At 49.9% G+C, this 245,756-nt stretch overlaps 54 protein-coding genes across 54 annotated transcripts; 29 read left to right on the top strand and 25 right to left on the bottom strand.

Annotated features, from left to right (window-relative positions):
- The first annotated feature begins 2,584 nt into the window (after positions 1-2,584).
- Positions 2,585-4,250, top strand: KVR01_007108 (uncharacterized protein). Its single transcript, XM_044782538.1, has 3 exons — positions 2,585-2,764; positions 2,816-3,511; positions 3,571-4,250. Exons 1-3 carry the CDS (start codon positions 2,662-2,664, stop codon positions 3,864-3,866), a joined length of 1,095 nt encoding a protein of 364 aa, XP_044643361.1. The 5' UTR covers positions 2,585-2,661; the 3' UTR covers positions 3,867-4,250.
- A 2,714-nt stretch (positions 4,251-6,964) lies between these two features.
- On the top strand, positions 6,965-8,733 carry KVR01_007665 (uncharacterized protein; the record flags this gene model as incomplete). The annotated part of the gene is made up of 9 exons (XM_044789736.1): positions 6,965-6,973; positions 7,040-7,150; positions 7,227-7,381; positions 7,456-7,649; positions 7,708-7,815; positions 7,893-8,102; positions 8,201-8,297; positions 8,359-8,438; positions 8,525-8,733. The coding sequence occupies 9 exons, from the start codon at positions 6,965-6,967 to the stop codon at positions 8,731-8,733; spliced, it is 1,173 nt and encodes a 390-aa protein (XP_044643918.1).
- Positions 8,734-14,327: 5,594 nt separating this feature from the next.
- Positions 14,328-15,917, top strand: KVR01_007336 (uncharacterized protein; the record flags this gene model as incomplete). The annotated part of the gene is made up of 3 exons (XM_044788899.1): positions 14,328-14,504; positions 14,567-14,817; positions 15,014-15,917. The coding sequence occupies 3 exons, from the start codon at positions 14,328-14,330 to the stop codon at positions 15,915-15,917; spliced, it is 1,332 nt and encodes a 443-aa protein (XP_044643589.1).
- Positions 15,918-17,191: 1,274 nt separating this feature from the next.
- KVR01_007259 (uncharacterized protein) lies at positions 17,192-18,390 on the bottom strand (the record flags this gene model as incomplete). The annotated part of the gene is made up of 2 exons (XM_044791996.1): positions 17,192-18,105; positions 18,273-18,390. The coding sequence occupies 2 exons, from the start codon at positions 18,388-18,390 to the stop codon at positions 17,192-17,194; spliced, it is 1,032 nt and encodes a 343-aa protein (XP_044643512.1).
- Positions 18,391-21,394: 3,004 nt separating this feature from the next.
- Positions 21,395-22,568, top strand: KVR01_007342 (uncharacterized protein; the record flags this gene model as incomplete). Its single annotated transcript, XM_044792546.1, has 4 exons — positions 21,395-21,560; positions 21,622-21,790; positions 21,869-21,952; positions 22,535-22,568. The coding sequence occupies 4 exons, from the start codon at positions 21,395-21,397 to the stop codon at positions 22,566-22,568; spliced, it is 453 nt and encodes a 150-aa protein (XP_044643595.1).
- A 3,506-nt stretch (positions 22,569-26,074) lies between these two features.
- KVR01_007227 (uncharacterized protein) lies at positions 26,075-28,720 on the top strand. Its single transcript, XM_044793662.1, has 2 exons — positions 26,075-26,281; positions 26,374-28,720. Exon 2 carries the CDS (start codon positions 26,434-26,436, stop codon positions 28,513-28,515), a length of 2,082 nt encoding a protein of 693 aa, XP_044643480.1. The 5' UTR covers positions 26,075-26,281; positions 26,374-26,433; the 3' UTR covers positions 28,516-28,720.
- Positions 28,721-28,972: 252 nt separating this feature from the next.
- On the top strand, positions 28,973-32,223 carry KVR01_007363 (uncharacterized protein). The gene is made up of 5 exons (XM_044795063.1): positions 28,973-29,551; positions 29,636-30,273; positions 30,356-30,924; positions 30,999-31,175; positions 31,269-32,223. Exons 1-5 carry the CDS (start codon positions 29,322-29,324, stop codon positions 31,890-31,892), a joined length of 2,238 nt encoding a protein of 745 aa, XP_044643616.1. The 5' UTR covers positions 28,973-29,321; the 3' UTR covers positions 31,893-32,223.
- Positions 32,224-32,514: 291 nt separating this feature from the next.
- KVR01_007221 (uncharacterized protein) lies at positions 32,515-34,002 on the bottom strand (the record flags this gene model as incomplete). The annotated part of the gene is made up of 2 exons (XM_044785835.1): positions 32,515-32,644; positions 32,675-34,002. The coding sequence occupies 2 exons, from the start codon at positions 34,000-34,002 to the stop codon at positions 32,515-32,517; spliced, it is 1,458 nt and encodes a 485-aa protein (XP_044643474.1).
- Positions 34,003-34,775: 773 nt separating this feature from the next.
- KVR01_007650 (uncharacterized protein) lies at positions 34,776-35,209 on the top strand (the record flags this gene model as incomplete). Its single annotated transcript, XM_044793863.1, has 3 exons — positions 34,776-34,778; positions 34,864-34,941; positions 35,132-35,209. The coding sequence occupies 3 exons, from the start codon at positions 34,776-34,778 to the stop codon at positions 35,207-35,209; spliced, it is 159 nt and encodes a 52-aa protein (XP_044643903.1).
- An 82-nt stretch (positions 35,210-35,291) lies between these two features.
- On the bottom strand, positions 35,292-38,141 carry KVR01_007625 (uncharacterized protein). Its single transcript, XM_044786361.1, has 2 exons — positions 37,634-38,141; positions 35,292-37,576 (listed from the first exon to the last, which is right to left on the bottom strand). Exons 1-2 carry the CDS (start codon positions 37,820-37,822, stop codon positions 36,224-36,226), a joined length of 1,542 nt encoding a protein of 513 aa, XP_044643878.1. The 5' UTR covers positions 37,823-38,141; the 3' UTR covers positions 35,292-36,223.
- Positions 38,142-39,739: 1,598 nt separating this feature from the next.
- On the top strand, positions 39,740-43,367 carry KVR01_007621 (uncharacterized protein). The gene is made up of 2 exons (XM_044794506.1): positions 39,740-41,458; positions 41,538-43,367. Exons 1-2 carry the CDS (start codon positions 40,890-40,892, stop codon positions 43,123-43,125), a joined length of 2,157 nt encoding a protein of 718 aa, XP_044643874.1. The 5' UTR covers positions 39,740-40,889; the 3' UTR covers positions 43,126-43,367.
- A 371-nt stretch (positions 43,368-43,738) lies between these two features.
- KVR01_007196 (uncharacterized protein) lies at positions 43,739-47,602 on the bottom strand. Its single transcript, XM_044790737.1, has 4 exons — positions 45,092-47,602; positions 44,994-45,024; positions 44,582-44,893; positions 43,739-44,484 (listed from the first exon to the last, which is right to left on the bottom strand). Exons 1-4 carry the CDS (start codon positions 46,300-46,302, stop codon positions 43,960-43,962), a joined length of 2,079 nt encoding a protein of 692 aa, XP_044643449.1. The 5' UTR covers positions 46,303-47,602; the 3' UTR covers positions 43,739-43,959.
- A 472-nt stretch (positions 47,603-48,074) lies between these two features.
- KVR01_007648 (uncharacterized protein) lies at positions 48,075-49,144 on the bottom strand (the record flags this gene model as incomplete). The annotated part of the gene is made up of 2 exons (XM_044790142.1): positions 48,075-48,495; positions 48,678-49,144. 2 exons carry the CDS (start codon positions 49,142-49,144, stop codon positions 48,075-48,077), a joined length of 888 nt encoding a protein of 295 aa, XP_044643901.1.
- Positions 49,145-50,990: 1,846 nt separating this feature from the next.
- Positions 50,991-52,878, top strand: KVR01_007562 (uncharacterized protein). The gene is made up of 5 exons (XM_044794976.1): positions 50,991-51,380; positions 51,477-51,826; positions 51,922-52,262; positions 52,327-52,492; positions 52,584-52,878. Exons 1-5 carry the CDS (start codon positions 51,172-51,174, stop codon positions 52,799-52,801), a joined length of 1,284 nt encoding a protein of 427 aa, XP_044643815.1. The 5' UTR covers positions 50,991-51,171; the 3' UTR covers positions 52,802-52,878.
- Positions 52,879-53,798: 920 nt separating this feature from the next.
- KVR01_007106 (uncharacterized protein) lies at positions 53,799-55,144 on the top strand (the record flags this gene model as incomplete). Its single annotated transcript, XM_044794501.1, has 4 exons — positions 53,799-54,029; positions 54,106-54,367; positions 54,528-54,838; positions 54,947-55,144. 4 exons carry the CDS (start codon positions 53,799-53,801, stop codon positions 55,142-55,144), a joined length of 1,002 nt encoding a protein of 333 aa, XP_044643359.1.
- Positions 55,145-58,935: 3,791 nt separating this feature from the next.
- On the bottom strand, positions 58,936-61,479 carry KVR01_007377 (uncharacterized protein). Its single transcript, XM_044790549.1, has one exon. The coding sequence runs from the start codon at positions 59,924-59,926 to the stop codon at positions 59,306-59,308; it is 621 nt and encodes a 206-aa protein (XP_044643630.1). The 5' UTR covers positions 59,927-61,479; the 3' UTR covers positions 58,936-59,305.
- Positions 61,480-62,765: 1,286 nt separating this feature from the next.
- On the top strand, positions 62,766-71,372 carry KVR01_007615 (uncharacterized protein). The gene is made up of 4 exons (XM_044791136.1): positions 62,766-64,416; positions 64,491-64,873; positions 64,932-66,525; positions 66,598-71,372. The coding sequence occupies exons 1-4, from the start codon at positions 64,215-64,217 to the stop codon at positions 66,756-66,758; spliced, it is 2,340 nt and encodes a 779-aa protein (XP_044643868.1). The 5' UTR covers positions 62,766-64,214; the 3' UTR covers positions 66,759-71,372.
- On the bottom strand, positions 69,948-71,228 carry KVR01_007608 (uncharacterized protein; the record flags this gene model as incomplete). Its single annotated transcript, XM_044784671.1, has 1 exon — positions 69,948-71,228. The coding sequence occupies one exon, from the start codon at positions 71,226-71,228 to the stop codon at positions 69,948-69,950; it is 1,281 nt and encodes a 426-aa protein (XP_044643861.1).
- A 2,947-nt stretch (positions 71,373-74,319) lies between the features above and the next one.
- On the top strand, positions 74,320-79,681 carry KVR01_007474 (uncharacterized protein). Its single transcript, XM_044781961.1, has 2 exons — positions 74,320-77,917; positions 78,013-79,681. The coding sequence occupies exons 1-2, from the start codon at positions 76,137-76,139 to the stop codon at positions 78,365-78,367; spliced, it is 2,136 nt and encodes a 711-aa protein (XP_044643727.1). The 5' UTR covers positions 74,320-76,136; the 3' UTR covers positions 78,368-79,681.
- A 2,251-nt stretch (positions 79,682-81,932) lies between these two features.
- On the bottom strand, positions 81,933-84,452 carry KVR01_007292 (uncharacterized protein). The gene is made up of 5 exons (XM_044788464.1): positions 84,048-84,452; positions 83,906-83,986; positions 83,473-83,814; positions 82,644-83,355; positions 81,933-82,568 (listed from the first exon to the last, which is right to left on the bottom strand). The coding sequence occupies exons 1-5, from the start codon at positions 84,187-84,189 to the stop codon at positions 82,067-82,069; spliced, it is 1,779 nt and encodes a 592-aa protein (XP_044643545.1). The 5' UTR covers positions 84,190-84,452; the 3' UTR covers positions 81,933-82,066.
- A 4,876-nt stretch (positions 84,453-89,328) lies between these two features.
- On the bottom strand, positions 89,329-90,394 carry KVR01_007183 (uncharacterized protein; the record flags this gene model as incomplete). The annotated part of the gene is made up of 4 exons (XM_044794503.1): positions 89,329-89,610; positions 89,687-89,954; positions 90,054-90,265; positions 90,329-90,394. 4 exons carry the CDS (start codon positions 90,392-90,394, stop codon positions 89,329-89,331), a joined length of 828 nt encoding a protein of 275 aa, XP_044643436.1.
- A 1,522-nt stretch (positions 90,395-91,916) lies between these two features.
- KVR01_007634 (uncharacterized protein) lies at positions 91,917-96,441 on the top strand. Its single transcript, XM_044791258.1, has 2 exons — positions 91,917-95,725; positions 95,804-96,441. The coding sequence occupies exons 1-2, from the start codon at positions 92,721-92,723 to the stop codon at positions 96,102-96,104; spliced, it is 3,306 nt and encodes a 1,101-aa protein (XP_044643887.1). The 5' UTR covers positions 91,917-92,720; the 3' UTR covers positions 96,105-96,441.
- An 11,863-nt stretch (positions 96,442-108,304) lies between these two features.
- KVR01_007510 (uncharacterized protein) lies at positions 108,305-110,574 on the bottom strand. The gene is made up of 4 exons (XM_044792591.1): positions 110,070-110,574; positions 109,853-109,921; positions 109,417-109,744; positions 108,305-109,316 (listed from the first exon to the last, which is right to left on the bottom strand). The coding sequence occupies exons 1-4, from the start codon at positions 110,101-110,103 to the stop codon at positions 108,944-108,946; spliced, it is 804 nt and encodes a 267-aa protein (XP_044643763.1). The 5' UTR covers positions 110,104-110,574; the 3' UTR covers positions 108,305-108,943.
- Positions 110,575-114,726: 4,152 nt separating this feature from the next.
- KVR01_007374 (uncharacterized protein) lies at positions 114,727-115,937 on the top strand (the record flags this gene model as incomplete). The annotated part of the gene is made up of 3 exons (XM_044788260.1): positions 114,727-114,732; positions 114,786-115,259; positions 115,404-115,937. The coding sequence occupies 3 exons, from the start codon at positions 114,727-114,729 to the stop codon at positions 115,935-115,937; spliced, it is 1,014 nt and encodes a 337-aa protein (XP_044643627.1).
- A 564-nt stretch (positions 115,938-116,501) lies between these two features.
- KVR01_007593 (uncharacterized protein) lies at positions 116,502-117,623 on the top strand (the record flags this gene model as incomplete). Its single annotated transcript, XM_044783847.1, has 2 exons — positions 116,502-117,424; positions 117,503-117,623. 2 exons carry the CDS (start codon positions 116,502-116,504, stop codon positions 117,621-117,623), a joined length of 1,044 nt encoding a protein of 347 aa, XP_044643846.1.
- Positions 117,624-118,980: 1,357 nt separating this feature from the next.
- On the top strand, positions 118,981-119,892 carry KVR01_007262 (uncharacterized protein; the record flags this gene model as incomplete). The annotated part of the gene is made up of 1 exon (XM_044787008.1): positions 118,981-119,892. One exon carries the CDS (start codon positions 118,981-118,983, stop codon positions 119,890-119,892), a length of 912 nt encoding a protein of 303 aa, XP_044643515.1.
- A 211-nt stretch (positions 119,893-120,103) lies between these two features.
- On the bottom strand, positions 120,104-125,525 carry KVR01_007653 (uncharacterized protein). Its single transcript, XM_044788118.1, has 3 exons — positions 124,482-125,525; positions 121,507-124,331; positions 120,104-121,283 (listed from the first exon to the last, which is right to left on the bottom strand). The coding sequence occupies exons 1-3, from the start codon at positions 124,675-124,677 to the stop codon at positions 120,795-120,797; spliced, it is 3,510 nt and encodes a 1,169-aa protein (XP_044643906.1). The 5' UTR covers positions 124,678-125,525; the 3' UTR covers positions 120,104-120,794.
- A 2,879-nt stretch (positions 125,526-128,404) lies between these two features.
- KVR01_007369 (proteasome regulatory particle base subunit RPT6) lies at positions 128,405-130,763 on the top strand. Its single transcript, XM_044795018.1, has 2 exons — positions 128,405-128,971; positions 129,097-130,763. The coding sequence occupies exons 1-2, from the start codon at positions 128,425-128,427 to the stop codon at positions 130,032-130,034; spliced, it is 1,485 nt and encodes a 494-aa protein (XP_044643622.1). The 5' UTR covers positions 128,405-128,424; the 3' UTR covers positions 130,035-130,763.
- KVR01_007419 (uncharacterized protein) lies at positions 130,740-140,193 on the bottom strand. Its single transcript, XM_044788155.1, has 12 exons — positions 139,270-140,193; positions 138,819-139,239; positions 138,581-138,748; positions 138,378-138,501; positions 138,153-138,265; positions 137,597-138,065; positions 137,003-137,130; positions 133,499-136,939; positions 133,122-133,421; positions 132,607-133,022; positions 132,020-132,497; positions 130,740-131,673 (listed from the first exon to the last, which is right to left on the bottom strand). The coding sequence occupies exons 1-12, from the start codon at positions 139,863-139,865 to the stop codon at positions 130,774-130,776; spliced, it is 7,554 nt and encodes a 2,517-aa protein (XP_044643672.1). The 5' UTR covers positions 139,866-140,193; the 3' UTR covers positions 130,740-130,773.
- Positions 140,194-141,280: 1,087 nt separating this feature from the next.
- KVR01_007289 (uncharacterized protein) lies at positions 141,281-145,393 on the bottom strand (the record flags this gene model as incomplete). The annotated part of the gene is made up of 5 exons (XM_044785738.1): positions 145,183-145,393; positions 144,826-145,073; positions 144,422-144,766; positions 141,754-144,369; positions 141,281-141,726 (listed from the first exon to the last, which is right to left on the bottom strand). The coding sequence occupies exons 1-5, from the start codon at positions 145,332-145,334 to the stop codon at positions 141,281-141,283; spliced, it is 3,807 nt and encodes a 1,268-aa protein (XP_044643542.1). The 5' UTR covers positions 145,335-145,393.
- A 3,672-nt stretch (positions 145,394-149,065) lies between these two features.
- On the top strand, positions 149,066-150,742 carry KVR01_007473 (uncharacterized protein). Its single transcript, XM_044786795.1, has 3 exons — positions 149,066-149,313; positions 149,407-150,184; positions 150,249-150,742. Exons 1-3 carry the CDS (start codon positions 149,070-149,072, stop codon positions 150,592-150,594), a joined length of 1,368 nt encoding a protein of 455 aa, XP_044643726.1. The 5' UTR covers positions 149,066-149,069; the 3' UTR covers positions 150,595-150,742.
- A 1,137-nt stretch (positions 150,743-151,879) lies between these two features.
- On the top strand, positions 151,880-152,743 carry KVR01_007657 (uncharacterized protein; the record flags this gene model as incomplete). The annotated part of the gene is made up of 2 exons (XM_044782260.1): positions 151,880-152,146; positions 152,237-152,743. The coding sequence occupies 2 exons, from the start codon at positions 151,880-151,882 to the stop codon at positions 152,741-152,743; spliced, it is 774 nt and encodes a 257-aa protein (XP_044643910.1).
- A 152-nt stretch (positions 152,744-152,895) lies between these two features.
- Positions 152,896-153,936, bottom strand: KVR01_007133 (uncharacterized protein; the record flags this gene model as incomplete). The annotated part of the gene is made up of 2 exons (XM_044793266.1): positions 152,896-153,210; positions 153,391-153,936. 2 exons carry the CDS (start codon positions 153,934-153,936, stop codon positions 152,896-152,898), a joined length of 861 nt encoding a protein of 286 aa, XP_044643386.1.
- A 6,460-nt stretch (positions 153,937-160,396) lies between these two features.
- On the top strand, positions 160,397-160,963 carry KVR01_007485 (uncharacterized protein; the record flags this gene model as incomplete). Its single annotated transcript, XM_044787684.1, has 2 exons — positions 160,397-160,840; positions 160,907-160,963. Exons 1-2 carry the CDS (start codon positions 160,523-160,525, stop codon positions 160,961-160,963), a joined length of 375 nt encoding a protein of 124 aa, XP_044643738.1. The 5' UTR covers positions 160,397-160,522.
- A 393-nt stretch (positions 160,964-161,356) lies between these two features.
- On the top strand, positions 161,357-161,976 carry KVR01_007528 (uncharacterized protein). Its single transcript, XM_044791675.1, has 2 exons — positions 161,357-161,453; positions 161,522-161,976. The coding sequence occupies exons 1-2, from the start codon at positions 161,405-161,407 to the stop codon at positions 161,941-161,943; spliced, it is 471 nt and encodes a 156-aa protein (XP_044643781.1). The 5' UTR covers positions 161,357-161,404; the 3' UTR covers positions 161,944-161,976.
- A 72-nt stretch (positions 161,977-162,048) lies between these two features.
- On the bottom strand, positions 162,049-164,041 carry KVR01_007555 (uncharacterized protein; the record flags this gene model as incomplete). Its single annotated transcript, XM_044793244.1, has 2 exons — positions 162,705-164,041; positions 162,049-162,603 (listed from the first exon to the last, which is right to left on the bottom strand). Exons 1-2 carry the CDS (start codon positions 163,953-163,955, stop codon positions 162,049-162,051), a joined length of 1,806 nt encoding a protein of 601 aa, XP_044643808.1. The 5' UTR covers positions 163,956-164,041.
- Positions 164,042-164,651: 610 nt separating this feature from the next.
- On the bottom strand, positions 164,652-169,194 carry KVR01_007209 (uncharacterized protein). The gene is made up of 2 exons (XM_044789676.1): positions 166,628-169,194; positions 164,652-166,570 (listed from the first exon to the last, which is right to left on the bottom strand). Exons 1-2 carry the CDS (start codon positions 168,776-168,778, stop codon positions 165,206-165,208), a joined length of 3,516 nt encoding a protein of 1,171 aa, XP_044643462.1. The 5' UTR covers positions 168,779-169,194; the 3' UTR covers positions 164,652-165,205.
- Positions 169,195-176,123: 6,929 nt separating this feature from the next.
- On the top strand, positions 176,124-177,377 carry KVR01_007173 (uncharacterized protein; the record flags this gene model as incomplete). Its single annotated transcript, XM_044782944.1, has 4 exons — positions 176,124-176,197; positions 176,359-176,655; positions 176,895-176,953; positions 177,154-177,377. The coding sequence occupies 4 exons, from the start codon at positions 176,124-176,126 to the stop codon at positions 177,375-177,377; spliced, it is 654 nt and encodes a 217-aa protein (XP_044643426.1).
- Positions 177,378-177,818: 441 nt separating this feature from the next.
- Positions 177,819-178,410, bottom strand: KVR01_007446 (uncharacterized protein; the record flags this gene model as incomplete). Its single annotated transcript, XM_044795044.1, has 2 exons — positions 177,819-178,314; positions 178,394-178,410. 2 exons carry the CDS (start codon positions 178,408-178,410, stop codon positions 177,819-177,821), a joined length of 513 nt encoding a protein of 170 aa, XP_044643699.1.
- Positions 178,411-179,563: 1,153 nt separating this feature from the next.
- KVR01_007660 (uncharacterized protein) lies at positions 179,564-186,603 on the top strand. Its single transcript, XM_044790380.1, has 2 exons — positions 179,564-185,165; positions 185,250-186,603. The coding sequence occupies exons 1-2, from the start codon at positions 180,180-180,182 to the stop codon at positions 185,439-185,441; spliced, it is 5,178 nt and encodes a 1,725-aa protein (XP_044643913.1). The 5' UTR covers positions 179,564-180,179; the 3' UTR covers positions 185,442-186,603.
- Positions 186,604-187,945: 1,342 nt separating this feature from the next.
- KVR01_007318 (uncharacterized protein) lies at positions 187,946-190,914 on the top strand. The gene is made up of 4 exons (XM_044787588.1): positions 187,946-188,431; positions 188,488-189,486; positions 189,538-190,129; positions 190,195-190,914. Exons 1-4 carry the CDS (start codon positions 188,252-188,254, stop codon positions 190,839-190,841), a joined length of 2,418 nt encoding a protein of 805 aa, XP_044643571.1. The 5' UTR covers positions 187,946-188,251; the 3' UTR covers positions 190,842-190,914.
- Positions 190,915-191,052: 138 nt separating this feature from the next.
- On the bottom strand, positions 191,053-192,707 carry KVR01_007402 (uncharacterized protein; the record flags this gene model as incomplete). The annotated part of the gene is made up of 2 exons (XM_044781306.1): positions 191,053-192,294; positions 192,510-192,707. 2 exons carry the CDS (start codon positions 192,705-192,707, stop codon positions 191,053-191,055), a joined length of 1,440 nt encoding a protein of 479 aa, XP_044643655.1.
- A 2,149-nt stretch (positions 192,708-194,856) lies between these two features.
- On the bottom strand, positions 194,857-196,827 carry KVR01_007324 (uncharacterized protein). The gene is made up of 4 exons (XM_044794686.1): positions 196,295-196,827; positions 196,159-196,232; positions 195,650-196,100; positions 194,857-195,573 (listed from the first exon to the last, which is right to left on the bottom strand). Exons 1-4 carry the CDS (start codon positions 196,491-196,493, stop codon positions 195,191-195,193), a joined length of 1,107 nt encoding a protein of 368 aa, XP_044643577.1. The 5' UTR covers positions 196,494-196,827; the 3' UTR covers positions 194,857-195,190.
- Positions 196,828-199,243: 2,416 nt separating this feature from the next.
- Positions 199,244-201,582, top strand: KVR01_007170 (uncharacterized protein; the record flags this gene model as incomplete). The annotated part of the gene is made up of 3 exons (XM_044786569.1): positions 199,244-199,824; positions 199,982-200,244; positions 200,342-201,582. The coding sequence occupies 3 exons, from the start codon at positions 199,244-199,246 to the stop codon at positions 201,580-201,582; spliced, it is 2,085 nt and encodes a 694-aa protein (XP_044643423.1).
- A 385-nt stretch (positions 201,583-201,967) lies between these two features.
- On the bottom strand, positions 201,968-202,876 carry KVR01_007105 (uncharacterized protein; the record flags this gene model as incomplete). The annotated part of the gene is made up of 2 exons (XM_044782434.1): positions 201,968-202,345; positions 202,454-202,876. 2 exons carry the CDS (start codon positions 202,874-202,876, stop codon positions 201,968-201,970), a joined length of 801 nt encoding a protein of 266 aa, XP_044643358.1.
- A 754-nt stretch (positions 202,877-203,630) lies between these two features.
- KVR01_007383 (uncharacterized protein) lies at positions 203,631-207,051 on the bottom strand. The gene is made up of 6 exons (XM_044793695.1): positions 206,618-207,051; positions 205,970-206,535; positions 204,998-205,913; positions 204,440-204,946; positions 204,211-204,353; positions 203,631-204,150 (listed from the first exon to the last, which is right to left on the bottom strand). Exons 1-6 carry the CDS (start codon positions 206,831-206,833, stop codon positions 203,949-203,951), a joined length of 2,550 nt encoding a protein of 849 aa, XP_044643636.1. The 5' UTR covers positions 206,834-207,051; the 3' UTR covers positions 203,631-203,948.
- Positions 207,052-207,222: 171 nt separating this feature from the next.
- KVR01_007189 (uncharacterized protein) lies at positions 207,223-210,649 on the top strand. Its single transcript, XM_044782030.1, has 4 exons — positions 207,223-207,679; positions 207,749-207,814; positions 207,892-207,943; positions 208,005-210,649. The coding sequence occupies exons 1-4, from the start codon at positions 207,478-207,480 to the stop codon at positions 210,592-210,594; spliced, it is 2,910 nt and encodes a 969-aa protein (XP_044643442.1). The 5' UTR covers positions 207,223-207,477; the 3' UTR covers positions 210,595-210,649.
- Positions 210,650-212,591: 1,942 nt separating this feature from the next.
- Positions 212,592-213,693, bottom strand: KVR01_007628 (uncharacterized protein; the record flags this gene model as incomplete). The annotated part of the gene is made up of 3 exons (XM_044788885.1): positions 212,592-212,631; positions 212,727-213,478; positions 213,640-213,693. The coding sequence occupies 3 exons, from the start codon at positions 213,691-213,693 to the stop codon at positions 212,592-212,594; spliced, it is 846 nt and encodes a 281-aa protein (XP_044643881.1).
- An 886-nt stretch (positions 213,694-214,579) lies between these two features.
- On the bottom strand, positions 214,580-215,533 carry KVR01_007564 (uncharacterized protein; the record flags this gene model as incomplete). The annotated part of the gene is made up of 2 exons (XM_044781235.1): positions 214,580-214,971; positions 215,041-215,533. The coding sequence occupies 2 exons, from the start codon at positions 215,531-215,533 to the stop codon at positions 214,580-214,582; spliced, it is 885 nt and encodes a 294-aa protein (XP_044643817.1).
- A 621-nt stretch (positions 215,534-216,154) lies between these two features.
- KVR01_007386 (uncharacterized protein) lies at positions 216,155-217,631 on the bottom strand. Its single transcript, XM_044794001.1, has 4 exons — positions 217,292-217,631; positions 216,951-217,222; positions 216,848-216,885; positions 216,155-216,780 (listed from the first exon to the last, which is right to left on the bottom strand). Exons 1-4 carry the CDS (start codon positions 217,625-217,627, stop codon positions 216,203-216,205), a joined length of 1,224 nt encoding a protein of 407 aa, XP_044643639.1. The 5' UTR covers positions 217,628-217,631; the 3' UTR covers positions 216,155-216,202.
- A 9,114-nt stretch (positions 217,632-226,745) lies between these two features.
- Positions 226,746-228,165, top strand: KVR01_007099 (uncharacterized protein; the record flags this gene model as incomplete). The annotated part of the gene is made up of 2 exons (XM_044792138.1): positions 226,746-227,269; positions 227,356-228,165. The coding sequence occupies exons 1-2, from the start codon at positions 227,066-227,068 to the stop codon at positions 228,163-228,165; spliced, it is 1,014 nt and encodes a 337-aa protein (XP_044643352.1). The 5' UTR covers positions 226,746-227,065.
- Positions 228,166-229,629: 1,464 nt separating this feature from the next.
- On the bottom strand, positions 229,630-231,468 carry KVR01_007399 (uncharacterized protein). The gene is made up of 2 exons (XM_044790859.1): positions 230,730-231,468; positions 229,630-230,666 (listed from the first exon to the last, which is right to left on the bottom strand). Exons 1-2 carry the CDS (start codon positions 231,367-231,369, stop codon positions 229,765-229,767), a joined length of 1,542 nt encoding a protein of 513 aa, XP_044643652.1. The 5' UTR covers positions 231,370-231,468; the 3' UTR covers positions 229,630-229,764.
- An 851-nt stretch (positions 231,469-232,319) lies between these two features.
- KVR01_007134 (uncharacterized protein) lies at positions 232,320-234,483 on the top strand. The gene is made up of 3 exons (XM_044787999.1): positions 232,320-232,584; positions 232,662-232,851; positions 232,913-234,483. The coding sequence occupies exons 1-3, from the start codon at positions 232,395-232,397 to the stop codon at positions 234,051-234,053; spliced, it is 1,521 nt and encodes a 506-aa protein (XP_044643387.1). The 5' UTR covers positions 232,320-232,394; the 3' UTR covers positions 234,054-234,483.
- A 5,091-nt stretch (positions 234,484-239,574) lies between these two features.
- KVR01_007401 (uncharacterized protein) lies at positions 239,575-240,971 on the top strand. The gene is made up of 2 exons (XM_044784326.1): positions 239,575-239,891; positions 239,977-240,971. Exons 1-2 carry the CDS (start codon positions 239,730-239,732, stop codon positions 240,841-240,843), a joined length of 1,029 nt encoding a protein of 342 aa, XP_044643654.1. The 5' UTR covers positions 239,575-239,729; the 3' UTR covers positions 240,844-240,971.
- Positions 240,972-245,756: the final 4,785 nt, after the last annotated feature.

The following is a 245,756-nucleotide window of genomic DNA, read 5'->3' as shown; positions in this document are numbered from 1 at the left end:
ATATTTTTATACTTAAAGTATTAATATTATTAAAATTAACTTAACTTATTATAATATATAATATAAAGAATTTTATAAAAATTTCTTTTATATACCTATTATAAAATATAAAAATACTTTTATAGTTATATATATTAAAAGTTAATTAAAAATTAAAATTTAATTTAAAAATTAAAATAAAGTTTTTAATTTAAAGTTAATATAAAAATAATAATATTATTACTTTTAATATTAATTAAAAAACCTATTTTTATTAATAAAAATTAATTTAATAAATTTAAAAATACTTTATTTATTCTATTAAATATAAAAATTAAGTTTAAATTATATAAATTAAAATAAACCTTTAAATTATTTATAATTTAATTTTCTTTTAAAATTAACTAAAAGGTTTAATAAATTAATTATATATATAATTATTATTAAAAGTAAAAGATATTTTTATTAATATATTAAATTATTAAAAATTTAAAAATAATAAAAGTTTTTTTAATTTAAATAAAATATTTATTAATATAGTAATAATTAAAAAATATTAATAAAATACTTTATAAAAGTTAAAATAAAATTAAAAAATAAAAATAAAATAAATAATAAAAATAAAGTTATAAAATTAAATTATATTATAATTAAAATTATAAAGCTTTAAATATTATTATTAACTTTAAAATAATATTTATAGTTATTAAGAAATTTAAGTCTAAAGTTAAGTGGTAATTTTGAGGGTATTTGAAATCCTTATACATATTAGTGGGGTTGTGTGTGGACTGGTGCGCTGACTTATAAGTAACTGCCTTTCTAACTAGCAATTAGAGTGTTCGCTATAACTAGATTGAATACTACCAGACTGGACGCAGCGCAGGCAAAGCCCGATCCTCTCGTTCAAGTTGTCCAGTTTCCAACTGCGGTTTCTCCTGTATTCTGGCTCCGAATGCTTGTATGCATAAGTACATGGGGTACTGAACAATTCCCCGGGGACCGGATCAGGCATCCTGTTTGCTGACTGAAGTGCTTTGGAGATGGCGATATCAGCTAAGCGTGACGGCCAAAGATGCTCTCTTTCCAACAGCTTCATATATGCGTATGCATGCTTGCTTGACCATCCACAATTGTGAACACACAGACCATCATTTACCCCTGCTATGAGAATTTCTGCCACCTCCAGCCTTGCAATCCCTCTCTGTTCTTCAAGCATACCTGTGCAATTTTTGGTTAGTCGTATATCCAAACCCATGACCTGGCCACTTACAGAAGACCCTCCACGTCAAAGCAGACTCAACTTCTTCGCATGAGAGAGCAAGGTAAGGGCCGTTATAGTCAAGAATCAATGCTCTCGTGATCTCTTTAAACGCTTGGGCGTTCTGGAATAGACATGCCGCGGCGGTGAGAAGCATTAGATTGCCAGGTTCGTGTGTACAGGGCCGCAGCCAGCTTTCACTGACAAATCTCAGGGCATCAACACAATCATATTTGTCCGCGGTGACGGCAACTGCGAGGATATCGCGTGGAGCGAGGGTTTGAGGTACTTCTCTGTTCCGATGGTGAATGATAGAACAGATAAGTTTCATTGCCGCAGCATCGTCTTCAGGCAGTGGCAACTCGGCAGGTCCAACCCGATGGAGTAGATCCTGGCCTTCTTTCCAGTTTGGCCCAAACATGACGGAGAAAGGCTTCGAGACTGCTCTCAACTGCATAGAATGAACAAGAAGTTTGACCTCTTCTGGCCCAACTATCAAAATAAGGTCGCCATCTGGAGCAATTTCAACAACTGTGTTGGTCTGGATATCCTTAGGAGTTTCCATGGCCTGCCGCTGCTTGAAAGCGTCACAGAAGAGACATCTGGTTGATGCTTTCGACAGGCACAGCATTTCACAAAGGCCATTTTCAACCCCTCACCCCCTCAACCCCTCAACCTCCCCCTCAACCCCTCAACCCCTCACCCCCGCACATGCCACAAACCATATCCCATAACCTTCTCAGGGTGGCCGTACACTACACTCAATACACTACATTACACCAAGTATATATAAATATTTACATTACATATACTACACTAAAGCTACTTTGAATTCCACTACTATACTTATAGTGGCATCTACAGCCCCGGGGGCTCAACTGAGCCCCCGGGGCTGTGCTTGACACCGCCGATATTGGCTGCACGTTTAGATTCCCTATTAATAAGATGTGGACCGAAGCGCGCAGATCTTTGTCCCCAAAGCCTCTGATATCGTCACTAGGTGTGTGATCGCTAATTGCTGACTGCATATTGGAACCGCAGAGCACATCGCTTAGCTGCTGTACCCATGGTGGATGCGGGAACAGCTAAGACAATTGCACTTCTGAAGCCGGATCAGGAAGCAATTTCGAAGGTCATCTACCCAAAGCTGCATCTGATAACCAATTACATTGGATCGAAGCCACACAGACAAACCAAAATTAGTCACACTAACTGCTCAAGTGTTGTGACACCCACTGCACAACCTCGGGCCATTAGCTTAGTAGGAAGAGGGCTCAGATAAGGCTGCATGTAACGACGGCCAGAAGCCCGCGAGTTTCGCGGTCATCAGTGGCCTGCTTAAAAGGGGCATGCGTTCCCATGTTTGTGTGTTTCTCAGCTGGACCTGATTCTGACATGTATTCCTCTTTCACTCTGCGGTTTTGATGACCCCCCGGGGCCCGGAAGGCATGGGATTATTTCAAAAACACGTCAAAGGTCGTGACACGGTCACAGGCACTATTCCTGCGGTGTGCTTCGATCCCTGCAGTAAGGTTTACAAAGCTGTTTGACCGAAGTTCTATCACTGATTTGAATTAGATAATGCCAATCTCGAGGCGCAGACCCGTGGGAAGGTACCCTCGTTATGCGACCGTGACAGTGATTTCAACAAATACTTGAAGCAATGTAATGATTGTTTGGACAACTATTCAGATACAACCAAAATTAATGGTCAAGATTACGTTAATGGCTCATTTCAGCAGTACATAGATTACTGCAGCGCCACCCAACCCGAGGAACCTACTATTATATCACGACCAAGCACGACAATACCTCAGTCATGGCTCAGTTACTACGAAACCTTTCTCCCTATCGCAGCTACCAATATTCAAGCTTCGGGGATCACGATTGCAGAAAGTACAACGATCTACAGGAAAACAACTTCTGCATCAACACTGCCTGCCTATTTCTTTCATACCTCAGTACAGGCCCTAGTATCCTCATATATTCCACCTGCAGTGCTTAGCGAGCTTGCAGCATCTGTTGTCTCTGTTGCGTCAAGCCTCACTACTGATCCAACAAGCTTGGTCTATGCAGCCCTCGAGGACGAGTCCCGGCCACCATGGTTCTCTTCGGCTGTTCCATCTACATACATTGCGGAAATGAAATCCTTGGAGGAGAGCATCGACAATTTGAGGGCTATCCCTATCTCAACGACGTCTCAGGCTGTTTCAACCGTGAGCGAGTCGGTGCTGCCATCGAACACATCTTCGGTACAGGGCGCGACTTCAACTGGTATATTTAATGTCCCAGGGCCCCTTTATACTACTCTGCTAAAATCTTCGCCTCTTTAGGCTTAGGCAGTAAAGCCTGGATTGCTGGCGCCGTTGTCGGCTCGGTTGCGGGCGCAGCCTTGCTACTCCTCGGTACAATTCTATTCGTGAGGCGCAAGAAGCTTGCTGTGCGGGCAAGCAAAACGCAGGGGGGTCAGGGGGATAGCTACGACACAGGACTCAAGCCCGAATTGCATGCAGAGTCGGTGGAGCCGCCCCGACCTATCTATGAGATGGACGCGACCAACTTGTCGGAACTGGCAGTGCATGAGATGCCTCAGGAATTAGATGTTCAGCAAGAGAGCAAGACAAGATGAGGACGGTCTAGTCCGGGATGGATCACTTCGGCGATACGGCTTCGATACCTCGAAGGATAGCCTGAGACGTCGATTAATCACGAACTAGACAGCAACAAGACATTGGCCGGGGTCAGCTGGCGATCTGTTCGGGCATTATACCTGCTGAATTTCCGACAAAGAAGAGTTGAGGAAAGGACAGAATATGGAAAGGATAAAGTTCACGGACGGGTGATGGGATATAAAGAGAGTCACCACATACACTTAATGCTCGCAGAATCATAAAAGTAATGAGACAACATGACATCAGCTGTTGCTCTTTGCGCCTCCCAGCCAGGGTTGCCGCTTACTACACTCAGTATAGTAGTATAGTATAGTACCTATAAATAAACCCACTATACTCTATTATATTAAAGATATTTATTTTAAATTCTATTATATTATATTAAAGAGTTTAATTTATATAATATAGTATATTTAAATATAAATCTATTAGATTTTAAAAATTGAAATAATTATATTTATATTTATAATAATTAATTATATCTTTTATTTTATACTTTATAAAATAAATATTTAAATTATTAATATATTTTATAAAATATATATTTATATATCTCTCTTTAATATAAAGTTAAAATATTTATAATTATATTTTTAATTAATCTTTTAAAGTATTTTATTATATTATAATTTAATTTATTCTTTAAAATTAAAAGTTTAAGTTTTTAAACTTAAATTTAATATTCGTATAAATTTCAATTTAATTTAAATTAAATTTATAACTTTTAACTTTTAAAAATATATAAAATATTATAAACTATTTATATTTTTTAATTCTACTATTAAATTAAAATAAATAGTTATAATTTTAAAAGATAAAATACAATATATCTTTTAAAAATTAATTTAATTAAGTTTATTATATAAAACTTTTATAATAACTTTATAATTATTTATAATATTATCTATTATTAGAAAATACCTTTTATATTAATATATTAAACTATATTTAATTAATTTAAATTAATACTATTAGTCTATTAAAAGTTAAAGTTATTATAAACTATAAACTATTTAATTTAATATTAATAAATACTATATATAAGTATTAAATTTATTATATAACTTAGATAAGTTAGTTAAAATAAATAAAAATAAAGCTATTATCTTTTAAGAGTTTTAACTTTACTTTATAAATAAATACTTATTAAGTAAGACTATTTAAAAGTAATTACTTAATCTATTATATAACCTATTAAACTAAAATATAACTACACTCTATTATTTAAATTTATAATTTTAATAGCTTTATTATATAATTAAAAATAGTTATTAATAATTAAGTTTATAATTATATAAAGGTAAATATTTACTTTAAAAGAAGTTATTAATATTTAAAATAGTTAATTTATTTTTAAAAACGTTAAAAGATTGAAAATCTAATTTAAAATATATTAAAATTTATAAGAATCTTAAATTTAAACTTAAAAGTTTTTATTAAATATTTATACTTATAGAAATAAATATTTTTATAAAACTTAAAAGAAGATTTAAATTAAGTTAAATTAAGTTATAATATAATAAAATAATTAAATTAAAATTAATTAAAAATTATAATTATAAGTTTTTATTTTTAACTTTATATTTAAAAATAATATAAAATATTATATATATTATATATATATAGAAATTAAAATAAAACTATATAAATATAATTAAAATTCTTAAAGAATTAATTTATTTTATTTATAGCTTTTAAAATTATAAAATATATTTATTTATTAAAGTTATAAAGATTTTAAAGCTTTATTCTATAATTAATAAAATAGTTAGAAAAGTATATACCTTTTAATTTTAAATATATAAATTTCTAATCTTTTTATAAGTTTAAATATATATAAAAATAGTTATATTAAAGTACTTTAAACTAATAAATAACTTTAAAATATAACTATATAGGTAAAACGGTAGATATACTTAGGGTGTTTTTAAAATATATAGAACTTAATCTGTAATGTGGCCGAGCTATAATGAGGATATCCAGGCTTTAGGAGCTTGTTGACTCTGGTGTAACCACCGGAACAATCGGAGTCGTCAATGCCGAAATGGTTGAGCCGCCGCTGGACCATGTATCTCACACAATCCCTGACTGTCGAAATAACCTGTCATTTGTACTCAACCCGATTGAGATGGACGACGCAAATGTTTTACTTGGGAATGAGCGAGAAGAGGTGAATCATCTGGAGAGAGTTCCTACTACGAAACAGACTCGGATGGGTCTGAAGACAGGGGCGACATCTGGAGGGAGATTGAATCGGTGAGGAGGAAGATGGAGATGCAGGTAGGTCTCTGATTGGCGAGTGATAGGTTCACCTGAGTATTCTGGAAGATGGGGAACTGGTATACTTTAAGTAACTTTGGGGAGAATCATAACTTAGGAAAGGGGCAATTCTTTTTGTTCCTTTCGGACTCTGAAGAGAAGATTGACACTTGCTCGTAGCCAGGAGGCGATCTATTCGGACCATGTAAGCTGTGGAACACGACCTGGGCAGTAGGGTAACCACTCGCATGTCAGTGTTTTCCCCCACAACCTGCACCCCGCACCCCGCAGCAGCACCTTGTTTCTCGGCGTCCAGCTAGTGCTGTCAAATTTCGTGGATCTTTGCTCTTCCACCCGCGTTACATTGAAAGAAGAAAAGAACCCTGTTCTTGACGTACAGAAATCGGATATTTATCCGCACCGACTGCTCCCAGGGAGCTGCGTATTTAGTCCCTCCTGGTTGTCGCCAAGCCCTCCAGGGCTCGCTACGTAGTTTGCTAGAGAGCTTTTCCGGCTGTCCGGCTGCGACCCATGCCCCCCGAATCAGTCGATGGGGCGCATGGCGAACAGCCGAGATCGCTACCCTCTCTGCCCCCCTTTAGCTTCAGTGACGATGGCTAGGGGAGGTGGAGTCACTGAGCTTGGCGACTGGGTATAAATATCTTGGCATCGTGGTATAAAGACCAAGACAGCAGCCTGAGAACCATTGACAGTTCTTGACGCCTTGGTAGAGGTTGCACTCCTAGCTCAGGTACCGGTCAAAACTGCAACATAGGACATGCCAGCAGTAGCAATCATGGCTTCCGCGAGACTCGTTACCGGCCTTGCCCTCCTCGAGGGTCTTGGCTCCTTCGCTGGAGTCCAGGCGCAGGCCGCATCCTCGGCCGAGAGACCCCTCCCAGACAAAGCCCAGATCATCGACCAAAAGAGCCTCCTTGTCCTTGACGAGGTCTTGCCTCCGTCGAAGGCTAACGCTACTACGGTACGTAACCTATGCTAGGCGATATCACAAATTATTGAGTCGGAGGAAGATAGCTAAGAATGCATGCTTGCTACAGGAATTCCTCTGGCCCGGCGTAACCCATGAGTCTCTCACGGAGAAGCCCTTCCATGTCTATGACCCAGACTTCTACGACATCATAGGCAGTGATCCGTCATTGACTCTGCTTGCCGAGTCGGAGTCAGACCCGCTATTTCATGAGGCCGTGACATGGTGCGTGTAGAGAAACTGCGCAATTGTCTGGCAATGGTGTTGGAGAAGCTGACTTCAAATGTTGGAAACAACAGGTACCCGCCCACGGATGAGGTGTTCTTCGTCCAGAATGCCGGAGCTCCCGCTGCTGGCACTGGTCTGAACAAGTCATCCATCGTTCAGAAGATCTCCCTCGCGGACGCAGAGGCACTGCGCAGTGGATCCCTTGGCGCCGAGGCAGTCACTGTCCACACCGTGCCGTCGAACCCTCAGGTCATCAACCCCAACGGTATGTAGCAAAGATACCTGAGATCCGTCTGGCTGGAAGCTGATATAGTTCAAACTAGGTGGGACAAACTACAAGGGCAACATCATCTTTGCAGGCGAGGGACAGGGAGAGAAAATCCCATCTGCGTTGTACCTGATGAATCCTGTGGAGCCCTACAACACGACTAGTGAGTGAGCCCAGCGAAATCGGATCTCCACGGGCGAGTCTAGAATCGCTCGGGGCTGACTTGCTAATTAATCGTAGTTCTCGTCAACAACTACTTTGGCAGACAGTTCAACTCCCTGAACGATGTCTCGGTGAATCCCCGCAACGGCGAGATTTACTTCACAGACACCCAGTATGGGTACTGGCAGTACTTCCGTCCTGAGCCTGGTCTGCCGAACCAGATCTACCGGCTGAACCCCGAGACCGGGGCGTTGACGGTTGTGACCGACGACCATGTTTCGCCAAATGGTATGCTTCGAAACGACATGTCCTTTCACATTTGATGCAGCTATCGCGAGCTACCTAGAACGCGAGCCGAGGACGTACTGACGAAGTGTTGTGTGCAGGTCTCACTTTCTCACCTGATGGCAGCTACGCGTATGTCACGGATACCGGAATCAGCCAAGCGCTCTTCGGTATGAACATGACCAAGCCAGCTACTGTGTACGTGCCTCACTATATGCCCTCGGTCGTCTAGGTATGCATGGCTAACAAGCATCCATAGCTATCGGTATGAAGTCCAGCCAGACGGTACCTGGGAAAACCGCAAGGTCTTTGCGCACGTCCATGCTCGCCTCCCTGACGGTAAGTCCCGCAGCACAAGCCAGAGGATTCTTTGTGTCTCCCTGCCACACCATTGGCGACTGACTAACTGAACCTCAACTTCCTAGGCATCCACTGTGACACCAAGGGCAATGTCTACGCTGGAGCCAACGACGGCGTGCACGTCTGGAACAACTCCGGGAAGCTCCTGGGCAAGATCTATACGGGCGTCGTCGCTGCCAACTTCCAGTTTGCGGGCGAGGGGCGCATGGTCATCATGGGCAAGACCAAACTCTTCTACGCGACTCTGGCAGCATCAGGTGTCGCTTTGCAATAGGCGTGCCAGAACCCGTGGGCAGGGGACGGAATACACTTGGTGACTCAGAACTGGGGTATCGGTCACGAAAACAAAATGGCTACCTAGGTACATAGTTTGGATTTCCGCGGATTCGGATTACACGTCATCCGCATGTAATACACATTTTAATGTCTAGGCTGCATTAATCCGTGGGTAATAAAAGTGTGCGTTTTGATTCAACAATCTAGCTCTCCATCCGATCTGAATTGTGCTTGTCGCGAGAATTCCCAATGATCTGACTCGCATGCAGCTAACGAGGACACCGTCATCGACGGCATTGCTCCCTGCGGAGGCGGAGGCGCACATATTTAAGCCAGTATACCTAGGGTAGCCGTCTAGAAGAACGACCTCTCCGAATACGCGGAGCCGCCACTCGTAGAAAAGCCACTGAAGGTGGATTCGGACTCATAGCCGAAGTCATGCCCTCCCGATGCGCCGAGTTTGCAAGACTCGCAAAGCCGGGTCGCCACATTATTGCTATCATTCCCACGACGAGCCAGACATTCCCCATTCCTCAGCCTCTTCTTCCTGCACTGCTCGACTCGAAGTTCCACAACTGCTCCACACCTTTGTCGATGTCCTCCCGATGATTTTGGAGGACGAATACCGGGGCACGTCAGCATAAGATACTCGCACATGTTGGAAATCGCTGAGCTCGTTTCTGTTTCTGAATTCGGATACCTTGGTACAGACAGGAAGGTTGGAGGGTGAGTGAAGCTCCTATTGGGTTTATATAATTATCTGTCGAAGCTTACTCGTACCACAGATGTGAGACTGGATGCCTCAACAGTCTCCTTGTCGGTCAAAAATGTCTCCATACACCATGAGCTGTAAACAAAGCCTCATCCAATTGTATTTGTGTCTCACGTCAGTGCCCTTGAAACTATCATGTGGTGCCAGCTCTTTGTTGACGGTTTGTTCCATGGGGTCGTTGTGTGAAACTGCGGCATTATTGACCGACCTCCGGCACAAAGCCGCGGCCTCGGTTTCGACTTGGACAGCTTGATGCTGCGAGTGCTCCTGGTTACAGAGATTTCGTGACTGGAGCGATTTTACATTTCATGTTGTACCACTATCTGCAGAGTCTTCAGGCTTGCGGGTTGCCCGGCGAAAACACTACGAGACCTGCCAGTGCTTCCCATGCTCTTTGGCCAAATTATGAAACAGCTTCAACCTTCATACCCATTCATACAATCATATAACTGATTCCGCTTCTATTCTGTTTATGTCTGAAAACATACATGTCGCCTTCATACGCTGGTGAATGTGGTTTCGATTCTAATCCCCATACATGTGAAATGTATGTGGCGCCATCATATAGTGGTAAACGCTCAAGAGCCAATGTTTTTTTTTAAAAAAAAAATAGAAATACAGTGCCAATAACAGTGCAGAGAGAATACAGTACGTGGGCACGTGGCCTCAGCATCGTGCCGCACACATGGGCAGACAAGGCTGGAAGGCATCGCTCCCGACGGCGCCGCCCGGGCGCTCACTAGAATTGTCGACACAAGTAGCCCGAGGACTAGTCTGCCACGGTGCTAGAGTCGAAGCCGGGCGGCGCTTTCTTACACTAGTAAATTCTCAATATCCAGCTGTCAAAAAAAAAACACAACGCTAATGAAAGTGAAGAGAACAGCCGGCGGATCTCCAGGGCGAAACTAGTGCATGGCGCACCATCTTCACACGGGGTTGGGCAGCCGCTCATCACCCAATTGCGGCGGATGCCCAGAATGGGACAGCTGCTGCGTTGTCTGCCAAAGCGACGGTGGCTGAGGCTGCGGTGGATGGGGCGAAGTGTATGGCTGCTGGGATGCAGACTGTGCAGCAGTCTGATAACTCTGGATGCACGGCTATCTTGGTTGAGAGTGACTGCATGGTTTGCTGCATGGGCTCTCAGAAAACAGCTCTGATTACCTAGACAGCTGGTTAATCCGCAGAAGATGCCGATGGATGCGTAATATCTTTCGGTATTTGTTGAAAGTAGGTGGGTCGGGTAGTGTGTTTGGATGGGGCCGACAACGAAAGCGCGATAACCCATTATTCCATATCGGGGCGTGTCGCGTTGTTTGTCTTTCCAATAGCTTCGTGAATTGATCTGTCAAAAACATTCGGATGTTTCTCTCGTGTGAACAAGCCAACCCCTTTTTGATCGGAGTTCTTGCGGCCTACAACGGCGAGATCGGAGAACGTGACGTCGAGGAAGGGAGCCTTTCTCATTACAGGATCGATAGGGCTTGAGAGGTACTATTGCTTGAATCCGCAGTGTGTGGTCTTTCATGCAACGTTTTACCCCTTGATGTGTAGTTCCAAGAAAATTGTTGATATAATTTTGTGAATTGTAGTGAACTGTGGTTTGGGTATGATGGGTATTCTCCAGAATTGCTTGACTTTCGCATCCACTAATCCTCCAACCAAGTTGCTCTTCAGCCTGATTCATGAAAACTCGCATTCTTCCACTGGCCCTCCGGATTCTTGCTCGTTCACGCGTCAGAACTAACCACCACTTCCCCGTCTGGATCAGCTGTCTGTCCATCCTGCTCCGTCCTCCTCGACGTCACTCTTCCCATCCTCACTGCGCCTTTACCTGACTTCTTCTCAGCCTTGATCTTTTTCTCCAGTCTCTCCGCGCTCTGGGCTAGAACATTCTTGAATTTCCTCGGTATTTTCACACGCGCTGAAACTCTCGCAGAGGAACGCGGTCGTATTTCCGATAGCATATTTCGCGTCCTCCCCAGCGACATGGTCGTTACTCCCCACAGTGGCATTGTTTAAATTCTCTTCAGGGCCTGAGATCATGAGCTTCGTGATGTGAAGCTGCACCTCCAACTGGTTGATGATGCTCTTCGAAGATCCCGCCTATGCACTTCACGATCTTCGCGGCCGCGTTCTGGATGATACTCTCGATTTTGTCCTGCGTGAAATCGCCGAGGCCCGTCGTGGTGGCCCTGTTGAGCGGCTGCATCAAGCACGTGCCGTCGGAAACTGTCTCCAAGAAATCAGCGACCGGCGTGTCGTAATGGCGCGCCCTGTGTGCAAAAAACACTTTTGCCACATTTGAGATCAGATAAATCGGTCGCCGCGTGCTCCCTTCCATCCTGTCGCGGGCCGCGCGACTGCAATTCTCCAGAAAGATGTCATAGCAGATGTAAGAGTGGTATCTCTGCTCGGCAATCCTGTATCCTCTCACTTCAACGGTGAAAGTCGCCGTCTCAGCCCCCAGGCCAGCGCCTTGCAACAGGTTCCGGCTGACCTCGGTGGCTGCTCTTTCGGCCCATGGTATGTGTGCCCCACATGCATGTCTTCCGTCATACTGAGTGCATCTGGTCCGCAGCACACGGCGTACAGTGCCTTCGTTCTGTAAGGCCTCAGTCGTTTCGGGATACACTTTGACCTCCATTTCTGATATGTCGTACCGGGGCATGCTGAGGTTCCAAAATTCGTGCCGCTTCCTCGTCGAAGTTTTCAACGTCCGATCTAAGTTTCTACCGAGACTGCTTGTGCAGAAACTTAATGATGCGGCTGTGTTTCGAAGTTGAGGCACTTGGGGGTGTAGGTAGATAAACAGCTCGGGGAACAGAGCTGCGAGGTAAATTAGTGAAATACCTGCTCACTCTATTAATTTTCCACGGAATGTTTCTGGTGTGTGTTGACGAAAGGGTCAAGTTGCGGTGGCTCTGGGGAAGCAACGAAAAGTTATATTGCAGTAACATCAGCATTTTGGTGTCCTTGATAAATTGAAATGTTCGGTTGACGCCAACGCTGCGAGACATAGTGCAGAGCGGTGGCCTCTTAGCGAACACTAGTCTGCAGAATGTTGGGAAGCCACCATCAATACTACCTAGGTAGGTAGATACCTAGGTAGGTAGCCTTGAATCCCGTGAATTTATCTACCCTAGGGTAGGTAGTAAGCGTGTGGTGTGTGACTTAGAACGAACCCCGGGGCAGTAGTTATCTCAACTACTGCCCGCTCGCAGCCAGGTGTAAGCGTGCTTTTAGGTGAAGCCCCAGAAGCTAATTTTCGTAATTTCTGCTTAGCCTCTTTGCGCACGGCGCTATAGATCTCAGTATCGAGTGCGTCTTCGAGCGTGTGTATATCCATCTCCGCTATTAATAGCTCCAGTCCGAGTGCAGTATAAGAGCTGGCCATTTCCGTGAGAACTAGGAGTGATGCCTTCTAGTCTTTTCTACACAGCATGAGGCTAACGCTACCTACCCGCAGTCCTATTATACACTAGCATCTATCTACCTAGAACTTTTTATTTACCTACTTAGTATAAGATCTTAAGTATAAAGTTTATATAAAACTATATATTTAATAAAGAATTTTTAAATTCTAAATATTTAAAGTAAAAAGTATAATAATATAAACTTATAAACTATTAAAAATAATTAATTAATAAATTAATTATTATAATTTTTTAATTAAAGTATTTATTATATTAATAGTTAATAAATTTATTTTAAAAAGTTTATTTAATATTTATTTTAACTTTTAAGCTTTTTAATAACTCTTTTAATATTCTTATTAATATTATTATAAGTATTCACTAATAATATAAATATTAATTAAATATTTAAAGGTTAAAAAGTAAAGGTGAAAGGGTGTTAGAAGGGGTTTAAACTCTTAGGGCCTTAGCCTGTTTACTAGTAGGACTAACTAGTAGGTCCATGTACTCTACTTAGCTAATTAGTCTAAGTAGCCTCTATACCTCTTACAACATAGGATTGCAGCTTCACTACTTCCTCATCTGGATTACATGGAGGGGAGGAACTACTTTCCGAGAAGCCCTTGGATGGGTTTATAAGAGGATATGGGAATCGCTGAACCCTTCGACTATTGATGTTGTGCTTGGATAGTAAAGATTTTAAGAATGGATTAATCCCGGTGGCTTGGTGTTTGATTTGTCTAATCGTGCTGAAGCGCTATTGAAAGAGAATGGACAGCAGGACGTGAACATAGTACTGCCTGACGTTCGACTTCAGTATGAAAGACAGTGTCCGAATTGAGGGGAGGGGCGCATACGATGGAATGCTCGTGCAAGGCTGACGACAACGGCAAGGCAGATTCTGTTAACCTGATGGAAGACTTTTTCTTCGAGTCTGGCTATCAACCAGACCTACAGACATAACACCAGTTGACCGAAACTGTGTCTTGGATGCCTGAAATGACATATCTATATTGAATCTTCTTCCCTTAATTTCATCATGGCTCGGTGCCAAGAGCCGCGTTGTCTCGGTTCTCGAAGCTGCACACCTCAGTGGCTGAATGTGCCGCAGCGCATTCTTGCAGTTCAAAAGCAAGCCTGCGAAGGCACGTGCATCTTCAAACAAAATTAGCAGGCAGCACCATCTCCACTCGGAGGAATCTCACCACTACGATGTTCTCACAAGAAGATGTGATGACAGCCATGCCTCCGACCTTGGGTATCGTGACGCCCCATGTTAGCGGCTTTTGTCTCCTTCAAATGCAGTGCTTTGCAATCACAAAACAAAAATGCCTCGGCTATGGTTCAATCTTCAGCGCGACGACGATCTCGAGGGCGAGGCGGCCATTCCGCCCCCCATGTGTGCCCATGGCCCACATACGCTTTGCCTCCAGTGACAAAGAGGAATGGTACGATTGGTACAAAAGACTTGGCGCACATCCCGAGGCATCAGAGAAGGAACTCAAGAAGGCATATTACAAGAGAGCCAAAGTTGAGCATTCTGATATTGATAAGACACCAGGCGCCAAGGCTAGGTTCCAAAATGTGTGTAGAATGATGCATTTGATATAGCCATCGCTTGTAAAAGACTGACCACTTTTCCCCAGCTTCGAGATACTTACGAGAATCTGTGCGATCCATCGAAAAGAAAGACACATGACCAAGAGAGGCTTGACAGGCACAAGGCTGCAGCAGCAGAGACTGCACGCATGATGGCTTCCCGGCCCTCGGTTGCGGACGCCTTAAAGGCTAAGTGGGAGGCTGAGGAGGAATATCTGCGAAAACTTGAAGAGTTCCGAAAAAGAGAGACCAGAAAGGACACCCAGCCAGCATCGCCACAAACTTCTCCTCACAGACAGTACGTATGCCTTTCCGACCCCCTTTGGGTCCATATCTGGGTGAACTGTGGCGTTTGTCCTCCACAATGCATTGAAACGACTCGGAGATCAGTGTTTTTGCGGAACAACTGATCACGTCCAAATAAAAAGAGACTCGGGAGAATAGAGGGTAGCATTTAGACAGCCATTGAAAAGCATAGTCTGACGATACCAAAGACAGAAGCAAGACGCAAATAAGCCAAGAGAAAGCCCACAAAAACCTCAAGATACGAAAACACAGCGCTCTAAAGAAGCTGCCCCGAAAGGGAGGCAGCGGCAGGCAGAGCCAGAGAGGACGGAGGAGAGCCGAAGGAGGGAGCAGAAGATGGCAGAGGAGGAACTCGCGAAAAGAAAAGCCGTTGCTAAGCAGAAGAGACTCAAAGAAGACGCAGCTAGGAAAAAGGCTGAGGAAAACGAGCGCCTGCAGGAGCGAATACTAGTCATCCGGTCCCTCCCTCCAGGGACAAAGCTGGAAGATGTCTTTGACCCTCTCATCAAGTTGGCTCCCGGTCCAGTCTTCCGCGCAACTCTGTGGTCAAACAACATGGTCGAGATCGAGTTTTGCACAGAAGCCGCAGCCAGAGTCATTTTTTATCTGGCTAAGAAGGACCAGCTTTACATAAGAGACAGGTCTGTCATCAATTTTGAGCTCACCCGGTCAAAGAACGAGCTGCCGGTCATCAGCAACAAGTCGCGTGTTTTGGTCCTGCGCAAGAAAGGGTTCGAGGGCATAACTTTGAAGAATGAGAGTCTTCGGAGCTTCTTCACGAGATTCAATTTGCAAGTAGAACGGATCGTGGAACACCCGCCGGCTGCCTGGAGTTCCGTCACAGTTCGCTTGGCCTCGTGGGCAGACGCTGAGAGAGCGATGAGGCTGCTTGCTAAATCTCAGCCACACGTCAATGTCCAATACGGACCGGATCCATGCGGAATGAAGGACAATATGGCGAGGTCGAAGGTCAAATTGTCTGGCTCGGAGGATACGGAGCAAGAGGAGACAAAGTCATTAGATTCGGTCGGTGACCTGGTCTCTAATCTTTTCTTCATAGGCCTGCTCCTTTTGATGGTTGCCTTCTTCTGAACGGTAGTCTACAGAACCCAAAGCGATGAAGGAGAGAAACTCTCCGGGTCTGGCCTACAGTGGGCAAATTATAAGATGGGTGGGTTTATGGACCATCGAAGAAGGGATGTAGAACCCAAAAGCTAAGGCAACATGTTTCGGCGGGGATAGAAGTTGTTGGCTGTGGAAAATAATGGCACCATTATGAGCATCATCATGGTTTTTCTGTGTGCGGTTAGATATAGCAGTGGTCTTAATATACTATTTTATTCTAATAGTTTCATTTTTAATCCCTATATATATAAAATATATATAATACCTTTATATAATAGTAAATACTTAAGACTTAATATTTAAAGAAATATAGTATTAATAATAATAGAAAGAGAATATAATATATAAATATATAATTAAGCTTTATACTATATAAATAAAGTTAAAAGTATTACTCTTAATAACACTATATTAAAAGTTAATAAAATAGTTATATAATAAAATTAAAATAGTCTCTTAAAATAACCTCTATAAAAAAGAATTCTATAATATAAAACTTAATAAATTAACTCTTCTTTATTAATATACTTATTATATAACTACTTAAATCTACTTTTATTAAATAAATTAAATATATTATAATCTTTATTTTAAATATATAACTATTAATAAAATAATAATAATATAATAATAAATTTATTTAAAAACCTTTTATATAAATTTTATAAAAGATTAAAAAAATTTAAAAGTTAAATAAAGTTTATTTACTATATATTAAATAAACACTATATAAGAAAAATAAAAATCTAAGTATTTAAAAATTAAATCTTCCTTCTTTAAATATATTACTTTATTATTAAGGATTTATCTACTTTTATATAATATATAAGGAATATAGTAGAAAAAGAAGCCCTATAAAGGAAGTTAATAACTTTATATATAAATAAGTTTAAAGGTATATTTTAAGTAATTATTAACTTTATACTTAAAATATAAACTAATAGTTAGTTTAAAAGTTAAGAAGATAATAAATAGATAAATATATAGTTAAATAAAAAATATAATATAGCTGAAGCCCTATTTTATTCTAATTTCACGAATTCTTTCTCATACCCACACTTTGCTGCCTGGGGGTCTTGGGGGACCTATTGAGGGTATTTTAGGCTATAGGCTCTGTTTCTGTTTTATAGATCTTTTAAAACGAACTCGACTCCAAAATTCTTTATGTTTATGATTGCATGTATGTGACAAAACAGCTGCGGCTACTTGATACTTCATTGATTCGGGTGACACCCTACAACCTATCCTGTCGACACCACAACCCCCTCGCTCTCACTGGACCCGGAAGACTTGACACCCTGAATCTCGTACAGGGTATCATACTTGGCGAAAACCAACCAAAATGGCACAGAACTCACGGCCATAATGCCCGCAAGACTTGCATACATGACCACTAGTTTTGGGTCACGGGACACAGGCCCCAGCGTCATACCCAACGCAGCCGCGACAGCGGCCGCTAACTGCTGAAGGGCCTGCACGACGGCCTTAATGTTGGCGGGGGCCTCAGTGTAGGTGTACTCACTGAGAGAGACCAGGTCTAATATCTCACCGATGGCAAGCAGGAAATGAAGCGGTGTCTGGAACCACACGCTGATCTCGTTGGGGCGAGCCCGAGAGCCGCCGTCGCCATCTTGCTGGTCGACTACAATAGCGGTGGAGCATTCCAGCGGGTGGTCGAAACAGGGAGGCCGCGAATATATCAGACTTTGGAGGCCGACCGCGTAGGCGAGGCCAGCCGCGACGAAGAGGAAGCCCAGTGTCATCCGCATCATGGGTCCACAAGTGAAGCCGCGGCGGCGAAGGCGCGGGAACATACCTTGGATCAGGGGCGCCATTACTATGCAAGCGATCGGATTCAGGGCTTGTATCGTATCGTTGGAAATACCGTTTTGCTCCATCTGACCAGCCTGTGAGACGAAGTTGTTCGACGTCTGGTTGTAGCAGAGCCAAAACACGACAAAGCACGCGATTATTCGGCAAGCTTTGAGGCCACGTCGGATCTCTCCAACGAAGGCTCCCGTCCAGGGGACTTTACGACGGTGGTGTGTGGCCTGGAAATCCGGCTCGGCGGCAGATAGACGAAAGCCTGAACTACAGGCAATGAGCAGAACGCGACATGCCTGTGGCAGGACATTGTTATGTGGTGGGATTTTGACTGCAAAGTATATAGGTATTAGAAGCGGTGTTTATCGCTTCGGTTAGGGATTTTGACTGGGCTCACCAAGCCGCCCATTCCAAATGACAACTGGAACGACAGCTACTATGAGTAAGAATGTGGGTAAAAGGTAGGCCGCCCAGAAATCCACATGTTTTTCTAGTAACGTTGTTGGAATTGAAGAAAGTGAAGCGATGTTGACCATCCTAAAATATGTGTGTGAGCCTCAGCTTTCACAAAACTGTCAACTCCTTGTGTCTTGTGTAGCTCACCAATAATATCCATTGAAAACGAATTGGATTGACAGTTTTCGATCTGTGACGACCAGATCCCCTCTTTTATTCCTCTTCAGCTTTGGATGTGTTTCCGGTATTTGATCCGCTGGTGTCATGGGATGTTAGGCCCTGACTGACTTCAAGTCGTGAGCTAGTTACAATCAGCTCACCTATGAATGGATACATGACTGCGGACAACGCCCCGTGACCTAAGCCGGAAAAGATCATTGTAACGATAATGCCACCAAGTCCGGCACCCTTGTCCAAGCAGGCCGGCAGGGAGGTGAGGGATTGCACGATGTACGCAACACTCAAGAGCCTAGCTGATGTTAGCCCATCGATATCAAGCGCTTAGGGGCCGCATGTTGGAACTTGCCCGATGCCCAGCAACAGCGTTTTGTACCGGCCAATCCATGAGTCTGAAATGAGTGCGAATGGAAGTGGAGTCAGGTATCCAAAAAAGAGGAAGCCATTCTGAATAGTCGTTGCTCGGGCCTGTCCGAGGCCAAGAACTCCGGGAAGCACGCTGTCTCCTCGTGGGTTTTGGAGATAATTCTCTGTTATGAAGGCATTAGAACGAGACTCTTGGTATTCGTGCTAGGGAGAATTGGACGCACGCCAGACTGCTTGTACTCCATATCGGGCGAGATTAGCTGCGGCTCCGGTGAAGGCCAGCAGCCACGCCGAGATGGGGATCTCATCGAGCTCATGAGTCAGAGTTTGAATCTCCTCGTCGGTTGCGTCCCTCGGAAGAGAAATCTGATCCTGGTCCTGGCATTCCATGGCGGTCGTCTGAACTCAGCGTCCAATTGCTGCACGTTTGCTATGGGTCAAAAGCGGTTGTGACCCTTGACGGGCGGGTGAACAGCGTGGATGCGTGTCTAGGTCTTCGCAGGCGCTCTCGAATAGTTATTGGCAATCTAGTGACAGTTGCTAGGCAAGTCCATGTGGCAATTTGAATCGGTCATAATACCTGTGAATGAAAGTTATGTTGGTCTGCGGGCCATGAAGCCAAGAGCAACGACGTGCATAAAAAGACCAACAGGCACAGACTTGCAATGTGGTTCAGTGACAGCTCAGACTTGGCGGGCTTCCCAGATGCCAACACTGCCAAAGGACCGGAAGTGGCATCCGGTACCCCGGCCCCAGTTACTCACACGGGCTGATAAGCCCCTAAGGTGTGACATGTTGGTTATTTCGTCCAACTACTGTCTTGTAGCTTATATCTGATAGTGGGAGCCAAAGTCAACTGTCCGCACGAAGGAAGCCATACTCCCAACTCGCAAGGGGTGCCCAGATGGTTCTGAAATGGATTGCTTGCACACCACGGATGCTCAGACGAAAGTGATGTGGACTTCCATTGAATCGAAGTCGCTGCGTAGCCGAAACGACACTGGAATGACGATGGGTTGGTATTGCAATGCATGTGACACCCTGAGAGGCTGGGTACCCAGGTATGGATCGAAGGAACATACTAAGTACAGTATACTGGGACGACATCAGAGGGCTCCTATAACCACCAGTCGCTTAGCCTGTAGAATTTATTGTATCAATATGATCACACTTGGCACCTGGGAAAGGTCATCAATACTATGTCTGTCAAGATATTAATCGATGCCCATGAAGGTCTGGGCTGCCCTCTGGAGAGGACTTTAGCATCAATATGTCAAATGGCTCTTACTGGAGCTAGCACACACGTCAATACCCGTCTCGTCGATTACGATCCATCTTTCCGGACCAGGGCACTGGAACCCTGTAGATATTGCGTCGTTGTCCCGCCACTGGCGTCATGGTATGGACCCCTGTAGGTCATGGAGCAGAGCAGCCTCGATGATACCTATTTAGGTAGCAAATGCAGTTATGTTGAGGAATTTTCCACCATACAAACCCAAAAGCGGCACGTTTGAGTACCTAGGTACCTATGTAATGACTGATGATTGGGTGTGGTACAAAGCTCTGTCTTTGAGAGACACATCAATATTTTCCTTGCCATTGCCGACACTGGACGACCTCGGGACATCTCGGCCGGCGGGACTCAACACACTTGATATTTGACCGACACAAAAAGCCTCGCAATTGTTGCCAAATACGCTGGAACTTATATCCATACCGGTAAGGGAGATACCGATGATGAGATAGAAGATATTGGCGCGAGTGAAACGTAAAGCAAGCGCCTTTTTGGCGACAAAGCTCGTGGGACTGGAAGAATGAAAAGAACGAGGAAAAGCTTAGAAGAGATTTGGACCGCTGGCGCTATGTTATCATCATCCACACGTGGTCTTCTCCCCCTGATGCCGGCTGCCACTGACTGTCACATCCTGACGCCTTGATGCAGGCTATGTCTTTATTTACGCTCTATTTAAGTGGGTAAGCAGTAGCTTCAATTGGAAGGTGTCTACAGCACCTGAAACGGCTGAGAGACGGCGATCCAGGGAAAGCAGCGTATTGGGTAAGAGAGTGCCATGGTGAAGACATGCGCTTCGCTCTAAAATGCAGGGTATAGGCTACGGGCTTCCATCTAGAACAATCCTTCGGAGCCTCGCCTGACAGCTGACAGCCTGTCTAGCAATTCTTTGCAGTGTTCACGACTAGCCAGGTCGGCTAGCGGCGCAACGTACTCTAGCTTGCAGCCAATCTAACCGGGTAAAGAGCAGCCTTGTCTTCCCCCCCTCACGATGTAAGACTTTTGGTTCCTTCCAGTTAGACTAGACTGTTGGTTCCGTCGATCACCAGCCTCAATCCCAAATAGCATCTCCGAGGACATGCATTACAGCTATTGTCTTGGCAGGCGAACGACAACATGGCCACCGGGAATCATTGGAGGCTCGGGCTCAAGTTTCAGGAAGAGTCCATGCTGTGACTCAGGTCTGGTGTGGAGATCTCTGGGCTTTGAAAGTATAAAGACCTCGAGTAACGGCGGACTGGGAAGGATGATCTCGAGGCCATTTCGATCACCACGGTCATTCTTCTCACACTCATTGGATTCTCTCCGCCATACGACCCAAGATTTCAAGATGCAGATCTCCAAGTTCATCGTTGCTTGTATGCCCTTGGCCGTCCTGGCCTCGCCTATTGAGCAGCATAGCGCTGAGCTCGTCGGCCGTGAGGCTGCTCCTGAAGGCTGGGTGGAGGTCGCCCCATTCACGGAGAAGCGTGATGACCCCACGGAACTCTTCCGCCGTAAGTGCTATCAGTGCACCCAGTGAGAGACATATGTGTCTAACACATCGGATCCGCCTAGGCAACATCGATTGCAATATTATCGGAGGAAGCAGCACTGTCAATTGCCGCAAGTGCCCCAACACCTCCAAGGACTGCCCCGTGATCACCACCTTCAAGGTGGGCTCTTCACACAGCTTCAAATGTGCACAAAAGGGGGAATGCGTGACAATTAATGGTGTGACCAACTGGTAAGATTTGTTCCTACCCATCAACGTGACTTTCTTTCCTAGTTGTTGGCTTAGCTGCTAACCCCTGCCGTCCCAAAGCTCGTGGGATAAAGCGGACCGAACACTGGCCAAGGACTGCTGGGTCAACGGTTACTATACTGATAGCAGGTGCACTCTTGGTAGGTGCAATTGTCCCCTCTCGTGTCTGCAATAGGTTCCAAAACAGCACTGACCGTTGTTGCGCGTATCATATAGCGGCTCTAGGCAATTGCTAGATCGCCTTGCCCAATGACAATTCTCTATGCCTTGCAATTACAATGTAAAATCTCTCAGGATCAGTGTGAAGAGGGTGAGAACAAGGGAAGGCCTTTGAACCCCCGCGGTGTTCGGATGGGACTGCTACTTGCGAACTCTGTGCTTGAACTTAGTTATGGGTACAAGAGAACAAAAGCTCTCTCCTGGTGATTCATTCATTTGTATGCACATGTGGTCTTTTTACACATGGCCCAGCCCGTAGATAAATACAGCTGCTCTCTCAACAGTGCCTTACGTTCAATGCTAGTAGATTATCCCAGATGGACGTCAACGCCGCGCATATTGCCGCCGCCGTCTTGTTTTTGACCACAGGGGTGCTCCAGTAGTAGATGCAGCTAGATGTGAGGGCTTGATTCGGAGGTAAGGGCCACAGTACACTATGCAGCCTGATTGTAGTTTGAGTGACCAGTTAACGCTACGCCGTACACATTCGGCCCCTGTTCGGCACAGTCAGTGCCCAGGTGGCCCCATTTATATCCCTTGATTCGGGATTGGGTGTCTACACGACAGCAGCTGTCTCTGGGATGTCTCAGACTGATTATAACGTCTGACACCCCAGGGCCACTCAATTGAGATGCCTTCAGATGAGAGACCAAGCTCTTGGATTAGGACGATTGGATATATGACGCTGAGGGACAGTGCGAAATATACAGATCGCAGGGAAGCAACTGAGGGAATGAGGTTCGACCGGAGTAAGATGCAGGGCTGATTGAAGGCTACGCCTTGATGTACTCCACCGTGGTCAGACGGCAGCCTGTTCGGGTTACATAGCGTATCATCTGATTGATTGCTGAAATAAATGGCCTAGCTGCTCATGGCCGCCCAACCCTCACCCCAAACCTTTTCATTCTTCTGCACTGATACTTTCGTGCCGAAAATGAATTACTCTTCATTGAGACTATCCGATGAGTCCGAGTGCTCGAATTGGACCTATCTGTACGGGCAAGATCTGCAGTCTTATGCCGACATAGATGGACTAGGGGTTAGCAATGATGCCCATGTGGCGTGTCGGATCTCTCAGAAGGTGCTGCTGACAAAAGCCGCAGGTTCTTATCAGCTTCATTGGCACAGGAATCCTTGTCTTTATTGTTCTTTTGTGCAATTACATGATTGCCCACGATCCTGAAGCGTATCCGTTTGCCACGGACAATGATGCGGAACAGAGATGTGGACCTCCGGACTGGTGGAAGCCTAATCCCATCGACATGAGATTTCTACAGTGGGCTCGAAGGCTTGGTAAAAGACTCCCATCGCTTTTTCGCATTGAGAAACCGAAGAGGGTGGAGGCATCATTTAATCGAGTACGTTCGGCACCATATCTACTCTGTGTCAAATAGTGAACGTGTGTATGTATCGTACTGATTACATTGTGCCGCAGGCCATTCTGATCATGTGCGACATTCAGATTTTCAGTGGTATCGGTGTGCTATTCAGTGGATTTGTCCTGTTGCCCAACGGAATACAGACATACCATTGGCAGCTCATTGTCTATATTGCATGGTTCTCCAGTGTCACACACCTATCCGCCATGACTGCCTTGAGATCTTTACTCTGTACACGCCGTGTCGAGACGTACGTCAGGCTCAGCTTAATGACTTGCCTCCTCATAATGCTGATCACCGCTTTACTACCAACCATGTTCTTTGACTGGAGCGTTGGATGGGGGGAGGTTTGCTCTGCAGCAGCAACATATTCACCCACAATTTGCTATTTCAATATTGCGAATGCAAGAATGCTGGTGCGGAATTTGAATCTGCTGTGCGGATTTGTGGTGGAGCCATTCAACCCAGCTCCATTCAACAACCCAGCTACTCAGGCTATGGCAGTGTCGTCGTGTCTGCTTGTCTTTGGGTGCCTTACAAGATCCGTCAAACTATTCAAGCCTGTTTCTAAGGCTTGCCACGTGTACTTCCGCCAACCTTTTGAAAACTTCGCGCAAACAATTGATGTGTGGTTTTCAAAGTTTTCCAAAACTAGCACAACCTCGGGCCTCATGAGGCACACATCGATCTCGGGCTGCAATCCCTATGTCATGGTTATTCGTCAGCCTTGTACCGCCGTTCTCCTCTCTTTGCAAATCACCGCGGACCTGGCATCGTCGATGTTGGCAGAGGTGAAAGCCCTTCATAATCAATGTTTACATTTGGAATATGGACTGACTATATATTCAATGTTATCTTCTTGCGCAGATATACTGGCTACTTGTGTTAGTAGTGTGGGGGACCAGCAAACTTCTCGTAACACGGTCGTTCGGCCCCTACCACGCTACCGAACAAGAGTCTGCCTTGTCTTTCGGTCAAGTGTTGCCAATCCTATTGCTTGCTGCTCCTATTTGGTCACTCATTGGTGCTTTTGCATTCGGCGACCGCAGCGAGAGACGACCACATGCAAGCCAGGCCCGGGGGAACTTTCTGATGTCAGGTTCAACAGCCATCCATCCTTCCTCAACATACCGAGGTACAGACTTCACATCACCAGGAACAGAAGATTCCAGAAGCTTTAGAGACCGCTATCAATCGTGTCATTGGATGGGCCCTTGCCTTACTTTTCCCTGTCTGCTCGTCATTACCGTCACAGCCATGCAATTAATTGACGTGGTAACCTTTTGGTTTTCGCTGATGGAGATTTGGATCACTGAACTGGGAGTGATATATGTTTTCTTATTGGCCTACCCTTGCGCCTTGCAGTTTACTATCCTCATAGGTATCATCTATCTGTGCGGTACGAGGCTCAGCCACGTGCCCACGTACTGTATTCTCTTTCCACTGTTATTGGCACTGTATTTCTTCAGACGCTGGGTCTTGAGCGTTTACCACTGTATGAAGGCGCCACGTACATTTTACATGTATGGGGATTAAAAACGAAACCACCAGGTATCATCTACGAAGAAGGGCTTTTGGAAGACCAGACTGCCCCATCACGCACAAAAGCAGGCCGAGCGCTGCTCTGGCTTGCTGTTGTCATTGTTTGGACTTTCTTTATCTGTTTGTGGCTTCTTTTCTTGTCTGGGTCTGGAGCCTTTCCGCCGCTATTGGGGTATTTGGTATCAAAGTCTCTCCTCAACCTCCGATATGGAGTCATGTTTGCTGGTAGTTCGGTTCTACATTTGTTATACGCATCGGGGTACTTCTTGCAGGTATTCAGAAAACGGTCAAGAACATTGTAACGGTTAGAAGATGAGGAAAGATGAACAGAATGCAAACAATGTAACCGGGTGCATGTTGTCCGCGTGGACGTCACAACTTCCCAAGGGTCAGGTGCCAAAGATCATAGTGTTTTCTGAGCGCTGGGTAGTTATTTGGGCATTTACTATTATTGTGTGAAATATACACTTCGTAACTATGTATGCAAATTGAGAATGAAGTGCAGCGCAACTAAATGTGATGACCTTTGCCTTTCCCAACATGCCCAAAAAAAAAGAGAGAAAAAGAAGAACGATGATTGATGGAGCGGATGCAGACAATACAGTTCTTACGTAAAGGACCTTCGAAGTCGCTACCGAGAGCAAGGGAGCATTTAGTGTTTGAAGAACATGGCCTGTGTTCAGTGGGTTATAGCACAGCACTTGAGCCTGATGGACACAGGCGGGCTGGGCGCCGACGCGGCAATTGATGCGCAGATGCGCGCTGGACGGTTGGGTGCGGATGAGCAGCAACAATGTCTCCCGTAGGATGAATCTTTACCCGCCAACAGTCCAAATAGGCTCGCGAATATATACATGTATATATTCCATGCCCTCCCTTTTTCATCCAGACCAAAGCAAAGTCTTTGTTTGTCTTGAAGGGAACTCTGGATTATTTATTCCCTGTACAGCCGGCACTAACTAAGAAGGTTTCTGGTCCGGGATCGGAAGGCGGCAAGTTTTGGTGAGTAACAGTAACAGCTGTGACGACAGCAGTGGTAGTGGGAGTGGTCAGGCGCAAGCGGCCGTGCAAAAAGGCCCGTTTTGCCCGAGGCTTCCCAGGTCGGGTCTCACTGCAGTATTCAAAGGGCAGCCCCGCGCGCACTTCTCTTCCTCAAGCACATCTCATCATCGCTCCGCTCACAGCTCACACATGCACTCCCCATCAAGAATAGTGCAACGCTGACCCCATTGGCTGCCGCACTGAGTCGACAAGCACTCTGGACACAGGCTCACACAGGCTCACACCACTCTGGGAGAGCTGGTCGAGCCTAACCGGCAGCAGAGAAAAAAAGGTACGGCGCCCGTACTCGAGCTGCAGCCCAGACATTCCCCTCCTCCCCAGACATTCTGGTGCCGGGAACATGACCTGGCTGACATGCAAAAGGGCACGCACGACACGGCACGGCACAACCCAACCCACGGGTTTGTGTGACCTCGGGCCAAGATGCCGGCCATGATGGATGATCCCGCCTCTCCCACCATCTACCGCGTGACGGGAGAACCGCCATACCCGGATCCCAATCACCCATCACTGCCGGCCACCATCGTCCCCCGTCAGGTGACCCTGCGGGACAGGCAGACCGTCGCCACCATTGTGCCATTTGTGTCTCGCCATCAGGTGCCCCACTCGCTCCTCAAGTACATGAGCGACCAGTTCGCCAAGGAGGTCAACAATGGGGACACGTATCCCATGATCGAGCCCATGCCCTTTGACAAGTTTGCGTCGTACTGGTTCCAGAACTTTGGTGCAATCATGCTGCTGGGCAAGATCGAGAGGCCAGAGGACGTGGTCGACGAGAAGGACTGGTCCAAGGAGTGTCTCGGCAGCTTCTACATCAAGCCCAACTACCCAGGCCGCAGCTCCCATGTCTGCAACGCCGGCTTCCTGGTGACGGATGCTGCGAGGAACCGTGGTGTGGGCCGGCTGATGGGCGAGGCCTACCTTGACTATGCGCCGAAGCTGGGCTACACGTACTCGGTCTTCAACCTCGTCTACGAGACCAACGTGGCATCGTGCAAGATCTGGGACGCCCTCGGCTTCAAGCGCATCGGCAGGGTCAAGGGCTGCGGCAACCTCAAGAGCTACCCGGGGCGGCTCATCGACGCCATCATCTACGGACGAGACCTCTCGGTCGACGAAAACAGCGAGGAACTTGTGAGTGAAGAACGATTCGACAAGATCAAGTTCTATCTCAAATACGGTAAATACCCCAACGGCGCTGACCGGGCCGAGAAAAGCAGGCTCCGGAGCGCCGCGACACACTACAAGCTGCTTGAAGACGACAAGCTCATGCTCAAGGACAAGGAGGTCATCTCGGACCCCCAGCGGCAGTACGACATCTCCCGCCAGGTCCACTCGCTGCACCACGGCGGCATCAACAAGACCACCGCCTCCATTGCTGAAAAGTACCACTGGAGCCGCATTAAAGAAACCGTCTCCGATGTAATTAGGGCCTGTGCCGAATGCAAAGACTCGTCAAAGTCGCTTCCTGGCTTGGCCCACGGCAGCTCTGTCCACCAGAAGAAGCCGCCCACGCCAAGCCGGAAACAAAGTGATGCCAGTACCCCCCCGGCTGCTCCTGCGCCGGCTGCCACCGTGTCATCTGCGCCCGTGATCCCGGCCATCGCCAATATTGTCACGTCGTCGACTGTGCCAGCCCGGACAGGTAGAGAAGAGCCCGGACACGCCAACTCCCACGCCCACCTGCCCGGCTTCTCCCCGGTCTCCCCGGCTCCATACCACCCGGTCCATCATGATGACATGTCCGTGAGTTATCCGGCACAGACCTTGCACACGCCGACAGACTCGCCTGTGCCGCAGCATGCCCCCCTGCCGCATCATAACCAGCAACACCACAATGTGATGATCCGGCACCCACACATCGCGTCACTTCAGCAGCACCATACCCTGCACAGGCACTCCCCCGTCTCGCACTCGCTCTCCCTCGTGCACCCCCCTCCCTACCAGCCCATAGACCCACAGATCATCAACCAGCACCCCCCAAGCCACCCTTCGCCGTCCTCCTATGCGCACCACCACCCGGTCCCGGTCCCGGTCCCGGTCTCCGTCCACCACCAGCACCAGCACCAGCACCACCACCACGACCCGTACCACGCGTACCACCCGGACGCGGAAGCAAACAGCTTCCAGGACCTGCTCGCCGTCGGGCACCACAGCCACGCCGACGGCGCCGAGGATGATGCGGTAGATCGTGACCTAGACATGATACTCATGGAGCAGACTGACGACGACGGCCCGGACGAGGCAAGTGCCCGGATGGACGTCGACGGCCTCGACGTGGACGTGGACGTGGGGGTCGGCGTCGGCGTCGGCGTCGGCGTTGAGCTGGCCGGCGGCGGGGTGGAGCATGACGACCTCTCCAAGATGAGCGTCGGCCATGTCCTCGCGACGCCCGAGCCCGACGACCAGGTCGGCGTGGACGTCGAGGACGGCAGGCCGGGATCAGGCCACAAGGACAAGGAGGACGCTGGTGTTTTTGGAATTGGTTACACTGCTGCTGGGTGATGCATGTGGATGATGGATGATATCTGCATCTACAAGATCTGGCACAGAAAAAAGGAGGGCAGATGTTGCTTCATACATGCAGGCGTAAGCAATTTGTCGATGGACAAGCAAGTGCCTGATAAAGCATGGCTGCAGGAACGGGAGGTAATCACATGCATGGAAATTGAGATACCCAATAGAATATTTCAAAAGTTCAAAAATGTTCGAAAAAAAAGAGACTTCGAATCCTATGTTGCATGATGTGTGGAAGAAGGCTCCCTACTTTAAATATTCCTATTCCAGATCACTTATTAGACTGCTCGAGTACTATGTACTAGTAGATACCTAGGTACCTGGGTACTTGGCTGGGCCTGACGTTGGAGGGCATGCAACCAAACCCCTGACAGGGGCGGCGAGCAACACTTAAAGAAAAAGTGGCCCAAGCGTCCACCGCCTGTCAGAACAGCTTGGCCAACGTCGCGGTTCTGCCCCTCGACCGACCCTCGACACCCGAACCCCAGCGACCGGGCCACCTACAACTCTACGGGCCAAGGCGACAACTTGCCCAAGCCAGCCAGCCTGCAACGACCTCCCGGACCACCTGTCTCGAACCGCATGCTGTGGCTCTGCACCACGGGCTGAACAGCTGCCAACCCTTGCCTCTCCGAGCCCCGTGTCCTTCGAAGGAGAGAGAGAGAGAGAGACAGAGAGAGAGAGAGCTCCGTGCCGGACGGGCATCTCGAACCGCTCACTCCCTCTCAACCCACTCCAGCCCTGCAGCTGCGGCGCACAACACCACCAACTACAACAACAATAGCCCCTCGACGATGGCGGTCAACCGGATAAAGGGCGCGTTCGCGGTCCCCCGCAAGGGTGAGACCTTCGAGCTGCGTGCCGGGCTCGTCTCGCAGTATGCCTACGAGAGGAAGGAGTCGATCCAGAAGACCATCATGGCCATGACCCTGGGCAAGGACGTGTCTGCCCTGTTCCCCGACGTGCTCAAGAACATCGCCACCGGCGACCTGGACCAGAAGAAGCTCGTCTATCTATACCTCATGTGAGCAGCAACTGCAACTGGCGCCCCCATCTCCGGTGGCATATATGTGTATCTTGCTAATACACCCTCCCTCCCCCCAAACAGGAACTACGCGAAATCACATCCCGACCTCTGCATCCTCGCCGTCAACACCTTCGTCCAGGACTCGGAAGACCCGAACCCGCTGATCAGGGCCCTGGCCATACGGACCATGGGCTGCATCCGGGTCGACAAGATGGTCGACTACATGGAGGAGCCCCTGCGCAAGACGCTGCGCGACGAGAGCCCCTACGTGCGCAAGACGGCCGCCATCTGCGTCGCCAAGCTGTTCGACCTCAACCCCACCATGTGCATCGAGAACGGCTTCCTCGAGATCCTGCAGGAGCTCATTGGCGACCCCAACCCCATGGTCGTCGCCAACTCGGTCCAGGCCCTGTCCGAGATCAACGAGACCGCCCCCGAGACAAAGGCCCTCGTCGTCACCCCCGCCATGCTCAAGAAGCTGCTCATGGCCATCGCCGAGTGCACCGAGTGGGGGAGGGTCACCATCCTGTCCACCCTGGCCGACTACCCGCCCGCCGACGTTAAGGAGTCGGAGCACATCTGCGAGAGGGTGGCGCCCCAGTTCCAGCACGTCAACCCCAGCGTGGTCTTGGCCGCCGTCAAGGTCGTCTTCATCCACATGAGGATCATCAGCCCGGAGCTGGTACGGCAGTACCTCAAGAAGATGGCTCCTCCTCTAGGTGCGACGTCTTCCCCCCTCCCCCCAGGTGTCCAGCGTAGAACGAACGTATCCTGGCCTATGCTAACAGCTCGTCTCGGCAGTAACCCTCGTCGCATCCGCCCCAGAAGTCCAATACGTCGCCCTGAGGAATATCGATCTCCTCCTGCAGGCCAAGCCCGACATCCTCAGCAAAGAGCTCCGCGTGTTCTTTTGCAAGTACAACGACCCCCCTTACGTCAAGATGCAGAAGCTCGAGATCATGGTGCGGATATCAAACGACAAGAACTTCGACCACCTGCTCGCCGAGCTGAAGGAGTACGCCCTCGAGGTCGACATGGACTTTGTGCGCCGCGCCATCAAGGCCATCGGGCAGGTGGCAATCAAGATCGAGAGCGCGGCGGAGAAGTGCGTCAACGCGCTGCTGGACCTGATAGCGACCAAGGTCAACTACGTGGTGCAGGAGGTCATCGTGGTGATCAAGGACATTTTGCGCAAGTACCCGGGCTACGAGGGCGTCATCCCCACGCTGTGCAACCACATCGACGAGCTCGACGAGCCAAACGCAAGAGGGTCGCTGATATGGATCGTGGGGGAGTACGCCGAGAAGATCAACAACGCGGACGAGATATTATCTGGGTTCGTGGATGAATTCATGGAGGAGTTCACACAGGTAAGCAGTTCTGGCCCGGACTTGGACCCTGCCTCTTTCTTGTAAACAGACGCACTCACACAAAACCCCCGTAGACGCAACTACAGATCCTCACAGCAGTTGTAAAACTGTTCCTCAAGAAGCCGAGCAACAACCAAGGCCTCGTCCAGAAAGTGCTGCAACAAGCAACGGCGGATAACGACAACCCGGACATCAGGGATCGAGCCTATGTCTACTGGCGGCTTTTGTCAGGGGACCTCGACGTCGCCAAGGTATGTTCCTCCCAGCTTGCTCCCCGCCCGTCGCCCACCTACCTACCTATTGCCCGGCCGCTTTCAGCTGACCAAACCCCACCACAACCACAGAACATCATCCTCTCCCAGAAGCCCGCAATCTCCACCACAATCTCCAGCCTCCCGACCGCCCTGCTGGAGCAGCTCCTCAGCGAGCTGTCGACCCTCGCGTCCGTGTACCACAAGCCGCCCGAGTCCTTCGTCGGCAAGGGCCGCTTCGGCGCCGACGAGATCCAGCGCGCCGCCATCCAGGAGCAGCGCCGCGAGGCCGCCGACAACCCCATCGCCGCGTCCGTCGCGGCCGCCACCACGGGCCAGCCCCAGAACAACGTCGAGAACCTGCTCGACATCGACTTTGACGGCGCCGCGCCCGCGTCGCAGGAGCAGGAGCAGGCCAGCGCGGCCGCCACGCCGGACCGGGTCGCGAGCCCTGCTGTCGGCGGTGGCGCTTCCGGTGGAATGGCGGACATGATGGGGCTGTTTGACGTCAGCTCGCCCGCTGCGCCGCCGGGTGGTGGTGGCGGTGGGGGTGGGGGCGCCATGGGCGACATGATGAACGGGTTCGCGGGCATGGACCTCAGCGGGGCGAGCGCGCCGCCCCCGCCCGGGCAGCAGCTGCACCCGCAGGGGACGGGGGGCCAGGCGCCGGCGCAGGGGCAGCAGAGCGGGAGTGATGACCTGTTGGGGCTGTTTTAGGGCGGATGTTGTTGTGAAGGGATAGCGATAGGAGGGGGGGGGAGAGGCATATCTCGGGGATGAGACCTAACCGAAACGAAACGAAACGGGAAGCAGTGTGTATGTATGGAGGTGGGCGGGTGGGTGGAATGGGTAAGTGGGTAGCTACTGATGGTCAGCATGAGGGGAATGGGGTTCTTCTCAGCGGTCATTCGGGCAATGCAATGAACTAGTGGGCTGGCTGGCTGGTTGGCTGTTTTGGGGGGCGTGGCCGGCGGGTCGAAAAGCACAACGTCAAAACGTATAGAGGTCATCAAAGGAATCCAGAGGCGTCTGTAATGTGAATGGGGGGTTCTTTGATGTGCTCCGTGTTTCTCGCTGTGGGATTTCGGCCGGTGTACCACGTCCATCCCCCCCCCCCCAATGATGAGATTTTGCCCCGAGGGCCAGGCCTATCTATCTATGCCTTCGGTCGAGACAGCTCAAGAAGAGGAAGACGACGCAATGCGCATGTCAGATCACGGGCCTTTAGTCTGCGCGTTGCGGGTCTTGGTAATTGCTCATTATGTATGTATGTATTCTCCTGATCCATCTATACACAGCGCCCCGGCCGACCCAGCAGCCAGCCAGCCACCGCCCTACTCTACTCCTCCCCCTCGCCGTCGGAATCATCATGCACCATCCCGGCCAGCCCGTCAACCTCCCCGCCCAGGAGCGGCGCCCGCTCCCCGGCCCGCCTGCCGAGCGACGCGGCGACGCTTATGGCCAGGCCGCTCAGGCCGTGGACGACGGTGCTGCCCAGCACGACGAAGCAGACCACGGGCCAGATGAGCTCGGCGGCGACGGTCCTGTCGTCCCAGGGCTGGCCGGGGGGCGGCGGGCGCAGCGGCGGGCGCGGCCCCGGCAGGGGCAGCGAGGTGCCCGTCTCGAGGTGGGCGCGGGCCTCGACGGCCAGGAACAGGGCGCCGACGCCCATGGGGCCAAAGTGCCCGCAGAACAGGGCCTCTTTATACGTCCTGACGTCCGGGACGAGCCCGCCGGCCGCGTGCAGCGCCAGCAGGGCGGGGAGGCGCCGCAGGAGCAGGACGAGCGCGAGGAAGAGGAGCAGCGCGGGCGGGCTGACGTGGCCGTCGAGGACGTCGCCGGCGCGGGGCACGAAGGAGCGCCAGGGGACCATGGACCCGAAGTAGACGAAGACGCCCGAGTCCAGCACGAGGTCGACGACGGCCCTGAACGGGGCGCCGCCGCCGCCCTGCGCCTCCCCGTCCGCCTTGCTCGAGAACCAGCCGTCGTGCGCGAACCCAACGCCCGCGCCGAACGCCACGAGGAAGTCGTCGAGCCCCAGCGTCGACCCGACGCCGACGCACAGCACCGCCAGCAGGAGGTAGAAGGCCACGAGGCCGGGGCGCGACGCGTAACCCCTCGCCTCGGAGGAGCGCAGGAGGCGGTTGGCGGCCCACCCCAGCGCGCAGCCGATGGCGAGCCCCAGGGCGCACTGGTACAGCACGGTGACGAGGAGCCAGTCGGCGGCGGCCTCGCGCGCGGAGCGGGCCTCGAAGGCGTACAGCCCGGCGTAGAGGAAGGGGAAGCTGGCGCCGTCGTTGCAGGCGCTCTCGGCGGAGAGCAGGTGCCTCAGCCTCCTCGGGACGCGGGCGCTGAAGCGGGAACCCCCCAGCACGGCGGCGGCGAGGACGGGGTCGGTGGGGCTCAGGCAGGCGCCGATGACCGCTGCGGCGGCGGGGCCGGCGCCGAGGACGAGGTGGGCGAGGAGCGAGGCGCTGGCCCACGAGTAGGTCATGACGGGCCCCAGGAGCCAGAGGACCGAGGACCGGTGCGGGCGCGACGCGAGCCAGCGGGCGGGCAGCTCTATGCCGACGGCGAAGCACTGCACGCCCAGGACGACGCGCGTCAGCTCCTGGGTGAGGCCGTCGCCGAGGCCCCAGCCGCCGTGCGGGGAGAAGACGTCGAGGACCGCGGGGCCCAGGAGCACGCCGAAGGCGAGGGCGAGGGGGGGCGCCGAGAGGTGCAGGCGGTCGCGGATCAGCAGGCTGGAGAGGGAGAAGGCGATCAGGAAGACGGAGAGGGCCAGGTAGGTTATGTGCGGCGGCGTGGGCTCGAGCTGGGACCACATGGTTGGTGTTGTTGTTGTAGGTGGGACTGAGTGATGCTCATCCTGTCTAGGAATCTGGTAGGTTTCGTGTGCGTGAGTGATGCATGCCGCTCATGACGATGAAGACGGATGACTTTGGCAACGAACGGGTACCAGCTCATTATCTATTTTCCCAGGTGCTCCTTCCACCTAGGTGTGCAACGCTGAGTCCATGCATGACGTGGGTGGGTGGGATAATCCGGGGTAGCTGCGCAAGTACCTAGGTACCTAGGTAGCTTGTCGAAGCCATGTTGAAGCTATGTCGAAGCTAGCTAGATTGGTGCCGGCATATACAACGATGATTCATTTCCCTGCCCGTTCAGTCATCTGTACCTGCAGGCTAGCATGGGATGTCCGGGGTTGTCTGAGCATCCATGGCTGATGAGGAGTAGGTACCCTGGGCACAACTGGGTGCAAGGGAAACCAAGGCTCGCTCCTCTTGTGGAATTTATTTATGCGACCTCGACGTTGAAGTGGATCCGACGACTGGGGCTGTATAAGTGGTAGACTTGGCAAGAACATGGGAAGCACCACTCCTTGGGCACGGGCTTAGTCATCACACCGACTTCAGTCCGTCGATTATGAGCCAGCAGCCTTGATTTCACCCACCCCATCCAAAGACCTCGACAAAATCCACCACCTTCGCTTGTCCAGAATCTACCTTCCAGTGTCTCTGGAAATGGTCATGAGGTAGGCCACCACCCAATCAGTAGCCAAAAACCACAGGCCAAGGCAGGCAGGCAGGCAGGCAGACCATGGTGAGCATCTCCTGAGGTCCTTCACGCACCAATAAACGACTTATCAGAGACAGCTAGCTGACGCAACGGACCCCCCCCCCCACAGGCCAACTTCCCCAACCTGCGCAGGTTGTTCATAGAAGCCAGGAGCGAGGACGAGGAGAGGGAGGTCTCAAGGAAGGCAGTGAGTTCTGAGTTCTGCCCTGCCCTGCCCTGCCCGTCTCATCCCCGCCCGGCCCCCCCCCCCCCCGAACCAAGCCAATCACACCTTTTGATCATTGTTTCGTTTCGGGAACCTACCTGCCTCTGCAACCAAACCAGTCCAAGAATAATGGCCGACATGACTGACATGTGACGTGGCTCGCTCGCCCCAGTTCTACAACGCCGTGCTGTTCATGGGCTCCGTCGCCGTCTTCAGCCTGATAGCGCAGCGCATGAACGCGGGCAGGTAAACGTGCCTGTGGCTGGCGACGGGGTGAGTGGTGGGGTGTGGGGTGTGGGAGGGAGGGAGGGGGGGAGGGAGGGAGGACCAGGCTAGTCGGGGCGATAGAGTCCAAAGAGAAGAGGCTTCCATTTTATCGTGAAGGGCATGCATGCATGTCTGCGGTGCGAGGCCAGAGGAAGGAAAGCTGGGGGAGGGGGAGGGGCAGGGGGAGGGGGAGGGATAGAAACTGACGCTCACCGTCCTGGGTACCTACCTGGAAAGCTTGCCTGCTACAGACCGTAGACTCACTCAGCCAGTCGGGCACATGACGTAGGGTGGGTGGGAGACAGGGAGACGAACGGGAGGAAAACAAACCAAAGAAAAAGGAAAAAGGAAAAAAAAAGGCCGAGCAGAAGTTGCAATGTCCGGGGGGTGAACAAGGCGCCTTCGAAGAAGTTGCAATGCCCGGGGGTTGAACAAGGCACCTTCGAGGAACTGGCACACCCAGAAAACCTGACAGAACAGGGAGCGATTAAGCTTGAACCAGTTGCGCCACCAGCCCCTCGCTCGGTGGTTGGAAATCAGATGGGTTTCCCCCCTTAAGAAGGCCGGGCAAATCGACCGCGGCGTTGGTTCAGGCAGTGTTTGTTGGTTGATTCATCGATTGAAAGCAATAGAGCTGTCCGTCCTGCGCTGCGCTGGCTCGGTCCCATGCATGCATTCCATCCGCCCGCTCCAACACGGCCGTCGTAATCATACATGAGCTGCCCCCAAGCCCATAAAACTACCTACCTACCTACCTACCAAACTCCATGGGCACTCACTGGCTGGCTGACTTATGAATATCAATACCTGCGAAGACAAGCTCCCCCCTCCCCAAATGAACAAGACCATGCGTCTCGGGAACCTCCACGCCATACTCCGGGCGGCAGCGCCGGTCAGAATAGCAAAAGCAGAAACCCCGTTTTCATGTCCAGTGGGCCGGCCTCACACACACAAACCCCGTAGGGTACAAGCCAGAGGTGGGCGGGCCATCTTTCACTCAGTCTTCATCGCTATCGTCATCCCCCAGGAACGCCAGCTCGGGCCTGACCTTCCTGCTCCGCCCGCTGACCCTCGGGGGCGCGTCGCTGTCCTCGTCCTCGTCGCTCGCGCCCCGGGCCGCAGCGCCCTTGAGACCCGACCCGTCCCCGCCGCCGCCCTTGCCACCACCGCCGTCCTCCTTCTCCTCCTCCTCATCGTCGTGATCATCATCATCACCGCTGTCCTCCGCAAGCCGGCCCCTGGGCGCCGCGGCCCGCCGGCTCCGGCGCCCCGTCGCGCCGCCCCAGAGGTCATTCATCTCGTTGACCGCCTCCAGCTCCTTGGCCAGCTCGCGCTGCTCCTTGATCTCGCGGGCCCTGGCCTCGGAGAACCGCCCGTCCATGCCCACGTCGCGCAGCAATCCCCGCAGGTGCCGGACCTTGGCCCCGGCGTCGCCCCCGCACCCCCTCAGCTCGACGCCCCACACCTTGCGCACGCCGCACTTGACCAGCTGGCCCTGCAGCTTCTTGACCTCGGCCTCGAGCGGGTCCGCCGCCTCCGCCGCGCCGGCGCCCGCGCTGCTCGTCTTGCGCGCCTTGCTGGTGCTGCTGCCGCCTTTCTTGCCGCCTGATGCCGGCTCCTTCGGCTTCTGCTGCTTCTTTTTCTTCTTGCCTGCTGGCTCGTCGTCGTCTACCACCGAGGACAGCTCGCTGCTGTCGTCGCTGTCGTCGTTCGCCGCCGCCGCCGCCGCCTTGGCCTTCTTCGCCGCCGCCGCTTTTGTCTTGCGCTGCTTTTTGGGCGGCGGGGGCTCGTCGTCGATCACAGAGGACAGCTCGCTGCTGTCATCCCCCGCCCCGGCGGCCGCCGCGGGGGGCTTCGCCTCTTCCTTTTCGCTCTTTGGGGCGTCGGACAGGGGTGAGTCCTCCTTGGTGTCCGCCTCCTGCTTCTTGGCGCCCGTGGTCGAGACCTCGATGCCGTCGGCCACGACGGATGACTTTTCGTCGTCCTCTTCGTCGTCTGTCTCGGCGGCCTTGCGCTTGCGGCCACGCGCCGGTGCCTTGGCTTTCTTGGGTTGCTTCTTCTTGGGTTTTGGCTTCTCTTCCTCGTAGTCATCCGATTCCTCGTCCTCATCCTGCTCGTCGTCTTCGCCCTCGTCCTCGTCCTCGTCGGGCGGGTCGCTAAGCTCGGATCCCGACTCCACTGGGGCCTTGGGCGCGGGCTTGGTCTGTCGCTTCTTGGGCGCGGCCTTGGCTGCCTTGGGCTGTGCCTTCTTAGTGCCATTCTTCTGAGCCGCCTTGCCCTTAGACTTTGGCGCGTTTGACACCGGCGTGGCAGGGAGCTCGCCTCTCTCTTCCCTCTCCATGAGCTCGTTCTGTTCGGGGTTGTGTCAGCTCTTTGTGGGCGGCAGGCGGGGATGGAAAAGACGCACCACCTGTGTTTTGATTATGTCTTTAGACTTTGCCTTCCAGTCTCCCTGGAGGAAGAATCCTTCCTCGAGGCCATTGTCCTTCTCGCACCTGGTACGCACGGTGTTGACGGAGAGGTCCTCGCGGCCGGGGCCGAAGAAGAGGTCCTTGACAATGGCGACGAGAGAGGCGTTGAGCTCTTTTTCCTCCATGGTTTGAGCGTGTGTCGTGTTCTCTGCCCAATCGCAATTGCCGTGCCGGAGGTGCAGGTAGGTAAGTGGTAGTGGGTAAGTACTTGCAAGACTGTTGGTTGGCGCGGTGCTGGCAGAACTCGGGGCCCAAGACAAAGCCGAGGCACCACTGGGGTGGGAGCTAACAAAGGCGCTACAGCGCTGACAAGGGACAAGTAATGCAGCTGCAGTAGGTGCCAAGGATATGTGATGTCGTTAATGTACAACCAAGGAATAATCGCCTCCCAAAATCCAAGTTCGAAAAGACTCAATTGAGCGTGTCGCGTCAAGCATGTTGTGGGGGGAGCTGGGTGACGCGACGGGGACTGATCGACAACTCAAGTGGGGCTTTGTCCTCGGACCCGGCAGCTGCTAGGTGCATTGGTTGATTGGAGACAAGGGCAATGTGGCCCGTGCGGGCTTACATGGGCAGGGGCAGGGGCAGGGGTACCTGGCTTCCAATATGCGGGTAACCAGAGTGCACCACCTTAAATGTTAGTCGCACAAATGTTCTTTGAAGCAAGATCAACCTCCTCTTTGACTTCTGCAGAGCTCCTCATAAGAAGCCTACATGTAAAGTCAACTCTATGAGCTACATCGGCACGGTCTCAAGAGATTAGAAACAGCCCGGCCCGGGTAAAGCTGACTGAACGACACAGAAAGCAACATTGAAGTTTCAAAGCAAGATTAACAATTGACAGGACCCTGAGCTGGAAATCAAATCACTTGCTGCTTTTATTGCAATGGCCTACACTATGATATCAAATTTTTGATGCCTGTCACACGGCACACAATCAATACAATCAACCCAATCAACCCCTAATGTGTGCTTTTTAACCCTGCAACTCTACACGGGATCCCACATGCGCAACCTCACGTGCAGGTATTTCCAAGCAATATTACGCGGGAAACACCCAGCATCCTTTCACCTGCTATGAGTTGAAACTGTAGCGTCCAGCCGCCCGCGGGCTGGTCAGGTGGTTTCGTTTTTAATCGCCATACATGTAAAATGTACGTGGCGCCTTCATACAGTGGTAAACGCTCAAGACCCAGCATTTAAAGAAATACACTGCCAATACCAAAAGAAAAGGAGGGGATCGTTGCATCGGAGGGTATTTTTTTTTTTCAATACATCAAGGAGGAAGAATGATGAGCCTTCTATAACTAACAATTGTTCTGGGGAGCTGGCACCTTTAAAGCTTATAGCTTGAGAATATTAGAGAGGTGGTTTCGTTTTTAATCCCCATACATATAAAATGTATGTGGCGCCTCCATACAGCGGAGAATATTAGAGAAAAAGTAGTCTTCAAGACCAGCCGTTGCCTCTTTCGACACCCTCGATGCTAGGCCTTCTGGGGTATGGCAACCGCTAGGGTATCTGATCTGGCTAGCATCAATGAAGCATGGACCGCACAAAGCGGGAGACTAACGGCTTGGCCGCCCACTCGCTCAAGACTCCCAGGCAAAATGAGTCCCGTGAGCCTTGCCTACCTCGGCCGCAATGGCATCCGCTGCTCAGGGATTTTATCATATCGATAGCAGGCTGCCCTGAACCGCCTCACCCAAACACCTCGCATGTGTCACATCGGTCTCTCATTTCCATGGATGGCATTTTCCAACAGCCTGAGGCGTCTCTGAAGATTTGAGATGGCTCGTTTCCACCCCCCAAATTATTATGGGTTCTTCCGTTGTCTTTGGGGTTCGCACAATTGAATACTTCCAAGGTTGTCATGGACCTTATGACCTTTCCAAGAAGTCGAATCATTCACTCGTAGCTGCAACTTATTATCGGCCAATGCAGATGGCTCACTGACGCAGCCAACCAATCCCACGTGACTTCAGATATAAGCTAACATTCTTTTTTAGTACGGCTGCTCACGCACCACCACTTTCAATGTTGCGAGTTCAGCTTATACTCACTCACACCTCGGCCCCAGGTGTCATGCCTCCCCGCAAACCGCTCGGCCGCCGCCGTGCTTGTGCCCACGTCAACACTGACAGCTATACCTGCCACGCATTGGCATGTCGATGATGAGCAGTTGGGGCAAGGGCATGGGGCATTCCGACCCGCGCTCGGGATCCTTCCACCGCGGAAGCACTTGGAAAAGGGGTCCAGCCCTACGACTAAACTGCTAGGTTCTCAAGCCATCGCTCTCGAGCCGTCAACGCGCCTCGGACCCTACGACGACAGCTGCGGCGGCCTGCCATGCTAGCTCCTCCTGCTTGCACCGACGCAGTATAGCGGCGCCGTGCCGGTAGTCAGCTGGGGGTGTGCGCGGGAAGCTTGACGGGGCCCAGAACCCGTGGGCGATCGACAAGGCCGTTGGGCGGAGCGGCACGGATACACCGTTAGTCCCATCTTCTAGCTTCAATAGAGCGTGTCGTGGACGTCAGCTAACCCGTCCGTCGGCGTCAACCGGCCGTCTGTGGTCCTCCCCATCGGTATCCCAGCTGGGTCTCGGCCTCGTCTCCTCCAACAGCGCCGAGCCGAGGCCTCTTTGTCCCTCGCACCCACCATCTGTGTGGCTGTATCTCGACTGTCGCCCTCTGGTGCCGCCAAGACGCCGTACCCGTTTACCGCTCACCTCCGGGCCCAGGCTCACGGAATCATGTGCCTGGGCCCTGGATCTAGAACTACCAGCTGATGAGCGCCCTGTCCAGCCCTACCATTAGCTTGCCCGGGAGGGGACCAGCCCGGGGGAGGATGAGGAATCACGATCCGCAAGACCCAACGATCTGGCTCGTCGATGTGCAATGTCCCAAGATCCCGGGCTATACCCTAGGGTAGTCAAGGCCATGAGGTTCCCTATATTAAGGTCGTGATGTTCCCTCCTTCTCGACCATGCTCTCTCTCTCAACATCAACAACTAGTAGTTCACACTCGTTCTGAACTACCCCAGTCTCTCTCTTTTCGAGCCTCTACTTTCCTTCTTTTTTAATCTGCTACCATCTTTCACTCATTAGAAAGACCTCACCAGGAAGCTCTCATCAAAAAAACAAGTCATCAGACAGAAAGAAAAAGCAGTCATTAGAAAGCCAGATTACAAACATGAAGTTCTTCCCTTCCCTGGCGGGCATGGCAGCCATTGCCTCCGCCGCCACTATCCCCAGCAACAGCACGGCCTCTGGCAACAGCACGGCCCCAGTCTTCGCCACGACCAATGGCACCGCCGCCGGTAACTCCACGGGGCCCGTCTCCAAGATCGACAACAAGGTCCTGATCCTAGCCCGTGACAGCGACGGGGCTAACTCGGCCTCTGCTGGGCTGTTGGGATACGGCATCCCCTTCGAGGCGGTGCTCATCCCCAAGGAGGGCGGCGCTATCCCCACGCTCAACACCTCCACGTCCGAGGGCAAGTACTCGGGCATCATCGTCATCGACGCCCTCGCATACGACTACGGTGCTACTGGCTGGCGCTCGGCCGTGACCGACGCCCAGTGGAGCACCATCTGGGCATACCAGGCCGGCTTCAAGGTCCGCATGGTCCGCATCAACGAGTTCCCCGGGCCGCTCTACGGCGTGGGCCTCGCCGGTGCCGGCGGGTGCTGTGATGCCGGCGTCGAGCAGCTCATCAGCTTCACCAACACGAGCCTCTTCCCTACCGCCAACCTCAAGGCGTGAGTCCCTGCTCCCCTTTTGTCTTACTTCAGGCCCCGGCTCTTCTTGTCTTCTTGTCTTCTACTAACACGTCAGCAGCAACGCCGGCATCACCAGCCAAGGTCTGTATCACTACCCGGCCGTCATCACCGACCCCTCGACGACGACACAGGCTGCCAAGTTCGGCCCCGGCGGCAGCTACTCCACCGACACGGTCGCCGCCGTCGTGAACAAGTTCCCCGGCGGCCGCGAGCAGTTCGTCTGGTTCACCAGCTGGGCCCCCTCCTGGTCGGCCACGTCCAACTACCTCCAGCACGCCCACATCCACTGGATGACGCGCGGCATCTTCCTGGGCAAGCGCAAGACACACCTGAGCGCGCAGGTCGACGACGTCCAGCTCGCCACCGACATGTACTATCCCAACGGGAGCACGTACAAGACCACGACGGCCGACCTCGACAGCCACATCACCTGGATGGCCGACCTCAACACCCGGCTGCCGGCCGGCTCCAGCTTCAAGCTCGAGCTCGGCCACAACGGCAACGGCGACATCGAGAACGCCACCGCCTCCGGGGACGCCTCGTGCAAGCCCGCCTACGCCGTCGAGTACAACGAGGTCCCCGACACGCCGCTCGAGTTCCAGAAGCCCCTGGGCACCGGCGTCGACCGCTGGCCCGCCGAGTTCACCACCTACCCGTGGTCGCTGGCCTGCGCGCAGCGCGACACCTTCGCCAGGTGGTTCGGCACGCCCGACAAGCTCAACGCCTACATGCACATGTCGCACACCTTCTCGCACATGGAGCTCAACAACGCCACGTACAAGGACGCCAAGCGCGAGATCGAGTTCAACCAGGCCTGGATGAAGCAGAACGGTATTGCTAATGCCACCTCCTTCTCGGCCAAGGGCCTCATCCCCCCGGCCATCACGGGCACGCACAACGGCGACGTCATCAGGGCGTGGATGGACGCGGGCCTGACCAGCATCGTCGGCGACAACACGCGCCCCGTCCTGCGCAACCCGAACAACAAGTACTGGCCCCTGACCTCGACCGTCGCGGGCAACGGGCACGCCGGCCTGACCATCGTGCCGCGGTACTCGACGGCCATCTACTACAACTGCGACACGCCCGAGTGCAACACCAAGGAGTGGATCGACACCTCGGGCGGCAAGGGCACCTTCGCCGACATCCTGGCGCTCAGCAAGGCCGACAACACCCGGTACCTGTTCGGCCTGCAGAGCGACCCCTACATGTTCCACCAGGCCAACATGAGGCTGACCAACATGCCGCCCATGACCGTCGGCTCCAAGACGATGCCCATGTCCATCCTCATGGCCTGGACCGAGACCGTCGCCCAGGAGATGGCCCGCCTGACCAACTGGCCCGTCATCTCGCTCAAGCACGACGACATCGCCCAGTACTTCCTCGACCGCCAGGCCCTCGACGGCTGCCAGCCCTCGCTGTCCTACGGCTTCAGCCCCGACGGCTCCTCCGTCACCTCCGTCACCGTCGCCGCGAACGGCAACTCGTGCCCCGTGCCCGTCCCCGTGACCATCCCCGGCGGCAGCACCACCGCCACCGGCGGCTCCGTCACCAGCGACCAGGTCGGCTCTGAGCCCCCCATCCAGTGGGTCAAGCTCTCGGGCCAGCCCGTCACGCTGAAGCTGTCGGCCGGCGTCACTGTCTAGGTGGGTGTTTGGGATGTTGCCTGCCTGTTTGCATTTGGGATATTTATGGATAGCGTTTTGCATTAGTATTAGCATCAGACGTGTAAACGAGTCTGTTCTTTCTCATTCCTTTTTGGCTTTCTTCGGAGTAGGCTCGAAAAAGGGCGGCGCTGATATCACTCTCTCTGAATAATTAGAAAACTATTCTCCTTCTTGGATATAGTGGTACTAAAAGTTGAAGCAATTTATTGCGATTACCAAAACCCTCGAGACCCCTAGCAACCAGTGACATTATGAATGTGAAAATACAAGGTGAACCGATCAACTCAAGAATTGCTCAACTCGATCGAACCTCGTTAGCAACGATCCGAAGATCACATGGCACATAACTGTTGATATAGATAGCACTTGCAGGCATGGGGACTTACAATCTGAACTTTACACGTGGAGGATAAGGAGCAAATGCTTGCGGTTATCAAATGATAGAAAGAAAGAAAAACACCAAGAACAAGAAGAGCAGCGACGAACCGCAGGGCAAGTTCCCATCCACGTGTCCAGCTGGATCGACCAAGTCGCAGGCTCCATTCATTCATTACAGTCATATGGGTGGTTTCATCCATTATACTAGTAGTCATGTGGGCGGATTCATTCATTAAAGTCATACTCCAATTAAACATGGATCCAAGGCCCGGGAATTCCCACGGACCTGTGTCGGGGGCTCTTTCTTATATGCACAACACCGTGCTCAACTTGAACTCCCCTTGGTTGTCCCGAGAACCACCCCAGCATCCCTTTCCCAAGGAACATCAAACCAAGCACCTCAGGCTGGGGATCCGGCACCCGCCCACCCACACCTCAACCGCCCAGCCCCTTCTCAACATCCGCGCCCAAGCCAACCGCACGCGTCTCCCCGCTCAAAGCCTTGGGTTCCGCCGCCGCCGCCGCCGCCGGCACAACATCCCCACCACCAACCACCTCAGGAGAGGAGGCATCATCAACAACAACAACAACAGCCGCCGCCGCACCCCCACCCCCACCGTCCCCCTGGCCTTGCTGCTGCCGCCGCCGACCCCCCCTGGCCCTCCTCCGCTCATCACTGGCCTGCTCCTCCCGCATCTTCCGTATGACCCGGCTGCCCGCGCGGATCCGCTCCCCCCGGCGGTAAAACACCCACGGGATGGGGACGAGCAGGACCTCCAGCAGGCCCAGGAACATGCCCGCGTAGCGCGGCGTCATGGCCTCGTACATGCGCGCGCCCGCGAGCGGCAGCGTCGCGCCAAAGATGCTGCGCATGACCGCGTTGCCCGCGAGCGCCGACGCCGCGAAGTAGCCGTACGCGCCCGCGAGGTAGTTAGACCCGTAGATGAAGCAGAGGGTGTTCTGAAAAGTTTGCGTTCGATATCGTTAGCCGGTGGATGTGTGTGTGTGTGTGTGTTGTGGCATGGTTAGAGGATGGTGGGTGGGTAGGTAAACTCACTCCGCAGCCAAAGGGGATCCCAAAGGCGATGGGGATGGCGTAGTGGATGCTCGTCGGCAGGCACGTGAACGAGAAGACGAGCTGGCCCAGGGGCGTCAGCACCGCGCCGATGCACATGATGCTGGCCGAGGCCTCCGGGGCGACGCGGCCCGTCTCCGGGTCCTTGGCGTGCGAGTTGATGATCCTCCGCCAGAGGGGCTCGAGGAATATCGCGATCAGGGTCCCGATGCCGATGCCGATGAACGACAGGCCCGTCTGGCCCGGGCCCCAGCCTCGTTGTTGCGTGAACACGATTGGGTAGGCCACGAAGCACTTTGGAGGAGGGGGTGTGGTCAGCTTTGCATACTAGGTACATATGTACTTGCGCAAGAGGGGGGAGAATGTCGGGAATGTGACGTGGTGCAGTGCTTACCAGATACAGGATTCCATATATGACACTTATCCTATAGGACCAGCCAAGGTTAGCACAACATATCCAGACGCCACCAAGACACAGGGAACAACACGCACCAGATATTGAAGAACCACAGTATCGGCTCCGTAAAGCTCAGCACAAAAGGCCGGCTCAGGTTGACCCTCATAAGCTCCGCCGTCGACTTCCTAGAGTCGTGCTGGCACCAGTACCTCTCGTCGCCCTCCTCCCGCCTCCGCCGCGCGGCCTTCTGCTTCAGTATCCGCGGCCCGTACGTCTCCCTCACGGTAAACATGGTGACCACCGCGGCCCCCGTGAGGATGAGCACAAGCCAGTTGTCCCACCTCCACCCGAGGTACTGCGCGACATAACCCCCGATCAGGGGGCCCGTCACCGGCCCGTTGAGCGGCGCGATGCTCCACCAGCTCATGTAGCGGGCGCGGTTCTCCTCGGTCGAGATGTCCGAGATGGTGCCCGCGCCGTTGCAGATCATGACGGACCCGAAGACGGCGCCCAGGAAGCGCACGGCGACGATGGTGGCCAGGTCGTGGGCCAGCGCGCAGGGGAGCACCAGCAGCGCCGAGACGGACAGGCACAGCAGGTAGACGGGCCGCCGCCCGAACAGCTCGCTCATGGGCGCCACCACCAGGCTGCCGCACGCGAGGCCCAGGAGGTACGTGGTCACCCCGAGCGTGGCGATCGTGGGGTCCCCGCCGAACTCGGCCACCAGCCCGGGGATCGTCGCCGTGTACGAGGTCGAGTACAGCACCACCACCCACGTCGAGTAGCTGACGGCGAAGATCACCCACCCTTTGTACCAGTCGGGCCAGTCGCGCGGGTTGGACGGGTCGGGGGCGTCGCTGTTAAAGGTCACCTCGAAGTCGGGCGGGCGCGACAGTGCGCTGGCGGCAGTGGAGGCGCCCGTCCGCACGCGCGATACGTGCTCCTGATAGTCGGCGTTGTGGTCCGGGCGGGAGAGGGCGTTCTCTAGCGGTGAGAGGGGGTCGGTGTTATTTGTGTAGAGAGAAGACCTGTCGTCGCCGTTGGTGCTGCTGGCGGCGGCTGGGTTCTTGGAGGCGCGGGATCCGGAGCGCCTGGTCTTACTCGCCCGGCTCCGGGGCCGGGACATGGACCGGGGAGGTGCTAGGGTCCTTCCTGTCCCCGTGGCCGGTGTGACCTCCAAGGGGTCCTTCTCGTCCACGATCGATGAGCTTTCAGTCCGATCGTGGTCCTGGGAGGCTTCCTCGCCCCGTCCATCCTGCCCTGGTGTCTTCTCTGTGGCGAAGTCGCGAGACTCCATCGTCGGCATTGATGTGTGCTGTGCGGGCGCTTGGCCCGATGGTCAGCCCGGCCGGCTGCGGCCGCTCGGCACGGGTGCTGGAGAAGTCCAAGTGAGAGAGGGCGTGTGTGGACTCGTGGATGTGATTATTATTATCCTAGAGCTGATAGCAAACAAGACTCGGGGAAGAGTGGCGATGTATCAAATATCTATGATGTATCCATGCAAGCAGGCTTCGTGAACAATGCCGGTATGATGTGTGAGTCGCCGGCGGTAAGGTGAGTCGATGATGATGCCAAAAGAAACTGCTCGGGGTATATCCAAGGTAGCATTCAGTAGAAATGTGGCGGGTGCTACTTCCCGGCATTGCCTGTGGAGGAGTCAGAGGGGAGGAAGGACTGCGATAAGCACCAACAATTTTGATCCATATTTTCCAATCTTTTCCCCTGACCAACAAGTCTTAGCCACAGCAGCAGGCGCAATCGCGCATGGACGGGAGGCGGCAAGTGGGAATGGGAAGAGTGGAGCCCGGAGATAGCCCACAGCATGCGCAAGGCGGGAGGGCGAGCGACGTTCTGGCCGTGACCGCTGCTGTGCCGTAGTCGCAACGGGAGGGGCGCTTCTTCACTTGCCCCTTGCCGGCTCCTCATGCATGCATGCACGCCCGTCTGCTGGGTGGCAGGAAACATGACTGACTGTGTTAGTGTAGTCTGGATGCGGGACGGCGCTGATCGCTGCGGGCTCCTCTCGCGAGCCTCCTGGGCATACGCGGGGCCCCTCGTCCTGTCCTCGTGGCAGAGAACACAAGGCCGGAAGGGGCGTTAGCGTACGGATAGATGTCGTGGGTGATGGGCATGTGAGCCGGGGGATACCCCGCAAGAGAGAGAGAGAGAGCGTTGCCCTGCCAGAATTGTGTCTTGTCTGGCACATTGCATGAGGCTCTCTCTCAGGACCTCCATAGACTTGACCGCCGGTTACACGGCATGGGAGCACGAGTACGTACACGAGAGACCACACACAGTAGCCGCGTCGCAGATGCATCTGATAGCTCCAGCACCATAATAACAACCGCCGGGATCGGGAGGGCCAGAAGCGAGCATACTATGTAGTAGATGGCTCTTTCGTCCCAGGGCAGATCCTCCCTTTCTCACTTTTCGCACCATTTTAGGGCGTCGTTGGCAAGAAAAAAAAAAAGGGACCGGTGTGGCACCATGGACCCGGTTTGGGATCGCCTCTCCCTGGGGCCCGTCGTGCAGAAGACAAATGCCGAGCCGAGTTCTGCTCAAATCTTATTCTTGCTTGTATGACAAGGAATTGGACCAAGCCGGCGTTCGCTTCCTGTCTGTTGAGCGCACTCGTCTCTCGTGGGCGAGTTATATGATGTCAAAATAGACACTCAGCCCGGATGGCCCTTGGCAGGCCAGATCAAAACCCAATCGGCGGGGGTCCCACGGCGGGATGGCTGCTTGCATGGGGCAGAGTCTAGAGAGCTCGCATGGAGCTGCCGTTTTCCTGGGGCACTCCAAGGACCGGGGGCCGGGGTTGGTTGTCCATCTGGCTATCCCCACCCTCGGCCCTTCGCGCTTTCGGCCGTGGGCGGCGAGGGCCTTGGCAAGAGTGTTCTTCTTGTGTGGCTGCTTGATCGGAGTCACCCTTTCAGGGACTCGTCCGGTGCGGCACTGGGATGTGGTATCCACCAAAGGTCCCTCCGGGTCTGCCGGTCGCCGGCACTGCTCTCCACCGTTGACGGGATGCTCTGTTCCGGAGGATCAAGAATAGTAGAATATCATTCAAAAAAAAATTCAACCCAGCAGTGTCGTGTTCCCAACCGCCCCCAACGCCGTGTGTATATTACAGCCACAAAGATCAACGCCATCACCCTCAACCGACCACGACGATGCCGACGATGGCGGTGACACCGACGAGGACACCACCAGCCCCAGCCCCAGCCCTCCTCCCGCGTAAAACTGCTGCTGCTGCTGCTGGCGGGCGTGCACGTACCCCGAGGCAGACAGGCCCGCCAGGAACCCGGCGAGGAGCAGCGCCGCGGCCGACAGCGCCGTGAGGAAGAACTGCCCGCGCATAAAGGCCCGCTCGTCGACCCAGGTGCGCCGGAAGCGCAGCCTGCCGACCCGCATGTAGAACAGCTCCGTCGTGACGTGCCCGCCCTCCCTGGGCATCTTCACCTCGGCGCTCGCGCGGTCCGAGTACTTTTCCTCGACCCTGTATTTTTTTGAACGAGGGGGCATCGTCTCAGTTATTGATTTCTTTTTTCAGCGGCACGGGTTTCCCAGTCAGCTGCTGCTACGTCCACTCGACACTCTTTTTTTGCCCGACGGATAGGTGCACCCGGACGAGGGAGGGTGAAGGGGGAGGCAAGGGAGTACAAGAGGGGCAGGACTCACACCAGGCTCAGGCACAGATCCCCCTTGAGGTGCGCCTTCAGCTCCAGGTTCGCCTCGAGGTTCAGGTCGATCTTGAGCTTGGGCGTCTTGCCGTCCCCGCTGCCCGCCGGCTTCGGGACCATGGGCCCGATCCCGGACGACCCGCCCCCGTTCCCGTTCAGCCCGAGGAGGGAGTGGGCGCCCCCGGGGCCGGTCAGGTTCGTCGTGTTCCCGCTGGCGGCCTGCCTGGCGAGGGCGTTCTTGTTGCGCCGGCGCCGCCTGCGCCCGCTGCTGCTGGTGGTCGACTGGCCCGAGGCCACGGACGCCGTGTCGCCGCTCCCGCTGCCGCTGGGCCCCTCGCCGTCCTTGAGCTGCTTCTGCAGGTGGTCCATCAGCTGGTTCGCCGTCGCGCCGGGCCCGCCTGGGGAGGGTTTTGGGATGGTGCCTCGTGAGGTTGGCGGGCTTGGTGGGTGGTCTGGGGCGGACATTGTGTGTTGTTGTTTTGTTGTGGTGTTTGGGGTGTTTTGCTTTGTTGATTACAAGTATTTGGCCGCGGATCTTGCTAAGGCAGGCCTGTGTTGGGCGCGCACAGGTTGTATGCGGGTGTTGACTCGGCGTCGAGTTCTTATTCGAGACGGCGAGTCGGGTCCCAAAACTTAGATGTCCAAGGTGGCGAGGCGGGGATGCTGGTTGGGCTCGAAGCCTATTCTGTCACAGGACAACTGCAGGTGACGTGAGGTGCCACGATGAGCTCCCGCCTGCTGGGCAACAAGCATTATTTACATTATCCATCCCTCCCAACTCTTCCAAGTGGCAAGGCTTGGAAGCAGGGGCCGTTGCTCTTCAGCCATCGTATTCTCTGACAACACACTGTCAGAGCACTTGAGAGCCGGGGGAAGGGGAACGAAACAAAAAATGATCCCCCCCCAGTGGACGTGCCGCCTGCCTGCATGGTGGCGAGTGTGCAGCATCGTGCTATCTGCCGGGGTCCTGCGACAGTGGGTGGTGGTGGTGGCATGATGAGGGTTGTTTCTGAAACGTGGGCTCGAGTGCCCAGTCCACAGCTGTGGTTTCGAGTCCCCTGCTGCAGGCTGGCAGGCTGGCAGGTCCAGGGATCCAGAATGTCGCCCCGCGGGTAGGCCCGCCCCACCCCTACCACTCTTGCCGTCTACACGTGTAAGTGCGTCTAACTGCGATGGCCTGGTCCATGTTTTCTTGACGTCTAGACCACCACAGAAGGTTGCCTCTGGGTGGCAAACAACCCGAATTCTCTGATCAACATGGGCGCAATTTCTTCTTTGTCGGCAATTCCATTTTTGCAGCCGACACAAGCCAGGTCGAATATTCCAAATCCTACAGCCTCAGGGCTCAAGACTTCCTTCATTCCACCTTGAACCCCCAACCTGACTCGCCTACTATGGGATATCACCTGGGCAGTGGCATCCGATCGACAGCTTGACATCAAGTGCTTGCCTGTTTCTTGCGGGGGAGGTATAGATCTCCTCATCATGTCATGTGAAACGTCCAGGCCCGTTCAACCCAGGGGGGCCACCATCCTTGTAGTTACAGCTCCATCGTATTCTGGCGAGGCCAGGGACTGTAATGTATAGAAACTGACTGCCGTGAAACCCCATGGTCTGGGGAAGCTTGGGTATGTAGCCACGCGATCTAGAAGGACCCCGGGGTCAGACAAACCCTCCGGCTTCTTTGGATTTGATCTACATCGGGGGATGGTGCTGGCTGCGCTCTCTTATGGGATGAACTATATTATCACCCGTTTACCACCTCTGTCTGTCCCCAGCCCTATTGCACATTTGACAGGGGACTACCAATGAGAATTCCACGCCTTGTGCATCAAGTGCCATAGACGCAGTCTCGTGCTGACTGTTGTCATCATGATAATGTTGCATCGCTCCCCATCAGACTGTGCCCAGTATCTGACAACATACCCCTTTGGAAATTATTCACTTCTTGCCCTTGGTATCAGCGTGTCCGAAGGAATTCGAAAGTCGGTCTGAGGCACTCAGCATGTCTGGCGGTGAAAATGCAGTCGTACATGTTGGATATTATTAATTCTCCCGCCATCAGAGCCAATGAACTGCTTCAAGCAACCTTGAAACTGCTAGGCCAGGGCCCTGGAGCTCTTTGTTAGAGATGTTGGAAAGCCAGCGTTCCTCTTGTATTCCCTGATTTGCTGATGAATGTGTACATGTCGAATCATTTCCCCGCGTCTTGAGATATCAACATCCCCATCAAATTACCGGTAACCCACGCAGACTCATACGGTAATAGCAAATTTTGTGGGGACCTGACCCCGGACGGAGGATTCCTCTAGGCACCTGCAACAACTGGTGGGGCACCTAGCTGCCTTGCACTTCCACATAGCGACATCTCGTCTCCAGTATCAGCCTACCCAAACAGTCGCATCCTTCCCTTCTACCAGCAAGGCACTCTGTGCTCATCCTACCTGGCATACGAGCTGCACGATTCCACCCTTGAGCGAGAGTCGCCAAGCATGGACCACGGAGGGAGGTTCCACCACGAAGAGCCATTCGGCCACGAGTCGCGCAACTCCTTTTTCGACCAGGAAGGCCTGGTCCCTTATAGACCCGGTGGCTACCATCCCGTGTCTCTAGGAGATTGTTTCAAAGAAGGCCGATATCAGGTTCACCACAAGCTTGGGTGGGGCGGCTTCTCCACGGTCTGGCTGGCCAAAGATAAAATGTATGTATTTACCCCGAGCCATGTTCTCTCTTCTCACCCATGCCGACCTTGTAACATGTTTTCTTTCAAAGCTAACTGACCCCGTGCTTCCACCAGCCGTGACGAATGGGTTGCCCTCAAAGTCTTGGCGGCGCGGGTCGATCAAGAAAAGTCGTCCAGGGAAATAAGCATACTACGAGAACTGTCCAACAGCCCTGATGCCGCCCAGACATGTATCGTGCGCTTGTTGGATGATTTCCATCATACCGGGCCTAACGGACGCCACCAATGCCTGGTGCTTGAATTACTCGGTCCAAGTCTGATCAACGTCATCGACGGCGCCAATCCCATGCCTGGCCAGCCTCGTGGTGAAGATGATGGCATGATTGCTGAAGATATATTCCGTGTGGCGAGGCAATTACTAAGTGCACTAGCGGTCCTGCACGAGAATGGAATTGCCCATGGCGGTAAGATTGCCCAACGTCCACTCCAGCCCTCCCTTCCAGCTTATTTTCAGATTGGGAAGAGTGCCAAATGGCTAACCCGACATGCCGACGTCCAGATATCAGCTCACATAACGTTGCCTTCTGTGCGAGCAATATACGCCACGCATCCGAGGAGGACGTCTTGGGCGTAGTTGGGACTCCGGTCGTCGAGGATCTCATCCGAGAAGACGGACAGCCGGTTGAGCCGAGATTCCCCAAGCACCTCGTGAGGCGGGCCGAGTGGTTTGGGTGGGTCGGCGAAGGAGTGGAAGACATTCGGCTAGCGGACTGGGGCGAGTCCTTCCGTTTAGGAGAAGAGCCTCCACGCCTGGCCCAGCCCGCTGATTGCAAGGCTCCAGAAACCATATTCACCGAGCGTCTTGACTATCGCGTCGACTTGTGGAGAGCGGGGCTTGTTGTACGTCTATTTGTTCTATTCCCGCTTTTTTTGTTTCACATCATGGTCTGCTAATTGTCTTCAGATATATCACATGGCGATCGGCTATAAGCCCTTTGGGGCATATCGAGAGGATGCGTTCCTCGTCTCGCAGATGATCGGCTTTATAGAAGACCTACCGGACGAGTGGAAGGGAAAATGGCGCAAAATGAAAGAAGAGTCTGAAGAATCATATGATGATGTTGACCCAGGTGAGTAAATCTCCACACACTCACGGTATTGGTTTCTCTGTACGTCATGAGAGTGAGCTAGCTGACATCATGGCCCCGGCCGAGAATACAGATTCCCACTGGCTCGAGAAAAGATTCGATGAGCTTGTCCAAGACCCCCGTGATCCATCTCTACGGCCACTGCTGCCGGTGATCAAGGGCCTGATGAGATTCCGCCCGTCCGACAGACTGTCCGCTGCGCAAGCTCTGGAGCTAGTTCCCGAGATTGATCCCGAGCCCCTGACAGAAGTTAAGTCACGGATGTATTATAAATCAACGGTAATACTGTGATAAGCGCGAGAACTTACATTCACAAGATTCAAAGCCGTCACTTCTTGACAACTGCCCAGCAAACCTATTCACAACAGTCTGCCCGTACTCTTGGGTGATTCATGGCAGTTGTTTCAGAATCCAATGTCGTGCTCAACCTTGTTTATAATGCAATTGGGTTGTCTAGCAACTTTGCTTCAAGTGCTGTGATTCTTGCACAAGAAAATTACAGGCTCCCTCTAATCATATCTACAATGACGGATTCTGTACAACGGAAATTATAAAAAGGAGCTTTTGGAATGCACTGCCAATCTTTGCAGGCCTTACAAAGGTTCTGGCATGGGTATTTCAGCTGAGACCAGTTGATATCCCCGTTTAAAAACAGCAAGAGGCTCCATTAGAAGCACAAATCTGCCTGGGCTGGATGGAGCAAACAGTGAATGACTAAAGGGTAATAGCTCCTTTTGCACATTATTATGGACAGATGATATGGCCTCAGCCTACTTGGCTCCTCAAGCACCCAAGACTGTGCGGAAGCTTCTTACTTATCTTTACTGTGTCATTTGGGTCGAAAAATGAAATGTATGGAGGGTGATGGGCCAGGCATTGGACTTGGCAGATATTTTCATAGTTCCAGATGGCAGTGGTGAGTTTTCTGGACAGCCAGTTTGAAGTTTAGTCCCGAGCTCGGCTCAGCCAAAGTCTGCACAACTACGTTCATAAGTGATTGTAGGAAACAACACGCACTGTTTGACGATTTTCACCAGCAATCTCATCAATTGTCATTCACTCAAGTTTCTCCTAGCTGCCTCTGCTGTTCCGCAGCCCCACAGCAAAACCGTTACCCTTTCTCTGCTTGCCAAACCTGAACCTGCTTCAGTGTCTGGAACCCCCAGACGGCATCATCGCATTTCCTCTCTTCTATTTCCTCCTTCGAAGATTTGCTCGTCAAGGATCTTAAAACAGCTACTTGTAGCACCCTAGCTCTGACCAAATCTGCCCTCGTCAAGAAGCAACCATGCCCGTGACCACCAGGTCCGTCAACAACCCCTCCCAACCGGCCGTGTATTATGGTCCCGTCATCAGTGGTCGCGTTGAGAAGCCCAAGAGCAGCCCCATGGTGGCTCGCAAGAGCACACCCAAGAAAATCACCATCAAGAAAACCACCAAGACCAAGGCCAAGGGGGACCCGTCAGCTGAAGACAGCGAGGCCGAGACCCAGCTCATGAGGCAAATCAGTCTCGGCGAGGTACGTCTGCAGGAGCATCGCCGCCCCACAGAAATCAACCACAAGGAAGGCTGATCTTTGTATGCAACCAACCCAGATCATCTTCTCCAACCGCTTCGAGCCTCCCTGGGAGGAGCCCAAACCAACGACCCTTCTCGGCCTGCCCAGCCACCTCCGGGACAAGATCATCAACCTCGTCTTCCCCGTCCTCAAGCAGGGTCAAAAGGAGGAGACCGGACAGGGAGACCTGGACGATGCGGCGGCGGAGAAGTTCCAGGGACAGTTCCTCGAGTGCAACTACGTCCACCCGGTCCTGTGGACCTGTCGCCAGCTGCGCTACGAGTATGGCAAGCTCTTCTGTACGTACGCAACCAGCCAGCAGCACCTGGCTGGCGCCCAGTCAAGCCACAACAGATGCCTCCCCCCTTCCCCCCCCCCCCCGCCCCTCGCTCATCAGACCAGACCAGACCAAGACCTCGAGACAAACGCTGACGGCAGACACACACAAACCCACAACAGTGACGAACAACCACTTCATCTGGGACGTCCCCCCCAACTGGAACCCAAGCGGCATCACCCGCTTCGCGCAGCACGCAGCCTCGGTGGGCGCCCCGGACTTCCCGCTCCTCATGGACATGCACAACCGCGCCGACGGGCCGGCCTACAAGCAGTACCCCCGCGCGCCGCTCGACGGGCCGGCGTGCCGCGCGCACCTCGGCCGCTGGGTCAAGATGGTCTACTACGGCGTCGAGACGAGGGTGCTGGCCAACGACCACCCGCTCGAGAGGGACGACGGCCTGATTGCGCACTGCCTCCGCCAGGCGAAGCAGGTGAGCCAAGCCGATTTTTTTTAAAAAATTCAATTTCACCTTTTTCTTTGCCTCCGTTCCCAAACAGACCTTTCAGTAACTAGCTGACTCGTGACATTTGTGATCCAGTACCGGGAGCACGGCAAGAGCTGGGTCCAGCTCCGGGACAGCCTGGAGGAGGCGTGGGCGGCGTTTCTGGAGCGGCGGTCCCTGGCTGAGGTGAGCCTGGGCAGGGGCGTCGCCACCATCACGGCCCTGTACAAGGCGAGCAACGAGAGGCTGGAGAGGGCCCGGGCTTCGTCTCTGGGCGGGGGACCGGCCTCTTGACTTGTCGAACAGGGCAGGGTTGGTTGGTACAAGCAGGGCGGCACCGAGGTCGAAACAGGACGATATGGGCCGAAGTGGCAGCCAAATGGCACGGCGCTGAACGGCTCGGGGCAGCACGATACCAGCCAGTACCACTGAAGAATGAAGGCTTGCGGGAGGCCGGCTGTTTGAGTCTAGGCTGTACATTTTCTTGGGGAAGTCTGCGACATATTTGTGTTGGTAGAGTTGATTGTTTTGTCGAGATGCCCTCAGCTTCCACAAAGGACCAGGCAGAGAAATGAACAAGACATGATAGAATATCCCCCGCGGTTACGCAGCTGTTGACTTAGCAAGCCAATGAACCGAGAAATTGGCACCAACCTCAGGTTCATCACCATCAGCCCCAGTCTCAAACCCGAGTTGGAAATGATAATCAGGGCAGTGGCTGACCCATTAAGCAGAGTCTGACAGCCACACAACTGTAAAGCGAGTGATCACTAATGATCTATGTACCAAAGTTGACAAAAAGAAACAAGCATCACCCGCACCATCGTCTGCCTACATGCTCAGACAGCCAGCCAGCCACGACACTCAACGCACGCCTACACACAAGTCCTTAGATTAAACGTCAAAAGCCCACCCCACACGTACCGAGGGAAAGCCTCCCTAAGAACGACCTTGAACCGCGGTAGAAAGCCCCCCGGGCCCGGAAAGTAACGCCGACAAGAGCACCCTGCCTATCTACCTACCACCCGACCCTACAAGGCGCCCCCCCGTACGGAGTAAATATAGAGGCGGGATTGATCGGGGTGCAACGCCGGCCAGGGGGGGGGGCTGACGGGGGATGATCATTTACCCACCTTTCCACCCCGCCGGGGAACAGGTCTTTCTATCTCTCACTCCCGATCCGATGACGCGGCCGGCGTGCCGCGCGGCTGAAGGCGTGGATCTGCTACATGTCTGTCATCGATATGTTGCAGGCGAGGCGAGCCTCGGGATGTGTATGTACGACATTGAACTGCATGGAAGGGAGTCCCCACTCCTAGGCCAGCATCAGGGGGCCCAGAAACAACGGCAGGGGGGAGGGAGGCGGGAGGCCCTGTTCTCGAGACGGCAGTGCCAGTACCTGTGTTGTAGGCCTGTAGCTTATAGAGTACATGGCATGGAATCGTCTAGGAAGGTGTGCCAAGCGGGCATGAACACACACACACACACACGGATACACATTCACATACACGTTACACCCGTGGTGCCCTTGTCCCCCGGGCCACGGGAAGCGAATGCAAGGAAGCACGGCATTCCATGTTCTGTCCCCAGCCAACTCGTAATAAATAATGACGTGGCGTGGCATGGCATGGCAGCAGGCACGCGAACAAGAAGCAACATCAAAAAGAAGGAGGCAAACAAAAAAAAAAACAAAAAAAAACCAGAAACAGTAAAGGGCAGACAAACCTTCCAGAAAAAGTCCTCGGTAGCCCCCGACCGAGCCGCATCAAGCCCCTCGCCCGCGGCCGCGGGACCAGGAGGGACCCCTCCCCTCGCCCGGGCCGGCCAGGACCCGGTCGCAGGGTGCCCTTCGCGGGCGTGTCCTCCGGGCCACACACACCCCTCCCTCCCTCCATCCCCTCCCGCAGCGGCCCCCAAATTGCGAGCTGGTACGCAGGAGCTCCCTGTTGCTATATATTGTTACCGACCGACCAACTACACATATGCCTGCTCCACTACACCATGTGCAGTCGTGTTTTCAATATTACGCGGTCCGGGGTTAGGCCTTTGCCCGTAAGTGAGAACAGATCACTCGGCTGCCCGGATTTAAGCAGGAATCGGGAGCGAGGGTGAGGGGGGGGGCCGTGGGCGGTGCAAGGGTTCGTTCGATCCAACCTCTCGCACATTTACACAGTAACAAGGAAGGGGGGGAGGGTTGGGTTGGGTGGATCTCCCCCGCCGGTCCCCACGGGTTGATGCCGATCGCTCGGGGGGGCGAACGCCTTAAACTTGCTTGCCTTGCTTTGCCTAGGGGAGACAAACACAGTAGTGTTTAAGAAAAAGAAGAGGACCCCACCCGTTGCGACTGTGGACGGGGGTATCGCAAAGTTAAAAGAACGCCAGGGGTGGCGGTGGCGGCGGTGGTGGTGGTGGTGGTGGTGTTCACTTGATGATGGTCGTCGATTCGGGTCCTGCCAGGCCAGGCGAACCAGGTACGAAGGCCCCAGCCCATCCCGGATCCGGAGAAAAAGTTCCTGCATTGGTCTTGATGTAGTGTACGCTCTTGCGCAATCACATATCAGAAATCGTCGGAGAGAAGGGTGGGGGGTTCTCGTAGAAGGAGCGGGAGCGAAGGGGGCCCGGAATTAGCTGGGAAGGCCTTGTCGACCATGGAAGAAGCCAAGCCCGCAGATATGGTCCGTTCGTGAGGCGCAGAGCAAGCCAAACCGATGGATGGTTTGGTTCGCATGCACTGATGTGATATTCACTTCTCCAACAAACCCTCAAGTGCTCCCTCGCCTGTCAGCCCCGGCATCAGGCCCCCATGCCCCCGTGCCTGTCGTGCTGGCGCGTACAGTAGTACTACATAGTATCTCCCCTGATCGCCGTTGACGGAATGGGATCGACCAATCGCCTTGGGAGGGCGGGAGGCTTGTTGGACGTCTTCCTGCCAAGCTCATCGGGTCATGTGTAGGTGTAAAATTGAGTTGCGCAAAGAGGGACAAAGAGAGACAGACAAAAGACCCTGAAACTTGGCTCTGGGCGTGGGGCAGACCACGCACCCACCCACACGCTCTGATGACGGGGTGGGGGAGGGCTTGGCAGTAAAATTAAGATTGGATTGTTTGCTGCTTGTCTGTTAATTTTTCTGCTTTTGACCAGAAAGAAAAGAAGCGGGTCCGCGCTTGCGTCCTTGCGTCCTTGCGCCCGCGGGAACGGGCAACGGGGGAAAAGCAAAAATAGTGTAGTGTGCTGTTGTTAGTTAGCTGGACGCAGGTACCAGCAAACCAGCTGCCAGGGCCCAGCTGCCCAGGTGGGAATATGCCCGGCCGCAAGAGGAAGTCGATGGGGGCGCGCGCGTTGCCGCGCTGGGAAAATGCTTCGAGTTGCCTTTTTTTGCTTCTTCGGTTGTGCGTCTGTGTACACTTGCATATAGACAGGCAGACTGACAGGATGTCTTGACAAAGGAAAAGAGAGGCAAAGCGTCAGTGCTTCACATACTCCGTACCGGTCAGTTGTTCTGCATCGGCAGATCTGTTGTTTCGAGTCTGTGCTCCCCAACCCATCATCCCTGTGGGGCTCAATGGTGCCCAGGTGGTGACGTACTGGAGCAGTGTCGTACCGTACCACCGCAGTTCTGCTCCGGTTGGCGGCAACAACAGACCTGCCACACCAGACTAGACAGACAGACGCCATCGTGAGGCTCAGGCTCGGCATGGAAGCCTCGGAGGGACTATTGACAGAGGAGACGTCAGCTCCAGGTCCGTGAGTACCGAGGCAGCGTTGCATTTTCTGCCCGTAGTCCCGAGTCTAAGGGAAAAGGCTACCCGTCACGAGGGCCTGTGGCCATCTCGACGGATGGTTCGCCGGTGGTGATAATGAGAGGCAGGTGGTCGTGAGGTAAGAAAAACGTCCACGTGCGCAGCAGAGGCGTTCCTGGCATCTGGCACTTGCCCCTTGTAGCTAGCCGACAGGTAGCACGGCTTCCAACCCCTGACTAAAACCTGCGCGGTTGCGAGTTTGTCTTTGGTGTGGCAGATCTCTATTTTTAACAGGGGCCGTTCGGTTTCCGGCTGGTCTTAGCAATAGACAAAAGTCCGCACAATTTGCACAAGGGGAACCAGTGGCTTGCCGCTCTGAGGTTTAGTTATGCTTCGCTGTCTCAAGTTATTCGAAAATTCTTCCAAAAGGACCGCCGGCATGCCGAGGCTCCTGCTTCCTGCCAGGCACACAAACGCTGGGGTTAAACGTCAAACGGACCGACCGCCACAGCCTGCCAGTTGGGTGAGGTCATTCCCGATGCTCCTCGACAACGATAGACCCGGGCTCACCAGGTAACTCCACAGCCACCTACTGTGGTATGCTGAACTCTCCATTCCCCGGGGCCGAATTGAAGAATCTGCCTCACCCGTCCGGCGCCCTATCAGCCCGAGTGTGAGCCTCTGATCCTTATACTTCAACGAGCCAGAACTGGAACTACAGCCTGCCATTTTCGTCTTCGATCATCTTGTCCATCTTCTTGCGGAGCAGCTTGAGTCTGGCAAGGTAAGGTATCGGCTCCTTGTCTTTCTGCTTCTCAATTTGTGGCATCCACATGACGCGGCAGAGATCCTCCGATGTGGAGCGGAATGTGACCTCGAAGCGCAATTCGTCCTTCGATCGGCACTCTCTCTCCGAAGGACGCGCCATTATGGTCTTGATGATGTCGAGGGCCTGAGACAAGGCCTCGATCTCGGCGCGGGAGGTCGTCTGTGGGAACCCGGGGTCGAGCCGTTCGGCAGCGTTGAATCGAGAGCCTACCCCGAAGCGTACAGCCCATGCCGCCACAGCCCCCGGCTTCCCGCTGTTGTCACAGTGCCCGGCGATGGCGACCACCATCGAGCGCTTGTTGACCATGATGAACGGTTCAATGAACGGTTCAATGGGACAAGTATATTGCAGCTGGCAGTATTCTTTCTCTGGGTTGTATTTTAACAACTTGTCCCATGGCATACACTGATAATTCCATTCTTCAGCGGGGTTGAATCGCCGATTCTGGTGGTTTGTGATGCTGAATGGAGTGCTGCCGGTCCCAGGAGGAGGCGCGGAGCCCTCCATGATCAACAAGCCGGATACTGATCTCGTAGCGTCTAATGGATGCAGAATGGTATGTGTAGTGAAATGCAGGCTCACTCTCGTGTTGTGATAATTGTGGGGTGTGATGCTGGGCTGTGATGCCGTGCTATGATGGATATCCGACTGTTTTGATGCAGGCCAAGAGAAATGTGACCAAGGTTCAGGGCAGACGGACGGGATGGGATGTCTGTGATTCAAACCTTTGAACAGCCTGAAGCGAGCCTATTTGCCCTTTCCCATGAATCCCAATGTTGCCCTCGACCAAGGAGGCAGGCTCGACCACATCAGAGGAGTAGCTACCAGAGGAGCAGGAGGCAACTGTCACTCGACAAGCTGTTGGCCGATCCCGACCCAGGTAGATCCCGAGATCCAACACAATCTCAGCATTCACCTACCCAAAGCATACATGAGCAAGCTCGATGGAGATCTGTGGTCACACAAGCAAGGGGTTTGCAAGTGCGTGTATGGAAGGCCAGTTTGTGCGTGGAATGTTCGGCGGCGCAACCTGCAACTTGTGCAAGATATCAGGTGGGTCACATCCAAGGACAGTCCAAACCTTGGAGGGCTGAGGGGCCCTGGGCCCCGGCGTAGGCGTAAAACATCGACCCAGAGTGTAAAATAAAGTGCCCCGGCGTTGGGCCCATGGACGTTGTTGATGAACCTTAATTGTTGTTTCTCAAGATCAGGCTAGTGGTATCGCAGAGTGGTTCGTGCAGTTGCAGGCAGAGCTTACCGAAAAGCTAGCGGCAGGTTGCGGTGGTTGTGGTTGCGGTTGACCCTGTCGGAGAGTTTCTTTTGCGCCCAAGTCCAAAACGGCTTTACCAAAGGCAGGCTGGTCCTTGCTGCGGGCCAAGCAAGACCCGTCTGGGCCAGTCAGAGACAAGAGCCCCTCACCACCTCGGTGTAGCCCCCTGCAGCATCCTCAAACACGCCTGTCTTGACAGTCAACCCAATCTGAAGATGGGCTCGAGTACCCGACCAGCCGACCTATTACCCCAAGGGATATCGAGGCACACGCGACCAGAGACAAGGACAACCGAGATTCCCGGGAAAGACGCTGCACGAACGTACGGTACGTGGGGGTTCCTCCTTCCGACAGTCCGAGTGCAGGATGGGAGCGAGGGTTATTCCTCGGCGGGACCGTGAGGGACGTCATCAACGACATGCCCCAGTGCCCAAGACAATGTGTGCAGCCCTGGCAGGCCTGGCAGCCATGGCTTTGCAGACCAGGGCCAGATGGCGGCCCGATGTTCTACAGTCAGATGTGGCTTTTTTCGTTCCATCTGGCCGGGCCCTGCGGTCGTCATCTTTGGGGCTTTGCCTCCTCCGACCGGCCAGCAATCAGCTCACACTACGTATGCCGTACGTGTGTGTGGGTGTGTGTGTGTGTGTGGCCGTGATGTGATGTGATGGATGCCGAGTGTGGGCGAGTGAGTGCCTGAGTGGGTGTGAGCCGACAGGTCTGGTCTGTCCGTTAATCATGATCGATCGTCAGGGCAGAGAGGCGACAAGCGTGCATATGCCTGCTGCCTGCCACATGTACTCCGTACCGCTGCCCCGCCAAATAGGTGAGGGAGTGACTTCCTCTCCAGGCCCTCCCTCTCTTGGTCCGAACTTGGACAGAGATGGTCAGATGCACTGGGCCCAGCGCCAAACGGAACATTTGATGGGAGGGGGGCCCACTCTGAAGCGGTTGCGCCTGCGTGCCCCTGGTCGATGCATCAAGCAGCTCTGCAGCACGGGGAGCACTGCAGCATTGCGGGTTCTGTCTCCATTCCTGCCACGTCGGTTCTTCTTTCGAGCATGAACCTGAAATGAGGACGAGAACGAGGCATAATACTTGACCCGACCACCAGGGGGAGACCAAGGGGCGGACCGCGACGGGCTGAGCAGGACAACACACGTGTTGCAGAACCAGAGCAAAGAGTCGAGTCTTCCTTGTTCGATCATGCCGCACCGTTGTGTTGGGAGGGAGGGCCGAGGTCGAATCTCGAGGGACCCTGAGGAGGGATCGATCCCAAGGAATGAACGCTCCGTCCTCGAGCAATTCTGACAGATTTGCACTGTGGTGGGTGCAGCACGTGCCTGCCAGCCTGCCTATTTAAGTACGTATTCGTTTTCTTTTAGAGCGGCAGTGTTGACACATGCCTGTCTACAGTCCAACGACAGCCAGACAGCAAGGCGGTGACAAGTCGTGCAGATGTGCATACACAACTGTACTGTAGTATGTGTTATCGTGCGGCTTGGGCAGTGATATAATATAGTGTGCACCATACAGTTATAGCCTCCTCTTTCTCAAGTGCTCGCAGCAACCAGACAGCCAGACAGCCACGCCTACCCCCCAAGGGCCCCCTACCTTCCCCAAATCCCCCCTCTCCTCCCACCCTCCAACCCCCCTTCACAGATACTCTGAAACAGCTCACAATTTTGCACACGAGCCCTGCTACACGCTAGCCCTTCTCAGCCACGCCACCATCCAATCCCTCCTTCCCGTTCCAGCACCGCAGAGTCACAGTCTCCCAAGCGCATTGGTAGCGGGAGACCGCAGCCCGCAGCAGCCAGGCACGGCCACGGGCCAGAAGCAGGCGTGCAGGCGTGCAGGCGGGCAGGCGTGGCAGGCGGTGCAGGGTCAGCAGCGGCAGGGCTTGGGCGGTGCATTCGCGGGTGCATTCGCGGGTGCCGTTGCAGGCGGGCAGGTTGCAGAAAGTTGCAGATGCGGTTGCAGGTGCAGCAGGTACGGAGTACAACGCAAATGCTAGTTCCAAGCTGTACTGTAGACTGCCTATTAGCTAGCGCAGACAGGACCAGGGCCGGAGCAGGAGCAAGAGCAGGAGCAGGAGCAAAGAGCAAGAACCCTGGGCAGGAAAGACCCCAGAGCAAGAACCAACCCAGTTAGCTGCCCTGCAGAAGTCGAGAGGGGCAACAAGTGTGACCGACCGAGTGACAACCAGCCAGCCTGCCAGCCAGGTCAAGGTTGAAAGTGAAAGTGGGCTTGTCCACTCATCTCCGTCTGGTGCCTGTCTGTGCCTGTGCCTGGCTCCTCCCAAGTCCCAAGTCACCAAGTCCCCAAGTCCCCAAGTCACCAATCCAAGGGCCCAAAGCCTCCCTCCCTCCGTCAATAACCCTCTCCGTCGCCACCATCAACGAGCCCCCCTCCCTATCTACTGCCGCCTGCCCGCCCGCCCTTGCACACACGCACATTCACACTCACACTCCCATCCATCTATCGCATCGTCCTCTGGCCGTCTCGTCGCCCACCTTTCCTCGGCACTCCTCTTAGACTTCATCCACATGCTGCACCTACATACGCATCCATCGCGCAAGCAATTGACTCTTCCCTCCCGCCTTTATCGTCCCCTCCTCGCCGCTCGATGCGAATCGCGGCAGACCAGACCTGAGTAGCAGCAGCTGCAGACGACCGACCAGAGGCGATCCGACGCCGCATACCCACGCCCACGCCCACCCACTACCACCACTCTTAATCAATCGCCAGCTACAGCCCGCCCAAATCCTGTCTGTTCGTTCCCCACTGCGCCGCTGAATCGAGCAACCATACGCCGACAGACGACATTTCGTCCACCCTGCTTGCTACCGTATCCAGATCGGCAAGGCCCTGTTCCTGTTCTGATAACGTCCCGCTTTTCCTCTTTGTTAGGGCGCTCGCTGGTCGACAATCAATCGCGCTGATCACTGAACGCATGCGCCTTTGAGGGTCCCCCCCCAAGGAGCCACCACCCAAACTACGCATCTCGTTCCGCTTTCACTGCCTTTGCCCTTTCTCGTCCCGACCGCCCGCCCACCAAGGTCCCGTCCTAACATCCTCGAGCCGACTTCTTTTTTTGGAGAGTCAGTCCGGCGACTCGCCCAACCACCCGATCAAGACGCCGTCACACATTTGCGATCGGTCCCCCATCCCGTCCTCGACTCCCTGTCTACCTCCCGCCGTTCCAATTGTCGGCGCGCGCCCCCAAAGCCTGAACGACCAGCGGTGGAGGCACGCGCACGCACGCACGCACGTACACACACAGGCAGCCGACACACTACCACCGCCACCACCTCCCCCCCTCCGCCCAGCCGCCGAATCCTCGACGACACACTCGACCCTATTGTCTTGCGAGACATTGTCCAATCTCCGCCGCGATCCGAGTGAAGACGCCTTCACAGTGCCTTGTAGCATCCTGCTACACACATTCCAGAGGCTTCGGGTGCTCTCGCGCCCGCCCCCCCTGAGATTGACCTGTGTACACGGCGTCCAAACTCCATCGTGAGCATGTCTGTAATGCTGCAAACTCCTTCCCGGGCGTCGACCGCATCCTCATCCTCCTACCAGGCCCTCTCCCGCCAGAACACCATGTCTTCGTACGATGGCTCGCGTTCAGCCCGCCAGTCGAAACGGTACTCCATGTCGGCACTGTACATGTCAATGTCCGCACAGGAGACCGACTTGGAGATAGAAGATGATCTCGCCAAAGGTTTGTTTGCCCCTTAGCCTGGCTCGGTACGGACCCAAAGTTGGAAAGTCCCATTGCTAACCAACTATCTGCAGCCCAAAAGATCCTCCGCGACCTCAAGTCCAAGATTTCCTCCCAGTCCAAGAAGAACTTCGTGCTCGAGAAGGATGTCCGGTACCTCGACTCTCGCATTGCCTTGCTGATTCAGAATCGCATGGCCCTGGAGGAGCAGAACGAAGTCGCCAGCCACCTAGAAGACGCGACAGACATCCAGGAGGGTGTCTTTCCAAATGACGACAAGACGCAGAGATATGGCAACCTCATGTTCCTGCTGCAATCGGAGCCCAGGCACATTGCGCACCTCTGCCGCCTTGTGTCCATGTCAGAGATTGACTCGCTGCTGCAGACAGTCATGTTCACCATCTATGGAAACCAGTACGAGAGTCGAGAAGAGCATCTGCTCCTCACTATGTTTCAGGTTCGCTCCCCCTCGGTGTGAAACTGGGTAGTCGTACTCATACTAACCTGCACCCCAGTCCGTATTGACATACCAGTTCGATAACACCCCTGAATACTCGTCCCTACTCCGCGCCAACACACCAGTCTCCCGGATGATGACGACGTATACGAGGAGAGGCCCGGGTCAGAGCTTCCTGAGATCGGTGCTTGCGCACAGGATTAATGGCCTCATCGAGCTGCACGACTTGGATCTCGAGATCAACCCCCTCAAGGTTTACGAGCGCATGTGTGAACAAATCGAGCAGGACACCGGCACCCTCCCGCCGTCCCTGCCAAAGGGCATAACTGCTGAACAGGCCGCGGAGAATGCGCAGGTCCAGGCCATTATCGAACCCAGACTCACCATGCTCACCGAAATTGCGAATGGTTTCCTGTCGACCATCATCGACGGCCTCGACGAAGCGCCATACGGAATTAGGTGGATCTGCAAGCAGATTCGCAGCTTGACGAAGCGGAAGTACCCCGATGCCAACGACCAGGTCATTTGCACACTAATCGGAGGTTTCTTCTTCCTGCGCTTCATCAACCCCGCAATCGTCACGCCAAAGTCGTACATGCTCATAGATGGAACACCGGCGGACAAGCCAAGAAGGACCTTGACGTTGATCGCGAAAATGTTGCAAAACCTTGCAAACAAGCCTTCCTATGCGAAGGAGCCCTACATGGCCAAGCTGCAGCCATTCATCCAGTCGAACAAGGAGCGGATCAACAAGTTCATGCTTGATCTCTGCGATGTGCAAGACTTCTACGAAAGCCTGGAGATGGACAACTACGTGGCCCTCTCCAAGAAGGACCTGGAGCTGTCTATCACGCTGAACGAGATCTACGCCATGCATGGCCTTATTGACAAGCACCGGAACGAACTGTGCAAGGACGAGAACTCGCACCTGCACATCATCATGTCCGAGCTTGGCCCCTCTCCCCCACAGGTCCCCAGGAAGGAGAACCGGGTGATCAACTTACCACTATTCAGTAGGTGGGAGTCGGCCATGGATGACTTGACCGCCGCGCTGGATATCACTCAGGAGGAGATCTACTTCATGGAGGCCAAGAACGTCTTCGTACAGATCATGCGTTCAATCCCGTCGAACAACGCCGTCCAGCGGAGGCCTCTCCGTCTCGAGCGCATCGCCGATGCAGCAGCGACATCCCGGAACGACGCGGTTATGGTCCGCAAGGGTATCCGCGCTATGGAGTTGCTGAGTCAATTGCAGGAGCTGCGGGTCATAGACAAGTCCGACCAGTTCAGCCTGTTGCGAGATGAGGTTGAGCAAGAACTACAGCATCTTGGATCTCTCAAGGACGCGGTCCTGGTGGAGACCTCCAAGCTTGACGAGGTCTACAAGACGATCCGCGACCACAACACCTACCTGGTCGGTCAGCTGGAGACGTACAAGAGCTATCTACACAACGTCCGCAGCCAGAGTGAGGGCACACGGCGGAAACAGCAGAAGCAACAGGTTCTCGGCCCATACAAATTCACCCACCAGCAATTGGAGAAAGAAGGCGTCATCCAGAAGAGCAACGTGCCAGATAACAGGCGGGCGAACATATACTTCAACTTCACGAGCCCCTTACCGGGGACTTTTGTCATTTCTTTGCACTACAAGGGCAAGTTTAGCAGCTCCAGGGCTGAGGATCCTTCACTATTGTCTGTGAGCTCATGACTGACATCAATCACAGGGCGTAACCGCGGCCTCTTGGAGCTCGATCTCAAGCTCGATGATCTTTTGGAAATGCAGAAGGACGGACAGGACGAGCTGGACCTCGAGTACGTCCAGTTCAACGTGCCAAAGGTCCTTGCCCTTCTGAACAAGCGGTTTGCTCGGAAGAAGGGCTGGTAAATAATAGATTGTCACACGTGCATTCAGCGTTGTGTGCATTCTTAGAGAGCGGAGGCGAGCGTTGGGTCACCGGCAGTGGCCTACTTCCTCTTCACAACACCATCTCACGATCGATCATTCTGCCTTCTCAACATACATCATGTATCGCCTAAGGGACTGTCGGCGTTTTGGAGCCGGCGTGCACGTTTATACTCCTTGATACCACCGCCTATTTGCGCAACACCGTCTTTCAGGTCGCCCACCTACCTACTACACACCTCTTCACCTCTGCCGTCTATATATCCCCAGCCGACACAATCGGTTCACACTCTGCCTGCTCCCCCCATCCTGGGGGCGTCACATTGACGGGCACATCCTCTATCAATATCTAATTCTCTTGGTGCGGCGTCCTTTTCGTCCGTGGCGATATTTTGAAACCCACATGTTTCTGTCATGCGTTTCCATTCGGCTCTGTTGTTATAGGACACACATTAATGGTGGCTGGCTATGCTTCGGCTGGACCGGCGGCTTTTTGGCTTGGCTACACCGGAGGGGGATGGATGGGGTGGAAGGAAGGGGCGTCTTTATTTGCTGTTACTCCTCCTGAGTGGTTACGCTTTGCGAGACATGGAGGAAGAAGGGATAGGCGAGGGATATTTTGGTCAACCTCTGCTTTTTTTGTTATCATTCATGGGTGGAATATTTTCTCCTCAGGGGATGGAAAGTTCCGGGGAGGGGCGTGAAGGGTTATTTTTGACTGGGAAAAACGCCTGGCCATGGATGGGCGGGCACAAGGACACGAGAATGATTTGTGCTTCTCTTTTTTTTTTTATTATCCATGCCTGTTGCTTTGCACACTTTTTTTTGGTTCCCACACCTGTTTTCTGCGTCTTGTTGTTTTTTCTCCCCCTTCTCTTGGAATGGAGGACAGAGACGGACAGAGACGGACGAATTTTTTGGCTCACGTTTTTCTTCTTCTTTGCTACCACTCTACTTCATGTGTATGCTGCCCATGGTATAGATGAGACAAACATGGAATTTGATGCTGTGAAATCACCTTTTTTGCTCCTCTCTCTCTCGGCCCTTGATAGGTTTTTGGGCGAGTGAGTTTCCTCTTGGGGTGTGGGAATGAATGATCCGCTTGATGAGCATTTCCGGGCTGGCTGGCCTGCTGCCTGGCTAAGTAGGTGCTCTGTCACTTTGGTGGGAGGACTCATGGAACGGACGCGTGAGGAGATTATTGTCGTGGGTTATGGTGATGGGATTCTATGTGACATGTGTGTAACTGTCTGGGACTTGCTTGCTTGCCTCGTATTAGAGCTCTGGATGACGTCCCGGATATGCTAGGTGTGAGTGAAGTGTGTGATTATGATGTAGTGAGTGAGTGAGTGAGTGAGACCCTCGCTCGGCCGTGGCTATCGGTCGGTCCAGGCACACAACACACACACAAACACACACGCCCCGCCCCGTCTTGTCCATCTGCCTTGAAGACTCATCAACTCATTGGGAACGGGTTGGGTAGGCAGGTGGGCAGGCAGGCAGGTAGGTAGGTTGAATCCACTCCTCCCCTCACTTCTTCGAAAAGACTGGCTGCTGTATCGTATCGTAGCTCCCGTCGTGTACTTGCGTCCCCCCCCCCCCCGGTGTGCTTGGGGGGGGGGGGGCAGGCGGTTCGGCTTGTTTCCTGCTCTGTTTTCTGCCTTGCCTCCCCGGAGATGAGGGTGGTGGAGGTGTTGGTTTTTCTTGTATCTTCCTGCCCCTTTGCCCCAAGTTTCCAGTCTCCAGTCTCCAGCCCCCGCCCCGCCCGCTTTCCAGTGTTGTATACCTCTCTATATATCTATATAGAGAGAGGGTTTTATGAGCGGGCTGGCGGAATGGTTGTCCCCCCGGGGTGGGGGGGGGGACAGGGACGTCCTCGTTTATCTGCCGCTCTAAATGATGGAATTCTTGATTCTGGTAAGATCAGGGGAGAGAAGGGAAGGGGGATGTGCTGGAGCGACTTTTGTTTTCTTCCTCGCCTGCAGCGGGGCAGGCGGCGCGAGACGGCTTGGGGACGGAGTGGGTGAGTTGGGCCCGTTGGGTGAGTGAGTGAGATTTGGAAGGGGGCCAGGTGTGTCTCTCTGTCTGGTCCCTTCGCAGCATCGCGGGCATCGGGACAGATTGGGGGGAGGGGGGTTCCAACGGGTGCCATTTATTGCGGCAGGTGGTCGATATCGGGTCAACGTTGCTGAATGGACAGTCCGGACAGACGGTGGCTGAGATCAGGCGGGCACAGAGGCAGGTTAGGTCTGCAGCTGTGATCTATCTGTCTCTGGAGTGTGGTTCATCATCCATTCATTACATTCATTCCCGCCTCCTTCCTGCCCTTCCCTTTGTAAACAAACCAACAAGGGCACGCCCGTCGACTGGTTCGCAACCATGTGGCAGGGTGTGGTGTGCCAGATAGATAGATCCCCGGGTTGCTTTTGGGTGATGTAGTTCAAGCTGTCCTGGAAAAGTCCGTGTGCGTGCCGTAACAACCCAGGGCTTGATGCTCTCCCCAGGCGATACATGTACTTGTGTTCTTCTTCTCCCTCCGTCTCCCTTCCCGTACTGCCTCATTATCCCCGCAAATGGAATTCTATCCATACCTGCTGCGCCACAACACCCACCCCCCGGGCCGAGAGGAGGTGCCGTTGGAGCTGGGTGAGATCCTAACACCGGCTTTGTGTTTCCCCCATGTTTTCTGGTGCCTTTTGCTTCCGAGATGTTTTCACCCAATTGCCTTCTTTGGCTCTCACCCCAAGGCTCATCCTGACGGCAAATACAGTGCCGTGGTGCCGCGGTGGTCGTCGTGCTGGAGGAGCCACTCCCCCGATCTCTTGGCCGGCAGCCACTCTGAAGGCCCTCTTTCCGAGCTGCCCGACTGATTGGGGGTCTTACTTAACACACGGGGCTGAGTGGAGCACCCCCGTGTCGTCCATCACCCGACTTTCTCGTTGAAATCGACCGTCTTGATTGGTAGGGCCAGGAGTCCAGACTCGATTACCACTTCTGATCAGGTGAGTGGTCCTCAGGCCAACCCACACCGGCCTCAGCCATGATTTCCGGTGACCATGATCCCTTTTCAAGAGGCGCGGGCTCAAGCGTCGTAACCGACCAGACACGCACCACGGGGCAGAGTTCCAGCAAGGTTTCATCCAAACCCCATAACGTCCCAGCCGCACCCGCTCACCTCCCCTGGAACTTCTCCTTCCACCCGCCCTTCTCGAACAACCACAGCGCCTCGATGGCATACGACCTGCTGCCCCTGTGGCCCTGGCCCTCGGGGACCTCGGCGGCCTCGAGCAGGCTCTCGACGACCTTGGCCTCCTGGCAGGTCCGCCAGATGCCCCTTGCCAGGTCCGCCGCACCAGCATCCCCGCCACCGCCGCCCCACTCCCCGAGCCCCAGCCGGAACAGGATCCTCCCCAGCGCCTGGAAGGCGACGCACCGCTGCGCGGGGACGGCGCTGCGCGCCAGGATCCCGAGCTCGCCGACCGTGTAGCCGGCGGCCTCGGGGGCCAGGCCGTGGTGGTGGAGGCCCTTGGTGACGGGGATGCGGCGCGACTCCGAGGGCGGCAGGAGGCGGCCCTTGAAGTCGAAGCGCAGGGCGTCGACGGCCAGCGTCGCCTGGCCCGGGTAGTAGGGGGACTCCTGGTCGGCGGCGGAACCCGGGGTCGGGATCGGCGCCATCCAGGCGAGCCGGGTCGGGTCGGCGGGCAGGTTGGGGAAGTATTTTGAGTGCAGCGTCTCGAGGAAGTCCGGGTCGGATGGGTCGAGGTCGGGGAGGGGCTTTGGGTGGGGGAAGTGCGTCGTGTTCGCGGCCAGGGAGTCGGCGGGTCCTGCTGGTGTGGTTCGCGATGGCGGTGGGGGAGGCTCGGAGCTCGGGTCGAAGAGGAGGGCGGCTGGTGGCTCTGGGGGCGGGGCGTCCTCGTCGAAGTGGACTGTCTTCTTGATCTGCTTCTCCGTCTTCTCCTTGGGCGCGGGGGCAGGCGCAGTCGTGTCGTCTACGGCGATCGCTGGGGCGCCCTCGGGTTTCGCGGCCTTGCGGTTGTCGTCGTCGTCTGTGGGGGGTTCGTCAAACGGCGAGGGCGCGGCGGGCTCGTCGAGGTTGGCCCTCCTGAGGAGCATCTGGACGATGCTCGGGTCGAGGCGGCCCAGGAGCTCCTGGCGCTCCTCTGCTATCTGCTCGGGCGACATGGACGCCAGCAGCTCCCGGTTCTCGCGGTCGATGGCGGCCTGCTCCGTGCTCGCCGCGCCCTGTGGGCGGGCCGGCCGTGTCGACCCTGTCGGGGCATCCTGGGGGCCGGGGGCACCGGCGTCGGGGGCCTGGCGCTGTTTCTTGAAGGCTGATACTCGTGTGCGCTTCTTGTGCTCGGGGAAGCCGGTGGTTGTGGACTTGGGCTGGGGGAAGCTGGGCGGCTTGACTGAGCCGACCTCCTTCTCTTTGATGTCGAGTGAGAAGTCCATGTTGAAAGTTGAGGGGGGCCCAGTCAAATAATCATGAGGAGAGAGAAACCTGTGGCTTGTACCACCTGCGAGGAGGCGTGTCGGTTCGTTTGTATGTAGGCATCTGCAGGTACTTGGAGATGGATTAGATAGCCATGATTTTTTTTTACGCAGTGTCTATTTGGAGCTCGCCGACCCTGCAACCCCATCCCGCCCTCGCTCCGGTCGGCCCCCCTGCAACTGCTGGCGCCAAGCCCCTTTGGGCACCTCCCCCTTCCCTGAGCCTAACTTTGTTTGGGAGGTTTAAGGTTTCTGTGAACGTGTCAGTGGGACAAGCCGGGACAGGCCACTTGCATTAGCGTCGATCACTCTCTCGTCTTGCTCTCAAAAAAAGGTCCGGAAGGGGAGGATAAGGACACCCATCACCTTAACCGGTCTGATGCCATCAGGTCACCGGCCACCGGCCACCGGCCACCCGCCATGCAGATCATAGCCATGCCTCCTGCACGACCGTTTCAATCGGCTCTGTTGGTTGTTAGTCTGGTCTGAAACCTGCCGTCTTGCTCTGCTGTTCGTCAACGTCTCGAAGGGCATCTATCTGTCTGTGTGCACAGCCGTGACTGCGAGGTCAACCTGAAGAGGACCAAGACGTTTCCACCGTTGCACTGAGCAAGTCGGTTGCAGCTTGTGCGACTGTGCCTACCGATCACCGATGCACGCCGGAAGTGCAGAGTCTGAGGGAGGCGATGATACCAAGCCAAACCGAGCCAAAGCTGCATTCCAACCCGGGGCTCCAGGGCTCTCAGACTCCAAAATGTCGGTCTGTCACACCTTCGGATATTCCATCACCTCCGTCACCTGTCGGGCCACCAGTCAGAGCCGCTCTTGTCCGAGAGGGCCGCCGTGCTTTGTGTTTCAGACCGTTAGTTGGTCATCTTACCTTGGCAATATGCACAACTGAGGAACGAGCAACGGGAGAGTCACTCTGTCGCAAGGTGATTGAGTGCATCCTGCATGCAATGAGACAGTGCAGTCTGATGTACAAGACGCTTTTCGGATGCATTCAATCAATGTACTGCAGTGCGGATGCAGGATCGAATCTGTCGTGTCACACGGCGTGGGACGAAAAAAGAGAAAAAGAAGAAGGAAAAAAAGATGCGAGCTTTGAATGAATCATGCCACGCTCGTGTAACGGTCACGGAAGCGCCCTAACTGTCGACTGCTGCTGCTGATTACTACTGAAAGTAGCTATGCCCCCACGGAATCTGGTGTGCACACATCATTGGCGTGCTTGGCTGTCGATGGCTGTCGATGGTGCTGGACACGCACAATATCTTAGCAAAGGGGCTTTTAATGAGATGTCATGCTGCTTGCTGCACTCGCAACCGAACACTTCCGAGGGAGGTCATCTGAGATTTAGGCCCGTAACCATATGTCGCATCGGTTCGTCGGCTCTCTCGTTCTACTGCGGTATAGCATGCGCTCAATCATACCGACCTTGGAAGGTCAGATGGCCCATGAGCATGAGCCCCACGAGGGCCCCTCAGACCAGATGTCAGGGGGTTCAAGATCAGATGGAGTATGTAATCAAACATGGTCGATTCTTTCTCGGGAAATCCGGCCGAGATGGGAAACAACCCTCGACAAAAAAGCAAGAGTAGAGTAGATCAGTGGGAAGACAGTCAGTCAGACGAGAGGGAGAAATACGGAGCCTTTTTCTCCTCACACACTCCACACACCACCGCTACAGCCACTGCGGAACTTGGCGCGGGCCTGACGTCGACTGTTGTGTGATGTTGCTGTGCTGGGTGCTGTGTGCTGGATGCCCCGTACCGCCGTACCGCCGTACCACCGTATATACCCAGGCCCCAGGCACCGTATGCGCAGCGCCTTCTGTGTCACTGTAGGACACAGGCTCCACTGTTGGACCAGCTGGGTGGTACGGCACCACAGCAGGGGGGTGTCAGTCAGCTGGGCCTCTGGGCAGCTCCTTCCTTCTGTCTGCTGCAGCCGCCAAACGTGTTGAAAAAAGGCGCCGAGGGCACCGTACCCGGCCTTGAGTACCAAAGTACCAAAGTACCAAGGTATCACCTGAAATGCAAATGCAGGTGCACAGGTGTAACCCCAAACCCGCAGGCAGGCAAGACAAGGCAGGCAAGGCACAAGACGCACACACTTTACTTCAACGCTCGCAAGCAACAAGGGCCCCACATGAGACCAGGGGTCCTGCCCAGACAGGGATCTGCCACAGCCGCCTCGATTGTCTTTTTCCGATTATCGACTTGTCCTTCCCTAGGCCGGCCGCCAATCCCAGATCAAACCCACCACGGTACTGTGTACCTGGGTACACGTGTACATCACACCTCCGTTCCTCCTGCCCTGAGAACTATTCTGCGCGGGTGCACCCCCTTCCAGAAGCAAAAATACTCCATGTACCCCACCCCCTTGTCATACCACACTAACAATACACACCAGCACATACTGGCACATAAGACCAAGGTACCTAGGTACCCTTGCAGGCAAGCCACAGTACGGATACATAGCCCGTCGAGGGCCAGCAAATGCCAGCACCCTAGTTCAAGCTGGCTCCCGTTCCCGTCCAGGTTTCTCAATCATGTGCCCACATGCATCCACGCCTGCCATGCCTCGCATTCCCTCGCCCACACCCCCTGCCCATGATGATGACCACCCACCCCGTCCTGCCAGCCTGCCCATCCACCCCCCTCCTGTCGGAAGCTGGATCTGGCATCTTGCTCTGCTGTGTTGGTCCTTGGACTGTGCTCGACCGGACCGGGGGTGTTTTGCTTTGCCGGCTGGCAATGCAACCTCGCCGCCCAAACCAAACAGCTGTTCGCGCACACATCAGACGAATGGTCGCCCAGAATTGGGGCCTGCAGGGCCTGCACTGGCGATGGCGGATGATGGAGGCGAGCGGGTGATGGTCCGTCCCATTGTCGGTGGTGGTCGGCCGGTGGCCCATGCGCAGTGCAGTGTGTGCATCAATCTGCATCTGGCTGCATCTTGACCCTCAATCAGACTCGGAGCCATGCGGTCTCTTGGTCGCATCTCGGTGCTGGGCCTGGTGTTTTATTCCTCTCTCTCACCTTGCCGCCTCCCTCCCGTCTCCCGCCCTACCTATGTCTGGTCTGTCTGTCTGTCTGCCACTTGAAGCTGCCTTGCTCCCTGAGTCCCTACACAGTTCGCTTACCGTACCTGGCCCTTGGTGGTTTTGGGTGTGACTGTGATGGGTCCTCTCCCCCATACTGTCTGGACTGTGGTACGGAGTAGTCCAGTCCCAGGTCCAATCCGTTGCTGTTGCTATCCTGACCGTCCCATCCCATCCCATCCTCTCCTTGCCTTGGTGGTTTGCCTTGCTCATGTGCTGGCCTGGCTTGTCCCCATCCCCATCCTTCTTCCCTCCTCCCTGCCCCTTCTTTTGGCCCCTTCTCCCGAGCAGCTGGACTGACTGACTGACCGTCCCCATTCCCACTCTCCTCGTTCCTGTCCTGGCCTGTCCCGTCCCGTTCTGTTCTTGTCTTGATCCTCCCACCCCCACCCACCTGCCCTTGCTTGCCCTCTGGGGTCGTCGTGTGCTTGGTGTCGTATCTCGTAGCTGGGTCTCACCCCCCCCCACACCCCCCCCCAAGTCCCGTCACTCTCTTCCTCGTGCCTCTCTCTCTTGCCGTCTAGCCACTCTCTAGTCTTGTCGGCCCTGGTGGTTTGGTTTTGGTTCTGGTTTGGTCTTGTCCGGTCCGGCCTGGCTTCGCATCGCCCTTCTTGCCTTGCCTCGCCTTGCCTTGCCATGCCTTGCCTTCTCTCCTTGCCCGTCCCTGCCCGTCCCTGCCCTGCTGGTCTGGTGGTCTGGTGGTCTTGTCCGGTACGCTGGTTTGGCTTTAACTCGCGTTTAATAACATTTTCTCGTTCGTTGCCTCTATCCCGACTCTGTCTGATGGTGGCCAGGGCCCCGATTTTCCCCTGCCCTTTTGATCCCTCCCAAAAATCCAATTTGATGTTCCCGACCAAAACGTAACCATCTCCAATCTCGTACCAACACCCTCTGCCCGCCCGCATTCCCAGTTTCCTCATCCTCTCCCGCTTTCTACACACAACACCTCACCACCGCCCTCTGGTGTTGAACACACAAATCCATCCAAAACCACCCTGCGCCATCCCGTTCGCCATTCAAAAACATAATCATTTTGTGCTCCTCAATTTGCCCGTTTCTTTTCTGGCCCTCAATCTGGCCTTTCACCCCTGTCTTGCACCTTTTTTGCCGCTGCAAGAGTCGTGCATCCGCCCCAGGAACGTGTCCATAATCCGGGCGGCTGTGGTTTTGTGAGGGTATTCAGAACTGCCCCCTTCTCCACCGCCCGCTAGCCAAGGCCTAGCCGACAACCGCGCGACACCACACCCTTTCCCGCTCCCCAACTCGGGCCTGGTCACCGCCTAACACCCCGCCCCCGCCAGCCACACCCTGTAACACCGCCATCGCTGTTAGTGATTGTACTCGCGACACCGTTTCGTGGTTTCCCTTTCCCATTGTGGGCAGCTCTTTGGCCAAAAGGGAAACACACTCATTGATTGTCGCCATTCACCACTTCTGCGACACACCATTTCAGTCCTCTTACTATTATCAGGCAGCAGGCAGCAGACAGCAAAGTTAAGGGTCTTGTTCGACAATCAGCATCCCTCCCTGTCTTTGCATCGGCCTCTCCTTGTGCTGTCCTCAGAAAAAAGAAAGAGACAACCACAACCACCACCACCCGAGGTTCTTTTCTGGCATCTGGCAGGCAGACACACAATACAGAGAAGCCACACCACCAGTCTATCAGACAGACACCTGGCCGGGAGAAGACCTGCAGCCCTTGCAGCCCCAGCCAACTCTCCTCCATTGACGGCGGCTGCTCAGACCCTTGCAAGGCCCCACCTATGGCACTGCCAGGCCGCGGTGCGATGAGCTCCTCGCCCACTTCCCTCTCGTCACCACCAGCCACCTCCATCAGCAACCCCTCCTCGCCTTCCCGCCTCAACGTGGGCAGGGCCAACATCGAGATGGACGAGATCGTCGTCGACACAGCATCCGGGCCCCGGTTTGGAGTCGTGGCACCCCCCGCCCCTCCCCCGCCCGACGTGCCACTGACAGCTGCCGGCCTGCCGAGGAAGAAGCCCGGTCGGAAGCCCGGCAGCACCGTCAAGCCAAAGCTCAACCCGGATGGCACCCCAATCGTCCCAGAGCCAAAGGTGCGGAAGCCTAGGAAGCCCAGAGATCCCAATGCCCCGCCCATCCAGCGGAAGCGCAAGATCGCCGCCACTCAGGAGCCCGCCGAGCCCGAGCTGCCTGCTGCCGCCGCCCCCCTCGCAAGCAGTGCCGCGGCTCACCAGGCCCAGCAGCAGCAGCAGGCGGCCGAGCCCAGCCCGATGCGCATGGATCTGGACCCTCGCCCTGCAGCCGTGGCCACGCCCAACAGCAGCAGCAACACGCCCAACCCGCCGTCCAACCCGGCAAAGGTCCCCAAGCGAGAAGGCCCCTCGTTCATGTCGGAGCTGCTGAACCGCGACTCTCCCCCACCTCCCCCGGCCCCTCCCGCCCCGGTGCGCATGGCCTTTGACCCTGTGCGGTCCTCGAGCTATGACCCTGTCAGGGAGACCATGGTTACCCGCGACCCTTACGGCACCTCTGCCCTGGCTTCGCCCCGCGGCCCTTCGCAGATGCCAAACCGTGCCAGCGCATCGCCCTCAATCTCGAGCCTGATTGACGCACCAGCCCCTTCGTCCACCTCCAAGGTCCTCTCGCCAACACAGGCACATTCCTCCTTCCACTCTGCGCAGGGCCGCTTCCAGGACCCCTCCTCCCTGCCGCCCTCCCCGTCCAATCAAGTGCGCAAGGAGCCGCCCCCATTGTCTGGGCCAGCGCCAAAGTCGAGCACGGTTGAGATCAAAAAGCCTGGCCCGCCTCCTATGCCCCAGCCTCCTGCCAAGTCAACGGAGCCATCAAAGCCTGCCGCGCCCGCCAGCTCGGGAATGCCAGCCCCCAGCACCATGCCCGCCCCGTCCAAGAAGGTCACCACCGTCGTCGGCCAGGCTCGCAAGGAGAAGAAGCCTGTGTCTTCGACGTCTTCGTCCCCCAAGATGGGCAGCCTCAAGAATGCCCTTCCCGACGTCGCCCCGCCCGCCGGTGCCTCAAACGACCGGTCCATCCTCGATTTTGGTAAGGTAGCTCCGGGCGAGGAGAAGGAAGCCCCCTCCATCGTCTTGCACATCCCCCTCAACGGCGAGGGCAACAAGTACGTCAACTTCATGCGCCTGGCCGAGAGCAAGTACGGCTGGGACGCCCTGCACCCCCGCGAGGCAGCCAACCGCGACCGCAAGGCTCGCATCGCCGCCGCCTCTGCTGCCCTCGAGAGACAGCAGTCCGGCCGCGACTCTGCCGAGGAGGAGGACCCAGAGTTCAACGCGAGCGAGGACGAGAACAGCAACGTCGAGATGGGCGGCATGGGCAACAACGGCGGCCTGACGAGCGGTGCCGACGCCGCCGCGCCAGAGAAGCCCAAGCGCAAGAAGCGCAACTGGCGCGAGGACGAGTACGACCGCGGCGATGACTTTGTCGACGATTCGGAGCTTTTGTGGGAGGAGCAGGCCGCGGCCGTCCAGGATGGGTTCTTCGTGTACAGCGGTCCTTTGGTCCAAGAAGCTCCAAAGGCCCCTGAGCGGTATGTTAATATTTGCAGCCTCTCTTTTTCTCACTGATTCTCCCGCACCTTCCCCTATCCATATACCAGGTTTACTGATTTTCTCCGTCACACAGTGAGGGACCAGCCAAGAGAGGCCGCGGACGCGGCGGCGGCCCTGGATCCCGCGGCGGACGAGTACGTGGCGAGGGCGGCAGGGGACGCGGTGGCGGGCCAGGCTCCCGCGGCGGCACGACGACGCGCAAGCCGCGCATCACCAAGGCCGAGAAGCAGCAGCTGGACCGCGAGAAGGCGGAGCGCGAGCAGAAGGCGCAGCAGCTGGCGGCGTCCAAGTCATCATCGTCTTCCGGCGGCGGCGCCGTTGGCAGCAGCTCGGCCGGGTCCTACGGCTTGTTGGCTGGCCTGGTCGGCCCCAACGCCACCGTGCCCTCTCTTTCTGCCGGGCTTGGCGCGGGCATCATGAACTCGTAGGACGGGGGTCATGAGAGACTTGCGCCGGTTTAGGAACGGCGAGAGATGGAGGAGAGGGAGGAGCAGCACCGGCTAGAGACGAGCCGGTGGGCCATGGAGAGGTTGGAACAGCAACGGAGAGAACTGCATCAGCAAGTGCAACGGGGACTGCTAGAATTCGAGAGGCGGGATCAGCAAGGGCGGGAACAGCGAAACGCGACCATACCGCTGCTCCAGCTTCGCAGGCACAACGAGAGAGGGAGTCGTGGGAACCAACCGTGGCAGCGGGCGGCGCGGGAAGAGGAATAGCGGAGGAGACGAAACTGAAGCTCCGGGCAGGCACGAGGAGAGTTTTCCGATCGGCCGTCGTCACTCATCGAGAGCGCAAGACGGAAATCTCATCACGAGCAACATCCTGGGAGCCGGCAACAGCAACCCACTCCTCCCTGTTCCCACATGTTCGGATCTCCCGAGCAACCTCTCTCTACCGCCACATCCACGGAGAATTCCAGCGGGGACTTTTGTTTCGATAATGATCGGACACAACAAACAGACGGACAACGGACATTATACAGGAACACACACACACACACACAATTAGATACGGAAAGGCGTTTCAGTCATTCAGCGGACGGACGCGCAACGGCTATTGTTATTTTCCCGGGGGGGGGGGGGGGCGGACAGGACAGGACAGGACAATAAATCGGCAAGGGGGGGAGGGAAGTCCGTGTGCGTTGCGTTGCGTTGCGTTGCATTTTTCGGAAAGGGAGTGGGGGGGGAATACATCCATCACTCGTCTGTCTGCATCCATCGGTCGGTTGGAAGGGCTTGATTTTTGGCCGGCGTTTCTGGAATGGAATCTGTCTGTCTGTCTGGAGGCAGGCATGCATGGCACCTCTTTTTGTTTTTTCCCCCTCCCCTAGGGGTGCAATTCCGCCTTTGCAACAAATCAAACAACAAGGGGAGAAAGAAGGAAGGGGAAGGGCGGTGGGGAGTTGGTGTTGGTGTGCGCGCGTGCCTTTGTTACACCGAGCGAGACTAACTACTACACTGCCGGTAACAAGTTTGTTTTTCTGTTTCGGTGGGTTTTGCCTGCCTGCGTCCCCTTATTTGTGTTTTGTTGCCCCCTCCACTACTAGTACAGTTGTATCTACTGTCGCACCTGCCCTCTGCGCATCAACTAGAGCGGGGAGGCGTGGATGGATGGATGGCCATGGATGGGTATCTTAAACTTTGCTGGTCTGTCTTGTCTGCCTTGCTGCTGTGGCTTTTTTTGGGGCGGGGCGAGGTCGCTTCGTGCGTACATAGAATCAATCAATCAATCCAACATCCTTGAAATCTGTTCTTGGGGGGGTTCTTTTGGGTGGTGGCTGGCTGGCTGGCTGGTAGGTAGTTGATGGTTTCGATGTGAGGGGTGTATGTGACATGACCACCCACCCACTCACTCACTTGTATGAAGACTCCCGCGTATTGCTTTGTACGCATTCGGAATCGAAAGGAGGCCAGCGGGTGCGGGTGTGTGTGACATGACATGGCATGACATGACATGGATGGCAGCTGTGGTTCTGGGTGTGTAGTTGCTTCGGGGCTGTGTGCGTGTGTGTGTGCTGGCCCCCTCTCCCCGAAGCTCTTCTCCTCCCGGATGTCCTCGATCGTCGGCCGCCGCGGGAGGCTGCAAGCGTCAGCTGCAAGGTGCGTGTTGTCCACCCCCCACGGGCCGGAAAGAAACCTCCCAGGGGTCTTCCGGTCGGCTTGGGGCCGGGCCCGGCCCTGGCTCTGGCTCCCCCGCGTGCGCCGCCCGGGCGGAGCCGGCTGAGGAGGATCATCTCTGGTGTCGCCGGGTCGTGCAGGCGAGGCAAGCCAGGAGGGGAAGGCGTCTGTCTATCTGGTGCCGCGGGCGGTGTCGAATAGCCAGCCAGCCAGCCAGCCAGCCAGCCGCCTGAGAAGTCCGTTGATCTTGGCGCTGATGGCCCAGAGATGGCCGGTACTGTCTTTGAGCACGATCAAGGCGTCCAAGAATTGTTGACCAGAGGCTGGAAAGGCTGGGGGGCATGGCCTTTATCTGCTTCGAGGGATTATTGTTGCTTTTGTCGTCCATCTTCTGTTGAATGCAGTCGGTGGTCATAAAGCTTCTAAAGAAATGTGAAAGTGTTCTTGTTAGCGTAATTGCGATAGAGATGTGTGGTTTCGCTTCTATTCCGTATATGTCCGAGGACATACATGGCGCCTTCATACGGTGGTAAGCACTCAAGACCCAGCGCTTGGAAAGAACACGATGCCGATAACAATAGTTATAATACGATAGGTGCTTGTGGCCTCAGCCTTGCGACGCACAGACAAGGCTAAGGGGCACCGTCTTGACTGCGATAGAGATATTGGATACAAATAATAGCACCAATACTCTGCTCACCTACAGTAGAAGCCCTGTGTATGATGAATTGGTGAACATCCGACCTTTCAGACATCTGGACTCTGAGAAGTGTGGGAAGTGCAAGCCAACTGGAATGCATTGTCCAGAGCTGCATCCAGATCGAGATCGTCCATTTATATAACTTCCAACGTTGTTTCAAATGTTGCACTGACATTTTCGATTCATCCGCCCGGCAAGACAGACAGCCCCTGGGAGCATGGGACTGCTTTTCCTGAAGTACAGCAAGAGTGGGGAGATCTCGGACCATCCCTTCTGATTGCAATACCCATCCAACACCACAAAGTTCCGCTCCTTGGAGCTGTTAAAAAAAGGACTGATTGTTAGTTTTCGATCACCTTTCGATCGAAGATCGTCGGGGGTAACCAGCAGCGCCCGAACGCGCTCAAGAACATGACGGAGGCCGAGCTGCTGGCAGAGCTGTGAAATTATATCCAGCAGTAATTCTTTGACCCAGTCGGTTCCGCTGGTGATGGCGCTTGAGGAAAAATAGTAGACCACAAGTGAATGGGATCAATTGTGTTCTAGTCGGGTTTACAGGAAGATCAGAAAAAAGCTGTTAGAGTAAGTTTGTATTTGACCAGTTGCTGGCCGGCCCTTTTGTTCTAGGTGGCCCAAGATCGGAATTATTGCTTCACAGCGGTAATTTTTCACACCTCTGTTTGATAGATAGCGTAGGGGTTAATGACGAAGTAGGACGAGAAAAAAGATGGACAGAGCTGCGCGGGGTTCACGTTGATATCAAGCATGTCAAGTGCCAAGGTTGTGTAACGATATGGCTGAGGTTTATGCAGACCGTGACTACCCTAGGGTACCATTGAACGAATGTTATGAAAGTCAATTGCCCAAGCTGGAATGCTGTTGTTCTTGATTGTCATGCATTGTCCCTCATACTTCCATAATCTTGGGATTCAAGCTCTCCAGTTTCAAGTGATGCCATTTTCGTACTCAAGCCTGAATACTTTGAAACTATTCTCTTCCTCTCGAATTGCATCTGCCAAACGCTGATTCTCCATATCGCTGATTATTCACGTCCACTTGAAGTAAAAATTCACCAATGCACCCACGGCAAAGTGGCCTGCGAGCTACTCCATTCTCACACATCTCATGCCCAGATCGAAGCCAATGCTCAACGAGTTATGACAGCGGTCGTGCAATCATTATTAATATTTGTACACATTACTATCCAATACTATGGACACAAGTCGGTGCTGTCTGCCCTCTTCCACGAGGCTACGCATCCACATCGTGCGCTGCTCCGCCCCGCTCCTTGGGCAAATACAGAAAGCCGTTCAAGAAGCCAACTCGTACCTATTCGTGTCCGGCAATTCTGCATGCGGCGACGACCCCGAGACTTCCGACCTCGGCGGCGCCTGCCCCGGCATCTCAGCATGCGGCACCTGGCTGTAGTACACGCCCGAGGAAGGACCACCTCCGCTGTAGAACGTCTTCTCCCCCGCGCCAGCGCCGGCGCCCTCGATGTTCTGCTGCAGCGCCGCCCGCTTTGCCTTCCTCCGCCTGAGGAGGAAGAACACGGCAGCGGCGACCAGAGCAACGCCTACCACACCGCCCACGACCCCGCCGGCTATGGCACCTGTGTTGCTGCTCGGGGCTGCGGACCCCGGGTTGTCGCCGGGATTCGATGAGCCCGAGGACGAGCCGGACGCGCCCCCGGAGTTTCCTGTTCCTGACGAGCTCTCCCCCGACCCGGTGTCGTCGGTCGCTGCGGCGGAGAAGTTCTGAACGGCGAAGAGATCCTTCAGGCCCGTGTAGGCGAAATCGGCCATGCGGTCGCTAAGAGAAAGCCGAGTTAGCCAGTAGCTATGCACGGCATGATCCGCCCCTGAGAGGGCCAGAGGAAGGACTTACTGGTCATTGTAATAATTCTGCACGTCTGTCGCCAGATTATACACCGTCTGGTTGCTCCTGTACCCAGTCGTAAACAACAGGCTGCTCATATCAAATACCGCCAGCCCCTGGTCGTGGGTGTCCCGCGTGTTAAACACGTCGTCGTAAAGGCTGACCGGCCCATTCTGGGTCGTGTCGACACCGCCGATCGCCAGGACCTGGCCCCCGCCGATGTGCTCACATGTGAGGCCGTGGCGTGGGCGGAGGGCCTGGAAGTCGGCCTTGAACCAGTGGAAGGACGGCAGGGACAGCACGTACGCCTCGTCCCACGGGATCGAGCTCGAGCCCAGGTTCCCGTCCCAGCCCGCGTACACCAGGATCTCGTACGTGTCGTTGGACGACGCGGCGCCGGCCATGCAGTACTCCTTGCGGCCCTCGGGGATGTTGCCGGTCGTGGTCTGTTCGTACCAGGTGTCTGTCGCGGGGTCGAAGACCTGGACCGAGTTGAACGACAGCAGGTATTTCTCGGACGACCCTTTTTGCAGCTGATGGCCCCCGGCGGCGATGATCACGCCGGCGGGCCCAAAGTTGGGCACATATTGCATCATGCCGCGCTGCAGGTATCCAGAGGTGGATATTCCAGAGACCGTGGAGTTGGCCGCGGTCTTCGTAGCAAAGTCGTACTTGAGGAGACCACTGACGGGCACTTCGGTTCCATTGTCCAATATTTGCCCTGAGGACATGGCCAGAAATCAGCAAAGGCTCCTCATGTTCAGTCGGGCAAAGGCCTGGGATCTGGCTGTCCGTTGACCACACAAAGTTGGCGCACAAGAGAGAGCGATCGACTCACCACCTAGGAAGTATCCAGTCCCATTCCCACTGGCGACCGGTCCGGCGTAGTGCCGCGGCTGTGTTGTGAAGTATGCATCTGCCGTGTCGTTGAGATTCGTCCACGACCCCGTTGCTCCATCAGCGCTGGGCTCGAACGACCACAAGCCCTGCGCTACCGTTGGCGCGTCGCCGAAATCCGATGTGAGACCAGCAAAGCCCGTGTAAAGCAGGCCCGACGTCTGATCAACCCATATGCCAGCCCTGTTCAGATCCGGAACGCCCGCTGGCTTGGCTATCGATGTGAAGCTCACGGTGTCTGGCTCGAAATCTGCCGACAGATCGATTGATAGTAATGTCGACGCTAGCAACAGGTTAGAGATGCGTGCCGTGGATAGGAGTCTGCAAGGCCAGAACTTGGAGGAGATGGGGCCAGGACGATAGCATTGACTTACAGTATTGATATGTCGGCCCACTGCTACTCGAATATGAGAATTCTCCACCATCAATGTAGACTCTGCCGTTGAGGACCGCAGCTGTTCCGACCAGGTGTCAGTCGTACGTGAAGTTGATGCCAATCCGAGCACATGTACTGACAAGAGTGATATGCTCTCCGCAGGAAGACGTTCTCTGCGACTGCGCCATCGACTTGTCTCGATAGTAGTTCTGATCGAGAAGCCATGGGGTTAGCCATTGCTACGCCCACCGCCCAACACCAGAGCAGTTTCTGCTCCATCATCGACACGAGTTTGAGCCAACACGTGATCCGAGATCCGCAGCGCGACGATCTCTACGGCCGTGGCGACTCTGCGTATCTGAGAGAAGAAGTACACGGTAGGTTGAGAGGGAAATGACGCACAGGGCTGACCAAACCTCAAGACCACGAGGAAAAGACTAGTCTCAGGAACGCCCGGAGATCTTCGAGGAGAGACGACATCTTTTTGGTCGAGCCTGGCGGCCCCGACCTGGACCACGAATGCTTGTGCTGATACTCGAAGGATTCGGACCGGCAGGGGGCTTAGTCCCTTGGGGCGTGGGGAGCTGAAGGATCGGCGCCCCTTACAGAACGGAATCGGCGCCTGCGGGTCCAACCAGGCCAATCCGGGACCTGCATTTCGGGATGCCACGGCAATCTAGATTGCATTGCCAGGGACGAGCCTCCCACGCTCACAGCGAGGCAGATGAGCCACGCTTAGTTATTGTGGGCCCCATTCTAGGCAGCCCAGATTGTAGCCCCAAAACTCGGGCCACTGCGGCCGATAGTGATGCCTGCTTCGAACCAGGCGGTGTTCTTAAAAGCTTAAATTTGGCGCGCAACCATTTTGAATGGGCGATGTTGTTGTTATCTTTTTCCGGCCAGTCTCGTCTACGTCCGGGATCCGGGACGCCGGATACAATGGCGGCAGGAAGGGTGGTCCGTAGGTCAATGCTGCAACGGCAAATGAAGTGGAGCCATGGATGTGAGAATCTTGAACCTTCCCTTGTAGATGCACATTATCCTTGCCTTTTCAGTGGGAGAGTAAGTAGATCTGCGGCAATTCCGCAGAAGCCCACCTTTCTGTCAGCATCAGAAACTTCCGCCGAACCGTCTGAACTCAGCGCTGCGATCCGTCCTAACCAATTGATTGATATTCGCTGAGACTATTCCCGTGCCACGGCCACATTCTCAAAAGAAAGAAAACGCGTCATGGGGTGGCTTTACACGACCACACGCACTTGTGCACAATAGACAAGTCTCGATGATACCGATTGATTAATTGTGTTGTTGTCGTGGGGTCGTGTGGCCGGCCCTGTGGCCAGATTGATTCAGTACATAGTGTAGATTGGTGGAAGCCAGTATCGCATAAGCTTACCCTAGATAGAAAACATCACCGTGTCCAAGTGGGTCTCAAAACATGCTTACCCCGGGGTATTCACTACACAGTACGCCTATTAGTATGTTTTTTCTCTCTGTCGCTTGAGCGTTACCACTGTATGAAGGCGCCACATACGTTTTGTATGCATGGGCATTAGAAGCAAAACCACACTTATATTAGTAATTTATACCTAAGTACCCAGGTAGTTGAAAGTTTGCCATAGTGGTTGAAGTTGTTACAGTCTTCAAGATATCCCCGTTCTCAAAAGGGTTCCCCTGTCACCGACAACAATTTCTCCCACACTTCCAATGATTCAGACATCGTCCCAGAACGGCAAAACCTCACACGCCCGCTCCTGAAGTTCTCTTGTCGACTAATAAGACCATCCAACGCCATACGATATACTTGATGATATCATTAGCACTCTCAGGGTCACCAGTGTAGTCAGGAAACCACTCCCGGAACAGGTGTCTCCCCAGCCTATCCGGCGTCAGCTTGTCCTCCTTTGTGAGCAAGACGGCAATCCTCGCGCGCGAGAACCATCTCGAATTCACGACGGAACCCCACAGCGTGAACTGTTCTTCCATCCGATTCGTGCCCGGGTCCTCGTTCAGCATTTGATGGTAACAAGACAAGTCCACGGTGAATATGACCATGCTGACGTCCTCGAACGCAGTAACCCACTTCCTGCGTTCTGACCTCGCCCCGCCGACGTCGAAGAGCTCATACGGGTCGCCGTTGACGAGGAATTTGGACTCCCACGTCCCCGTAGTCCTGGTTTGGGTCCAGAGGACGTCTTCGAGAGAAGGCATATAGTCTTCCTGAACGATTCGGTCGATTGAGTTGAAGAAGCTGCGGGTGTTCTTATTAGCATCATGGCGCATTCCCTTGCGCCGCTCGCTCTGGGACTTCACACTCACTATTCCGCACAATCTGGGAGATACACCCCGCGTAGCTCCGCCGTGCCCAAATGTTCAAACACTGCGCGTATGTGATGGTTACTCCATAGACACCGTGTGGCCGCCCCAAGCCGTGCAAGGGATGGGGCTGGCAGGAGTGCAGTGTCGTCACCTAGTCCCTCGATGAACCGGACGCTGGCAGCAAACGTGTTGGCGTCCTCCACGCTCTCGAATCCCCAGAGGTCTCTGTCGTCGGATGTGTCGCCAGCCATCTCGAGCAGCCATCTCAGACTCTGGATAACGTTGTCGAGGATCAGGGAGCGGTATTCCCCCAGCCACGACTTGCTCATGCCGCCGTAGGCCGCCCTTATGGTCTTGGCCAATGTGCTCTTGCCGCTTTCCGATATTCCCAGGATCAGTATCCTGAGCGGCTCGGGAGACTTGATTGGCCTAACTGTCATTGGTGGTGGGTTCGGTTTCTTTGATCGAAGTCGAAGTGGTCGCCTCGAAGGCAGCTCGGGCAGCTCGGGCAGCTCGGGCAGCCCGCCGAGAGGAGGCGAAGTCGCAAGTTCGAGAGCAAGCCTACCTAGAGCTTCTGGTGTATGTATCGTGAAGTCGGGTAGTTGAGGGTCGGAATCACTTGTCATCACTGAACCACTCCGAATTGTTGTTGCCTCAGCTCTGGTATCTTGTGACCGGAAAGACTCAGTCACAGACTCATGAACACTGTCAAAGTCCATAGTTGAACTTATCGCAATGTGTGTAGGAGCCGCCTGATCGGATTCAATGGGACTGGAAGCGTAACCTCTTGATAGGCCGCCTCTGGCTTGACAGCCGCCTGTAATCTCCGTGCTTTGGGAGATTCCATTCCGCCTGGAGCCATATGCGGCGTTGATCATGTTGGTCCGCGAGGCCACCATGTATGCCCTCGACGTAAACAGATCAGAGTCGAAGTCAAAGCGTGCGTGTACTGTATCCAGGTCCTGGGTCCTGAGACTCTCCAGCGTTCCTGCTATAGAATTTGACTCGGTACCGGTATCTGTAAGCCATCTCATTGAAGATGTTTCATCTCTTGCGATCTGGAGGATGTGGCGGGACTCTCTAGTGCTGAGAATGTCACTTTGCTCCAGGATCGTTCGACTGGAAAGATTGGCAGTTAATGTTAGTCTGACTTGACTCGAGGCAGGAATACAGCTCATACGAACCATTGCAACACCGATAAAAGAAGCCCAAGAGCGTTGACCTGGTGATCCAGCAGACTGAGGTAGTCACGCATAGTCTGCTCATCCCAGACAAAGTTGAATTTACCCCAGCCAGACAACCCATTCTCAGAATTTCGTTTCAGCTGGGACAATCGATTATCTAACGCGCTGACTATCGTCTCCAAAGAGGCCAGGGAAGTAGACAGAGCGCTGACGAGTTGCACTTCCCTGGGCGCATGGGTAAAATCCTCTACAAGGAGTCCAATCTGGACCAGGGCGGCTTTGAGAGTTGATAACTGCCCGACGAGAAGGCTGACTTTGATATCGACAGTCTTGTATCTCGACTGCAAGTCTGAGAGTGAAACGAGACCTTTTGCAATAAGGTCCACGATCCCCGCAATGGCACTGACAAAGCTAATTGCTGATATTGGATCCATGCTGAAGACAGAGAGAGGTTGTTGGGTGATGTGTCGTTCCACGATTTTGCATGGAGCAAACCTTGGAAGCTGGCTCGAGAATTAGGCAGCGAAAAGTGCACATTTCAGCGCCTGACTCTACCTCTATTGAGTGCATAAAAAGCCCCGTGGACAGCCTGATGGATGCTGAGATAGATGACTGCATATGCAAGATAATGTGAGGCGAAGCGCGCGCGACCTCGGGATAGGTCAACGGCCCCCAAACTTGGATAGAGTGGGCAGCCAAGACTGCATGCACATTGGGTGCCTGGTGACAACAGTTGTTTCCGTACCAGCTTCAGCTATATTATTTATTTAACTATTAATCTATTCATTAGCTTATTTTCTAAGTTTAAAATTAATAATTATTTAATATATCTCTTTAAACTTATATATATAAAGACTTATAGCTTTAACTATACTATATTTTTCCTTTATACTATATAACTATTTATTTCTTTTTAATTTAAAGTTTATATATAAAGTCTTTAATAGCTTTATATATATCTTTATAATCTTTTTATAAAAAAACTTTAAATCTCTTTTTCTTTATTTTTATTATATTTTTATATTATTAAAAGTTAATAATTATTAATAATAAAAGTATAAATTTAAAGAAAAATAAACTTATTATATTCTTTCTTTATTATTTTATAAATTACTTTTAAAACTTTTTAAAAGTTTTAATATTTTATTATAAAAACTTTAAAGATAATATATTATAAATTATTTTTTATTTTAAGTTTTTAAAGTTAATTATATATTTAAATAAAAGTTATAATATTAATTTTATAAACTTATTTAATAAAAGTTTTATTAATATATATATATATATATATATATATATATATTTAAAGAGATAATTTTAATTAAACTTCTTTTAATATAATTTATTTATATAATAATTATTTTTAAACTTAATTTTATTATATAACTCTTTTATAATATTTTAATTAATATTATTATTATAATACTTTTAATTTTATTTATATATTATAAAATTAAAATTATAAATATATATTATATTATAATTATTATTATTAATATTATATTCTTTTAAATATTAAAACTTGAAATATTTATTATCTTTTATAAAATTATAAAAGATTTCTTTAAATTAGTTTTTATTATAATATTTTTTAATTATTTAATATAAATAATTTTAAAAATAAAAATATATAATAATAAAAAAATAATAATATTAATAATATTATAAAATATATTTTATAATATTATTAATATTATTATCTTTTTTAAATACTAGATCTTAAATATATACTATTATATAAAGGTAATATATATGCTGTATGTATATAGGGATTAGAAATAAAACTACTTTAATTAATACCACCGTTCTCCATAACTGCAAAGCAAGACATTTCGCAAGTCTCCATGGCAGACCTCAGGAAGCATCATCAAAACCCAGATCCCGCCACATCAACCCCACACGCCGGCCAACCCACCTGCTACCGCCAATCCCCAAGCACAGTCTCCCCCTCCCGCAGCCCAGCCAGCCGGACGCTCTCCCTCCAGACCAGAGCCCTCTTCCCGGCATCCCTCGCCTCCTCCGAGGTCCCACACGGCCTCCGCCCGTCAAGGTACAGGTCCCGGGGCAGGCCGTCCGCCTCCCCCCGGCCGCCCACGGCAGGGTACCCAAGCGCGGCCTCGAGCACGTCGCCCGCCGAGCGCGCGGGGGACCGGACCGTGTCGCCGCCCGGGCTGAAGAACAGGATGATGGGGAAGATGATCTGGTAGAGCAGCACGCGGATGTAGAAGGGGGCGAGGCGCACGAGCCCCGTCGGCATGGCGCCCGCCCGGGTCGACGCCGAGGACGCAGATGCGGCTGGTGCTGTCCGACCTGAGCAGCCGCGCCTGCAGCTCGTGCTGCATCATCAGCAGGAACAGCTTTGAGGCCCCGTACCGGCGGTACCCGCCGGCGAAGGTGGCGTCCTCGGCCGCGGGGCTCCACTGGCCCCTGGCGATGGCGTTGAAGCCCTCGGCGGCGGCGGCGTCGTCGTCGCTATCGGGGAGGACGGTCTTGTATTTTGGGTCGTCGAAGGCGTGGGTGACTTCGTTTCGGGTGTCTTTGGTGCTGGGGGAGGGGGACCGTGTGTAAGTATGATGAAGCCATGACACGCCCAGGGGGCTTCTACTTTCCCAGGAGTAAAGCGATGGGTCATGCTGCACTTACTCATGGCTCTGACTCCCAAGTACGACTATCCGGCCGGACTCCATGTCCATGCTCCCCAGCAACAGGAGCGTCAGAAGCCAGTGGCCGAGATAGTTGGAGGCAAAGACGGTGTCGAAGCCATCGTCGGTCCACGACTGGTTGCCAAAGTCCTGGAAGGCGGCATTCAGAATGAGGGCACGGATGGGCGGGATCTCGCCAGTGGAGACCCGTCTCTGTTAGAGTGCAAGTCTCAACACCAGGCATTGCTGACTGATATCTGTCCGGCGTGGTGACACCACGACCAGGGCACTGCCCAGACTGCCGTTGTCGCCGGTGACGAGGATGGTTCCCTTGGTAGCCATATTTTTGCAATTGATGCCCAGATACCTGGCCAAACGGCTGGGTGGGTGTCACGGTATATGTCGAGACCAGAAGAGGCTATCCAGCAAAGGGCGTATTGTGACATGGCGCACTGTCGATCGGCTGCCTGGTGGGATTCCTGTTAGTCCTGTTAGTCCTTCTAGTTTGTGCGTAGTCTATCATTCCCGGGTCCAAGGCACGAAGGATTACACGCAAACAGCGGTACTTGATGCTAGAGGTGAAGCATCAATGCCTACCGAGTACGTGTAAGTCGGACCCGGCGACAAGCATTCTCTCTAGCGGGCTAATAACGGAGGTTAATGCAAGGCCCGATCACGCGGCGGCGCATGCATGCACAACCCCCCCCGTCCCGTTTCCCGGTTTTCATAAATGCGGAATATGCACACCCGGCCGGGACCTTGTCTGCCGCAGCGGCAGCTGACGCTGTGCCCGGGGCTGGCGGATCCGAAGTGCACGTCACGGTCTCTCAGGATGCTACCACTCAGTACACTAAATCAAGACGAAGTCAGCCGACTGCCGCTGCCGCCGCCGCCGCCGAAAGCCACCACCACCTTACGCGCCGTGAGTGTGTGGTTGTTGTGTGTGTGCAGGTGGGGTCGCCGGTAAAAATAATCAATGATATATCACAGCCGGAGATGAGCCGCCGACCGGGCGGGCTGGCGGCAGGAGGTGATCAGTGATGGGTGAAAAGGAGGGCGGGAGGGGTCAGAGATGGACCCCTAAACTAAAATAAAATGCTGTGGAGCCCACGGGGGCGGCGGGCAGGGTTGTGGGTTGTGGGTTGTGGGTGCGGGTGCGAGTGGAACGGGCTGAACGGGCAGCGGGCTGACGGGCTGCTCGGTAACAGTTAGTCTCGTCGACTCTCTGGCCCTGTGACAATTTGCCAAGCATGGGGATATCGTACTGTCAGGACTGTGTACTGTGCACCATGGTGTGTTTATGGTTCGGTGACGGTCCGGGCGTCAGTGTCTGCAAATACGAGACGATTCGGTGCTGAACGTGGAGAGCAGAGCAATTGGAATGAGGACGTGTTTGAGTTTGGCGAAATAGCCGAGGTTGAGGTGGAAGTCAGGTCGAGTCGAGTCGAGGTCGAGGTCGAGGTCGGCAGAGAAAAGACGGAAGGTGGCATCCGAGGGTGGTCATCAATCAATCAGTCACACTCCAAAATGCAATATTCTTCTTGTTCGGATTATCATGCTGCGTAATTGACGATATGGTGCGAATGCCCGAATGAGGATTGATTGACCCTGCGCGTTGAGCCAAATTACAAGCTTAAACAGTGGAGGGCCGCAGCTTCTCCTGTCGCTCATCAGGGTCCGATGTCGAAAAACAAAAAATGTCCGTGTGCTCCTTCCTGGTTGTTTGCATCTGCTGTTTCGACTTGCCATTTCGGGGTGTGGCCGTGGTCCAGAACGGGCTAGACCGCGACAAACAAAACGGTTCGTGCTTCCACAGTCTGTCTGTACCTTCCTCATATATGCCCATGTGTATGCACGCAAACATGCAGTCGTCGCAAGCAGTCCACTAGTCGCTCCCGGCTCACAAGGTCGCGTGCCTCCCAGACTGCTAGTCAATGCTTGGTCTCGTCCAAGCCAGGTGTGTCCAGAGTGCGTCCAGAGTGCGTCCACCCCAGCTCTTTCCCCTTGTGAGACGGTGCCAAGACCAGCACGGAGCCCATCCACCCCGGGCTCTGTCTCTGTCTGGCTGGTCCCGCCGGTCTAGATACATTGATACAGTGCCGGGACCATGCAGGTGCAGGCGTCGTTGTCTTGGCTCCATCCTCGACCCGAATCCATCCATCCACCCAATCAACCCAATGCCAGCCATTAGCCAGCCAGCCTTAGCACCGTGGCCGCCGCCCATCCGTCCATCTCATCATGCTTTGCTGCTGCTCCCTTGTCTCGCGACTGCTCCTATCGCATTCGACATGCCTCGGCCTCTCCTTCTCCTCAAGTCCCCCGAGTCCCTTCCTCCCCTCTCCTAGACCGACGACAACATCCCACCCGTGACTTCCAAGCTTGCGACTCGCCATCAGCACATTGTTGTTGTTTTTCCTGGCGCCATCAACATGATCGTCGGCCTCTTCCAACCCCTCCCTCTCGAATAAACCACACCCCCCAGCGCAACCTTCACACAGCTCCCTGCGCATCAACTCTGGACACGCCTCTGCTCCAGCCACACTCCCTCCTGATATGTCAATCTGTATATTTTGATCTCAAGCTTGCGCGACACCTGTCGCGACACCTCTGAGCGCCCTCAAACGGCCTCCCCCACTTGCCCTGGTCACCATAGCCAGCCCCTGTCAAGATGCTCCGTCTTAGGAGGTACCGCGTCTTTGTCGCGTGCGCCTTTGTCTTTGTCTTCCTGCTCTACCGGGTCTCTGTCAACTCGGCCTGGGACAGCAATAACTTCGACTATCAGCAGCAACCTGCCGTCAAACCTAACCCCCAGCCGCAGGCCGCCGAGCGGGACGAGGCACAGAAGCCACTTGCTGGAAAACCCCATCCAGCCTTCGTCGACACTTATGCTCAGGATGCTGAGGAGGACAAGGTCAAGATACCCGAGCTCAAGAGCACCACCGAGGTGAAAGATGGCTTTGCCTTGCCACCTGCTCCCACCCTGGCCGATCCCCTCGCGCCCCTCGACGACGAGAGGCGCCCGCCAGAGGATGCGCCCGCCCCCACCGAGCCGCCTATTCCTCTCATTCCCGACCCACGACCTGGCAACGTTGCCGACGCCTACCCACACGCGGTCGACGAGCCATTGCACATCCAAGACCCGCCGGGTAGGTACCAAGACAGCCCCCTGGCAACTCCCACCTCGACCACCATCTACTGGGAGAAACAACCGGAGCGGTTCCCTGTCCCCGAAGATTCCATCATCCCTCTGCCCACCGGCAAGCCAAAGTCCGTACCCAGGGTCCAGCACAACTTCGGTTCTGAGAGCCCCGAAGCCAAGGCCAAGCGGGAAGACCGCTTGGCCGAGGTCAAGGCCGAGATGAAGCACGCATGGGACGGCTACGAGAAGTACGCTTTTGGCCACGACGAGCTCGTTCCTGTTCAAAATTCCTTCAAGGACCCCTTCTGCGGCTGGGCGGCCACTCTTGTTGACGCCATGGACACCCTCTGGATCATGGGCCTGAAGGACGAATTTGACTCGGCCTACAAGGGCCTCAAGGATATCGACTTTACCACAACTCCGCATCGTAACGAGATCCCGGTTTTCGAGACCACAATCCGATACTTGGGCGGCCTTCTGGCTGCATACGACGTGAGCGGTGGCCACAAGGGCGACTATCCACTCTTGCTCAAGAAGGCCGTTGAGCTTGCCGAGGTCTTGATGGGCATCTTCGACACGCCAAACAGGATGCCCGTGCTGTACTACAAGTGGAAGCCCGCCTTCGCCTCTCAGCCAAAACGCGCCAGCACACGCGCCGGCATAGCGGAGCTCGGCACGTTGTCCATGGAGTTCACGAGGCTGGCACAGCTGACTGGGAAGGACAAGTACTACGACGCTATTGCCCGTATTACAGATGCCCTGGAAGAGTGGCAAAACCGAGACGATGAGACGGCCCCATCGATTCCAGGAATCTTCCCGGAGAATGTCGACGCGTCTGGGTGCAACGCATCGGCCACATCAGCCCTCAGAGAGGCCAGCCTCCAAGCTCAGCTGCAGGCTCAGACTGCGGAGCTCGAGGATCCCCAGGGATACGTGCCACCTGCGGCTGGAAACACAGGCGCGCTCGACGTGTCGACCCAGGGGAGGCCCAGCGTAGAGTTCCAGGTCAAGCCAAGCGCCGAGGGAAGCCCGGACGTTGGTGCCTTCAAGGCCGTTGAGAAGCGTCAAGTTGGCGATTACGGATACACCCCAGAGAGCGGGGTCCCTCCTAGGAACCAAGCTCAGGTACCAGACATTGGCACTCCATACAGGGCTGCTTCCAGTTCTCGTTTCCAAAGCATTGAGGGGTCCGAGCCCCTTGCAGCGAATGGGCTACCTGCTGATTGGGACTGTGTGGCTTCGAATTTGACCGCAGCCCCCGGAATGGAGACGTTCTCTATGGGAGGATCACAGGATTCCGCCTACGAATATTTCCCAAAGCAGTATCTTCTCCTGGGTGGCCTCGAGCCCAAGTACCGCACCTTGCACGAAAAGACGGTGGCGGCAGTCAAGAAGTGGTTGCTTTTCCGGCCCATGGCCCCGGACGACCCGGACGTCCTGTTCTCCGCCAAGGTCAGGGTTGCTAGCGGCGTCGACAGGCCACTTTCAGAAAGGATGAATTACGAATATGAGGTCACACATCTTACCTGTTTCCTCGGCGGCATGTTCGGCCTGGGTGCAAAGATCTTTGATTTACCCGAGGATTTGGAAGTCGCCAAGCGCCTCACAGATGGATGTGTCTGGGCATACTCCGCGATGCCGACCGGGATTATGCCCGAGTACTCTCTTGTTGTTCCTTGCAGCGACGCTGAGAAATGTGAATGGAACGAGACCTTGTGGGCTGACCAGTACTTGGACCCTAATCCCGAATGGAGGCTCCAGCAAATGGAGAATTACGAGGAGCGCCTGAAACTCTGGGAGGCTGATAAACAGCAGTTTATCCGCAACGAAGCCATTAGACTCCAAGCAGCGGAGGAAAAGGCCCGCCAGACTCCTTACCCTTACCCTGGCGAGGCTGGGTCCAAAGCGGGCGTTGCTCAGGAGGGGGCAGTACCAGCTGGGTATGGCGGAGCAAGCCGTGGCGATGAGAGGAAGCCAGCAAGCGGGAATCCAGTCAGCGACACACCAGCCAGCGTGAAGCCAGCAAGCGAGAAGCCGGCAAGCGAGAAGCCGGCCAGCGACGAAGATGGCTATCCGAGACGCAAAGGCAGCAGCATCCCTTCAAACAACGCCGATGGCTCTCCAAGGCGGGATGACGACGTCGTCGCCCCTCGCCCTGCGGTCAACAAGCGTGATGTTGACGGAGAAGCATCTCTTCTGCCAACGCCGGACCCGTCTGAGGACGTGCCACCCACTCCGGCCGTGGATCCAGCAACGCTGGACCAGCAGGCCATCAGAGACAAGATGAAGAAGCTCGAGGCGGAACTCGACCGCTACGACGCAACCATAGGCCATGCTTCCTCGTCTTCGTCTTCATCATCTTCAGGGGCCTTCGGCGGGACAGTGGGTCAGGTGCCCATCGAGCAGGCTGCCATAAGCCTGCCACCGCGACCAGTCAGGCCTGACACACATGAAGAATACGTGCAGCACCTCATCGTTAATGAGCAGCTCCCGCCGGGTTTCACGCGTATTGGCGACAAGAGGTACATATTAAGGTAAGTTTGCAAGCCCCCAAGAGAACCATGGCCATTTCTCTACGACCAGTCCCACTGACAGTCTTATTTTCCCATCAGGCCTGAGGCGATCGAGTCTGTTTGGTACATGTACCGCATCACAGGCGACCCCATCTGGCAGGAGAAGGGGTGGAAGATGTGGAAAGCGGTGGCCAAACACACCCGGAGCCGTGTCGCCCACACAGCCGTGGATGGGGTGAACAACAAGGACGGCACGACCTCGCCCATCGACTCGATGGAGAGCTTCTGGCTGGCCGAGACGCTCAAGTACTACTACCTCCTGTATTCGGCGCCCGACCTCATCAGCCTCGACGACTGGGTGCTGAACACGGAGGCGCACCCGTTCCCACGGCCCCGGTGAGGGTGATCCCCTGGTGTTGTAACCCGATTGCAGGAGCTAGTTGTTTTCACGTTGTGAGCTTTGTTGTTGTGGTGAGCGAGCATGGGATGGAGTTTGGGCGTATCAGTAGCCGGGGAAAAAAAGGCATTGATTGCATTGCATATTGTGGAGAGGTGGCGGTACCTACTTTCATACATACCCATACATGCCCTTTGTTGCTCGGGTCGGGGGCGGAGAGCACTGCATGCATGCACCAGCATAACAGCATGGTGTACAGTACCTAGAATCAACACTACATGGAGTATAACTAACTAACTAACTAACTAACTACACCATAAATGAGAATCTGTCGTCCTCGCTTCTTGTGCTGAATTACATGTGCGCAAAATCGTGACTGGGCGAGTGTGGGGTGGTCGGGGGTGAGTCTGGGTTGGTTGGTGATGATGCTCAATGGAGGTTTTTTTTTTCATTGCAAGCCTGAGTACTTAGGTGTCTGCTCGCCAACGGGGCCTACCCATTACCCATCCGCCCCTTCGACAGCAGCCGTATTATGAGGCAGAAACATCCTTTATGTTTCTGCACCTTGCTTACCCTAGGGTACTGACCAACGGCTGCGTGCAGCCCCACACGAGTTGATTGTGTCGCGGAGGTGCGTTCGTGGGCCCACCTTGTACGGATGCACGCATGTACATGGTTGCAAGATAGCAAAAGATGTCTCACAAAAGCAAGAACAACTGTGGTGCCCACCAATCTCCGGACAGAGACTTACACCTACTATGTACTCTACACATGTAGGTAGTGCCACGTCGGCGACTCACTCGCGATGAAAATAAAGGCAGCCAGCCACCCTTTCACATGGGATGCTTTAACTCTCGTGATGACCCCGCTTCGATATCTTGCAGCGCGACACAGCGATCACCGAGGTGATATAGCCCATCCCGGGGCCTCAGATCCATCTCGTTGGATCCCCATTTCTACATCTCCATCTAGTATTCATTGCTAGTCCCGTGGTAGCTTCGCGCAGCACCCTCGAACAGTCCAAACGTGGTTTCCCGTACCCCATAACTATGAGTCTTTTTGCGCTACGCATTTTCTCTTGCTTTCCGTCACGACGATGGAGGCTTCCTTGCCCCGGGCTACTCGGACGGCGAGAACTCGGGCGGCGAGAACGCAGACGGCGAGAACGCAGACCGTGCGACATCAGACGGAGCGGTGTTGCTGTCTTTTGTGTCGCGGTCTTTCGTCAAGATACTCGACATGGACCTTGATGGGGGTAGCGGACGCTTAAAACTGGTCCAAGAGCTCGAAAATCCTGCCATCGCAGAGCGAGTGACTACCCAGCCTCAGCCTAACCCCAACGACAACACTGAGGGCACGAAGAGCGCGTTCCCCAGCCGTCGGCATAGCAGCGTCAGAATTTACATAGAATACGGTCTCAGTAAGGGCAGGAAACATCGTGATAATCTGGTCGATGGCAACTTCAGTGAAGTGTATCACGAACACTTCAAAAGAGACGTCTTTGGGGATCAGAAGGATCGTCCAAGGCCGACGATTGGGGGGTGTGAAGGATTGTCGAGGCAGTGGGAGATGATCCCGAACTCCTGGCTCGAAGTTCCTTCATTTGCTTTCATCAATCCCAAGGACAACCCAATATAGTATCGCTTTTGGGGTTTCAAGAAATTCGTCGCTAACATGAAAAAAGTTGCCGAGAAGATCTACATATTAGAGCACGAAGATGGTAGCCTCTATACTATATATTAGTAAGTACTCTAGAGGTTTATAATAATTAACTACTAAATAGTAGACTACCTCTTTATAAAATTCACTTTAAATAATATTTTTTTTAAAAAATACCTGAATTTTTAAGAGATTAAATAGCTTTTTAGTAACTTTTTAATAATAATAAACTTATAAAGAAGAAATAGAGTTATAAAGAGAAGAGGGTTATTAGAAAGAAAGGGTAGGTACCCCCTATATTAGGGAGAGGTACCTCCCTTCCTCCCTTCCTCCCTTCCTCCCTTCCTCCCTTCCTCCCTTCCTCCCTTCCCCCCTTCCCCCCTTCCTCCCTTCCTTCCTTTAACACTAAGTCCTCTACCTTCCACTATCAAACTAGTTAGTTAAACCGACCTAAAAACTTAGAAGTAGACCCTTTAAAAGTAGACCCTTTAGAAGTAGACCCTTTAGAAGTAGAGCTAATAGAAGTATTTAACTTAAGGAGACCTAATAGGAAGAGAAAGGAAGGGACTCTCTTTTAGCTAGCTAATATTATCAGATATAGAGACTAAGGTTTACTATAAAAGTATAATAAATAACTAATTTATAATAAATTTACTATTAAATAATAGTTTACTATAAGTTTATAATAGATTTATAAATTACTATAATAAATATTTAAAATATTTACTCTTTAATATAATAAAATTAACCTTTATAATATAAAAAGTTTATAAAATAGAATAAATAATATAATATTATTAAGAATTATAATTTTATTATTAAATTACTTATAATATAATATTAAATCTAATAATTAAAAGTTTTATTATTTTAAACTAATTAATATAATAAATAAAATTAATAAAAAAACTTAAAATATAATATTTATAAAAATAAAAGAATAAAATAATTAAAATTATAAATTCCTCCTTTAAATTAAAACTTATAAACTTAAAAACTATATTAATTATTAAATAAACCTCCTTTTAAAGCTATAAAACTTAATCTTTAATTATAAAAATATATAAAGATTATTATAATTATAAGAGGTATTATTTCCTAAACTATTAATAGATTTAATAATAATATTAAAAAGTTAAAATTATTTAAAAAATAATAAAACTAATAGTAGATATTTAACTTTATTAATACTAACTTTAAACTCTATAATTTAAACTTATAAAGGTATAAATAACTTAAATTAAAATATAAAAAAGTAAACTATAATTTAAAAACTTTAAAAATAAATAATATAAATTATTAATCTAATATATAAGTTAATATATTATATTTTAAAAACTTTTAAAATTCATATAAAAACTTATAATAAAAATATAAATAATTATAATTAAATAATATATTAAAAATAAAAATATATATAAAACTATTTTTAAACTATTATAAAGTTTAAAGAATATTATATTTTAAATAAATTAATAAAAACTATTATAATAAAAACTATTTAATAAAAGATTATAGAGATAAAATAATCTATTACTTAAATTTATAATCTATTATAAACTCTATAAAGAATATTATTAATATAAATAACTATATTTAAGTAAATATAAGAGTAAAAATTATAAATAAAAACCTTATATATTATAATCTTAAAACCTTCTTTAAAAGGAATTATATACTTTAAATATATAAAATAAATCTATAAAAACTATAAAAAAGTATAAATAATTACTTATAATAACTTAAAAGATTATAATAATAAAAAGTATTTATATTATTAAAAAGGAATTCTAATTAATAAAGTATAAATAAATTATATAAATCCTATATAAGTTAAAAATATAGTTAATTTAAAATAAAAGAACCTACTAATTTATATAAAATATATACTAAAAACTATACCTTTATAAATTAATAAACTATATAAATTCTATATAAGTTAAAAATATAATTAATTTAAAATAAAAACTTATTAATTTATATAAAGTATATATTAAAATTATATTTTTATAAATTATTATTATATCTTCTTTAAAAAGCTTTTAAAAGTTTTAAAAAATAAAATTATTAAAAAAGGTATATAAAGTCTTTAAAAATAATATAAACTTATAAATAAAGATTTAAACTATAAAAACTTAAGATTAAAATTTAAATTAAAAATATTATAACTTTTAAAAAAATTAATTAAAGAGATTAAAAATAACTTTTAAAGTACTATATAATTAATATAAAAATAAAAAGCTTTTATTATAAATATAAAAATACCCTTTAAAATACTTAATTATATTAAACTTAATAAATATAATATTAATTATAAATAATTATAAAAACTATTTAATTTAAAATTAATTATATATAATAATTATTTATAAATAAATAATTAATAACTTTTATTATAATATATAATATAATATTAATTTATATTAAAAATTTATTTTATAAATAAAAATATTACTTTATACTTAAAGATTTTAATTATATTAATATCTTTAAAATAACTTTAAAAGATATTTTTAAAATAATAAAGTAAATTTAACTATATTAAAAATAAAATAAAATAATCCTTTATAAACTTATAAATATTTATAAATAATATATTATTAAATATTTAAGTTATAAACTAAAGACTATATTTAATATTTAAAAGAAATATATAATATTTATTAAAAAACTATTAATAAATAAAGCCTTTTATAATATAAATAATTTAAATACTTTAAATTTAAAGTATTAAAATATTTAATAAATACTTCTTAAAGGGTATAAATTTATAAACTAATAATAGTTAAATATAAAATATATACTTTAATTAAAATTATAAAGTAAGTTTATTATTTATTAAAAGAGATTTTAAATAAAAATAAAAAATAATATTAAATTTTATAACTATAAGTTAAAAATTTATAATTATAATTATAATTATTATTTATATATAGAGTTTTAGATATATATAAAACTATTATATAATAAATTAAAATAATAAAATAATATTTAAAATATTTAAATCTTTTTTAAAATAATAAAATTTTAATATAATATAAAAATTAAAATTATTAAATATAATAATAAAATATTTAATTAAAAATAAAATATTAAAAACTATTTTAAATTAAAATATATTAAAATTAAGCCTTTTATATTTAATATATAAATATAAAATAGTAAAGTAAAGTATTTAAAAGGTATAATTAAATAGAAAATATAGACTTTATAAATAAATTTAAAACTCTTAACTTCCTTTTAATTAAAAATTAAATAAATAACTATTTATTTTAATAATTAAATACTATTTTATAATTTAAATTAATAAATATTATATTATTAATTCTTCTTTATTATTATTAAAAGATAAGGAATTTTAAAACTAAATTTAAGATTTAATTAGATTTACTTAAAAGTATTTAACTATAAAGCCTATATAATAACTATAAATACTTAACTTAAAAAATATTAATATTTAAAATTATAAATTTAAATTAACTATTTTATAGGATATTAATTATTAAATATTTATTAGATATAAATTTCTTTTATTAAAAATAGTTAATATATAAAATATAATCTTTAATAAATATTAAGTATTTAATAGTAATTAAAAGGTTTTACTAATAAGCTTTTATTATAAATATTAAATAACTAATAAAGTAAATAAAAAAATATACTTTTAAATAATAATAAAATACTAAAATTAAAAAAGGATTTTCTTAAAATTAAAAGTCTAGAAAAACTTAATAAAAGGATTTAAAAAAATATAAAGGAAATAAAAATATATAACTTAAAGTAAACTAATAAAATAACCTTTATATAAATACTAAATTTATATTACTTTCTATATTATTTTAATTATTATTATTAATACGTTTAATATATATTATATAAATATAATTAAATAAAAGAAATTCTAGTAATTATTAAATTTTAATAAATTTACTATAATAAGCTATATTTATAATTAAAATAAAAATAGTATTTATAATAAAGTTAAATAATAATATTTTAATAAAATTTAAATTAAAAATATTTATATTAAAGAGTAAAAATATTAAAAAATAACTTTTAAAACTATTAAAATAATATAAAAACTTAATAAACTATTTATTTAATAGTTTATTTAAATAAATTAAAATTAACTATTTATAAAGTTATATTAAAATGAAATTCTAAATTAAACTTTAAAAGAAGAATACCTATATAATAGGAAAGTAAATCCTAAACTATATATGTTATATAAACTATAAATCTTATTATTACTATAATAAAAGGAATTTATAAAAATACTTACTAAACTTAAATACTAATAAATACTATATAAACCCTATTATTATAAAAGAATAATATTTTAATTTTCTTTTATATTAATAATATTAATATAATATATTAAAAGAATTAATAAAAATAAGTTAATAAACTTATTTAATAACTTTAAAAAGTATAAAATTAATAAAAGAATTTAATTTAATAGTTCCTAAATATAAAGATTTATAAAAACTATTTAAATTATTAAATCTAATTAGCTAAACTATATATATAAAAATTATTAAAATAATTAATAAAAAAATCTTTTCTATAAAGTTTCTATAATAATTAAAAATTAAAACTATAAATTAATATTATAAAACCTATTAAAATTAATTTATATTAATAAAAATTAAATCTATACTATTTATTATAATATCTATAAAATTAAATATTATATTTACTATATTAAAGTTTATATAATTCCTTATAAATTTAAGTTAAAAACATTAAAATATTATAAATTAAGTATTCTTTTATCTTAAAAATATTAAATATTTTACTCTTTACTTTATAAATATAAATAAATTTATAATAATAAGTAACTCTTTTATTAATAATATTATAAATTAAAAAAGTTCTTAAATATTTATAATAAAGTTATTTAAAGAAATAATTAAATAAAGAGTTAATAAATAAAATATAATTATAATATTAATAACTAAAATAGAACTCCTTACCTTAATATAAATAGTAAAAGAAATATTATTTATAAGTAGACTTTTATAAAGTTATTAATAAACTTAAATAAAAGAAAATTAGAATTAAATATAATAATATATAAATTATAAACCTAATAAATTTTAAAATTATTTAACTTAAAATAAAATTATAATATATAAATATTTATAATTATTAATTATAATAAAAGATTTAAAATAATATTATTAATATAGAATATACTTTATTAATATAGATAATAATAAATAAATTAATTAAAATATTACTAACTAGAAAATAGAATAAATTTCTTTAATAATTAAGTTTAAAAGATATTAATAATTAATAAAAAACTAAAACCTATTAAAAATCTTATAAAACATAAATAAAAGTAATAAAGAAGATTTAAACTCTAATCTATTATAATATACTAATTTAAAGAGGTATATTAAATATAAAGACTAAAATTTACTATAAAAGTATAGTAAATAACTAATTTATAATAAATTTATTATTAAATAATAGTTTACTATAAGTTTATAATAAATTTATAGACCGCTATAATAAATATCTAAGATATCCACTCTTTAGTATAATAAAACTAACCCTTATAATATAGAGAGTCTATAAAATAAAATAAGTAATATAATATTATTAAAAACTATAATTTTACTATTAAATTACCTATAATGTGGTATTAAATCTAATAAATATACTTAAATAAAAGAAGCTTAATAGAGAATTAAAGAGGAATCTTTTTTAAAAAAGAAGTCTTTTAAATAAGTTTATTTTTAATCCTATAACCCTCTTTTTTAATAATTATTTCTAACCTTTAAAGTTTATTTAAATTCTTAAAAATTTTATTTATATTTAATTATTTATATTATTTTAACTATTAGATAGAAATAAATATTTTAATAATAACTTTAAGTAGTAAAAAAGGGCTTTAAAGTAAGGAAATAACTTAGAAGCCCTAGATCCTTATAGTAACCCTCTTAAGTACGCACTAAAGCACAGTATAGCTAATATGTAAATTAGATTATTTAAAGTTTGTTTTCTTCTTTAATGCACCAAAGCTAAGCTGAAATTATTGTTATATATAGTGTTGATATCACTCAGAACTTACAATAGAACGGTGCTGAGTGTGTCGGTAGGCGATATGGTTCGTCGTTTTATTGAGAAGCTCAAAAGTGTTGGGGCGAATTACCACTCCCTTCTAAGGAACAACGAGCGGAGTCATCACCGCAAGATGGCCATAATGCTCTGGTTCGCCCACACGCAACTTCTCCATCTGCTGGAAACTCTCGTGAGAGCAAGGCGTTCATACCAAAACCTGCGACGCGATGCTCTGGAAGCGCGCAACGCACGGCTGCTACCCGGTGTTATGGATGAAATCATCACAGATGCATACCTGCATCGCCACATCCAGAATAAGGTGACCGATTCCAACGCCATACTCGAATCTTTGCTTCAAACAGCTAGCGATACAACTAGTATCCGAGATCAAGACGAAGACTTCAGGAAGATTGTTGCGGGCGTCAAAGGCCTGGCCTCCGACCTCAGGCGACTGGCGGACGACATACCCAGATCTCTGGAGCACGACCTAAAGCTCCTAGAGGCTCGTCAAAGTGTGGAGGACTCGAAAAACCAGTGGATACTGGCGACATTAGCAGCTGTATTCCTGCCTCTTAGCCTTGCTACTAGCCTGCTTAGCATGCAAACGAGATTCAAAGACCTTGATTATCTCCTCTACGACTTTTGTGGCGTTGTGGTCATTCTTCTTACGCTGGTCGCTCTGATACTTCTTGGGTTACATTTCACGATGTGGTTGATCCAGAAGGCAGAGGATATGGGGCGAAAGGCGGGGAACACAGGGCGGAAGATGTTGAGAACGTTGCCTGTAGCTGTCATGGTTGGAACTTTGGTCTACTTTTGGCCGGTTTTCTTTGCTTTGTTTATTGTTGGCATGCTAAAAGATGTGCGCCTGGGTGGTTTGATCTTTGGCTATGGTTTGGCAGGGCTTATTGGCATTGTCGTGATAATCATGGTACTGTTATTGATCACATTATAACTATAGTTATCAACACCGTATCTTTTTCAAGCGCTGGGTCTTGAGCGTTTGCCACCGCATGAAGGCGCCATGTATGTCCTCGGACGTATACGGAATAGAAGCGAAACCACCTAGGTACACCAGGTACCTACTTAAGTAGGTAGGCAGTCCATCTGATCCCTTCCCTCACGAAAGTGGATTCGTGATCTATTTCCGCCTAGCTGAGTATCCCGTCATGAGGACCGCAATGCAAAATAAAGAACACAAACTTCTCGCTTGATTACTCGTGTTTTTAGGCAATTGAACCCTTCATGAATAAAGGGCGACCCCTGGTGATGGCGAACGCACTAAGACACCATACCCTTGGTGACAAGTCGTACCTCTCGATATGGTCGCTTGAGTATATGAGATACGACGGAGACAGACTTTCAAATAGAGTGAATAGATACAAATAAAGAAATGATGGATGAATGTTTGAGGTCCCTACTCCAATAGTCGCGTTATACCACTCCCAGGCCCGTGACAAAGATTTGCCAGTCAGGGTGTCACGGTCCCCAGATGCGATATGACAGGTCTACTGTCACTATTTACACCTCTGCGCTATTAGTGCTGAAGGCAAGTGGTGTATAATTGTGGCATATGTTTCACAATTCCGTATGCCATTTGCCATCAAAGACCCCCCCGGAAAGGGCTCTTCCACGATGTAAAACGCGAGAGATATCATCAAAGGACTGTAATTTGCACGATTGAAAATTTGGAATTGCGAGTTAGAAAGCTCCACACTCTTCCAACCAGCACAAACTTATATATTAACTCGCAGAGGCCGTTGACTATGTGTCAGGATGTCGAACTCACTTGCTGCAGTAGTAACACTTCTCCAAGAATCTTCTTATTCCCAGCCGCAGTCTACTGCTTGGAATTACGCCTTAGCCGCACAGATTACGCTACAAAATTTGTACTTAGCACACCCACATACCATAATGAGCTGGTTTGACAACAGCGTTGCCTGCGAAATCGCTTTTTATAAGCGCCTGGCTCTCCTCTCCAGTCTTCTCGGTATTCAGAGAGAACACCATTACAAGATTGAGCGGTCCAGGCTGCCAGATCAGCGGCTTTTGAAAGATCTCCCGGACGAAAGAAGACTCCGAGAGTTCCTGGATCGTTTGGCTGAGATCTGTGCGAGCAGACACGATGGAAATACAGTTACGGCCGTCACGGTCTATCGCCCGGGACCTGATGAGCCCCTGCGATACAAAGTTGCGTCCAACGGCCGACCGGATGATATGAGCGCTGTGGAGTCTCACATTGAATATGTTTTGAGTGCTTTCCAAACCACAGAGACGCCCAGCTGCTTCCCTGGGCGGGAAATCGTTCTGAAAACCTTTCGTGCTGCATCACAACGAATACTGCTGTTCAACTGGGAAAGACTGGAAACGTATTTGAACACGATCTTGACTTGCCTGAAAAAGTTGGAAAGGTTTGAAGAGAATCTGGATGAAACTGGTGTGTGCTCAACTCTTTTGATTTGAATTTTAGACTACGTAGGTACGAATCTGCTAACATTAAAGATACAATGCAAGTCCAGAGGCTTGTTCAAACTTCCAAGAACCTCGTCTTGACTGCAAGTCTGTCGAGACTCCTCAAAACAATTCGGAGATTACGTCCGTCGACACGCCCCTTCAAGCATGGAGGGCTGAGCGATAATACCGCAGTCATTCGCTCAGGCCAATCCCAAAAAGATACAGAGACCAATTGTGAGTTACCAGAAATTCAAAATTATTTCGCCAAGTCGAACTAACGTGAAAGCCAGTCAAGGATCAAATGACATGCTTTCTGGATATTTTAGAGTCGGAGACGGCCACTGGTAGAACTACACTCTTCAGTATCCTGGAAATCCTTGTGGGCAGGGGAAAATTCAAGGAGTTCCGCGGAGAGAAACTGAGCAAGAACCATTATTTTTCAGTCTGTCATAAGATGTGGCATGCTCTCAAGCGTGTTCTATCGTACAATGATGCGATTTTGACTTTCGCTGCCACTGCACGGAGATGGCCTCAACTTTTTCAAAACATCACTGTCGAGATACTTCCAACAGTTGATCCGAAGCCATGCAACTTTGAAGGGTTGATTGGGTTCAACACCGAGAAAGCGTCTCAGGAGCTGGGCCTGGGAGCCTGTGGCATTTCTTCAGAGGAGCAGGCTATCTTGAAGAGAAAACTCAAAAGCTGTCGCAAAGGCCTTCGTAAAAATGAACGCCGGGTTCATGCGGAGGTCCAGCTCTGGAGCTTTATCCAAGAATCAGGGGACAACTTTGTCCCCTTCGCTCCAGCCCAACCACAGGTACTTAGCGCTTCATCGGAGGAAAAAGTGGTGATCGGAGTCAGCAAACCAACGTGTATGCTCTGTCACTGGTTTTTCCAGGAAATGAACGTGCATCAGCTTGTCATACGATCATCATCCATGAATTTCTACCCTAGATGGGCCCTACCAGAGTCTCTGTCGGTTGGAGGAATTCCCCGGCTTTTGTATAATGCGGTGGATGCTGAGTTGTCAAGGGCACTCGAAGGGCAAGAGATCAAACTGAACGAAAACGATACTGAGTCCACGCCAAATAGCGCAGCTTTTCCCATCTCTCCGGCCAATTGTCCTTCTGCATATCACAATCCTCCTACATATGCGACGGTAGTGAAAGGTCAGGGATCCAATATCAGACACGTTGGATAATTCAAAGCATTATGAGAAAGCTGCCTCGGCGGTTAGAGGGGCGACGCCCTTGCAAGATGCCCAGTGCCCTGCTTTCTATCACCAACCCCTGTAAGATCCAAACGAGCACCACTCGATCGCCAGGTGCCAACCACGTGAAAGAAAAGACCCGATTTACCGCCTTAAGAAGGTTGGGTATTTCCTTTTCTAAGCGAAGCAGCTTTTATGTTGACATGTGATACTCGGGGGGTCGGAGTTTCAGCATGTGGGGCCCAGGTCTTGTTTGAGCCATCGGGAGCCGCATTTGTTCTGTCAAAGAGGTAAAAAGAAAGCAAGAAGTGTGTAAATAGCACCTGGGACCCGTATCGGCAACCAGGCCAGGCACAGATGACAGTTTTTTGGATGTGAAGTACAGCGTTCGGCGGCGTTTGGTAGTGGGAGAGGTGACAGCGCGGACATTGAGGAAATTGTTGATTGGATTCTTTTCTGATTGATGTGGTTCTTACTGAATGGATGGATATGTTGCACTCCGTTTCTAAGATGCTGCTTTGCTTTGCTTTGGTTTTCCTTACACGGTGGGTGTGTGGCTTCTTCTTCTTTTCCCCTGGCCCCGTTGACCTTTTCCCTCGCTCTACACTGCCCCTCCCAGCCTTCCTCCCGCCCGTCTCTACCTCTCTCTCTCTGTCTCTCCCTTTTGCTTGGGACGGCGTCGCCTCCATACACGTGTCGGGTACTCATCGCCGGCGGTGGAGACTGAGGACAGCCCTGGAGAACAGAGAGCAGCGGGCCCAGGGTGAGAGAACGACAAGACAACAACAAGCCAAGAGGGAGAGGAAAATAGAGCCAGATTTGTTCCTGTTGCATTGCATGTACATGTATGTATATATATCCATATCCACATTCGCATCCCTTCCCGCCGATACCGCCTGACCGCCCGACCATCGTCCGTTCCAATGCAGTCCTGCCCCGGCCTGCCCTGGCCGGCGAGTTCCCAGCTCGGCCTGGCCATGCTGTCCATCGTTGGTCGTTGTGTCCCCCGTTCGTATCATATTATATATACCGCATGAGCGTCGAATGTTGGAGATGAGATTCGTGATCGCCGTTGCGTCGTCGCAGAAATAGAGACGGGTATAATGGCGCTGATTGGGGACGAATGTGGGACGACCGATCGATCCTTTTGACATTTTTTTGGTTTCTCTCTCTTTGCCCCCCTCCCCTTCTTCCTAAGAAGGGGATGGGGGCGTGGGGGATATCCATATTCCGTACCCGTTTCTATCGAAATCATTTCCATCATGGTAGTAGTAGTAACACATCTTCCTTCCAAAAGCATCATCTCCATTGGTGATGCCATTATCCTAATCCTAGCCTGCCTCCTCCATTGCCCTGTGATTTCTTTCACCAAAAATATAACGGCTGGAGGAAAAAAAGAAAAATTCTACCCGACAACACACACCATCCAGATATCGACCGCTTCGACTTAGTCAGCCAGCTGGCTCAGCACCCGTATGCTGAGGATCATGACCAGCAGGCCGATAGTGACGATGATGAGCAGCGTGAAGGAGAACCAGCCCAGGACCATGGCGCTCGTGCCGACGCCCGACTTGACGCTGCCGTTTGCAAAGTCCTCTGCGATGGTGGACGCGGCGACGGAGGCGGTGTGCTGCCACAGCACCGAGACCAGCACGAAGATGGAGGCGATGAAGATGATGGCGAGGGCCACCTGGGACACGGGCCGGGACGGGAAGGGCTTGACCTCGCGGTCGGAGCCCTCGCTGTCCTCCTCCTCGTGCCAGCCAGGGAAGGTGGCGAGGAGCAGGAAGCAGATGAAGGCGAAGATGATGGCGATGATTCTGGGGAGACATGATTATTAGCTTTATGTTTTCTTTTGTTCCGTTTTTTTACTACAACAAGTCTGGGCGAGGGGCACAGAGGTAGTATAGCAGAACTCACATGAGGTAAGGGAAGACGATCGAGTCCTTGAACTGGCTCGCCAGCCAGATGAGGTTGAGGGGGTCCTGGTCGACGCTCACCTCCTGGGCGAGGGAGGTGGCGTTGTTGGAGCACAGCCAGGAGCCGCCGTCCGGGTTGATGCAGATGCCAAAGTAGCCGACGCGGGCCTGCAGGTGGGCGTCGCCGGCGAGCGAGTGGATGTTGCTGAAGGCGGCGTAGTTGACCTGCGAGGTGTCCGGGTGTGGGGTGTAGTCGTCGTAGTAGAGCGATATCAGGAAGATGTCTGGGATGAGCGGGCTCGATGACGAGCAGCCTGCGAGGAGGAGGGCTGTCGGAGGAGGCACATTGTTAGCTTGGTCCAGTCCAGTCGGGAGGTGTATGTCTCGCACGCGCACACGTGGAGCCCGTTGTGGAGACGCCTCGGGAGGTCACTTACATAGCAGGATAATTGCTATCGCTATTAATATCATCAACACATGGTGGTAGCCGAGGAATGGTACGAATCCTGGAGAAGCGTTCTGGTTAGCCTGCGCCTGTCCGTCGTCAAACTGCTTCCCATGTGGCATCCGAGACAAGCTAGGGGAGAGGCTGGAATGTTGTTGTTGTTGTTGTTGCTGCCCAGGTCGGGGCTGGAAATGGGAAGGGAAACGTACGGTACCACCCTACTCTGAACCTCTCGTTCGCCATGTTGCCGTCGCCGACCTGTGACCTCCTCCGCTGGTGACCCCTATGCCGACCTCTCCGTGCAGAGCCGGAGGGACGTCGAGGGCGCCCTGGCGGGCCAGTTGGCAGACGGTGCGATCAGGGCCGTGGGGGACTGTGGTGGTGTGCTTCTCGCTGCGTGTCGAGGATCCGCTCTGGGGCCTGGCGAAGGCCTGCGCTGGAATGTACGAGGACGGCTCGGGGTGGTGGTGGTGGTTGGTGGGCAGACTGGAATGCTTGGAGTTCCAGATATGCCACAGACAGACACACACACAGACGCGCTACTTTGATGTGGGTAAGGTGAGCAGAGAGAAGACGGAAGATAAGATGGAGACGGCAGTGAGACTACAGCTGCGGGTGGAATGCAAGTGGAAAAGTGTATTGGTATGTGGTTGTCATGGAGAGGAGAGGGAAAGTAAAGCGAAGGAGAATGTCAGATGTGAGGGAAAACCAAAGCGTGTTGCAATCCTGGACTGGCGTCGAGTATTGCGATGGCTGGGAAACCACATGCATGCATGCATGTACTCTGTAGCTCCGTACCTAGTTCCGACCCAGCATACGGCAAGGCAGGGCAAGCAAGCCTGCAGGAAGGGGGACAGACAGGCAGACAGGGTAGGGTAAGGGCAGGGCAGGAACCAAGTGGATGCTGCCCTTACGTCTGGACAGACAACAACAGGGCCAAGAGTCCCAATCCCAACCCTGCGCCACCACTTTTTTTCCTTGAATGCAAAGTACGTACCTCTGACGGTCGTCAGTAGCAACAGGCTGACAGGCCAGGCCAGGCCAGGGGTGGTGCTGTTCTATTCTCGAATGATGCCAGCTCCTCTCCGCTGCAGAACCAAGAAAGACGACGAGCATCTCCGGTAAACAAAAATCCGGAGGTTGGGCCAGCAACAGCCCCAGATGGGGACTAGCGCTGGCGGGCACGCCCCACCTTAAAGTGGTTCCTGCATGGGGCTAGCCAGTGACGTAGCCGCGGGACAGCCACTCTCGGCCGGGCATCTGCTTAGCTAACCGACAAAGAGGGAGGCTGGGAGCTGCAGCAGGGAGCAGGGGGCCCTGCGAGCCTCATGCAGCTTGCATCCCTGCGCCCCGCCCCGACTTACATGCACCCCTGTCGCCTCCCCAGCGCTCTCCGTCTCCCCTTTGATTTTGATAATAACCACTCGCTCACTCATATTCCTTCCAGGGTCTGCCCAGAAACGACCAGACACCTGTCCTCGGCGTCTCTGCGTCCAATCCGTTCGCACGCCAGCCATGGACAGCCCTGCCAAGCCGCATCCCAGAGCGAGCAACCTCACCCGGACGCTCGTCGACAGGACCTCGTAACCCACCGATCCGGACCATACCACCGTCACAATGTGGCTGCGTATCATCGGCCTCGTCTCCGGGACAGATTTGCCGTGGTGGAACATCAAAGCCCTACATCTCCTCAAAATTCCCCCTGGCCGAACAGGACCAAGCAGCCCTCTGGTCAGCTACTGCCCGTTCTTTGGGTCGGCTGGCTGGAGGCGTCTTTTGCGAGTGAATCGCGTGAATTGAGGCGTGTTTCTGGCTCGAGCCCTTGCAGCAGACGAGCCTGACTTCCAAATTGACCCAGGCACAGCCAGACAGACTCGGGGCCAGTGATGGCGAGACGGAACATAAAGAGCAGCACTTCGCCGAGGGTCCCGACGAGGCTGACAAGTTCAGGCCCCGAACAACGCTCACTGACTCGATGCGCACGAGATTTTACCCGCCCGGCCGATAAGTGTCAGTATGGCTGAGGATGATCCTGGTGCGAGTAAAGACGACCACATTAGGCGAAACGATTCATTGGTAGGTCAGGCGACCTGCTGATCAAGGTCAGCCTGCTTCGGCCGTGGAATAATCAAGTACGGCAAAAGACTCGAGCCGACTGTTGCCCGATACGCGAGACTAAAACAATCTTTAGTCCTGCTGCCATGTCTATTTCGAATGGCCGAAGCCCGTCAAGACCGAATCAGATCAATGAGCTGGTTCATCACGAAGCCGAGAGGGTCCTCGACATTCCCACCAGAGATTGGCCCAGACTACATTACGACGACGTATGCGAAGCTATCCGTTGAGCCCATCTCGGGTCCTTCGTCGGCTGTTGATCAGCTTGCCCGGTATCCTCTGGAATGCCTGGGGACCAAATACCTCTGCTGGATACACGGTGCTCTCCAGCGGTTTGAGCAAGCATGGGCCGCCCTTCGTGTGTGTAATCAGTTGAAACTTTGACGTCTTCATCCTCAGATACGGACGAGTGGCTCTGCCGGGTTCAAATATCAAAAAGCAAGCAAAGTGTAAAGCAGGTGGTGTTCTTCATAGTGCGAATTACGGTGCCAGGCTCGGAAATTGGGCTTCCTCAAGAGAGCTGCGCAGCGACCGGTTCGTGGCCGCGGAGTTCAAAGGATGTTATAATATGTATTAGTCGTTCGCAGCACTTGAGTCTGCATTAGTTTTCAGAAGCGCGGCTCGCAACAGCAAGCCACAAGGTAGGATTGACTGAGTGCCACGGAGGCGAACATCCGAGATTTTCTCTCGCAAAGTCCCAGAGGATTGTTCGACCAGCATGTCAGCACGATGAGATAGGGCATTGAGAAGCTACGAGGTGCCTTTGACCAGCGTACGTATAGAGGCGGGTGCCCAGGTGTGACAAAATTGGCTCCCGAGGAACTCGGTGACGACTAGAAGACAGCAATGCCTAGGACGAGCAACAGCAACAACACAAAAGTAGACCGGGGTGGTCTGTTTGCCCAAAGCCTGGTCGCACAAGCGCCCACGGTTGCATGGGAAATTGATCTAGACCGGCCTTGTTGGCCTCGTTTCAATGCAACTTCCAAGGGTGCGAATCCAGTGAATGCTCAGCTTCTCGTTGGCCTTAAATCCTTCGGCCATCTGGAGCTTGGGAAATTGAAATGACAATTAGACACGAGAAAGGAGAAGGAAATGCAAGAGCGGGCCCATCAAATGAGGATGGCGATACCCTGACTTAGTTACATAGGTATCGTTTTACGTCGAGGCAGCACCAGTCAACGTGAGTATACATACGCTGGAAAGCGATGGCCTACATGTCGACTCTTTTTGGTAAGACCAGAGAAAAGCACGACTGACTGGTCTTTTGTGGATAAATTCAGACCACCGATTATTGTCACTGGGTGGTTTTGTTGCAAGGTTCTTAATCTGTGTACATCCCGAGGGCGTGCGCGTTCCCTTCATGCAGTGTGAAACGCTCAAAGACTGTTGTAGTTGAACACTTGCAACTCTCTGGTGAGACCTACCCAGCTCCGCATTTAATACGTACTTAAGTATTCTCCTAGTTGACTATTATCAAGTTCAACCAGATTCGCTTCTACTCTACGGTTGGCCTCATCACCGACTGGGAGGTTTGAAGAAGAATAAAGACAATAGATCAAAGGTTGTCGAGAATCTATCCAGATGGAAAGGCTAGGAATATCTTTTTGTTTGGTACATAGTCTTAGAATCATAAGTAAAACACCTGTAAGCTGAGAATAGACCCTGAGGCGTAGCCCATCTGTTGGGATCACCCTAGTTGTATAGTTCATAGACTAACTTCTGACGGCGTAGGAACCGAAAAATAACTAAGACAGCGAGGGCACGCGCCCCCAGTTGCCCGTTGTTAAGCCCACCAAAAGCGTGCCTTGGCTTTCTGTCCTGACTGTGACTTGAAGGCATTATCTTGTGCAATGGCTGCAAGTGACATTTCAATCACGTGCGGAATTGCTCAAGTGGTTCTCACCTGCAACCAAATGGCAATTGAGCCCAATCCGTGGCGACTTATTGGTCATCCTGCACATATTATTCCCGCGTCAGCCGTAGACTTACACTTGGTACACAGCACCTACAAGATCTAGTCCAAGGTGCCATACCGGTACTTCCTAGCACCGCATAAGGTTTGCACAGGTACGCAACAGTTCAATGTTGCTTCATTTCTAAACCTTACTTAGTACACAACGATTACACACTACACCATAATTATATAAGTTTTTAGTATGTATAGTAGCATAAGATTGAGAATCACGAAGAAGTTATAATAAAGAGGCAGTCATGAGAAGAGGCAATTACCTCCTTAGGGTTAAGTACAGCTCCTAACGTCTCAAACTTAAAACTTGAGGTCTATAAATAAACACGAGAACGTCATGAACTCTAATTACTCCTATTTGTCTCAAAATAAGTTCAAAATCAAATCCTTTCAAGCCATACTTCACCCTAAAGCAAACAGACAACCCTTAAACTGAGTCGCCACGTAATCTTTACACCAAAACGTGGCTATCCGTTGCGCATAGGAATAACCGTTGCGTAAACCATTACGCACCTGCACAAGGTTTGTAGGGTGACTCGTGTGCCCACTACGGTATTATCAAAACACGTTGCCATTCTTATTTCTTCCTCATATTGCGGCCGAGGTCTACTAGTTTTACATCTTTCCCGCACGTTATTCCGTCTTTGACCACGTGCAGGATCGTTTACCCCAAGATCCGCGGGAAGAATTGCAATGACCCATCATCGGCGTTCGCATTTGTCTGGAGGCCTTCTCAAAGCAGTGTTCTGCATTTCGACCGTCCTACTAGTCTGGGTATGAACATGCTCGTGACCACCTCGCCCTCTTTGGCCCACAACGGCTGCTAATTACCGGGGCACAGTTTGGGCAGCGGTATATCATTACTGGGCCAGCATTAGCAGTGCCGTCAACACATCAGATCTCTGAAGACGGTTCCACGACTTCCGTCACCGAGGACCCGCCGGCAGCCGCTTCGGAGACCGACCGCCCTCTCATCACCTACGTGTACAGCGAGAGCCAAGAGGCCCGGCGGAACCTGCAATTCTTCATTGACCACGGGCTACACGCAGAAGCCGACTTCCTCTTTATATTCAACGGCGTGACTGACGCCGTGTCGTTAGTCCCCGACACACCGGGGGTCCGGTCAATCCAACGCGATAACAGCTGCTATGACCTCGGCTCGCATGCCGAGGTCCTCCTGAAGGACGACCTGTGGCGGCGATATAACAGGTTCATCCTCATGAACGCCAGCGTACGCGGGCCTTTCATGCCGGCTTGGGCTGATGGACTCTGCTGGACGGAGCGGCTGTTGTCGAGGATAACGCAAGAGGTAAAAGTATGTAGTTGCCTGATCGAAACACCCCCCCCCCCCCTTCCATGATGCCATCCATCTTCGTGCATGCATAAGTCCGAGACAGAGAAGGGAATGTAGCTGCAGCATGGGGCTAAACCGCACGTGCTAATTAAAATCCATCTCTAGCTTGTCGGCATCTCACTAAACTGCTGGCCGACGCCACACGTACAATCGATGGTGTGGGCAACAGACCGCGAGGGCCTCTCCCTGCTCCTCAACCCGCCACCGACGAGCCTGCGGCACGACGACTGGTTGGAGAAGCTCTTCACGCACGCAGATGACTTCCCCCGGCCGGCCGGCTACCAGCCCAGCGGGCCGGGCTGGGCCGAGAAGGGCCTCTCCCAGTGCTTCGCCAGCCGGCAGGACGCCGTGGAGGGCGAGATCTCGGCGACGGGGATCATCCTGGCCGCCGGGAAGAAGGTCGACACGCTGCTTACCATGTACCAGACCTCTGCGGCGGGTCACAACGTCACGTCGTTTTGCGAGCCGCTGGGGGAGTGGGACCCGCAGTCGGAGGGGAACTATGGAGGGGGGAGCATCCACCCCTTCGAGACTATCTTCATCAAGACCAACAGGGGTATTAGTCCCCAGCTCATAGATAGCCTGACGTCTTGGACGGATAAGATGGGCTACTCCAGCTACAGACAATGCTCAATGTAGGACATGCTGTAGAAAATCAGATTCATAGCTTGATAGATGCTGTAAGTGCCTAAGAGAACCCACAATAACAGCGGCCTTTGAGATCTGCTTGAGAAGACAAGACATTCCAGCCTGAATCTGTCCGGGTGATTGACTAAAGGAGCGCAACAATTCCGCATTTCTATTGTTGACACTGTCAACTAGACTGTGCAGAAATGTCATGTCATATCAAAATTAAATTGGTTGACGGTTGACTTTCTTCACCTACGTGTAGAGGGTATGAGTGGCCTCACAAGTAGGACTGTTGAGCGTCCAGCCGTTGATCCGGCTCTATTACAGGGGTTGGCCCTTCTTTAAAGGGAAACCTCACGCATTATTCACGTGGCCCACTTATCATTGCGCTGCCTGCGCTGCCTGGCTGCGCTTGCTAGGGTGCAGATAGCAGGCTGGGCATGGCGCATGTACCAACCGGTGCGTCTCGGTTCATTCCTGGAGGATTCAGTTCATTTTTCTTGAACAGAGCAGTGAAGGCTTTGCCAACTAGCAACCAACTTGAACACCTTGGCTCCCATAGACACATCCGTGATGGCTCCAGAATTCGACATCACCCCTGAGAAGCAGTCGGGCCTGCTGTACTTCTGGAAGCAGCAGATCAGCTACAAGCCCACAGAAGTACATGATGTCGACCTCAAGGGATGCACAGCCATCATCACCGGCTCCAACACTGGAGTCGGCTTCCAAACCTCGCAGCAGCTCCTGAACCTCGGGCTTAGCAGGCTGATCCTCGCCGTCCGGAGCGAGGAGAAGGGCAAGGCCGCCGCCGCCAAGCTTGCCTCTGGCCGCGACTTGGCCGAGGGTGCGATCGAGGTCTGGCTGCTGGACCAGTCCTCATACGAGTCTGTTACTGCCTTCGCCAACAGGGTCAGAGGCCTCGACCGCTTGGATTTCGTAAATCTGAATATTGGCATCGCTCCTACCAAGCGTGAATTCAACAAGCATACCGGCCACGACGAGGTGATCCAGGTCAACTACCTGTCCACCGCCCTGATAGCCATTCTCTTGCTCCCAATCGCCAAGGAGAAGAGGGCAAACCAGCCGCGACCCACCCGTATCACCTTCACATCCTCCGAGGCGGCATGCTGGACCAAGTTCAAGGAAAAGGACGTCAAGGGCGAGCGGCTCCTCAAGGTTCTCGACAGGCAGGATGGCAAGGTAGACATGGCGGACCGCATGTGGCTGTCGAAACTACTCGGGCAATTCTTCATCGCCAGACTCGCAGCAGAGGTCCCCCCATCTGTCGCCTTGATTAATTGCGCCTCTCCAAGCGCGATCCACGACTCCGAGTTCAACCGCGACTTTGACAAGACGGCCGGTGGTGCGGTGTTCAAGATGATCCTGAGATTACTGGCCAACTCCTCGGCCGTGGGGGCGCGAATGATAACCGATGCCATCGTCAAACACGGGGAGGAAACCCATGGGCGGTTCCTTTCATTTCAGAAACTTGTACCGTGAGTGGTCCTCCGTTGCACCTTTTTTCTTTTATTATTCTTGCGAGGTTTACCAGCTGACAAGAAAACGTGATGTAGAATGGCTCCTATCGTCTACACCGAGGAAGGGCGCCAGATCTCTGAGCAACTGTGGGAAGATACGTTGGCCGAACTTTCGTTCGCCAATGTTTCAGGCATTCTCGAGGATTTGAGACACTGATGAGTGTGCGGAGCGAAAAGAGGTCTCAGTACCCTTGCCACAACCCTGGGAAGTATTGCGGACGTCAATTGGATTCTACATTCTCATTGACCTGGTACCCGCCTACATAATGTATAGTACAAACATATAGTAGTTTCTTTCATTATCTACATACATATGAGAGACCGGTTGCATAAAATGGGTTCTCCAACCGCGCTACGGCTGGGTATATGTATCTTTTGTGCTAACTCATGGTTTCAAGCTCATTCTTTCCCTACGATTCAGAAGGGATATTCGTCAGGCAAAAAACAGATAGTAGTATAGGGCAACAAGTTACTCTGCTGGCCTCCGTGATTTGGCGGACAACTGTGGCTGTTAGAGCATGTTTCGCAGATTCTTGCTTGAGAACCTATGCAACCAAACTATTTTCCTCTACCGTAGATAGGCGTTGAGCCGACTGAACTGTCTCGGATTTAGCTAGGATATTATGCATACGGTTGTAACCTGTCATCTTAGGTACATCATAACTACTTCTGGGACGATTTGGCTAGTGATAGACCATTATCGATGATTTCAAAGAGGTTATTGGCTACGTCCTCTTCCATATAGGAAAGGATTTTGACTTAGGGGCTGGTCAACGAATTAAGAAGGCTGGCCAGGACTTGAAGGAATTTGAGGGTTCTCATCAATTCCGGCCTTATTTAGGACGGGGTTCTGGGTCTGATTAATCTCACCCCGATTCTCGCAAAACAGCAATCGACTACATGGGCTTGTTTATTAAGTAACGAGCTACTAAACTGTGAAAATGGCATGTGAATGATCACATAATTGATTGAATAACGTGTATATTGTGTTGTATGTGTGATTATTAGTACCATTGGTGGGGTGGTTGGTGGCCGCCAGGAACCGGGCCTCTTACCCACCTTCGTTGCTCCGGAGGCGGTGATCGTGGCGTGTGGTAGCAGCCGTGTAGATTGATCGATTCCGGATGAATAACGAGCTGTCTTTGGAGCGTATTAGAGTCGGAGCGGTGGCTGCTGTGTTTTACTCCAAGTATCACTGAGCGTGCTAGGTAACAATGGGCACAAGAGCGACTCTGGTCTTTGTCGTACATTCATTCCACTTAACCTTCAATGCCGCAACCGGTCCTCCACCTGAAACTTCTCACAAAGGTGCGCCAAATCGCTATTTTTCCCAAGAGGAATTCTGGGTTCTTCAAGTAGATGTGAAAAAGAAACAGTTCGCTTCAAAAGTCAGTTACCCTAGTATTTACGGAGAGGGAGAAAGGAAAAAGCGAAAGCAACTTTGTCACCGGTTGTCTGGTCCAGGAACAACCCCCCCCCCCCTAAAAGAAGAGAACAAAAACATCAAATAAACCATGGCCTCAGCAGAAGAGGTAGCCCGCTACTACCCCCTCCCGACGGACGAGTACCTCCAGACCGAGCTCCAACGCCTGCAGAACGACTTCCAGGCCTTCCAGGACCTGATCGCCAGCACCCGCGGGAGCCAGGGCCGAGACTGCGACTGCCTCGGCCAGGACGACAACATAAGCCAGCCTGAGGATGACGAGCCCTGCCCCATCCACGGCAACAGGATCCAGTCGGCACAAAGCGGCGAGCGGCTGAGCAACGCGGGCCTGCACTCCGCGCTGGACATGCTGACGCGGAGGGCGAACTACATGCTGACCTTGCGGGCGTGTGACTGCGTGGAAGGGGCTGGGACGGCAGCCGAACCTCCTGCTGCTGCGCCAACTAATCCCACGACCACGACCACCGCCAACCCGCCGGCGGAACAAGGATCGGACGTACTGATGAGATCCTCAAGTCTCTCAAGCCTCGCCTCAAGCCCCTCAGATCCGTTCGGGAGCAACGACGACGACAACGGCGGCGACGGCGGCGACGGCGACGCCACACAGCTACCGACGCCGCCACAGAGCGGCGGCCCCACCGCCAACCCGCCGGCGGAACAAGGATCGGACGTGCTGATGAGATCCTCGAGTCTCTCAAGCCTCGGCTCAAGTCTCTCAGATCCGTTCGGGAGCAACGACAACGACGGCGGCGAGGGCGGCCCCGCCACCCAGCTGCCGCCGGTCGACGAGGAGCCGTTTGACTATTCCTCCTATGACATTGACCCTTGGACTCCGCCTCCGCCAGGCGGCGGCGGTGGTGGTGGTGGTGGTGGCGGACGAGGCAATACCGACTCACCTCTCACTCCGGTAGCTGAGTCCTCGCCTCTTACCCCGATATATGGGAACGAGTCGCCGGATGACCCCTTCATCGATAAAGCTTGAGGACGTGCTGCCCTTTTATTGTTGCCCCCCCCCCTCGGTGGGGAGGTGGGAGGTGGAGAAGCGAGCCAGGTTGAGACGGGGAGGTCGTATTTGATGTGTGGAGATATATAGTACAGTTATATGCATTACCGGCTCGCAAACTCATTTACCCATAAACAACACAAAGCTTTCCCATGAACGTGTAAAACACAGGACACCCGGGCGGGGTGGGATTCATCCGGGCGGGCCGGGCCAGTCGTAGGGGCAACTAATTACATGCGAGTATGTAGAACTTCAAGGCTAGCCTCGCAGTCTAGCCCTTTCCACACAGGGGAACGAACAGGCACATGCAAATGTGAGCTCGCGTTCATCAAGCCAGCCAGCCAGGGAGTGTACACCACGAGCACCTCTTCACACAAGCAAGCAAGCAAGGCCAGCAGACACTCTAACACAACAGAAGAGAAAGATGGGATATCGGATATGCATCTACAGCCACACCGTAAAGAACAAAAGAAAGGACAAAAGGAAAAAAAAAAAAAGATGACCGGAGAAGAGAGGAGGGCCGGCCGGCCGTGTCCTGACGCTAAATCATCCAGGGCACACAGACACACAGCACGTCCTTCTCCCATGCACGCACGCACGCAATGACATCGATCCAAGATGAAGCAAGATCAGAGAGAACCAACAACAGATTGAACAAGATATTAACAACCCCAGAAACACAAAACACCCCCAATGCCGCCCGTCTTTCCGGCCCGGCGGGTACCACACAGCAGCAGCCACACCATGCCACACCATGCCACACCATGCCACACCATGCCACACCATGCCACGCCATGCATGCAGATCCATGAGGTTCGCTCACACCCAGCTAGCTTCCAACCCTACACCATACCACAGCCAGCCAGCCAACCTTTATATTTTCAGTACAGCACACCAGAGACCGTCCTCCCGACGGTCTTGAAGCTCTCCGGCCCCGCCGCGCCCGCGCCAGCCGGGGACTGCGAGACCCAGCCCCCAGCCTGCGCATCCCAGACGTCGAACCGGTTCGCCCCGGCCCCGAGGGAGTCGATCCCGATGCCGAAGCCCGTAAAGTAGTACCCCGTGACGACGACGAGGTAGCTCAGCAGCAGGATGGACCCCTTGAAGTAGTTGCTCTTGCCCTCGCCGTACATGTAGCTCAGCAGGAAGACGCACAGGATGACCGTCACCATGTCCCACTGCGGGAAGAGCAGCGAGAAGGTGTACTTGGCCATGTCGAGCGGGAGCTCGCCGTTGGGCAGCGTGACCGTGTACACGGCGCTGAAGAGGACCAGGGCCGGGATCTGGAGGAGGCAGACCTGCAGGGCGTAGGCGGACCCGATCTCCATGGAGAGGGCGATGTTGCCGTTCATGGCGAAGGATATGGCGTTCTGGTGGGGGTCACGGTTAGTAAGACCTGACTGGGGAAAATGTGCTCGGATTTTGCGTCTTTGGAAGAGGAGTGGGGTGACAGGGTGTTCAGGAGTAGATAATTCAACGTGTTCTCAGCAACCGCAGATATGCGTCTGAGTGAGCTGGGTAATAACGCGTAGTGCTCATCATTACGTCCACCAGAAACAAGGGGGTGAAGCGAGCCGGGAGATAAAAACTCACCAAGAATTCCGTGGTATTCGGCACCAACGCAAAGAGCGTGATACCCAGGAACTTCTCGTCAATCGCAAATCCCTCCAGGACCACGTCGACCGTGTCCACAAGAATCTCCGCGATAATCGCATACAGCACAGTCGCGCTCATCAGGATGACGGCAGACTTTGTCCGGCTCCAGTTCGGCGCATCGTGACCTCCGTGGCCGCCCGCGTGGGCCTCAGCACCCACGGGGTCCTCGTGCTCGGGGAAAGTCGCCGTGCGGATGGGAGGCGGCCGGTGCGAGCTCATCGCCGTATCCCTCCCAGAAGAATGGCCCTGTGGCAGGTGAGGCGTCGTAGCAGGGGTGCTTTTAGCAACGCTGCCCCGCGCGTCCCTAGCGGCGGCGGTGGCAGCCGTGCTGGCGATCTCGGCGATCTGCTGCACGAGCTGCGTGTTCTCGGCCTCCGAGAACCCCGGGATGTTCATTGACGAGCTGACGGTGTCGGACCTTGGAGGCGGGATGTGCGGTGTCGTGGCGGTGCCGTTACCGGAAATGCCGGGCTGCAGACCTACCTGCCTAAGGGTCTGGCCCAGAGTTCGCTTGTAAATCTGGCTCTCACGCACGTCCAGACCGCTGGCCTCGCCGATGGATGGGTACCCGCTGCGAGGCGCCGAGCGGCCGCCCATTGCGGTGTGGTGCATCTGTTCCTCGTGCTTCTTCTCATCCTGCTCAGTGTTCCAGATCACCGCGGCGTGAGTGCGTAGTGTAAACCACAGGCCGATGACATAGCTCAAAAACAGCAGTGTGGCTGCCATGTAGCAGTACGGGCGGACCGCCTCGAGATAGAATCGCTCGTCCAGGGCAGGTGTCTGGCTGAAGTAGCAGCGGCGGCAGTCCCTGGCCCCCATGCCGTGCTTGGAATGACCACTGCTGACGCAGTCGACGCAGTTGAGTTCATGTGAGCCGTATATCTGATAGAACAGAGTGGGGCCGAACGCGCCGATCACTGCGAAGAGCAACATTGTCGATGTCACACCGGCCGAACGAGCGTTGAAGCGCTGCGTCTTGCGCTTGATGGCGCCGAAGCACATGGACAAGCCCGGGAGGAACAAGACACCGGCAAATATGGAGCCGACGATACTACCTTCGACAAGCGCACCTTTGCCGTCCTTGAGCGCCACACAGTACAGGAAGACCTCGACGATGGTGGAGAAGAAGGCGTTGATGGCGGCGCCGAATCCCATGGACGACTGTGCTGAGATGGAAGCCACAGCCTGACCGATAAAGTACGCCAGAGGGATGATGGAGAATAATCCCATGATAAAGAGGAAGCCGGGAGAGGTGATGAAGTTGTGGACCCCGAAGACACCCTCCAGCACGGCCCAATCGAGGATAACAAAAAGCACCACGGCCATGAGGTTGATGAGGAAGATGTTGGTGCCATCGACCGTGTACTTCCAGTATTTCAATCCGACAGCCCGATAGGTGCAGACAATAACGGAAGAGTGAGGCGCCGCCGGGATGCGAGCGTAAGAGATGTCGGACTCGAATGACAACGCCAAGGGGTGACGGCGCAGGTGGTCGAAGAGGAGCATGGTAACTTTGCCCATTGGGATCCAGAAGACCAAGAACCAACATATCGCGGACGCGAGGAACAGCGATGGCGTGATGAGGGCGTAGAAGAAGATGAAGAAGATGAGGCGACCAATGTTCCACTGGCCACGACCGAAGAGCCTCCTCTTGATACGGGGCAGGTCATCGTCGCTGCCGTGGCTGTGGTGCCCTCGACCACGTCCCAGCAGGCTGTCGGTCTCGCTGGGCTCGGAATCAATACTCCTTCGGGATCTCCCGACGATAGACCGGGTGTTTCTGTCAGGGCCGAAGAACAGCCTGCCGTATTCGAGATCGCCACTCTGCCATTGTTCATACTCAGAGATACTTCTTCCTTCCCCTTGGTCCTCGTCGATATATGCCTCCTGCTGTTCAAGTCGGATGAACTTGCCAAAGGGATAGAAGAGGTATCCCGCCAATCCCCATAGCACACGTCCATACTCAAGTGCACTAGGGGCGGCAGCGAACAAGAAACACACGACAGCGCCGGCGAAGGCGATCAGGGCCATCCACCAGCCAAAACATAAAGTCCAGACAATGTTGAACAAGAGCAGCCAGTTGCTGACCCTGCCGCCGGGCGAGCTGTGTATGTCCGTCTCTGCGTTCTTCTGGACCGATCTATCCTTCTTGTACAGGGCAGGTTTCCACAGCCTAATACCGAACGGGTGGGTCTCGTTGATGGCGGCCTGCCTGTCCTTGAGCGTGAAGCTCTCGGCGTCGCTGATGTCACCGTCGTCGTCGTCGTCGTCGTCGACAGGCGTATCTTCGTCCATCCCGTCACCGGCTTGCACACTCCCTTCCCCGTCCTCTGCGTCCGGAACATCGTCATTTTGCTCCTCCACGATGACTGGGGTCTTCGGAGGCCCGGCATCCTCGCTGGATCCGGTCGCATCCCGGCTCGACTGTATCCTGCTCAGCTTTGGGGCCTGGGGCTGTCTCCTCCGCACGGATGAGTAGCTCTGTTGAAGCTCGTTCACCTGGTCGGCCTCGATCTCGTCGAGGGCGTCGTCGACGGAGAAGACGCCGCCGCGGTGTGGTGCTTGGGCGTTGGAGGAGGCCCGCCGTGGCAGTGGTGGCTTGCGCGGCTTGGCTCTTCCGCGCTCGTGGGTCGAGGGCGGTACAGGGGAGCGCGAGGGTTGTGACGAGTTGGTCCCTACGCGTTGATGGTGTCGCTCGTTGGAGATGGTGGGCTCGAGATATTGTGACGAGGAGGCGGTGCCTACAGAGGGGCTGCTAGTGCCTGTTGCGGCGGGCGAGGCGAGTCAGCACAGGGCCAACAATGTAGGACGATCGCAGGCGTGCGATCTCGTGAAGCTGGGCAATGCAGCATAGGGAGATATGCACGGGGCACAAGGGCGCCATATGGCGGGAAGTGGCAGGTCACACATACCATAATTTACGGTAGCATCTGGTCTCCTCCGCACAGTATCCGTAGACTGGTAGCTTTCTGAGAAGCCGTCGTCGTCCCGGCCGGTGATAGACTCGTATCTGCTGGCGCTGCGGACGTCTGTGGGCGACGGCGCGATTGAGGAGCGGCGCGATACCTCGCTGGCGTCGTCGGGCTTGTTTTGGTGAGGTTGATCCATCCTGACGGGGTTACTCCGTCCGATGTTCCGAGGAACTTGTCGTAAATTGTACCATATATCACATGCACGTGTACAGCAGCAAGATGTGCGCACTGCCTTGTTGACCTTTGGCGCGGCTCGCCAGGTCGCGTAGTCTCTCGGGCACGATCACGATATCGCTGGAGGTTTGGGCCGAAGTGGGTTGCTCGAGAGGAGGGGGGTATCAAGTTACGAGTACGTACGAGAAAAAAAGATAAACAAGGAACAGGGGCAGAGGAGAGGTGGGCGAAATTGGGTCTCGGGAGGACGAGTTACATGTAGTAGTGGTGATTCTGGGGAGATCGAGGATGGGCGATCATGTGTACTTTGGCCGAGCTGGTGTGGGTCAAGCTGACGGAGAGCACTGAGTAGAGCTCCAGTCTAAAGGCGGGTCCAAGTCATGGCAGTGCCTGCGTGCAACCCCAGGCAAGATGAGACAGGCGTGGTGTGGGAGGAAGGGGAGAAGGAGGAGGAGGAGAAGGAGGAGCAATGATGCGAGCAGTGGTGCGAGCAAGGAAGAGTTCCAAGGCAACAAGCTCGGGGACAGAACAAGCGGTCGCGGGTCGTGGTCGCGGGCTGGCCACGGTATGGATGGATTTCGAGGGAGACGAGGACGAGGGTTTTGGCGATCAGATCGAGGAGCAAGCAAGCAGTGTACTTCTCGGTCAGAAGACTCGCACCCACACTCGGGGCATGCGTGCAGCTGCGGTGCTGCTGTGCTGCGGTGCTGCCGTGGTGAGGGCAACTTTTTTTCTTGGAATTTCGACTTGACTCGAACCAGATGCGAGAAGATCAACACAGAAACATGGGACAAAAAGCCTTGGGCCTTGGGCCGTGGGCTTGGGGATGGGAACCTTTGCAGGAAGGGGCCCAGTAGCCAGTGCCCAGCCAACCAACCAACCGCAGGCTGATCCTTCCACCAGCCCGCCTGTATTATTAGCAAGCAAGCACCCCGGCACCCGGCACCCTAGCTCTCTTGTCCGTGCTCCCAGACGGGACTGTAGTGTAGAGGCTTGGATGCCCAGCGATCAGGAGGGCGGGCGGCACATTTGCCGGGTCCAGGGCTGCAGAAAGGAAACGCACGACCAACAGGCGCAAACGGGCCTGGAGGTGTAAGCCTCGGGCCCGCTGGCGAGGGCAACGCAGGGCTACCAACAGCCCACTGTACCCACTATACATAGACAGCCCCAGGTATTCTGGTACTCTGGTACTCCAACCACTTTTGGTACCTTGGTACTTTGGTGCTTTTCTCTCACTTGAATGTTCCTTTGACGTCGATCAGTTCGATCCAAATAGCAACAAGACCACCACACAAGGGGCGGATAGCAACAGCTGGATTGCTACACGGCACATTCTTGGTCTCTTCTATATCCCCCGTGGGCCCTCGCTTATGCACGAATGCGAGGCAGTGTGACACACCAGACAGGGGGGAGAGGTACTTTCACTCGAAAGTGTCCAACGCGTCACTCTTGAGCAATTATTGCCATAGACGAATTCAACTTCGAATTTAACCTCAACTTCGAGGTGACGGCCTTTGGCCGGGGGACCAGAGGGGCTCCGCCCGGGAGGGTTGGTTACTAGTGGCTGCACGGCCCTTACCAGGGCCGTTCGCTTCGCAACTAGTGCCCTCGAGGAGAGAGAGAGGGAGAGAGAGAGAGTGAAATGGTGGTTTTTGGTGTTTTTTGGTGGTAGAAACGAAGAGAAGAGGAGGAAGTTGAAGTTGAGAGATGGCCCTGGGGGCTTGCCGCCTTGCTCGCTATATAAAGTCCCCAAGCAATCTCTTGGCAATAGCAGAGATTTTTTAGACGCGTCAAGGCTAGTTAATAAATAAAAAAAGCGTTTGAAGGGATGAGAGAGTTGGTGATGGCCCCGAAAAAAAGAGGTATATTCGCCTTCCCGTCTGCCAAGCACGCCCTATACTAGATTTAGGTGGTGTGGTTGCTTAAGGTCTGGGCACGAAGCGGTACGTACTCGAAAACGCACCTGGGGGATTTAGAAGAGACCCACATTCTTTCCGCCGCCGCATTCTGACATGCATGTTTCCAAACATGCAGGGCGTTGTCTTTTGTGCTCCCGCCGATGCTGGCTGACACTTGTTACAGAGCAGAACTGGCAGAACTGGCCCTATCCAGTATGTGCAAATCGCACCCCCAATGCAGTCGTGGGTGCATACTGTGGTAGAACGGCGGGCCACGCGAAGGGGATCGTCATGCCCGATGATGTCGCATTGCATTCTGGACTGGCAAAGTCAGTGCCCATGCAGCTCGTCCCGACTCAGCCCACCACACCATCCGGCCTGCCCAAGAACTGGGGGAGCCACACCATGCGGGAGCCACGAACCGATAGGTATCCGCCGTTCAGTTTATTCAGTAGCTGGCTTGGGCTAGCATCACACTACTCCGTATCTACACAACTACACACTGGCCAGTGGCCACTGGCTCGACTGGTCACATCTCCTCGGTGCATAGATTGGCCCGCAGTGTCCACCCAAATTCCTTGCAGCCGCCTCAACCCTGTGCAGGTCAGAAGTCGAAAGGGCCGGGCGTAACCCAAAGGGTCCACATCTCAGATCATCCACCCAATTCTCTGCCACCCATGTGACATCTGATGCGAGCCTCCTCAGCTGGTGTGGTTGCGCTGCTGCGTCTCTGGTGCGCGTCATGTTTGACCGTTTGGTGTCTGGTGTCTGGTGTCTGGTGTCTGGTGAACTCTTCTGGACACAGTTACGTGCTGCAGTCAAATGCCCTCCCCTGCAAGACTGCTTCCCTGCGATCGTGCTACAGGTACTCGTACTCACTCCGCGGGGACAGGTCTGGCATAACTGAATCGTTCGCTGGCAGGCTGCACACGATCGGACACGGCAGTTGTCAGTTGTCATTTGTCATGGCAGCTGCCAGATCGGATCGGGCAATAATCCAGCACAAGGCAGCCAGCCAGTAGACTATACCGAGGTGCAGCCCAAACAGTTATATCTGGTGGCGCTTCACCGCCATGTTGCTCCATAGGTCGGGCTCCGATTGAGTTCAACACATTTCTATACGTCTAACACAATTCGTCGGGACGCTGACGAGGCAGTCTGGGTATTCCCGGAAACTAGAGGACCTGGGATATACGTTCCTTGCTACTGTGGTACTCCCTCCAGCGATCAGACCGAGACAGGCCAAACCAGGACAGTTGGACAGGCACCACTCTAGGATGGATGAACCCAGACCCTGAACTAATTAGGGTTCGCAAACAAGCTCCAGGATCTCTGTTTCTCAGAAAACTGCTTTCTTCGGCTCGGTCGGAAACACCATGGGGCATGACTTTAGTGTTGATATCAGACCTCGTGGCCGCGTGACGCTTGACCTGTAAAGGAGGGTGAGTTCGCAGACGGATGACCTGGAATGTAATAGGCACAAGTCACAGACGAATACGCTAGCTACCCTTAGGCAACCCCAGGGCCGAGACATAGCTTGTCTCTTTGAGGCTGGCTGGCTGGACTGGACATGTGCATCCAATGTGCTGCGTGAGACCTGAGCCCAGATTCCAACAACAGTAGACTGCATGTGCTTATATGTTGATATATACAGGCTGGATACGGAATGAAAGCACTGCTATGTTATAATTCCCAGTCGAGCTGGCCGGAGCTGGTGGAAGCTCGGTCCAGAATGACGTCTCTCCTGCTTATCTAATCTTCCAGCTTTGGCTCTCGCACACTCGACGGCAGCAAGGGGCCAGCCAGCCGACATGGGTCCAGAAGCACGGGCCACCATAACCGCAAGCGATGGACGACGCGTTGGCCAGGACTGCCTGCGGCAACGGCTGTGGCAGCTCTTCGCCCTCTGCTTGCGCCGCATCGTGACAACCGACATCTTCATATCCATCAAACAGCACAACAAGCCACCACTGCAGCTCGACCCCCGACCCCCTGAACCAACCACAGACGAACCAATCCCCCCGCCGACCGAGGACGACGGCAAGTCTCCTCCGAACACCACCTTCCCCTCGACGTCAGCCTTCCCCCGGGTCAGAGCTCCCCCCAGAGCCGCCTCCATCACCATGGCGCTCGACAACTACTACCACAACAAGATCGAGGCCATGAAGCTTGAGATCCTCAAGGGCCAGGCCGTGCTGCGTCGTCTCGAGGCTCAGAGGAATGACTACAACTCGAGAGTGCGCCTCCTCCGGGAAGAGCTGGGCCTGCTGCAGCAACCGGGTTCCTACGTCGGAGAGGTCGTCAAGGTGATGAGCACGAAGAAGGTGTTGGTCAAGGTTCATCCCGAGGGCAAATACGGTATGTGTTTTTTTTCCTCTTCGCCTAGTCTGGTCCTACCGTGGCGTAAAGTGATCGCAAAGGGACCCCGCCACATGCGACAATGACAATCCCGGGCTCATCAACGTGCTGACACCCATCTGCAGTCGTGGATGTATCAGATTCCGTCGACATCACCAAGCTCACCGTCGGCAAACGGGTTACGCTCCTGTCCGACTCATACAAACTCGAAAAGATCCTGCCCTCGTCCGTGGACCCCCTCGTCTCCCTCATGATGGTCGAGAAGGTACCCGACTCGACCTACGACATGATAGGCGGCCTGGACCAGCAGATCAAGGAAATCAAGGAGGTCATCGAGCTGGGCCTCAAGCACCCGGAGCTCTTCGAGTCCCTGGGCATCGCACAGCCAAAGGGCGTCCTGCTCTACGGCCCACCGGGAACGGGCAAGACCCTGCTGGCGAGGGCGGTCGCCCACCACACCGACTGCAAGTTCATCCGCGTGTCCGGGTCGGAGCTGGTGCAAAAGTACATCGGCGAGGGCTCCCGCATGGTGCGCGAGCTCTTCGTCATGGCGCGCGAGCACGCCCCCTCCATCATCTTCATGGACGAGATCGACAGCATCGGCAGCTCCCGCGTCGAGGGGTCCAGCGGCGGCGACTCCGAGGTCCAGCGCACCATGCTCGAGCTCCTCAACCAGCTCGACGGCTTCGAGCCCACCAAGAACATAAAGGTCATCATGGCCACCAACCGCCTCGACATCCTCGACCCGGCCCTGCTGCGCCCCGGCCGCATCGACAGGAAGATCGAGTTCCCCCCGCCCAGCGTCGAGGCCCGCGCCGACATCCTGCGCATCCACTCCCGCAAGATGAACCTCACCCGCGGCCTGAACCTCACCAAGATCGCCGAGAAGATGAACGGCTGCTCCGGCGCCGAGCTCAAGGGCGTCTGCACCGAGGCCGGCATGTACGCCCTCCGCGAGAGGAGGGTCCACGTCACCCAGGAGGACTTTGAGCTGGCCACCGCCAAGATCCTGAACAAGCACGACGGCAGCAAGGAGGTCAGCTTGCAGCGCCTGTTCAAGTGATCTTTGTGCGGTTGGATGTGGGGGGCATGTGGGATGTTGGTGGGGATGGGTGGTGCTGGTTGGGAAGACGAGGCGGGAGCGGTGCCTCATGCACAAAAAAGGCAGAGGGGAACGGCTTGGGCACCCTGTCCGACTTGTACAACACTATGGGTAGAGGTGTTAATTGATGAAATCACGAATAGACTCGCGTTGAGTTCAGTTCCTTCCCTGGGAAGCTGCCCGCAGAATTGTGGTTCGGCACATGTTCAGCGGCATGTTGCTCCATCCATCATCCAAGTCGAGTCTTTCATGGGACATTTCATGGAGACCGCGGGTCTATGAGGACGGAACTTGCAGCATATCATTATGCCCAGCTACTCGCTAGGATAAGTTGGACACTGCACAGTATGGCTCAGTCGACCGGGACTAGCAAAATGTGCCACGCTTGTGTTCGACGTAGTGTTTTGGTTTTCCAGAGTCCAACTGCAGAAACGGCCTGAAAAGCACCGTTTGGATAGGTACGCAGACAGGCGGCCTCATACACTGCATGAAAATGATGTCCCTACATTTCAAGCCATCGACGCCCGAGTAGTCGCCGTCGCAGACCGTTCTCTTGCTGCGAGCGCCCAACATTGACTCAGAAAGATATGATGGGTTTGTACATAGGAGCGTTGTTGGCATTGCGTTATTGGCATTGCGTTTCTTTAAACACTGGGTCTCTGAGCGTTTACCACTACGAGAAGGGAAGGTTCCTCATGATTTACTGTGCTCCTAGTTTGACCTTTAATCCATCGGCGGCAACCTTGCCTAGATTCTGGAGTGTGCCAGACCCCATAATTTCCAGGACACTGATATCCAGCCCAAATGCCTGCTTCCACCACCGGCGCAACTCAATTGCCATCAGACTGTCCATTCCGATCTGCGTGAGCGACATTGTTATACACATGTCCTCCTCTGGCTTCATCATGAAACGGAAGATGCGGTATCCGATCTCGTGGGCGAGCAGGTCGATGCTTGTCTGGTCCTCAAGATTACTCGGGTCGTCGGCGACCCGAGTGAAGAATTCCTTGAGCGCGTTGTTACTGCTGGCCGAAGAACCACCCTCCGCCTCTGCTTTAGGCACGTTATGGTACGTGCCCATCCTCCGATCGCGGCGCCATGAGACCTGACAGGCCGGATCTTCAAGATGGACCTCAGACCTCAAACCCATGATGATGTTACCTTCAGACTTCCACGATGCCGTCCTGCTGTCGTCGGTCTTACTCCCCGGGCCAGGCGGGTATGAGTTGAGGATTGCGAGCTGCATGTAATCCAGCATCTCGCTCTCGGGCAGGAAGTATAGGCCCTCGGACTTGAGCTTACGGCGGACGGCGGTGTTCTCGGAGACGAAGCCGACGTCGTCGATGGGGCAGACTGCGATCGCCGACGCGGGGAGGCCCATCTTGTGTCGATACTGGCAAAAGGACTCGAGGAACGTGTTGGCGGCCGCGTAGTTGCTCTGCCCCGCCCGGTCACCCAGTGTCACTAACGAGCTGGTCATCACGAAGAAGTCAAGGGGTGGCTGGTCGAGGAACGCATTGTGCAGATTCCAGGCACCGTTGACTTTGGGTCCTACCGCGGAGGTCCACTCCTCATACGAGAGGTCAAGCATAGGTCCATCCTGCGTGAAGGGAAGGCACTCAGTTAGTCGTTACTTGGAGAAGAGGGAGTAAAGATATATTGGGGAGAGGAAGAAAAGAGGGAGGGAAAAAGGGGGAGGGAAAAAGAGGCAGGGGAAAAAATGAGGGAGGGAGGGTAGGAGGGAGGGTAGGAGGAAGGAGGTTAGGATAGAGGAGGGAGGTTAGGATGGAGGAGGGAGGTGAGGATAGGGGAGGGACTAGGGGGTTAGGAAGGAGAGAAGGGGGGAAAAAAAGAGGGAGGGGAAAAGAGGGAGGGAAAAGGAGGGAGGGAAAAGGAGGAAAGGAAAAAGAAAAAGAAAAGAAAAACAGAAAGAAGAACAGACATACCCTGAGAACCATAGCTAGATGAAAGATTCCCTTGATCGGTCTCGGCGCCGCCCGAATACACTCGACGATAGCATTTTCGTCATCGACCTTGCCCGCAACAAAAGTGACAGAACAGTTCATGCTCCTGAGCTCACTGAAGAAGGACTGGTCATGTTCCCCTTTTCCTGCACTTCTTGAAAGGAAGACGAGGTGACGAGCACCGTGTTCCGCTGCCCAGCCCGCGATGGAGCGGCCTAGGCCCCCCAAGCCTCCAGTAAGAAGGTAAGAAGCGTCGCTGTCCAATGTGAAGTCCTTGGGTTGCAAAACAGTGGAAACACAGGATAAATTGCCAGGGAAGCGGACCACCGCCTTGCCAATATGATCCCCTTTCTGAAGATGACGAAAGCACTGCTCAATTTCGCTAGCCTCAAACAAAGACATGGACTGAATCGGCTTGACATGGCCATCTGAATACATTTTCATCCATTGTTGCATGAGTCTAAGGCATTTCGTCTAGTCAGTAAGTCCATTTCTTAGAGATATTTATCTGAAAAGTGTATGGGGGGGGGGGGTTGTTATGCCTGGAACCTGCGGGGGCAAATACTTACGTTCTCGCAAATGCTGGGCGCTGCGCTAGAACGTGTCCAAGATCGACACAGCAATAAGAGCGATTGGCGAGGAATGGTTCCATATCTAGCCTCCCGAAGCCCACGAGGTCGCGTTTTCCCAGCTCGACAAGCTTGCCAAACTCTGCAACACATTTCCACGAGGCGTGCAGGAGTTCGCCAGAGAGTGAGTTCAGAACAAGGTCAACGCCTCTACCGTTGGTGGCCCTAATTATACCCGGGAGGAAGGACTGGTCTCTCGAGTTGAAGATGTGATCGTCTGGAATGCCCATCTTGTCGACCAGATACTGACGTTTTAGGTCACTTCCCACAGTGCAGTAGGTTTCGGCCCCTATCATTTTAGCAATCTCGATTGAGGCATGGCCGACTCCACCGCAGGACGAATGGACGAGCAGTGTCTGTCGAAAAGTCCGAGAGTGTTTCAGTCAGCTTTCTTCGTCCCAATCTTGCATATTTTTACAGCTTGGCAGGATTGCGACGCATGTTCTTGTACGTACTTGGTTTCTTTTCAGCTGGCCAACTTCAATAAGTGCATGAACGGCCGTCGTATAGCAGGCCGGCATGGTTGCACCTTCTTCGAAGCTGAGTTCGTCCGGAAGCTTGAGGACCAGTGTGTCCAAGAGAACCACATGAGTTGAGAAGCAACCTTCCACGGCAACACCGCAGATTCGATCTCCGATAGCAATTTCACTGACCTGCGAGCCGACACGAGATACGACACCTGTGATTTCGAGTCCGATCGGTGCGTCCTTGTCGCCGGTGCCAAATTTGAGGACTCCCATGGCAACCATGATATCCTTGTCGGATTGTCAGGCAATATCCCAGTATCAACATGCTCTTTTTCGAGGGAAGAATGCTGTGACATATAACTCACCTTGAAATTCAAGCCCACGGCGCGGCCCTCAACTTCGACCTCGCGCGCACCTAGCTGCTCGATACGATTTGTGGTGACCCAATGCAGCGATTCGAGAAGACCAGGCTTGTCGATAGCCAGTTTTTGCTTGACTCCAGCGGCCTGCGCTACCTGAAGGCTGTTGTCGCCGACCTCGCGCTCGAGGTTGAAGGGCTGGTAGCGACCAATCTTAATGACGCCATCTTGAACAGCGTACTCGCTGTCGGGTGCGATGTTTCCTGTATCCTCACAAGTCCTAACCTTTTCAAACACCTTGATAACGAGTTCAGCAAAGCATTTCTCGCGCTCGTTGATCTCCAGCGTATTCAGTGAGATGCCCAGCTCTGCGCGCGTGACGCGAAACAAACCCACTGTTTGTGCTGATCGGGGGTCCTCACAGTCGACTTGTGTCGGGGGCATGAGCCAGAGCACTGTCTGATCCGTGAGGTTTCTTGTCATGTTCTGGAACCGGGTGAAATCAATTTCGTTGATGTTGTCGAACACTCGTGCCTCCATCTCGAGGGTGCTGATGATGTCGTGCCGTGTAGCAAACAAGCTCACTTCGTCCAAGTTGGCAACATTGACTTTGTACCCGGCCATTGTGAGACCATCCAAGAGGCGCTTGCTAACACCCTCTTCGGGCTTGGAGCAAAGGAGGGTAAGGAACATACTTTCCGCTGCCGCGTTGATGTTGGTGGCGGGCTGGCTGACGATGGCAGCACAATATTGATAAGGCTGGTCAGCATCGTAGACGGCCGTGCCGACACCTGTAAAGCCGGCGCTCCTCAGCTCCTCATCCCAGCGGTCTACCATGACATATGGCTCCCACTTGCGGTTATCTGCCTCGCCGAGCCACCAACCGGAGAAATTTCCAAACACATATCCAGGGGCGCGTGCGACGGCACACACCTCGGAAAGCACAAGGTGTCCGTCAGGCCGGAGCAGCGGCTTGAGGTTCTTCAGAGTCTCATTAAGACTGGGCGTGGCGTGGACAACATTTGGCGCCAGTATCAGGTCGTAAGATCCGGCCTCAAAGCCCTGAGTCTGAGCGCTCCGTGAGATGTCCAACACCTTATATTCCATGTTGGGGGCGTACGCAAAGCGCTCGCGGGCCTGGGTAAAGAAGCCAGCCGAGATGTCGGTGAATGTATATAGTGAATAAGCTGGGTTTCCGTCGCGACTAGCCAAGGACCGGAGTATGGGCTCTGTCGTGCCACCGGTTCCGGCGCCGACTTCGAGGATACGCAGCCTGGGTTTGGTGATGGCGAGCATGTGCACGAAGTCGCCGCAGCCGAATGATACAGCATTATATATCTCGGTAAGAACGTTGTCGCGCATCAAGAGATCCAACGTGTCCGTCGAGCCGGTGAATAGACTCTCTGTGTTGTCCCGGATTCGCATGATTCCTTCCGCGACCCGCACTATGTAAACACCCGTCGACTTCAGCGATTCATAACGCTGGTTGATCTGGGCTCCGCGCTGTTCACGGGAAAGACTGAGATAGCTGGCAGCGTTTTCAACGATGGGATATGAGCCCGATGCCGCAATGTCCTTTTGGCGTGACAGCCATTCGCGGAACTTGGTAAAGTGAGGTTGCTCGGAGCTGAGGCCTTGAAGGCGTTCGTAAGAGTCGAGGATACACAATAAGGCGAGCTCTTCGATGATTCGCTTGACCTCGTTCGTGGCGGTTGGAGCGGTGAACAGCGGAGGAACATCCATGAAATCGAAGTCGGGATACCACTCGAGCCGGGCAGCTGCATGACGGTCTTCGTTGGCAGTGACCGACCTTATATCTTCCAAGGGAGTCATCTGAGCACCGCGCAGGCGAAGGACATTGAGGCCATCCGATGAGAGGCACTCCAGTCCGACGTCCTTATCATCGTCAAGAGACCACGCGCGAGCGTTCATTTCCACGGTACTGTGAGAGATATCAAGTTCCTCGATCAGAGTTGGGACACAGAGCTGCGTGAGGTGTCGGCTAACGCCCTGAGCCTTGGCAGCGAGCACAACTTGCAGGCAACTATCAATTGTGGCCGGGTGGAACGGAAATGGTGCATTTTGACGAGCCGACGAGTTGGTGATGGTGGCTGCGGCTAGCTTCTCTGTGGTTGACGATGACAGAGAAGTTATGCCTTGGAACTCTGGTCCATATACGAGCCCAACACGCGCCATGATCTCGTACCACTTTGAAGCGGATGTCCTTCGGTCAGAGGCGACATCAATGGACCTTGGCCCGTCGGCATGCACGGTCAATCTCTGTTCCATTGGACGCACCAGCCCCTCGCAGTTCTTGATCCAGTTGGACCCTGACCACGACGAGATGACAAAGTCATATGCATCCGAGTCGGCAGAATCGGTCAGCCGCCGCCGCCGGAGACTGGTGACAGCTTCGACCGGCTTAGACTCGGCCAAAAGGAGGGCAGTGTGGACCACCACGTGCCGCACACTATAACCCGTCTCAATGCCTGACAATTGACGGATCGCTTCGCCAGCCATAGCAACGTATCCCGCCAGAGGAAACACGATGTCATCGCGTACCTTGTGATCAGCTAGCCATGGCTCGTCCTCGAGGTCGAGCACCACTCGCCACGATGGATCAAAGGCAGTACTTTCAGGAATTCTCTGGCCTAAAAGCGCATGATGTCCATACGGTCGAAATCGCCAATGCTTTGAGACTCTGGGCTCAGCCCAGTGGGACTGGCTGTGGTCCCACGCATAGGCTGGCAGGTCATGTACAACTTCTCCCCTGGGGATGATAGCCTTGAAGTCGACAGCAGCACCCTGTTGGAAGAGCTGACCGAGTGCAGAAAGAAGACTCTTGCTGCAGTTCCTTGAGCGAATCATGGCCGGGATGTAATTACATGGTAAACGAGCCTCGCCGAGGATCTGCCGCAGGGGACCGGCAAGGGTTGAGTGGGGGCCGATTTCGACAAAGAGATTATGTGGCTGGTCCTTCAGGATATTTAAAACGGCTGGGTGAAAACGCACAGGATTCTCCAGATTCTCTCCCCAGTATTTTGGACACAGCAGAGCTGCACGGTTGATTACCAGGTTGTGTACGCTCGAGTACATAGGAATCGTGGGTTCGTTCCGGCAGAGACCCTTGGTCCCCAGCTCATGTTCAACCAGAGCTACGTATGATTCGACGAAAGAGTGCATGTGGTGCGAGTGGTATGCCGTGTTGACCTTGAGACGTCTTGCCAGGACATCTGGCTTCTCAGCCTTGATGGTCTCGATGATCCTCTGCACCGCTTCTTGATCTCCTGAGATGGTACTGCTGTCGGGGCTGTTCTCGCACGCCACAATTACGTCACCTTCGAGGAAAGGGACGACAGAGTCACGGCCCATGCCGACAACAGCCATGCCACCAGCACGGGTGTCTTCTTTCGTCACGTATCCACGATAGTAAGCTATGATCATAGCCTCAGCCATGGAAAGTGCTCCAGTCGCGTACGCGGCGGCAATTTCTCCGCTTGAGTGTCCAACGACGGCAGTTGGGATAATTCCTGCCCGGCGGAGCGTTTCGATGAGGGCAATCTGAATAGCCGTGCATAATGGTTGTGCAAACTCAGCCCTCTCAAGTCTGCTGCTCGTAGCTGGTTCCAGGAGCTCATCTGTTTTGTCCATGTAAGCAAATAGATGTTGATCTAGGATTCAAGAGAAAGAGATTGGATATTCACACCCGCAGAAATGGAGGGTACACCCAAGCCCCAAGGAGTAAACTCCTATAGGACAGACAACCTCCTACAGGACAACCTCCCCTAGGACAACCTCCTAGGACAACCTCCCCTAGGACAACCTCCTAGGACAACCTCCTACAGAACAACCTCCTAGGACAACCTCCTATGGAATAACCTCCTACAGAACAACCTCCTACAGGACAACCTCCTAGGACAACCTCCTATGGAATAACCTCCTGTAGGATAAGCCCATAAGATAATTAGGTCGTTGCTAGCCTGAGTACCTTGATCTCTAAGCTGCCTACTTAAGTACCTAGGTACTATGGGTGTACCCTCCGTTTTGGCGGGTGCGAATATCCGGTGTCATAAGAAAAATGTGGTAGGAAATAAATTGGCTCACTTTCAACACTCCAATTTGGCGGGTACGTGAGACTTCGCAGGATGCAATCCATATTTTGAATGTCCTTGCGGAACGCTGGGTCGTCTTGAATCAAGTCCTTGGCCATTCCAGCCCACTGAGCACCTTGACCACTGAATACCATGGTGATGGGAGCGGGATTGGCCAGCGACTTGACCAATGCTGGCGGCTGGATGACAGTGTTGGATGTACAATCTTCATTGGCACTGGTGACGATGAATGTTCTGTACGGGAGGTGTTCACGACGCTGCGACAAGGTGTAAGCAATATCCGCCTCATTCTTTTCAAGGTTTTCCGCCAGATAATTTTCAAGATTCATGACGTGTTTCTTCAATGAATCTTGGCTATTCGCGGACAGGACCATGAGCAGAGGCCGGAGTGCTGTAACTCGTTTCAAACCATTCTTGACCAGCAAGCCGGGCCTTACTTCCTGCAAGGAGTCGATAATCACCTAGACGTCAGAAATACAAGTCATCAGTCCATTTTCGTGTGCTGCAGTCATAAGTAAACGAGATATGAGAGTGTGTGAAGCGCTTACATGGGCGTTTGTTCCTCCTATGCCGAAAGAATTGACACTCACGCGCTCAGCGCGATCCAGCGGCCATGGCGTTGCCTGAATAGGGACTTTCAACCTCTTCTCGGAGAAAGGAACTAGTATTATCTGCTGGGTTAACCGCTACAAGCATAACTTCCTCGCACTGAGCTGCCTCAACTAGAGCTGAAAAGTGCCGCAGGTTGTGAAGCGTGACTTATGGGTGCTTACTCTTAGGGTTCGGATGGACAAACTTGATCTGAGGCACAATTGTCTTATGCTCCAACATGAGGACGGCCTTGATCAGACTATTGAGACCTGAAGCACCCTCCGCGTGCCCAATGTTGGGCTTGAGCTACATTGGGACAATGAAATAGTCAGTGGCACAATTGGTCCATGCGAAATGCGCCAAACTGTATTGTCGTGGATCTTACAGAACCGATGTACACGCCCGTCTCACCAAAGACGTTTCCTACAGCTGTGGTCTCTGTGTGTCTCGATGATAAGCAAATGAAATTATCATTTTGAAGTTCAGCACTCTGGCTCACTTGAAAGAGTAACATACCAATAGGATCACCAGTGGCAGTTCCGGTTCCGTGACACTGGAGCAGAAATTTAGAAGACATTCACACGTACTCAGATGTTCCAAACAAGAGTGGCGGATCACCTCACCTCAACGAAGGCTGTCCTTGCAGGATCAAGTTGGGCTCTCTCATACACCTTGCGCATCAGCGAAGTTTGTGCTTCACAGCTAGGAGCTGTGAGAGAGGCGCTTTTGCCATCGCTATTGGTCCAGGTGCCGCGTATCACGGCGCGAATCGGATTGCCGTCTCGAATCGCATCGTCCAATAGCTTGATATAGACGGCGTTGATGGCGTCGGCCCTTGCAAAGCCATTAGCAGAAGCATCAAATGTGTTGCACGAGCCATCGGGCGACAGTACACCCTGTTGGGTCATGGCCGCAGTCGTGTGCGGCCCCATGATCAGGCTGGTGCCCCCCACAATCGCCGCCGAACAGTCTCCATTCAGGAGAGCCTGGCACGCGTGATGGAGTGCGACAAGCGAGGCAGAGCAGCCGGTCTTGATGACCATGCTTGGGCCCTGGAGGTCGAACTCGTACGACACACGGTTCGCGATCATCAGATCACCGCTGCCCATGAAGGTTCCCGAGAATTGGTTCTCCTTGGACTGCGAGTGAAGCCAGTCCTCACCAAAAGTTCCTACGTAGAAGCCAATGTCTTTTCCGCGGTACTCTGCATCGCCTGCGCTCTCGAGGCATTCGCGGGTCACCTCAAGAATTTGACGTTGCTGTGGGTCTGTCCTTTCCAGGTCTGACTTCGTCATGGAGAAGAAGGACGCGTCAAGACAGGAAAGGTCATCGGTCAGGAAGTACCCATGCTGAGTTTCGATGGCTCCCTTCTTCCCAAGGCCACTGCTGAATGCCTTTGCATTGTACCTGTCCTCTGGAATGGTCACTCGCATATCCTTTCCGTTGTAGAGCACCTCCCATAAGGCCTTGTCATCGTGGATTCCGCCGGGGAGGCGCATCGCCATGCCGCAGATAGCAATTGGCCGGGGCCTTGTGAGGAGTCCAGTGGAGTACTCGGACATTTTGATGTGGTTCGAATTGCTGCTTGTAGTACCATTCTCAGTGGCGTCTGTCTGAGCGGAAATTTTACCATTGGTAAAAGTTTGGTCGCGGATGGTGCCCATCTTCATGTGCAACAGTGAACTAGTTACTTGTAAATTGAATCGAGTCGAGAACCTCCTGATGTGGTTGTAATGCCGAGCAAATTCCCGGTTTGCCTCTACACATCGTCCTCAAAGCAGGTATAAACGTTGCCAGTCCGCGCCTCTCCTGCGGGTCCTTATATGTTACACGTTGGATCCTAAAGATACGGACTGACCAACCACATGTGCAGTCACCATCTATCTAGGTATTTTTTGATGTGTGCAACCATTCCTTCACGTACTACCCCTCCTGCCCTTGTCCCATGCTCAAGTCCTACTCGGTTTAGCTTTCTTTCGTATTGTACGTAGAACCGCATTCTAATTAATACCTCTGTCCTTCCAGCCTCACAGCCGTATACATCAGTTAGGGGGAAGATCTGCAGCCTGTGGCCAATGATAGCCATTAACACGGCTTTTATAGTCAGCGCAGGTGGGACTACTGATGACGTGAGATTTTAGAAGAGGGAAGAGATCCTAAGAAGGATATCAGGATTACCGATGAGGGTTGTGTCGAAAACATATTTTCAGCTAAAGAAAATGCTCGTATGGCTCATTGGCAGGCTCCATCGCCGATACTTGAGAACATCGACGTGTCAAACCAGGTTCGGCCCAGCCTGGCTCCAGCCTATTGCCGTGGACAATGAAGCGTACAGTACTACAACATAACCATTCCAGGACTATCTCGGCCATCTCAGGACGCCTCTGACATGAAGATCTCACAGAATCTTGGAAGAGGATATTACAAACAACCGCACGGGCATGGGACTCACAAACTGGCGGAACGCACCGAGATGACACTGTCATGCCAGTGGCTTTTTCTGGCCTGGTGAGTGCTGTATTCAGTGGTCAGGTGACTGAATATCACGGCGAGCGCTCGAGGAACTTCTTATAGATGTTTGGGAGAATGTTGACATTCTGCGAATGACAGGTGCCTGCTGGTTATACGGTACTTCACGCCAAAGACGTTGAAGAGGCATGCTGGCTGGGCCGCAGGACCTCGGGATTCAAACTTGTCCACGGTAATCTGTCATAGACTATTCTTATCAGGAGCTACTGCATGAGATTCAATTAACTACCAGACAGATCTTTCAAGTCCTTAAATCAATAGTATTCACTTGGACTGGGCAAAAATTCAATCATGGCATATAACCATATGTGAGGGTTGCAATTACCTAGGTAGGGGCGGAAGTTCGTAGGCTTGTCTTAACATCAATTTCAGCTCTATCCGAGTCTGTGTTTTCGTGGCTCTCAAGCAGCACTGGTATGAACTTCGAAACAGATCGTTCTAACACCCAAGGCCTTCCCTATAAACTTGAACCACGCAAATAAAGAACTCCACCAATCGCCAAACACCTAAATTATCTCTGCCTTATTGATGGCATGTATTCCCAAGTCACATGTCATTAACAAAGCCCCCAGTGAGGCGCAACAGTGTCGATGTTGGACGTGGAGATAGCGTTGTCAGGATCATATATGCCTCCCATGTCTTCAGGCAGGTTGCGAAAGCCAATGTTAAAGTCGAAAGAATTGTCGTCTCCCATATCCCAGACAAAACCTGGTTCGGGTGCCGTGTTCGAGAAACCAGGATGCTCGACTGCTTCGTGCTGAACCTGCAGCTGCACCAATGGATCTTGTTCATCTCCGGGCTCTGGAGGTTCATCGTCCTTGTTGTCCTCTTCATACTCGGAGTACTCTGGCTCGGAGTAGTCTCCATCGGAGTATTCCTCGTACCCGTACTCACGCCAATCTCTCTGCGGTTGTGACAGATCTGTGCGCGTGGGATCTGAGCCCGAAGCGGTCTCTGCATGCTCACGAATCAGCTCTGCGACCGCAAGATGCCCTTCCCATTCTGCGGCTCGAATAGCTCAATCGTAACCATTCAGCCCTGGGCGGCCACTCAGCGCGTTGTTGTCCAGGAGAAATTTGACCGTATCTAAACGGCCTTTTTCTGCAGCCATATCCAGGGCAATGTGATATGGAGGCCGCAAAAACCCGGGACTCTTGCACGGTGGCATGTTGACGTCGGCTGAGGGTTCGGAGGAAAGAAGCAGCATTACTATTTCCAGCCGACCGCGTTCGGCAGCCAGTTGCATCGCCGTTCTACCACCCCTACGGGCAGGAGCAGCGTTGACATTGGCGCCATGTGTAAGGAGATGGTTGATGATGTTGATTTGTTGTCCGTGCTCTGCCGGTGATCGCGGGTCATAATCGCAAATGGCTTGTAGTGCTGTCCTCCCACATTGGCCTCTAGCGTGTGCATTGACATCAGCGCCATGAGAAAGCAGCAAATTGATGATGTTGATTTGCTGTACCTGCTGTGCCGGTGACCGCGGGCCGTAATCGCAAATGGCTTGTAGTGCTGTCCTCCCATAATGGCCCCTAGCGAGTGCATTGACGTCAGCGCCTTTCTGAAGAAGCAATACCACCAACTCCTCGCTGCACCTTTCTGCTGCCGCTTGCAAAGCGTTCCTCACTTTATGTCGGCCATTCTTATGATAGTAAGCATCAATATCGACTCCACGATAGAGCATCTCATTTACCAGTTCGGTCCCACCCCCCATGAGGATCCACGTGGCGAGCGGAGCGCCTGGTCGGAGGCGGGCACCTTTTCTGAAAAGAAGCTCAAATATTTCAATGCGTTCGTGGTGAGCCTTGTCTGATTCTCCCCATACAAAGCCACATGCCTCCCAAAGCCTGGCTGAGGGAACGTCAGGATCTCTGAGATCGCAGCCCAAGGAGATGATGCGTCCGACCACTCCTTTCACCACGCCTTCCTGTTTATATCGACTGCGCCTGATTATGCTCTCCATTAAATCAGGAAGACCCGGCTTGATTGCAGACAGCCTGAGATGTGCCCCTCGCTCGACCAAGAAAGAGATCATGTTGCTGAGATCTTCAAAGGATCCCTCCCAACGCTCGATGATCTGGCATAGCAGACTGGAAGGCTGAAGATAACCGTCCACCGCCACACATGCAGGCTCCCTGATTGGATTGAAATCGGTGTTTAAATCGACTCCGGCGTCAACGAGTGCCTTGACAGCTTCGAAATTGTTGTGGGTCGCTGCTGCCATAACTGCACCTAGCCCTTGTTGCCGGATGTCGGCGACGTTTTGAATGAGCAACGCGAGGATATCGGTATTTTCTAGTCGAGCAGCTAGCTCCAGACTTTTATCGTCCACAACAGCGCTGTTGTCCAGGAGGTATCGTATCACCTCAATATCAATGTCGATCTCTTCCCTGCCATGTATGTAATAAGTTAGAGCATTTGGAATACGACTCAATGCCTTGTTCATACTGACACCCAAATCCACCAAGGCGTAGAAGGTGTTAAGGTGTACTGGCGTGCTTGGAAGTTTACCCCAGGGGCCGATTCCCCTAATCTGCTCGATTATCAGGCGCTCGAAAAATTCGTAGAGATATTCCCATCTGACTTGTTGGGCCAGCCTGTGGCAGTATTCGTTCAGCGCATCGCTGCCCAGGTCTACTGATGTTCGAATTCCTGCTCTTGTCGGCATTGAGTCCTCTGATGGACTCCAATTCGGTGTAAACTTATGAAAAGCTGACGGACAGAAGCAGAACAAGCAATCCAGTGCGGACCATGTCAGCTCAAGCTCCACATCCTGCACAAATTCAAGACTGATCACCTCGTATGGACTGTTGATATCGGCGCCAGCATCGAGGAATAATCTGATTCCTTGATCAAACAACATCTCGTCGAGGTCATTCATCCTTGAAAGGAAGAAGGTAAAGCTCGTGGTTGAAATATGAGATTCGAGTCGAAAGTTACTGCATGTGTTGATATCACAATGTTTCAACAATAGCTGGGTGCAGTGAATCTTGCGCCGTTTCAATGCTTCGATGATTGCAGTTGTACGAAAATCTTTCAACCTCAGAAGCCCGTCTGGACGGCAGCCGATTTCCAGCAACATCTGTACGACTTCGTCTAGGTCCATGCAGACAGCATGACATAAAAGTTCGTGGCCCTGTGTAGAGGTGGCGAGCCAACCGTTGCCAATTCCGATCTGCACCAAGGACTTGAAAGCAAAAGGCTGCTTTAATGTACCAGATATACTGAGTAAGGCCTCGAATGCGGCCCTAACACTTGGTAGGCGGCTCTGGAGTAAGGATCGAATGTGTCTGGCGGGCATCTCCTTCAAGGTTGAGTCCAGGTTTTCAAAGAAGCCCGTGTGGCCTGAGTTTTTCAAGCGCCCTGGAGACGAAATATTGTTAGACAATAAATATATTGCCATGGATAGGGTGATATACGGTCTGTGCTGAGCAGTGAATGTTGCGAGGGCGGACGAGGACCGTGTTATCGTCAAGGATGAGAACAGATCCGAGAGTTGGAACACTGATTCGTTTGATCTTGGAATTTCTGAGCAACTGCAAAGTTGAAGGGATGACATGGCGTTTGGTGTCAGTGTCAAAGCTGTGACTGGTCCACCCCGGGGCCAAAACGACCCTTGCGAGGGTGCGTTCAGGTCTGCCATCTCTAAAAATCCGTCAATGGGTGAGCTCATCGAGGCACAGATTAGCCGACTTACCAGCTAGCCTGTTGGAAAGGTTCCATATCGGTAGTCCTGGAAGGAACACTAGCATTTGTGCCCTTAAGCAGTCCGCTAGACAGCTACCATTCGCCTGAAGGGGATGGTGGGGAGAGGGCTCCAATGGGTGAAACTGTTGTATGAACAATCCTCCTCCATTTGAGTAGGTGTGATCTTCTCGGGCGAGTGCGCATTCGAATGATAGGACTTGGATTTGTGCGTGTACAGCTGTATTGATTTCATCTCGTGGTTGCAAGGTGTCAAAAGACATGCGTGGACTCGAGGAACAAGGCACACTGGGTGGAGTTCGGACAGTTATGTCCGGTGGGAGAGGGCTAGGTGGATCTTTTTCAACATGATGTGAGCATTACTGATCGCAAGATGATAGAATTAGTTGAGCATACCGAGTTGCGGTCCAACAATAGCCCCGGAGTGCTTCATATTCCTCCAGGCTTGAGCCCATGAGTACGTTCTGTCGCCATAGATCACCTCGGTTGGTCTCTTTGTCCTCTTCAGTCTCTTGTCACCTTGCTTGCGTGAAGGATCTTCAAGCCTGTAATGGGCACAGTGTCGATATACCTTGCCCCACACTTGATTCTTCACGGTTTTTCGAATTCGACGATTTCCAAGCTTCTCATGCCAGGTCTTGTTGCTACCTGGAAACTTTAGTACGCGGTACTCTACTTAAGTAAATGGTTTAATTAGGACCAAGGTGTCCCTAGCCACCATCATATTGATATGATCTAATTGATGAGACTTACGCCAATTTCGGGAAGCCATGCTTTCTTTCCATGATGTCCTTCACCTCTTCGAGATGTTTCGTTTGGTACAAAGACCGAATTTCAGACTCATGGCGTTGCCAGATATTGTCCGTAGTGTTTCCAATGGACTTTTCAGAGAGAGACATGTCCATTATGTGTCAAGGGGGTGAGGGCGAATTCAAGGCTGGCATGAAATACCACAACGAGAGTGGAGAGTTTCAAGGCTGGTTGAAAATTAGTTGCGTACCAGCAGAAGCGTGGGGACCACAGAATTTATACTTTCGAGAAGGCTGGGTACTTAGGTATGTAGTCTAACATATCCAAGTACTGACGTACCTGGACAATACCTAGGTATGCTTGATGCATCTGCTCAAGCCACAGCCACGGCGAACATCGACCAGAATACTGTTACACAGCAGAGCATGCTGATATGCATATTGTTGTCAACCTACATCAGGCAACGACATGCTATACGAGGGGGAGCTTGGCAGCCGAGCAATATCCTCGTGCACCTATGAACGACGAGATGGCCCCCTCCAAACCCAGCTGAGCGTCACAATCGACCAGACTTCTGTCAAGAATGCATGTTTCACCAGAGCGCCATCATGCTGCCCTCCCGCAAGCCCCCGAAAATGCCCCGACACCAATGATGAACCTTGGAAGGGCTGCCAAGATCCGGGTGTATATGAGAAATCGACCACTTTTCGGTCGCACAAACAACAGAAAGGGGCAAGAAAAAAGTTGACCTGCGTCGATTCGCTGGGAAAGCAGGCTGTGCTCGCACAAGTTCGGGGCGAAGTCAGGTGAGCCTGCGATCAAAATCGACCACATTTAGGTGGTCAGTGCTCGGTGCAGGTGAGCGTTGAGTACACAATATGGCGAACAGAACCGGTCGTTTACATATAAATCCAGGGAGCATTACTTCTTCTTCTCGTATCAATTGATAGGCCTTCGCATTTAATTGCATTGTCTGGCGAATTCGCAATTTCATATCAATCCACATTCCAAAAATGGCGTTGAAGGCAAACATGATCCCCTACATTGCTCTCTCGAGCCTCTTCGTATCGCTCATCCCGGGTCTGTTCTGGCTTTATTTAAGAATGGCACGATCCAGGAAGAACCACGAAAATGATCGGCCGGGTCCACGCCACAGTATTTCACCGTCATGCGAAAACGAGCGCCAGCTTCCGCCTACATACTTCTGTCTTGAAGAATCTCGTTCTCGAAAAGCCTGGATTGTGCAACAGGATGCATCCGCACGTGCATCTAGCCATGCCTCACGTGTCTCATGCCGCGTACCGCGTTATCCCATCGCTACTCAGGACACTGCAAGTCAAGTTGTCAGCCTGGGCCCTAGATTCCCCACACGTGTGTAGGTTGATGACGAGGCTGACAAACTTCCTTGCAGGGACATATTGATGCGTGCTATGAGCTAGACGTTGCATAAGGTCTTGTGATTGTTGGTGATGGACTTCTTATGATTGCTCGCAGACCTTGATTGAGTGCTGCCAGTGGACATGCAAGTCAGATCCTTTTTCTTGGATGGGGAATGTGACAATGCCTCAGCGATATGTATTTTGTAACCTTTAAGGGTTAATTAGGCCTCTACCCTGGAATGATGTGAAATGCTGGCGGAGATCAAAACACGCTGGAATGAAATCAATGAATCAAGTATGAGGAGCCTGAAAACTTGGGAGTGCGTGTATGGTGGATGGATTTGATAGCTTTCCTATCTGTCACGGTATGCCGTAGGGCACTTATATACTAGTTAGTCTTTCAAGTGTCGACTTAAAATTCTAGTCTTTTGGCCGAACGGTCCTTCTTATAAGTAGTAGTTAGATTTATATGAATTTTGAGTTAAAGAGTGTAGGTTTAAGCCTCTATATTTAGAAATTATTTAAGCCTTTAGCTTTTAAATAAATTATTTAATATTTAAAATATAGAAAGTCTTTATTTAATAAATAATTAAAAAGTAAATATTTAAAGCTTATTTATTATTCTTTTTAATTTTTAAACTATATATAAATATATTTACTTACTTTAAATATATTTAAAAGCTTTATAAAATTTTAAAAGGGTAATATTATAGTATATTATAAAGTATTTATATATTATTTATTCTTTTAAATAATTATTTAAAACTTTACTCTTTTAACTGAGTAATTCTTTTATAAATAATAGTTAGATTTATATTATTATTTAAAGATAAAGAAAGTAGCTTTTTTATTAAATTTATTTTATTATTATTTAAATATCTTATTAAATTATTAAAATTTATTTTTATTTTTTATTACTTAAATCTTTAAAATATTATTAATAAATATTATATTATAGTAATTTAATTTAATTTAAATTAAATTATTTAAAAGTATTAATATAAATTAATTTAAAATATACTTTTAATTATATTTTTAATATTAAAGTTATAAAGAAATAAGTTTTTATTAATAATTAAAGTTTATATAATTTCACTTCTATTTTATATATATTTAAAGATATCTATAACGCTTTTATATAATAGTAAGCACTTAAGATATAATTAAAGTTTATTTTTATAAAATAATATTATTTATTTATATATATATTTAAATTAATAGAATAATTTAAGTATAAATTCTAATATAATTTAAAATTTTATAATAGTATAAAAAGAATGTTTAAAAATATTAGAAATATCTTTTTTTTCTAAAAAAAAAAAAAAAAAAACCTATTCAATAAGTCAGCGCACCGGTCTGCGCACATCCTCACTAACGCACATTATTTCTTAACTATATAATATATTATTATTAATTCTATATAACTTTTAAAATTCTAAATTAAATATATATTATAAGTATAGTTAATATCTATATAATAATATAGTTTTTATTATATAAATAATATTATTTATTTTAATAAATCAAAATATATAAAATTTTTATTTTTATTAATAAATAAATCTATTTAAATATTAGAAATAAGTAAGTTATTTTATTTAAACTTTTATTTTTTATTTATATATATAATAACTTTTTATAATAAAAAAGAATAGGTAAGTATTTTTAAAAGAATTATTTAAAGTTAGAAATTTCTATTTTTAAAGTTTCCTTACTAAATATAAGAAATATTTTTAAAACTTTAAGTTACTATAAAAATATAGTTTTAATAATATTTATAATTTATTATATATAAAAATCTATTAAAATTATTAAAATTAAAATTAAAGAGTTTCTATTTATAGAAAATTAATAGAATTAATTATTAAAGATTTTAGAAAAGTGGAGTAAATTCCCCCACTCTTTTACTCCACTTTTCTTAAATCTTTAATAATTAATTCTAATAAATTTCTATAAATAGAAACTTTTAAAATATATATAAATATTATAATAATATATATTTTTATAATAAAACTTATATTATTATTTAATTAAATTAAATTTAAAATTAAATTTTAATATCTTAACTAATTTCTATATTAATTATTAGTTATTTAGTTAAGAAGGAAAATATTAAACTTTAATAATTTATTTCTAACTTATAGTAATATTTATTAATAATTTAAATTTATATTTACTATAAATAAAAAATCTAGTTTTTAATAATATTAATTTTATTTATATAGTATTTTTATAGAATTAAATAAAGTCTAGTAAAAATCAACCTTTTTAGTGGGAAATGCGTGTGCGTTGGTGGGGATGTGCGCAGACCGGTGCGCTGACTTAGTCTTATCTAATTATAAGTCTAGTATTGCGACATTTTCCGCACTGTTGGCACCGTTTTAGCACCTTGGAGTAAACAAGTGTACCCTGGAAAGTGGGTCTAAAAATAGCCGCTCGATCACTCCAAGTCCATTTCGCACGGCTGATTGACCTCCGACCACCTTCTTCAAGTCTTGGTTCAAGCCGTCGATGAGTGCGCTTCTGAAATGCACCCCGCAAACTCGAACAGACCTTTGCTTCGAATGCCAACACGATTTGCTGGACTGTCCACGCTCAGAATACAAGATGATCGACGAAGATTGGAAGTACTTCTCCTACGCCGGCGCGATTACGCCTGGCGGACCGAGTCGTTGGGACATACTTGATTGGGATCAACGCCGAACCATTTCAGTTAATCTTGCCACGGAAGAGGATGATAGTGATGTCGCGATAAGTATGACCCCATAGAGCTGGCTTCCGTGCCTCTGATGGGTTGCAATCCGCCCATGATCTGATCGACACAAACTAACTTGATTTACTTCTTCAGATCTCCTGAGGAAACACGCGTATAAGCTTGACCCGGACGTCTTCGCCATCACAATCTCTGAACAGAATGAACTTGCCGTTTCTAAAGATCCAGAGGATGACGAGACGCAGGTTCCCCACTATCCTGCTTTGAACGATGTCGAGTATGCGGCACGGACGCAAACGGTATCTAGAAGGCAGCTCCGCGAGGTTGAGCGATTTGGACCCAATGTGGACCTCACATGCTATGCTTCGCCAAATTCAGGTGGGGCTAAGAAAGTCGTCTTCAAGTACTACTTCCTAGATCGGTTCCTGTTCAGGCGATGGGACGAGCTCGACATCTGGATGCGTTTGCCCCCGCATCCTTTTATCGTTCCGTTCGACCGGCTAGTTGTGGATAGTCTTGAGGGCAGAGAAGTTATCGTCGGATTTACAAGTGTCTACATACCAGGAGGCACAGTTGAGGAAAACGTGTCTCGGATTTTCAGGCTCGAGTGGTTGAAGCAGCTTCTGTGTGCCGTTGACGATCTCAACCTCAAATACGGCATTCAGCATCAGGACATAGCCCCACGGAACCTTTTGGTGGACGAAGAGGCCGACAAGCTGCTTGTGTTTGATTTCAACTTCGCTGCTCGCATTGGATATCCGATCCAGGAAGAGGACCATGCGCAGTACGATGTGGACCGAGGCGACGTCAAAGGGGCTGTGTTCACAATTTATGAAATAATCACGAGGGACATGCACTTCCGAGACGTGCCACACGACGAGCAAGACTCCACCCAAATTCTCAACATGGAACAGTACGTGACACCCCCACCCCCCCTCCTTAAGACTGCAAATTTACTGAGTCAACTATTCATCAAGGTGGCAACAACATCCACAAGTCCGACTTGACCATCCCGTGGCTGAGTTTCGGTCAGTCCTAAACTCATGGATCAATTCTAGGCGACAACTGCAGCAGGTCAATCACTATACGGAAGCTCCAGAGTACATCGACTGGCCGCAATTGAAGCCTCCCCATCACGATGATCCTGCATACTCTGATCTCAATATCGACGGGGATGGCTACGAAGTTGAGTGGTCAGCATATTGCAGAGACAAGCGGGAGCAAGGCCTGGACTTCCTAGACTGGCAGCGTCCCCCTCAAAGTGAAATACCACAAGGATCTTATGTCTTGGCATCCGGTGCCATAATTACAGAAGAGCGTTAAAAAGCTGCGGTACATTGAAATCCGGGTGTACCTTTATTTCGCGTTGAGTTCGTCGCTAGGGTTTAGGTTTATTTTCTACGAGAAAATCATTTTGTGGATGATAACACGCACTCGTTGTTAGCCTCACGCCCTCAATTCAGATTAAAAGTTACTGGAGCCTGAAATTGGTGCCTATGAGATTAAAATCCTTCACGTGGCATCGGCTTTTCAATACTCAGTCTTGGTTGCGATGCTGACGGCGTCCCTAACAGTTGGACCAAAGCATGTATTTCACTGAAGTGTTCATAGACATACCAAACTTCGAGTGAGATTTCCCGCGGCCAGCTAATCGAGGATGAGGAGTCATCTGTAGGCCCACATTGGGTAGCCCTGTGTCAGTGCCATCGCTCTTGTCTGCCGCGGCAATTTGGCCAGCAGCCGGCCTAATCAAGACTCATGTGGACGGCGTTACGATGCTGCCAACCAGTAGACAATTAAACTACTGTGCTGATCATGAGGACCAAAAGGCCTGATCAAAATGCATTGAGGTGTGTGAATGAAGCAGGAGTCGACATTATTGCTCCCTGATAGGCATTGGGGCTCACCACTCTTGGGGCTATGGGGCAGCGTACGTGTACATAAGTATCTAGGTAGAAAATGTCACTACCTGTAATTGAGCTGAGGACTTTGCGCAGCATTATGAAGAGGCCATGCTAGATGATCGCGGACTTGTTCCAGGGGCTGGGCCTACATGATGACTCTGCTGGAGAGTTTACTCTCTCCCTTTTTACCCTATTCTTCCATGATTCTATCCCTACTTTCATACTCCACACAGTCAAATATCCTTTTCCGCCTCCACCTTGACACATCTACTGCTTCGCGAAAGTCCAAGGCGTGACTACTAAACACACGCATCAAGAATGAAACCCCCTAACCATATCGTACTAGGTAGGATGCCTGGAAATTCTTTCTTGTCGCTTTTTATTGATTGTCATATGCCATAGAATTACTTCTGTTTCTAATCGTGTGAGAACTGTTTTTGCTCAATGTTGACTTTGGTAGGCCTCCTGCAGCACTGGCATGAGCGCGGCGCTAATACCCATCAACCCCTACGGTTGAACGAAAGTACATAACCTTGGAAGTATGCCTAGAATATCTGGTTCTGTCCACCAAAGCCAGCTCATCCTCATTTTGGCAATCAGTAGCTTCGACGGGGAAGACTGTCTCCAACCCATGGCTAGTTAACATACACCCGCGATCCTAGAGCCACACACCAACGCAAGCACGGGACACCTTGATCGCGAGAATGGGCCAGGCACCGTCCTCCTTCGATTCAGAGCGCCCCGAGCCCCGCGTCGAGGATCCGGAGACACCGCCACGAGGGCTGGCGCTCATTGCCCATGGACGCTTCGGCAATATGAACGGCTTCGTGGTCCGTAAGCTCGCCGAGTATTTCCGCGAGGAGAGGCGGCTCAGGGTGGTCACCTGGGACGATCTGGTCGTGTGGGACGGCCGCGACTTTCATGCCGACTGGACAATCTGGATCGGAGATGTTGCACACCATCATTATAATGTGGGTTTTCATCGATCTGGTCTTCGCCCCGTCGCTCGCTTGGTGTTGTGATGGTACCAACGAGCAGCTGAGCATCGCTGTTCCGGTCAGTTGACACGTTCGAACCGCCAGCACTTCCTCCACCAAGCAATGGAAAATTTCAAGAACGACTTCCCGGACGTCGGGAACCCAGAGTTGTTCATATGCGGCTACTCCGCCGGCGCCATAGCCGCAGGCTGCACACGGCCGCAGCCAGCGTCCCTCGCGTCCCATTTCACCTCTATCCGCTACATCCTCGTCTCATACCCCGTGGAATCCAACTTCGTCATCGGTGTCTTCAAGACAGGCTCGAACTTCGGTTCTGTCGAGGGGCTGCTGCAGGGCCACGGCTGGGAGGGACTCCCGGCCGAGTTCAACGGCGCCGAGCCTAAGGTTGACGGCGTCCTCGTAATTAACGGCTCGAATGATCGGGGTCCGTTCTTTGGAGTGTGGAGTGGCATACTTTGGGGCAAGAATTCGCGTGGAAAATTGAGTCAGGTTGTTGTCGATGGGGCCAACCATACGTGGGATTACATGGAGCACCGCTTGGTAGATGGGGTTGGAGATTGGTTGGCCTAGAGCGAAGACTTTGCGATTCCCTGGATTAACCCTCTGGAATCTATGATGGCCATGAAATATTAATGATTTGGATGAGGTTAAGTCCCAAAGCAGGACAGCGTGCTGTCTGCCTACAATCCGATGTCTGGTCAAACCCCTGGACAACCTTCACTTCACATCCCCTCAGCTCGTCCCACAATCTCGACTCTCACCCCCTTGGAGTCCAGCTTAGGGCTCATAACATGATAATCATGCAAAAACTCCACATCCTCCGCCGTAGTCTGGTACAGCCGCATCTCCCAGCGCGCCATGGCAGCCACCACGACCGCCATCTCAGCGTCGGCGAGGTGCATGCCGGGGCAGCCACGGGACGTGCCGGCCATGAAGCTCATCATGGCCCTGCGGCGGCGCCGGACGATTTCTTGCTGCGTCTCGTCCGTGATGATCCAGCGCTCCGGGTCGAACCGCCACGGGTCCGGGAACAGTGACTCGTTGGTGTGTATGAGCAGCGTGGACGCGCTGATGGACGTGCCTGCTGGTATCGTGTAGGTCTTCTGCGGCTGGCTGCCGCTATCCGCTGCTGAGGTGAAGACGAGAGCCTCGTCCGGACATACGCGGGCATTCCGACCCGTCAGGCCGAACGTGAGGCGGTGTGCCTCCTAGATGACGGCGGACAGGTACGGGAGCTGCTGGAGCTGCTCGGGGCTGGCGCTTTCCGGGTGTGCGCGCAGCTCGGAGCGCAGCTTGGCCATGATTCCTGGGCGTGTTATGAGGTGGTATTGGGCCACGATCAGCGAGAGCATGGGCGAGTAGGTACCGGACATGATCAGGAGCACGGCTTCATCGAGAAGACGTGCAGGTGACTTCTCGGAGTCCGGGAGCTCGGGGCTATCGCGGAGGTACGTAAAGATAGATGGTGTATCGTCGGAAGAGGACTTGCTTGATAGGATGTTGCCGATCTGTTTGCTCATGGCCCTGCGGAACGCAATAATGTCCTTAACGCCCGGTGGCATTAACTTGGCGCCGATGCTTGGGGGTAGTTTCTGCATGAGGTTGCGGGCCCAGCTAAAATGTAAGTTGAAATGAGTGCGTGCGAGAACTTGTACAACATTCTGACGACGACTGTTTGCGAGTTGCATGTCCTGGAGGAGGTTTTCGCTGTTACCAAAACAGTACTTGTGGATGATGCTTGACAGGAAATTGTCAGTATTCATGCAGAAAGTTTCCATCGTGGAGGTCGGTTTCAGGACTCACTCATTGGAAAATGCATAGTATGCATCCGACAGATTCAGCACTTCACGGGTTTCCGCTGCCCGGGAGAAGGTATCCTCAAGCTGTGCGACTTTGGCGGCCAACTCCGGATTCAACCGGCTGATGCTTCGGCGGGAGAAGAATGGATTGAGTGCATCCCGCCGATTCCGATGCAAGTCGTGGGGGATTGAACCGCCAACGGAGGTGTTGACGCCGAGAGACTTGTTCCTCTTGAAATCTTTGTCTCGCTTGTGGCCCGGCCCCGGAGCATAGATCGCATCGACACCATCAGGATCACTAATGGATATCTCGTTCGGGGCGATACGGACGATAGGGCCTGTCACTGGTCAGCATACCTCACAATACCTCACAACACCTTGAAGCGTTGTTTTTCTTCTATATATAAAAAAAGAAATCTGTTTTACCGTATTTTTGATGCATCTCCTTGATTTTGAAGACATAACGGCCCTTCTGAACCATATCTAGTCACCGGTCAGCGCGTTCCCCAAAATGACGCCGAAGTACTGGGCGATTCAGCTTATGAGAGTATTCAACAAAGTAGGCCACATACCGTAGTAGACCTCGTACCAAGACGTTAGGCCGGCAAGCTTGGGCCCAGGTACCTTGGCGATCGGACAGAGGAATGCCCGGTAAATAATGCGCCGAGTAAAAAAGCCGCAAAGAAACCCCAGTAGAAACAACATTGCAGTTCGGATGGGATCCGACTTGATGCATGCGGTGCCGCACGGTGAGAACAACAGAGACAGTAAGGCGCTGGGCCGCAGGGCATCGATGTGAAGCATGTCGGTGGCCACGTGAGCAGCCTGCGCATGAGACAGGTTGCTGCCAAGAAGAGAGACACTGTGTTAAATTTGAATGTTCGTCTGGGTGTTATTGGACTGCGTGGACGGTGCTTAGTCCTTGGATCCTTGGACGTCGTAGCGCCTCTGACTGAGAGGAGGGAAAACCTGCCCACCGGGCAGGTAAGAGGGGGGTTGAGCTCAATTGCTGTGCGGTCCCTGGGGCACTCAACTTTAGTCCGGCTGACCACTGGGCATTCTGATGCAGGCAAGTGCAACCGCGTGTACCCCATGTACGGAGATAAGTGGTATCGGGGCCAGATTACCACACCTTAGTACTTCAACATGTGATAAGGCAAGGCAGTTAAAAGTGTATACATTCTCCGCTGCAAGTCTGACATTTCAATGCACATCTCACTGATCGACAGCTTTTCTATCCAGAACTTTCATTTGAAGCATCAACCTGCCTAATTCCGACATCGTTCTATCTCATTGACCAAAGACTGGTAACCAGAAAATCCTGCGGTGGAACGTAAACAAACCCTGATGTATTAACTGATGGCTTTGGGGCACTCGAGCACTCCAGATGTCTCATTCCTATCACAGGTAAATGAGCCCCAGCATCGCGAGAAAATATGTCCATACAAACAGCCGCTCACACCTTCTTCCATGACACATTCTCTGTTGGCTGGGCTTACATACGTAAGAGTATAAGGAAATCGACGTTGTATGTAGTTGGATTCCTTGTGACTATCAGAGGGTTGCCTAAAGGGCCTTCATAGTTGAATGCCTTCCTACTAGTTCAGCCTAACAAAGGACCACGCCTAGTAAAAGATTAACATGAAGTCTTAGTAAAGGACTAAGTCTAATCAAGGACTGCCGCATTCTTACAAGCAGGAGCAACTTCGATGCCGTTCACCATGTTCGAGCTAGTGGTTTCTGTGGATAGTCAGACCACATACGGTTCGCATTCCTCTGACCTTAGGCTACTACCCACCTTTGCTACTTTCTGGGTTCGCAATAGCATCGATTGTCCGGGGCATGACGGGGACTGCAGCGCCTAGGGCCACCATGCAGCTCAAAATAAAGACGAATTGCTTCATTGCTGTTGCTGGTTTGATTTGAATCAAGATGGTGCAAAGAGTAGGATGAACGATTAAGTTCAATACTGATTACATGCTGCGTCTTCTTGGTCGCGACGACCGATGCTCGATATATACCCAATCTCACCCATTGGGAAGTGACCAGTCGACACTACTGACGCGACCAATTCTCGCAAGGCTGTGTGTGACTACGAGAAAAACAGCCGGAGTAGCACTTATCTGGCACATGAGCCGCATCTGATAACCAACATCAGCACGTATTGATTTGTTTCGGATGTCCGGGAATTCTTGGTCTGACAAGCTTCAGTAGTGCTGACCCAAAGACTGACGGCAAGGCGAAATCCTGGTGATGGAGGGACTGGTTGGCACGAGAACGCATGCTGCACAATCCTTATCGTGGGGGCTGAATCTCAGGCCACCAGTTGACAGAAAAATGCACCGCTGAGATTGTCATGTCGCCTTTATCAGCAGTCAATCAGGCATATTTCGGCCCGTTCATGGCGCTTCGCCGGCACCAATGGTGTCGGGATTGTCCCTTGTTGAGATCCTGCCTTGGAACCGTTGCATGAAATCTGCACGAGTCCACCACTATGCAGACTGGCATGTTCTGTCTGACTGCCCCGGCCGTACAGATTGACAGAAGTACAGCACAGAAAGTTTCGCCGAACCCGGCTGAGGTTTCGAGGTACAACCACAATACCATCTGTCGCACGACGGGACTACTGCGGGGGATATCAAGTCAGTCCGCTGAGCGACACGAATGTGATTATGCACCTGCGCAAGCAGGCGAATTAGCTAAAAGGGAAGGTATGTACGGAGTAATGGATGGATGGTGAGCTTGAGAACACAGAGCTTATCCCACCAATGCTTGGTGGCTTCCCACCACCTTGTGTACTCTTGCTTATTAATGCTGTGCCACTTGAGTGCTTGCGATAGATAGAGTCAAAAGTCAGACGTCTAGACGAGGCAGCAGTGTCGCGCTGCGGTTCCTCTATTACAAATGATTGTCCACTCTCTCTCGGAACGCCCGGGCGGTTGCAATTCAACACGGCTTCGCCGGAGGTGTGGCACTTGCGATCAAAGCCTACCAATCCTCAAGCTGTTTGCTGTGTACATCTCGAAGCATTCCGTCCATAAAACCGGTGAGAAATGCAACGGAATACTCGACCCTCAACCAGGAGCTCTTCGAACGTCTGAACGAGCATTCAATCACAGCAATATTGTGCTTTGAGTCATACTTGGGACGGTGAACCTTTGTGCGCCTTCGTCTTTGCCTATTTTTCCTTCTCGTTACAGGCAGACGCGAAGTAATCATTGCAAATAATAAGAATCTATACCATCCCGGAGAGACGAAGATCGTGCTTCCCATTCTTTAAATACGTACGATGTCAATCAACAATACAGTCGGGGAGCGACCGTAAAGGTGCCTCGACGAGCGAGAAAGGAAGAAACTCAAAACTGTAGACCAAATAAACCCGCAAAAATATCAAGAGCATTTGAACAACCGATAGATCACGGGCAGCATCATCGTGACCGGAGCCGTTTTCTCGATGTTGCCTGTAATCGCCGTCCTTCTTCGTTTCTATTTCTATCTCACGGTGACTCGCGACTAGGTTGGTATAGATGACTGGCTCATGTTGGGTCACTTGTTTTGACTGTGAGACTCCGAGTTATGCTTATCGTTGGTGCTTTCCCGGCCCAAGAGGCCAAGCCAAATCCTTATATTACACATCAGATGGTGTTCCTGACAGCATCATATTGTGCAAACAGGCGGTGGGCTACAAGCCCTGGCCGCTCCTACGCCGCAGGCATGGGACGTTAAAGTCGTTGTATGTAATGTTGTAAAATACCTAGAAGGTTTAAAAGAATTAGGAGCATGAGGCACTTCCTTTCGCAGACAAGGTAATGAACACCTTGTCAGGCTGCGTCGATATAGTCGGAGGGCGAACATTCCGAAGTCAGACACAAGATTAGCATAGCTTTTCGTACCTAAGTACTTAAGTACTATACTATAATCTAAGGGGTTTATAAATATAATCTCTAAACTATCTCTTTTATTTTAAAATAATATTTTAAGTAATTCTTAATACTTTACAATTATTATTTTATTAATACTTTATAATAATAATATATTAAATTAAAATTCTTTAATAATAAAAGATACTTTAAATTTTACTTTTTTTAAAAAGTTTTAAAATACTTTTTTTATAAAGAGAAAGAAGTTAACTAAGAGATTTTAAAGATAAATAAAGGAAGTAAAAAGTTAATTAAAGGTTAATTTCTAAAAGATTTCTATTAGAAAAATAGAAGAGGAATTTATTTTAATAAACTTTTATTTTAAAATAAAAGTTTAATATTTAAAGATATTTAAGATTAAACTTCTAAATATTTTTTAAATTAATCTTTTTTTATTTAAAAATATATTAAAAAGAAAGAATTATTTATAATTTTAATTATTATTAAATTATATTATATTAAAAGTAGTATAGAGAAACTTTTATAGGAGTATTATAGTAGGTAGGTGAGTGTGTAAATTTGTTTATGTTTGTCTGGTAGTAGCTAAGTAGTTGTTTGTGATTACATCAGCAGCTGAGTTCAATGCTCAACCTCACAGTTCCAAGTTCACCACAACTTTCTATCTTAAGACGTACCTTTCTTGACAGTGTTACCAACAGCCCTCGGCAACCAGCCCCAAGAAATACGAAATCTCGAATGAGTATGTCATCTGGCACCTTGGATAAGGAAAAAATACGTGTACCTGAAGGCTTGTTTGGGTAAGAAGTAAGTGTAGCGAGGAGGGTTTTTTAATATAAAGCTTTCTCTTCTAACTATTTATTTAAGTAAATTTAAGTAAATTTAAGTAAATTTAAGTAAATTTAAGTAAATTTAAGTATTTATTTAAGTAAATTTAAATATTTATTTAAGTAAATTTAAGTAAATAACTAAAGGGTTCCCCTTTAAGACCCCTTAGGACCCCTTAGAACCCCCTAGACCTTATATAGCCTATACTACCTATACTATATAGCTTTCTATATATATTTTAATACCTTCTGTTTTTTATTTAACTAATCTATATATAAGATTTAGATTCTAATTAATCCCTATTTAAGAAACATTTTACCGATTTACACAATAATAGAGAAAGCTCCGCTTATCGGTATTTTTACGCTTCGCATAAAAAACCTCCTCGCTACGCTTAATAAACGAATATATTCTGAACCTGGTGGTTCAGGACGGTGTGAAAGTGCTAGGTGCTGGTGCCGCAGCCATCATCTACGAGGTGAATGACAACATTGTCCTTAAAGCCCCCTACATATACCAGCAACCTGGCCATAACGCTCCCGCTCAAGACTGGGCGCGCTATGCCGACTCGACACTATTTAGTCTTCATCTCGGCAAGCAGGAGAAAAAGGTCCTCCGACTCCTAGAGAAGCAGCCTCATCCGAATATCGTCGAGGTGATCAAGATCGACGATGATGAAGGGGTCTATTTACGAAGATATGTTCCATTATCCCAGTTAGAACAATCCCAGCGGGCCCGCATCCTGTGCTACCGGGACATCCTCCGTGGTCTCAATCACCTACACAGCCTCGGCGTCTGTCACTCGGATTTGAGGCCAGATAATATCCTCCTTGACCCAGGAGATCACCCCCATGCCCTCCTCTGTGACTTCAGCAAGGCAAGTCTTTTTGGTGAGCCAAATTCGATGCCACACTGGCCTGGCAAAGGTAGTCTCGGATACTACAGATAGGTTCGCTATGGCCTATCTTATCTTTGAGATGGAAACTGGGGTCAGACCGGCCCTTTCTGCTGCCCTACAAGATGGCTCAATAGCATTGCCGCCTATTTCGGTTGGGCATAACGGTCTGGATCTCGTGATTACAAAGGCATTCACCGGACAGTACTCCTCTACATCGGAGATGCTGGCGGAAGTGGAGTCCATTACGGAGCGGCTCGATGAAGAACATGGAAACGGAGTACAATCTGTTTCGAGGGCCGAGTTATGCAAGCAAGTTGAACAATGGAGGCAGGATCGAAAAGACCGTTATGGTGAGAACATCCCTTCCTTCTCCTCTGACAGCTATATTAATCCTAAAACCCAGGCCATGTGCTTATTGCACTAATTACATGTGACGACGAACTTGATAGCCTTGCTTCCTACTGCCAATGGCCAGAAAAATGGTGGGAGACCGATTGAATTCCTCAAGAAATGTCAAATAAGCACTGATCCTACGTGCATCGGCAGGTGCATGGTGCTAGTAAAATTTGCTGATTACTCACACTAATTAGTGCCTCCTTAACCTCCTTCGGACTCCTCCAAGGATCCGGTTGCGGTCGCCTGATAAGCATGGCATCATTTAGGCACTTGAGCAGCCGAGCAAGGCACCATTCAGGCAGCCGGGCATGGCATCAGGTGCCAACCGGCCAGTGAGTTATTTATCTTGCAGGCTGTGCCCCTTACCTTGAATTATGGCGGCTATTATTTGCCAGGGTTGTGCAGGATATAGAACGACCGAATGCACGACTTGGTGAAATTATGGTCGTGCATCTCCTCCTTGGCAACCAAGTGGTGCCAGTCCATTCTTGAGAGGAGCATCGCGGTGATAGCAGGCTGCCTCCCGACAATCTGGCCCCTCATAAACAAGATGTCCCTCGAGAGCATGGTGCGGACGGTGCGCAGCGCCCTCTCCCTCGAAAGCCTGCGCGAGTCCCTCGGCCGGGCCTCACTGGGCAGCAGGAACAGGGGCGACCGGTCCGGGGCGGTGCCGTCCAAGTGGCAGAATGGCTCCGGCGGCGAGCTGGACGACCTGGGGTGCTCCAGGACGCAGCTCTCGGACGGCGCGTCCCACGAGGCGCGCTGGCATGGCGCCAGTCCCGAGCAGGGCCGGGGCCACGGCCACGGTCACGGTCACGGTCACGCTCGGGAGGGCAGCAGGGGCGTCCAGCTTGATCGGTTCGTGGAGGTTAGCAGGGGGCCGGCGGCGGAGGCCCGGGGGGGAGGCTTGGGATGGGAGTCTGCCCTTGCCTAGGTACAAGATGTCGATGGGAGGACGGTGACGCATGTGTCTTTGCCGCGGCGCGTGTGAGGAAGCTTCTGGTGATGTACTTGTATCTTCGTGATATCTAAGAATTTGAATCAATTGCAATTCATAGCTTGTTATGGCTGTGCGTCAACTTCCTGCAACTTCAGCTTTGTGCCAGGGCTTGAGAGTGCTGTGTCCTGTCCCGGTAGAATTGTATGAACATGTTCGAGATATTAAGTCCACCCGCACCAGCACCCCTGAAACACAAACATCCAGGCACAACGAGAGGTTCTTGATGTGTTTCTTTCCTTTTCTGTTGTGGCACTAAAAACGGAAAATCATGAGGTTGAAAGTTGAGGCACGGCAGGGACCTGTACCGCAGTCTATGACATCACATTGGAGGTAAAGTTCGATCTTGTCTCCCGTCTGGATGACATTTTCTTCTCATCCTACCCTCCCGTTCACAAGAGTGGAATTAGCAAGAAACCTGCCCATTATTGTCTCATGCACTATATCTGGCCCCTCTACATCATGTCTAATGTCAGCCTCAACGGTGAGTATCACACCCAGGTCTATACACCCCCTCTTACACCAGAAGCCGGCACTAAAACCACGACACAGTATTCCGCCAACCCCTCAAACTCTTCTCCACCCAGCCCATGACAGGCTTCCATCGCGACGGCTACTGCCGCACCAGCGCCCTGGACAGCGGGAACCACGCCGTGGCGGGCGTCGTGTCCGAGGACTTCCTCGACTACACGGCGCGCCAGGGCAACGACCTGCGGCCCGTGGGGCTCAGCGAGGGCTGCAAGTGGTGCCTGTGCACGGGGCGGTGGCTGCAGGCCCTCCGGGCATTTGAGAGCGGCAGTATCCCCCAGAGCGCGGTGCCCAAGGTCGACCTTGAGGCCACGGAGGAGAGCGCGCTGAGGAGTGTCGACTTGGAGACCCTGAGGGCGTTTGCTGTCGAGAGCCAGCGGGGACGGCAAGCTGGAGGGCAACAGACTAATGGTGTGAACGGTGTAAATGGTGTCAATGGGCATTAATATCATTTTCTGTAACCAAATTTGACATAGGGGTAATTCTTGGGTTGCCCTCGTTTCTGCTCTTAAATCTTACAATCCTATGTCATACCTCCCATGCCATATCCTCTAATCCTGTGTCCTCTTCACCACCCTTAACCAGACAGTATCAGACCGCCTCATCTGTAGAGTGATCTGAGTCTCACTGTCCTCAATAACCTCTGCGCACCGCCACCGAGCCTGCTCCTCAGTCTCCATACCCTGTGGGACAACCTCAATCCTGTAGTCCCGCAGGATGCTCGAGAGCACGCCCAGCACCTCGACCTGCGAGAACTTCTTGCCCGGGCACACGCGGCCCCCGGAGGACCAGGGGAAATACGTGATGCCCCTGCCGTCGGGGCCTATCGTCTTTTCTCTGGCTGATGCGGGCAGGTCGAGAAGCACTTCCTCAGAGACCCCATCCTCGGCACTGGACTGGTGGTCGATCCAGCGCCCGGGTCTGAAGACCATGTGGTCTTCCCCCCAGTGCTCGGGCATCGTATGGGACGCCATCACGTTGGGAGCTACTGTCGTTCCTGGCGGCAGGAGGACGGAGCGGCCATCTATCAGCAGCTCTTGGCCGGTAGGGCCGACGGGGGCCTTGTTTATGCTCAGTACTGGGGCGTACAGACGGAGTGTCTCGAACTACCAGAGCATACTCAGTTAGTCCAGCATCCTCATGGCAGGGAAGGGGTTTGGGCGTTTGTGCACAGAGAAATGCAATTGGGAAAACACTAAAGACTTACCAAAAACGCACGCAAGCGCTTCAGATTGGGAAAAACATCCTCATATGCCGTCTTGGCCTGCCCATCATCAGACCGTCCACAGACCGCATCGACCTCCTCCCGCACCCACTCCTGCCACTCGGGGAACGCAGCAAGCAGGTAAATAGCATAGCTAAGGGTATTTGCCGTGGTCTCGTGCCCGGCCAGGTTATAAGTGAAGAGGTTGCCATAGAGCTCATCGTTGCTGAGGCTCGCCCCCTTCCCACCACCGCCAGCAGCCCCTTGCTTCTTACAACTCTCCTCCTCCCGCCGCACCTCCTCAGACTTGAGCACGAGCGCGCTCAGGAAGGTAGAGTCGTCCGTCCTCAGGTTCCCACACGCGATATCCGCCTTGCGCGACCTCACCATCTCCTCCATGTGCCGCCCAAACACCCGCCGCGTCTCCACGAACCGCCGCATGTAAGCCGAGGGGATGCACCACGCCGGCAGCCGGTACACCCACTTGGGCGTCAGGACGAGCGTGCGGATGCTGCCGAGGAGGACGTGCAGGCTGTCGCGGTAGCTCGCCGCGTGCCTCTGCCCACCCGCCCCCTCTCCCTCCGCATCCCGCACCGCCCGCGGGACGAAATCCCACGACTCGCCCAGCGCGGCCGTCGCGAGGATATTCAGCGACACAGCCACGGTATCCTCCGCCGTCGAGTTAAACCCCCCAACGCCCATCCCGCCCCAGCACCGCCCCAGCTGGCCCGCCTGGCGCAGCGCCTCGTCCCACACGAGGCGGTTGTTGCGCTCGTTGAACGGCGACGCGGTGACGCGCCTGTGCCGGCGCCACTCGGCGCCCACGACGGACGAGATGTTGGGCCCGTAGATGTCCACGACGTCCAGCACCTCGGGGGGCTTGTCGAAGTCCCCCCGGCGCCCAAACACCTGCGCGTTGACGGCCGGGTCGGCGCAGTGGAACTCGACGCCCCCCGGGTGCACGTGCAGCCAGGACCGGCTGCCCAGGTCCCGGGACAGGCGGTACTTGTCGTCGAAGAACCAGCTCAGCGTGTTGTGGCGCGTCCAGGCGCCCAGGGCGCGGGGCAGGCGTGCCCGCATCCAGGGCGCGAGGCGGCGCTGGGTGATGAGCCATGCCGGGTTGAACTTGGACACGGGGCTGATGACTATGGGGAGGCCTGTCCTGCAGGCCGCGGCGTAGTTGGTCGCGAGGGAGATGATTGTGCTGAGGAGGAGGTAGGCGGAGAGGAGGGCCAGGGACCAGAGGAGCCACATTGTCGAGGGCGTGGCGCTTATGCGTGTGATGGCAAAGGGCCGGGCGGAATAGCTTCGTTCTGCTAACGTACCAGTGGGCGGTACTGAGGGGCGTGGTGAAAGTATGCGCCGGACATTTAAACTTTCAAAGCCCCCTCCGCCTTTTAAATCACAGGCACACACAACTTGCATCAACAGGCTTGCTTAATAAACTAGTGTTTTCGCTTCCGTATTCGGTCCGTGAGCCAATCGAATAGAAAATCCTCAAGATCCTCAAGACGCGGCCGTCTTGACTATCATGAAATGAGAAGCCGGACAAAGGCAGCAGTCCGGGCTAGCGCTTCAGGAGGTCCAGCGTCCGGTTTTGCATAAGTGCGAACACGGAGGGGGGACAAGAATCCCGGGGCACAATTCATAAGTCGTCGGCCTTGGCGATGGCTGTACTCTGATACACAACCGGGGAACAAAGCGTCCCGGCTTGGCTACATATGGCCCTGGAGGAGTTGGAGCTGTACAATGACCAGGACGAAGAAAGGTAGAGGCACGACTTGAACCAAATCTATTCATAAGGTACCTCAAGGTAAGTTGGACAATCTCACATTTCCCCTGTTACTGTGCTCAAGCGCCAGCCCAAGCTCCCTACAAATCGACCTCATCCTTCAAAACCGTATGTCACGCTCGTCACAAATCAATACGAGGAATAAAGGTCGATTCAGATCCAAGAACCGCGTTAATATTGGGAGTAGAAGTAGTAGTAGTAAGGTTGTTTGAGGAACACGTAACCAAACCTCTGCAAGTCTGTGTACAGTTAGATGCTTTAGTAATACCTCTCATTGAGCCCAAAACCGAACCCCCCCGACCCAACCAAACCCTTTGCCCAGTTTCTTGTTCCGGGGAAGACCACACATGCAAAACACTGCAAAGCGAGAAAGACAAACAATGTGTGGAAGAAAAGACATGAAAATAATGCACCATCTTGGTCTTTGTCCAAAGCTTATACCCCAGCGCCGACGCCCGATGTGTACCTGATAAACGCCTATAAACAAGTGGTCTGGTGCTCCCGGTCCCGCCCCTGTCCATAATGTATTCGATGAAGCAAGTACTCGTAATAAAAGGGAGAAAAGGTTGCCAGAAGGCCGCTGCTTCCGGCTCGTTTTGCTATTCGGGATCCTCCAAAATGAGCACACGGAGCCCACGGAAAGTCCCGCCGCGGGGACCCCAGACTTTAGCATCCACTCCGATACTCCTCATGACTGGCGGAGAGGAGGATTCTACTTCGAGTGTCCCACGTGGGCCACGGTCCCACTGCGGCCCCTAGCCCGCATTGCGGCGGTCCCACCAGCTCCCGTTCCGGGTGCGCCCACGACCGAGCCCGCCGGACCCCCGCGCTCTTGTAGCCGCCATACCCATTCGACAACGGTCTCGTAGCAGAGAACAAATTGGCGAAGAGTCTGCACCATCGACAGCCGTTGGCACCTGAAGTCGGTCACAGTGGACGAGATTAGATCCATGGTGTCGTCATCAATCCAAGACGTGTCGATGCTGCCATAGTCATCTTCGCTGTCGGACGAGGAGTGGGACCTAGCGGGAGAGGGCGAAGACATGGTCACATCGGGGAACGCAGGTGACTTGGGCGGCGCGGCGGTGCCGGGGCTGATGCAATCGTCGAACGGGTCTTTCCTTTCGGTTCGGTCGCTGAACGCGGTTTGAAGCGAGTCGAAGGACAAGCCAGCCATGGCGATATCCCCCTCTTGGTCGTGTGAGATCTGCGGGGGTGGCTGCAGCTTGTGGGCACGAACCTTCTTCTCGATATTGGCGTTGGCCCTCTTGATGTTGCGCATCCTCTGACGCTTGAGCATGTCGATTACGCTGTCAACAGTACAGAAGGTACCAGTGCGGCCACAGCCCGCCGAGCAGTGGACAAGCATGGGGCGCGCGTTCTGGTCGGCCTCGGGCTCTTCCCACCAAGCGAGTGGCATCCCACTTTGAGCCCGCGTTCGTTTCTTCGGACTGCGCGCAGAGTTGCCTTGAGTGGAAGATTCAGGTTGCTGTGGGCTCTTGGCGGTTGCTAGTGTGGTATTCACGTCGACGGGTAGTGCCGCGCGTTGCATGACGTTTGCAAGGTCGACCAGTGCAAGAAGGTGGCTCGGTTGAGCTGGCGCACCGAAGTCGGGCCAGGAGGGATAGTGCAGGTGGGTGATCTCGCGCATCGGGGCGAAGGGATGAGCAGAGTGGGACAGAGCGAACTTCCGAATGATAACATACGGAGTCTCGCCACCGACGGGGTTGGCAGGCGACTTGGCTTGTCCCTGTTGTGGGCTGGCATCCAAAGTCGTGGTAGTGTTCGCTCTTCTCCGGCCCATTTCAGCCGCCGCAGCTCCGAAGCCAAAGGCATCGTCTGGCTGAGATTGACCGGAGGCGGATGACGAGTCGCTGGAGTCATTCGACGTGGTGGGCTGAGAGCTGTTCTTGTCGATGTCAAGTGACACTTTCTTCTCAGACAGGGCCCGTAGCTTGATGGCTCCGAATTCACGATCTTTCCAGTATGAATGGCACTTGAGTTGACCACCCTCGGATTCCGCCGTGAGCATCACAATCACGCGAACATCTTGATCCCAGATCACAGACCAAAAGTCCTACCGATACCGTCAGCTAATGCATGATATGAGACGGACATGGCGGGGATGCCTTACCTCGAAGGTCGCCGGCAGTGGACCCTGGCTGGCGATATATCTCTTGTGGCTTCTGGATGCCTTGATATAACTGGCATTCACATAGTCGCAGGCACCTTCGGGCTTGCCCTGCAGCTTGACCCGAGCATGCTCGAATGGCAGTATGTCTTTGTAGCGGTTCTTGCCGCCCTTCTCAATACCGCTCAACACGACCTTCTCCTGGGCTTCTCCTCCAGCACCAACAGCTGTGCCAGGGTTAAGGTAGGAATACGCACCCTTCATCCGCGATTGCTCTGCCAGTTCGATATTCAGGAATTTGTCGCTGACCTTTTTGCCCTTGTCCGATGGAGTGGCAGCCGCACGCAACCACTTCGGAAGTGCTTCCATCTCTGCCCCTTGAGGGACCTTGACATCCATCTGCCCGACTCCGTCAACAAGATCTTGGTTTTGTCGAATGTTGGCGAAGAAGGGATTGGCCGCGTTACTCGTGTTAGGAAGCATGACTCCGCCGACGACGGGGGCAACACTAGGTCTCCCGTCCTTATTGCTCGAGCCGCTGACGCCAGGTAGTGACAATGTCGGCCGGCCGGGCGACTGCTCTATGACACCGCCTTTCTCGATGAGGGCTGGGTAGGACGCCGCGAAAGCGTTGAAACCGCCTCTGAGGATTGAACATTGGCCGGTGTAGCCTTCGTTGGTAAACTTCTTGATCGTGTTCATGGCGGAGACAGCATCCTTCTTTTCGGACGAGAAGGCGTCATACACCACCAAGTATTTCGTGTCTCGCCATTTCGCGAATTTCTCCTGATCCGAGTTACCTTGGAAGGTTTGTTGCAGCTTTTGAAGGTTGAACGTGGCGCGCTTCAGCAGTGTCGTTGGTATGCACAGATTCAAGGCGCCCTTGATGCGAGACTGGGCGTACTGTGGAGACACGCGAAGATCCAGGAGCAGGACATCCGTTTTCGAAGGTGAAACCAGCATTTCCCTCAGTTGCGTCGGTGAAATCATCGCCGGCCCGGATGCCTCCAAGCTAACAGGTACCGTGTCGGAACGAGCCTTGAGATGCGAGGCAGGGCTCGGCGACGGCGGCTCGACCTTGTCATGGGCCAGTGACAACCTTGGGTGGCAATCCTCCACCTTTGACAACCCGCCTCTCCTCTCGAAGGATGGATTCTCGTACTGCGCGGGTGACTGGTGCCTTGGCAAGTTAAAAAAGCTGGGGGGATTGACGCTTGCTTCTGAGTTCCGCTTGGAATCGGCAGAAACATATGCGGAGTCGTGCGTGTTGATACTGGCATTATCGACATCCATCTTCTCGGGAACCGCTTCCTTGGCTCTTGGCATGTCGACAATCTGGCTGGGCGAGCGGGTCAGGGCCGGTGTGGAGGTGGCGTCGGTACCCGTGGTATGCCATCTTGGAGGACGTGGCCTTGATGCTGGGTGCCCTGACGCAAGTGTGAGGGGTGAGGTGCTGCCGAAGTGGGAGGACCCCAGGCTGAACGATGATCCCCTGTTTACATCTGCTTGTCTCCTAAAGGCCTCGAAATCCGGGTTTGCATCAAGAGGTACTTGCTTCGGCAGCGCAGCGCCGAAGCTCTTTATTGATGACGTCGACGGAGTCCATCTATCGTGAGCGACGCCGCCTGTTTCCAGGGCATCGATGGATTCGACCTGCTGACCAAAATAGTTGGGAGATGGAGTCCGCCCATCCTGACAATGTGCCTGTCCCAGGGGCGTAGATAGAAGGGTTTTGGGAGCGGCTGAGGGAGAAAGCTTGGGTGGGTGCGAGGCGGCGATGGACAGAGAGTCACGAGGGGACGCCATGGGTGACGAGGGCTTGGTCGAGGTTTTCGAATGGTTGTTTGACTGCGATCTCGCGTGCGAGACGCTGTTGGGGGGATATGGCTGGGCGGAGTAGGATTTTGAGGTGACTGGTGGTGGTCTCGAGGTCTTCATGTTGTAGTAGACGGTTGGCGCAGCGCGCTCAAAGTTGTTTCTCGATTCTGGAGGCGCCATGCTCCTTGGACTCGAGTGGGAGCTCTGCGAATTATTGCCGCTGACATGCATGGGTGGGTTTGTTCTCAAGCGAAGCTTTCGTCCACGTCTTGCAGTCTCAGGGCCGTCTTGCCTGCGAGTTACTTTCATAAGGTCATGTTTGCAGGGCAGCTGCATATATGGAGATTTCGAATTTTTTGTGGATGTGAAGAGAGAGGGCCAAGTTCACGAGGGTGTGGGTGGCGCCACTGCTGACTTTCACTCGGCTCGGTGGTGTTCTTGGAGTGTCTCTGTGTGTCTTGACGTCCTTCTCGAAGTCTCAAAATCCCTCGGGTGGTAGGGCGGGCGTGACCAGAAAAATGTAGGTCCGATGTCTCGGGTAATCGACAGTCGAGTGTCGTTGTCTGCTTTTGTGCGGCTGGGAAAGGGTTGGAGGAGGTCGAGCAGCAACAGAAATGACTGGAGCAGAGACGTGGGAATCCAAAGGTCACCGGAAAATGGGAGTTGATGTCGGAATGGGATTCATGGGGGGGACAAGGGTGGATTGGTTATGATAGTAGTAATAGTTGGTGGTCCCAGACCCTTGCTGCTGCCCTGTGGGGAAGGTTGTCCAACAAGTCGAGGCTGCTCTGCTGGGGGCGGTACCACAGTACATAGATGTCATCAGCAGGTTCCCTGCAGCGAGGCTCGACAGGGGTCTGGGGGCCTGAGGCAGGGGTGGGGGTCGGGGCCTACTAATTTCAGGTCAGGCAAGGAACGAGGAAGCAGGCAAGATGGACCCTGAACCTTGGACCCCCAAGAGGCGGGACCGACTTGGGAGACTCTTGGTTGACAGGTGGATTTCCTGCCTGCGGCTGCAATGCAGGCAGACCAAAAGAGGCAGTACTTTGTAAGCCCACACACTCGAAGACCTGGGAGACGAGCAGCACACGCGTGTTGAGCCGTGTAGAGCAGGAGGACTGAATGATTGATGGTTGAAACGACTCTTGGTCTCGACCTGGCCACGGGTCCATCCACACTAGGTGAGAGGCCCTGGAGGCCCGAAAAGTAGGGGTCCAGGAGATGGGGGGAGACCACCACCCTCCCTTCTGGTAGCGCCAAAGGTGCGGCCAAAGGTGCGGAATAAGCCTTTACTGGGCTTGGCCAGCTCTTTTGGGCATCGCCTCGACCACTGGCCTGGGCTAGAGAAAGAGGGGTCCTGTCTGACCGTACAAGTGATGAGCCAAAGCACATCCTAGTGCAGACATGAGGATGAAGATCTACACGGTGATCTGGACCACTGCAATAACACGACAAATAGACAATATGATCTTGTCGGGAAGACCATCATGCTCAGTCGTGCACGACCAGGTGACTATCGATCGCCAAGTGTTTGGCACTGCCGAAGAAGAATAATACACCTCCAATTATTACTCTACTCGACAGCATCTGACATTGGCCTGACAGACCGACTAAAGAGGAGCAGAAACCGGCCCGAGCCTGGCAAGCTGGATTGGGGCAAGAAGGATGGATGCAGAGGCACACACGAGCGACACTGGCGCGCGGGCACGGCAAGACGGAGTGCAGGGCCAAGTGCACAGGGGAGGGGTATCGCCAGGAATGCAGACGGAGCACATGTTCCTGGAGGGGGGGGGGAACTGATCTACACCATACGGAGTAGACTATAGTCCATAGTGCTCGAGAACCACCTAGGCACGAGAACGAGGGCTGGGCGAGTGGGCGACTGGGCTACATTGGCATCTTATCACGCCGTTGCTTCAGCCCGTGACCATCACCGCCTATCAATCTTCGCCTGCAGGCTCCCGCCCACTCCCACCAGCTCGGAGCAGCCCTGTGACACGACGGACGGCCCAAGCATCCGACCAGTCAGCCAGTTTAGCGACAACGTTCCGCAAAGTCGAGGGTTGTCGACGTACGGAGTACTGTCACAGCACTCTCTGTCTTTCTCCATCAATCAGCCAGAACAGCCTGAACCACTGAAACGACCTGCGTGCCACACAGCAATGAAGGCTGTCAGGCTGTTGACGGCCTGCGAGTCTGTGTTTGGCTGTCAGGCTGTGTAATTCATTCTCGGGCATCCATGCTTGGCAGCCATACACTGCCTCTCCCCCCAAGCATTCGACACCGTCGCTCGCAAAATTGCTGCAGAATGCCTGGGCACGCTTGAGCACCCAACTCCTTGTCGTCACCGTCGTCATGATGCAAGTACAGTGACGGAAAAGAGCGGGCGCTCTGCTGTAGACGAGCGGTCAATGCCGCCGCCAGCGTCCCATTTTTCGTCCACGCTCACACGGGATTCGAGAGTGAAGATTGACAGAGGGCCATTCACTCTGACTGTTTCATCACAGTCAGATGCATCTTCAACGGCCCGTGCTTCGAGACCTCAGTGGGATCCGTGAAGCATGGAATGCAGATACAATTCGCAGGGCAGACAGGCCTGACGAACAGACAGAGGAGCGGCGGGCCACGCAAGAGGCAATCTGGTGGTGGGGAGGGGGGGGTTTGCCCTGATCGAGACGGGGTCGTATCCAGAATTGAGAATTGCCAATACCAGGTTTGGGACGGCAGTGTACCTGTTCCACGCTGTGCGGCAGTCGCCCATGTATAGTACGTACCCCAGGCATGCTCCTCGGTGGCGTACTGATGACGACATACGGCAGCTTTCGGCCCCGTTATGGTCGGGCCTGCCTTGAGCAAGCCAAAACTCAAAACCAAAGCAGCGTCACATCTCAATTCGGGCGTCTGCCCAATCAGCAGCCCCGGCAGAGCCCAGGACCCCTATTTTCCAGAACCCGCTGTTAACGGCGCTGCTGGGGAGGGACAAGCTCCCCAGGGCACCCTGCCCCCGCGGGCGCGGTTCCTTCCTTATCACCCACCCCCACCTGCCACTCAAACCTCATCATCGTCATTGATGGGACTTTGGGGCTTCTAGAACCGAGTCCATAAGCCCAGCCCTCGCCAGACGTGTTTCACTCAGACCACCTCAGCTTTCCCAACGAGGGAGTGACCTGCACATGCTGCTGCACACGCCCGTCGTACCGTACCGGGCTGCAATGCAGCGAGTGTTTGTCAGAGCAATCAAGCACGACAAGCGAAGCAAGCATTCTGGCGTGATGCAACAAAAAAAAAGAGAGAAGACCACTATCGAGGACGAAGCCATCGAGATTTGTGCGAGTCGAGTCAATCATCCACTCAGTCATTTACCGCATTACGGATCCGTTTCGAGACGGTCTCGAGCGGTCTTTTGCTAGGTCACGATGCGTCGCTTCGAGGTACCGCAGCAATCTGATCGTCGTGCGTACCAACGATGCGTCACCAATGATGGGGCCTCGTCGTTCTCTGGGTTCTCTGCTCCGAAATAGCATTTGTGGAGGGGGTCTGCCGCCTACCGGTTTCCAACACAGATGGCCATCCCGAGCCCCTGGCAAACTTTGTTCAGGTTTGTCTCCCTTCCCAAAGCCACGGGCAAGAGAACTCCACGGCCTCTCGGAGATGCCAAGATAGCGTCTCCAATGCGGGCAGGGTGCTCGAGATCTCGTCAGCTTTGTCGCTCCTGTCGTGTATGTGTACAGCTTCGCGCTGGCCCGCCATGACGAGCAGGTCCAGTCCTCAGTCCTCCACCCATGCACTGCAACTCGCCTCGTTCCGCCACTTCAGCTGCTTTACCACGCGGTGGAGATCGATTTCCCCCAGGCTGGGTGATGTGCGTCGGAGGTCCCACTCGCTTCCAACTTCGATGCCATGCCCCACCAGTGCACCAGGAACTTGACCGTGGGGTGTCATCTTACCGCCGCACTTCACGTGGCCGCTGCTCTCCCGTCCTTTCCAGACTCCAGACAGCGGGACAGCAGGTGCAGGGCAGACGAGAGATTTGCAGCCCCCCGGAGCTTGTCGGGAACCCGTCGAGATCGAACCCGCCGTGTCTGCTCTGCTTTGCGAGGCACGACGCCAGCAAAGACCAACAAGGCGAAACAGCTCGATCTTGCTTTTAAGGTTCGGCTTGTGGAGAGCTCGACAGCTCGGCACAACACACTAGATGCCGATGCGATGCTACATCACCATGCAGGCTGATAGCCTTTCTTCCCTTTCCCAAATCGCGAGAGTTAACTAAGTCCAGTGGTGACACTGTGGTGTACAAAAGAATGCTCTGCGCGCTGTGCTTGCGGATTCCTGGCAGCCGGTGCCGGCACGGCGCAGCACAGCAGTGCGGTGCGCAGCAATGCGCTGCGGACCGTTCTGGCGCGGTGGTGTTGGCAATCGTCATCCCGCTTACTCGTCTCTCCACCACGAGCGTTCTGGAAGAATCGAATAGAGGGGGCTGTGACGACATCTCACTGCTCATTCCGTCGCACAAGGTAACTCCGGCGGTTGGTCATCATTCATCTGAAAGAGTCCCTTATTATTCTTTTAACTTACGAGACTGCCCCCGTCTTCAGGTTTCATTCGATCGTGGCCGCTGCGACTGACTGTTGCTGACCCAAGTCTGCACAAATCACTCTCAGCCTGGGCTGCCTGGCACCTTACCAAGGTACGCAGCGCCATGTTGTATGGTGTGTGCGCACCCAAACAGGGCACCACAGTAGTCAGGGACACACGCGATGTGCCCCTAGAACACCCTGTCCACCACGGGACACCGCTTCCCAAGCCCATGGTGCCAGGACAGGATTGCCTTGTTGGTCCTTGCAGCCAGGCAGCTGGCCAGTGGGGTTTCTAAAGTCTGACAAGACTGGGCTCCGAGACCTAGGCGCTTGCTTGGTGCGAATTTTGAAATGGCACAACTCGGGAACTGGGAAAAACCACTGGGGCTCGCGCTTCCGAAACCATGGCATTCTGTGCATTTCCCATAGTCAGGGTTTAGCTAGAGTTCCGCCCGTCGGGATGGACGTGGCTCGTGACTGGCGGCGCGGGGCCAATGAGGCACAGCGAAACCCATGTTTTGCCCCCGTCCGCCTCGCTAGCCACGAGTCTTGATCTCATCACTTTCCCCCCTTCACCTCCAGAGGACCCACGCACGCGGGCACGGGACGCAATGCAGAGCAGGTTGCGGAAGATAAAGTTCACAGACTACGGTCTTGAGTCCCAAACCTTCTCGGAACACTGAGTCCGGCCAACATGTGCAAATGCAGTGCAGTGCGGTGCGGCGCGGTGCGGCGAGAGGAGGGGAACGGGGGATGGGAAACGAGCGCAACATGCCCGCCCGCGACAAGAGACAGCCAAGTCAGGGTTCTGTCATGACAGAAACGAGAGGATCTAGACCGCGACGGTTGAGACACTTGCGCTGCTGGTTCCGTCTTGGCAATCCTGAAGCGCCCGGCTGTCCTGTCCACCAGGCTCTCGGGCTCCGTGGTTAGGTGGTTGGGTGGGTGGATTGTGCTACTGGCGAAATTTTTGCCCATCCATCCCCTGCGGCACACACGACTGCGTGAGCCCGACTCCGCGACCAAGTACACTGAGCGGCTGGCGCACAGGAATGAGAGGCGAGTGGACTCGGAATTCTCCTGCCTGGCTCCACGATAGTCCGTCACTCGCCATGACCGCCCGTCATCGTCACGCCTCCGTGGCTCCTGCGAGTTTCCGCTCCTTCTTCCTTACACCGCCCCGTGGCAAGGAGGGGGGTCCGGCCAAGTTTTCCGGAGCGAGTCGAAAGAGGGACAGCAGTGAAAATGTGGACGGCAGGCAGCTGTCGCCTGGGCAAGAGTTCTCCCTCAGAAAGGAAAGGAAGGGTCTGCGAGAATCTATCTGATGGCCGCCTTTCCCCATGTGCGCGGGGCCCGGCATGGTGGAATTGTACGGAGGATATTCTCCAGCCCAGTCAATCAACCAGTTCGTTTCGTTACTCCCAAGTCCCGAGACTATTGTCACAGGCCTGTTTCCTCGCCCTTGTTTGAACGGCCCTAATAATAGACGGATGGGGGACGGGAGGGGCCTGGTATCTGATCAACACGGGACAAAAAAAACATGGCCTGACAACATTGTGTACAGACTCGTGACCCCACAGGCGCGCACTGACAGCCCTGATCGCAAAATGCAAGTGAGCAAGTGAGCAAGCAGGTATACTGTGGTATTGACCGGACCTGGTCCTGGACCCGTCTTTGACTTGGGCACGTTAGGCGCCATGCGCGTGATAATTGATTCCGAGGAAAACAGGATGTTGGTGTCCATCCACCCATCCCATTTCCTGAGGAACATTGGCACGTGAACCAGTTTTGTCTGCACGTGGGGGATGGTTGATGGTTCATGCAGGCTGGCAGGGCAATCACTAAGTAAGGTGAATGGCACGCAGCCAAACAAGCGCCCCCTCCGCCCGATCCCATCCCGCGCGGGATCTGTGTTCTGGCCGAGTTTGGGTTCCCGTGAAATTGCACATTGCTCATTCAAGTTTGGTTTTCGAATCTTGATTCCAACCTTGTCCCCTTTGCTCTGGATGCTCTCATATAGCATTGGGGTTTGTGATATTTGTGCCCCTCGTGCCCCCTCCCCCTTCCCTTCATACACCGCGGTCCGATCTGGCGCTCGCTGGTTTCCAGTGGAGGCCTAGGTTTGTTTTGGGAAATCATGGCAATTATTCAGATGGCGGCGGCCAGGCCGAGCAAAGAGGCCTTAGTAACCGTGCTACTGCTCTCATCCCAACGGATTTGGAACTCTGTCAGACAGCGAGCGGCATATAAACAAGCGCTTTTCTCGCAGGAGAAAAAAAAAACATCAGGCCATATCTAGGGGTCATTGAAACATTGGCGGACGGAAATACCACAGACGTTCGTTTCTGCCGCCTCATTTTCTTACGTTGCCCTCTGAGGCGCCGACCTGAATGACTCGCTTCTGTCATCTATCACTTGTCCTCGGGGCCGCGGCGGACGTAAATAACAATCCCCAGCAAGCGAGCAAGCAAGGGGAGGACTAGGATCCGTGCGGCCTTGTTTTTGTTGTTGTTGTTATTGTTCCTGCTGCCGCGTAGCCGGGCTGCCGGGCTGGTGGCAGACCACCAGCAAAGCCAGGCACGATCCGGTCGGTACCAAGTTTTTGTTCGCTGACACAGGGGCAAGGCAAGGTGGTGGCAGCGGGACGACGGCGGGAACGGGGGGACCTGAGCTGCTGACAGCTCCGGGGTCTAGGGGAGTCCCGCCCATCATTCAGCGAGTCGAGCGAGTGAGCTGCAGCCAGGCCAGGCCGCGTGACCACTGAGGCCTACCCCCCCTGGCAGGCAGGCACGCACCCACCCACCTAACAGTACCTACCTGCTGCGGTTCCGCCTCCTCCTCCCAAGACCGCCGGGCCGACTCCGTGGCCCGGGGACCTCGGCATCTCTCTCCCTATTAGTTCTTGGGTGTGGAGCCTGCCCCCTTCCGTCGTCATCACGACCACGAGGCGCCTGTGGCGACGGCGACGGCGACGTGCCCGAAGGAATAGAAGGCGCCGACGAGAAAGTGTTGCATCTGGATCTCTCTCGATTTCGATTACCTGCGCGTCTGAGCCACACACACAGACAGCCCGGTGTGCACCGCCGTCCCGCCGTCCCGCCGCCATGCCTGCCTCCGGACCGCCGGGGGAGGAGGACAGGCGCAGGGCGCTGGCCGGCGTGCAGGCTATTTTTGACCGGTATGGGTGGACTGTCGGCTTTCTTGTTGTATTCGTGGCACATCACATTGCATGGCTCTCACTCACTCCTGATCACAGCGGGTGCCTTCTATCATCTTCACAAGCACAACCGCTCATCACAACTTTATCCACCCACCATAGCTGACAGACCATGCCACCAGGTACAACCTCGTCAGGGCCCGCGTGGGCACGGCCTTTGACAACGCGACCATGGAGAACTGCGAGGTGCTGGACGCATCGGTCGGCCCCCCGTCGCGGCTGGTGGTGGGAGACGGGAGCAGCAGCAGCGCCAGGCCTACCCCGGACGCGGGCGTCAGGGCGTCGTGCACCACGCGGCTGCTCATCGGCGCCGAGCTGGGCAACTACAACGGCGTGATGCACGGCGGCGCCGCGGGGGTCATCTTTGACATGCTCACCACCATCGCGCTGGGGCCGGTTGCGAGGCCTGGGTTCTGGTCGTAGGTTTTGTCCATCTTGCGGATCTCCTTTTTCTTGCTTTCTCTTTGCTGTTCGGAGTGTATAGAGGCCACTGCCCCTTTATGTCGTTTTGTGTACCCCGGATATTCATTGCTGTGGACTTGGGGACATGTCACGTATGAGGCCATCAGGGCGCGAGGTGTCTTGAGGGATGGGAGTCCAAATTCCTTTGCCACTCTTTCCTCTTCGGTGCTGATGATCTATCTATCTGCGCGTACAGGTTCCTGGGAGGCGTGACGCGCACGCTGAATATCAGCTACCTGAAGGCCGTGCCTATTGGTGAGTGACTGACCACCCCTGATCTCGCCCCCCCCCTCTTCTTCGACGAGGACCCGTGTTCAGCGAGCACCGCCTCGGGAACCGACACGTTCCACTTCCGACAAGTCGTGCATGAAACGTTGTTCCGGATGCCCTGGGCGTCGTCGCATCGGCGCACCCGGGTCGAATCGAGGGGCCCCTTGGGTTCTAACTCGCAGCAGGCACCACGGTCATAGTACACGCGTACGTCTACCAGGTCGGCAGGCAGACGGCGTACATCAAGGGCTGGATGACGAGTGAGGACGGCAAGACCATCTACGCTGTCTGCGACCATCATAAGATCCATGTGCCCACACCGGCTGAACACATGAAGTTGAAGATACCGTGGGACGAGCAGTGGGACGAGGAGGGCAAGGAGAAGAAGACGACGACGTCGAAACTATGAAATTAGACGTGTTGTCTGTTGGCGGGTTCTGGGCGTAGGCCCATCAGTGCCGTGGTCATTGTCAAAGGGCGTCCGGATAGGCTTGTTTGCTTCAGGCCTTGCTTGCGTGGAGAGCAAAATGCTACATAGACATGGTCACAATACGGGCTGGATTCTTTGAAGCCGCTTGTTTATCGCTTGTCTACCGTAGCAATGGTGGGTTCCCGTACGATAGTAGTATGTATGAACAGAGGGGTATTATGATATCGTGACCTCTCTGGCCTGGATTCTTCCAAAGACCGGCACTGCCAGTGAGTCCGAACTTGGAGCTCCGTGGCCCCCTCGCAGGCAGGAGGAGCCAGACATCATCAAAAATATAGAAGAAGCGCAGGACACAGGCTATGCATTTCCCTTTTTTCCCAAGACCAACAAATAACTCGGCGCAAGATGTAGCAGCCATCGTTACAACCTGATGTAGACGTCCAGGCAGTCGATCCGCCACTCCCTCTTGCCCAGCAGGTTCCTGAGCCACTCGATCCCTATGCCAGTCCACTCGCTCCTCGCCTGGGCGACATGGTCGGCGGCGGCGCTGGCCGTCGCGTTGAGTGTGTCCTTGGCCACGAGGTAGGTGGCGTTGGCGGTGGCGGTCATGTTCTCGACGGCCGAGGAGAGGGCAGCCGCGGCGGTGCCGTGGCCCGGGTCAGCACAGCCCCCCGCCTCGCCGCACGTGAAGGAGGCCGTGCCGTCGGTGAAGTAGGAGACGCCCGGGCGGGGCTGGAACCAGTTCGAGCCGAAGTCGAAGAAGCAGCGGTCGGACCAGTTGCACGAGGTCATGAAGAGGATGAGCAGCAGGAAGGAGCAGTAGATGCAGGGCCGGTTGAGGAAGTAGGTGCAGACGAAGAAGAGGAAGATGAAGGCCGGGGAGGCGTTGGTCGGGATGAAGAGGAGCGGGAGCCAGCTGTTGTTGTTGTCGTGTGCGCGTCAGCATGGGAGGTTCGAGAGGGGATCATGAGGTCGGCGGATTAGGGGGGGCGTACCTTCGTAAACAAAACATGGTGTCGGCTGGCTGAGGTTTGGGTCGTACGAAAGGGGAGTGCGGATGGGAATATGTTGCGGTCCCCACGTGCCCTCGTGGGTGGTGGATGTAATGAATGTGTCCTCGGTTCACCGTGTTGGCAGACTCGAGCCCCGGATCATGGCAATAGGTAGGTAGGCAGAGCAGGACGTATAGGTTGTCAAAGTAGCGCTGGACTCGAGCGCAAGGGGTAGTGCGTGGTGGACTCGGGAATAGACAGTTCGGGACACGGCTCGTGGCGGATCGTCGGGGTCGGGCAGAGGGGTCAGGGCGCAGGCACGGCGTTACAAATACAGGTGGAGGATTAAATAATTTTTGTTGAGACGGGTGACGTGGTCGCCGCGGGGCTGTAGTTGTTTCTATTAAACGTGTGCTTTTGTATGCTGCTGGTTACGTGGGAGGCTCTGGGGCCTATTCCTAGGGTCGACGAGGGAAGAAAAGACGTTGGTGAAAAAGACGGAGGGAGTCTGACGTCGCGGAGGATGGATGGATGCATTCGGTTTCGGCGCCTTCCTGGGACTGGGAGGGAGTCGAGCGGGATCTGGCTGGCCCATGCGCCCGCCCACTGCCACTGCAGCAACAGCAGCCGATCGCTAGGTTTGCCGTTTAGCAGACCGGGTACTTGGGCGCTTACTTGGGAAGCTTACATGGTAGTAGCAACAGCTTGTAGCCGAAACGGACCCGACACTCCGGAGACAGGCAGCACAACAGTAACGGCCTCTCAACGTTCCGTTCCCAGGCAAGCACTAGAGCAGACAGCAGACAGCAGACAGCAGACACAGGGCTTCAGGATTGGAGGCTGGTGCCCAACCACTCAACCAACCGACGCAGCCTTGTCAATATAGCTGTCACCCTCCCGCATCGCCTCTGCTTTTTCTGACGCAACTGCAGCTGCAACTACTGCAGGCGACAGGCGAGCTGTCAACCAACTTCAGGGCTGCCGGCATGTGCCAGCCACGTATCTCGTCCCGTACGGAGTTTTCAGATCCCCAGCTGCCAAGGTAGAGGGCCATATCAGAGTACCACAGCAGCACAGTACCCAGGTACCTAGATAGATAGCTCAGCCCAAAACCACCTGGGCCAAGCTCCCGTCTGGGCCTGAGCCTGGCTTGGTCGAGACTGGGGGTGTGGACGCTTGGGCCGACAAACGGGGAAAAAAGAGAGCACCTCCTCCCGTCGGCCTCTCTCTCCCCCTCGGTTTCTTCCTGCCCACCTTACTACTTTGCCTCTATTATCTTTGTGCGCCAACTCGACTGCATCTCCTCCCCTCCTCTTCCAGCTCGCCGTTAGCAAGCAAAGCCGATTTACGGTTTGAATTTTGCTGAGTGGTGCCCAAGGAAGAGTGTACTAGTCCGACCGAGGTTCGTTGCGATGGCCTCGCTTGAGCAGGGAGCACAGAGGCAATAGAGCTGACCAGGGCGTACGTCTAGTAATGCGCCTGCATACCCCAGCATCATCGACCAACTTTCCACTTTTTTCTTTTTCGCCCAGCCGCGAGCGACCTTTGAGCCGCAACCCAATCCTTTCCAGCAAACGGAAAACCTGACAGCGTCATCCACTCGCGCCCGTCAACAATCAAACGTCCACCCCCCTTCTCCTTCTCCTTCTGCATCGCAACCCTACTCGGCCTGGGGAGAGCTGCAATCATCAATTCGGGGCTGACCCAGTCATCACCCTCTCCCTCGCCCTGGTGTTAGCCACACCTCCTAGCTGCCGTCCCAGCTGCCGGTCAAGCTTCAAGTGCAATCATGGCTAGCTACGGCGGAGGTGCCGGAGGCGACGGCTCGCTCAACTCACTCCTCGCCCAGCTGCAGCGCCAGCACTCGCATCATTCGCAGCAGTCCAGCGGCCATGAGAGCTACGATCAATCTGCATCGCAGTACCAGCACCAGCAGCCGCAGCACCAGCAGCCGCAACACCAGCAGCAGCCGCCACCCTCTGGCTACGACCTGCGCTCCCAATTCAACCCATACACCAGCAACACCCAGCAAGCTCCCCACTACCACCAGCACCAGCAGCAGCACGTCAATGAGTCGTACCCCTCTCAGGACAGCACCGACTATAACCCTCCTGCCGCGCCGACCCCGCCATCTGCCATGTACCAGTCCCAGCACCCTCCTGGGTTTGCCACCAGGCCAATTGACGGCGGCGACGATCGCACCTCAAGCTTGTTGAGTCTCCTCAAGCTGAACAGCGGCGCAGGTGGGCAGCAGGGCATGTCGCCGCAACAGCAGCAGCAGCCGCCGCAGCCATCCGACCAGCTTCACCGCGATTCGCTCATTCGCCACGCCTCAAACCAACAGCCGAGCACCATCCATGCTCCTGCGCCGTCTTCCGCTGACCCCACCGGCCTGCTCGCTGCGCTTATGCGAGGCAAGTTCCAGGACGACGAGACCAAGTCGGAGCATTCGCCAAAGCCTCAGCCTCAGGAGCCTGTGGCCGACAGCAGCTGGAACAATGCACCTCCGCCCGAGAACACTCAGCAGTACCTGCTCAATTTGTTGAACAGGCCAAAGCCTAGTCAGGGCGACACCCGTCCCGAGCCTCATGCGCAAAGCGAACCCGACAGCAAGATTGCCTCCCCACCAACCGAGCAGCACAACAAGCAGGACTTTTCTACCCTCGAGCGGGCCCTGTCCGACACCACTAATCGAGCCAACCCTGTTGTTCCTACTGCGAGCTCGTTCGAATTTGTCTCTCAGGACACTCAGTTCAAACCCTCCCCGGCCCCTGCAGTGTCGAGCCGAGATGGCACTCCTGCTACAAAGTCCGGGATATTCAACTATACCAACCCCTTCGATGAGCTGACTGCTTCAGTCTCTCCTCAGAACCGGGCTGGTGGAAAATCTACAACACCCGGGGTGTCCGGCTCTCCCAGTATCCAGGCCCAAGCTCCAGGACTGGTCCAGATCTTGAAGAAGCCTGGATCGTCCGCTGGTCCAGAGCACAAGCGTCTGTCAAGCACTAGCAGCCACTTGGAAGGTCGCGAGTCAACCCGCCGAAAGGTGGATGGCCCCAGTTCGCACGCCGAGCATGAGCCCGAGCCTAAGCACAAGGAGACTGTGTCTGAGGCTGTTAGCGACATCGCCAACCAGGCTGATTTGCAGGCTCGGGAGGCAATTACCCGTGCTGAAGATGAGCAAGCCCAGGCCAGGATCACCCAGGACCTTAAGGAGCTGATGGCTGCTCAGACGGACAAGGAGTTCAACGAGGCGGCCGCCCACGCTGCTTCAGACATCAAGGAGGAGCTCGAGAAGGACGAGAACAAGACTGCCTTGGAGACAGCATTCCGTCCCGAATTGGCAAAGGCCGTCCGAGAGATTGTGGATGATGCCGCCCAGGGTCCCGTCGCCGATAGCTGGGAGAGTGCCGAAGCCGAAGACGAGATTGTTGTCATCGAGGAGACGACTAGTCCTGTCAAGGTCTTCAACTTCCCCATGAAACCGTGGATCTCCATCACGGTCCAAGACGGTGCCAACGACACCCGTCCTGTCTTCCGCGATGACGCCATCCTCGACATTGCGCGGCTCAAGAAAGAGTTTGACCAAATCGACCGCAACCTCGTGGCCTCGTCAGAGGCGTACCTGGCATACGGCATGTCTAAGGCTGGCGGTCTCCGCGTCATTAGGCAGGACGACGGTCGTGATGCCAAGTTGTTTGCCGATACTAAGGACCGCATTTTCAACCTCGCCATGTCCGCCACACCCGCAGACCAGGAAGTCACCCAAAAGGAGGCTATCGTTGGTACCGGTATCAGTGGCACGGTCTATTGGGTGCAGGTCAAGGACGGCGAGAAGGACCACCTCGACGATGCTCATCTCGAGCAGTACGGGTTTGCTCTGCCTCCTAGCAGTGCCCAGGAGGGCGGAGATGCCCCCGGCGGTGTTCTGAAGACCCGCGCTCGCACCTCCACCAACCACCCGGAGTACTTTGCTGTCGGCCGCGGCAAATCCATCAACATCATCTGGCCGTCGTTTGTCTTGCAGAGAAATCTCATCAAGCCTGGCCACGACCGTGTCGTCGACACCGACCGACTTGCCAAGGAGTGCTCGCTGAAGATCAACACTGGAAAGGCTGGTAAGGACTTCACTTTCAGTCAGGATGACTCAGTCGTTGTCTCGCTTGACAAGTCGGGCCGTGTTAAGTTCTGGGATGTCCGTGACCTGACCGCCTCCGACGAGGAATCTGACCCTCGCAACCCAATGCCAGCACACACCTCGGCCGAGGTGAAGGAGCCGCTGATGACTCTGACAACAACCCCAGAAGGAGAAAAGGCCTGGCCTACTTCTGTGCTTTTGTTGGACAAGCTCCGGCCGTATCAGAAGCGCACGGCGCTGCGCTACCTGATCGTGGGTATGAAACAAAACCACACGTTGCAGCTCTGGGACTTGGCCCTGGGCAAGCCTGTTCAAGAATTCAACCTTCCTCACAGCAAGGAATCCGACGCTGTCTGCAGTGTCATGTACCACCCTCCCTCTGGTATCATTGTTGTTGGTCACCCGACGCGGAACTCGGTCTACTTCCTTCACCTCTCGGCGCCTAAGTACGCGTTGAAGAACAACCCGTCGCAGGTCGATTACATCCAGAAGTTGGTGGCGCAAGACTCCTCGATCCCCACTCCTGACTCTACCGCAGTCATCAGCGGCATGAGGGAGTACTCGTTCGCCAACAAGGGTGTTCTGCGAAGCCTTTACCTCCTCCAGAACCCAGCTTCCTCTGGAGAAGGCGCTGAGGCCACACTCTTTGAGCTCTATGCCATGCACTCAAAGGGAGTAGCATGTATCTCCATCAAAGCGTCTGAGCTGGGTTGGGACGACGACAACAAGGTTATTAACCCTGTCGACGCCACACAAGCGGGCGTTGTCTCCATTACGAAGCTGAGGCCACCACCTACCCAACCCTCGAATCAGCTGCCTGAGGAACCAGCAGCGCAGCCCTCAATTCGCCTGGCTGTGCGGCCAAAGGAACCGGCTCCCGAGCCTGCACCAGAGCCGTCCACCCGAAAAGTCGTCACTCCACCCAAGCACAAGGAGGCGAAGGAGGAAGAGTCTGCCGTGCCAGTTCCTGCCTCGGAGAAGCCTGACAAGAAGGGAAGGAAGAAGAAGGCTGCTGCTGAAAAGGCTGCTGCACAGGCTGCTGCGCTGGCTGAACGTGAGCGGGAAGCTGCGCAGACCAACGGCCACGCCCCCAAGGTCGTCGCTACCACGACACACGAGCCGGCCAAGGCCTCTAAATCCACACCTTTCCCAAGCTTCTCGCAGGAAGTCGACACGCGCATCAACACGATGGAGAAGCGTCTTATCGAGAACATTGCAAGCTCCTTCCAGTCCAGTCTCTCTGGTCTCCGCCAGAGTCTTGACAAGGATGCAAAGACTCGCGACAGCCAGTTCGAAGGGAACCAGGTGAAGCTCCTGGGCATGGTCTCGGAGGTCCTCAACGAGAACTGCCAAGGTGTACTCGCCAAGATCATCGAGGAGGAGATGGAGAAGTCCATCGCACCAAAGGTTGGTGAGGTTGTCACGCGCACGGTGACCGCCGAGCTTGGAAGCAGGCTCGGCAGTTCTGTCCCGCAGGCAGTGCAGAGGGAGATACAGCGCACCCTGCCTCATGCTATGGACCAGGCTCTGCGGAAGCCTGAGCTCGTCAAGTCGATGACCGACAAGATGGTCCACACACTCTCTGCCAAGATCGACGAGCAGCTCTACGCAGTCCTTGACGATAGAATCATCCCTCGGTTCACTAAGCTGGCTACCGAGGCAGTGACTGCGTGTGGCAAGGAGATCCTGGTTAATGTCAACAACCAGTTTAATGCGATCGAGCAAGTACGTCTGAAGGACATGCAAAAGTTTGAGCAGCTCGTTGCCCTCAACACCAACATGTCAGAGACTCTGAACACTATGGTCACTGCCCAGGCAAGCTTCCAGGAGGAAATCCTGAAGCTCCAGACTGAACTTGTCAAACAGCAGTCGCGGAAGGTATCGCCAGCGCACCACTCGTCTCGCTCTCGACAGCTCGGGCAGGAAGGTCACGCACCGGGCAACGGCTCATACCACAGCCCATCTCACAGCCAGTCTCAGGCTTTGCAGCATGTGGCACAAGCCATCGTCCCTCAGCAGCAGTACGGCAGCCCCCAGGCTGGGTCACAGCAATACCCAAACGCGGCTGCAGGCGGCGTTAATTCCCCACAGCACTCCCAGCAATGGGCACCTTCAGCTTCCATGATCTCGCAACCGCACCAGCAGTACCCCAACCAGCCTGTGAATCCTAGCATCCTATCACTGCAACAATCCCAGCAGTTTGGAAGCCCGTCAAGCCAGCAGCCCGGCCAATTCCCCGGTCAGCAACAAGTTCAACAACAGGCGCCACCGCAAACATCACAAATCAGTGGATCGCAGCTGTCCTCTTCTCAGGTCGTGTTCCAGCCGACTACCAAGGACAACCGTGAGCGTCTGGACATTGAGCAGGCATGCGAGCGTGTGCGCACTTACATGACACAAGGCAAGTTCGACGACGCAGTAATGACCTGGATTCAAGACACCCGTAACGAGGAAGAGGTCTTCTCCCAGGTCCTGGCCAAGTACGATGCCACGTTCATTCAGAACCTGAACCCACTGCTGCTCTTGACTGTTGCAGCGACTGTCACGGCGAATCTGGAAAACCCCCAGCTTCTGCACACTAAGCTCGGCTGGACTGAGGTTGTTCTGGTCACATTCTTCGAGGCTCTCCCCAGAATTGTAAGTACCTGCGCAACAGGGCCACCCTTTCCAATCACATCGCTACAACAGGTGAGGCGGGAGTGAACTAACTCCAAATTGCAGGAGGGACAAGTCCGCGAAATCACCCCCAAGGTCATGTCGCTGCTGAAGGGTCGCCTCGAGCATGTATTCCTGCGCCTCAGCAGCACGATGCCCAGCGACCCAGCCCTGAGGAACATCTCCAGCATGACGAGCCTGACGCAGCGAATCACAGACTCCATGCGGCCTATTGCCGCTGCCGGCGTGCCGTACTAGTATTGAACGAAAAGTATCTTTTGACTTACCTTAGTCTTGGATGCAGGCATGGAAGTCGAGGAGCCCCCACGCGAGGCTCGACAGCTCGTCAGTCATGCGCGGATGCCGTGGGCACCGCCTGGCTCTTGCATTCCGCGCAAGAAGAAACATGTTGTTTCTTATATGTACAAACATCACCAAAACATACTTACGGGTGGTCTACGGGTCAGGATTGAACCGAGCCATACGAGACAATAGGGATACCCGCAGCGGTAAACTTGGGAAAAGGAATGAGGGAAGGAAGAGGGAAAGAGGGGTTTTTTATCCCTTAGGTTCAGTACACAACTTACTTGGCTCGTCAGGAAAGCAGAAGGCAAGTAAGGAAGGAAGGAAGGAATGCAAGCGACGAAAAGGGCGCGAAAGGAAGGGGGAAGAAACACGCGATGAGACGTAGAGGGGAGTGCGCCAGCAGTGACGATGTCTGCGAGGGGTCGCGCTTTATGGAGGGGGGGGGGGGAGCAAAGACGAAAGGGGAGGGGGGATCTTGGACTCGGTTTGGAAAAGCCGGGCCCTGGGCCGCTGGTGCCTTGCACATGTGGTTCTCCCCCTTTTATTTTTCTTCTTCTTCTTCTTCCATGGTCTCGGTGCTGGCGAACCCCGCCCCTTGTCTCTCTCCCCCGGGGGAGGTTATTGTCTGGTAATTCTGTAGCGTTGGGGAGTAATGATTGAGAGAGATATGGAGAGAGATTCCCGGCCATTGCAATATTTTTTTTGTGAAGTTTTTGATTGGAGGGTGGTGGTGCTTGTCGAGCGGCAGTGGCTGTCGGGAGGGTCTCTGCTTGTTGTGGGACATTGACGGTCGTTGGATAATTGAAGGGTGAGGCAGGCAGGCAGGCCTAGGGGTCCCGCGACCTCGGGACAGGCGAGTGGTCCGCCGAAGGGGTGGGGGCAGGTCATGGAGGAGTTGTTCTGATCTATGAACCTTCAGGCTGCTTTACTTGCCGTGGACGTCCGGAAGAGGGTAGTGGAGGATGTCGACGAATGCGATTATTGGTTCCTGCAAAGGGTGTTTGGTGTCGGTTTCACTGTTGGAGGACATGAGGAAACACATGCAGGACTGGACCATCCTGCCTGGAAAATTTCAGCAAACTTATTGTGCTGTACTGTGCTGCCCTGCCCAAATATCCCCTGGTATCTAATCCACACGAAGTTTCCGCACAGCCCATTCTTTTACGAGGACACCTACCTGCCCACACCCCCATGGTTTCGTAAAGCCCTCTGGCTGAGCCTCACCAGTGACCCGCGCGAGCACCAGGGCGTGGCCATCCAATTGTGGCTCTGCCTGAGGAGGTCAAACGTCCTAGGACAACCACCCACTCTCCGGTATCCTAGCAGTATACACAGCCACGCCGATAAGTTGATGAGCATGGGCTGGAGGTCAGACGCAGGGTCCAAACCGAAACAGCCCATGCACCACCGCCGGGGCGAACAGCACGGCTGGCGCCGAGGAAGCATCCCAGCCCCCGTGGAGGCGTGAGGAATGCGAGATAGACGCTGCGCAGGGCTCGCCTGGGGGCAGAAGAAGGCGAGGTGGGTCCCGGAACAAGTTGTGCTTACTCACGTCTTGCCATGTTAGGAAGCCCCCAATCTGCCGTCTCTGGTATTTTTGTGGCATAAGTGAGAAAGACCTGTTGGTCCAGAGGGCCGCAACCGGTTTTACAAGTCTGCCACTCAGAGCGAGAGAAATGGCCAAGTGCCCAAGCCCGCCCTGTTGCGGAAGCAGCTCGTGGTGTTGACTGACGGCCTGGGGTATCCCGGAATGTGGGGTCCTCTGGGGGCTTCTTTCTGAGGCAGGACGAACGACAGTTCGGCCGTCTGCAAGCTGAACCCGGGAATAAGGCTGGTCTCGTCCTCACGCAAATCATGCCGAGAGCTGTCACCACGTGCCTGACGATCATCCGCCATCAATACAGCCAGCGATGCATCCATCCTTAATGTATGGATTTTAAGCGTGGAAGCCTTGAGCAGACCGACCAGCGCCCAATTCCAGTATTAAGAACTGAGCGAGACACGAGAATGCCAAGGTGGTTCGAACTGTCCATCTTCTGACCTGTACCATTGCTGTCTCTCCACTTGCCGCTTAAACCGACCGCTCTGCCGATATCCGGGGGCCAAGATCAGCGTCACTCCCACAGGATGCGATGAGCCTGACTTTCAGCACCTAATAATCCTGGAAGTCAGTTCCTAATGCCGTGCGCATGGGGGCAACGAACCCACATCCTGATGCTCCCTGTCCATTCTCCCTTGGCGTTGCTTTTCTGACAAGTGATCACTGCCGCATCTCGCACACTACATCTCAGAGGTGGGTCAGATGGCACACCATGGTCACGAAGTACACTCGCCAGGCAGGGTTGCCGCCCACGTTGCATTGCTCAGATGATAGTTCCAGCAGCTGCGTGGGGTCCGGATATCTAATTTGCCAGTCTATTTGAACATCAGCCTTCCTAGTCGACCTATGCTGTCGTCTTGACCTTGCCATTTTTCAAACCCACCATTGCAACCCCGTGGGCTCCTAGTTATTAGCATAGCCTGTGTACGTGCACGATACAATCAGCTGCCCATTCAGAGACATGCAAGCAACCACGTTGTAGTTCGCGATCCCTGCCGGAGCCGAGCAGTGTGCCAGCTCTCTTCATTCACATAGGCGCCCTGGTGGAGTTCTGCTTGTGGGTCAGTTTCCACAGCTCAGTCGTTTCTCACCCAAAGACTTTCCAGCCTCTGCTACTTCTAGTCTTTCGTTCATCTCAGTTCTCTTTCTCTATCCTCACACAATGACTATGACGCTTAACTGTGCCATAATAATGGCTATCTTGTTCTCGTTCACCGCTGCGGCTGTCTTGTTCTCTTCCACCGTGGCGGCTGGCTTCTTCTCATCTACCGTTCCCGCTCGCTTGTTCTCATCCGCTGTTGTGTCTGCGGCTGCGGATCTGACAGGCTACGTCCTGCCCAACGTTTGTCACTCACTCGACGCTTCAAATTTCTGACCATGGGCTGATGGGCGACAAAGACAGGTCAGGAAAATGGGGGGAACACATTCCCGGGAGTGAGCTGGCCGTTGGGCATAGTGAAACTTGGGCCAGATCTGTACGACGGAAGTGATGCATACTCCGGCTATAGGCCCGACGGAAACTTCACTGGGTTCTCCATGCTACATGAGAGTGGCACAGGCGGCGCACCGAAATATGGCGTGGTCTCACAGATGCCAGTCCTGGGGGACATCCCCAACCCGCTGGAGGATCACAGCGACACAAGGCTCTCCCCTGATATAAGCGAGGTGGGATACTACAGGTCGTTCTTGGGCTCCGGCATTACTGTTGAGCTGGCGGGCACCGAGAGGGCAGGGTTCTACCAATACAGCTTCCCGGACAACAGCGAGGCCAGAAACGTGATTGTCGACGTGAGTCATGTGCTTTCGAGCTATCGCGGCATGGGCCTTGAGCAGTCCTACCTGGGAGGCAACATTGAGGTGATTGGGGGTGATACCAATGCAGGGTATTACAAAGGCTACGGTTCGTATGACAACGGCTGGAACCGAGCACCGAAGTGGACAGTCTACTTCTGCGGGCACTTCGATCCGCCTCCATCGACATACAAGACCTTCCTCGGTGCTGGGAACACCGACAGCTCGCTTGTTGAGTACCCGGCCGGCGACAATGTCACTTCGACGTCGCGCCTTGGCGTCGTGTATACATTCGACGGTACCACGAATGTTACTTCGAGAGTCGGGGTATCCTTCATTTCTGCGGAACAAGCCTGCTCGAATGTCGACTCCCAGATCCCTCCCGGCACCACCCGCAAGCAGCTGACAGCTCGGACCAAAGATGCGTGGAACAGCGAAGTGCTGTCAAAGGTCACAACTACCGACACAAGAAACCTGGCTGACCTGCAGCTCCTATACTCATCACTGTACCACCTGAATATAATCCCGACGAACAAGACGGGTGAGAATCCTTTGTGGGCGTCTTCAGAGCCGTATTACGACGACATATTCACACTATGGGACCTGGTATGTCAGGTGCAAAACGGCCATCTGAAAACGGAATGCTAACCTCTATAGTTCCGATGTGGCACGGCTCTGTTCCATGTCATCCATCCAAAGGCATACACAGAGTACATCCGGTCTCTCATCGATATTTGGAGAAACGAAGGCTACATGCCAGATGCGCGCTCGTCCTTCTGGAACGGCGCAACCCAGGCCGGCTCGAATGCCGACAACGTCCTCGCGGATGCGTACGTCAAGGGCGTGCGGGACGGTGTCAACTGGGAGGACGGATACTCCGCCATGCTCACGGACGCGGAGGTGACCCCGCCGAATAACAACGACCCCCGCGATCCCACCGGCTCGACCAAGGAGGGACGAGGGGCGCTGCCTGACTGGCTCGAGCATGGCTTTATTACTCCGTCTTTCGGCCGGTCTGTCACCCGGGCGGTGGAGTACTCGGTTAATGACTTTGCCGTGTACACAGTTGGTGAGGGGCTGGGCGAGAAGAACGCATCGACTTATTTGAATCGGAGCCGCAACTGGAGAAATCATTGGAATCCTGATGCCGAGTCGCTGGGCTTCTCCGGGTTCGTTGTCCCGAGAGACCTCTCCGGGTTCATCGAGCAGGATCCTCTCAGCTGCGGGGGGTGCTACTGGGCAGATTACTGTGAGTACACTGATTTGGACTCCATCGCAATGCGAGTCTGGCTTTTACTGACCGTATTTGCGTAGACTACGAAGCCCTACCATGGGAGTACTCCTGGAACGCCCACCACGACATTGACACAATCATCTCCTACACTGGCGGAGAAGCAAACTTTGTGAAGCGCCTCGAGATGATGTTCACCCCAGGAGCCTACCCATCCGGCTCCTTTGACCAGATGATATTCAACCCTGGCAACGAGCCCTCGTTCACCACTCCGTACCTCTTCAACTTTGTCAACCGCCAAGACCTCACAGTCTACTACACACGGAAGTTCGCCAAGGCTTACTATACTCCAACACCCGGTGGTCTACCCGGCAACTCGGATGCCGGCGCGATGGAGAGCTGGGTGCTGTGGATCATGCTGGGCTTGTATCCGATGACTGGCCAGACCACGTTTCTGATTGGCAGTCCCTGGTTCTCAGACCTGACGATAAGTCTTGGTGATGGCAAGAAGCTGGATATCACGACCACGGGAGGAAGTGAGACGTCTTACTATGTCCAAAGTTTGAAGGTGAATGGAAAGGCCTGGAACAAGTCATGGGTGACGTGGTCGGATGTTTTCGAGAAGGGTGGGACGATGGATTTTGTGTTGGGTCCTAGTCCGTCGAACTGGACGACCGGCCCGCCCCCACCGAGCCCTGGGACGGAAGCTGCCGGACAACGACAGAGATGATTTCGGGTAGGGTGTCTTGAGACATGCTTTTAGCCTCTCTAGATTCGTTCCTGCATCAAAACGCATTGTGCCACTTTCCAAGGTTGGCTATTGTGACTAAGGCGTACATTATAAATTCGGACATCTGCATGATAACAGCCAGGAAATGGCACGCTCCGAGTCCCCTTCAATGCACCGAGTCACCATGGAAAGCACAAGAATGTATTGATTCTCAAAACTCCCCGAGGAACTCTTGGAATCGCCTCCGGACTTCCTCTGGCTCCCAATGATCTATCAACTTCCTCTCATTGGTCTCTTCCCCCCTCCTCTGCACGAAAGGTTCCATGAGTTCCCTCTCCCGGTCGGTTAATAAATGAAGCCGAGTAGTCCAAAGTTTCTCCCTGGGTACGCCACACGGCCTCTTGCCAAAGAACCTCTCATCCAGACACTTCCAGTAGATCTCATCAAAGCCCCAGACTTTCCTAGTGGCATAGCTCAGCCAGAAACGCCCCGTCTCCCAGCTCTCGCGCATGTATCTGGACATCCCGATCCCGTCAGGCAGGCCTAGTGAGGCGAAATCAGGCTCCTTCTCCACATCCTTAACAGCCTCCAGCCATATCTTGACGCGGTCGTCGTATGTCTTGATAAAGCCCGCGAGCCCCCCATCGTCATAATCATGAGGAGGTTGCAGGCACAACCACCATGGCGGATCCAGCGAAAATTGCGTCGGTGCAACATAAGAAAACTCCCAGTCGATAATACCAGTTATGTCATCAGATTCATCCAATAGGATGTTTTCAGGGCGTAGGTCGTCGCACCAGAGAACAAAGTCGCCGGTGCTGCTTGGCGCCGGACAGATTGGCCGCGACTGGGCACGGAACTCCCGGGACTGCTCAGACCAGGAGTCTTCTTCGAAACCAAATTTTGAAAGTTTTCCTTCAATAGCCAGCCGGTGAAATATCAACCTCGCTGTATACTTGTTTCTGAAATCGTCTGCCGAAAAGAAGACGTCGTTTTGTTGGAAGAGAATCGGAGTAACGTTGATCCACGAGCACGCCATATACCATTCATCAGCTGTCGAGTATGTTTTGTTCTTGGCTGGTAATGCCGATTCGGGGATGTTTGCAAGCTCAATTGTCTGCTGCATGTCCATTGACATTGGCCGACTTCGGACAACGTATTTGTCTGCCTCGGAGCGAGCGAGTGTTCCGATGCGAGGGAAACGATGTGAAAATATCTGTAAGAGGTATCGAACCATTTGCACGTCCAGTGCCTTGAGTTTGGTTGTGGATATATCAGTGTCTAGGATGGCTCGAACTTCTTTGTCCCTGAAGTTCTTGTTCAATCTCTGTGACATGGACCAGATATGCTCGACGCGTTCCATGATGATGTATGGCCCAACTGCGGGGTTGTCGCATGACAACCCATAGTGAAGTACTTGTGCGATTGGGATTGAGCTGTTATCGTGTAGAAACTGAGCGATTGTACCCTCAGCCGCAGTTTTCTCGTCGGGAAAAACGACAGTCGCGTTTGGCACTCTCAACAAGTGCTTGGGAGGGGAGCCACCGATAGCCAGTCCGTAAAGGGCATTAAATCCACCACACATTCCTGTGGGTACCTGAGCGCAGGTCAGCCATAGGATCAAACCCAAGTTCTCCAGGTGTCGAATCTCAACGGGTTATTGCTCACAAGTCGAAGATTCGGGTCACCAAGCCTTTCTTTCGCAAGGCTTTGCACGAGATCACGAAAGGACTTGCGACTGAGATTCTTCAAGCTATCATCCATCGATGCTTTTGATTTCTTATATTGCAATCGGTCAGGCATAGCCCAAGGTAGGTCAAAGTCACCGTCATATTCGTGGCCACCAGAATCGTTAATCTTAGACATGATCAACAAGAACGGATGGTACCTAGGTATCACTGTGAGTGAAAGCATTGGAGGGAATGATGAGCCCTAAAATAAATGGCAAGAAATAACAAAGAAATGGAAACATAAAACACTTGAGAAGATTTGGTCAGCTTACAAATCTCTCCTGGCGATTTCCATTGGTTGTGAGCCCACAGATGAGTGGCATTGAGTGTTCCCAAGCAAGCAGGTAGCCGCCAACGTGCATGAGTGAAAGTTGGCATGCAGCTAGTACCTAGGCAGGTACCTAACTGCTGTTTCACTGCGCCCCGCGTCAGATTTGGCCTCCAACACCGCCCAGTGGTCTCTCTGCGACGAAGTTTCTAAATTTGGTAGCTGATGGGGACGAAACTCTGGTTATGCGACCGAGGCCTGCTTCAAGGAGAAACTGACCATTATTTGTGATGTCAAACAGTCTACAAACATCCGCCCCCAGCGGCTTGGCTGATTGTCGTCAAGCGAGCAATGATGACTTTGTTAGAAGCCAGCGGAGCAAACAAGTGCATGTACAGATGGCTTTTTCCAATCAATATCATGTTCCGCTTCTTGGCCAACAACTGGGCCATTGAAACTGTCCTTCATCACACGGTTGTTGGTCCTGGCCCAGGGGCGCAGACCGGTTTACAAGACCCTGTGACAAGATCGCGTTCTCCAGAGACCACTCGCCTAACTCTGGATACATTACCAGACCAGTTCCGAACGGAACTCTCAACGAAGCCCGTCTACTGACCCTCAAACCCTACGTACATTACTGATGTGTGTAGCCAACAATGGGTCGCTGTTCAACTGGCGTGGCTCGCGACCCATGTTTCAAGCCATGGTGTTGACCTGATCAAACTTTCAGCTGGAAGCAGGAAGAGCACTTGGTTGTGAGCCGAGAAAATATCACTTGGAGGCCGTACAACATCCAATCTAGACAGATAAAAAAGTATCAGTTCGCGATATTGAACTTTACTGTTCCAGTTGAAGGAACAGCTCTGGGGATTATTATTGAGAATAGCAATTGCTAAACCATTTGCTTGCCAAATCATACTCGATTTCATTACATCCGATTTGAAATATTCACTACAATTCATCAGGTCATACTGCGATATTCACACCGTTCAATCTGAATCGTCGCTGATGAAGATGAGCTTGACCCATTCGCGCACGCCACAAGCGCCTCCGCTGGGATCACGCGAGACACGAGAAAGTATGATGCGATCTAGTACTCCAAGAACACACAGCTTTCATTCAGCAAAGTCTAGCAGGAGCTCTACTATTTCAGTATCAGCCCAAGGTAGTACCCCACCGAGGAGCCGACCTGGTAGTTCCGAATCACGTCAGGGACCCCCGCAGCAATGGCGGAATACTTTTGGCGGTGCCAGAGCAGATCAATCCCCCGGTAACCTGTCACCAGTATCAAGGCCCTCTTCTTCTGGACGGGACGACCAACAACCACCTTTCCCGCTACGAGAGAAGCCCTCGATGGCCTCGGTCCGAACTGGGAGCAGTGGCACTTCGGCGTACACTACAGCCAGTTCCATCAATGGCGGCAAGGGCCTGTATAATGCTTCTCAACCTACCGGGGAGAACGCCGAAACCCGGCTGCGTCGCGAGGAGGACAGGCGGGAGGATGCCGAGAGAAGAAGACGCCGAGAGGCGTCGAGAGAGCGACACGAGAGATGTGCCATGGACGCACAGGAGATCAACGCGAGAGAAGACCCTGACCATGCATGGTTTATTAAGGAGGCTGAAAGGGTTAGTAAGGAGAGAGCACAGGATCGTGGGAAGAGGATGCGGCCGGAGGACCGTCTGCGCAGCTAGGAATCGGGTTGATATAAGCATTGCAGGGCTGGGATCTCGCAACGAGTGGATCCTGGGATGTCAAACATGGTTCCACTCTTCAAAGGATAACGTCTACATGTAAGTGGTAGCGTTATTCGAAGGACATGAAGCGGGCCTCGGCCCGGGGAGTGCAAGTGTGTTGCCCACTTAGCGCTTAGCGAAGCCCTGGGGTGCACCACTTCATGGTTTTTAGACAGCTGGTCGCTGAGGAACCCAAGGTTGAAGAGTATTAGGGTTAGATATGAGGCAAAGGAGCCTACATATGCATATCCAGGTATCTAGGTAGGGAGGGTCAGAGACTGAGAGGATGGAAGATTAATAGGATGTGAGACAGAGAGGATGGAAGATTCAGTACCCTGGAGTATGTAAGAAGTTCGGAGGCGCGGGGGTAGTTAGGCAGGTTGGAGTGTAGGAGGTTGAAAGGGTAAAAATCTTAGAAGGAGGAGTTAAGAGGCGGTAGCTATGAGAGGAGGGAACTGAACCACTCAAGACAGGATCTTGAATATGTGGTGTTGGTTACAACCGTACTTGGGATTTCGCCAACTACTACTTCCAAATCCCAAAGTGGTGCCGGAACCCTGCTGCCTGACCAAACTTTTGTCACACTCCATGATAGACAACGAGTCAAAGTACCAAGTTCAACGCAGCACCTCGATGTCTCTCTGCACCTTTATTACCTCCAGAGGATACACGACCCCGGGCGCGCTGATACCATTGCATTGACACCCCTTCGGCTCAGCCCAAACAAGACCCTGAGAGCTGCCTTCATTGCGGGCTAGCCACCCCTGCTCCTCGTGCTCACAGCTTGGCTCCCTTGGCTTAGTGCTCGAGGTGCTTGGTGAAGTATTTGAGCCATGTGGGTGGTATTGGCCCCTCTTGAGATAGCCAAAGCTCGCTTTGGATGTGAAGCGGCTCCAAAAACTTGACCCAGGAAGTACTGGCTTGTAGACAGGTGCGCAGCAGCAAACAATGCATACTGCTGCCTGAACATTGGACCAGATGGCCACCATCGTAAATACATCTAAAATGGTGGTCAATTCTCCTGCAGATACACGGGAGTAAAACGGAACAGGAGCGGCTCCTAAATTAAAACTCACAGAGGGAAGCCTCGTTGAAAGACCATGACCTATTGAAGGACAGGCCAATTTTCAAAAATCCTATTATTCCAGCAAGAGCTCCGGATCCGAAGAGAATTCTTAGCCGCCACTTGTTGACTTTGGACAGATGAAGAATGCGGACCATATACATGGCCAAGGCGACAAGCAAGAAGTCGCCAAACGAGTTGATGGTTTCCGTCACGGCAACGAATGTGATTTCCCCGTTACATTGTCCGGGGACGAGTGGGTCGAAGAATTTTCCCAGTGGCTGGCAGAACAAACTTAGCATAACAGACACTATAATGACCCACGCGATATGGTAGATCACGAGCGCGTAAATGCAAAGACGAAACCTATGGTTGACATGAAAGAGACGATAGTATAAGCACATGATACTTAATTTGGCAAACAGCTGCTGCCAAACGTAGGCCCAAAGTGCCGAATACATGAGCTGGAGATTATGACTTGTTAATTCGTAGTTCAGGAAATTTAGTGACGAGCGAAAATACCTTTCTCACTGGCATAAGATCTTCTGGGTCCTTGATGAGACCTGATATATCTCGACCTTCCCCAATTATGTCCACTTTGATGAAGAATGGGGAGTTAGCTCAACCCGAGAGAAAACTATTTCGTGAATTGGCATACCGGCCAAAGTGACGCCATCAAAAACAAGATAAAGAAAAAGCGAAGCGAGTGCGAGCCAGTCTTCGGATTGATGATGCATAGACGAACGCCTAACTGCGAGGAATCGAAGCAAGACGGCCAAGACTGCGAAGGGCATGAGGAAAATGGTGATGAAGAAATAAGCGGCGTGCTGAGGGTCATTGAGAAGGCCCAATGTCATCTTGTATGGCGTAGATCAAATCCCCCGTAATGACTTTGTTAAGCGATTGTCACCAGTATGCTCCAAAGCCGCATTATACACGGTGTTGCCCTTTGCTTCGAGCTTGATTTCGTGATGAAATTTGTCAGATCAACCGAAGCTGCCGTGGCAATAAGATTGCGGAAAGCCTTGAAGTTTGAATCAAGGCAAATGGTAGACTCTTGAAGATTTGTGCCGCACCCGTGGACGGTGACACGTCACTGCCTGCTTAGCCACAGCGTGCCTAACTGGATCATATTGTATGGCGGTGTCTGGTGGATGCATGCCTAGACGAGCTGAAGGTGGCTGAATGAACCCGAGTACTGATGGTCAGAGGTTCCCCGCTTAAATCTAAATATAATCAAGTACTGCAGCCTGTCAATAAGGATACCGGTGAGAAGGATCGCCTCGTCCTCATGGCTTGTTAGCCTAGCCCCCAACGACGTCACATTACTGCAGGTCGCTACATTTGGAGGCTGCAGAGAGTGTCTGCAGCGAGCGACACTCTCCGGGTCTTGTCTTTTGACCAATCCAATGAAATTCTGCAGCGCGTTGTGGCTGTCAACTCTCACTGAACCTCCAAAACGCCATTAGTATATTCATGCCAGTCCATGGAGGCCAACATGCGGCTTCGATTGGTGGCAACATCTGGCCAGACCGCGTGCAAATAGCTGGCGGCCACCAATCTCTGATATTGCAGACCGCACCAGTGTTAGCGATTCGAACACTTAGGACTATTGTGACTGCCGCGGCGTCCGCCATGCCTGTTATGGAGGGGCCTCTCGTTACTGTTTATTGTGAGATGACCATGCTTAATTTCCCCAAACATGAAGGGACGGAAAAGTCGCAGGCTGGTTCACTGGCGTATTGGCGAGCGATAAATCTCATCTAGCAGACTTGGTGTTGATGGCCCCGTAGCTGCCCCCTGGGCCAGGAGCACCGGGAGCACCAAGAGCACGGTAGAAACTATAGTTCTATTCTATTTTCCCCTCCCTCTCTCTTCTCACCAACACAGGCACCATCGCGACACATCATCATCACACTGTATAAACCAGTCCTGACCATACTCCCTCTTCCTTCCGGAGAGAAAGGCAAGGGGCTCATGACCACCAATGGAAACTCGTCTCATCGAAAGCCTTCCCTGGAGATATTAACATCACCTACCCAAACTTAGCTCCATAATGCACATGGGGAGCTGTCTATGTGGTGAGATAAGAGTCGTATTCACTGGGAGCCCGGCTCAGACAAATGTGGCCGAGAAGAAAACACTGCAAAAGCTATTATGTGGTATTGTAGATTGCTGATCCGTCTGGTTTTGAACGGTCAATTTGCTACTGCCACGAGGATCGCAAGATCAACAAATTCGCAGTTTACCAGGTGCCGAAGCAGAGTTTCGCTGTAACTCAGGGAGAGCCGAAGGTGTATGTGAAGAACTTGGAGGTCGGACCAAGGGAGCTTACGATCATGCACACCTCCAAAGAGATCGCACACCTCCATCAGAGTAATGTTCAGGCACGAAGTCAATGACCACTTCTGCCATACTTGCGGTATAGCTCTATTCCGTACGGGAGGCACACCGTCAATGAAGGAAAACACATGCCTGCTAGAAAACATACCTGATGATCAGAGCGTTTTGGATATACTACCTGCGATGGAAGTGTCGACAGGTATGTCGAGAGGCGACCGCGGGTAAGCAAGCCACGTCCCTTTGGCTTATTCCGTTCCCGCCTGCATGGGCACGAATCCGGTCTTTGTTGCCGGCTGACCAGCCGCATTCAGCCCTCTGCTCCCCGGAATCGATTTCATATTAGGTATACCAAAACATAACGACTAATACGCGTGATTTTATTGAAGTGGGCGAGGCCAATTGACGGTACTGTTTAGCTGAAAACTGACTGCGAGTTGGCGTTCTACCCGAGCTTGGGGGGGGGGGGGTTCATGGTTGGGAAGACCAAGCTGGTTTTGGCCATTCGAGCCCAGGTGGTGCGACTTGAATGATACCGTGGATTGTGAAAATGATCGCCAAACTCCGCTCACAGAATTCAATCTGAGCATGTACAAACTTGATTTTAAGGTGTTGATTGCAGGACTACATGAACCCCCTTTCCAGCTATGGATTGAGCACCAAGTCTCACCTTTAATACCCACTGGGTTGCCTTCCAGCCTACAACATCATGAAACCCAAGGCCATGCTCGATTTTCCAAAAAGAAAAATTGGATTTGAACTGCCTGAAAACTGGAAAAATTGGAATGAAGTATGACAGACACCACAGGACAGCCTATTTTAACCACATTGCGAAATTCGTCTGCAGCATTCGATCCATTCCAGGAGAGGATTGAGGGCGTGTGCAGCTTAAGTCATTGTCCCCAAAGCGTTCACGGTGGGCCGAGGTCCTAATGCAAATGAGCTCAAGTATTGACACAAGTATTCCGTTCCCGTCATTTCCCCGGCTCCTTTGATCAGGAGAAGGAGGCGTGTGAGTGGGGTGGCGTCTCCCATGAGTTTTGCAACAAAGACCGGAATTGGCAGAGGCACCCAGTTTCCTCCCTGGATCTCCCCGCAACTCTTATAACTTGCCTTTATAGTCCATCAGTTTATAGTATGTCGATTTTCTCGTTCTCTTTTGTCTCTTTCTGGTAGATACTCCAGCCCTGGGACCTGTTAAGTCCCTCCAGATTGCCGAGGCGAAGATAAACCTACCCCGATTTGCGTGCTGAGAAGTTGTATCAAGATGGCCAGCCCCCCACCTGAAGGAGCCCCTCAGACACCACCTCCAAGTAACAGGCGGAGGCAACCAAGAACCCCACAACGTAGTTTGCTGAGTACCGACGAGATCGCCACCCCTGGGAGCCCCTGGGGTGTCACGCCTAAATCGGACCGCAGCAGGCGCGACCCCTTCGGACCCGACCCCAGCCGGCCTCCCCGCCCGCCGCGCAATAGAACAACTGGTGGAGGCGGAGGAGTGAGAAGGCAGGCAACGGCAAGCCGGGCGCTGTTGACACCGCGACCAGAACGCCCAGACCCCGATCTGAAAGCCCAACTCGAAGCATCAGGAATCGAGGTGTATGACCCCGGCGAATTGGAGTACGAGCGGTCCGTGGCTTGTTCGAACCTGCTGTACCGGTTCTCGCGTCCAACTTATGTCGTCCGGCCGAGCACTCATTTTCAAGTCTCGACCATTGTGACCGAGGCAATCGCGCGGAAAATACCTCTCACGATCAAGAATGGCGGGCATTCATACATTGGTTCCTCGTTTCCCAATGAAGGAATAATGCTGGACATGAAGAACATGAATCATGTGCATTTCGACAGGTCAGTCTCCCGATTTCTCGCCCGTCTGGGTATGTTGTTGCACCCTGGGTTTTCTCTACATAAAAAGGGACGGCCCCGGTTCAAATATGGGTTTCCTTATTATTTGCCTTGCAATCGTGGACTTGTAACACCCGCGCATAGCCCTAACACGAAATAGTGAGGCCTTAACAATGACTATACAAGGGGGTGCCCTGTGGGGAAACGTATACAGAGTGCTGGTCGATTCAGAAGACGGATACATGGTCAACGGCGGCCGTTGTCCCACTGTGGGTGTGAGCGGGTTTCTACTTGGTGGGGGCATAGGGCCATTCAGCAGACAATATGGTCTGGGTTGCGACAACGTGCTCGAAATGACCGTTGCGGCCGCGGATGGCGAAATCTACATCGTCACGCCGGCGGATGATCCGGACTCAGAGGAAGGTATGTACCTGGGACCGTCTCCCTTAACGCTCAAACAACTACAATGGGGTTCTTCTTGGAAGCACAGAGACGATGTCCTATACTAACACATCCGCAGGCCAATTGTTCTGGGCTTTATGTGGTGCTGGTGGTGCAAACTTCGGCGTGGTGTGCGAGATCAAGATTCAGGTTTTCCGTTTGGGAGATCGTGATCCTAATGAAAACCCCGAGTTAAACCAAATCGTCGCGGGGAGACACACATGGTTTCCGACCATTGATCGAATTTCCGGACTGGCAGGTTTCTTCGGGGCCTTGGCGCCGCGGGCAGATACATCTGATGGTACGGGGCTGCTCGCCACGATGAACCAGTTCTACACAACTGCCTGGCCAAAGCAGATGACAATTGACTCCTCGTGGTATTCCGATCTTGCGGTGCGGAACGGCGACATTGCGGTCCGTTTTCTCACCTACTTCGACGGCGACCAGAAGCAATTCGACAAGCTCATCAACAAGAATATTCTGAACATGGAACTATCGAAGCAGCTCCAGCGCCGATCCCTGGCCGAGAATAGTTCCCGGTTTCTGCATGAGACCCTCTTCGCTCAGTGGGATGAGGAAGTCAAGAGGTCGACCCCAGCCAGCAGCAGCTTCCGCATTTTCCATTCGTTCTGTTTCACAAACAAGCTTGAGGATATCACAAAGATCACCGCCATCATCAAGGAAGAACTTGAGGCTTTCAAAAACGTCTTCGCCGGCGAGGAATACGGCCTATGCCAGTGCACATGGATCCATTCAGGTGGCCAGATGAGCGCGCGGGCCCGGGACGAGACAGCCTTCCGCTGGCGCGATACCGCCTACCACGTGTACATACAGGTCCAGTGGAGGGACAAGTGGATGGAGAGAGACATGAGGGGCTTCGCGCACAAGTTCAAGAACAGACTGCGGCCGTTCTCGATTGCGGGCAAGGCCTCGTTCGTCAACTTCCCCGACGCGAGCATCCCCAAGGTCGACGTCCCCAAGGCTTACTATGGCAACAACCGAGACAGGTTGGCGCTGGTGAAGCGCCTGTGGGACCCGAACAACTTCTTCGACTGGGAGCAGGGCCTCATTGCCGCCGATAATGAAAGCGAAGACGTCCAGGCTCGGGCGGCAAGGAGTAGCAGAACGATGGAGGACGAGCTGTCTGACGCATCCGAGGGGGATCCGGACGACATGGTGGACAAAATGGCAGCACAGCACTGGGAGGAGCGTGCAACGCAGGCATATGACCCACTGCTGACAGTTGTGAATGATCCTATTCAGATGAATCTGCTCTACGGTGGGGAATGGAACACAAATGTACGGCCAGATCTGGGTTAATATTTGTCTTTCGAGACCAGCTGCAAGTTTCAATGGTCAGAATTTAAGATGGGGATTTAAAACGAAACCACCAAGTGTAGTGCAAAAATTGGACCACAGTAATGGTTAACTTCAGGGCATGCTAGCAGAGCAATCTCTTCCTTTATTTGATTTCCGTTGATTTTTATGACTTCTACATGTGTGCCCAATTTAATTCGTGATCAAAGTCCTGGAAAGTCTTGAAATATTTTGGCTTCTTTCAACAGTCTTGTTCACTGTACGAGTACATAGAAAGTTTGCTGGTCATTGTAAGTCAACTTCCCATTGTGGGCCTGCAGCCGCCCTTCGCAGATCCTTGTCGTGACGAGAAGCCACTCGGAATCAGCGCCGTGCAGCTTTGCTTACATCACGACTTCTTTACCGCAGCATCCAAAATCTGAACCAATTCCTCCACCTTATCGTCTAGCAAGAACATCCCAAAGTGACCACAGTCCATGTGGAACTCTCCCAGCTCACCCGCGAATGCTTTGACACCCCCCTCCCTGGGTTCCTCGGCCTGGGCCCTGTTGACCATGAACTCCGCAAAACGCAGCGGAATCGGCAAGTCCTGGTCGCCGTAGACGGAAGTGGATGGGATATACCTCCAGCCAACGTGGGCGACTTTGTCTGTGATCGCCGCGATGGGCTGCGTGGAGGCTGCCGCGAGATGCTTTCGCTGCTCCTCCTCCGGGAGGCCGTCGTACATCCACACCAGTGCTTTCTCGTTGAGCACGGCATTTCCGTGCTGGGTGGCCGCTGTCAGAAATCAAGTTCTCATAATACACAAAGCAATTTGAGTTGATATCAAGGAAAGTTACAGTCAAACGGACATGGATAACCGGGTTCAGCTCACCTCGTTGACATCCATGTATTCAAACTCGAACCCGGGGATCACCTCAGCAGGCGAGCCCAATGGAATGCCCTCGATAGGCACACACGCGGCAACATAAAACAGCCTCTTGATCCTCCCCTTGCCGTCCCCCGAATTACCACCGCTCTCGGCGATCCTCCCCGAGGCAGCGGACCCAGGCGCGCCTCCATATGAGTGCATGAGCAAGTAGACATCGTCACCACGGTCCAGCACCTTGCGCACGGCCGCCTCGACAGCGTCGACGTCGGGGGCCATCGAGGTTACCGGTGGTTCGGAGCCCACCGACGGCGTCGTGACCGCTACGGAGGGGTAGCCGTGCTTTGAGAGGGAGTCCCTGAGCTTGTCGAAGCAGGATGGGCGGTGCCACGCGCCGGGGACGAGGACGAAGGTGGGTTTGGGTGACATCTTTCGTATTTCAGGAGGGAGGTTCTTCCCACTATCAGCTGGGATATATTATAGGCGTGGATACAACGATTTTATAAGTTGGGATCGGACTAAGTGCACAGAATGAGCGGCAAGATATATACCGGCTGATAACTAGTGGCAGTGAGCAGTTTTATACATGTGCTGTCGGACTTTAGTGAAGACCCGGTGAGTACCTACACAAGTAGAGCATATATACCAGTCTCGGTACTCCCCTAGGTAAAGAGACAACAGTCCGAGCGAGCCGGGAGTGCCAAGGTGCCCAGCTGCTCGCCTGGGCATGAGGCGGGGCATAAACGAGTCATTATACTTGTGTTATACAATGGTCCTAGTCAATGTGGTACTCCACAGGCCATGAAAAGTCCAGCCTACACCCCTTATAAGACAATAGAGCCCACATATAACCTAGTACCACACCATGAAAGAATTTATTACAGACTATAAGTTTCTAAATACTATATATATCTTATAAGTCTTGCAATAATATAGTTAGAGATTAAGCTAACTTTTCTTACTTTAAGTAAGGTATAAATATAAATTCTATTAGAATTATTAGAATCTCTTTAAAACTTCTTTTCCCCTTAACTAACTAAGCTCTTATTACTAGAACTACTCTAAGGTCTTATTACACTTAAGTTTTATTTAATTATTATTTAAACCTCTAATTTACTAAGAGCCTTTTTAAGGCCTAACATTTATTATTACACTAATTATCATACTTCAGCGGCCAAGACTGGAGTCATAGGATGCCTGCAGAGTGAGCTAGTGCCGTCGGGAATCCATGATGTACCCCAGACAGGACCCCAGACGGGACCCCAGACGGGATCGCGGCAAAGCCTTGTAACGCTTGTTTAGCCGTGTTTCGTGGGAAGGAAGACAGGGATATTCAAAGTTTTGCAGCCCCCTTGCGATTTATGCATCAGGGAAACTGGAACCAACCCTTTTCACATATATCTACAAAAATGCTCTATCTTTACAAGTCCCACGATGATCTACCGCCATTGTCGAACACGAAAAGCAACCAGCAACACGTGCTAGAGCAACCCTTGGTAACCTATGACTGTTGCTCTGTCTCCGATGCTTCACCCAGCTTTTCTTTCTCCTGGTCTCTCTTTTCGATGGTGGTCTGCTTCTTCCACATCGCATGGTAGCGGCCGCCGAGGTCGAGCAGCTCGTGGTGGCTGCCGACCTCGACGATCTTGCCCTTGTGGAGGACCACGATCTGGTCGGACGTGGTGATGGTGGAAAGACGGTGGCTACGTGGAATCAGCTGTATATTCACTTATAGTAGAAGACAAATTCTGCTTTCAACTTACGCAATCGTGATTGTCGTTCGCCCGGCGGTTACCCGCTCCAGAGCATCCTGGATCAGCCTCTCGGTGTGAGTGTCTAGAGAAGCGGTAGCCTCGTCTAGGAGCAGGATACGCGCGTCTTTCAGGATGGCGCGTGCAATAGCAATCTGTAGCAAGCCACGTGTCAGTTTATGAATAGCAGTAAGAACACCCGCAGCCGGGGCAATATATGTGTATGGAGCTCGACACCTACTCTTTGGCGTTCACCGCCAGAGAGTTTCAGGCCGCGCTCTCCGACCTTGGTCTCATATTGATCCGGGAAGGCAAGGATGCGGTCATGGATATTGGCAGCCTTGCACGCCTCATACACGTCCTCCTGGGTGGCGTTGGGGCTGGCATATTGCAGGTTGTACATGATGGAGGCGTTGAAGAGGACCGTGTCCTGCGGCACAACGCCAATGTTCCTCCGCAGGCTGTCGATCTTCAGGTCCCGGAGGTCGTGCCCGTCCACGGTGATCGAGCCGTCCTCGACGTCGTAGAAGCGGAAGAGCAGCTTGAGCGAGGTCGACTTGCCGCTGCCGGACTCCCCGACGATGGCGGTTTTTGTGCCCGGGGCAACCGTGAAGCTGACACCGTCGAGAGCCGGGTCCTTGGCCTTGCCCTGGTAGGAGAAGCGGACGTTGTTGAAAGATACTTCGCCTCGAGGCGGGGGGAGGTTGATTGCATCCGGCTTCTCCACGACACCCGAAGTTTCCTTGAACTGTGAAAGGTTAGGGATGGGTAGAGGTTAATGAAACAGGTGGTGACTCACCAGATCAAGCATCCTCTCTGCCTCGATCAAGTTGTTTTGGAGCATGGTGTAGTATGTGCCGAAGAAATTCAGAGGCCCCTGCAGCTGTGTAAAATATAGAATCAGGGTGACGAATTCTGAGACCTTTTGCTCGCCGATGGAGATTTTGTAGGCCGAAACGCCAACAAGCAAGGCCGTCCCAAGGGAGAATATCGAGCTCTGGGTGAGGTTCAGCCCGTTCAGAGACCACTGCACCAGACGCTCTGCCTTCTGGTAGATGATAACATGGGTCCTGAATCGCCCAGTCTCCTGAACAACGGCGCAGTTGTGCTGCACTGTCTCGAAAGCCATGATGGCATCCGTCTTGACAGCATCCATCTCCCTGCTCTTGGTAGCCATGTCTCTCCTCTGCTTGGAGCGATACTTGGCCATGTAGATGGTGAGGAAAATGTACGACCACATGATGAAGAATACAATGATGGTGTAAAAAGCATCGTACTTGACAAAGAAGTACACACCAGCGACAAAGATATCGAAGACCATCGGGAAGACCTGGAAGAGGAAGTTCTCGAGGAACGTGTTCATGGCCGCGCCACGGCTCAGGGCGCTTGTCACCTCGCCAATCTTCTTGCTCAGGTGGAATTCCAGGGACAGGCCGAGCACGTGTTCAAAAGCAGCACAGGACAGCCGCCGGTAGAGGGACTGCGACACGGGTATCCAAAGCACAGACCGAGCGGCACCAATGGCTCCCTGGTTACCCTGCAGGCCCCTGAAGACGATGTACAGGACGATCTCCTTGTAGGGTATATGGCCGTACCCCAGAGTATCGACCAGAACTCCAAGCTGAACCGGAACGTAGACATTGATGATGCGTTGGCAGATCAGGAGTATTATACAGAGGACCACAATGGCCTGGTAGAGCGGCGAGTCCTTGGGCCTGTTGAGCATTAGTGACGAGAGGGGGCAACAGGTGCAGGCTGCGGCATCACATACCACAGGTAGGGGAAGAGGACACGAAAGCCGGCGAAGTAGTCAAGCCAGCCTGTCCCTTGAACACCTGGAGGCTTCCCAGAAGCAGGCTTTATGGCGGGCATATGCCCATGGCCGTGTCCATGTCCGTGGGCACCGCCGTAGTCAGCCACAGGTCCCTGGCCGTTCCCGAGAAGAGACTGCTGCTCCTCCGGGGCTGACTGGGGCTCAGACGGCCTCAGCTTGTACTGCCTGAGGGCCATGAGGCTGATCATGACGACGAGCAAGACGATCCTCGCCAAGCCTAGGCTGAGCAGAGTATCGGTGACGTCTCGTGAGAGGCCAATGGCAGGCTGCTGGGTCTTGAGAACGGCAGTGATGACGGCCTCCAACAGCACGCCGGCGACCCAGGCATGGCCATTGGCAGCGACGGGGGACCATGGGCCCTCTGGGTCGGGCAGCAGACCAGCCAGGAAGTACAGCAGCACGCCGACGTAGGATGCCAGATATGCACTGTCGGGGAAGGCAGCGTCGGGCCCGCCAGCGTGCCCGGCGACTGCATCTCGCAGGACCACGACGATGCTGGCCAGCTGTATGCGAGAGAGACAAGCACCAGGTCAGCTTGGGAGGACATGATGACCCCACAGCCGAGCATCAGCTGGGCAGACTCACCACTAAGAGGGACAGCAGCAGCTGGACGCCCCAGATCAGGCGGGCGTAGAGGCGTCGGGTGGCCTCGGCCTGTTTCTGGTCGGCCGTCGCGTCGCGGCTCGGCTTACCATGGCGCTCCCGGTAGTACTGGACGGACTGCGACCCCAGCAGAGTCGCGAACAGCCCGCAAGGGTAGAGGTAGAAGGCAACCTCCAGCCCCTGCTGAACTCCGGCCATGGTCTATTTTTTCTTCTTCTTCCTCTTCTTCTTCTTCTTCTCGTGGTGGATGACGCTGGTTCCAGATGATCGACAGTGGCTTTTGGGTTGGTGTCAAACCTTGAGCAGAGCCGCCCAGGTGCAGGCAGCGTTGACCCTGAGTTGAGTTCGGGCTCCCAGCCGGGCTCCCAAATCATCCGATGCTCCCGCACAACTTGGTCTCCTCGACTGGGGTTGCACGACCCCCAACCTGCCTGCACGCAGCTAACCCTTGCCTTCCCCGACCCCCCTTCCCCACCCCCCCTCCACCGTGCCTGACCAGCCTGCCAGCCCTGACCCTCTCCCCAAAGCAGACATCACGCCTACATGCATGCATCCTGGCACTGCATCTCCCCGCACCATCATTTCCGGCGATAGTTCCCATCTCCTCCACTTGCGATGCATCCTCAGAACACCCGTCGGAAAATAACCACTGCTGTGGCTGGAGTTGTAACGTTGCTCGCTATCGCTGCTCGATCGACTTCATCATGATCTGACCTGACCGTCGACAACCTTGGAACAAAAGCACGGGCACTGGAGTGGTGGAGCATGTTGACGTGCCAGCCTTGGACGACTGGACTGTCCTCCACCTCAGGCAGCACTCGTGATCCGCCACAGCTGTCAACATGGGCTCTTCACGAGCTGCCAAGCTGCTGCTGCTCGCCGCCCAGCTCCTCCCGGCCTCCCTAGCACAGGATCATCAACAAGTCATCGCATATCCATACCCGGCCACACAATGGATCGACGGCAGTGGCGCCCATGGCACCAGCCTAGGCAAAGAGGCTTTCATCAGTGCCCTCGTCTCCAACATGACCATTGAAGATCTCGGTGAGACGTCATGAACCAGATTTCGACATGCGGTCGCCGGGCACAGGGCATTTGGCTTACCAACAGCAGTTTTACAGCTGCATTTGACCTTTGGCGGGGACATAGTTGGAGTGAACTCGGATAATGAGCTTTATGGTGGGTCCTTCCGCCTTCTTGTTGAGCTGACAGACACTCGGGACATTTTATGGCTGACGTACAACGGTAAATGCCAGACCACACCATGCGCTTCAGCCCCGACTCACCAGTCGGCCTCGTTCATGATTGGTATGGAATCTTGTGCTGTCATGGCGAGGACAGATTGGAGGTGACGCTAACCTCCTACAAGGTATCCACTCAACACTTCATATTACAACCAAGTTCAGCAGCTCAATCTCCAAAAAGCTCGCCTCAAGGTGCCCCTGATGCAAACTGGCGAATGTCTACATGGGGTCGGCTCTTTTAAGCAGTCAATGTTCCCACAAAGCCTGGGGCTCTCAGCGAGCTGGGATGCCGGCTTGGTCCACCGCGTGGGGCGTGCCATCGGCACCGAAGCACGATCCATCGGCATCCACGCCTGCCTTTCTCCTGTTCTCGACATCGGCCTGGATCCGCGATGGGGGCGTATGCAAGAGGCGTGGGGGGAGGACAAGATTCTCACCTCTCACATGGGCGTCGCCTACTCGTCCGGGCTCTCAAAGAACAGCTCCTGGTCAGATCCGGACGCGGTGGTGCCCGTGATGAAACACTTTGCCGCCCATGGATCCCCTCAGGCTGGCCACAATGCGGGTCCTTTCATGGGACACGGCAACCGCCAGGTCTTCCAAGATCTCCTGACACCTTTCAGGGCCGCTGTTCAGCTTGGAGGTGCCCGGGGCGTGATGATGGCGTACAACGAGTTCGATGATATACCATCTCACGTGAACCCGAAGCTGTACCAAGCACTCGATGACATGGGCTTCGATGGCTTTGTGATTGCCGATGACACCGGCATGAACGATATTTACACTCAACATGCGGTCGCTGACTCGCCAGCTGATGCCATCAGACAATGGTACAAAGCCGGCGGAATGGTACAGTTCTATGACTGGCCGTTGGAGCTTCTCTTAAACGCAACTAAAGAACTCATCGCCAACGGCTCACTGGAGCTTTCAACTCTGCAATCGCGGGCCCAGTCTGTGTTGGGTGTCAAATGGGACCTGGGGCTTTTCGACGAGCCTTTTATATCACCGGCAACCAACCCTGTTCATATTGCGAACAGTCATAGAGGCTTGACTTTGGAGGCTGCCCAGAAAAGTATCGTTCTGCTGGAAAATCGAGATTCAACATTGCCCCTGCGACCAAAGGAGCAAAACATCAAAAGTATTGCCCTCATCGGGCCGTTCACTGATATCCTGAATTATGGCGACTATTCCGGTCAATGGGGAGAATATCCAGCCAACAGCGCTCAAACAATTCGTGAGGCAATGCTGTCATACAGCAAAGATGCAGAGGCCCCTTTTACTTTGGTCTCCAGTTGGGGTTCAAACACATGGGAGTATAACGCACAACATGTTATTCCGCCATACCTTCTTTCATCCCCGAACGGCACAAAGGGTGGCCTGCAAGCGACATATTTCGCGGACACCAACTTCATCCACCCACTGATCACCAAGCTGGAGACCCCTGCGCTTGATTGGGGAATCTACCCTCCGCCCGGTCTGCCATCCAACAACTTCAGCGTAGTATGGGAAGGGATTCTAACCTCACCAGTCGACATGGACGTGGATGGATGGATCGGCGTTGCTGTCGGCCCGAACAGCACGTACCAGCTCTTTATCGATGACAAACTTATCAAATCGTGGGGTATCATACCGACCGCCGAGAGCAATATAATGGGAAATATCCAGCAGTTTGCTTACACTCAAGCAAACAGCACTCGGCCTCCCGCGGGCTCGGTCCGCTTCACCTTCCGGAAGGGAGAGACGTATAGCATCCGCCTCGAGTTCAAGGCCTTCAACCTCTACAAAAAGATCGAGAACGTCTCGTCCCTGAACTCGCAGATCCTTCTTTTCTGGAACCTGGTTAGCAGGGACCCTGGCAAAGATGCCATCTCTCAGGCCGTCTCAGCGGCCGAAGCTGCAGATGTCATAGTCCTCGCAGTAGGCGCAGCTTGGAACAGCGATGGCGAGAGCGGCGATCGAGCCACCCTCGGGCTCGCCCCGAGCCAGGACAAGCTGGCGAAGGCCGTCTACGCCCTGGGGAAACCTGTTGTGCTGGTCCTGCAGGGTGGCAGACCATTCGCCATCCCTGACTATTACAACCAGAGTGCCGCGGTCTTGAACGCTTGGTTCCCCGGCCAGAGCGGCGGGCAGGCCATCGCCGATATTCTGTTTGGGAAGGCCAACCCAGGCGGGAGGCTGCCGGTAAGCGTGCCGAAGCACGTAGGCCAGGTTCCGATCAACTACAACTACAAGAGTCTCGGGCGCAAGATCAAGTACCTCGACCTGGACTCCCAGCCAGCTTATCCGTTTGGCTATGGCCTCTCCTATGCGGAGTTCCAGGTCCTGGGTTTTGAAGCCGGCAGTGCCCCAGCGCAGGCGGGCGACAAGAAGCTACCGAACTCAGACACGTTCACACCCGGGGACATTATCAACTTCTCGGTGAGAATAAAGAATAATGGAACGGTCGATGGCAGCTATGTGGCGCAAGTCTACCTCCTGGGGCGAACGTCAAGCATTGTGCAGCCAGTAAAGCAGCTGGTCGCGTTCCAGAGAGTCTACCTGGGCGCCGGAGAAGAGGCCACCGTGGACTTGGAGCTGGATGTTGATCGCTACCTGACCATCATCAACAGGTGGGATGAGTGGGAGCTGGAGAAAGGAGAGTACACCTTTGCCCTGCTTGACCACGGTGGAGACGCGGCGGACACGGGCTTGAATGTAACTATGAAGAGTGTCTAAAGGACGTTAGTTATTATATCCGATCGTCATGTTCAAGAGGTTGAATCATGCTTGATATACACTGTTCAAGATGGGCATTTCCTGGATAATGCCATTTTTGGCTGGAGCAAAGAAAGCATTTCCTCCAACCCCCGCCCAAGACACGCCCACAGACTTTCCAGCATCTTCCACAGTGCTCGTGGAGCATGAAGACAAAAGCGAAGAAAATTGAGAGGAGACACTTAACCCAGTCGCTCTCCGCCTTCTTAAATGCAGCTGGTAACTGAACAACGGAATTCAACACCACTCCTGTGAGCTTGACCAAGAGCGCCTTCATCGCAACCAGCAGGTCATGCCCGAGGTCATTGAGCTTGACCCGAGCTAACGTCCACTCACCCAGCAATTATATCCACTCACCCAGTTTTTTTCAACCACTCACCCAGTACAAGAATTCACGTACAGGGCCCATATAAAACTATATACCTAACCAGAATTCTCCAAATTTTCGATATTTTCGGTACAAGCCCCTTCTAGCACGCCTTCTGGCACGCCTTCTGGCACGCCTTCTGGCACGCCTTCTGGCACGCCTTCTAGGCCTTCTAGCCTGCACGCATTCAGGTACCAACTAAGCGTTCAGATACCAACTAAACGCTAAAAGGCCAGAAGTCTAGAGTGCTAAAGGGCTAGAAGGGGTACCAAAAGGCCAGAAAGAGTATAGTCTTCACCTTCGCCTTCTTGGCTTCTAGCCTTCTAACGTTCAGTTAGCATCTAAATGCTCAGTTGGTACCTGAATGCGTGCAGACCAAATGGCGAAGGCAAAGGCGAAGGCGAAGGCGAAGGCGAAGGCAAAGGGGCGCCAGAAGGGGTGCCAGAAGGGGTGCCAGAAGGGGTACCAGAAGGGGCTTGTACCGAAAGTATTGAAAATTAGAGAAGGAAATCGTGCCATAGGGTCTCTCGGTACTGACTCAGAAGGTACTTATAAACGTGAGGGAGTTGCTTAGAAAAATTGGTACTGGGTGAGCGGTCGGCGGGAACTGGGTGAGTGGACACAATTGCTGGGTGAGTGGACGTTAGCTCGCTTGACCCCCTTCAGAAATCCGACAACAGCAACTCCATCCTTCTTCAGCCCCTCCACAACCTCCTTCAACATAATGTCCCCAAGCCCGCCCACTGTCCAAAAAACATCACGCGGCGTCTCCGCAGATACATACTCAACCACTTTCGCTCAAGTACCGCAGAAACCACTTCACAGCCCTCACAACCAGACCAGCCCCCAAATTCGCCACCCCTTCCTCCACGCAAACCTGCCGACCACCTGTGGGGATGTCGTACAACCAGGGCCCGCGGCACTGCCTAGGTATATAACCAAGACGACGGCCCACCTGGGCCTGGCCCGCGGCGACGACGGCCCCTTTTGAGTCTCGCAACTTCTTTGTTGTGTCTCAGCCTCCGAGCAATCCGCAGTCAAAGCACTCATCGGGATTCAGGTGAACCTCCATAATATAACTTGGCAGGCATGTGCGTCCAGCTCTTCTCGGGTCGCTTTGAGGTCTTGCCCAGTCTTGGTACACAAGGTTGAATTCTTTCATGTACATTTATATCAGATACACCATTATTATGACACAACCACATCTTTAAAAGAGGTATAATGTCATATCTCTGGCCTGCCCCTGCATATAAGAGTCTTTTCTGTAAATGTTTATCCTATGGGGAGTTGTGTCTGGAAGTAGACCATATAAGAGGTTGTCCCGTAGGAGGGTGTCCTACAGAAGATTGGCTGTTGGGGGCCAAGGAGATACTGTGGCCACATAGCGGACACCCGAGCAATGTTCCATAGATACTAGCTCATTGTGGGCTGTTCTAACTTATCCTCCAACCAACATCGCTACAACGATGTGTTTCAATGGAACAGTACGTCGAAAAGAAAACAGGTGATGTGACTAAAACTTCACGATTGTGACACGTGAGGGCAACCGAGTTCGTTCCTGACAATTTACCCCTGTGTAGAAAGCTCATGCTCATGCAGGCGTGCAAGGCTTCTTGGCGGTGAAGAGTTTCCTAAGGTCAAGACTGTCAGATAGTGTTTGAACGGGAAAATTTTCGGTGATTGGAGATGAAGCAATAATACGGAACAGGAACGTTCGGATACATACATGGTGAGATAGAAGTGTTTCTTGTCGGTCTGCAGCAGGTCATCCCGACCGGCTTGCACCAGGTCGTCTGCTTCCTCTTTGCCCATGAAATTCTGGTGTGTCAGGATAGACTTTGCCGCCAAGTCGACAATACCCAACGTGTTCTTCAAGCCAAGCATACCGATCTCCCGTTCGTTTTCTTGCTGCGGCCAGGTCCCAATCGGCCACACGATGGCGGTCTCCTCAATGTCCTCGAAGCCAACGTCTGCAAGCCCTCGCAGGTGTTTGCTTGACACATCATAATCAATGCCACCTTTCTTTGAGGCAAGGGTGACCTGATGCATCAGACGCAGGAACGGAGAAGCACCTGGACTGTCAAACTCCGGAAGCTCGGAATGCATGGGGTGCGTGACGTGGGCCAGTTCGAGATGGCCACCTGGGAGTAGGTGACGAAAGCATGTCGCTCGAAATGCTGGCCAGTCACGGATCCCGGCGTCAAGCATGCGCCCGTGGATGAAATGGAACTTCTCAAATGGCCACTCGGGGTCATTGGCGTTGTGTCGGATGAAGCTGAGGTTTGGCGGCGCGTCGTCGGTTTGAGGCGGGAGCGTCAGGTCAGTTGCAACGACCTTCGCGTCAGGCCACTTCTTGGCCATGGCAACTGCCCAGACGCCGGTGCCAGTGCCGACATCAAGAATCTGAATATCCTTTTGGTCACCCGGGAGGACGGTCTTGTGCAGATTTCCTTTGAGACTGAGGTACCACAGTTGATTCTGGATATCTACAAGGTTCTTTTATTAGTCAAGACTGCAGTGATTTGATGTCAACGTACTTCGAGGTTGACACCATACCGAGACGGTCTTGTTCGTTCTGAAATGTATCAATTAGCTCCCGGACTGAGGTATTAGACCACGATAAATCGGCCCTCACACACCTGGGTTTTCACATCCGCCATGACATAATCGGAAGTACTGGTATTCTTGGCCATCTTTATGAGTTGTCTATGGTCAGGGAGCATGCCAGACCGTTAGAGTAAGCTCGACTCCGGCTGATGAAGACCCAAGATATTTGAACGACTTGGTTGCTGTCCTACGCTGCCTCGTTCACATGGACAGATTTCAGGAAAAATAAGACGTTACGCCTGCTGCAGGGGGCCAAAGGGGGTTCGAGAAGATTCGAAAAGCTGAGGGAAAAGCTGAAAAGGATCAGAGATTTGACAACTTGTCACAGAATAGCCCCGTTGCAAACCAACAGCAATGTTGATCCACGATGCGAGTGGAGATTCACTCATGCAGTTGGCTCAAATCGCCAGAGAATGATTCGCCCCCAACTGGTCACAGAATATTTGCCCACCAACCGGTCACATAATGATTCGGTCCCAGGAATAATTCGCCCCCGAACGGCTCCTAAGGGCCATGCTCATGGCTAGCTCACTTGAACCTTCACACGACCAATTTTCCTGCCTGTAGTGTCGCTAGAGCTTCACTCATGCTCGTGTACGGTCGCACCGTTGAGATACCCTTTGAGGCGTCCTTGGATGCGATATTTGCCAGAGAGGATCGAGAACTTTTCTGTACCTCGGAAGCTTGTGGTCGACGGACGCTGTCCCAGAAAGAGAGAAGACCAGGTACGTCGTCCCGTTCGGTAACATCAGAAAAAAGTACATTCAGGCCTTCGGCATCTTCAAAGGCCTGATTCGCACCCTGCCCTTGGTATGGAACCATGGCGTGAGCAGCGTCGCCAATCAAGACAGTCCGTCCCTTTATGTAAGTTGGTAGAGGTTCCTGGTCGCGCATCTGAAATAGATGGACACGAGGGGCACATCTGGTTGACGGTCTTGTTAGAACGAGAGACGCCTGGGTTGAAAGCGTCACTCACCTAAATACCCGCTGAAGCCAATCGGGAAATCCGCGAAGAGCCTCTATCATCTCTTCTTTGCTACCAGATGCGTTCCAAGAGTAATGAAGCTGGTCCGGGTCTCTCAGTATCCCGTCCGGCACAGCAAAGGCAATGTTCATCAATTCGTACCCGCGGATTGGATACATAACGACATTGCGATTGCCTTCGTCACCGGCAGCAATGAAGATGACAAATGTACCTCTGCTGTAATCGAACATGGCTGGCTGCTCATGGTCTTGGCCAATAGCATTCTTGACGGTGTTCATGGGGAGAACGAAGCGATACAGACTCAGGCCGCTGGGAGCCGGTACTGGGTGTGTCGAAGGAATCACCGCGTCGCGAACGATGGAATGTATTCCGTCAGCACCTATATTGAAACAAACGTATCAATCGTCAGTTATCCACAAGCAGCTATATCTCATCAGTCGAAACTCACCGATGATGAGGTCTGATTTGACCGATGTTCCATCGGCAAACTGAACAAGCCCCGCCTCAGGATCAAGCCCCACGACTCGGCTTTGATACACCACCTTGACAGGCTGCTCATCGCCTTTTACATCTTCAACTATTCTGAGAAGTGCATCTCTCAGATCTTGTCTGAATATGGCCCACACATTGCCTTCACCATCTGGGCCGTCCCCTGCTAGCGACGTACTCACCTCCTCCTCCTGGAGGTTGTACGTCCGCCACCCAGCCGCGATCACGCCGCGTACCTCCTCTCTGTCAATTCCGAGCTGTTTCAGAATGGCGATTCCATTTTTCATGACTCCAATTCCAGCCGAGGTCTCCGAAAAACCCGCTTCTCGCCGTTCGTAGATCGTGATGCTGAGCTGCGCATGCTTGCGGAGGAACGCTGCTGCTGAAAGACCTGCGATCCCCCCGCCTATAATGGAGACGCTGAGTCTACCACTCCCTGGATGCTGAGACATTTAGGGAGGTCGTAAGTGTAAGAGCTGGTTGCGAGCACAAGGCAAGAAATTCGAGGTGAATTCAGGCTTTCAAACAGGTTATGCCCCCTCAGACTCTGGACATGATAACATCCTCAGCGAGCATCTTTTTAATAACATCTCATAATGACATCCCATACACTTTTTTCTAACGTAGCTAGCTGTCACACGTCAGCACGGTGAGGGGAAATACCTAGGCAGAGGTTGGGTCGGCATTAATGCCACCGTGATATTAGCGAGGTTACACTGAGCAGTAAGTACATGGGAGACTTGTCGCCACAACATTGGGAAAGCGAGGCCGAAGGTTCACTTTCTTTGCATTAGCATGTTCAAATGATTCGATCGTCAAATCTACCGTGTTTGCGCACACCCCTACCGGAGATCCATAAAGATATCAACAACCGGGATCATCGGATTCGCCGAATCCGATTCGGGTGTCAAATCAGCCGATAGCGAATCGTTGTTTAACTACACGTGCCCAGGAATATAATGACAGTGTGCTGGCTCGCGGACTCGGTGCGCACGAAGAGCGCGAGTTCCGTGTCATTGAAGGAGGATGCCTGGGGAAAACAGTCCCAAGGGGATCACTGCTTATGTACCTAGGAACGTATTTCTAGGATCGGTGCCAAAGGTGTGCCATTTATGCAAAGCTCAGTGAAGAGTGTAGACCTTGATCGTCCTCACCCCAAACCACGACTCCTCGAAATCCCCAGGTTCCGCCGCCACATATCTCGCACAGATGTTGTAGCCCGTCTTCTCAGCACATGACTGGGTCCACTCGTTTGCAGATCCCGCAGTGTCGCCGCAAAAGTCAATGTTCAGCACGATGGCCTGGTTCTTAAACGCCCGGTCAACATCGCAAAGCGAGCCACCCACCGAGAGCCCAGGCAGGCCCCAGCCCTCCGGGTCCGGGGCGCCCTCCTGGACGTCCAGCGGGACATCGTCCGGGTGCCACGTCCACATCCGGATGTAGTCGCTCGTCCACTCCATGGCGTAGACGCCGCCCTCCCGTGAGCCGTAGGGCCCCTCGTAGTCCCAGCTGGTGCAGCCGCTGTTGTCGCTCGCGTAGACGTCGCAGGTCTCGGTTATCTTGGAGTTGGCCATGTCGAAGGCGTGGAAGCCGAGGGTGCTCCCCATGTCGAAGGTGCAGTTGCCTGTCGACACGTTGTGGTCCGTGTGCAGGGTCTGGCGGTTGAACTGGTAGTCGTTCCACTGCTCGTAGATGTCCACTGGAGGTTTCTGAGGTCAGTCTCGTGCTCGCGCAGGTATTTACTGCCGGGTAGTCAAGCAACTTACTCTCCCCGCTCTCTGGCCAGTGAGGTCCATACGTCCAGCTTGGTCGAGGCTGTCAGTCTCAAAACTCCAGAAACGGAGGAGATACAGGTAAGCAGTGGCTTACTAGGCGGGCCAGGTTCCACACTGGGCCTTTGGGAGGTGCCAGAAATCCGCAATAACCAGACTATGGTTGTACCTCGCGGTGCTCTCGATCCTGACACTCTTCCGACCGTAGCCACGTGGGTCGTCAATCACGGTCTTGTAGTCAGCCATGATAGCCACAGAACCATCGACCACCTGCGCCAAGCCCATGCGCTCGGCCTCAGACCGATTCTGGTAGAGGACAAAGCCATGTGTCGGGTCAACATCGCTGTACTGGTCTGTACCAGTGCGACTCTGAGTTTGAGTTAGAACCATCACCACCTCTCACTTGGGTCCATAAAAGAGCCATTTGGGCATGCTTACCTCGACGAAATTGAACTTGTCAAAGAAATTGGTGTAGTCGTACAGGTCGGAGAGCTTGTATGTGCCAGAAGTCTTGCTAGAGTTGGTGTCGTTGCGCGAGAACAGGCCGTGGTGAGAGAAACGCGGTAGGTCATCGGCCACAAGACGCCCCACATGAGCTGGTTTGTGGGGTGACAGCGCGTCACAGAAGCCAGCCAAGGCTGCCACAAGAAAAATGAGCAAAAGAACGCACATTTTGGATGACACAGGGTATCGACGAGTGCTGGATCTGAAGAGGAACAGCAGTAGGGGCTTTGTTGTCTGCTCTTGTTGTGCTGGAAGAAATGCTAATAACATCCCGTGGCCAGGTCGTTTGCATGTGGCGCAAGCTGAACATGCAATTTTTAAACTTTGACCTCAGGAGCTGTTGTCTGTGAACCCCTGCAAGGGGCCTGCAATGCAGACTAGGCACCTCTGTAGATCAGCTGTCTGGTACCAGACAATGGCGTGTCTAGGAGAGAGTACTGTGGTAAACATCTCACAAACTTCACCAATGACAATGGTCAAGAATCTGTCTTGCTGTTGACCAGAATCCCACCTGTGGTACCTTTCATTTCTTCTACGACACTGGCAGCCAGCACCTGCTGTCAGTCTGATTACTATGCTAAAAGAGGCTGTCGTACAGCATAAATTTGCAACACCAGAGAGAGGATTTGCTCATGTACTAGCTGATGCTGTGGGTTGTCACAGCTTGGAAGTCTCTCTCCCTCTCCCTGCATATGAAATTGCCCCTCAACGACATTGACCAAAATGGGGCAAGCATGAGCTGCCCATTATGATCCACACGTTCTGCGTGTTGCATGGAAGGGCATATCTATTTTTATTAGATGAGGGGTTAACTTTGAAATACTCATTGTGATGCTAGCATTCTTTCTCTTGTGAGGTATGTGCTTGTGTTAAGAGCAGTCAGTCTGTTAAGCTTTCTGATAAATTGCTTGGTCCATGTGGTGGAACTCTATCTCCAGGTCTGTAAACTTGGGCGGAAACTCCCGAAAAGGGGAGAGTTGCTCACAAGATGCAGTAGCATTGAATGTTATTGGAATGAGAATGGATGTTAGCTTTTTATATGTGATTGCCATTTATGAGAGAATATCTGCTCAACTTGTCAATTGCGGCAAACCCGCCAAAGCCCAGACCCCATCCCCCACGCCTACATACTTAGGTACCTAGGTACCTAGGTGCTTGGGATGGCAGGTTCCCAAGAAAATACAATGGTATGACGTCCTTGCCCAGCCGGCACGTGCCGCATGGGTGAAAGCTACCTAGGTACTCAGTTTGGAAACAGCTCCTTGATCATACCCTAGGGTAGTGTCACTATGAGGCCCTTGCCAGGATTTCGCAATGCAGGGAACGGGTACCCGGGGGTCAGACCTTTGGTTACCCCCTGTGCCGGTAGCCATTAGGGGTACTAAAATCCCTATATAATTAAAACTCTTATATGCTTAAGGATTCTAACTTTTAGTATAAAAGTAATATTTAAATTTAAGATTAAAATAAAATAATTAATTATTTCTATTATAATAAAGTTTTATATATTTAATTTAATAAATAAAAATTTATATAAATTACTTTAAATTAAAGTTAAAATAAATAATTAATATAATTTTTAATTAAATAAAACTAATAATATTTTAAAATATTTATATATTATAAAATAGTTATTAATTATTTAAAAGTATTTAAATAATTAAAATTAGAGTTAAAAGTATATTTTTAAATATTTATATTTTATATTTCTTTTATATATACTTTAAAAATTATATTATATAAAAGTATTTTTAAAGTTTATAAAACTTTTAAAATTTAAATTTATTATAATATTAAAGTATAATAAGTATTATTTTTAAAATAAAGATTTAATTAAATTTATTTAATAATATTTAATTAATAATAGTATTTTATTCCTTTTAAATTATATTTTATTTATTATTTTATTATATATAATTCTTATTATTTACTTATTTTAATTAACTTATATATAAATTAAATTTTAAATAAAATATAAATATTAAAACTTAAATATTAAAACTTAAATATTAAAACTTAATAAAATATTATAATAAGTAAAGTTTTAAAGAATATTAAAATTTAAATATTTAAAATAAATTAAACCTATAATTATATACATATTTTATATTTATAATTATATATAAAATATAGTAATTTAATATTAAAATTATAAACTATAAGCTATTTAATATATATTCTATTAAGCTATATATTTAATATAACTATTAGCTAGACTTATATATATAAAGGTAGAAAAGTAGTGTTAAAAGTAGTTAATTATTAGTAACTAACTATTAAAGGGTTACTTAAAGGGCTTATATAGGTAAATACCTTCCTATTAATTAAGTTTAATAAAAGATTATTATAATTATTATATTAATAACTTTTTTATTATAAAATAAAATATTTTAAATATAAATTAAATTTAAAATTTTAAGTTATTAAAATAAATATAAAGAAAGAAATTATTTTATTATATTATTATTAAATAAAGGTATAAAGAAAATTTATTAATATTATTAAAAGTATTTAATTTATATATTTATTATAATTTTATATTTTATAAAATTAAAATAAATATATTAATTTATTATAAAAGGTTTTAATTATTATAAAATAAATACTTTAAAATTATTAATTTAAGTATTTAAATAACTTATTTAAAATATATATATAGGTTTATATTTTACTATTATTACTTTAATAAACTTAAAATTAGATTAGATTAAATGTTTTATAATATATTAATAGACTTAATTTAATTTAAAAATTAATAAAATTAATATATATTAAAAGAATTATAAAGAATAAGCTTTATTTTAAAATAGGTTATAATTTTTATTATTAAAGAAAAATATAAATATTATAATTAAGAAAATAATTTTAAAATTAATTTAAAAAAATTTAAAATATTAAAAAAATATAGTTTTTAAATTATTTAAAAATAAAATAACTTTTATAATATAACCTTTAATATTAATTTTTATTATAAAATTAATAATATAAATTAAGTTTAAGAAGGTTTAAGGTTAAATAAAATAGTTTAAAAGGTTTTATCTTAACTTAATATTTAAAAATTATCTTTATTAATCTAACTTTTATTTTTAATAATATTATATATTATATTATAAAAAATTAATTAAAGGTTATAATTTTATAATTATATTAGCTTTTAATAAACTTTAATTTTTAATATAAGTTAATTATTTTAATTTATTAAATTTAAATTAAAATAAATTCCTTATAATTTATATATCTTTTAATTTAAAAGTTAATTTATTATAAAATATAAGCTTTTAAGTAATTTATTAAGGTTTATTTTAATAAATATATTAATAAGATTATTATTATTATAAATTTAATAAACTTTATAAATTTTTATTATTTATATAATTAATAGAGTATTATTATATTAATTATTAAATATTCTTTTAATTATATTAAATTTAATAAAATATTTATATAAAAAGAGTTAATATAAATAATTAATAAAATAATTAATAGTTTTAAATAATTAATAATTTTATTTAAAATATTTAAAATTATATTATTTATATTAAATTTATTTATTATTTTATAAATCTTTAAAGTAAAAATACTTTTAGTAATATACTTATATTTAATAGAGAATTAATAAATAATATTTTATTTAAATTATTATTTTATATTTTTAATTTTAATTTTATTAATAAATATAATTATAAAATTAATTTATAAATTAAAATTATTATTATTAATAAATAATTTATTAATAAAAATTATTAATTTAATAGTTTTAAGTTAATAAGAATAAAATATAGTTTATATTTAAAGTTATTAATTTATTAATTAAAATATTTATTAAATTTTTAATAGTTTACTTTACTTAAATTATAAGCTTAAATAGTAATTAAAAGATTAAATATAGCTTTAAATTAATAAATAAAAGCTAAATAAGTAGTTTATATATATTATTTAATATACTTTTATATTTTATTTTTATTTTAATATTTATAGTTTTAAGCTTATTATTTTATTTTTATTTTATATAAATATTATTTTATTAATTAAAAGTAGAGTATTATTAAAAGAAAAGGAGTTATTTAAAGTTAAATATTTTTAGATTTATAATAAAATCTTTATTCCTTAATCTTTTAGTAAATATTTAAAAGAAAGTTTTAATAATTAAAGTTAAAGTATTATTAATTTAAAGGGTAATAATTTTAAAGTAGTTTTATTATATTAAAGTTTAATAATTAAAAGATAAAAATTAAATATAAAGATTTTTATATTAAGTATATTAATATAATATTTATAATATATTATATATTAATAAAGTTTAAATTTAAGTATATTATATAAAGGTAGTATAACTTTTATAATTATATTTTAAAGTATTTATAATAATTTCTTTTTAGTAATTTAATTAAAATAATATATTTAAAGGTTAATTTAAACTATAAATATATTTAAATAATATTTTAAAGTTTAATTTATATAATATAAAGTAATATTAATATAAATATAATTATAAATAATAAATATTAATTAGCGTTTTAAATAATTAAAAATTATATTAAGATAAACTTTTATTAATATTTTTATATTTTTAAAAATTATATAAAACTTTTATATAACTTTTTACTTTTATTTTAATTTTATATATAAATTATACTTTAAAAATATAAATATTATTATATTTTTAGAATTATATAATTTAAATATAAATATATTATAATTAATTAAATTTATAATCTTCTTTTATTAAATACTTTAAATAATTTATTAAAAGTAAAAATAACTTTATTAGTTTATAACTTTAAAGTTAATTTATAATTATCTTTTTTATAAAGAATATATTAATAAGTTAAATTTTAATTTATTTTAAAATTAAAGAAATATTTATATTTATAAGGTTAAAGTTAAATAGTAATTTAAATAAAAGGTTTAAATATAATTAAGTTATTATTAAAAGTATTATTAGAATTAAAATTAAAATTATAATAATATTTTTAAATTTAAGTAAAATAAAATATAATAGGTTTATTAGGAAGTTAAAAGTTATATTATAGCTATTAATAATAAGTAGTTTATAAAGTCCTTATTAACCTTCTTTTTATATTATATTAAATATTACTTTATAATAATAAAAAAATGGTAATTATATTAAATTTATTATATATATTTAAAGTATTATTAACTTTTATTTAATATTAATAATATAAATAATATTTATAACCTTTTAAATAGTTTTACTTATTTAAATATAAATAATATAAAAAAGTTAACATTAATTTAAAATATACTGTAAAAATAAGTAAAATTAAAATTAAACTATTAAAGTTAATAATATTATTTATAACTTTAAAATTTATTTAAAAATAACTTTTAAAAATAAGTTTTAAATAATTTTATAAAAAATATTAAAAGTATAATATAATATTATATAATAATATTTAACCTTATTAATTAATTAATATACTTTAATTAAAATTTATTTATAAGTAATATTTAATATTTAAGTTATAATATAAAATTTAAAAATATAAAATTTATATTTATATTATATTAAATATAATTTAATAACTTTAAATATATATTAATTTAATTATATAAAACTTTTATATATTTTTATTAATAATAATAATAGAAAGTATTTTACTTAAAATAATATAATAATATCTATAATATATAATATAAATAATCTAATTAAATAAAAATATCTACTATAAGTTTATAATTAAAGTTATAATTATTTATTAAATTAAATTTAAAATATTTTAATATAAATATATATATTTAATATTAATAATAAAAGTAAAAATTACTTTTAATATAGTTATATTTATTATATATTCTATATTTATAAGAAAATATTAAAAATATTTAATAAAAATATTTAAAGTATTAATATAAATTAAAGTTTAATTTTAATAAAAATAAATTAATTAATATATTAATTATTAATCTAATTAAAAAAACTATAAATATTCCTATTTTATATAATAAAAGTTTTTATATTATTATTATTCTATTATACTACTTTATCTATTATATTCTAAAAGAATTATTAATTTAATTATATCTTAAATATAAAATAAAAATATTAATATATTAATTATATAAAATATTATAATTTTAATAAAAATTAATATAAATAGTAATTTAAAGGAATATATTATATTATTTAATTTAAAATAAATATTTATTTTATTAATATATAATATATTTAATATAAATAAAGTATTATTATAATATAAAGTAAAGTATTAATTATATTTAATAATAAAATAAATTATAATATTAATATTAAAAAATATCTTAAAATACTTTATATAAAATATTATTTTTAATATAAATATTAAAGTTAAAGTACTTTTATTATAAATTATTATTATAATAAAAATTAATTAAATAAAAGAATATTTAATTTATTAAATATAAAATATAAATTTAATTAAAATTATTATTAAATTTTAAATTAAATTAAATATTTTTATATTTAATTTTAAAATTAATAAAAATATTATATAATTTATATTTATAAAGTCTTTATTTTATTCTTCTATATTATAAAGTATATTAATTAAAAATATTATTATTTATTAAAAGAATATTATATAAATTAATATCCTTCTTTATTATATATAAAGTATATTTTTATTAAAAATTATTCTATAAAATATACCTTTATAATTATTATAACTATTATAATTATTAAACTTAATATTTTAACTACTATAAAAGTTCTATTAAAAATTATTATAAAAGTTACTTTATTATAAAATCCACTATAATATTTACTATAAAAATTATTATTATTATACTTTTAATTTATAAAATACTAATCTTTCTTATTAAACTTAATTTTATTTATAATAAATATATAATTTATAAATTATTATAATTAATAAACTTATAATAAAATATATAAATTTAAATATAAAACCTTAACTAATATTAAAATTTATAAAATATTATAATAAATTCTAATATATCCTTAATTATATATAAAATATTATCTTTAATAAATTAATTATTATAATAACTAAAAACTTAATAATATATATTTAACTTATTAATTAATAATTATAATACTTTAACTCTTAACTTATTAAAATTCTTTTAATATAAATTAATAAAAATTAATATATTTTAATTAATAAAATAATTTTAATAAATAATATTATTATTAAAATATAATTTTATTTTAAAATAAATTATTTAAAATAGATTAATTTACTTAATATTATATAAATAAAATATCTTAATAATACCCTTTAATATATATAAAAGCTATATAAAATTATATTAATTAAATATTTAAATTCTTATATATATTGAAAAAATAAAAACTTTATTATTAAATATATTATAAACTTAATTAAAATATATTTTATTATTATAATAATATTTACTAATATTAACTATTATATTTAGTTTAAATAGTTTATTAAAATATTCTACTAATAATAAAATATAGTATATTATTAAATTCTATATTTTAAAAGTATCCTTAAAATAGTTATTTTAAAAGATTTAAAATTAAGAAATAATAAAAATAAAAATAAAAATCTATTAAATAAATCCTTTTAAACTTTTATTTTCTTTATTAAACTTATTATATAACTTATTATTATATCTATCTTTCTTCTTTTATTATCCTTTCTATCCTTTTTCTTTTATTTATTATTATTAAATTCTAAATTATTATTTAAATTATTATTTTATATTATAATAATTTCTTTTATATTTATTATATATCCTATTTCTATCTTTCTTACTTTTTATAAATATCTTTCTATTCTTATTCTTATTTTTATTCTTCCTCTTTAAATTCTTAATAATAATAATTTTATCCTTAAATTTAAAAGTTATTTTTTTCTAAATTAACTTATAATAAAATAAAATCTTATTTAATTTATAAATCTTTTAAATTAATTATTAAACTATTTTAATATTTTTAATTTAATAAAAAATTAAATATAAATAAATTCTAATAAATCTTTAAATTAATTTATATACCTTTAATATATAAAATTATTTTTAATTCTTAAAAAGTTTTATTAATAACTATAAATATCTTTTAATCTATTTATTAAAATCCTTTATAAATATTTTATATAACTTTTAATATTAAAATATTTATATACCTATAAATACTATATAATATATATATTAATTTATATTATATTAAATTTTTATTTTCTAATAAATTTATACTTTATAACTTAAAATTAATATTATATATATAAACTACTTTAAAATATATTTTATCCTATATTTTAATAAATAATAATATTAATTATAATAATAAATCTAATAAATTCTTAAAAGGAGCTATTATAAATAATTATTAAAATAATAAGAAAATTAATTATAAAAATAAATATATTAATAAAATTATATTATTTTAAAGGTTAAATATAATTAATTTAAGGAATTAATAATTCTTACTAATAAAATATAAAAATATTTACTATAATATTAATTTAAAGATATATATAAGTATATTAAAAACTTATTAATTAAAAATAAATAAAAGTTTAATATTTAATAAAGTTAATTTATAAAGTTTAAAGTATTATTAAAATATAAAAAAGTTTAATAATAAAATAAATAAAAATTTAAAGTCTTAATAAAGTTCTTATCTATATAAAATATAATAAATATTTATAAAAATAATTTTAAATAATAATATTAAACTAAATATTAAATATTTAAAAGATTATTTAAATTTTATATTTAATAATTATTAAAATATCTATAAAAAGTTAATTTTTTAAATAGGTTATATAACTCTATTCTATTAGTTAAAAATAATTATATTAAATAAATTATATAAATTAAATAGAATTTAATAGCCTTAATATAATTACTTTTTAAATAATTAAACTATAAAATAATAAACTATTTTATTAATCTAATTATTTATAGTTATTTTTATAATTATTAATTAATATTAATTAAATTTATATATATAAGGGTAGAAAAAGTAGTATTAAAAGTAGTTAATTATTAGTAACTAACTATTAAAGGGTTACCTAAAGGGTTTATATAGGTGAATACCTTCCCTACTAACTAAGCCTAATAAAGGACTGTTATAACTACTATAATAACTAATAATAAAGTAAGTGTGAATTGCAGGAGGAATTCATGGGCCTAAGTATATAATATATAATGTGCCTTTATAGAGTGTCCTTCTAAGCCCTACTTATAATGTGACTAATTGTTAAGAAGGTCTTAATGCTCGGAGTCGGCCTGAACCCTAGTCCTTAAGGCTCTGACAAGTCTGTCTTGCAGGGTGTTGATTTCATCACGATTCTGCTATAGGTAAAAACCCCATCCTGAAACTAGAATGGGCTATCAAGACAGCTTTTAAAATGTAGGGCAGGTACTCCTTATTAAGGAAGTACTTTAGCCCTTAGTAAGGTGCCAAGGAGATCATGTACTGGGTGGGCAGACATGAAGAGCTGGGTGGGCTGACACTGGCTGAAGACGCATCTCGGTGCGGGGACGTATAAGCCCGATGTAGCTGGTAGTCAAGGGCTTTCAAATACAAATCGGCAACCTCTTCCTGCACATTGCCTTGGAAATTTGCCTGTAACTATGACGACCTCTTGCTTGTCACATGATCGCTTCATCAAGCCCGATACACTAAATACTCCGGTGCACAACACTAACTAACTCTTTCCCTGAGCTGATCTAAGACTGCCTTTGCGATCTATCTGATCCAACAAGCTCGTGATGTCTAAAACCATTGCTGTGACTGGGGCCACAGGGTCCCAAGGAGGCGGAGTTGTCAACATAATGAGGAAGAGTCCAGGGTGGTCCGTCCGAGCCGTCACCAGGAATCCGACCAGCGAGGCTGCCAAGAAGCTTGCTGCAGCGGGAGTCGAAGTCGTGCAAGCCAGCTTCGACAATGAGGCCTCACTAGTCAATGCTTTCCAGGTCAGCTTAGTCTTTCGGCAGTGCAAACCAAATCGTCTTGGATTTGCAGCATTTGTCTTGATTGTTTGCTCATGCATGGTAACTAGGGTGTGAATGCCGTGTTTGCCATGACCAACTGGTGGGAACACCTGTTCTCGGGCAAATCTCAGGATGAGTCTGGCCTGCTTGAAGAGGAACAGGGCATGAAGATTGCTCGAGCTGCAGCTCAGACCTCCACTCTGGAGCATTATATCTGGTCGACCACTCCAAGTGCCAAGCGTATTCTCAATGGTCAACATTCAACTCCACACATGGATTACAAGGCAAACGTCGACGCCCGTATCAAGTCAGAGTTGCCCGACTTGGCGGAGAAGACAACATATCTCTACTTCGGCTTTTACCCCCAGAACTTAGCGTTCTTCCCTCTCCTCAAGCCAATACAGCACGTGAGTCACGTCTGTCTTCAACTCAGTCGAGAATGCTGGTTGACGTCTATACAGCCCTCCACCAGAGCTTGGATTCAGATTGTGCCTACTAATCCAGATGCAAAAATATTGATAGCGGGTGACATGGCTGTCAATCCCGGTATCTGGGTCCGTCAAGTCTTAGCGACTGGCCCCAAGGCGTTCGGAAAGTATGCCAACGTCGCGCTTGAGAAATGGACCTTCCAGAATATTATGGATGTTTGGGCGGAAGTTACGGGCAAGACAGGTGTGCTTATGAAGTGCACACAGGAGGCCTACAGCCGCCTTTGGGGCCCACCTGGTCATGAGTTGGGTTTGCAGTTCAAGTTCGGCGAGATGTGTGACCCTTGGCAAGAGACTGAGGAGTTCATAAGCCCCGCAGAGCTTGATATAGACACCAACGAAGTAGTTGGTTTTAGGCAAACCATTGAAGGGCTGAAGAGCTTTTTCTAATGTTCACGGCCAATAGTATGAGCAGTAGCTAGTTATAGGCGTTATAATATATTTATTTTATAGTACTTTCTTAGCTTTTAAACTAGTTATTTATTAATCTTTTAAGTATAAACTTAATAATTACTTAATATATACTTTTAAACTTATTTATATAAAAAACTATTAAATTTCTTTATAAGTTCTTTTATTTTAATTTATTTTTCTAATTAGTATTTAAAAATAAAAAACTTTATAATAAATAAATTATTTCTTAAAAGAATGCTTACCACTATATAAAGGCGCTATATATATCTTTAAATATATATAAAATAAAAGTAAAATTAAATTTCTTATAAACAAAACTTATTATTTAAAAGTTTACCTTTTATATTAATTAAAGAATATTTATTTACTATTTATATATAATAAATAAACTTTATTTAACTTTTTAAAAATATAAAATATTTTTTAAATATTTATTTAAAAGATATTAATTATTATATTACTATTTTTATATTAATAATTATATATTAATAATAAGTATAATAATAATAAGTATATTAAAATAGAAAAAAAACTATTAGTAGTTATCAGTATTATAAGGTTATATTATATTATAGATAGTATAGAGAAGTCCTTATAGGAGTGCTGTAGTAGTAAGTCTACTAAATCGTGAAGGTCCTTGCCACACAGCTAGCCTATGAAATGTCGGATGTCGAGTAACCCTAATCAGCTAGGAAGGTGCTTGTTAGGATACCTACTTCCTACCAAAGTGCGCAACGAGGCTCTTTAAATGGAGATATAGTGTAATCCAATTATATTAATGGTCTCGTTATACATTTTATATGTATGGGGATTAAGAACGAAACCACCCATGGTTTCGTTTTTTATTTGCATATGTCCAAACTAGTGTCGGCACGGTACTTATATACTACTAGGAATAGCCAATCTACCAGATTGATTATTATGGTCTTTTGGCCGGACGAGAGAGCGTGTGGCTAGCAGTCGCGCCTCCTGTTGCAAAACTCAGGTATAGTTATCCTTATAGGAACTCGATGCCGATGAACGCAGGGATAGAACACCACGAATGGTAGCACATGATCCCAGCCTCGTTACAGCTGCACACCCTGGGGCAGACAGCGAGACAAGCAAGAATGGCTTCTGAAGGCGCTGTCGACCAACATCATCGACCCAAGCCGCCCAACAGCTGATATGTCACGGCCGCTTCAGAATCATAGCTAGCGAAGCATTCATTATGCCCCAAAGGCGTGGCCCACACAGAATGCAGTGTTCAAATGTTCTCAGTCTGACCCTCCATCTCGTCCTTGACTGAGTAGCCGCTATCGATAGTCGGACCGACTTCATTATTAGGACAAGATATTCCTGGTTCCTATCATCGATAATGTACGCTAACACGAAATTTCTCTACCTCCTCGGCGCTGCTAGCACCACCATCACGATAGGCTCATGCTGCTATCACCATAGTTACTCGTTCATGTGGGTTTCTATTGGAAGTACTCCGTGTGGACCTATCCTTTAGTATGTTCGTGTTAATCAGCCCGCCTCTTCTTGTCAGCTGGATCTACCTGTAGTTTCAAAGTGAACCGCATTTCCACAAAGTTATGCCTTCGCCATGAGGCTTGTGCCCATCTTGACTCTACTCCCCAATGCTATGCCGGTCTCCATGTGTGGCAGCTGAGAATCCAGTTCAGTCGGACCACTCCGTACCTTTCCTTGGGACCCCAAGCCCGGCATTGACTGCCCTCCCAATAGCTGCTCAGTGGCTTGATGAGCGGACTCAATGCCACCAGCGACCCAGGTGTGATGCCTAGAAATATGCTCTCCTGCAAAGTATATGTTCCCCTCAGGCTTCTTCATGACCTCGTGGAACCTCGAGTACTGACCGGGAAGATACATTGTGTTGCCTCCCCCGGCTTCACTCGGCCAGTGCATGTCGAAAGCTTCGATAAACTGACCATAAACGTCCACGCCTTGAGGACGGAAGAAAGTGTTCAAGTCCTCCATGACCAGCTGCACTCTCTCCTGGTGCGTGGTCCAGCTCCAGCGGAGGGCATCAGTCATGCCGGCGTACACCATAAGACACCCGCTCTTGGAAGACCCAATGTCGTTGGATGGGTAGACGATCCATCGAATCCGGAGATCAGTCTGTGTCTGTCCTCCAAAGCAGGGATCCGCCGTGTGTTCCCAGAATCGAGTTTGGAAATGCAGGCCCATTTTGTACAAAGGGCCTTCGTGGATGGCCTGGATGGCACGTTCCTTCATATATGACCACTTAGGTCGCGTCCGGATGCCCTGCTGTATAGCTGCTGGTGGCACAGCTAGAACTACCTTGTCGAAGACACGCTTAGTTGGAGCGATACCTCCAATTCCAAGCTCCAGCTTGCCATCAGGGAGCTCATGAATCTCGCTCACGGGGGCGTTTCGGAAGATGCAAGACGGCCCGAGTGCCTTCGCTGCAGCATCTATGATGCGGGATAGTCCCCCCTGCACCGTAACCCATTCTACAAGCAGGTATTAGACGTATGCCAGGAAATAGAATGATGAGCTTGGAGGGCAATACTCACCAGGGTTGGAGAAGTGCATCGTCTGTAGGACCAAGTCTGTGAAACTCTGGTCGTACTGGTTTGTCTGACTCATGATGAGCTCGACGAAGTCAATGACCTGGTGCGGCCATTTTGCCTCTTCTCGGAGGTATTGTCTAAACGTGAGTTCGTCATACCGAAGAACCTCGACCATGCCGCGCTCGAAGTCGTCATTTAGAAGCGCGATCCAAGGGCTCATGACAACTCGCAGCATCTCCCCTGCTGTCTTGTTATGAAACTTCTCTGGCAATTCCATCCACGCAGCCAGCGATCTGTCGGTAGCGTCCCACACGCGCCCTTGTAGGTGAACCTTGTTATTTATGTGCTGCAGAACGTACGGGATGAACTCGACCTTGTCTTGCACGGCGTTCTGTTCGTTGAGGTATCGAACGAATTCGAAGACGCAGGCGTGAAGGGGGGAAAGGGGAATGCGCATCGCCCCAGCTTCGAAGAAGGCGAGGTGGCCAACATCTTCCGTCTTGAAATGATGTGTGTAGATTCTACCTCCGAGCCTGCTTTTGGCCTCGAACACGGTAACCGAATGACCTTGTTGTTGAAGAAGGAGTGCAGTGTAAAGACCAGCAATGCCACCGCCAACGATGCCAACTTCTAGAGTGCGCATGGTAAAGTTTGTAGGAATATGCTGTGATACTTTTGGGTAATAGAAGATGTGATAATGATGTCTTTGGCATGATTATCCAGGGAGCATTATATGTCCACCTCCATCCATTTATACATCTTTGCTCTCGCCATGACGTGACCGAGCCTGAATTGGCCTCGGAAGCTGTCGTGAAATTCTTCCTGCGCCAGTTCACGTACTGACTGATCATTAGCCCGATCTTAGTCGCAGAATGACACCATTCAGTCTCAAAAGGGCAATGCATATGCAGCCAGAATTTTGGAAGGGAGCTCGAAGGCGATGACGGGATACCCAGAGCCTTGCATTCTCTCACATCGAGAACAGACTGCAGTCCACCCTGGCTGCAGAATCCGCCTGGATCACCGAAGACTCCAAGACGACGCCACGATGGACAACTCCGTGCTGCCAGAATCAAGACGTCATGAGTTGTCTTTAGCAATGGAATCCTTCGTATATTCACAAATTATGTGAATCCGCCGCGATCGAGCTACCTTCCTTTTCTCACGGAAGCAGTAGAAGATCAACAAATCATCGCAACTAAACAAACCAAACGAAATGTTGAGCTACATCTGAATGCATTCTCACATCTCTGTGTTTACTCGCGAACTATGCTTAAACTTGATTAGCCTGTGGCACAGTGCATAGTATTTGGTAATAAGCGCTGAGCGTGCTGACCGTTGCGCGATAGTTATATACACATCTAGCATGGGCGGCAATTTTAAAGTTTTCGCACAATCCGCAGGATTCATCACGCCACATTCCCAACCATATTTTCGGTGGTCTAGAGCGTAGAAAAACCGGGCAGCTACCCCGTTGTGTAACATGCAACTTGCGGCTTGGGCATGCTGACTGCTTCAAATGAGGCTATAGACATTTTTGGCCCGGGTAAATTGTTGGCCAACTTTTCCTTGCAATTTGTTGGTTTGACATGATGACATCACAGCCTTAGCCTCGCCAATGATTCCCCGTCACGAAACAATAAAACCGCCGCTTTACTCGTACTACATATGATTTTTACTGACCGTAAATTCGTAGCGAAGCTCCTGATATTTCTCATTAGTCCAATGGAAAAGTCAGACTTCGCGGAGGCCCCGGTTCCCCCGAGCACTCAGAATGAATACAGCTCTGAGCCCGACAGCCTACTCTCAAAGCTGGAAGGGGAAGAAGATCCGATAAATTGGTCCCGCTTCTGCAAAGGTATGTGACCAGATGGAGAGAAAATTTGTCAAGTATCCTCTCTCATCGGGGCTGACAGACCTCAAACCTCGTCCTAGTTTTGTACACAAGCATTGTTGTCGGGATTGCCGGCATTGTCAGCTTTAGCTCGAGTGTCCATACGCCTGCCATTCGCGCCATTAGCAAGGACTTGAATACGTCAATGCTAGTCTCAACACTTGGTGGTACAACTTATCTTGTGGGATTCGGCTTCGGGCCATTTTTCTTCGCTCCTCTAGCCGAGCTCCTGTATGTTACCTGAGTTGTGAGGCTGTCGTAACTAGCATCTAACTTACGCAATCTCTTCCAGTGGCCGAAATCCTATTTACCGATCGACGTTTCTTGTATTCTGCTTGGCAAATCTAGGATGTGCACTATCGCCAAACATAGCAGCTCTGCTCGTCTTCCGCTTCATCGCTGGTTTCTTCGGGTCACCTAGTGTTGCGAACTCTGGAGGCTCGATTGTGGATCTCTGGCCAGATTCACATCGCTCAGTGCCTTTCGCATTCTTTACAGTCGCCAGTTATTGCGGTCCCGTACTAGCACCCATTGTTGGTGGGTTCCTGACACAGTATGTATCGTGGAGATGGAACTTCTGGCTGGTGTTGATCGTGTCCTCCGCAATCTACCTCCTCACTGTCTTCCTCTTGCCTGAAACCTACCCACCAAAGCTGCTCGATCACAAAACAAGGCGAGGTCACCAACCTCGGCTCGGAGTTGAAGCTCAAGCCCGCGAACCCCTGAAGCAGAGGTTCTCTGTCAGCCTCACGAGACCATGGATCATGCTCTTCACTGAGCCAATTCTCATCTCATTGTCACTCTACATGGCCTTCATTTATGGCGTCCTCTTCCTGGACTTCACAGCCTATCCAATTGTCTTTCAGAGGGCCCGTGGCTGGTCTCTCGGCATCTCCGGCTTATCGTTCCTTGGCATCGGCCTGGGTATGGCTATTGCGGCCTTGCTATCGCCTTTGGTAGACCGGATACATGCTCGTTACGTCCTCAAGCTCGGTGGCCCCGCGTCTCCACAGCCGGAAGCGCGTCTCCCGCATCTTGTCATAATTTCATGGTTCCTTCCACTCGGGTTACTGTGGTTCGGTTGGACCGCGCTGCCTCCGACTCCGTGGGCATGGAGCATTGCAGCGGGTGTCCCTTTCGGCTTTGGGTTGGTCATGCTGTTCCTTGGCATCACGGGATACTTGACCGACTGCTATGCTGAGTACAGCACGAGTGCCCTAGCTGCAAATACCCTGCTAAGATCGCTCTTCGGCGCAGTGTTCGCAATCTTCGCCCAGGACATGTACGGGAAGATGGGTACGCCCTGGGCCACGAGCCTCCTAGGATTTTTAGCAATGGCCATGGCCCCCCTACCGTGGCTTTTCTACAGATATGGGCCGCGTCTTAGAAACGTCAGCAGATTTCACCTTGCCACAGTAAATCGTCGTCGTTAGATTTGGACCTATTAGATGGGAATAGGAGCAGTGGATATGAGCTGCGACACACTTCGCAGGGGGCACAACGGAAAAATGGACAGCAAAAAGGACGAAGTTTTGTCCCTCATGAGCTTACGGAGGCAGCAAAAAGTGAGACTCTACAATGACGTTTTCGCAATTCTCAACCATCAATATCTACGTCTAAATGCAATTGCGGAGGACTTCATTTCTTGGAACTAATCACCGCCAACTCCGAAACTCTCGAACAGGAGCATTGTGATACACACGAAATAACGGCAAGGGACAACAGTAATATCCAAAGTGTGTTGGGGCTTGGGTCCAGTGACCAACTCTGTCAGCTGGTGCTCTAAGCTCTAGTGTCCATTTACCTGTCATATAGCCGCCATGAGTAAGCAACGCCTAGTGAGAGTGGAATCTATTTGCGCCATCAATGTCTCTCCTATAGTCAAATGTGTAAGTATGGATTCTTTAACTAATTTCAGATATCTTGTAAAAATAAATACCTGACTTCGGACCTGCCTCTGACACCCTATTTACGGACAAAACATGCCCTCACAGTGAATGCCACAGTCCTTGCAGCTTGGCATCTTGATGCACCAGATGAAGCCAAAAGGGTTTGTCTGATCACACAGACACATAGAATCCCACTGCCTCTTCTTGTCGCATCCACATTTCTCATCGCCCCGCTTTGAGAGATCATCGTGCTCTGTCGACAGGAGGTCCGAGTCGTTGTCTGGCATGGAGGGGGCTGGCTTCTTGATCACAGCAGCAGCCGCTGCCGCAACAAAAAGGATGATTGCTGGTCTCATCTTGTAAACAAGGTCGTTGAATTTTCTTGGGAGACAGGTTTTTCCGGTGTGTGGAGAATGAGGAACTTGAGTTCGAGGTAGAAGTTGCAAAGGATAGAAGATGAGCACACCGGAGATGGCAAGGGAGAGTTTGCGGGAGCATTTAAACAATTTCTGAGTCGGCCATGATACTCCTAGTCTCTCTCGGACAGCAACTAGCTCAAATTTCCAAGGAACTGCCTCAATGCTAATACTGTAGAAGGCGTGCAATTCAACTTGGGGACGCTCCAAACACGCGACTACGCACCGCCGCTAAGTAGGTATTAAGGCCGGGACGGCTCAAATGGCCGCTTTTAGTTACGAGAACGCGTGTAATATAATTCACGTGCGCATTCCAATCGATTTAATATAGATAAGCATTTAAAGAGGAAGCCGTATGGCCACTTTTCAACATTGGCAGACCTTTACGGCCTCCTTGGTAATAATCTCGTACTCAACGGAAGCATTCACAATTCAAGACGGAGAACTACCCTACCAGTTCCGCTCAGAAGAGTACTTATAAGAATTTGGGGACGAAACATAATCAGTATAAAACAAGGCCATACTTTTGGGAACATGATACGTGTCCCTCCAGTAGAACAGGCTCGCAAGGCGAAGGGGAAAAAGGTTCAACTGAACAATGGCCAATCGCCTACTAGTGCATGCACCGTCTGCTTAGCTTTGCTGTTAAGATTGATTTCTGGCACACCAAAACATTCTCTCACAATTTTACGACATGAGGTCAAATCACAGCGCTGCCAATTAGCCCACACTGTAAAGCTGGTGTGTGAACAGCGCGGTAGGTGGTCTGGACAGTATAAAGCTAGTTGCTCAGCTAGGGAGATCATGAGGATTACATGGGTGAAATATCTGACAGAAATTTCAGTAATGAATCACCAAATTGAAGGGGAATGTTCTGCTCTGATGAAAATACAAATTGCTACTAATGAGGCTCCTCTACGCCCAGCACCACTGGCAGCGCAGAGACCGTCGAGTCGGCAGCCATCCACCCAGGAATGATCAAATCACCTTGGATTGAAGCCTACGGCCACTTCAATCTGTTTCTGACTGTCCATACAAGCAGTGCACGACCCAGCGATGATTGAAACGGATTCACATCTGTTGCCAGCCGATCAGATTTGTCTTGGCGAAAGTTTGAAGCAGCTGCGACGCAAAAGCTGTGGGCATCGCTTAAGACACAAACTCTGAGGTGCCAAATATAATTCATGAGCGTTTGCACTGATCACTGGAATCCCAGGATCAGCGTGACGACGTGAACTCCAGTGTCCAATACTAGATAGCGCGAACTCCGCCATCAAAGTACAATTTCTGGCCTAGTAGATAAGTGCGGTTCCAGAAGAAGCGTATCACCCAAAAAAGTCGTCTATCACTCGTCACTCTTCTGGGATTCATTATGCTAATGGCTGTGAGCTTCTGGGCATGGCGCAACCAATCAGCGCAGAAGCTCGCGAAGATGACGAAGAAGGGAGTTGGAAATATTGCTCGTCTTTCTCAGCTTTCTGGCTTAAATTCATAAGACAGAATGTGTTCAGGGGTGGCTCTGATGGAAGGAAGTCAGGGGTCTGAAACCAGTGTCAAAACAACATCGCATTAGGGATAAGATCGGGGATCCACACCCGCAAAAGCAGAGGGCACACCCAAACTAATTATCCTATAGGAGGTTTTCCCATATGAGGTTATCCTATAAGAGGCTATCTTATAAGATGTTGTTCCCTAGGGCTTGGATGTACTCTCTATTTCTATGGGTATGAATCCCCGATCTCTTAGTAATGATATACTGGATGCATGCTTTCTCAATGTTGGGCAGGCCTTGGTGGACGACGATTATGATTCTATAGGAGACAGCAGGTCGAGATCTTGAAAATATCTTAGTATTGCATTATCTCACAAGCTTGCTGTATTCAAGCTCTGAATTAGAGTCTTGATACTGCTGGATGCATGCTACCAGCGAAGCCGCCCCTTCGAGTTCTAAGTTCGGCAATTGCCTTCTCGAAAGCCGTGGAAATCTTGAGATATGACCAGATTTCTGGTAAATTTATCTCTTCCTTGTTTATTTTTGAAGACTATCTATGCAGTCCTTGTCATCGTTGCCGACATCATCACAGGCTTAGGCCTTTTCTCCCATCAGCTCGACCACGTCCCGGTCAACGCCGGCAAGTAGGTACAACTGACATGGACGGAAAGTCAAAGGACGTCGTGCCGTGGCACACTCGCCAAAACGATCACGGCAGATGCAAGCTCCGGGCCGCTGATTTTGATGGTGGCGAGGACGACACGCTCAAAAGAGGAGCCGGCATTTGGGCAGTGGATCTTGGAGCGCAGCTTGTATGCAGGTTGTGCACGGCTGATTGCCTGCTCATCGCACTTGACGCGATCGTCTCGAGATAGCTTGGATGGAGGATCCATTGAGAGAGAGAGATGGGTTGAATTTTGGGTGATACTGTTTTGGTGTCGAATTAGTTCAAACAGGGGGAGGGGAGATTGGGTGGCTCGAAAGTAAATGGGAAGAAACTGTAAGCACGTCGTGGCCAGAACAAGGCCGGCGAAAAAGAGAATAGCAGCCGACAATCATGGTGTGCGTCGTGAAATACATTTCGGCAGGGCAACGTGAGTGTCGAGGTGCCCCCTGTGGTGCTTGTCGTCGTCGTCGTCGTCTCGTCGCCGCGGAGAAATCGAGCGAGTTCATCGAAAATCGTACTGGGGGTTTTTCTGGTCTTCCCACCGTGGATTGTTGTCGGTTGGCGACTGGGGAGATTCACGTCAGTTCGTCCTGAAGAAAAAGTAAACAAAAGGCCCTCACTTACGCCGAATATCCCGAAAGTTCAAGCATCCGGTGAGGCAAATGCCCCAAGAGGCGATCACCGCGGGAATGGAGAGCGTAAACGCTCCGATGATGATGGTATCTGCCGAGATATACATCTCGGCAGGACAAGGTGAGTTTCGGGGAACTCCTTCTGTTCCTCTTCGTAGTTCTCGTTGTCGTCAGCGTCGTCGCCGCCGGATTCCCGAGCCGTCCAGATGCTGCTGAGGCAAGAGCCCCAAGCGGCCACGACGGTGAGGATGAGGAGGGCAAAAGCCTCCACGATGATGGCGTTCGCCGTCAGCCGCATCTTGGCAAGACGAGACGATTTCGCGGGTGTTTCTCTTGTTCATCATCGTGGTTCTCGTCGTCGTCGGTGTCTTCGCCGCCGACATCACAAGCGTTCCAGCAGCCGGTAAGGCAGCTGCCCCAGGCTGCCACGACCGCGAGGATCGCGATGGCGAACAACGTGACGATGATGATGTCTGCCGTTAGATTCATCTCGGCAGACGGCGAGGGTCGGATTACGTAATTATTGAAAAAAATAATTTAAAAAACTGAAGACTGCCAAAAACGACGGAGAAAAACAACTCTCGTCGGCCTGGAGAGAAGAGAGAGGAAGAGAGATACGAAGTTCACCAGCCAGTGCCGGACGAGAAGTTTTGTTTACTCCGGGACACAGGACGCGTATCGCTGCATTCACGGCAGGTACGGCCTGCTCACGCATCTATTACTGGTTGCGATACTATGGCAAGAGGAAAGTGCATTTTACATTCACGGTGGCTCATCATCGTCTTGAACGCCCGAGTAATCGTCCCGGCTGGGTGGAAGATTTTCTGAGAACCACCCAGTTGATTCCACGTGTAGCATTGATTAGTTAACTGTCGGCACATAGAGATTGTGAACCATGTTATTCCTTGAGCCACGGGGTAGACAAAAAGGGGTTCAACACTGGTAGTGCCTCAAGGAGGAGCACATCCACTTGCACGGGTCTCTCACCTGCTACTCAATTTACTCTGCAACTTCCTCAAGTTCCCCGGGATAGTTCTGTCATGACATCAATCCGCCCTGAGGAACCAAAAAACACGGGTTTGGTTCCAACCAGGCCAGGCTGTCGTACAAGAACTTTTATGAGCGTCGGGAAGGGGGCATTCGGTCGACTTCAAAGGCGTCGAGCGACTGCGTCTCAGTGTTGGGGTTGTTCGCGCAAATAGTAATCGTAGCAATGAGCTGTTGTGGTGCTCAGTGGTGTGTCACTCACCCTACCCTAGGGTAGCCTATTCTCAGTGTGTTGACCGCTGCAGGGGCTGATCGTGTACTACTCAGTACAGAGGTGATTATCATTCAAGGCCATGGTTTGAAACATTATTGAAATGCTTCATTAAGCTCACTGAGGTCGCAAGTACTGGGCGTGGTAAAGAAGACGTGAATTACTACCTCACGTAATGAATCGATCTTCTGGTATGCTTGGAAGTCTACCTAGGTACTTAAGTACTCAGGTAGTCTCGGTAGGACGTGGTCACCTCATCGGACAGCTGGCATTTGGGACCAGCCGCCGAATCCAACCAAGCGCCCATCACCAGCACAAGCAGCAGGAGTTGCAGCACCAAGAAATGATTGAGGTAGAACAGAATCCAACCAGGCGCAGATCGGAATCCATTGTCAGTATCCTTTATACTGAAATGGAGTCGTTGGGGCGACGTTCACTGTCTAGGTGGCCGCTCACATACGAAACGCCGGATGCAAACCCCCGCATTCCCTCCGAACGCAAGGGTTCGGTCACATCCACTGGCAGCTAGTCTATTATATTGTGGTTACACTGATCAAGCAAGCCACTTCATGCAAATTCCGCCTAGGAACCCATGTTTAACCGAGCATAAAAGAGGAGGCAGGCTCTGTGCAGCCAAACGTTTTGGGCACTCATCCGTCAGCCCGTCTATGACCACGCTCTCTGAACGTCATTTCTCCTAGGTCTTCGCCTTCACCCTCTACTTAAGTAGCCACCATCCCAGCCAGTCTAGCAACATGTCATCATCTTTCCCACTAGAGGCCTTCACCGGGTACACGTCGCAGACGGTGGCCTTCAGCGTCACGTCCCACGCAACCATCAATGCCGACGTCGTGTATCCTGAGAAGTCGGATGGGTCTCCCGCCGTCGTCCTGTTGCACTATCATGGCGGCTTCCTCGTGAGTATCTGTCCATTCCTGCTCTACTCTACCGCATGAAGCCTAACCGCCCCGGGCGCGGATAACGAGGCTGAATTTTATGCAGATCGTTGGAGACCGCTATACATTCTTGCCATACTGGCTCGTACACGCCTGCGCCTCAAGAGGATGGGTCTTTGTCACCCCTGACTACCGCTTGATGCCCGAATCCACCGCACATGACGCTATCGACGATGCCGCGAAGGTCTACCAATGGGTCTACTCGTCGCTTCCAGAAAAGCTGGGACGCCCCATCCGCTCAGTTCTGTTGGCCGGATCGAGCGCCGGGGCGTACTTGGCTCTCAACACAGCCGTGTCGGCTGTCAAGAAGCCCGACGCTCTGCTGCTCATCTACGGGATGCTTAATCCTTCTGGGGCTCGGTACACAACTCCCGGCATGAATATCATGGGGCAACCACTCGTCGAGACTGGACCTATCTTGGAAGCATGGCCGATGAGCGAGGCCGGAAGCGGCGAAAAGAAGCCTGTCTCAGCGTACCCAATCACCAATCCGGCTACTGACCCGAGGTTTGCTCTTATCTCGGCACTGCACATCGATGCCCTATTTCCTGACTATATGACTGGTGTCCCTGGCCTTGCTCGCCAGATTGCTGCCCAAGGGGTTACAGCAATTCCGACAGAACACATGCGTTTGTTTCCGCTCGACTTTGGTAACCTGGCCGGCCTCCCACCGGTCATGTTACTTCATGGCGTGGATGACACAGCTGTGCCACTTGACTGTAGTACTGCAGCCGCTGAGAAGTTGAAAGCATCTGGAGTAAACATCTTGACAGAATTCCCAAGTGAAGCGCAGCACGGTTTCGACGCGAGGGCAGGTGTCGTTGACATTGAGACCTCGAATCCTGATGGGGTGGCTGCTGTAGAGTCTCTCCGGAAAGCGATCAGTTTTCTTGAACAATCTGTGGCAAAGTAGAGGCACCTTCATAGCACCGGTCCGGTTGGATAACATGTCACGACCTATGTACCCTGTCTTCTATCGTTTCTTCTTTAGGCAGACCTCCTCATAAAATATAGCTAAAGCCGAGATAGTTGCGGTATATACTTACTAATACTAAATTTCTTATACAGTTTTAAGTAGTTCTTTCTTACTATCTTAAAAGTAATAGCTAGTAGAATTTTTAATATTTTAATATATAATAGAGTTATATTTAATAAGACGGTCCTTATAACTTATAGTAAAAGAAGGCTTAAATTATCTATAAAGAATTATTAATTTAAAACTAAAGTTATTTAAGGAATAGTATAAGGGAAGTAGTGAAGCTATAATCTTATATTATAAGAGGTATAGAGGTTATTTAAACTAATAAAATAAGTAGAGTATATAAACCTATTAGTTAGTCTTATAAGTATTTAACTTATAGTTTTAATAATATTCTATAAATAGATTATTAATTAAAAATTTTATTACTTTATAATCTTCTTTTAATTAAACTTTTCTAAAACTTACTTTATAAATCTTCTTTAATATATTTTAATAAATAGTAATTTATATAATTTTTAACTTAATTTATATATAAAAAGTAGTTTATTAAAATAATATATATTAATAATAATTAAAAGTTTACTTAATAGGTAATAAAGTAAGCTAATATCCACTCACCTAGTAATTATATTTACTCACCTAATTCCCACCATTTACTTATCTAGTATAAGGTTTTATATATAAAACCTATATAATTCTATATAACTATTAAGCCTACCCCACATTAACCCCAATATTTAACACATAATATATTTAATTTATATTTTTTAGGCTAATAATAAATATTAAATAAAAATTTAAAATAATTACTATCTATTTACTTAATTATTATATACTATTTTATATTATTTTAATTTTATTATTACTTTATTATAAAAATCTTATTTATTACCTACCTACCTATTTTATTTAAATATTAATACTTACCTCCTTATAATAATATAATTTAATTTAATCTTAATAATTTCTAAATCTCCTCTTACCCTCTACCTCCTTATTCTATTATATTATAAATAATAAATACCTATATATTATTATAAATACTTTAAAATTTAATAAATTAATATATTAAATTATACTTATAATATATAATTACTAATTTTAAAGAAAACTTTACTTTATTATTTAATATTATAATATATTAACTAATTTTATTAAATAACTTTAATATCTACTACTTAAAACTTAATTTAATAACTATAATCCTATAAAAATATCTATAAGAATTCTAATAATTATCATCTTTAAATTAAGCTTAATCTTTAAATTAAATATTATAAATATATAATATTTATTAGTTACTTTTAAAATAATTTATTATAATATAAAATTATTATTTAATATATTTTAAATAGTAATAAAAATACTATCTTAAAAATTAAGCTTATATTTAAAAATATTAAAAAATACTAAAATAGTTTAAAAATATAATTAAAATAAATATAAAAGTTTAAAAGGTTATTTATTTTATATAAAATAAATTATTCTTTTAATTTATAATTAAAAAGAATAAATAAGTATTAAATAAATATTCCTAATTTATACTCTAATTATTTATTTTATATTTAATATATTTAAATTTCTTTTAAATTATTAAAATAAATAATTTATATAATTATTTACTATTTAAATTATTTAATAAATATATATTTATAAAATAATACTTTGATTATATTATTAAAAATAATATAATATCTTTATAAACTAATTTTAAATAAATTAAAAGTTATTAATTTATTATATATTATTTTATAAATAAATTATATTTAAAAATATTAATAATTAATAAAAGTTTTTAATAATTAAATTTTTAAAGGTTAATTATCTATTAAATATTTTTAATACTTTAATTAAGAATTATTATTTTATTAATTTTTATATAAATAATAAATATTATATTTAATATATTATATTTTTAATTAAAATAGTTAAATTTTATAACTTTAATAATTTATTATTCCTTATAAATTTTATATTTAATATTAATTAATATAACCTTTATTTATTTATATTATTAATATAATATTTAAATATTATCTTTATATTTATTTTTAACTTTTATTAATAAGTTAAAACTATTAATTATATTTAAATCCTTTATAATTTAAAAGCTTAATATTACCTATAATCCTTAATTAATAAATATAAAATTTACTAAAAGTAATATTATATATAAAATATATTTAAATATTTAAATTATTATATATTAATAGTATTTAATAAAGGTATTTAAAAGAATATTTATAAATATAGATATATTTTAATAATAAAATATTTAAAGAAATTAAAAGTTTTTAAAATTATTAATACTATATATATAATAGATATATTCTATCTATAGAATAACTTTAATAAAAGTAAATAATAATATTTAAAAGTAAGAAATAGTTAACTATATTTAAATATAATAATTTAATAACTTTTATTATTAAAATATCTATTAAATATTCTTTTAAATATAATATATTTTAATATACTTTATATATTAACTATAAAATCTTTATTATTACTTAAAATATAGCTTAATTATTAGAAGTATATATATATAATAATAATAAATATTTTTTTACTTTTAATTATATTATTTTAAAGGTTTAAAGATATTTTAATTAAAGAGACTATAATAACTATTAAAAGGTTAATATAACTTATTAATACTTTTACTATTTATTATTAATAATTTTAATTTATAATAAAATTATTATAAAAACTATTATAATATAAAGGTTAAAAGTTAACTTACCTTTTATATAGAAGCTTTTAATATATTATAAATTACCTATATATTTATAAAGTTTATATTATAATAAAAGTTAATAATATATTTTTAATAACTAACTTTTATTTATATTAATACTAATTAAATTTAATAACTTAATACCTTATACTTTTATAAAACTATTAATTATAATAAATTATTTCTAAACCCCTTTATATACTTAATTATTACTATTTATAATTAAATATATAATAATACCTATTAAGTAAAAGTAAACTACCTCTAAACTTCTACTTATTAAAAGTTATAATTTACTTTTACTTTAATAAATTAATTATTTAAAAGTTAAAGGTTCTAAAAGGAGTTTTTATTAAAAATATATTCTTTAAATAGAAACTTTCTACTATTATATTTTTTATTTAATAAATAATATTTAACTATTATATATATTAATATTACTATTAAAGTTTATTATTAACTAAATTTCTTAAAATTATTTTAATAAGGGACTTATTATAATTAAATAAGATTTATCTAATACTTTAATTATATCCTTTATAAAATAAAAGATTAAATAACTAAAAATAAATTTAAAAGTAAAATAAACTATTATATATATAAATTTAATACTATATTTATTATTATTAAGTAAATATTAAATAAAATAAAGTTATAAAAAAAGTAGTTAGTTATAAGAAATATAAACTTTATAATTAATTTAAATATAATTAATAAATATATCTAACTATACTACTTTTTAACCTACTTAATAATAAATTTATTATTAAGTTTTTCTAATCTCTTTATAATAAATTTAATATTATCTCCTTTAAATTAATTAATTTTAAATTTTATCTTACTAATTAAAAACTATTTAAAATTAATTATAAAAATATAAACTTTATTATTAATTTAAATATAATTAATAAATATATCTAGTTATATTACCTTCTTAACTAACTTAATAATAAATCTATTATTAAACCCTTTTAATATCTTTATAATAAACTTAATATTATCTTTTAAATTATTTAAATTTAAATTTTATTTTATTAATTAAAAGCTTTTAAAATTAATATTACCTTATTATTTACTTAACTAAAAGTTAATTTCTAATTAAATATAGAAAATATATATATTAATTAAAATATAACTTATATTTTTTTAATATTTTTATTAAACCTATTTAATATATTTATCTATTTATTATATATTTTATAATTATTTATAATTTAATATACTTATATTATTATTTTTAATATATTATAATTAAAATACTTTATTATTATCTATTTTTATAAATAAATTATAAAATATTTTTAAATTAAAAATATATAAAAGTTAAATTAAATTATTTATTAAAATATATAAATAAGAATATTAAAAGTAGTATAAAGATTAAAATATAAAAATATTAATTAATAAATTTAATAAAAGGAAGTATAAATTAATTTAATAGAATTTTAAATTAAAAAATATATATAATAAGCTATATTTAATTAAATAATATATTAAGGTATAAATAAAATTTTAAAATTAAAGAGATTATTAATTATAATTTAATTAAATAGATAAAAATAATAGTAAATTTAAATAAATTATTATATTTGTTTAATTAATTATAAAAAATAAATACTATTATAAATTAAGGAACTTTAAGTTTAAATTACTTAATAAAAAATAATAACTAAGTAATAAAATTAAAAAGAATTATAAAATAGAATACTTAATTATATAATTAAAGTATAAAAATATATTAATAAATATTTTTATTATAAACTTTAATAATTAACCTTTTATAAAATTAATAATTATATTAAAGAAAATTTATATAAATATAAAACTCTTTACTTTAATATAATATAATAAAAATATTATATTATAAAGAAAGTATTTTTAAAAGTTAATAAAAGAAAATTATATTAATATTATTATATTAAAAGTATAATAAATAAAGTATAATATTTTATTATTTTATTATATTTACTATAATTTTATAGAGGTTAGAGGCTCTAAAATATAAATATTTAATATTATAATTTAATTAATAACTTTTTACTTTTATAATTTTATAAATATATTTTCTATTTTATACTTTAAAACTTTATTATTATATTATTTCTAT

Source organism: Diaporthe batatas (genome assembly GCF_019321695.1).
Source record: "Diaporthe batatas strain CRI 302-4 chromosome Unknown Contig00008, whole genome shotgun sequence".
Classification (NCBI taxonomy): Eukaryota; Fungi; Ascomycota; class Sordariomycetes; order Diaporthales; family Diaporthaceae; genus Diaporthe; species Diaporthe batatas.
This window is presented reverse-complemented; position numbering and strand designations above follow the sequence as displayed.

Excerpts from the sequence above, each read along its gene's own strand:
- KVR01_007108 (XM_044782538.1), top strand. The coding sequence starts at position 2,662 with ATGACCCCCCGGGGCCCGGAAGGCATGGGATTATTTCAAAAACACGTC. Across the intron at positions 2,765-2,815 it reads GGTGTGCTTCGATCCCTGCA|ATAATGCCAATCTCGAGGCG; the intron begins GTAAGGTTTACA and ends GATTTGAATTAG. Across the intron at positions 3,512-3,570 it reads ACAGGGCGCGACTTCAACTG|GCTTAGGCAGTAAAGCCTGG; the intron begins GTATATTTAATG and ends TCGCCTCTTTAG.
- KVR01_007227 (XM_044793662.1), top strand. The coding sequence starts at position 26,434 with ATGCCGGCCATGATGGATGATCCCGCCTCTCCCACCATCTACCGCGTG.
- KVR01_007363 (XM_044795063.1), top strand. The coding sequence starts at position 29,322 with ATGGCGGTCAACCGGATAAAGGGCGCGTTCGCGGTCCCCCGCAAGGGT. Across the intron at positions 30,274-30,355 it reads GAAGATGGCTCCTCCTCTAG|TAACCCTCGTCGCATCCGCC; the intron begins GTGCGACGTCTT and ends TCGTCTCGGCAG. Across the intron at positions 31,176-31,268 it reads GGGACCTCGACGTCGCCAAG|AACATCATCCTCTCCCAGAA; the intron begins GTATGTTCCTCC and ends CCACAACCACAG.
- KVR01_007625 (XM_044786361.1), bottom strand. The coding sequence starts at position 37,822 with ATGGAGGAAAAAGAGCTCAACGCCTCTCTCGTCGCCATTGTCAAGGAC. Across the intron at positions 37,577-37,633 it reads ACATAATCAAAACACAGGTG|AACGAGCTCATGGAGAGGGA; the intron begins GTGCGTCTTTTC and ends AACCCCGAACAG.
- KVR01_007621 (XM_044794506.1), top strand. The coding sequence starts at position 40,890 with ATGAAGTTCTTCCCTTCCCTGGCGGGCATGGCAGCCATTGCCTCCGCC. Across the intron at positions 41,459-41,537 it reads CCTACCGCCAACCTCAAGGC|CAACGCCGGCATCACCAGCC; the intron begins GTGAGTCCCTGC and ends ACACGTCAGCAG.
- KVR01_007196 (XM_044790737.1), bottom strand. The coding sequence starts at position 46,302 with ATGCCGACGATGGAGTCTCGCGACTTCGCCACAGAGAAGACACCAGGG. Across the intron at positions 45,025-45,091 it reads CTGTGGTTCTTCAATATCTG|GATAAGTGTCATATATGGAA; the intron begins GTGCGTGTTGTT and ends CTGGTCCTATAG. Across the intron at positions 44,485-44,581 it reads GGATCCCCTTTGGCTGCGGA|AACACCCTCTGCTTCATCTA; the intron begins GTGAGTTTACCT and ends CAAACTTTTCAG.
- KVR01_007562 (XM_044794976.1), top strand. The coding sequence starts at position 51,172 with ATGGACCACGGAGGGAGGTTCCACCACGAAGAGCCATTCGGCCACGAG. Across the intron at positions 51,381-51,476 it reads TGGCTGGCCAAAGATAAAAT|CCGTGACGAATGGGTTGCCC; the intron begins GTATGTATTTAC and ends TGCTTCCACCAG. Across the intron at positions 51,827-51,921 it reads GAATGGAATTGCCCATGGCG|ATATCAGCTCACATAACGTT; the intron begins GTAAGATTGCCC and ends GCCGACGTCCAG.
- KVR01_007377 (XM_044790549.1), bottom strand. The coding sequence starts at position 59,926 with ATGGAGGGCTCCGCGCCTCCTCCTGGGACCGGCAGCACTCCATTCAGC.
- KVR01_007615 (XM_044791136.1), top strand. The coding sequence starts at position 64,215 with ATGTCTGTAATGCTGCAAACTCCTTCCCGGGCGTCGACCGCATCCTCA. Across the intron at positions 64,417-64,490 it reads AGAAGATGATCTCGCCAAAG|CCCAAAAGATCCTCCGCGAC; the intron begins GTTTGTTTGCCC and ends AACTATCTGCAG. Across the intron at positions 64,874-64,931 it reads TGCTCCTCACTATGTTTCAG|TCCGTATTGACATACCAGTT; the intron begins GTTCGCTCCCCC and ends CCTGCACCCCAG.
- KVR01_007474 (XM_044781961.1), top strand. The coding sequence starts at position 76,137 with ATGGCACTGCCAGGCCGCGGTGCGATGAGCTCCTCGCCCACTTCCCTC. Across the intron at positions 77,918-78,012 it reads GCTCCAAAGGCCCCTGAGCG|TGAGGGACCAGCCAAGAGAG; the intron begins GTATGTTAATAT and ends TCCGTCACACAG.
- KVR01_007292 (XM_044788464.1), bottom strand. The coding sequence starts at position 84,189 with ATGATGGAGCAGAAACTGCTCTGGTGTTGGGCGGTGGGCGTAGCAATG. Across the intron at positions 83,356-83,472 it reads GACTGGATACTTCCTAGGTG|GGCAAATATTGGACAATGGA; the intron begins GTGAGTCGATCG and ends CCATGTCCTCAG. Across the intron at positions 82,569-82,643 it reads CAGAATTATTACAATGACCA|CGACCGCATGGCCGATTTCG; the intron begins GTAAGTCCTTCC and ends GCTTTCTCTTAG.
- KVR01_007634 (XM_044791258.1), top strand. The coding sequence starts at position 92,721 with ATGCTCCGTCTTAGGAGGTACCGCGTCTTTGTCGCGTGCGCCTTTGTC. Across the intron at positions 95,726-95,803 it reads GACAAGAGGTACATATTAAG|GCCTGAGGCGATCGAGTCTG; the intron begins GTAAGTTTGCAA and ends TTTTCCCATCAG.
- KVR01_007510 (XM_044792591.1), bottom strand. The coding sequence starts at position 110,103 with ATGGCGAACGAGAGGTTCAGAGTAGGGTGGTACC. Across the intron at positions 109,922-110,069 it reads GTTCAGAGTAGGGTGGTACC|GATTCGTACCATTCCTCGGC; the intron begins GTACGTTTCCCT and ends ACGCTTCTCCAG. Across the intron at positions 109,745-109,852 it reads GATAGCAATTATCCTGCTAT|CCCTCCTCCTCGCAGGCTGC; the intron begins GTAAGTGACCTC and ends CTCCTCCGACAG.
- KVR01_007653 (XM_044788118.1), bottom strand. The coding sequence starts at position 124,677 with ATGGATCAACCTCACCAAAACAAGCCCGACGACGCCAGCGAGGTATCG. Across the intron at positions 124,332-124,481 it reads AGATGCTACCGTAAATTATG|GCACTAGCAGCCCCTCTGTA; the intron begins GTATGTGTGACC and ends CCGCCGCAACAG. Across the intron at positions 121,284-121,506 it reads CGAATACCACGGAATTCTTG|AACGCCATATCCTTCGCCAT; the intron begins GTGAGTTTTTAT and ends GACCCCCACCAG.
- KVR01_007369 (XM_044795018.1), top strand. The coding sequence starts at position 128,425 with ATGGGTCCAGAAGCACGGGCCACCATAACCGCAAGCGATGGACGACGC. Across the intron at positions 128,972-129,096 it reads TCATCCCGAGGGCAAATACG|TCGTGGATGTATCAGATTCC; the intron begins GTATGTGTTTTT and ends ACCCATCTGCAG.
- KVR01_007419 (XM_044788155.1), bottom strand. The coding sequence starts at position 139,865 with ATGAAGATGGGCACCATCCGCGACCAAACTTTTACCAATGGTAAAATT. Across the intron at positions 139,240-139,269 it reads CTGATGATCGCGAACCGTGT|CATGGTCATCAAGACCGGCT; the intron begins GTCGTACGAGTT and ends CCAGGGCCCAAG. Across the intron at positions 138,502-138,580 it reads CGGGCGTGTACATCGGTTCT|CTCAAGCCCAACATTGGGCA; the intron begins GTAAGATCCACG and ends GTCCCAATGTAG.
- KVR01_007473 (XM_044786795.1), top strand. The coding sequence starts at position 149,070 with ATGAGTGCGCTTCTGAAATGCACCCCGCAAACTCGAACAGACCTTTGC. Across the intron at positions 149,314-149,406 it reads TGATAGTGATGTCGCGATAA|ATCTCCTGAGGAAACACGCG; the intron begins GTATGACCCCAT and ends TTACTTCTTCAG. Across the intron at positions 150,185-150,248 it reads CAAATTCTCAACATGGAACA|GTGGCAACAACATCCACAAG; the intron begins GTACGTGACACC and ends CTATTCATCAAG.
- KVR01_007528 (XM_044791675.1), top strand. The coding sequence starts at position 161,405 with ATGCACTATATCTGGCCCCTCTACATCATGTCTAATGTCAGCCTCAAC. Across the intron at positions 161,454-161,521 it reads GTCTAATGTCAGCCTCAACG|TATTCCGCCAACCCCTCAAA; the intron begins GTGAGTATCACA and ends ACCACGACACAG.
- KVR01_007209 (XM_044789676.1), bottom strand. The coding sequence starts at position 168,778 with ATGCAGCTGCCCTGCAAACATGACCTTATGAAAGTAACTCGCAGGCAA. Across the intron at positions 166,571-166,627 it reads CACTGCCGGCGACCTTCGAG|GACTTTTGGTCTGTGATCTG; the intron begins GTAAGGCATCCC and ends CGGTATCGGTAG.
- KVR01_007660 (XM_044790380.1), top strand. The coding sequence starts at position 180,180 with ATGGCTAGCTACGGCGGAGGTGCCGGAGGCGACGGCTCGCTCAACTCA. Across the intron at positions 185,166-185,249 it reads TCGAGGCTCTCCCCAGAATT|GAGGGACAAGTCCGCGAAAT; the intron begins GTAAGTACCTGC and ends TCCAAATTGCAG.
- KVR01_007318 (XM_044787588.1), top strand. The coding sequence starts at position 188,252 with ATGACTATGACGCTTAACTGTGCCATAATAATGGCTATCTTGTTCTCG. Across the intron at positions 188,432-188,487 it reads CAGGCTACGTCCTGCCCAAC|ACAGGTCAGGAAAATGGGGG; the intron begins GTTTGTCACTCA and ends TGGGCGACAAAG. Across the intron at positions 190,130-190,194 it reads GTGCTACTGGGCAGATTACT|ACTACGAAGCCCTACCATGG; the intron begins GTGAGTACACTG and ends GTATTTGCGTAG.
- KVR01_007324 (XM_044794686.1), bottom strand. The coding sequence starts at position 196,493 with ATGACATTGGGCCTTCTCAATGACCCTCAGCACGCCGCTTATTTCTTC. Across the intron at positions 196,233-196,294 it reads TGATGGCGTCACTTTGGCCG|TGGACATAATTGGGGAAGGT; the intron begins GTATGCCAATTC and ends TCTTCATCAAAG. Across the intron at positions 195,574-195,649 it reads TTTCAACGAGGCTTCCCTCT|ATGTATTTACGATGGTGGCC; the intron begins GTGAGTTTTAAT and ends CCACCATTTTAG.
- KVR01_007383 (XM_044793695.1), bottom strand. The coding sequence starts at position 206,833 with ATGGCCGGAGTTCAGCAGGGGCTGGAGGTTGCCTTCTACCTCTACCCT. Across the intron at positions 205,914-205,969 it reads GTCCTCTTCCCCTACCTGTG|GCCCAAGGACTCGCCGCTCT; the intron begins GTATGTGATGCC and ends AATGCTCAACAG. Across the intron at positions 204,354-204,439 it reads CTGGCGGTGAACGCCAAAGA|ATTGCTATTGCACGCGCCAT; the intron begins GTAGGTGTCGAG and ends GGCTTGCTACAG.
- KVR01_007189 (XM_044782030.1), top strand. The coding sequence starts at position 207,478 with ATGGGCTCTTCACGAGCTGCCAAGCTGCTGCTGCTCGCCGCCCAGCTC. Across the intron at positions 207,680-207,748 it reads CATGACCATTGAAGATCTCG|TTTTACAGCTGCATTTGACC; the intron begins GTGAGACGTCAT and ends TACCAACAGCAG. Across the intron at positions 207,815-207,891 it reads CTCGGATAATGAGCTTTATG|ACCACACCATGCGCTTCAGC; the intron begins GTGGGTCCTTCC and ends GGTAAATGCCAG.
- KVR01_007386 (XM_044794001.1), bottom strand. The coding sequence starts at position 217,627 with ATGTTATTAGCATTTCTTCCAGCACAACAAGAGCAGACAACAAAGCCC. Across the intron at positions 217,223-217,291 it reads ACAAGTTCAATTTCGTCGAG|AGTCGCACTGGTACAGACCA; the intron begins GTAAGCATGCCC and ends ACTCAAACTCAG. Across the intron at positions 216,886-216,950 it reads TGTGGAACCTGGCCCGCCTA|CTGGACGTATGGACCTCACT; the intron begins GTAAGCCACTGC and ends GCCTCGACCAAG.
- KVR01_007399 (XM_044790859.1), bottom strand. The coding sequence starts at position 231,369 with ATGCGCACTCTAGAAGTTGGCATCGTTGGCGGTGGCATTGCTGGTCTT. Across the intron at positions 230,667-230,729 it reads GATGCACTTCTCCAACCCTG|AATGGGTTACGGTGCAGGGG; the intron begins GTGAGTATTGCC and ends ACCTGCTTGTAG.
- KVR01_007134 (XM_044787999.1), top strand. The coding sequence starts at position 232,395 with ATGATTTTTACTGACCGTAAATTCGTAGCGAAGCTCCTGATATTTCTC. Across the intron at positions 232,585-232,661 it reads TTGGTCCCGCTTCTGCAAAG|TTTTGTACACAAGCATTGTT; the intron begins GTATGTGACCAG and ends ACCTCGTCCTAG. Across the intron at positions 232,852-232,912 it reads GCTCCTCTAGCCGAGCTCCT|TGGCCGAAATCCTATTTACC; the intron begins GTATGTTACCTG and ends AATCTCTTCCAG.
- KVR01_007401 (XM_044784326.1), top strand. The coding sequence starts at position 239,730 with ATGTCATCATCTTTCCCACTAGAGGCCTTCACCGGGTACACGTCGCAG. Across the intron at positions 239,892-239,976 it reads ACTATCATGGCGGCTTCCTC|ATCGTTGGAGACCGCTATAC; the intron begins GTGAGTATCTGT and ends AATTTTATGCAG.